Source organism: Ixodes scapularis, unplaced genomic scaffold (genome assembly GCF_016920785.2).
Source record: "Ixodes scapularis isolate PalLabHiFi unplaced genomic scaffold, ASM1692078v2 PGA_scaffold3__209_contigs__length_174095766, whole genome shotgun sequence".
Classification (NCBI taxonomy): Eukaryota; Metazoa; Arthropoda; class Arachnida; order Ixodida; family Ixodidae; genus Ixodes; species Ixodes scapularis.
This window is the reverse complement of record NW_024609868.1, coordinates 121,778,535-122,032,919: the sequence shown is the minus strand read 5'-3', so window position 1 is coordinate 122,032,919 and position 254,385 is coordinate 121,778,535. Positions and strand designations below refer to the sequence as shown.

Genomic DNA, 254,385 nt, shown 5'->3' with positions numbered 1-254,385 from the left:
CGCAGAAGAGGAGTGTCGGACCGTCCTCGTTGACACCACCGTGTTCACACGCGTAATACTCAAATATCTGTGACAGGGTGGCACACTTTGCTGTTGCTGGCTCTCCCTTGCTGGCGCAGTTGCTTGAAAGGGCCACATTCCGCACCCAATCCCACTTTTTTATGACCGTGGGTTAATACAGGTCAGGAGTGAAAACAGACATCAGAAGCTTTTTTAAACGGAAAGCTGACAGTGATAATGACAATCCATCTTGTGCAACGAAGCAGCATGTGACTTCAGAGCCGTGTCATCACCCGGAATCTATCGATGCACCTGCTGTCTCCGTCACTCCTGATCATCCTCCGGCTTTAAAGAGCCAGCTGGATATTGGCTTTGCCCTCAACTCGACTCTCTCAGGTATGTCAAACTCGTCTTTGACTGTGGGAGTATTCATGCAAAGCTGAGCTTGATCAGATATACAGGGTGTTTCACGAAAGCTGGACAATTTTAAAATTGCGAAAAATACGCGTCGCAACAACAACAAAAAAAAAACCTGTGTAGTTTTGGTTTTCGGCCAAGGCCCTATTAAGGAAAATTATTAAAGTCCGGGATAAATAAATTGTTAACTATCTTTGCGTAATTAACTTTTTTAATATTGTGTTTAAGGGCATGGTTTTAATTTAAAAAATTGCTCAGCATCATCAAAAAACACTAAATCAACAAATTCCACAACGATAGAAGGTACGCGAAGCATTTTACGGCTTTCTGAAAAACCGTACAAATTCGACGAGTTTTAGAGCGCAGCTCTTAGGGGCCCGTTTCCAGCCTGAGCGGCGTCGGCGTCGGCGTCGGCGTCGGCGTAACCGCGCCCATCCCTCTCCTCCTCCTCCCCCTCCTCCTTCTCCTCCCCCTCCTTCTCCTCCTCCACCCCACTCATTGTGTAGTATGGTCCGGGCGGGTCACGTGACCTCGGGGGGAGGGGGTCACATGACCCGTTTCCAGCCTGTGCGGCGGCGTCGGCGTCGGCGTCGCCCCTCCCCCTCCTTCTCCTCCCCCTCCGCTCCTCCTCCTCCCCCCTCCTCCCCCGCCAAGGTCACGTGACCCCGGGGGGTGACTCCCCTCCCCCCGCCGAAGTCACGTGACGGCCCGCCCAAGGTCATGTGATCCCGTCCCCTCGAGGTCACGTGACCCCCCGGACCTCTGCCCTCCTCCTCCTCCCCCTCCTCCTCCTCCCCTCATTGTCTAGTATGGTCCGGGGGGGGGGGGTCACGTGACCCCCCGCTGAAGTCATCTGACTTATTTTCAGGAAACAAGCTACACAAGTACTCGGAAGAGAGGGAGGGGGAGCAGGAGGGGAGAAGGACTAGCAGGCATGATCACGAGGGAGGAGGAGGAATATACCCTCCACTCCTCCTCCTCAAGAGCTGCGCTCCAATTCGGCGTTACAGGAAGTTGTAAACGGCTTTCACTTTTTTAAGTTTCGGTTTGCTATCGGAGCGCATCTCGGCCCGGCGGCACCGCGCCCCGTTAAGAGATAGTGCATCCAACCTCTGCTGCGCTGTCATCGCGCGACGCAGCAGAGGCTGGTTCTGAAATGAGACAGAGTGAGCATGGCAAGCTAAGGGAACCCGCGTCGAGGAAATAAGAAAAATTACAATGGCAACATAACCCTCCGGCGGTAGCGCCGCCGTGATAGCGTTCTAACACAGCTAACGCAGTTTTCAGATGTCTTCCACGCACCGCAACCAGGGAAATACTTCGAATTAATATTACTAGAGTAGACAATTTTGTGCAGAAAAGTAGAGTTGTAATTTTGAGCGGGGGCCAAGTTGGGGTAGCTTTTAAAAAGTTGTATAAACGCCAAATATTTTTCAGAATGGAAATAAAAAGGTATTGTTCATTACTGTGACTCTGTTTTGCTATTTTATTGTGTTCGGTATATTTATGATGCCAATATTTGTCTATAAAATCTTTCGCTTTTTTTATCTCCGGGAAAATCATAAACTAAATGGGCTGTTTTGTTGTTTTGCCGCGACGCAGAGAAATTTTTTTTTTTATTGTGCCTGTACATGTAAAGATGTTTTTTTTGCGTTGAAATTACTATGCATTGTACATTTTAACATAATTGTTTCATAAAGAATATCTGTATCTTGCAAGCTGTATTTAGCTCTTTCGTTTTTTACTATGCCCCCCCCCCTTCCCTTTCCCCTTGAGCGCACACGCCCAAAAAAGGCTGTCAGTTTGCCCCATTACATTTCATTTTTATTACAATTCATTACATTTGAGGCTCCGTAATTTGTAATTGTAATTCATTACAATTTTCAAGCAGCGGGCACAAGTCTGCCAGAGAGCTACGACAGAGCCTTGGCAATCCGTTTTGACAATTTGCTTTATATACGGTATTTATTTATTTTTTTGCTAAACGGTAATTATTTTCAAAACTGCAAAAAAAAAAGCAAAAAAAAAAAAAAACGCATGATTTTTTGGCGCTTGTATTTATCCAAGCCGTACCCCTCCCCCTCGAAAAATACTCCCTGTAGTAGACCGTTTTTCTCCTCCGCTACGGTATCCGGGAAGAAAATGCCGCAGCTGCGCATGCGCGCCGCCAGCCTTGTCTGCGTAGTTTAAGGTCTCGTGGCAGATTACGGAGCGCTATCCGGGTGCTTAGCGGGCTGCGGAAACGGTCTAACACAATTCCCCATTGTTCCGTATGGACGGAACTCTGCTACGTCTGGCATCGTTCCGTCTGAACAGAACTCTAAACACTCCCTATATATTTAAAAAAAACAACAAAAAAACTGTTGTTTATGTAACTGATATTCTGTATGCTGACACGACCAAAGTTGCACTAACACCCCGCACGACATTACGGCGAGCAAGTGTCCCAATATACGCCTTCGGCGTATCATTGGAACGTAAGGGGGGACACGTGAATCAAAGGGCAATGTAGAGTACGCGCAGACAACGAGAGATGTCAGGGCAGCTAAGCGCGCGCCAGAGGCGCGCTCCGTTACTGGTTGAATCGGGGGTGGGGGGAGCAAAGGCACGCGGGCACAACTGGCAGGCAAAAAAAAAAAAAAACAAAAAACAAAACAAAAAAAAACAAACACATGAGGTGCGTAGAGAGCGGACGGAATAGCACCCCGTATAAACTGCTCAACGACGGTTCTAATTTGGACGCTTGGCGAAAAAGTCGGCGAGGAATTCGGCGACCGTGATTGACCGCTACCGGGCTTGACCATCCCGCCGGTCAATCACGGTGGTCAAAATGCTGGCCAACCTTTATTTATTTATTTATTTTATTTATTCGAATACCTACATCGCCCAAATCTGGGCATCATTGTAGGGGGTAAGGCAATAAAAAACAATGGCAAACGATGCATATAGAGATACACAAGAACTATTGTAATGCAGAAATAGTGGATATGACATCTTAGGAGAAAAATACAACATACAACACTTTGTACAATATATGAAAACAGAGTATAGTTACTGGCACTATTAGAAGAGCAAAGTGAAAAATTATTCCAACAGCAAGTTTTTTAGGGCAGTAGGAAAGGAGGAAGGAGCCGCAGAGATGACCTCAGTTGGTAAATTGTTCCATTCGTGTATTGTTCGTGGAAAAAACAAGTGCTTAAAAACGTTAATTCTGCATCTATATTCTCGTGCTTTTAAGTGATGATTTGTACGCGGCGACACATAACTGGGCTCCTTAATATAACGTTCTTTCTTGATGCCGGTCCTACCGTTTAGTATGTTGAAAAATAAAGTGAGCCTAGGGTACCTTCGTCTGTCTCCCAACAGAGGCCATCCCAGGTTGCGGCGTATTTCAGATGATCTTATAGAGAAATCATAATTGCCGGAGACAAACCGAGCTGCCCGTCTCTGAATACGTTCGAGTTGTTCAAATACCTTCTCGTAAAGTGTCCAAATTAGGGACCTAGAACCTCTAAAAAGCGTAAATCAACGAAGCAAGTGAACACATCCCCTAACTAAAGCCTTCGTATAGATAATTTAGCAAAGGGATGTTTTCGATTGATTTGTTAGAGCAATGGTTCTCATCCATTGATGTTTTGCGGACCCCTTGTGGATCGGCGGAGATGATGGAGGACCCCGTTCGTGGTGAAAGGAAGGAAAATGTATAGGTTAAGTATGATAATGATTGAATAAATGTATTTAACGAAGGGCTGTGTGAAGTAGACCTCTTTAATTGATATACACACGAGAAAACTTACCCGAAAATTGGAACATTTCTTCAGTCTCAATCTGAGCAAAGACAACGCTTTTTGGCGGGTTTGACTGATGAGGCATGGTTTCGCGGACCCCTAGAATGCCTCCGCGGACCCCCATTTGAGAACCACTGCGTTAGAGGCTCTGGGCCTCTAATTTGGACATTTGGCGAAACAGTCGGTATTTATACCACCGACTATATAGCCGGTGACAGGATAAGAGTTCAAAAGGAGCTCCTCCCAGCCCCCTCCGCGCTGTAGAGGAGGCGACCACCTCGACAGCGTTTGCTTCTCAATAGTGGAAAGGTCTGGGAGGAACTTCCCCTGAACTCTTAACGTGGAGGCTACTGCCTAAAAGGTACTTTCATTTTCAAATAACGACAGGCAAGAACCATGAAGGAGCACAATTTTGCGCGGAACTGAATGACGTCTCGCAATTCATTGTCGCCGTACACCGTTATTCGCTTCATAAGCCTGCAAGGTGGCGCAGTCGCCGCTTCATATGTCTTATAAGGAGCGTAAAGTGCGCATTTTTTTAATGGTTTACGATAGCTACAAAGAAATACATCCAGGAACCTTGCCGTGAAAAGTAATCTTAACTCAGACGCCAAAGGCGTCACGATAATGTCAGGCCGTCGGCTGCCTGGGTTGAACAATTTTCGGCGATCCTAACCGTCAAGGTGGATCTGTTAAACACCTAGATAACGAGGGCGTACTGCTGTGTTTTCCAGACACCTTGGGTTCTTTATATTTACCAGAAGTAAGCGCGTGATGTGGATCAGACACGAGTGCGCTATTCGCATTCGACTGGTGTCCATGTTTTCACTGTCGGAACACGTGCCTCAGCTGCACGTTGACGCACCATTGTGCCCCGCACTGCCCCCGGCTAAATTACTTAAAAAAGAATGAGACGTTTACAAATCTCTGTAATGCGAAATTAGAGCTCAGCTCTAAAAAGGAGGAGGGAAGGGTACGGAGTGGAGGGTATGCCCCTCCTCCTCCAATTCAGTTTCCCCGCTAAATTTAGCGGGGAATTTGTCACGCGACGTCAACTTTCCTGCTAAATCTAGCGGAGACACTTAATTTGTCTGCTAAATTTAGCGGAGAAACTGAATTTCCCCGCTAAATGACGTAAATTTTCCCGCTAAATTTAGCGCTGTCACGCCGACGCCGCGAAACATGGTAACGGGCGCCTAAGATCTGCGCTTTTAGAAATAAACAACAGCACTATGGTCTTCTCATTCCCGCACCGAAATCGGAACGGTGTTTGCAAGCACTATGGTCAAGGCATGGTGAAGCGGAATCCCAATCATGACTTGAAGGAACCGAAAGCAAAGGTCACACATACTGAATTCTTTGAGTCTTTCGGCGGAGTCTTCTTGTAGGACCCGGTGAAACCATTTGTCCCAAGGTCGAGACGACGTTCACGACAGCGTTGGCATTCAGCTGCTGGAGTTTCGAGGTGCCTCCATCCAGGGCAGTGCCAGAGGGTGGACTGCTGGAGCACGCTGAGCCACCTGATCCGACCGATGAAGACCTGTTCCGATAGCCGTACCACGGTCCGACTGCCGATGGCATCTCGGGCCAGTGGTACGGCTGCCGAGAATGCGACACCGATGGAGTGGACATGCACCCGCAGTTTCTCGCGGGGACGTAATATGGTCGGTAAGGCCATGGGTTATGGCGGAGTCCTTGCGTGTTTTGACAGGGCTGACCGCTGGCGTAGTGGCTGCAGTAATGAATCCGGTAGCCGCTGCACGCCGGCGGATGTGAACTCGGTCCTGCTGCTACAAAATGTCACGCAATAAACGAACATCAAAACAGTGAAGATACTCTAAGTCATAAGTGAAAATCAACGTACCTTGTGGTGCAAGATAGTAACCAAGACCAGTAAAATTGTGATGGTGCATTTTGCCAAACGGAGTTTTGACGGTGTCCTCTGGAGGTCACATGAGATTGTCACCTGGCTCAACTTGATAGGCGATGTTATCTATAAAAAATGATCATATTCCTAAAATTGTTCCTCATTCGCAGATGTGAGGCACCTATGCGTAAAAGCGATGCGACGAAACCCAGACACGCCCAGGCTGTGTCGCCTAGACTGAAGATGCTCCTTAGTGTTGGCTGCCGAAGACACGGGTGTTACGACTGTATCTACGTTAGAGGGCACAATCAACACGGCTACTAATTTGAATATTAATACCTACCATCCCCCTCCCTCACGAAGCCCATCCAAAAGCTTTCCCCAATAGGTGACCCTGACGAGGAAGGACAATGGAAGGTGGAAGTGGGACGAGGGTTTAATGTAGGGGACCCTAACGTGAACCTTGAGTTTCTCCTACAGGTCACTGTACACCTAGCGTTCCTAGGAAAACAGTGTGACGTATCTCACTTTGTGAAAAAAAAAAACGCTGCCTACCAGCATTAAAAAAAAGAAAAGGTGACGGCTTTGCAGCCTATAAACAGGTGATGTGACTTTTTAGTCTATTTTATCTAGTAAAGCATTCAATTTCATTTCAAGAGTTTGGAAAACAGACTTCTTAACGCCGCTTTGCGATTCGCAATTTTCTAACGCGTAACAGAAATCTCGGCTAAATGGTGCCTACACAGCAATTGACCGATGCTACATCGTGTTCACCCTTGGGAAATGAACCCGTCAGGTCGGTATTCTTATTGTCGGGCAATAATAACTTTCAAGCTGTTACACTGTAAAAAAGATGGAAAGAGACAAAAAGAAGACGTCTTTTTTTCCTTGCTTTTCACTTATTCGGTTAGCACAACCGGCTCGCCCCCTTCACCGTGCCTACATTCTTGTAACAAGGTTCTAACCAGGATATGGTATATTTTGTATATGCCCACAAACGTAGCGACGTAATGTTAGCAGCACCAAATCAATCGTACCTTTAGAGTAGTCGCCGTGGAAGCGCAGTCGCCCGTTCGCTGTGCCGAATCGTCATCTTGTGAATCTCGAGAAAGCGTAACCGTCGTTCATCGCTTTTTTTTATTCCTTTCAGTTGCCGGCTTTAGATTACCCACCAAGACTGACTTTATGCTGCGCAAGATCTCGAATTAAAGGTAGCTTGTTTGACAAGATGACATGGCACAAACGGGAAGAATAAATATAATCGCGTAATCATCTAGTTAGGGCTGATAGAAAAAAAGACCCTTTTCAAAAGTCACGCGTCAATTATTAGAAGGTCGGAACCAATCCACAATGGTGGAACAACTGACATCGTGGAACGTGCAAGTCATCCCAGAAGGTAGTGAACGTTTGAACGTGGCCAACGCTAGGAGCCGACGAGCAAATCAAATAACGTTCGAAAGTTCGACGTCACTGGGTCACTGGGCTGATTACCTGTTTTGTTGGTGTGGTTTTTCCTTCCTTCTAATCCAGAAAAACGCATAAAGTCCGCCTTGCCGATGCTGTTTTCGTCCGCTATTGTGCAGGGATTCTACAGGCCTAACATTGGGCAGTATCTCGACAGGGGACAATAGGGCCCCCTGCGCTGAAGCTTTGAACAAAATGTGGCGCCCTCATTTTGGCTAGTACAAACTCACCTGATTGAGCCTCGCTTTATTTGTGGCGCCTTCGCTGAGCTTTTTTTTTTTTTTTTTTTTTTTTGTGTAGTGCTGAAGAACGGAAAAAAAAAACACCTTTCGACGTCCGAAAGTGGGTAAATTCAACACCGGAAGACAACTGAAAGTTTAATATTTATGTCCTCACCGCTAGGGTGCGCGTCTCTTATATCGGGGCGGTGCCGTCAGAACATCTGGCGTCCCGACCTTCTTCCCCCTCCCTTTTTGGAACACGTGATACGGCGTTTTTTGGTTCACGCTCTTAACGTCTTAGCTTTAACCTGTGCTTCGACGGCGTTAACATTTTTTTTTTATTCTTGTTATCTTTTTTCTTTATCGCGTTCTGCACCAGAGCATGCACGCCTCTACATGTGTGAGAGTCTGAGACGCTCAAGTTTGTACTACTCAAAAGAAGTCCAAATAAGTCCTTTCTCCTGGGCGCTGCAAAAACTCGGGGACTGGTGTTTTATTCAGGAGATGAAAATTAATTCACAAAAACAGTCTGAATAACTGTGTAAACAAATAGACATCCATTGCCCTACTGTTATCACATTGTCAATCAATCGGCCCAGAAACTTTCCTCCATTAAATACTTAGGGGTAACAGTAAAAAATAACCTAAGTGAAACGAGTATGTCAGTAATACATCTACTAGAGCATTTTAAAAGTTATGCTTCCTAAGCAGAAAATTGAAGGGATGACCTTTAAATGTCAAACTCGAAGCATGTCGTCCTCTGGTCCGACCAGTCCTTAAGTACTCCTTGATCACGTGGGATCTATACTTCATCAAAGATATCATGGAGGTGGAGCGAATCCAACATCTTGCTGCTAGGTTTATCTTATCAGATAATCGATCATTATCATCCGTAACTAATATGCTTAAACAGCTGGACCTGAACCCGCTCCATTTGCGCCGTCAAGTCGCCAGGTAGAGCGGGAAATTTAGCGGGAAATGTAGCGATAATAGGGAGTTTTCGTAGATCGTTTTCGGCGTCCCGCAAGGCCCTCCGCAACCCGCTACAATAGCGGGAACTCCACAGTCGAGGCTATCGGCGCGCAGGCGCAGTAGCAACTTCTTCGTTGCGGAACGCTTAGCGGAGGGGGCAGCGCGGTCTACGAAAACTCCCTAATAGGGAATTGTAGTAGACCGTTTTTCTCTTCCGCTACGGTATCCGTGAAGAAAACGCCGCAGCTGCGCATGCGCGCCGCCAGCGTTGTCTGCATAGTTCAAGGTCTTGTGGCGGATTACGGAGCGCTATCCGGGTGCTTCGCGGGCTGCGGAAACGCTCTACTACAATTCCCCAATTTCCCGCTAAACGGGAGCGGACGAGGAGGGGAAGGAGAGGAGATGCATACTCTCCCCTCCGTACCCTCTCTTTCTCTTAAGAGCTGAGTTCTAATTTCGCTATACAAAAAATTGTAAACGTCTCATTTTTTTCCAGACACAATAGACCCTTTCCGAAATTCAGTGCCATCTGGTGGTTCGTAAAGCAGTTTAGGTTTTGCCATATTGATGGCGGAAATGAACTTCTATCAGCACCGTCACTTTCGCAAGTCAACGGCACGCGAGGAATTGTTCAGTGTGAGTTCTTTCTCGATAACTTTCAGGTCGATGGTGACCAGTGTTGCGGAATGGGCACCCCCATTCCATTCTAATTCCATTCCGGGGAATTAGAGTTTTCGATAATTCAATTCCTTTCAATTCCCATTCCCACTCCTGGAATGGCTGAATCGTTCCATTCCATTCCTTTAATTCCTAAACGTAAAAATTGGCACTTGACAGCTACATTTTGTTGCCGGCATAAGCAGCATAATGCTTACATTATCAAATGCAGAGACAATTGAAAAAAAAATGCTGAATTCCTCAAAAAAGCACTGATTTTTACTAAGCGGACCGCTGGTAGCAGAAAGTGTTTATCTACAATGTACTGCAAACATCGAGAAAGCCCCTTGATATGTCGATGCTTCTTTAAGACATCGATCTTGCGACTACGTGGCTCGCAACAAACAGCAAAACTTAAATCCACTCATTTTCTTTTTTTTTAGCTTTGTTGCATTTGACTTTTAAGACATACGCGGCCAGCGTGTTTGTTTGATAAGAAAATAAAAATATCCAGTTCGTGCGTGGCGCAGGAATAAGCTATATTACTGTATTCTTCAAATACAGCAACACGGCTAGTACACTGATGGAAGCGACCCCATGCACAGCGGCAAGAACACGTCCTCTGACAAAATGCAACCTCTGCGGCGCAGCACGAGGGACCGTATAGACCATGTCACGAAACCTGTTTTAAAACGCATAAGTTCACGCTTGCTTTACGAATCTCGATATTTCGTATAATATTCAATTCAATTTTTGGCTGGTTCGCCTGCCCTTTTCCACCCTTCGCAAACTCATTCTCCTGTTTCCTCTTCAGATGGCGAATAAAGTTCGATGATATACGCCGACTCCACCGTGTATAGTTTCGTTGCACAACTTTCAGCGTGCAGCTTGTTTATTTTCTTCGCGACTAATGTAGAAAAATGTCTTCTACGATGCCATGACTCCACCTGTATTTATCTTGTCTTCTCGTCCGAATTGTGATGTTCCTCTTCGCGCTGATCGAGTGGCGGGTTCAGGCAGCAGACGGTACCAACCGATTCATTCTTCTACCTCGATGTCGGTTGTTCGCGTTGTGGCGACGGGTCGGAAAGTCAGCGTTGACAAAGCTCTTCACATCAAGATACAATTAATGGGGTAATACCGCACCGTTCGAATTGACATTCCCCGTGTTCCCTCAACAACACCGTCCAACTGACTTCTCACCGCCTCAAACAGGGTCCAGGACAAGGAGCACGAATGCAGACTGGACAGCCGAGACGCGCGGAAGCCAAAACCTTAGTGGCAGCTAGCACCCAGCTCTCCTTCTCAGTTGCCCTCACAGCAACGGTCGCGCCTCGTCTGGCGCAGGACGATCTTTCTGTAGGTCTAGTCAGTTCGGTCACACCAAGAGCGGTGACGATAGTCTACTTCACCTTACGTTGGACCTCAACAGACAGCCCGAGAGCCATCGAAACCAATCCAGTGCTTTCTGAGTGTCGCGTGACCCTGCAGTCCCGCTCACGGTGCTTGATTGCCTAGGGTGACTCGTAGCGCCCGCAGCGGTCCATCGCAAGGTGAAACGAAGTATGCAGACACTAAAGTCAAAGGAAATGGGCGGGAATCCGCTAGCTTGCTTGTAACCCCAACCCACTAAAACATATAACACAGAAAACAAGCATCGGAACAATGACCAAGTAATAGGCGGACTTACACTACAAATGCAGTATCAAAAAACAAGCCTCGGAGCAAAGCCCAAGAGGAGAAGAGGGAAGTGAATTTCACTTTGGTTTTAATGCCGAAGCAAACCCACATTTCGCACTTCAAAGGAGTGCGCACGAATGAACGTGGAAGGCAGCAGGGTTGGCTGCCTGCTAAACAACGCGCCTCGAACTATAAGAAAACACTACCTGATCATCTTTCGACGGCGCCCGAGTCAACGATCGAGTTATCAGAGCTCTGCGAGTTATGAGTCGCTTCCGCTCCCAGATCTCAGTCCGTGCGCGCGCGTGCATTCTACAAACCGTCGCGACAACAACAAAAAAAGCATGACAAGAAGGACGACGAGGAGTTGTGCATGGCGGTTTCTTTCTTTGCCGCTCCCTTTCCTTTTGCTTGGTGCTTGGTTGCTTGTTTCGCTCTCGTGTAACGCCATCGAAGCCCGACACCTGCGCGTCCGTGAAAGGCGCCACCTTATCCCCCTTTCCCCCTTTGCTCTTTGCTTTGACGCTTGTTTTTTGTATTACATTTTTTTTTTGCGTATAAGTCTGTTGGGGCTCTACGCGGGCTAGCAGTTTCCCGCTCATTTTATTTCTGAGCAACTGACTCGCTGACTGGCTCGGTTTAGCTAACCGTAAACACTAAAAAAAAAAAAAAAAAAGGAAGAACCGTGCCCATTCCATTCCCATTCCATTCCGAGCAAAAGGCACCTAATTCCATTCCCATTCCATTCCCCTCAACGTTGCCGGCATTCCATTCCCATTCCATTCCGGGGTCGTGAAAATGCGGAATGATTCCGGAATCATTCCAACTCCGGAGTGGCAACTCCGCAACACTGATGGTGACCAAGAACCTGCATTCAGAACAAAGCTCTAAACCACTCAGATGCCTCGTGAAAATTCTATACACCAAAGTGCTTCAAAGCCGATTGCGTGCCGCCCACAGATTGACTGAATCTGAGTCATTAGAAATAAACACTTACGTAGCTCTTGTGTTCCATTCCTACGTCGCGTCGTACTGACCCCCCGAATGTACAGGCCTCGCATCATCCGCTTAGAAGCATCTTCAAGATCTTCCTTTATCAGTCACTAGAAGGCCGCCATTGGTATGACACAGATGCCGTTCCACAGATGATGATAGGGATCAAAGTGGCCAGACTGAATTTCGGAAAGCGTGTATTGAGTAATGGAGCTGCTGACCGTCATTGCTTATTGAAAGCACAAACGTACATTAAGTTGAGTGTCTGCTACGGTCACAAATATTGTAACTCTATCCTGCTTCTCTGCTGCCTGCAATATCTGTTAAAAAAAAATCTTTGGAGGTTTTTTTTTTTTTTTTTTGAGCGGGAAAATTGAAAACTGCACTACGGACGACACGCCGACGCAGCGCCACCGGCCGGATCATGTCGCATACAGTGCTCTAGCTAATCACAGACCAGCTGCTAGGCCTTGTTGCTACAAATATGAAATGCTTAATAAAAAGCAGAGGTTGTCCCCCCCTCCCCCCCCCCCCCCCAAAAAAAAAAGAAAAGAAAAGGAAGGTGGCTCATGTAGTCCACCTGTTAAAACCAGGGAAATCACCGTTTTCCCTGGAGTCCTTCCGGCCAGTGAGCTTAACCAGTTGTATGGGAAAAGCGATATAGAAGCTGATGAACGAACGGCTACAGTGGTGGCTTGAGGTAAGCAACATTCTTCCTCAAAATATGACTGGATTTTGATGTCGTCGGTGCACAATGGATAGTATTCTTGACCTGGTGACCCATACTGAACTTGAAAGAACCTATACGCTCCGTGCGGGAACTATAGGGGGCGCTTCGAAAAACGCGCGTAGCGCCACTAGCGGATGAGCTGGCGTTCGACAGTGAGGCGCGCTCAGCAGCCTGCGGCGCCTTTTCGCGTGCGAAGCTGTGGCGGCGGAAGCGCGCACGGACGGAACTTTTGCTTTTTGAGCCGATAAGTTGAGGGTGACGTTGCATACGGGCTGGGAGAGGTTAAAGAAGGGCATTTAGCTGTTCTCCGCTCCTTATATACTGAGTTTGAGTCGTAATTAGGGGTAATTGCTCTGGTTGCGGCCGAAAAAAGGGTTGGCTATTTTCCGAAAAGCAAAACGGCCGCCACCATAATTGCTCTCAGTGGGAATTTTTTTTTCGCTCGTCGCTGTAAACGTAGGACTGCTGGGACGATGATATTGGAGGCCAGGGTTGGGCAGAAATACTCAAAAATGTATTTGGAAATACAAATACTGGTATACATTAAAATAGTAGCTAAAATACTGATACTAAGATATATCTGTAAAAATGTATCGCGATACGTATCGGAAATACATATTAAAAAGAGGCAAGATGTATTTGGAAATACAAATACAGGAATATATTTTAGGGAGGGCAGAAATACAAATACAGAAATACTGATAGTGCAATACATTTTTCAATTTTTTTTTTAGACGCCAACTGAGATGAAGTTTGAAGTGGATGTTTTCGATCCCGAAATTACTTTCTTGTAGGCTTGGCACTTTGCCTAGAAAGTAGTCGTTTCGGACGACCAGGAGTCTTCAATGGACCCAAAAAAACGTTTCATCAAGGGCTGACCGCGGTCCCTTCCATGACATCCTGTCTGTCTGACGAGGGAATCCTGTCAACATTTATCACATGATGTCACGGTGGAATGAACTAGTATTCTTTATCTGTAGGTGTGGCCTTGAACATGAAACTTTACCACGCTGCTGTATGAAAGGACAATACGTACTTTCGTTGTAGGTTACCTAGTTGAAGATCGTGCTTGCAGTGTCATTCGTAATTTTTAAGAATAGTGGAGCATCTGAAGCATCTTGGAATACATGTCTTATCTTCTTTTACGGTTGAAAAAACGATACGGTAGCATCCCGGTTCTCAAGGTCCTTACTACCGACCCTCCGCTACCGACGCACGGATTGCAGTCCTCAAGTTTTGCCTAGCATTATCCAAACAGAAGCCCCGTGGATTGCGAGCTGATATTGCCGGCACAGGTGCGAGCTAGTTCGAGAAACAGCAGTCTCGAGACGAGTCGCGGGAGTACGTAGTCTGGGATGGCACAGCGAGGCCACTTCTGGCCTCCTCCTGGGTTTCGGATCACCGGAGCAGCGGGTCACGTTCACGTCGGCTGATGACGTACCCTTGAGCCGTGCAATGTTACGGGCGCAGCCGCAGATGCAATCGAATATGTGTTGAACTTCACAGCGTGAGTCTTCCTACTATTTCAAGCCAACCACCGCCAGGCTCGTGCTGCAACGGAATGTGACTCAACTTTGCCGGCTGGGTGTATTCTGTACGCTAAGGCGAGAGAGACGGTTAGCAGCGGGCATTGGATGCCAGCAAACAATGACTCAAGAAATCCCTACCTAAGGACCTGCGGCACAAGATGCTCTGACTCCACTTCTGGCACGCCACCTGGTTCGAGTCCCCGACTACGCAACACTTCTCAGAAGTAAGGAAGAGAGGACGCATAGAAAAATAGTTTGCAGAATCAAAATTAACCTTGGTCAGCGTAGTAACAATGCCCCATCATCTCCTTGACTCTGGTGCCCTCAGAAGTAAAAAAAAAAAAAAAATGCGTTCGGACTTGTTTTTATTTTTTTTTTTTTGGGGGGGGGGGGGGGTATTTCTCAAGAAATATAACGAAATACATTTCATCCTGATTGTATCGTGATACAAAGAAACATTCCGAATGTATTTCGATACAGGAATACAGATACTGGTGAAAAAAATGTATCGCGATACAGAAATACAGATACGCAATGTATTTCTGAAATACTATCGCGATACATTTGTATCGCGATACTGCCCAACCCTGTTGGAGGCGAATGAGATGTTCACTAAGTTTGTGCACGAAGTGTGCCAAGTTTCATTAACAGAGCAGGTGTGAAAGTTATGTTTCTAACGAATAAACAAATAAAGCTGTACGGTATATCCAATATTGGACCCAAAATGTTGTGTTATAACCGGGCTTTGCGAAGCGCAGATTTGGACACACAGGTTCTTGGACATGACCGTAACTTGACACAAGAGTTATAATACCAAATATAGGTGGCATAGGGAAACCAGGTGGAAATTCGGTTTGGGCGGCGTAACTGAATGGGAAACAGTTTTGACCGTGAAAGTGCCGTCAAGAGAATACCACTCGTCGTGGGAGATGAAGACTTTACAGGTAGGAAGGGACTAGCGCACTGTACTTCCAATTTGAAACAGCGTTACGAAAGGTGGCTTCAATCCGAGAAAACCAAGTTGCCGGCCAACACCCTGTTTGGCCGTCAAAGTCATTTGCGGTCAGCTGTTGTGTAGTAATCTGGTTGTGCGAGGTGCTGATTTTCGGCACACAGGTACTTTGACAACCGCAACTTGACAAAACACTCATTATACCTAAAAGAGGTGGCATAGTTTAACCAGGTGGAAATATTTTTGGGCGGTGTAACTAAATTGGAACCGGTTTTGACCGTCAAAGGCTGTCAAGACTATACCACTCATCGTGGTCGGGAGGTGCACACTTTACAGGTAGGAAGGGACCAGTGGACGGTACTTTCAGTTCGAACAACTTTGCGATATGTGGCCCTAAAGCCGCGAAAAAAAAACTGTTGTCTACAAGACTCGGTGTGTCAGTGTTTCCACACCCAAAAGGAGGCTGATCAAAAGAGAAAGCGCACCACATAAACTTCCATACTCAAACATCGATTGTCCAGTGTTTCCAAGTTTCATTGTTGTTTTCTTTAGATTCATATTTGTCACTTTTTTTTTTTTTACCATTCGAATCTTTCTTTATGAAGTACAGATTGCGTGCCATACTTGTCCGGAAATATCATCGACACGTACGATGGGGACCAAACTTCTTTGGAGGGCATTCCTTATAACGAAATTCGCACTGCATACCCGCGAGTGTGGGATGGCATTTCAGTTCGAGCTGTGATATGTAGGCGTTACTGGTACGAAAACAAACGCAGAGCGCAAAGCGGCAGTGTAGAATATGTCAGCCGTGCCGAGACAGTGGCAGACAGACCAAATTTCTCGCGTCGTACGGCACGGGTCCATCGTTGTCGCTGTCCCAGAAAACATCGGCGAGGTGAAAAACTGTGAAACTTCGCCCCCACGAGATACGATGCATAACTATTGGAGCACTTAACGACGCAGCAGCTCATGCTGTCAACCCAGCGCAACCACACCGCTCCGACTTCAATGCGTACCAATGTACGCGGCCTGGTTTCGTTTCGCTGGGGCTCTCACTGCCTACCTTCGGTAACGGCCGCGCGGCGGCGCGCCGGTCGCGTCGCACGGAGTGTCTCAACATCGCCGTGTTCTTGGATATCCGACGCGCGCTTGACACTGTGAGCCACGTACACGTTCTACAAGGAATAATTCAATTTAAAGTGAAAGGTCCAATACTTCAATGGATTGCAAACATTTTCGCACGATAAGACCATCTTCGTAATGATCTCGGATGTGAAAAGCCAGAAACACCCAAATCGCTTCACACTTTACCACAAGGCATTGTACTCGGTTTGACATTATTTAGTGCAGTGATGGCACGACTGGCTCGCCTTCTGCCATCGTTTCTTAATTTTTTAAATTTATGCTGACAATATTTCTTTAGGGTCTACAAGTTCTTTTTCCGAAATATTCAAGACCAATTACAAGCAGGCCTCAATGTTGTTGTGTTCGGCAATCACGGTTTAGGGGAATGGACAATACACGGTATCGACCAGCCAGGTCATGGTGCAAAAAACTGTGTTTCTTCTACCGTGCTCACGGTGGAAGAAACCAAACTTGTGCGTAACGCGTTACAAGTAATGGATTACTTGTAATTGATTACATTTTAATGTAATTTTGTAACGTTTCAATTAATTCCTTTAAGGTGTAACGGTCATTGTAATTGAATTACCTTTTTCCTCTGTAATCGATTACAAAATTACCCATTACAATTTTTCTCAAATTCTTTTTTATTACTTTTTTTTTCTTTTTTGGGGGGAGGGGTTAGATGTGCTGGAGTCACTCAGCTCTTGTCAACGGTCAATTTTGTTTTGTTTTTTGAAACCACTGAGCACAGGACTTCGAGGATTAGTAGGCCACTTCACTATGCTTCGTTTCCTGGGTACTATTTTTTTTGGTACACCAGAGACTACGTTCTAGTATGAAAAATGACCTTGTGAGGATGTATTTAAACAACGCTATTTTTTTCACGACAGGGATTGGGTGTGTTGGCGTCACTTACTCAGCTATAAACAAAAACAGTCAAGGCTTTCTTTTTTTGGAACAACTGAGCGCGAGACTCCAAGGATTATGCTAGCGTAATAAAAGAAGTTGAATGAAAAATAACGTGGGAAGTAATCGCTTACTTTAGAGTAATTTTTCGATTACTTTTTTGAGGCTGTAATTGTAATTGTGATCGGTTACTTCTTACAGTGAAGTAATTGTAATTGCAACCAGTTACTTTTTTTTCAGTAATGTGTACATGTCTGAAAGAAACCCAGGTTGAGCACAAGAGCAAGAACGTTAATATGCGTCTTCCTTTATCACGCCAGTCTGCAGCACGTGCGCCGCTGTTATACGCTTATAGAACAAATGTCATTGAACCTTTCTAAGAGAGCGAGGGATGAACTTATCAGCGTCAAAATCGGCTGTACTTCCGTTCACACACAGACAGCTGAAAGGGTTTGAAATTACCGTGGGAGGACAAGCCCTTGAAATGGTGAGACCATCGCTTCTTTGGCGTCATTTTAGATCCCGCACTAACTTGGACAAAACATGTGACTACGGCATAAACAAGAGTGAACCGTATCATCAATGCCCTTTGTTGCATTTCGAAGACCAGGTGGGGACCGTCAACATCTTCACTTCTGCACCTACACAACGCCCTTGTTAAAAAATCTTTGCATACTCAATACCTATTTTACATGGACATTCCAAGACTCTAGAAACACGATTACATCACCTTTTAGTATCCCGTGCAACATCGGGAGTTCTAATAATTGCAGAAGCTCGAGAGGCTCCAATCTCGGTTCTTCAGAACCAAGAACTTTCAGACACTTCTAAGGATTACTACAAAACATAATTACCACCCGCTTGCAAACTATCCAATGGAAAGGACTGGTGCACGCAGGCATGCTAGACTAATGTCCAACCAAGACACCTGTCCCCAATATTTTGTTTGGGAATTCTATGATGCTTGTGCGCCCTGGACAATCGCAATATCCCAGATCCAAAGAAAATTAAAAACCCGTTGAAAAAAATCAGCTGTGCCACCAGTAGTTGCAATGCAAATGACTCCGAGTTACCTGTACAGTAAAAATTGTAGAGCCCTTTTACTTCACGTGAAGATAGAGGACCAGCGAGGCTTTTATTTTTACGACGTCTAGGACGATGCTTAGAGGACAACGTCTAGGACGACCTCAGGGAAGACCTCGAGGACGACGCCTAGAGGACGGCGTCTGGGACGACCTCAGGAATGACTTCTAGGACGGCGTAGAGGACGGCGCCTAGGACGACCTCTCGGACGACCTCAAGGGCGACGTCTAGGATGACCTCGAGTACTAGGCCTAGAAAGGATAACAAGGGATCAGGACCTCACTATCTAATAATGCCAAGGAAGGCTGACTCACGCTGGTTGGCCCCTCTTGTTATTTTTATTTATCCATAATTGCCACGACCAATGGGGAGTTTTCTGTCAACACCCGCGGACGCATTTTCCCCCAAATCCTAGCGCATTACAGCTTCTCTGTAATATAAAAATCGGACGTTTATCTCCACAGAATTCTCCACAGAATTCACAGAATTTATCCACAGAATCTACAAAATTTATCTCCATTACGAAAAAGGGTTCTGCGTCTGCCTTTTCATACCTGACCTAAACGTGCGCGAGTCATACCGCCTCTCTCACCGAACTTCATCAACAACCTCCCAGCTGCATGGCATTTTTCTGCTCTTTTTTTTTTATTAGGCAGATCAACTGTGTTCGAGGATGGTGTGTACAGACTCCAAAGCATGCCCTTGCCTCCTTGCGAGCCATGAACATACGTGGTCCCAATGCAATGTTGATGCACCGCATTTTTCAGGATATTTCAACCGTGACAGAGGAGGGACACAACATCGTGCTTCAGTGGGTTCCCGGGTACTGCGGCATTCCAGGCATAGTAACAGCTGACAAACTTGCTACGCTAAGACACAACGGCTTGGACTTACAAGAGGTTCCCATTTCACCATATGATATACGTGTTATAATCAAAGACCTCCATGAGCGCTTATGCAACTCTGATTGGTTCAATTAACATGCCGAAACGTCTCTTCTTTACGCCATAGATCCTCATCTTAACTTTCCAAGAGATGCAGATTTGCCAAGAAATATTGATACACTAATTAAGAGGCAACGACTGAATGTCGCATTTACAAAGTATTTTTTTTTTCAAGGTATGTCGAACAACATTACCAAACTACATCTGCGGCCTCGCAGTCAAAGATGTATATCAATTTATACTTGAAAGTGGACGTTCTTCAAGAGAACGACAGCGTCTGCAGCAGCTGCTTCGAATATTGGACAATCGACCGCTCACACTTTCACTGGTGCTGGGACCATCGCCGTCCGATACTACAGAAGAGAGTGCTCCATGCATGCTGTTCGCGGCTTTCTCACCAAAACTGATATCGCACAAAACTATTGAGTTTATCCGACTTGAACTCTATACAATTGTTCTGGGGTGTGTATACATATGATAGTGCATACCGGTTTGACTAAGTGCCTTATGTGCGTGGCATGTGCGTACATTATCATGTGTTCTACGCTAACTTTCCCCCCCCCCCCCAATTGGTATGGAGTAGCCGGTAGAGTGAAGACAGCGCGAGCATCTCTATCGTTTTCCACTTATTAAAGAAAATATTTAAATAAATGAAGCAACGCAGTCTTCATTGTGTTTCTTACTCCGTCTTGCTGAAGTCTCGCGATATTAAATTTCGTCCCAGCCACCTGGGCCGGTTTGCTCATCTTGCGGCCGCGGACGCGGCTGCGGCCAAGAGGGATTTTTCTGTCACGTGACCAGCTCCACGGGGACAAGGAAGTACCTAGCGTCCCTGCCTAATGGCGCAGAAATCCGTATCGCTTCAAGCACAAAAGCCTAATTTCGCTCGCAGAAACTGAATGCAGGAACTTTTAACTGGAGTCCAGTTGACCGGCCCTTTATGCTGTAGGAGCGGCAGCTAAAGTTACGGCCAGGAAGGGTAAATATGAGCCAAAAGAAAGAAAAAAAAAACACGCGAGATAAAAGCGGCGGCAGTATATTTATATACCTCCGCCAGCGACCGCGGCTCGCGCCTTCTCCTGTGGTCGAGAGGTTAGAGCGCCAGCACTTGACGTCGCGGCGTGGAAGTCCCGGGTTCAAGTCGCGCGAGAAACTCTTCTTTTTCTTGTATTTGACTGCACTCCAACTAAGAATGTAGACAAGGCCCTATGAGCTCTATAGAATTATTGGGCGGGTAGTTCTGACTGACCAGTTCGTTGTTCATGACCGCGGAAGAGCGCATACATGTCTCTGGCTTTCTTTACCAACTTCCCCCACGCCTACAGCGTCTGCCGTACACTCCGCGGAAAGTTGACAGTATCTTCCCATGCCTGTCTCTTCGTTCACCAAGTAACTGTGCTACTGAATTTGTCTAGAATTTGTTGTTTCCGTTTTCCAACTGCTCTAATTCATTTGATTTGTTGATCCAAACTCATTTTAGGTGTTTGGGCTAGAGGTATGACTTGCGATGCCGACGCCTGCTTCATTTTTGCATTGTGATCGTCTGCTATTCTAACTAAAATTAAACAAGTAATGAGCTGATATTACAATACGATTGACACAGCAAAATGTAAAGAGTAAAAATATACCTTTTTTACATTCCATGCAAGTAAAAGTATCAACTCTTTTATTTCGGTTTTACTACTTTCTCAGACGTTTGACCTGCTGCCTTGCCTGTAGGATTTCGCTCAATCAATGCATCCACAGCTGCTAGTCTTTTTTTTCTTTTTGCTTATTTTGTAGGTTCTTTTTTAATTGTCTTAACTGCAGTTTTTATAAGTACTAAACAGGCGTATCCTGTTATTGAAAGGAGTCGTAGCAAGAGCGTTGTATATTTAAAAATACATTAAATTATAGTTGCTGGGGAAAGGATGTTTGTTTAGGCTCCGTTTGTGTGAAAGCCATTTCAATGCGGTTACCTTGGTTTCCTTTTAATGAATATTATGAAACGATTGAATTAGCGCGTTAACTTGTCTTGATCTTTTTTTTTCTTCCCGGTGTTTCGATTGAACAGGTGAGAATAACAGTAAAAACCGTGTAAGGCGCAGTAGTGCAAGTGGATGATTTGTAAAAAGGATCACTGTTAAAAAATGAGACACACACAAAATCAAAAAAAGAAAAGAACCCAGCGTGATTTGAACCCGGAACTTTCACGCCGCGTCGACAAGTACGGGCGCTCTAACCTCTCGACTACAAAATAATTTTTTTTATATGCAATCTCGACCACAAAATAAGGCGCGAGCCGCAGGCGCTGGTGGAGGTGTATAAATATATTGCCACCGCTTTTATTTCGCCTGTTTTTTTTCTTTCTTTTGGCTCATATTTACCCTTCCTGGCTGTAACTTAACCTGCCGCTCCTATAGTATAAAGGGGCGGTCAATTGAGCTCCAGTTGAAAGTCCATGCAGTCAGTTTCTGAGAGCGAAATTAGGTTTTTGTGGTTGAAGCGATACGGATTTCTCCGCCATTAGGCAGGGACGCTAGGCACTTCCTTGTCCCCGTGGAGCTGGTCACGTGACAGAAAAATCCCTCTTGGCCGCAGCCGCGTCCGCGGCCGCAAGATGAGCAAACCGGCCCTGGTTACCGCTTTTACTGCGAATGTTTCACAAATAATCTGTCAACCTTCAGATAAAATGTATTGCAGGAAATGTAACGTCCAGCCAAGGCAAGAATTTTGATTGCGATCACGTGCCACATATCGGTATAGGGCACGACGTCTTTCGGATGCAACACTTCTCGACCCAAAAGTTTGTGCCATTCGTAGGCACCGAGAATCCAGTCGACTTAGTTTGCTCCTGTTATTCCTTTTTGGCAGTGCTAAGGAATTGGTAGGAACGGGGACGCTGGTGATGGAGGCGCTGCTTTTTTGTACACTCTGATACGCAATCAGAAAAGCCCAAGCCACTCGGAGGCTACATTATGCATGTTACGCGCTTCCTTCTTTTACAACTTTACCACTGACATGCGCTACAGAGTAAGACTCTTTCCGAAATTCAGTCTGCCGACTTTGAACACTACCATCATCTGAGGAATAGCGTATGTATCATACTAACGGCGGCCTCGTGGTTACTGATGATGGAAAAAGTTGAATATGATCCGAAACGGATGATGCGAGGCCTATACATTCGAGACGTTAGATAGTAATGGGACACAGAAATTGAATCGAAGGGCTGTGTAAGCGCTCATTTCTAATTCGGGCAGATAATCAACTTTGCAGCCCCTTGATGTATAAAATTTCCGCACTGCTTTAACGTGGGGCGGTGCTTCGTCCTTATCTTTTGTATATTTGTCACCATCGAAACAGAGACCTAGAAAGAATTGTAAGGTAAAAACACACATTCTCGACTGCTGTTGACTAGCGAAAGTAATGGTGTCCGGCAAAATACTGCAGACTGGAGGTTGATTACTGCCTGTAGTACGGTAAAAGGCAAACTGCTACTTGAGCCACCAGATGACACTGCATTTAGAAAAGGGTCTATTACCAGATTTTATACAAGCTACCTGTCTCTCCAGAGAAAGGTAGCTTGTGAGACAGGTAGAAGCATTAAACTGCATGGATTCTATAGAAGCCATGCAGTTTGATGCTTCTACCGAGACGTAGATACATATAAAGCTAGCTATCTAAAAGCCGCCATTTTAATATATGTATCGTTAGTGGCAATTCTTAAAACAAAGAAAACGTTACATTGATGTTAATAAAAGAAAGCTTTGTCTCGTTACCACATTTCGGTTCCAGGTCTTCCAACGTGCCTGGAAATATTCTCATGATTCTCACCGAAGCCAGTACCATGGGGCAGAAGGTGATCTCAAACATTACTTCAGTGAAAATGTTACGGGGACGCTGTACTGTGTCATCCAACCGAAAATAATAACTACAAAAAATAAAAAAAGAGGCATTTTGTGCGCTTTTATTAGTTTATTTGCGTCCACTCTAACTGGCCTGAACTCTTAGCGCTTTCTTCAATAGGCACTGAGAAAATTAAGCAGGCGATCGGGTGATGTCCCCAATAAGCCGACAGCACATCGTGGCCGACACTTTGCAAATAAAGAAAACAGAGGGTGGGCGAACGAAAAGAAATTCAGGCAGAACCAATTATGTTTTTGTCTGATTAAGCGATTAGCCGCTGACATAATTGAATTAGCCGCGGCAGGTCACGCGGCAGTTTTCCGCTAAATTTAGTTGGCAAACTAAATTTGTCTGTGGGTCACGTGAAATCAGACCATGTGGCGTCATTTTCCCTACTAAATTTAGCGGGAAAACTGAATTGGTGTTGAGGTCACGTGAACCAAGTCATGTGATGTCATTTTTCCCGCTAAAATTAGGGAGGAAACTGAATTGGTGTTTAAATTACCTGACATAAATTTGCCCATCATATCTAGCGGGGAAACTGAATTTGTGTATAGGTCACGTGACATCGGGTAAATTGAATTTGTGTATAAGTCACAGGACAAAGTCGTGACATCAGTTTTCCCGCTTTTTTAACGAGAAAACTGAATCGGTGTTCGCATCTTGTGACGTCAATTTTCTCACTAAATCTATCGGAGAAACTGATTCGTGTATAGATCACGTGACATAAAGTCGTGACGCCATTTTTCCCGCAATATTCAGTGGATTGGTGTTAAGGTCATATAACGGGTAACTTACCCGCTAAATTAAGCGAAGAAACGGAACTTCCTTGTAGGTCACGTAACATGGAGTGATGCGACTTAATTTCCCACACTTAATTTAGCGGGGAAGCTGGATTGGTGCTGAGGTCGCGTGACGTCAATTTTCTCCGCTAAATTTAGGGGGGAAAATAAACGGCCAGAAACATACCTCAAAGTGGCATGAAGATCCCAAAAAAGCGAATCGCTTTAAAAGAATGCAGGCGACAAGCTGCGGATAGTGATATCGGATTGTATCAGACTTGGAACTGGAGAGAGGAGGAGGCGAGGGTGAAATGAAAGGAGCCGGAAGTTGTAACTTCTGGATCACGTTCTTCATTTTTTCTGTGAAAGTGAAAATTTTCAAAATAAGCTTCTTCGATACACTGACGCCTTCTAAGGTTTTTTTTTTTTTTTTTTATTTACAGAATAGAATATTGCAAGCCACTATTGTGGTCCAAGCGGTAGTAAATTTAGTGTTCACACAGAACTAAACTACCTAGATATTATATACCATGAACACAAGAGAGTCTGGACAGGCGCGTTGCCATGGTGAACGAACCAGCCTCACCACAACATGGGTTTTCATTTTGTCCACACCGGGCTAAATTTTCAGCACTTTTTGAACAAAAACGGCAGGATCCCCGCGCCCCAACCTCGCTATTCACCCGACCTCTGTGACATTTTTCTTGTTTCCCGGGGTGAAAAAAGTTTAAAAAGGAAACCGCTTTGACGATGTGGAAGAGCTGAAACAAATATTGAAGAAAAATTACATTATCTTCCCGAGGGGAACCATGGGGTGATGCGGAGCATCGCGGATCGTTATTAACGGTGTTATTAACGGTGTTAGTAACGTTGTTGAACTTCACGGTCCCGAACCTCAGGTTCTGCTGCTCGACGTTCACGAACCAACACGGCTTCCCGCTCTCGAAGGTCGGGTTCGGCCGCTCGCTTCGTACGTTTCCGTTGAACTTCACGGTCCCGAACCTCAGGTTCTGCTGCTCGACGTTCTCGAACCGCCGCTGCTTCACGTTGTCGTAGTTCAGCATCCGCCGCTCGACGTTGACAAATGGACGCCGCTTCTCGATGCCGTAGTTCAGGGTCTGCCGCTCGCTTCAAGCGTTTGCGCTCAGCGTCGCGTGCCCTTCGCTGCTTTGTCTTCAGTGGACGTTGCTGTTAGTTTGTGGGGTGGTGCTGACGCTTGCTTGCGCCAACCCACTAACTGACGGGACTGTTGCTACCATCACACTTCATCGGAAGAACGGAGTGGAGTCAACAGCGGTGAACTGAACGCGCGCAGTCAGTCAGTCAGAGTCTTGAGAGCAAGGAAATCAAAGAAAGTGTTGGAACGCGCGCAGCGCGCTACCGCTGCTTATATTCACACTTGAAGGATAGGAGACTAGAGGAGGAGAATTGCGCATGCGCGCGCGGTGTGAGTAGAAGCGAACGCACGCGAAGTGCACGCAGCTGGTAGAGAGAGAGAGAGCGGAGAGAGTAACGCGCAGCTGTTGGAGAGAGGGAAGGAGGAGAGTTGCGCATGCGCAGTGTGAGTGCGGACTACGACGCCGCGGGACATAGACCCGAGCAAGAGATGCTCCGCATCTAAAAGCGGCAGAAGCAGCGAATGACATCAAAATCCACGAGTTTTAAGGGGGGATTCGCCCGCGATTTATTTCTAGCCTTTGCCTCATAGGTAAAGCAGATTTTTTCCCGATCAAACGACTTGCTCGCAGCTGCTCGTGTATGTCCGGTGCTTGGCGTGGACTCGGCCTACGGGCTGTTCGCCGCCGATCTTGGCGTGGTAGATTTTGTAGGCCCGGCAACCGCCGCTACCGGGAGGGACCAACGGTCGGCGCGGTGGGCGAGTGCGGTGCCCGGAACGCGTCTCCGACTGGTTTGTTTACCGCGCCCAAAAGGTGGTTCCTTGATTTCCGCCTGATGACGTCATAAAAGTGTCATGCTGTCGCCGGTCGCGACCCTGGCGGCGTCCCAGCAGTTGTGGTGTATGTGGCAGACGCCTGTTCTGCTGCAGGTCGCTCTTCACTTCGACAGTCCACGGAAGCTATACGCCTCGCAAGTGGGCACATTTTCGTCTCCTGCGCATGAGAAAGGAAGTAGCGGTGACGTCAGAACGCCGAGCCCTGATTGGCGGATCGCGACCCCCTATTGAGCGTCGTCTGCTCCTTTGCAACGTCGTCTGCTCGCAACGTCGTATGCGTCTGTCTTACCTGTCCTGCGATTTTCGGAAGTCTTTACAAGCGAGCTCGACTTCGCCTTTCAGAGAGGGCAGACGAAATAACTCGAGCGGTACGTTGTTTTTGTCTAACAACTAGCAGACGCGCATCAAGGAGGGAAGTCAAAGGACTCACTGGCGAGGTGTCCCGAGGCGCCGTGGTTTGTTTGCTAAGAACCGAGAGGGTGAGCGTGTTAGTGTCCGCAAGTTCCCTCACAAATAATTTTTCCCTCCTTTCGTGTGCGGCGAGACCCCTCATTCTTTAACGGACGGCGTCGGCGGGTTGGCGCAGTTAACGTCGTCTGCTTTACGTCTGCTAGTAAAAGCGATTGCTGCTTTACCTTTCCTGCGTCTGCCGGAGATTCACCGCTTTTTCACCGGCGAAAATCACCGTTGCCTCGGGAAACAAGGAGATAACAAGACGAAATTGACCTCTTAATCTAAAATTGAGGTCAGCGATCAAAATATAATACGGGAAGGGTTCACAAGGGTCTCGCGGGCATATTCCATTCAGCACGCCAGCCGGTCGTGGGCAGACGGTCGCCGAGTCGCGGAGTGCCTGCTAGGCCTAACTGCCGTGCTCGCTTGGTCGCGTTCGGTGGAATCGTGGCCGTTGGAGCTTTTCCCGGGTGTTTGTGGATCCAGCGTTCTTGTTCGTCGTGGTCTGTTTCAAATACTTTTTACTTTTTTCTTGCTGCTTGAAGTCGGGACGCGTGTGAAGCGCATGTAGAAAAATAAACGTCCGTGGGTCGTCGCGACCGCGACGCTGTCGGCCATGCTGATTTGATCGTAAGAAGTGCGTGAGATAGCTTCGGAGCTGTCGGAGTATTTCGTCGTAACCTGCGCAAAACTTTCGAAATTTCGTTTAGTGAATAAGAATTTGTTCTTAAGTCTTGTCTTACGTACATTTTTGGCATAAAATCGTTTCGGGAATCTGGCCTCTGCACTTCGGAAAGTCGCAGGAAAGGTAAGACAGACGCAGACGACGTTGCGAGCAGACGACGTTGCAAAGGAGCAGACGACGCTCAAATAGGGGGTCGCGATCAGCCAATCAGGGCTCGGCGTTCTGACGTCACCGCTCCCCCTGCGCAAGAAGCAGACGAACTTGCCCTCCGCATACGGCAGGAAACAGTTGGGACGCCTGGGACGCCGTGACGACAGCGACACTCGCGTTCGCTCGTGCTTTTCGCCAGCATTTCTGCGGCCAACCGCCAGGATCGTGACAGGCTACAGAATGACACTCCGGCTTCTTTGACGTCATTTGTACTTCGCAGCATAGGGCGCTAAACACACCAATCGGAGACGCGATCCAGGCACCATAGGCACGAGCTATAGTCAAAGAACTGGCTCTGATTTTCGGCTGGCTCCGAAGTTGGAACCACGTTCGAAATATTCAAACGTATTTTGTGAACCCCCTTTTCGCTGATGACGTGCGTTGGTAGTGCCATAGCCTCCTCTATACTCACGAAGCCTGGCAGTTCGATGACGGAGCCATAGAGTGCCCGGTCGCAAATTTGGAGCGCGAGGATATGGTAGCACAGAGCATTTCTCGGGAGCCTGTAGTCAGCGCACAGCTTTTGCGGTGGCGAGGACCCGAGACATTGTTTTCAAGCCCAGCGAGAAAAAAAGCGGTAGCCCGAGAAACGCGAGAAGCACGAGCGAACATTTCATCGTTCGGGACAAGTGTATTTCGGCGTCTCGCCGCAGCGGGGCACCCGTTACATGACGCTTGTCTTCCGCTGTACCTTTTCACATTCGGCGGCCGCGTCACGCGACGATCTGCCAGGCTTTGCCAGTATCAACGTTACTGGAGCAAGCTCAGTTTCACAGCTCCGCCTGCGACTTGGGCTCAGTGACGGTCACGAGATCTAACAGCGCTGTAGTCGAGTTTTGCTTCCGGATTGTCTAGCCCGCCAAGCTTGAATAGCAATACTTGAGCTTGGGCGAGTTGTTGGTTCACACTAACACTGCACAGCGACGAAAAGGCAAACAGCGCATAGTAAACGGGGACTAAAGGAAGTGCAAATAGGACAAGCGCTGACTCTCAAGTGAACTTTAATCACATGAAAACAAAACAAAGAAAACAGCAACCCCGCTTACGTCACATGATACATTAACCATGTGTCCAAAAGAACAATCTTTTTCATGTGACGTGGGCGGGGTTGCTGTTTTCTTTGTTTTGTTTTCATGGGATTAAAGTTCGGTTGAGAGTCAGCGCTTATCTTGTTCGCACTTCCTTTAGTACCCGTTTACTGTGCGCTGTTTGCCTTTTCGTCAGTATGAACCAACTGACCCATATTTCCACCCTTATTCACTTCACAACGCAAGGAAACAGACGCACGAAAAATAAATTTCAAACACTCAAAGAAAGAACACTCACAATGCGCTGACTCTGATCTCTGTGGTGTATTACACTTCATCTTCATCATGTTTTGTTTGGTATTATACACATAAAAGTAAAAAAAAAAAGGAAGAAGAGAAAAAAGAAAAGGAAGCTTTCAACGCAGTGGTAGCAGACAACGCGCGAGACAGGGAAGCAAGATCCAAAAAGTAAGGGCGCAAACGAGCTGGTGTACATTGCACACGCTGTTTTTTTTTTTTTTTTAAATTCATAACATTGGCCTAAAGTACCAAACTGCCTTGATACTTTTACTGAAATATATGCACAGTGATCACCTAAATATAGGCCGTAGAAAATGCACGGCCGCCGTTTCTGCTTATTTTTAATATATTTCCACCTCCGACTTGAGCTCGGAAAAACACAGGCATAAAACTTCTTGCGAAACTATGTTAACGTGCCCAATTTTAGGTATGTATGTCTGGAATTCGAATTTTACAAGTCGTGCCAAAAGTTTAGTCCTCACGGCCGCACCCTGTACATGCCCGTGCAAGACACTTAATGGCAGCTTAAGTCCAGACGTAGCCGACGGTATACCCTTTACCGCGTCTGGTTCCATTAGCTCACTTACGACCTAATGGAACCTATGAAACAGCATCAAAAGTGCAAGTCACTGTTACTACCTTGTACATGATTGGTCCAGCGATGAGGGAACAAGTACACAGACGTGACGAACACCACGATGGTGCGCTTTTGGCGCTGTCCGATTGTTTCCATCAACTCGTAGCGTCGGGTACGTATGGACTTAAAGTGGAACGAAGTGCTGTCGCGACTGGTTATAACAATGTCGGTTATAACGAAATAGCGGATATATCGAAGTGATTTCCGATTCCCGTTGACTTTGTAATAACCGGTCTCGACAGCATAGATTTTCTACTTGATCACAGTGACATCGAGCGCAAGCACCACTGATCTCTATGTCTATTTGCTGGAACACGTTTTACCAGCTCCGCCTATGGACGGGAATGCGGCCACGGTCGGCCATCTTTTTGGTAGAGTTATATTATCTCTAGCCATCATAGCAATATGGCGGACAGCGCAATGGCGGCAGGCTGCCATAAAATAGCCGTGGATCTAGTACCCTGTACCGTGGGTGATATTTCGTGCTTGATTGAAGTTGTTCGACGAAGCATATTCTTGAAACCCGACGTGAACGGTCGCATCATCTTTGAGGACCTGGCGAATGTTCTACGGAAGCGCAGCGCCGGGGGAAAGCAGCGCAGCTCGCATCGAAAGCAGACTTCGTACCGGCGTCTGCTTTCGATGCTTCTTTCGATGCGACTTTCGATGCGTGCTGTGCTGTTTTTTCCCGGTGCTGCGATTTCGTGAAATTTTCACCGGGTCCTCAAAGATGGGGCTACCGTTCACGCCGGGTTTCAAAAACATGTTTCGTCAAGCAATTTCAATCAAGCACGAAATATCACCCACCCTGTTTTGACGGCGGCCTGCCACCACACCTGCCAAAACGCTGTCTGCCATGGAGGATGATACTAGCTGCAGGAGCTGTACCTTATCTAGAGGTAATATAACTCTACCAAAAAGATGGCCGTCAGTGGCCGCATTCGCGGAGCGGGCAAACGCGATCCAGCAATTGTCATAGAGATCAGTGGCAGACACAGACAAGGCACAAGTGCCGAGTGTTCGAATAGGCCTCGTGTCCAATCAGTCGAAGGACGCGCGGCTTCGGATTCGGGACCAACTGCCGAGCTGGCGCCATCGGAGCGTGATGATGTCACGTGGAGGTTTCGGTCTCGAGCAGTTGCGTTTTATGTCTCGATTAAAAATATATGTGCCGCTGTAGCAAAATATTGATAGGGTAGTCTTCTGAAACCATAATAAATCGCCATGGCTAAAAATATTTAAAAAAAAGTTTTGAGAGGTGCAGTGTCCCTTTAAGAATCAATCGCGGGTAGCGAGTGAAGCAATAATGAGCGGGCAGATATACTCCTTTTTTTTTTTTTACTTTAAGGCCGACCGTAGCCGACGCGAAGATCTAATGAGACCGATCAAGCAGAGTCAAAGGCGCAAGTAACCGGGCCTCTCCTTTTTTTAATCGTTCGCTCATCGATGATAGAACACACGCAAAAATATGACGAACACTATGACGGTGCACTTTTGACACTGTCCGATTGATCACATAAAAGCGTAGCATCGCTTGCGTCTGGACTTGGGTGAAGCGAAATATGCTATAATTTCGCGTCAGCTCGACTCGGCAGACGTCAAAGGAGCCCGGACCCTGCGCGCAGCAATGTAATCGGTGCTTTCGGTTACACCGCGCTTAGCAGTAGTAATGTTAAGCAAGGAGACATAAACTGGTTTATTCAGGAATGCCGGGCACGGGCTCCGTTTATTTAACACCAACAAAATGACGTCAGGCGAGACTCAAGAGTAAGCTTTGGGACTGACTCGTCTGCAAGCTTTAAATCTTGAATGCAATTTCGTAATCCGATTTTTGGCGCTTTTAACAGATCTTAACGCTCGGTAATGCTTGCTGCTGACTAACGAATGTAAGTTTTTCTTTTGTTGTAGGGTTACACGTTTAAGAAGCACTGTGGACACCGCGAGGAAATTCAATGGTGGAAATGTTCATCGTCACTTCCTGAGACATCGGTGACCTAACTACGTGCAAACTCGCAATTATAAAATCGCCGATTAAATAAAGAATGAAACGTCAAGCACTCAGTCCGTTCAGTTGCTATATGCTACGCTCAATCCCAAGTCATGGTATTTCGACGCGGCGAGTCTACTCTTGGCATTGCGTACACGCTCTATCCGATGATGCAGAGCGGCATCGACTATGATTGTATCATCTGTGGGCTACAACGAGCTGAGAGTGACAGAGCCTACGGTGCATAAAAAACAATTTATGGTAGCTGTAAAAAAAGAATAATTGTCCTCTGCAAGACAGACGCACATGCAAAAACACAAATAACTCCGGAAGTTCACCGATGCGCAAGTTCACATTCACGCACTTAGATATAAATATACAACACAGAACTTGAGCTCTTCTTCCGCTGGAAGGGAAGTCAGGGAGGGAGGCCGGATTCTTCGCTTCGACGGTCGCGCAGACTGGGAGCCAGAATTCGCTACACAAAGCGTGACATGGTTCACGCGCCGACCACACCGCCATCGTTGAAGACGTGTTCGACGGGCGTCTTGACTAGGAGCTAACGCCCCAAGATGCTGCATCCGCGCAGCCCGTCTCTTGCGAGTACGCTGCCTGGTACGCGTCTTCGCCTGCTGTCTTATCCAGTGCCTTGTCCCGCTCATGCATCGAACGTTTTCCCGAAGTGGCAACAAATGACGTCAGAGGAGCCGGTGTATCGTGCTGCCGGATGTCGCGATCATGGCGGTTGGTCGTAGAGATGCTGTTGAAAAAGACGAGCGGACACAAGTGTCTCGCATCTGCTTTGGTTTCCGTCGAACGGTTCGCTACAGAGCAACCTACAGGCACCTGGCGTGTTCGCCTCCGAGCTGCTGCGCCACCGCCACGATGGCCACAGGCAACAGCGAGACACTTCTTTGACGTCATCAGACGGAGATCAAGAACCACTTTTGAGAACGCTACGCTCGATGTACACCAGCTGGACACGCACTCCAGACACCAGAGTCGCGAGACTTGCGGCTACAAGTGCACCGTCGCTGCGGTCATCTTTGCGGCCACGTCACCGTTCCTCGTCGTCATGTCCAGTATGGCATTCGACGAGCTTTCGCACGCTTTCTTAGCCCCGTCGCAGCGAGCGGCAGACGTCGATGTCTTCCGCTGCCGTAGGCTGCAGCCCAGAAGCTTCTCGAGGGAGTCCTTGGCGATCGAGCGAAACGGAGCCTCGAAGCACAAGTAGAACGGCACGGCCATTCCGATGTTAAAGGCCATGTTGCCCAAATAGAGGTAAATCTGCAAACATCGGATAAAGATTTACACGCAAGATAATTCGTATGCCTCGAAGGCCCGGAGCCCTCGCCTTTTCCGGCAGCACAAAGCAGGGAGTTTCTGAATGGGGGCCTCAAAGCTTTGGGTCTCCCCAACATTTTGGGGCGTCACACCCTGCATATGCAAGGGCTCTGCGCATGCGCAGTGCATCGCCCCGAGTTGTTTGGGGGAGCCAAAACGTGGGGCCGGCCTATTCTAAAACACTCTGATATCTAGCGAGAGAGGATCGGTGTGCGAGTATGTGAACGCGCGGCAGTTCAGAGCACAAGGAGCGAACACTCACGCCGCTGAGCCTGGGGTCAGACTTGCACGTAACGCGTTACAAGTAATGAACTACTTGTAATGAATAAAATTTTACTGTGATTTTATAACGCTTCAATTACTTCCTATAATGAGCAACGATCTTTGTAATTGAATTACTTTTTTGCTGTAATCGATTAAAAAATTACGCATACATGCTTTCTCAATCTCTCTTCTTTTTTTTTTGGGGGGGGGGGGGGGGGGGGGGGGTTAGATGTGCTGGAGTCACTCACGTCTGGGCAACAGTTAATTCTTTCTTTTCTCTTTTCCAAACCACTAAGCAAGGAACCTCGAGCATTAGTAGGCCACTCACTATGCTTCGTTTCATGGGTACATTTTTTTTAATACACCGGAGACTACGTTCGGATATGAAAAATAATTTTATCCAGCCTTTTGTGAGTAATGCATTTAAACAGCGCTCTTTTTATTTTATTTTGTTTTTCACGAGAGGGGTTGGGTGTGTTGGCGTCACTCACTCAGCTCGCAGAAGGATTATGCTACCGTAATAAAAAAAGTTGAATGAAAAGTAACGTGGGAAGTAATTGATTACATTAGTGTAATTTTTTATTACCTTTTTTAGGCTCTAATTGTAATTGTAATCGGTTACTTTTTGCAGTGAGGTAATTGTAATCGGTTACTTTTTGCAGTGAGGTAATTGTAATCGGTTACATTTTTTCAGTAACTTGTACAAGTCTGCCTGGGGTAACCAGGGGTTCAATCCCGACCCTGACCGTTTCGATCTTGGTGGGCACTGTACTGGCGTCCGGTCGTGTATCACAGCCGCGTGATGGACGTTAAAGATCCCAGGCTAGCGGTCTACTGCACCGGCTTCTCATCTACAGTGCAGACACAAGACGCCCCTTGCAGTTGACCTACTAAACGAAAGGGGGAGGAGGCCCTACGACGGCCACGTTGATCGTGAATATGTATGCGGCATAAGCAGAATTAGTTATAGGGCTGTTTACATGAATAAATGTGACGTCACAAAAAAGAAAACACCACGAAATACCGTAACCAGGCTACCATTGCACTATAAATAATTAAATCAATCCTCAATAATAAGTAAAATAATAATAGTTAAGATTAGAAACAAATAATAATAATATACTATAAATACTACAACTACTACAATTAATAATAATAATATAATAATAATTTTAATAAAAATTTAATAATGTAGTGGTTTAAACGGCGTGCAAGTTTGTCCCGCCATCACGCCATCCCTGGGCGTTCTCTATGTTGTTCTTTGAGTGGCGTTCTCCTTGCATTCGGAACGTTTTTTCACCGTTTACCAGGTCACACTACGAGTAGCTAAACATAAAAACAAATAATAATAATTTTTTTTCGTTTAGAAACTTGGTGTTAAATGTGTTTTATATTAGGAGGATATTTCACTATTAGTTGAGTCAGTGCCTTTTATAACATAATATTGAGTTTATAGTGAAAGAATATTTAATTCTGGTCTTTTTGACATATTATTTTAGTTAGCAGTTGGTAATAGTTCAAGTCTCTGCTAGGCATTGTCAAAGAGACAGAGTCCGTCATTTCTTCGAAACACACTATGAAACATAGTAAGCGCCCAATTTTCGTCAAACGCAGCCAAAATATATCTGAGAGTGCTTCAAGAAGTCATTTTGCGTTAGAAAATAGAAGATGAAAAAACACGATGAGTTCAAACAAAGTAAGACCCAACAGGGGAAAGAAACGTACTGTACCTCCACGTCCCCTAATGCGTACTCAATAACTTGAGTACTAAAATTGTGCCGAAAGTGAAATGATTGTTTCTTAATTTAAGAACTATTTCCCACAATATACACGTTTTAGGGAAAAAAAAATAAAACTTTCATCCCAAATTCTCGCTTCAACAGATATCAAATTTGACATGCCTGTGTTGAGCCATGCACGCCACGAGTTCCGCTTCAACATATGCTACGCTTTTTTCTGTTTTCCTATTCGCTATAAAAGTGCTCAACGCCGATAGCAGCTAAACCTCTTGACTCTAATGAATGATAGAAACTCCAGCCTCGAGCTTAGTACCATGGTCAGGTGACTGCCGTAGATCCTCTCCCGAATGGTCCAAAACTGGAAGAAGAGGACGATCGGGTGGATGAGGTAGACAGCGTACGTGAGCCGACTCAGCGGCACCCACACCCGCCACGACAGGGTCCGGTTCAGGAGACCTGCGCCGTTGCAGATGGCCGACATGGTCGTTACAGTCTTGCCTCCGTAGGGTCTTAAGACCCATACACACATTTCCGTTTGAGCGCGATGCGTTCACTAGCGGCAGGTGGCTCCAAAACTTTGCGGAGTGCGTTTGCGCAAAGCTGGCACACACTGTTGCGTTGAAGCGCAGACTACCGCTCGCAAGAGCCAATAAGTAGGCGCTATCATCACTTGCGGCTGACCAAAATAAGTGAAATCTGCAGCAAGGTGGCAGCGCCCGATGGCAGCGTCGACGTGGCCGGTCTTTTGGGGGCGTTTCGACTGGTTTCCGCGAACTTTCTCCAACTTGCACTATCGCAGCCTCGAAATAACAATCTGGCGTAGTTCCCCGCGCTCTCTAAGGGCCCGTTTACACACTGACGACCGACCACGACTGACTGAGAGAAGACCGGTTTTTAAGCTGTCCTTAGAAGCTTAAAAACCTGTCTTGTCTCAGTCGGTTGTAGTCAAACGCAAGTGTTTCAACGGGTAAAAGCAAGATCCGTTTCCGAAAGGCACGTTCACACACATGCGTTTGACTACAACCGACGTCAGCACGACCGGTTCTTAGGCCTGTTGTGACGGCTTAGGATTGGCTTCGCTGCTGCGGAGCCAATCCTAATTTTGTTATCGACACACCGACGAAAGAAGCGCACATCGCACCACCATCACATGCATGCGTCGATGCAAAAAGGCATTGAAAAATAAATTTTTTTGCCTTTAAACACGGTAGAACGACGATTCAGTCGCAAGAGATCCGTGGAGATATGCATGATTGATAAGCGCATCGCATGCACAGCGCCAAAGTCGTTTATATTGGCGTAGAACGCTCTCAGTACAATTATGCTTCATGAAGATTTTGGCGCGACGGGTTCAGAACGACTCTTCCAAAGCTTCGGAGATTTTGAATGAACCGAAATGGCGATTGCCATGTCAACTGACACCGACCAGCCAATCACCTTGCGAGGTTTGCAGGCGGGGAAGGTAATGGCGCTACTTTACCAGTGTCTGACTTTATTCCTAGTTAGTTCCATTGCCTCTAGCGCGAGCATCTATAGAGGGTATTCACTGGGGGCCATATTTGAGGGCATTGTTTAGAGTGCATGCTCAGAACGTGCTCAAATTAATAGGCTGCAAAGACCGGCAATCTTAATGGTGCGGAATGCACGTAAAGGGGGTATTCACACGAGAGAGAAATCCCGGGGATTTCTCCCCGGCACGCGCGCATCACGAGATGAAAACGCGAGGCTTTTGCACATCGCAAAGCCTGACGTTTTCGTCGTGGCATGCGCGTGCCGGGGAGAAATCCCCGGGATTTCTCCCTCGTGTGAATACCCCGAATGGGGAAGCTCGCAGTCGGCATGCGCTCTGCAGCCGCGCACACAGATATGGCCGCCAGTTTATACTCCTTATAGCTTCGATAACGCTCCAGCGTCTCGTGAGCCTTGAGCGTTCATGGGCAACCAGTACACGGCCATAACCTCCTATATACCGAGAAAGCCTGGCAGATGCATGGCCACGAGAAGCGGCCGCCGAAATGGAAAATTTGGAGCGGCAGACAACGGATGAGAGGAGAGCCACGTGACTGGCTCCCCGCTGCGGCGAGACGCCGAAACACACTTCTCCCGAGCGAACAAGTGTGTTTCGGGTCCTCGTCGCTGCAAAGGCTGTGCGCTGACGTCCAGGTTCCCCGAGAAATGGCTTTTTGATTCTTTGTGCTACCAGATCCTCGCGCTCCAAATCTGCGACCGGGCACTCTATGGCTCCGTCACTGAATTGCCAGGCTTTGAGAGTATAGAGGAGGCTATGACGCGGCAGAAGACAACGAGCGCGTACTGCAGGCATGCCCAAAATACGCTCTTCTCATCTTGTCATTTCGTGTTTTAGAAAGTTACTCTGACATAATACCGGGGTTTTCGGTCAATTTCGAGGCAGATTAGATACCGCAAGAAATGAAAAGAGACCGACGGAGTGTCCCTTTAACACGGCCCCCTCCAAGACCGACCTGGCCACCAGAGGAAGGGTGGGACTGGGCGAGTTTCTCACCGCCGCGGTTGGAGTCGCTGGCGTAGACGAGCCAGGCCATGCCCAGGGCCCAGGCGGAGCGGTGGAGGGACGAGTACAGCAGCGTCTCCAGATCGCTGGCCTCGATGTTGCGGTTCCACCGCCACGTGCCCAGCAGCGAGGACCCCATGAGCAACAGCGAGGAGCCCCACAGCAGGGCCTGCGAGACCTGCCAAGAACGGACGAGCGTCAGTCTTCGCTCTTGTGGCGTTCACTGCAGCAGTGGCGACGAGAAGGGCCCGCGAATACGTTTACTGTATTTCCTGGACTGTCTAGCCATCATGTTTGAAAGTTCTGCGCTGTGTGAACTGTTTAAACTATACGACAATTTGTTATTCAAAATCGTATATTATTTGGGTTCGAGTCGAATAGCGCTTGCGTCATTCGTAGCTTTTCTAGTTTAGAGATAAGCCACGATATACCGGCTCTTTTTATGGAGAGGAAGGTAAAAACTGGACTCTGTTATTTGATTCCAACTGCTAGTCGCCCACCCGTACTTATTATCGGCGCGGTTGTTTCCATGCGGTTGTCGGAACCATTGTGTTTCGCGCTGGGAATTAGTCAGTAAGAAAAAATGAGAATGTCTGTGTGTTACTTCGCCCTCTGTGCCCCTGGGAATGACGCGTTTGGTAGTTGCAACCAAGCGGATAATATATGTGAAGAGTTATCTTGGTAGCACGAACACCAATTGCTTGCGACTTTCAAATAATTGCTACATGCAAATAAGTGACTTTGGAGTCTTCCATTATCCACTGTCGCCTCCGAAATGGGAAAAAAATTCAAGCTCATTTTTGTTTACTTAAAGACAATAATTATACAAATGAGAAGAAACGTGACAAGACTAATTTCAATTTGCATTGTTCTATTAATTAGCATAGAGTGCTGCTTCCGGGGGAACTAACAACGTATCATATTTAAAAAGGAGTAATATGGATGAAGAAAGTACCTAGTGGGGACTATGCACCGAACACGATTCTATAGTTCCGAAAATAGGATAAGTAAGATTCCTGCTAAGGATGGCTGTTGCAAAAAATTGTGTGCAGTTGCAATCTCTCTGAAAAATTCATGCTAGCCAGTATAGGACATGTTTATAAAAGAATATCCTAATGAAGTAAGGATCGTGCAGTCGTAGTACTTGGCGGTTCAATTAGTAGTTCAAAACGAAGCCCCGAGTGAAGTGGCTACCTCACTGAGACGTTGTCTGCATTGGGAGCATTTCGAGTGAAAGCGTCGTTGACCTCGACATTGTGAATTGAATATTTATGACATCAGGTTTCATATGGACGAGCCAGCGTGCATTCCCGAAAGCGTACCTCGCGAAGACGACGCAACAAGTTTAAGAATTCCAGTGTAGTAGTCAAATGATACTTATAGAACTTTTCTTTTAGGGTGGATTTACTTCTAGCTGCAGGCATCAATCATAGGTGAACAAAATTTTCAGTTGTACAGTAGACCCTCTTCAAAAGTTCGTGCGCCCAAGTAGCTGATGCGTCTGAGGTATTCATATTTTGGGCATGCACTTTGAGCATGCGTTAGTTACGATTACTGAGTCAGCGCTGGGCGTGAACACGGATCCAACCGCACGCTTCGCGCAGTAAGCGATACACAAAATATGGCGCCCGCCAGTGTTGCTAGATGGACTTTTGGAGAGGATATATCTGCCGCCAGACATATAGGACTTTGTAAGAGAGAATCACGCTTATCACCTTGGAGAACCTCCTGCGGGGGTACTTGAGGAGCACGAAGGAGGTGCAGATTCCGATGGTGAAAGGTCCGGCGTGCGTGTAGGGACGCATCACAACCTCTTGCAGGAGCATTCTCACCCGGCTGAAAAGTGATAAAAATTGCACGAAGGAACTAAGCTGCTTTCGCTTTTTTGCTTCGCACAATTTTTTTTTTTTTTTAAAGAAGTGAAAGTATATACGCAGTAACAAGCGTCTGAGAGAACGGTGAACCCAATCTTTTTTTCACAGCAAAATGATACTAAGGCGCATTGTCGAATGGTTCCTTTCCGTCCAAATGTAGCGCTAGCAGTCGGGAGCAAACGGCAAAGTTTCTGAGCTTGACGTTATTTGATTCAAAAGTTACAAGAAATTTTTCGAAAATTTCGAAAAAAATACTGGAGCCCATTTCTGGTAGCAGACGTTTCGTGAAAGGAGAAACCCGAGACGTGTCCGTTTCGGTTGACCTAGAGCCACTAAATGAGGTTACAGTGCTAATCACACTTATCCATAACGCGTGAGCGTGCGGCTTTCTCCGGGGAGCGCTAGACTGGTGGCAGTCTCGCGGAAACTAAAGTAGTCGCGTGGCGCAACATGGAACGGCCCGCTCGAGGGGTGTTCTGCCCACTTTATCAGCATGATAAGCGATAAAAGTAAAGTACTTTATGATATATTTTTGTTTTTTGATGACTACATCGTTGATACGCCTTCATGCTTTAGTTTGTTTATTGTTCGAGCAATGATGTTCGTAAAAACCGTGCGAGCAGCCTTCCGCGTTCGCCGCCAGCTGATAGAGTGGGCAGGACACCCCTCGAGTGGGCCGTTCCATGTTGCGCCACGTGACTAGCTTGGTTTCCGCGAATGCCACCAGACCAGCGCTCCCCGGAGAAAGCCGCACGCTCGCGCGTTATAGACAAGTGTGATTAGCACTGTACGCTTAGAGTATCGGCACTTCGTTCAGCGATCTGCTAGTGTGCGCCGCCATCTTGGTGCTTAGTGCAGAGCAGACGCAACTGTCGATCGTCACAATTCATGGATGAGACTTCCTCAGCTTTAGATTCGGTGTTAGAAAGCTCAGGTGATGTTGCTTTGTTCTTTCGCGAGCTGTTTTAACATTTCTGAAGGACGGCAAAGCTTTTCCTGCGATTTCAGATACAGCTTCAGTTACCTGGCGACCATGATTTTAATAACCAAAATGGCTGATGTGTCGTCACCCTGAAGCGTAGCCTATTTAGTGCCTCTAAGTTGGCCTTTTATGAAACACTGACTGTAAGGTGTGTATACGTGCTCTCTTGTCACCCGGTTCCTCGCTCGTCTGCCTCCTCCTCTTCTAATCACGGTATCTCTAAAAGCTCGGTTACGTTCCAACGTCGAGCGTAGCAAGCGCAGCGTAGCGCACCGTGGCGCAGCGGGCACCCCTACTGATTGGTCGCGGATGTCCCGTTCCTGCTTGCCGGACAATGAAATGCGCACGTTCTACGCTACGCTGCGTTCGCTGCGCTCGACGTCGGAGTCTGGCAGATCCTTTAATCTACAGCAGACACCGTTCGTCTTCATGGGCTCGTGTACTTCGCGGGCCGCCATTTTCTCACTTGAGTAATTGGCGACACACGAAGTATTCCGAGTGTAGAGATAGTTACGGATGGTTACGATTAAAAAATACGCTTTTCTGAACTTTAGATAGCTGTTTTCAAAAACCGCGGGCGATATGGGTTTGCTCCAGAATTTTTCCCGTGACTTGAAAAATGTAATGGATTGCATAGACAAATTACCGTGCCTCAAATGCAATGAATTACCGTTACAGATTACTTTTGCTGAAGAGTAACGGATTACTTTCCTCGCTGCGTTAGATATTTCTTTCACGTTACTTTTCCCGTACCCTTATCAAGAAAACAATAGAAACAACTTGATGTTTTCGAAAATGTTCCAAGACAACTTTTCATTTCTCATACGCAGGAGAAGAAATACAGGATGAAAGGCGATGGAAAGAAGCAGAGCCTACTCTCCGTTGTCTCCTTGCTTTTTGTTTTTTGCATATCTGCATATGCCTTGCAAGTTTTTCTAGTGTTTCTAAATTCCGTCTCAATAAAACCGTGCAGTAAAGCCCAAACTACAGGCTAAAGAGCGTATCCCAACCTGTTAAAAAAAAAAAAAAAACAGGAAAAGGAGGAACAGGCGAGAAAGGCTGGGAATCCCAGACTCTCTTTCCTTTTCCTCCTTTCCCTCCCCTTGAAAAGGTTGGGACACGCTTTCTCCGCTGTGGCTTTGGCTGTATTGCACGGTTTTAGTGACATAATATCGTGTTTTTTTTTTTTTTTTTTGGGGGGGGGGGGGTATTCTTTACTTCGAGATGTTTTCTATTTGGTTGAACTTGCTATCTTAATGCTGCTGAATTGCCTCCTAATATTGCTTAAGTTTCTGTATTATGTTAATTGTTTTAAAAGTATCGAGTAATTAAAGTGATTCGTTACCAATATTTGTAACAAAATTACATTACGAATTAGTGCCGCACAAAGTAACGCAGCACTTACAAAATTACTTTAAAAAGTAACGGATTACTTCCCAAGTCTAGTTTGCTCCTTTGTGGGCTGTTTTTACATTCTGAAGGATAGAGACGTTTTTCTTGTGATTTTATATTGTCACGGGTGGTGACCAATAAACAATAAACAATAAATAAACAGAAAGAAATAAACGTTTAATGTGGCGAACTTGTGCCAAAAATAAAAGGGTACAAAAGATATTAACGGAGCGTCGCAGGCGTCGAAGTCGGCGTAGCAGCAGAGTCGAACGCTAGGCGAAAACTGACTGCAGATCAGCGCGCGGAGTCCCTCATGTACGCGCGTTGGGTTCTGGAACAATCGGCCTAGATTGTTCGGCGACTGGAACATTCAGAACTCGATCTGACGAGAATGTTCTCGAACTCACGAGAACGCAATGAAAGAACAAATAAAAGAGCATTCCACTGACTGGAATCGAACCCAGACTTTCTGCACGACAGTCAAGCACGGTCACCACTCGGCCACGCGCGCGGTCGCTCGCTGACGAGCGTGGCATTACTCCCCCCTTTAAAAAGGCATCGTCTCGATGCCACGTAAAAGGCAACAAAACAGAGCGGAACAAGCAAAAAAATGGGAACATACGGAGGCTCGCGAAACACAATCCTATCAAGCGGTGGACAAGATCACAGTTCGCAGTCTTATCGCGCGTAGTAGGGCTTGAGGCGCACGACGTGGACGACTTCCGGTCGTGGAGCGCGGCGTGATGAAGTCCGTGTTCCGTCGGGCATCACCTCGTAGTTCAGATCCCCGAGTCGACGAAGTACTTTGTAGGGTCCGAAGTAGCGCTTTAGGAGTTTCTCACTGAGACCACGGCGGCGGATCGGGGTCCACACCCACACCCTGTCTCCGGGCTGGAAGTGGACGTCCCGACGACGAATTTTGTAGCGGCCAGTGTCGACACGTTGTTGGGCTTGAATACGGTGTCTGGCGAGCTGGCGGACTTCTTCTGCCCGTTGGGCAACCACCTGGGCGTCGTCGCTTCCGTCGAGAGCCGGTTCGTGGGGTAACATCGCGTCCAGCATTGTCGTTACTTTACGACCATGAACCAGTTGGAAGGGTGTCACCCCGGTGGTCTCTTGCACGGCCGTGTTGTAGGCAAATGTGGCATACGGCAACACCTCGTCCCATGTCTTGTGCTCCACGTCGACGTACATGGAGATCATGTCGGCGATGGTCTTGTTGAGTCTCTCCGTCAGCCCGTGGGTCTGCGGGTGGTACGCCGTTGTGCGCCGATGGCTGGTGTGGCTGAGACGAAGGATTTCTTGCGTCAGCTGGGCCATGAACGATGATCCACGGTCTGAGATCAAGACTTCGGGAGCGCCGTGCCGGAGGACGATGGATTCGATAAAGAACTTGGCGACTTCCACAGCAGTCCCTACAGGAAGGGCTTTCGTTTCGGCGTACCGTGTGAGATAATCTGTGGCGACAATAATCCATCTGTTTCCTCGCGTCGATAGTGGTAAAGGACCAAGTAGATCCACTCCGATCTGCTGGAACGGTACGGTCGGGGGAGCGATCGGATGGAGGGGACCTGCCGGCTTCGTCGGCGGTTTCTTGCGTCGCTGGCACTCGTGGCAGGACCGTGTGTAGAAGTGAACGGTCTTCGGCAGCTTGGGCCAGTAATACCTTTCACGAATTCGGGCCAGCGTACGGCTGTAACCAAGGTGTCCGGACGTCGGGTCGTCGTGACAGGCTTGGAAGATCTCCGCTCTAAGGTCGGTGGGGATTACCAGCAGCCATGGTGTGCTGTTGTCTCCGAAGTTCTCCTTGTAAAGTACACCTTGTCGGAGGACGAAAGTCGGCAGGGCTCTCGAGAAGACACGGGGGACAGTACCCCCTCGTCCTTCGAGGTGCTCGATTAGCGCGCGCAACTCAGGATCGTCTCTTTGACGTCTTGCCATGTCGTCGGTATTCACTGCGCCTAGGAAGCACTCGTCGTCATCGTCGTCGCTGCTGCCGGAAGGCGTTTCGATGGGGGCTCTGGACAGGCAGTCGGCGTCGCTGTGCTTACGGCCTGACTTGTAGACCACCGTCATGTCGAACTCCTGTAGTCGGAGACTCCATCAAGCGAGGCGTCCTGACGGGTCCTTGAGGTTGGCAAGCCAGCAGAGCGAGTGGTGGTCCGTGACTACACGGAACGGGCTCCCGTACAAATACGGACGAAACTTCATGATTGCCCAGACGACAGCAAGGCATTCTTTCTCAGTCGTGGAGTAATTTTTCTCCGCCTTGGACAGTGTCCGACTTGCGTAGGCGATAACTCTCTCGGTGCCGTCTTGCACTTGAACCAGTACCGCGCCAAGTCCAGCGTTACTTGCGTCCGTGTGAATTTCGGTTTCCGCATCTTGATCGAAATGTCCTAGAACAGGAGGAGTCTGCAGTCGTCGCTTCAGTTCGTCAAATGCCTGCTGCTGCTTCTCGGCCCATTCGAACTTCTCGGCGTCCTTTGTGAGGTTTGTGAGTGGTGCGGAAATCCTTGCAAAATCCCGGATGAAGCGCCGATAGTAGGCACATAGTCCAAGAAACCTTCGCACGGCCTTCTTGTCTGTCGGTGCTGGAAATGCTGCGACGGCGCGAGTCTTCTCTGGGTCGGGGCGAACGCCTTCGTTACTAACCACGTGACCGAGGAATTTCAGTTCGTCATAGGCGAACCGACACTTTGACGGCTTCAGGGTGAGTCCGGCGGTCCGTATGGCTTGGAGAACTGCTCGGAGTCGTCGCAAGTGCTCGTCGAAGTCGCTGGAAAACACTACGACGTCATCGAGGTAGACGAGACAGCTCTGCCACTTCAGTCCTGCCAGTACGGTGTCTATGACACGCTGGAAAGTTGCTGGAGCCGTGCACAGTCCGAAGGGCATCACCTTGAACTCGTACAGCCCATCTGGCGTGACGAAAGCTGTTTTCTCTCGGTCCCGTTCGTCGACTTCGATCTGCCAGTAGCCACTCTTCAGGTCCATGGATGAAAAGTATCGGGAGTGGCGCAGCCGGTCTAACGTGTCGTCGATACGGGGGAGTGGATAGACGTCTTTCTTCGTCACTGCGTTCAGCTGCCGGTAGTCCACGCAGAACCTAAGCGTTCCGTCCTTCTTCTTAACCAGTACAACTGGAGAGGCCCACGGACTACTTGAGGGTTGGATTATGTCGTCATTCAGCATCTCTTGCACTTGCTCCTGGATCACCTCCCTTTCTTTAACGGAGACTCTGTACGGCGATCGATGCACAGGGCGCGCGTCGTCCTCGGTAACGATGCGGTGTTTCGCAATGGTGGTTTGGCGCACCCTCGACGACGTCGCGAAGCAGTCACTGTATTCGGCGAGAAGGTCACTTAGCTGCCGTCGTTTCGGGCCTGGAAGCTTGCGGTCAATGTCGAGCTGCGTTGGCGCCGTAATGTGTTGCTGAGGTGGGAATGATTCTTCAGCAATCGCGGCGATTTCGGCGGAGTTCCAAATTTCCTCGACGTGGCTTACAGCGGCACCTTTCGTGAGGTGTTGCGCTTCTTGTCGAAAGTTTGTCACGAAGACCACGGTGCGCCCATCCTGAAGTTCAGCCACTCCTCTTGCGACGCCTATTCCTCTTTCTAGGAGTAATTGAAGGTTGCCTTCAAGAACAACCTCGCCGCAGGTAGCTACATCGGGCACTACGGGTACGACAACACTTGATCGCGGCGGCAGGTTCACGTGGTCGGCAGCGACTCGAACGGCGGCTGACGCTGTTTGAGGTTTCTCTGAAGACGGAACGGGCTTGCGCAGCGTCAATCTGTTCTCACCAAGGTCGATGACGGCGCCGTATTCACACAGAAAGTCCATGCCGAGAATAACGTCTCTGGAACAGTCTTGTAGAATGATGAACTTCACAGGGCACGTTTCACCGCGGATCTTGACGCGAGCAGTGCATCTCCCGATGGGTGTGATTAGGTGCCCTCCGGTGATTCGTATTTGAGGTCCATCCCACGGCGTCGTGACTTTTCGAAGGCGGCGGGAGAGCCTCCCACTCAAGACTGAGTAGTCTGCTCCGGTGTCCACGAGTGCAGATGCGTCGTGGCCATCGATGACGACGTTTAGGTTATTGGAAACCACTGCAGCGGCGTCGTTTTGGTCTCTGGTAGCGCTCGAGTGGGGGCCCCCCGACGTTCGTGGAGGATCTTGGCGTCGGTCGTCTTCGGCAACTCCACCTCCAGGGGTTGCCGCGCCTAGTTTCCCCGGCGAGGAGCGAGGGGGGACAGGCTTTCACGTCGTGGTCGGTGCATCGGCGAAGCTGGACGTCGCGGTGACGGCGACCGGAACTCTCGGCGGGACGCAGGCTCGTGGGACTGAGGTCGTCGCAGGTACTCGTCGATCTCGATAGGGCGTTCACCATGACGGGGGCGCGGGTTGTTCGGGTGGAACCCGCGTAGCCCGAGTCGTCGGTATGGGCATCGGCGGTAGGTGTGGTCCGCTTCCCCGCAATGGAAGCACAGAGGGCGTCGGTCGGGCGTTCGCCACACGTCGGTCTTGCGGGGTGCGCGAGGCTCTGGGCAGGCCTACTGGACCTGGTCGTCGTGGCGTCGGTCGTGCTGCGGCGCGGGAGACTGACGTCGGGGCGGCGTGACATAGGTGCGACGAGGAGGCGGTGGCCGTCGGGCCACTGCGGCGTAACTCAACGTCGGTGGTTCCGGAGCGGTGCTGACGAGAACCTCAGGCTGCAGCGCTTGCTGGACTTCTTCCCTGACAATCTCGGCGATTGAGGGCGAAGCTGGGCTCGCGGCGGCAGGTAGAAGTTTCTTGATCTCTTCCCGGACGACGTCTCGGATCATCTCGCGGATGTCCGTGGTGTTGCAGCCGGAAGGCGAAAAGGAACCGACGCCGGGAACTCTGTGATAGTGGGTGGCTCGTGCTTGAAGGGCACGTTCGATGTTGGTGGCCTCCGTCATGAAGCCTTCGACGGTGGTAGGCGGGCTCCGCACAAGACCACCGAAAATGTTTTCCTTGACGCCACGCATCAAGACTCTGAGCTTTTTTGCTTCGGATGCTTCGGGATCGGCGCGGTTGCTCAGTCGCAGGACGTCTTCCACGAAGCTAACGACGCTCTCGTTAAGGCCTTGAATCCTCGCTTGAAGAAGCTCTTCCGCGCGTTCTCTTCGTTGTTGGTTCGTGAACGTTCTTCGCACCTCAGCCTTGAGTTGCTCCCAGGAAGTGATCGAAGCTTCGTGGTTCTCAAACCAGTTCCGGGCGGTGGCTTCCAAGGCGAAGTAAGCGTTTTGCAGACACTGTTCCGGTGTCCACCCATTATGACGGGCCACTCGTTCGTACTGTTGGACCCAGTCGTCGATGTCTTCGTGGCTTTCGCCGTGGAAGGGAGCCGGTGTCCGAGGAGCGACGAGTAGGTAGACGACGGCAGGAGCGGCGGGGGCCTGCGACTGGTTGTCCATCGTCGTCTTCTTCGGCTTGGGTTTGTCCAGGAACAAACCGTACTCCGGATCCTCTCCCTTGGTGCGGCGGCTGGTCCGAGTTTCAAGTTCCGCGCTGAGTGGTCTTCTCAGCGAGCTTGGAGTCGGGCTTGCACTGCGGGTCCTGGGAGGGGAACGCTGCACGGGCATGCGGTACCCCGCACCTCCACCAAAATGTCACGGGTGGTGACCAATAAACAATAAACAATAAATAAACAGAAAGAAATAAACGTTTAATGTGGCGAACTTGTGCCAAAAATAAAAGGGTACAAAAGATATTAACGGAGCGTCGCGGGCGTCGAAGTCGGCGTAGCAGCAGAGTCGAACGCTAGGCGAAAACTGACTGCAGATCAGCACGCGGAGTCCCTTATGTACGCGCGTTGGGTTCTGGAACAATCGGCCTAGATTGTTCGGCGACTGGAACATTCAGAACTCGATCTGACGAGAATGTTCTCGAACTCACGAGAACGCAATAAAAGAACAAATAAAAGAGCATTCCACTGACTGGAATCGAACCCAGACTTTCTGCACGACAGTCAAGCACGGTCACCACTCGGCCACGCGCGCGGTCGCTCGCTGACGAGCGTGGCAATATTAAGCTTAAGAAAAGTGCCAACACCGATTTTCGAGCAAACGAATATGGAGTCCGCGCACCTCTTCTCGGCGTAGAGAGGCAGGAATGTGGGCGGGTAACCGGACAAGGTGGTCTGGACTCCGATGATGACTCCGAACACGACCACGGCGGCGAAGGCGGCCATTCCTCCAAACGCGGGCTTTCTGCACGCGGCGGGAAAAAAGTTATCTGTTACGGCTGTGGGCACCGGTTAAAAATTTTCAGTCGACTAATTAGAGACATTTAATCGATTATTTAATCGGTTGATCGGTCTGGTATGAAGACTGATAAAACCGCCGAGGTATTGCAGAATTGTAGCTTTTTACGTTTGAGGGTAGAATTGGTGGAATTCGGAAAACCTCCGCGATACGGAAAAAGAAATTGATTCGAAGAAAACCGTTTAATTTGGTTTAGCTTGCTCCACTTTATATATTATAAATTTATAACAGAAGTCAAAGGGAAAACGCATATGGGTGTTTTTATCTGAATTCAAAGATGGTTTTGGGTTTTGCTTTATTTTGACAAAAAATGTTTTTTTTTGGGACCATTTTTAAAATAAAAGAGAAAACAAGCGGTAAGCATGGCTGATTTTGTTGTTTTCAAGTTATTGACTATTGGAGCGGCCAAAACAAAAACTGACGTTTCTTCCATCTGTGAAAGATCGCAAGTTTGGCAGCAGTTAAACACCTCTTTAAGGTGTTTAACTACCTTGACGTCGCCAGAAAGCTCCTACTTAGCTCTTTTAATTAAATACAAATTTAATATTATATGTAAAAAAAAATTTGTTACACACATTTCTATGAAAGTTTATTCATGAAAAGCACACCAAGCGGATAAAGCTTAAAGTGTAATTGGAGTCCGGAAGGGGAGTTGCACTACCACTCCTGCTTTCTCTGAGACTCGCATTAGCCGCGAAGGAGGGAAGAGAGGTAGCTCAACTCCAACTCAGCTTCTGGACGCCAATCGTAGTTTGAACCTACGCAGCTGCATGAGCAAGGCCTACACATGCATAAAATGTTTATTGATAAACGGTATATTATACCTCAGCCCCCCACCTAGCGTCGCAATTACTTTTTTTCTTATCGTCTTGTGCATATCCGGTAATAAGCAAGAACCGAATAATATAAACATCTCGTGATAATGCTGCTTGCGAGCGATAACTACCAACCCTAGCCTCCTTTATTCTAGAAAGCCTGTAAAACCGCGAAAGAACGTGGCAGCTCTAGAGGGGAAAGGATATCAGGGGACAGGACGAGCGCACGGGGTCTCTCGAGCAACGCCAAACAATGCCCCAGCGGTAAATTCAGGAGTCAAGGACGCGTGCCTTTTCCTTTTTTTTTTTTGTTTCGGGAAAGGGGAGGGGGGGAGGTTTGAACTCGCGTTCGAATCTGTTTGCAGAGTGCCTTTTGTATGATGTATAAGCAGTGTAACTCCGGCTTTAGAAAAAAAAAAAATATGGGGGTGAAATACGACCACCATGCAATGATTTCGCCACTTTGTTTTTATAAACTTCGTGACAATTGTAAGTAGGAATTCAAAAGATGGGGAGTTATCTAGTAAACGTCTAGTTTTTGGCACATGTAGCACAAACCATCGCATCCAGTTATGCACCTTATGACGTAACTGAATTTATATCCAAGCAGACAATAAGACCCCAAAAAAATTACTCAGGTTCATCTATAAATTCTAACCTCGTTTCTACTTGTTTTATTCGGTATTCCAACTACCAATTTGATTTATTAACAGATTCCAAGCCTCGAATTTTCAGAGTGGACGCGAAGCACTTTACGATGCAGTGGCTTCGAGCAGTTTCTATCGATACACTACCCTGTCTGTTATATGCATGCCAATATTGACCCGGACTGGCCGTACAAGCTTTTCTATTACAAGCCTAGAAGTTTTTGTCTCATGGTCATCTCTTGCTGGGCACGCTAGAAAGGGAAGTTGGGGGGAGGCATTTCTCTAAACATGGCAAAATCAAATCTGTTAACTTTTTAAGCACTCTGTGCTTTCTTATATGCGGATCATCAAAGTCAAGAGCTTTTTTGACAGTTACCGGCACTGCCACGGATGACGAGCGCGTTGGCGAAAATTGGCATTGGTACTCTGCAAACATCTCTGCCTTCCTCTGTGCTTTCCTTCTCACCACGCGAAAAGATACGCATGCGCACTGGCGACCAATCGTCGCGGAAGGTCACCGTCATTAATTTCCAAACGCTCCCTAGGGTTTGAGATGAACGTCCCTTTCTAAAATCTAGGCTATTTTTGCTATTACAGAGACAGCTGCAACACCTTATCGAACCCGAAAGTATCCTAGGGTATCTTGGATCTTACGTGGGCGAACCATCGCCAACGTCTGCTCCGAGAGTGACACACTCATCCATAACCATAACACTATCCAAATGATGTCAAACGATTGTTTGCATAGTTACGTTACATTACGACGTCATCTGACACTATTGTCACTTGACAGTGCGGCGCCACGTGACATTGTGACGTCACAAAACATAATGAAGTCACGCGACAAAACAGACGACCTGCAAGATCTTGAATGGGGGAAGAGCCCGTAACAGCTACGGCTGTAAAAACGCAGAACGCGCGTAAAGGGGTATTCACACGAGGGAGAAATCCCGGGGATTTCTCCCCGGCACGCGCATGCCACGACGAAAACCTCAGGCTTTGCGATGTGCAAAAGCCTCGCGTTTTCGTCTCGTGATGCGCGCGTGCCGGGGAGAAATCCCCGGGATTTCTCCCTCGTGTGAATACCCCTTAAAATGAGCTTTGTAGAAAGCTTTTTCGGCAGATAAAGGAAAACCAATTCGGCGCTTCCACCGCAGAAAAACTTTTCCTTTTCTCCCCAGGAAACCCTCACTCACACCCGCACTACCTATTTCGGCAGACCAGGAAGTTGCCGTAAACAAAACAGAAAACGCAAGATGAAGTCCGGCTGAGGGATCTCCCCAGACGTGGCTCGGGGCCGCCACATCGAAACCGTTCAGCATTGCTCCTCGCCTTTTTCCGGCGACAGGGCGCTCAATGGCTCCATCGCAGGGTTGACAAGCTTTTTTTAAAATAAAGGAGGCTATGCTGCAACACACCATTCATATCTTAACAACAAAAAGAGAAAAAAAAGAGAAAACTTTAGGTTTATTTGCAGGGCTGTCGCAGTTACGAATTAAAACTGCGCTCACTTTTTCGTGACTTCTGCGGGTGTCATGCATAACGACGATATGCGGTTGCCAGATACTTGTAGATTAACTCGAATAATACTTGTGAAATATATCTCCAAAATAGCCAAATATTAGGCTATAAAAATACCCCATATAGTCCAGAACACACACAAAAATATTAACTCTATACATAATATTTCAAACCGTTCTTTTGAACCCTAATGACATAATATGCATTTACCAAAAAAATTACATTACTAGTGTAAAAAACCAGTAGCTGGGCACGGGCACATCACTGCGCGCGGTATTGAAACTCGTCTAAATAAAAGAACTTCAGACGGTAGTATTTTAGATAAAACGATTGCGTGCCCGCGACCAATACCATTGAGGACCCACGTATTTTATTTTCACGCTTGTGATTTTGGATAGTTTCCTTTCATACTCTCTCGAATTAATATTTGCTTCCCACCTGGCTGAACAACACCATGTTTAAAGTAAGTCTGACACTCCCCAAATTGTTTAAAAAATTTTGCCAGGCGATTGAATATGGTGTCAGGAGACTACCCAATTAGCACTTGGCCGCAAAATCACGTATATTTTTAATAAAGCAAAAGAACAAAAAAGAAACTCTATACTGCTTGAAGCCGAAACCGAAAAATGAGAGCGGCAGCTCACGTGCGATACACGTGGGCGATGTGTACCAAGGAGGAGAGAAATGCCGGAAGTCGCGTGGTTAAGACGACGAAGTTGCCGCCCCTATTTTGGGTAGTACAAGCTCGCCTGATTATACCTCGCCCTACAGTTGTGGCTCTTTCGCTGAGCTTCTTTCTTTCTCTGTAGTGCTGAAGAACGAAAAAAAAAAACAACAACAAACTCATTTCGACTTTCAAATTTGCTAGATTCAGCGCCGTAAGACAATCGAAGGTGCCAGATTCATGCAACCACCGCTAGGGTACGCGTGTCTTATTTATGGGTGATGACGTCAAAATATTAGCGTCTCGACGCTTTTTCTTTTTCCCTTTTACTTTGAAACGCCTGAAGCGGCGTCTCTTGACTCAGTCTCTGAGCTTGAACCTGTGCTTCGACGACGTTCGAATTCTTCTTGTTTCTTTGTATTCTCCTCGTGATTGTGTTCCGCACCAGAGCAGGCAAGCTTCTACGGTGCGACAGTTTAAGACGCTCAGGTTTGTTCTACCGAAAACAAGTCCTAAAAATTTCATTTGGCGCAGCGTCCTCTGGGCAATGCAAAAACCCTATTTTCCTCCAGCTCGATGTTCTGGGTTTGGAGATCGATTGGCCGGTACCACGAACGACAGTTCCGAGGTAGCGGCCCCACGTCTGTCGCAACGTTGGTCCGTCCCGCGCTGCCGTCTTGTCGTCCAGCCCGCGGTACGTCGCCATATTGAGAATGTTGTAGTACATGCACTTTCTGCGATCTGTGCAACATTTTCATTTTCGATCAACGTCTTTGCAGTTTTTTGAAGGCCACAAAAATGGGGTTCGTATTATTTTGTATTTTTAATATTGCATCTGTGCCTTTGATGACCCACGACTTTGAATATAGTATTGGTACACATAGTTCGAAGGCCACGTGACCGCGGAAATTAAAAAAAAAAAAAAAATTGAGCCTGTTTTCGGGCAGAAAGAATACGAATTTTGAGCCACAAATAGTGTTTTGGGTAGTTGGGCTCAATAGGTCCTGTTCAAATAAAAACTTTGGCGAGCATAAATACCCTGTCCGCGTCCTTGTAAGGGTTGGAAACAAAGATTTTTTTTTTTAAATGGCGTGAGTCTCGGTCTTTTAAGCATCCCAAACATAGCCAAGTAGATAACTACCAGATTTTGCCGCCAACTAGAACAATTAGTAGCCCAATTGGGCTATTTATAGCTCAACCTGGCTACCCTGAAGGGCTGGTCTCCTTAGTGATGTAGAACTTGCAAGAAACCTCCGCAGCAGAAACCTTTTTTTCGGGAAGCATAAGTACATACCTGATCAACAAGAACACGAGGGGGAACAGGGCACAATGCAGCTGCCAGTCAGCGCTGATGTACCACAGGCTTGGTAGGCACTGCGAAAAAGTGAAAGCCGTTTACAACTCCCTGTAACACCGAATTAGAGCGCAGCTCTTGAGGAGGAGGAGGGAAGGGTACTGGGGGGTGAAGTGACCGGGGGGGGGGGGGTCACGTGACCTTGGGGAGTCACGTGACCATGCCGATGATGTCATCAGTGACGTCACTGATGACGTCATCAGTGACGATGACGATGCGGACTCCGATGACGTCATCTGTGATGATGACGTCACCGGCATCCGCATCGTCATTGTCATCATCACTGATGACGTCATCAGTGACGTCACTGATGACCTCACCGGCATCCGCATCGTCATCGTCATCATCACTGATGACGTCATCAGTGACGTCACTGATGACGTCACCGGTATCCGCATCGTCATCACCACTGATGACGTCATCAGTGACGTCACCGGCATCCGCATCGTCATCGTCATCATCACTGATGACGTCATCAGTGACGTCACTGATGACGTCATCAGTGATGATGACGATGACGATGCGGATGCCGGTGACGTCATCGATGACGTCATCGGAGAGGTCACGTGACCTCGGCGGGGGTCACGTGACCCTGGGGGTGATCACGTGACCTGGGGTGTCACGTGACTTCGGGGGGGGGGGGGGTCACGTGACCTCGGGGGGTCACGTGACTTTGGGTGTCACGTGACCTTGGGATGACCTTGGGGGCCACGTGACCTTGGGACGACCTTGGTTACGCCGACGCCGACGCCGACGGCGACGCCGACGCCGCTCAAGCCGGGAACGGGACCCTAAGAGCTGCGCTCTAAAAAGTAAACTTAACACGCCATGTGTTTTCAAGCGGAAATCGTAATTATGAACGCCATTGATGCAATAGTAATTGGTCAATAGTATACCCTGGGCGATACGCTATACTTGATGTCAGTGGCATCGAATGACACCTACAAGATGTCCCCCAAAAAATGTATATGTTTTTTGTTGTTGTTTTTTTACCGCAAATGTAAACTAAGGATTTCTCGAATGCTCGTGCTTCGCCCAAATGCAGAGCTAGAGGTCGGGAGCAGATGCGGAAGTTTAGTCACTAAATGTTATTTTATTCAAACGTTGTCAGTGATTTTTTTTTTCGAAATTTCGCCTGTTTTCCCGAAAACAGGCTAAAATGGGCGCCGTTTTCCCAATGAAATTTTCAAACAACCACTTATACATTTTAAGCAGGAAAATGGTTAGTGCTGAAACTTTGCCATCTGGTTTGGACCGTTAGCTCTACATTTGTGTGGAGAATGAGCGTTCAGAAATAAATCATTTATGTTTGCAGTAAAAAAAAAAAAAAGAAAGAAAGAAAAAGTATCTATATATATTTTTTGGGACATGCTGTGTGTAATCGGCGAATCAACTCGCAATCCTGGCTACGTGCGTTCCGCCTGCATGTATCGCATTGCACCAGGATCGGCGTCCACTGATTGACTGATTGCTCAAATGTCTGTCATTACATGCAGTTCCAATAATTTGGCCGCGTGGTGTGGGAAGTTCCTTCAGCCGTACCAATGCAGTGCTCAAAAATCAAAACGAATTTTTTTTTTTAAATTTTTTTAATGGAGTTTGAATTGAAGGAACGGGGATGTAGGCGGCAGCAAAAAGTCTAAAGCCTCTCTCACTGTGCTGATAAACATCATACAAACAACAGCCTGCGGACACTGTCTGAGGCACACCTCTTCCTTGTAGGACAATCATCATCATCATCATCATAATTTATTATACCTTGAAGGCCCTTACAGATATTACACAAAGGGGGGGGGGGGGGTACCTACTGAAAAAAAAAACATTATATAAAGGAACAAACAAAAAGTGGGTTTCATACTGGAGAACATTGTTATATAAAGCAACAACACAATCGTGTCACATTGCTCATAAAAAAAGATGTTTTTAGTATGCACATGAATGGAGCAAACATGCTCAGAACATGCATTGTCCGCAGACAGGTCTGTCATCGTGTCTGCAGACCGAGTCTATCGTACCATGTATACCTTGCGCGTCTCCGGCCTAAGCTTAGAAGTCTCCTCTGTTGTTAGACACTGCCGCATGAGGACGGAAGCACTAATACTGCGTTGACCGTTGAAAATATTCTTCGCGAGTCAAGAAAGGACTAGACACACGCAGGGAGGCTATCCCGTTGCGTATCTGCCGCGTACTTGAGTCTCGAATAGCAGCACGCGCCGCTAAGCCCGTCGACAAGAAAGGGGAAGAACGGAAAGAGTTCCACTGACGCAGGTCGCATGCCGTGGCCGGCGGAAACCCGTAACATTCTTTCGCCAGACTATTGCAGTGCGCACTAGTCGCCATGTGTCGCTTTGATTTAACGTACAGACTCCCACAGTACGAAAGATACGATCGCGGAAAAGATTTATACGACAGTTTTAAGCCGATACTACCTAGAAGACGAGGCCAACTCTCCAGACGTAACTCTGACAGTCTGATCGCACAATTTTCTTCATTTATAAAGTCGGAATCTATGTTACTCAAATGTCTGTTTTACAGGTCAATTCGTTCTTAGACAACCTTTGGCCCGAATTGGCTTCCCACGTTCATTGTCACACTTTTCGTTAATGCTGATGTTGATTTTAAAGGGGTCATGAAATGTCGATGTTGATTTTAAAAGGTCATTGGGTCGCAATGTTCATGATTTTGCAGGGGTGTACTGATCCTAGACTGGCACAGGTATACTCGCACAGACCGCCACTGATTCAGAAGCTTCTTGGTCGCGGTAAAATTGCGAGGATAAAAGGGAACTATTTCTTTCAGTCTGCCTTCGCGAACCTTGATGACGTAATTGAGGGATCAAAACCACCCACCTCACGACAGTCGAGCGTGGTTCATGGATTGGACACGAGAACTGCGTACGCACTCGACTACGGCGCGGAGCAATCAATGGCTCGGCGGAAACTCAGGTAGTGGCTCCTGTCCATCCACTGCGCTGATGAGAATAGCGGAACTCTAAGAATGCCTGGGGCTCAGCAGGCGTTTTTTACTTTGCCAACTCCACCGCAGGGGTTTGATTAACGTTGGCGGCATAGGATAGGCAGCAGGTCACGTGGTTGCTTGTTTTGGCCCCCGAGTTGAGGGGATCAGCGATGCTTATATTTCTCGAATTTGTTTTTTTGGCGACTGTCATTGCCTAGAAAAAAAAAAAAAAATCTAAGGCAAGTTTATTCAGTTATTAATGTTAGGGAGTGATCCTAAGTAGTATTTTGTGAAAATAGAACAACTGTTTCATGGCTCGTTTAAGAGCGTTGCATCTTGACCTTTTGATTCGATTTGTGTTATTTTTATTGGTAATTTATTCCCCCTCGTGTCGAAACGTCAACGGGTATATCACTTAATAAGCTTAGAAATAATTATACCATTTCTATAAATTATTGCCGTTTTACCCACACACATACAGGTGCATTGCATCTTTGTTTGTTAAGAGCTCGGAAACAAGTAGGGTGTGAATTATGCTATAGCATATAAGCTAGTCTCCGAACTTAAAAAAAAAAATATTGTTTGCGTATTTTTTTTAAGCAAATTTAACTTGATTTCTCAGAGGACGTTTCCTTGTTACGTCGAAAGTGCCAAAGAACCATCACAATGTTTATTATGGAAATTGTGGACGTAAACACAAAGCATTTATCCTAAAAAAATGCAGCGTACAGTGTGAGGGTCAATGGATCTAACACACTTTAAATAAGCCGAAAAAATTGTTTTGAATGCTTCATCACATGTAGCAATTACGATGATGGCGTAGAAAGTGAGGCTAGGTTGTGGATTTGTTATGCAAAATTATCGAAGGAAACAATCGCCTCAATAAAACGTTGCAAGTAGAAAGTTCAACTTTTTCAAGTTAAGTCGAGAAACGGTTATTGCGACCATTTGACCCTTTGACCAAATGGCCCAATCCTTTGATTGGGGAAACAAGGGAAGGAGAGCAGAGTAAAAAATATATTCTTTTCTACCTTTTTTGCTTTCGTAAAATCAGACAATTATACTCTGTTTCATACCTAGTGTGCAACGTTGTCAAAGCTACTGGCGCGAGCTCGTGGCTTCGTATGTGGTTTCGCTTGTGCGAGAACGCGTGCAAATGATCAACGAGATCAAGTTCATGCTCGCGCCAGCAGCTTTGACAGCGTTACACGCTAAGTGTGAAAAAGAGTATAGAGACCCCCCCCCAACAAGGGTTTTACCGTTTTGCTTGAACAAGGCTTACTTCCCTATTAAGCAAGTGAAAAGTTTTTTTTTGTATTGTAAACTTATGATTAGGAGGTCTTGCTTCAGTTTTTTCACCAAACAAATTAACCACCTAGCCGCACTTTCATAATAGAGTTTCGTAATGTGCAAAACATAATATTTTTATTTATATAAATTGGTTAGATTCATTGGGCACACGTTGTACATTACGCACGTCGACGCGTACATTGTCCAAAATGCTCGCTACTAGAAGGCCGTTGACTCGCCTGTTGCTCTTTGGTAATGGGGTAAGTAATAACTTTGGTTACTATTGCGAACAAGAAAAGAAACGAATATCTATTGCACTCGTAACCAGTAAAGGAAGGACGGCATATAGTTAGATTCCGGAGGAGTGAATTTAACACCAAGCTTGCCTTTTCCACCCGCGTTTGTTTACACGATTACTAGCAAGCATCTCAGTTCAGAAGTGGTGTATGGAGGACTACACCAGCTCCATCAGAATACAGATGTTTCGTTTCGAAGCCCAAGGAGGTCAGCATATCACCCAAGGGGTATTATCATTGTCACAGTGGGAACACCAGACCGCGTGTCATCGAGTAGCACTATCAGAGCACTCTAACGTCCCGGGGAGCAGGTGCAGTGCACCCGCGTCATTGCAGATTCAGTTGCATGCCATGCCATTAGAGTGCTCCAATTGTAATTCATGCCACGCGATCACGTCTTATTCCTAACTATATGTAAAATTGTAAACGAGCAAACCTTGCACTAAGCCTACGTAAAGCCTGCCATCGGAAACTCGGCAAAGAGTAGCGAGCCTATTTATTTTGGGAACGAGTAAATTGCAATGTTACTTACTTTTACCGGAAAATCCGAATAAACGCCCTCCCCGAAGGACTGCGCACTCGATATTTGCCGCCACTTATCTCTTCACAACGGGTGGGCGTTCATTACGGTAGTTGTTTTTGGTGACGCGTACGTCCCTCATGTATCGTCCATTGAAAGATCTTCGGAAGATGGTCTCTCGGAAGTCACTCACCATTCCGTCTGCGTGGATGAAGTTGTTGACGTTGAGGGCGACGGCCCACCAGGTCTGGTTGCAGGCGGCCACCTGGGGCACGATCTTCTCCCTCCAGATGGGTCCCGAGCCCATCAGGGGCACCAGGGTGAAGAAGCACAGTGCCAGCAGGCAGCCAGGGGTGATTCTGCACCCAGATACGCGGGGGTTGCCGTCGGAAGTACAGTGGTGCACAACGAAAGCCAGGACCTGACGGGGGTCTAGGCCTCGCCTAATACTACGAGGGTTCTAAACACACTATAGATAAATGCGCCGTTCTGACGTCAAACAGCTGTATTGACACTGCCGTCGGAATGGCGCATGCGTAGACGTAAATCTGGTTTCTGTGCACGCGCAATGCCCCACCTGGTTTGGGAAACCTGGGTTTGTTTGTAAACTGCGCGTTGGCATATACACCTAGACTACTTAAAAAAAAGCAAACTAGCTTTTAGTTTTTATGTTTAGTTTTTAAGACTCCAACGTCAAACTCGTTTGTACTGAAAAAAGATTTATGTATTGGAAAAATATTTTCTTAAAGTGTTGGTCAGTAATTTTAGTTTTCAGCATATCATGAGAAGAATACCTTCTCGCCCTCAGACAAAACAGGTCTTTCTGTCAGGTTCAACACATACAGTACAATACATAGTGACCTGTTTGTGGCCAAGCAAAAACTAAAACCACAACATTTTTATGAAAAAAATATAATTGATTGATTGCTTGATATTTATTTGAGCTGAGGAGAACCGCGGCGCCACAATAAGGCAAGTCGCCCATACCGAATAATAAATGACTGAGAGCCAAGATTTTGAATTGCCAGAGTGATTGGAAGTTAAACTAATAAAAACATTTAGTTCTTGAAATGAATGGGAAATCTGTATAATTACTTTAGTTATAATTTTGTTCAAATACCCTTTTCTCTCTTAAAATGGTAGCCCTGGAGAATACGTATTTTGTGTTCATCAAACCACCTAATAGCCATAAACTTGATATTCTCTGAACAATCTTCTGCTCTGTCTCAAACACCCGCTTGCCCATTCGTGCAATGGTAGTGATTAAGAGTTGTCTTCCAGCTCATCTTGTCCACACCTGCCCACTTTTCCTGGATGAAGTCAACCACCATCACGAGGCCAATTTTCGTCAACGTAAACATTGTATTCATTGTCTTAATTTTTACAACCAAATTAGACGAAGCTCACTATCTGCGTACAGTAGTAAACTTAATGAACCAGTGCTCAGCAGATTTATTCTGCTAAATAAAATACGCGTTAAAAACGTCGCATGAGAAGTCGGGTTACACATTCAGACAGACCACGCGATTGCTTTATTATTTTTTTACGAGACTGAGAAGGTGCAATGATATGTAGTAGTGTGATAATACACGCTCATCGTCGGCACAACCTGCTCGTTTTGTGAGATGTTCGGTTGTTTACATCATGCCTGTACAACCTTTACAATATATACAGTATATGTAGTATTCACGCGAACTGTGGGACTCAGTGTTTGTAAGCTTGTTGAGCAGGTCAGATGGAGGGAGAAGGGGAACAAGGATACAATTCTGACCCTGATTTGAAGCCATTAGCACATGCACAGCACAGGGCTCAATCTAAAATCATCACTGCTGCTTGCTCTGATGGGGACTGCACATGAGGAGGTATCAGGAGAGGAAGCAGGAATAATAAATAACACACTCAAAAATTGTAGTGAACTTAAAATTTTGAGGTTCAGCTTTCTAGGACGTCTGCGATATTTGGGAAATGCCTCTATATGAATTCAGGCAAAGTGTCTAAATCACGCGATAAATAATATAGTACCTAAGCCTAAGTTTATTCCCTTTTTCCGACTTTAAAAATTTGCAGAGGTTGAGTTTGCGCATACATGTTTGCTTTGGATACCATTTGAATAGACAGTATTTTCTTCCATCTGTTTATGAAATATAAAAAGAAAAACATCGTAAAAATCAACCATAATTGAAATCTTTGGCGATATTAACTTACCTCGCAGCACACTTTCCGTGATCACTGAGACGCGAGAAAAGCGAATAGAGTAAAAAAAGAAGCTCTTACCGCAGATACCTGTAGGCAAATATGCCGAACAATTGCTTCTTGGAATTCTTCTCGTCGAAATTCCTTAGAACGGTAGTGGCCAGCAGCAAACCGCTGCGGGAACAAAGCTGAGCGTTGTCATAAATATTTGTCAACATTTTCCTCGGCGTAAAATGGAACTTTACCCTTCAAAATGCTCGCTTTACCTCAGAAAGAAAAAGGTGTCTACCGCCAGGAGACCATTAACGATGACTTGAAATGGGAGAGATTCCACTGTTGGTATGAGAAATTTCAGACCTCCTGAAAGAAAGAAAATAAATAAAGTACATATCAAAAAAGCGACGACAAGTTGAACATGCTTCAAAATTCTCTAACGGGGGAAAATAATAATAATAAACAGACAGCCCATCAGAATGACTCATTCCGGCTTACAGAAGAGTTAGGAAACTACGGTGTTTTGTAGTTCCTTTTCGTTTTGTTGTGCCCTTTCAAGGTTTTGAGCCATGGTGTTCTCAACCCACCTGGTTTAGGTACTTTATACGCTCAGCATCATGCATTCTGTCTCGTAAACCTCGACTTTGATTGTAATTATTGATTATGTTAATTTTTTACTTACTTATACCTTTCTGCATCTATCTCGTTTGTTAATATAAAGCTGCAACAAGACGCTAAGTGGCGATAGTTGGTGCATAATGAAAACTTGGAAACAGCGCGAAAAAAAAAGGACAAGAACGAGAAGTGAACGAACATAACGCTGACTGGCAACTGAAGTTTATTCCTGCGAGGAACAGAAAGGAAAACATAGAAGGTGCAAGATAGATAAAACGATAAAACACAATCCACCCGCTTGAGGCACGCCCGAACACTTAAACAAATCTGCCGAATTTCTAGATGAAAGACACTTCGTCATCCGCCAAAGCCACGGGCGGGGCACTAACACACGTGTCCGCTCCGTAGGTAGAAATAAAAAACGCCTCATCGATTTCTCTAGTCACTTTGTTGTGGTGACGAACCATACGAACCATAACCTTTATCTCCGTGAAAGCCGGAGAACACGAACACCTATCACAGTGAACTGCAAGGTATCCCGCCGGTGAAGGACGAAGGGAGAGGGAATGCTCCCTGGCCCTAACATTAACACACCTCCCCGTCTGACCTATGTACACCATGCCACACGACAAAGGGATCAGGTACACGACACCCGTCGCGCACGCAACATACCGGGTTCGGTGGCTAACCCCACACCGAGACCCAGATAACCCAACACGATTAACTGCGGCTCAAAGACGGGACAGCTTCGAAGGAGCCGAGAACACAACAGGCACGTTAAACTTCTCAGCCACCTGCTTGATCATATGTGAAAATGTGTGTTCATACGGCAGAACAACCGGCCTAGAAGACATCTTCCTCCTTTCCCTCAAACCCGAAAGACCTCTAAACACTTTCAGAAGTGATTCCGCAACACCCACGACCACGGCCAACGGGAGGCCAGCAGAATGCAAGCTGCTGGCTTGTGGCTAAAAACATTTCTCGCAGCTATGGTGACATGATTTTACCAAAGAGGAGCGTAGACATGACACAGCAACAGCCCTTTTAACAAGTTTTGAATGGCCAGAATCATACCTCAATAGCCCCTTCTTTGACCGGGGTTCATACGACCAACAAATATGTGAGGTCTGAATCTTAAGGGACAGATCTAAAAATTGAATGACACCCTCAGAAGGGGTCTCAAGCTTGAACCTCAGGCCCGGGGAACATCCCAAAAATAGGTCTACCATATCCATGACGTGACTGTTATCACCCAAACCTTGACTAGATATTAAAACGATAAGGTAATCATCCACATACCTAGAAGTCTTTCAAATGCGCTCGTCTTTATTCTCAGCAAATGCACGATCACACTTGGCCAAATAAATGTCGCTAAGAACCGGGGCAACACTGGCTCCGATGCACATTTCGCTGTTTTGCAAGAAAATAGCCATCAAACGTGACATGTGTTGAAGCAGGGCGAAAACGCAACAACTCTAAGAAGGAGTCAATCGCAATATTCGTTGATCTCGTGAAGGCGACAGACCCGCTTATGTCAATACAGTTGTTGCGTTTTTACCCTGCTTCAACATATGCCACGTTTGAGGACTCTATTTTATTGCAAAAGAGCGGAATTGGCATCGAACCCAGCGTTGACCCGGTTCTTAGCGACATTTATTTGGCCAAGTGTGATCGAGCTACTGCTAAGAAGAATGACGAGCTCATTTTAAAGAGCTTTAGGTATGTGGATGATTACCTTATTCTTTTAATATCTAGTCAAGGTTTGGGTGATAAGAGTCACGTCACGGATATGGTCGCAATGTTTTCGGGATGTTCCCCGTGCCGGAGGTTCAAGCCTGAGACCCCTTCTGAGGGTGTCATTCAATTTTTGGACCTGTCCCCTAAGATTCAGGCCTCACATGTGCGTTGGTCGTATAAACCCCGGTCAAAGAAGAGATCATTCAAAACTCGTTAAAAGGGCTATTGCTGTGTCATGTCTACGCTCCTCTTGGGTGAAATCCTGTCACCATAGCTGCGAGAAAAGTTTTTTGTCTCAGGCCAGCAAAATACATTCTGCTGGCTTCCCGTTGGCCGTGGTCGTGGGTGTTGCGGAATCACTTCTGGAAGTGTTTAGAGGTCTTTCGGGTTTGAGGGAAAGGAGAAGGATGTCTTCCAAGCCGGTTGTTCTGCCGTATGTACACACATTCCTACATAGGATCAAGCAGGGGGCTGAGAAGTTTGACGTGCCTGTTGTGTTCTCAGCTCCTTCAAAGTTGTCCCGTCTTTGCGCCGCAGTTAATCGTGTTGGATTATCTAGGTCTCGGTGTGTGGTTAGCCACCGAACGCGGTACGTTTGGTGCGCGACGAGTGCCGTGTATCTGATCCCTTTGTCGTGTGGCCGGGTGTACATAGGTCGGACGGGGCGGTGTTATAATGTTGGGGCCAGGGAGCATTTCCTCTCTCTTCGTTCTTTACCGTCGGGACACCTTGCAGTTCATAGGTGTTCGTGTTCTCAGCTTTTCACGGCGGTTAAGATTCTGTCTCGTCACCACCATACTTTGGCAAACCTCACTTATGAGGGCCCTCACTCACCCTCACTCACCCTCACTCACCCTCATCTTCACAGGTGAGGTGAGGGTGAGTGAGTTTCTGAACCAGGAACATTCATGAGTGTGAGGGTGAGTGAGGGCTGTGAGGGTTGTGAGGCTTGTGAAGACCGTCACTGCGAGAGGGCCGTGAGGACGGTGAGTGCGTGAGGGCCGTGAGGGCGGTGAGTGCGTGAGGGGCGTGAGGGGTGTGAGGGCCATGAGTGCGTGAGAGGCGTGAGGGCGGTCAGTGCGTGAGTGCGTGAGGGCCATGAGGGCGTGAGGGGCGTGAGGGGCGTGAGGGGTATGAGTGCGTGAGGGGCGTGAGGGCCTTGAGTGCGTGAGGGGCGTGAGGATGGTGAGTGCGTGAGGCCCTCTTCAGACGGAGCAACTTTTCAGCAATTTTGATGTTGCTGGCGGGTTGTTTCCTTGCCTTCCCTGGATCGACACGAATTGCTGAGATCGGGTCTGGCTCAAAACAACAGAGCAACTCTGAGCAATTCGAGGACGTTCGAAGCGGCTGCATCCAATCAGGGACGTGATATTTTCACGCGATACCTCGTGCCGGTGATGATGACAACAGATGACTTCTTTCTGGTTTGAAATTGATCGTCTTTAGAAATAAACTGTTTCAGAAAGATGCATTAGTATTCTCAATCAGATTTAAATGCATAAAAAGACGTTTATAGCGCGTAATTGTGTTTATAAATAGTGAGAAAAAAAAAACTTTTCTTGCACTATTTAGAAACTTGACATGTTTCCAGAAACTTGTCAAGTTTCTGGGCGAAATTGCCCCTCTGAAGCGGGTCTGTGTGGCGTGAGGGCCATGAGTGCGTGAGGGAAATGAGAGTGGTCAGTGCGTGAGGTCCATAGGAGCGTGAGGGCTATGATGGCCGTGAGGGCGGTGAGTGCGTGAGGGGCGTGAAAGCCATGAGTGCGTGAGGGGCGCGAGGGCCATGAGTGTGTGAGGGCGGTGAGTGCGTGAGGGGTATGAGTGCGTGAGGAGTATGAGTGCGTGAGGGCGGTGAGCGCGTGAGGGTGGTGAGTGCGTGAGCGGCGTGAGGGCCATGATTTCCGTGAGGGGCGCGAGGCGTATTATTGCGTGAGAGTGGTGAGTGCGTGAGGGGCATGAGGGCCATGAATGCGTAAGGGGCATGAGGGCCATGAGAGCGGGAGGGGCCTCAGCGCGTGAGGGCCGCGAGTGCCGTGAGGATGAATAAAGGCGACCTAAAATGCCGACCTCTGGTCAGCACAACAAAGTCACTAGAGAAATTGATGAGGCGTTTTTTATTTCTACCTACGAAGCGGACACGTGTGTTAGTGCTCCGTCCGTGGCTTTGGCGGATGACGAAGTGGCTTTCATTGAGAAATTCGGCAGATTTGTTTAAGTGGTCGGGCGTGCCTGAAGGGGGTGGATTGTGTTTTATCTATCTTGCATCTTTTATGTTTTCCTTTCTGTTCCTCGCAGGAATAAACTTCAGTTGCCAGTCAGCGTTATGTTCGTTCACTCCTCATTCTTTCCCTTATTTTTTTTTTCGTTGTTTCCAAGTTTTTAAAATAAAGCCGTGTGATTTTAATTCGAACGTTTTGTTAGAGAGTACAGAATTTAGATGGTGGCTGTTTTCGCTTTGTTTATGGAGCATGGCGGAAATTAGAGGGGAAAGGGGTGCGAATAACCGTCCTGAGAAGATAGATATTTGACCATAATATTTAATTTATCGCTTTCATTGGTGGTTTAATGTGCCATGTTGAAGTGGTAGTTTTAAAGGCAGTGAATATTCTAAGGAAACAAATGAACACGTCAATCAGTGTAGGAAGTGAAGATAGAAAAAAATAGAAAAAAACCCCTAAAGATGGCGAGTGTTCTTTCCTAACCGGTCTCTCGGGTTTTGAATCTTTTAATTCTACAACATGGCAGCTTTGAGAGGATTTCAGCAAGTTGACACCATTGCACGATGTAGGTGACATTTGAAATCAAAACTATGACCTGGCAAGTCTTCACTGCACCAAAAGTCAGCCGCAAGACGAGAAGCCGGGTGTTCTACCACTGACTGCTAGCAGCAGCAACCTCCTTCAGTATATTTGTGGCGAGTCAGTCCGCAGCATGGAAGATAGTTTTGCCACGGAAAAATGAACGGTAAACATGAAACTATGGGACCATCAAAGGCTTATTCTTGTAGAAACTGCAGTGTCGGTAAGCCCGCCGTCCGAAGGAACTAGCCTTGTACAGATGCTTAGACTACAACAGGAGCACATGATCCAGCAGTCGGAACTGCTGAAGACAATCGCTTTGACAGTGAGAGCTGCGAAAATGACTCGCTTTGTAATGCACAGGACGATTATTCGCATCTTGGGCGGAGGTTCAATAGAGCACTCTGATAATCACCTGTTGCACATTATTAATTTTGTTTACGGGGCTGTGGAACGCCATTTTAGCATGCGCAGTAACTCTCTTCTGCGTAATATTATACGCTAGACATTCCTCCAAAAACCAGTAATTTGGCATTTTTTCGTCTGGGTGATAAGGTCTGGAAAAGAAGAGAAGAGAACGGCGACTTCCCGCCGAGGAGCAAGTGTGTCGCAGGTTCGCTTCCATTTCTGACAAACACCGTGGGGTGGCGCAGCATGATAGGGGCTCGAGGAACTGTCCTTAACTGCGCACACGCTTTCAAGGACGCGAGGCGCGCGACCGCGCCCGCGCCTGCACGCGGAGCCTTAACCCAACAGTGCCCTTGTCGGAAGATGCCTGAACTCCGCATGGAATTTCGACCCCCTTTCTGGCCTTGTTCCAATACCTATTTCTTCATCCAACGTGTTCAGGAACAACTTTTTGTGGCCTTTCGGAGGAAAGGAGGAGAGCGCGTGCACACACAACTTTAGTTAGCGCTAAATCAGGGTCGAGGGTGCGCGTTCTCACACCTATGACTGCATTGCCATTGAAAGTTGTCCCCGAGCGTGGCTGGAATGCTGCATTAGCTTTTACGAGCACGCCCGCGTGTACTTCTCTACCTCGCTTCCTTCAATGAACGGATAGACGCAAGCATATGACTGAACCATTTGGATCGAGCGACGACTTTCTTTACCGGATTTGAAAAGTTTAGTCAAGCTGACCACCAAAGCTGTCGCTTCCCTCTAAGCGAGATTGCTCGCTGCAGCGCAAGTAGCGCGATGTGCCCCTTCCCCTCCCCCTTTCCCTTTTTACTAGCTCGACAAACACACTTTCCAGGCTATTTATTTTACTTGAGACTGTTCTTTTATCAGCAAGTAGAGTTTTTGACGCGTGTGTATTTTTAATTCACACCGTCCTTGTCGGGCCACCGAACCGACGACAGTGGGGTTGTTTAGTGACCCGTAGAGCGAAGTGTCCCTCCCAGTGCTATGATTTACTCGCAATACTTTGCAAGCGCTCAAGGGTCCACCTCGCATATTCGGAACGTTCTGTCCTGGAATCTGTTAAAGCAAAGCGCCTTCTGCTTTCAACGTGTAATTCATTTCAAAATATCGGAAAGCGTACAATGCGCATGAGGAATGTTTGAGAAGTACTTTTCCCACAGGCAGTTGGCACTTTAAGGCTTTTCTACGCAGTCGACTTTAAACGTGATGCACCTCTCTCAACGGTTCAGTAATGCTACCAACCCGTGAGAAAATTTATTTTCTCTCGATCCTCATGCCATTCACGCACAGCGTTCATGACGCCGTCATCGCTGTGGAAATGCTGCTTTTCCCGATGTCGGTTGAGTGAAGGGGAACAGACGAAAATCTAACGGTGCCTGAGCCGGCGGGTAAGGTGGGTTGGGCAACAGTTCAATGTCACATTCAGGAATGTACTGCCAGAAGACGCGCGCATTGCCTTAAAGAAAAGGTCACGTAACGTGAAATGTTTTCGGGACATTTTTTGGGGAATTGCGGCCCGCAATTTCTGCAAGAGAGTGCACGAGGATTGTGCAACAAACTTGCAAAGTTTTATTCTAATGAGCCAACGTCTTAAGGTAGGCTCTTTTCTTCTCAAACATTCTTCGTTGCATAAATGGTTCCGAAGAGTATGCAAATATATAATTGTACCTACGCACTGCTTGAAACTCCAGGTTGAGGTATGTTTGCGTGAGGACAATCCAAAACATGGTGACCACTCGAATTCCATGCAGGCAGTGAAGTGATGACGCCCGGTCTTCGGACGAAAGGAGCTGCTTGAAATTTCGAAAAGGCCCGAACGCCGCTAATAGGCTTCTTCTTGCCCCTGCGTACAAAAGAGAAACAATATATTATTTCAAGAGAAATCAAGAGTAGCCTTACCTATATTTACTACCACACGGCAAATCTAATGCCATTTCCGTCGAATGTCATAGGGAGTTCTTGAATAGACGATTGCAAAGATTCGGGTTCCCTAAGCAGCTTGGGGCTTCGCACTGCGCGTACGGGTAACTTTTACGCATGCGTAGTGCGATAAAGTTGTTCGGGGCGCCCAAAGCATTGGGGACCCCTATTTTAAAACATTTTACTATGTGATCGGTCAATCAACGCGAGCCGATCCTGGCAGAGCGGTATGCACTTTCGACGCTTGTAGTCAGGACTGCAAGCTGATTCGCCGGTTACGTAATGATATTCGATGAAAATAACATTTTTGCCTTGTATCAGTTGGATTATATACTGCGTGATTTCGATGGTCCGTTTAATGGATTGCATAAAACGGCTTTCTAACAGATCGCGATGTAATTTCGCCCATAGCTATGATCCCGCAATAAATCGTTTTTACTAGATATATAATATATATATAGGAGAATGAGTCGACCTTAATAAAAAAAACAATAAAGAAAACAAGCGTCGCCGAAGAGAACAGCAGCAGGGCATTTACCAGTCCATTACCGCGCCTCTAAAAGCAGCGCACATTTTCGTAACAAAATTATCATTGGAAGAAGCAAGAATGCCTTTGCGCGCGATATCTCAGAAGCTAAGGCCATTTAAGAACGCGAAGGCGAATTTGTCAGGACAAAATTCATCGCAGTCAACATAAAATAAAAATAGTTTTTGCGGGTTGGCATTAGCCCTGTGTATGTTCGTTCCCTCTCTTCGTATTTGTCCCATGTTTAAGTTGAGCTCCCTGTATTGATATGTACCAACTAGCTCAACCTAAAACTGTTATTCAAAACACAGAATTTTCAAATAGAAAAAAAAAGCGATATCCGGCGTGAAACCATTGAATGACATGGTGGGCCCTTAATTGCGACGTGGCGGGCCCGCACGTCACAATGGCGGGCTTTGAGTTACGGGACAGGGAGGGACACAGGGACACGGCAACTCACAGCGAGCTACTGTGAATTGGGTCGCTATTTTCCACAGAAATGTCAAAACTGTTAGGGTGTTTTTGGGCACGCGATAAACAATATCAGCATGAAAGTTGGGAGCTCCCCGAATGTTCCATAATATTCGTATCAATAATATTTAAAATGCATTTGCTGTGGGAGTTTCAAAGGATCACGAAAGGACACTTGAGTGTGAATCAATAAACGTGATAACATTTTCATACTATGATATGTTGGACTCTCAGCCAATAAAGATTATTCTTGATACACAACGACTCATAAGTTGACATTTGGACAGAAACATGCGAATAAATGATTTTACACTTTTCGGTTTTTTGCCTTTTCTGGAGTAATGCAGCATTGTAGTAATCGTTTTGACTAATCTTCAGCATTCATAGAGTGGGGATCTCTGGAGGTTGTTTTGCTTGCTGCTCACACTCCCAATAATTATGTGGCACCATTCAAGCTGCCATGTCAATTTTTGGTGTATTCATTTGCTTTAACTAATGCGTTTTGTTTTGAGATAAACCAAAGTAGGAAACCTTAATATTAGTACAAGTCTTTCTATTTGCCATTTGGTCGGCGTAAGTAGACTCTCAATTTCGCCTTCAAAATGTTGTATGTGCCCAAAGTAGGGACTAATTCCATTTAAATTATAAAGAGCATTAAGTCCTAAAATAACTCAAAATTGTTACATGCAAAACATTTTTGTATGAGTACCATTCCTAACTGTAAGTTTGAGGAAATAAACATGAAGCCGCGAAGAGCTTGTCCTTAAGGGTCTTGAGTAGTATCGAACAATTGAATTACTGGAAAACAATGAGATCTATTTCAACCCCTGAGTACAAAAACTTTATGAAACGTACTTTGCTTGAAGTCATCAGAGAGAAGTGGCCTCGGCAGCGTGTTAATAATGATCTCGAGTAGCGCTCCGCAGAGAAGCAGTGTTCCCAAAAGTCCAAAGATACATCTGGAAGAAACAAAAAGGCGCATGTTGTCATATTCGTTGCTATTAACATAGTTCATTCGCTTCGTTGAAAGGGGGCAAAAACGCGCGGAAGGGACATAGGACTAGTGACAAAACGGGTAAGTACATCGATGAGAGCCGTCATTGAACAATCATGTTGTGAACGTTTATTATTCGTGTCGAAATTGCAGCTTGATAGATCCTGTACAAAAAGCCTCACAGTTTGGCACGAACGAATTAATTTTTTATTGAAACAGCCGCAGATTTCCAAAGAGACCCAGATGTATTTTTTTAGTTAGTTTTGGGACACAGTAAAAGTACTGAAAAAGTATTTGTAACAGATTTGTTCAAATTCATACTACCCGGCGGGTTTACCATACACATATAGACCAACCAAACTCTCTGACGTCACGCTACTGTGGTGGCGCTGCTGTCGGCACAGTACATGCTCAGATGGTTCGCCTCGGGCGAATCTGGTTTTCTCGCACGCGCAGAGATTGCACCCGGTGCGGGCAAATGTGGACTTCTTTGTAAACAGTGTGGTGGTCGATAACGTTTCACGTACCGGCCAAAGCAATTATAATCGCAGAAGTCCAGTCGTACGAGCAAAGAAAAGGTACATCGTACGACAGCTATGATAATAACGACAACTAAGCTACGATAAGTATTTACTTGTTTGGTGAATCGGCTCACGCAAAGTTGATTAAATTAAATTATGATATACACGCATATTTATGCAGAGGCAAGATTATATCACCTTCATTTTAATTTATACTAATATTTTTAACGGATGTATCATTATTTTTTTAACTTCACTCGATTAACCTATGCAATTGCCAGCCAACGAGATTGAATACATTTTTTTAGAGGTGAAATGTTCATTGCCGAAATGAGGTATTTACACTGTAAGATCGCTTGTTTGTGCTTTACCTTGGAGTTGCCTTGTGAGGACTCAATTTACTTATGTATGTGCCGGTTTTTTCTTAACGAATACAAAACAAATTCATACCAAAAAGGGAGTTGTGAAGAAAACAAACTTTTTTCGGGAACATACTTCCAGTCTTGCGGACGTCAAGGATTGCAAAGAAGCATAGCAAGAACATATATAAATAACTAAAATGTATTAAGTAACTTTTTAACTAGTGAAAATTAACATATGGCTTCAATTAGAAACTTGCCGAGTGTCATCGTAGACCCCTAAATCAATCAATTTTTAGCGCTTAAAGCAAGGGTGAAGCACGGAACAATGTTGGTGATGAGAAAACACAGATAATATTTTTATCATTCATGGTTTTGCATCACCAGCCTTGTGACAGCTGCACGAGTGGACATTTTAGAGCACCCCCGAGCTTCACACGTGCTTTGGTATTTATAGAATCAACTGATTTGAAGGTTTTAGACGATGCTTAGCAAACTTGCTTTATTATAACCATATATGTATTTTCTTTATTAGAAAGTCAATTAGTAAATTTAACTTAAACATATCGCTAATTAGAATGTTTGCTTTTTAATCCCTGACGTCCGCCGTGGCTGGCGTTTGTTCCCGAAGTGTTTTTTTATTTTTTTCTCTCTCAACTACCCTATTGGTAAGAAGTTTTGCAAGTTTTTGCTGAAACACCCGCTACAGTATAGAACAGGAGTCGGACCCCTTTCGCTGGACCGGCCCGAATCGCCTTAAGGTCCGTTCACACTCTTGCAACCGAGTACGACCGAGAGAGACCAAACCGGTTTTTAAGCCTCTTGCGATCTCTTAGGACCAGCTCCGCTCAGCGCATCCGGTCCCAAGAAGTCTTTCTCGGTCGTACTCGGTTGCAAGAGTGTGAACGCGCCTTTAAGCGCAGACTGAGAGGGTCGGATTAGAAACGGGGAAAGGGGGAGGGGAGAGTGGGAGAAATTCAACGCAATAGGCAGCAATATATAAAAAAAAATCCGTTTCACTTGGGTCTTGGCATCGATTAAAAATGTTATCCGGGTTAATTGCGACCTTTTGATCAAATAATTATTCGGTTTTGGTTATTCCCATCCATGACATTAAAAAAATTAAAATTAAATTTTTTAGTTGCCTTTGCTAAATATGTGATGAACAGCAAAATACTCAATTTCAGATTTTAAATGTACCTTGATGTGTAGTTGAGAACAGTCAAAAGACACCCACACTCACAAATTATTACTTCAAACGCAGAGGAACACGGATTCGTTGATATTCTCCGGCAATAGCGAACCCCTTTGTTTGTTCACAAATATCTCTGCTGTGATAAACGGACGTTCGCATGGCGTTGAAGAGAATACTCGTTTCCAGTTACGAATCGCGTCCCTACAGATTAGTTTAGGTAAAAATTTCACCAAAAGTTTGGCTCCATACAGGCATACTCGCCCACGCCTGCGTGGTGAAATCGTGGCATTTTTACTTTTATGGTCGTCAAATTTAACCGATTAACCGGTGAAAAACTAATAACGAATAAATCATTGATCGATTAATCAGTAGGTTAATTGATTTGTCACTTCGATTTGGTTGTCAGCAGCTCGTCTTCGTTTCATGGTGAACTCTACTAACTCCTTGTTGCGGAGTTTCGGTTTGAGGATTGATGTGTACTTTCTTTGGATAAGTGCATACTGGTCAGGCACGCTCAATGTTAATGGTATAATTTTTTTTTATCAGTTTGGGTTCTTTTCTCTTGGAAGCCTTTTTAACGTTTTGTTTTGTGAAGTAAACCTCAGCCTTCTTTGGAGATTTGTGTTGTCCTGTCCTTCTGTTTTCCCAGTCTCCAGGGTGAAAAACACAGAAACACTTGCTATAGCGAGCACTGGAATCAAGGTTTCTGCCAGTTTTTGTAGATTTGAAAACTAATTCAGAAAGGCCAGCCTAAAACTTGACGAATTTGTTTATTTCAGATCAATTATTCAACTAATTTTTTGTTTGGAGATTAGCGCAATCTACCTGTTGAACTTGGCCGAGGTCTGTCATACAATTAATTTCTGGAAATAGTGTAAATTAGCGAACCTGAATTCGAAAATCCCGTTCGCATCACGTACTATATTAAAGAGAGTCTCTTTGTGGAATAGTATATTCGCTTTTACAAACATTCTACAAAAAAAAAATAATAAAACAACTTCTTGGAGGTTTTTTATTGGTAGAAATTTAAGTTTGTTAAAATAACTTGAGCTTTAGCTCGGAATATTGTTTCTGAGAGCATCTTCGTCACGAGTTTCCTTTTACTTTAAAATCTTAAGTTGAGGTCGTTAAGGTTTCACAGAATAACAGCCAGTAATGCCTTGTCACACACCCAATTAGCATCAGGGAGATCCTGCAAGGACGTCTTTTCACTGATCAAAAATTGCGAACTTCGTCACGTAAATAATAATAATAAAAAAGCCGGAAATTTCTTGCTTTGCGTATCAAATGAACTCCCCAGGTTATGGAACAAATTCCCCCGGAAAAAAACAAAAAAACAAAACGTCCCCGGGAAAAAATGTCCCCGGAAGAAAAGTCCCCGAAAACCAAGGCCCCAGGTGGTGAGCAGGACAAGCGGATTCTATGACCGTCGGTCGCTTCTGACTACTGTATATGAATCTCGAGTGTGTCATTTAATTCCTGATTTTGTAACATTAAATCTCAACCTATTTTTTTTTTCATAGTGAAATAAATATTTTTAACATGGTCAGCCAAAATTTTATCGTTGTTTTGGGGGAAATTTAAGCGATTGTTTTGTACGATATTTAAATAGGAATATTATATTTGCTTCTTTCTTGGGCCGTTTCTTCGTACTTCTCACCTGGGGCCTTTTCCACCGGGGACATATGACCGGAAAAAACGAAGGCCATAAAAATCAGGGGAACCCAGCGATAGCGTACCTATCGGGGACATTTTTTCCGACTTTCCGCCTGGAGCTTTTTTTTTTTTTCCGGGGACAGTTTGCTTGGGGAATTTTCTTCCGGTGACATTTTTTCCGGGGACATTTTTTTCCTGCACCCACAAATCTCCATAATACGTCTCTGTGTACGACAAACGCTTACCAATGAAAATGGCACAAACAGCGGTTGCGAACGAAAATTATACTAAATACGACGACTCTAATTATTGATTTTCAATGCCTCACTTCGGCGCAAAACTGCTGATCGAAAAAGGCTTGTGTAAAGATGGCGGTCTTTTTTACAACACCTTATGAACCTGGCCTAGCTCATCGTTAATTTCGTTCGGGTTTGGTGGCAAAACGATTACAATGAGGCACAGGGAGGATTACTACCGTTTACGGCCGTACCCACTGATACTAGTTTCCAGAAAAATAAATGAATTAAAAAACAAAGGCATAAATGTGTGATAAAAAAGTAGACCGAACATCTGATCAACGATGTGCCGAATCACGATAGGACAGATGAGCTCGCAAGTTACATGCTTACTGTTTGATTTTCGCGACGTCAACGTTTTGTGAATCTCGAAGACTGGAAGCTTCCAGTAATGACGCACATATTTTTAAAGAAGAGTGACTCTGTCTCAGGTTGCTTCTCTTAAAGTAAGTAGTTAATATATCATTCAATATGCCAAGCCGAATTGAGGATTTCTTTCATGATAGGTTCTGCTGATATCCTCATTAAGAGCGTTTCACAACATTGATATTAGGAGATAAACTATTTGTTATACGGACATTTGCTTACAACATACTCAAGATATGATACAAGTGACAAGCCCGTCAAATGATGACTGAGACTTGAGTCCCATAGAATTTGTCAATGAAAACTAAAGGACGCCAGAAAAATGACTACCGTCAAGTTCGTCCGAAGTTGAATGTCAGACCCTAAATCATAAATTTCTGTAGATAAACCTGTATTTCATTCTCGGGAACGAGTGCGCTTTGTAAAGTTTGATGTCACCAGCCGCTTTTTAAAGTATATCTTTATGTGCACCAACAACGATGTACTCGGCTATTTTCCATGCAGACGGTTTCTTTTTGGCATCACATATTTCAGGCCCCAGGCAGCCAAGATGTTTGTTTTGAAAAAAAGTTAAATAACCTAATTTAGTTGCACATCTCAAAAAAAAAAAAAGAAGAAAAACTATAGAACTAACGTAGAAAGTTGAGCTAACTGATACTTGGAAGACATACCTAAAACAGAGCTCTAGCACAGGAGGAAGCAAAGAGAACACAGGAAAGAGTGATCATTCAATTGAAGCAATTGAATGACTGCGGACATAGGACCAAGCACGTTGCAGTTTCTTCAACTGCATAAGCTGATAAGGGGAATGTTTATATCGCAAAAACAATTCAGAACGTGTAAAGTATGTAGGTGTAATCTCACGAACAATCGAATCGCCTGGCGTCGCCGTTATTGTTACGCCTAGGACCAATTAAGATGCAAGTTGTACGTTTGTTAACTATATTTCCACCATTTAATATTAAGCACCTGTTTTCAACTTGTTATGAAGGCAATATATGATACTCTCAGTAAACATAGTTGTACCTTTCGCTGACTCACGGTCTTAAATGCGTCATGATAAATACATTTCGCGCTACTTACTTATTTCGAATGTTCCGCCACTGTCACTGAACAAGCCTGAGAAGTCATAAGTAACTGGACTCAACCCTCGTGCTCTCCTGTTGCACATCGTCAATGTGCGTCAGAGCTAACGCCGATTCCTGTGCCCCCTCTCTCCTCAGAGGTATCTGGTACGCCGACGATTAAAATACTAGAGGCGTGTTACAAAATGAACTGCAGAAGTCTCATAATGATGGCAGACTATTAAGTCGTAAAGGCGAGCACCGGACAAGAAAACGTGGTGAAAGGCGATGAAAAACACGAATAGAACGCATTTTTTAGGAGCGGAGGGCCGAGGGGAGCGAAGAGTTGATGCCAGCTTATGGCGACCGCGTCTGGTGACTATACACTCCAAGTTGATGCCAGCGCGTATACGATCCCGCCAAATACTCAAGGAGCCAATCTCTGCCAACTACGAAATCAGTTCAGCGAATGATGAGGCGGAACATTCGTTTAGACCTCAAAATGAAGTCTGCGCTGTGGCATTACGCAATGCAAGCGTGACGCTTTGCATTGCGAAATGCCACAGCGCTGACTTCATTTTGAGGTATAAACAAATGTTCAGCCTCATCCTTCGCTGAGCTCATGTCGTAGATCACAGAGATTGACTCTTTGAGTGTTTTGCGGGTGCGTATACGCTCAGCCATTTCTTAAAGTGTAAGACGGCAGAGCCCATGCAACGGAGGGTAAAAAGGTCTATATGTTTGCAGCAAAGTGAATCCCGTATGAATGTATGCCGCGTTAACCCAGGGTTAGAGTGCTTATATTTGAGAATAGGGGGGATCGGCGGCCGAGTGGTCTAGCGCACACCAGCTCGGAGCACGTGGAGCGAAAGCTCGCGCTGCAGAACCCAGGGATCCTGGGTTCGAGCCCCACCCCTGCCCGTTTCGATCTGGATGAGCATCGTACCGGCGTGCGGTCGTGTATCATTACTGCGTGATGCACGTTAAAGACCCCAGGCTAGCGGTTGTACCGCACTGGCTAAATTTCTCATCTACAGCTGGGAGACTCGTCGCCCCTGTGAGGCAGACCAAGTTCTAGGCTGTATAAACATACACACAACCCAATTATTATTAAATTTGAGAATAGCTGCCCTGCTTTATTGGAATCACGTTGTTTATGTGCGCCACATTTGCAATTCGAGACTCAAGGATCCGGGGAAAACCCTGGAAAACCCCTTCGCCTTCTGTTGACTCCCTGGTCTTGTGACAACACACGCATGCGCACGCGCAACCAGTCTGAGCAAGAAGGTGTTTTCTCTCTCGATTTTTCTCTAATCTCATGTAATCTTCTTTTTCTACCACAATTAAATTATACACACTTTCCCTGCTTTGAGTGGCTCTCTTTCTACACTCTAAAAAAGGTTTGTGCGTCTAATTTCACGCACAACCCTCGGAGAGCCAATCACCGCAACTTACGGAGGCAGCTCAGCGAATGACAATGCCGAAACATATGTTTAGACCAAAAAACGCAGTCTGAGTTGTGACATTAAGCAATGCAAAACGTCACGCTTGCATTGCTTAATGTCACAACTCAGACAGCGTTCTTTGGTCTAAACATATGTTTCGGCATTGTCATTCGCTGAGCTGCCTCCGTAAGTTGCGGTGGTTGGCTCTCAGGGTGTTGTGCGGGAAAGCAGACGCACGGGCTTTTTTTAGAGTGTAGGATTAAGGCTCTCTACGTTAGGTTCATAATTCATTCTTGGCGCGCCCACGCGTGTTGATTCTTTCTCTTTGATTCGAATATCTTATTTTATGCATACAGCTTACTACATCTCGACAGTTCACATTGAAAACACTGGCTATAGATGGCAGAAGCCACCACCTAATTCAAAAATTCAAAGGCTTCAGTAGTACATATCCATCCACCCATCTGTCCCTTGCAGGGTGAATGAAGAGTGAATAAATCACTACAAATTATGTAGTCGATATTCATCGGAATATGCCATTTTGTGCCAGGAGCAGACAAAGGTACCCATAATAAAACCGCTACCTTTATCCGGAAAGAAGCCGTTGTTACCGAACCAAAGGTCTGGCTGAGTAGTTACGCCAAGGGGCCGTGCTACTAGTGTATTAACAGGCCCTTTGGCCTATTTAAAAGCGCCGTGGTGATATTCTATCTTAATTTCTACTATGTATATATTTATTTACGTTCGACGCTTTTGTTGTAAATAATGTAAAGAAAAATCAAGAAATGATTTCCACTATCAAATTAGAAAACGGAAAGGCGAGAGGCGGGAGAAAATGCGATTTGGTGATCTGTATACCATACAAGTACCTCTCTTCAAAAGGCACCCCGAAGCCGGTTGAACATGTCTGATAAGAGTGACTACCAGTTATATGAAAAAGCAGCCAAAGTAGCCTTTTGTCGCCAATCTGATTTATAAATCCCGATCTAGTATGATTAAATTTTGTAGCAGGTAAACGCTTTTAGACTATATCTAGAAGTTATCTTCGCCGTTAATGCATGCAAGAATATAGGGCACACGTCAAACTCGAATAGGGAAAGTTGTCTCAGTAAGAAAGCGGAATTAAGTTATATGTACGAAAAAAAAAAAAACCTTAGTTCTTTAAACTTGGACGGATACTACAAGTGGCTGGACGGTGACAGTATTCACAATGAGAGCAAGGCGTGGCTGGTATTACACTCGAAGTAGATATTTATTATGTATGTTCTATATTTATTATGCATGCTTTATATAGAGATATATAGGAATGGTACAGGCGCTATTTGAATCGAATGGTGCTGTACCATTCCTATATATTTTCAGCAGTAATAAAAGACGGTGTGCCATGATTTTCTCTCGCACCGGGAGGAATTCGAAGTACACAACTGTATTTGATTCAAACCACTACTCGCGCACTTCTAATATTTATGAATCCAATTAGTAGCAATCTTCGAAAAGTGAATCGAACCGAATAGCATCCATAGCTCCAACACGGCTAAGAGAACCGGCTATCGTTGCTTTCTTTTGATTGGTGCAGGCTACGAATGGCTCAGGGCTAGTCGATCTTAGCCACTATTCGCACACATTTACTAATTACACAACCCTGGCAAGGTATATAAAACCATAAGAACTGGAAACATATTCTTGTGAATGAGGAAGCTCACATGACGACGAGCTGTTCTTCGGTGATCGTGACAATGGCCTTTGTTTCGCAGCTTGCTACATGGACGCCGAGTTTCAGGTTGGCAGCAGCTGCATAAAAAAAACACGGCATAAATTGCACAGTGTTCTGGCTTTAGTAGACACCGGCTAATGTGAATAAATAGATAACTTTAAACCTCTCTCACATTTTGTGAACAACAGTTTTAATATCCAAATTAATATCCCGCGGCGATGTTATAAACAAAACTCTGGTTTAACATTTTCAGTTAATGCTTACTGACACAGGCGCTTCGTCACAAAAAAAAAAAAAAAAAAAAAAACGTAAGAGAGAAAGAGAGGATGATTGAAAGGCAGTGAAGCTAGCCTGAGCACCTGGCTCTAGGAGGCTACTCTACACTAAAGGAAAGGGGACATTGAAAAAAAAAAAAAAGACAAAAAAAGAGATTCTCGAGATGAATAAGTTGAGAAAGTGCATATGAACGGCGATTAGGTGATTAGGGTAACATTATCTCACAATTTAGAGGGTGAGTGCCAGTCCTGTTTCTTGGAAGAAGGCTTTAGGGAAACGGTCATACTTAAACATTTCTGAAATTCTCATATTAAAACGCCGCACACTGTACAGCGGCCACTCAGACCTTCAATTCAGTATGACATTCCACGAATCAGAACAAAGGATGGTGAAGGCATGCGCATGTATTATGTACCACATGTCTTCAATGACCTCCGAAACCTTTTTTCTGTAACTTCTAAACAGAAGTTCAGATAATTTTTAAATCATTTAAAACAGTAAGATGTATTTTTATATACCTCATTTTTATTTCCCTAACTAATTGCTTCGGTTTGCTTTTGATTGCTTCGTTTAATATTTTCGTGATTTATTTAGGATGTCACTTTGTAGAAATGTTACTTTAAATATAAACGCTTTAGGTAAGTACGCATAATATAAAATCTATCACATTTTTGGCACCAACCGAGCTGCTGGCACACAAGCCCTTGAGGCTTCCGCCAGTTTTTTTATTATTGTTGTGTGCAAAGAGATGTGCGTTGCAAATAAAGCTATTCTATTCTATTCTAATCTATTTTATTCTAATGCGTCTGTTGTTGTTACGGAGCACTGAATTTATTCCAACCCGCCAAGCATTTGGTCAACAGCAAGTGGACTATAATACAGATTCGACAGTGTCATCTAAAGCACCTAGCTGTATGTCGGTGGCCTGAGTAGTACATTTAATGGGGACGTGTTCTATGGTTTCTAGAATCAACGCGTCGGACAGTTTTAACTGGCAGCTTTTTTTGTTTAACAATAAAAAAACCTTCCTTGCGAGAGCTTTTTCAATATGTTATCTCTGGACTGTGGTTTTTATTCGACGAGGAAGACCGAATTCCACTTTAAAAATCACATTAAGTTGCTCAGAGTTCAAGCAAATATGGTAGAAATCCAAAGAATTCTACAAATTTGATGCCAATTACGTGGTCGCTTGACGAAGTGCCGGTCCAGATTGTCTTGGGAGCATAGGATCGCAAAAATTGTAGTATTTTTGTTAGCGTGTCTTGCGGCATTGCTAGTGCTCTGGTTACCGATGAGGCTATAGTGACCTGAAATCCACCAAGGAAAATGAACATGACCGTCCTACAGAATGGTTTTTGCAAGTTATGTAATTGCGTAGACGATTATAAAATACACAGCGTGTTTTATTATTGATTGGAGGACTATGAAGTTCATTTTTAGTCTGCAAAGGCGACCTTTTTGGTGGATGTTTATGTATTTATGTACTATGGGGTTTTGTATATGACCATCGATTTCGACACTGTTGATGACGTTTTGTGAGAGAGCTAAACTCTTAACATCGTTTCTCTGCTTGACACGAAACTGCAGCAATTGAATTGAATTCACTGGTGGAGCCATCTGTAAACATGTGTGAGTAGAAACTGTACGTTGTGCACTTTTGCACCTGCGCACAACCGTACCTACGTACAAGATACTAATATGTGCAACACGTTTGGTGGAGTAATTGACGTGGAGAAATGCACTTATTTGCCGTCACTCATGTTGACGAATATCGTCGCTGCGAACGCGTTACGAAGAGCAATGAACCGGATTTAGAGAATATTGTTACGGGGCGCACTACATCCTCCACGGCCTCAAATGTAATTAATGTCCTTGTCTCTTGATAGTGCCATTACATTTTCTTTCATATGCGTAGGACACCTTGTCAAACTAAGTGACTTGCTTGAGTCTCAGGTGCTAGCCTTCAATTGAAATTAACGAACTCTGATTTCACAGCTACCCAAGTCAGGGTTCTCGGACCTCTCGTTGTCCATAAGGTCATCAGTCCCGACCCTAAAATAAATTAGAACAATTCCTCTCCCCCTACCCCCGCCCCTTGAGAATCAAAGTAGCTTAAATCCATCTTGGGTCTATGCTCCAATATCAACTTATTTCCAGCTTTGCTCACGTCACTTCTCTATTTGTGCCTATCCTCTCTACGAACGACACAAATGAATGATAAACCGATTGTCATTTGTTTATTGACACACTGCAAAATGCGTAAATTTCGGTCCCTGTACACGAACACTTTGGCGGAAACACACCAGCTGAACTTCACACGGACGCCTGCAGGACCCAGTTAGGGTGGTACTACCGCAAAAACTACCGTCGAACCGTGAACTTCACGTGATTGATCAAGTGAGTCGCATACAATACCTAGGCCTAAAAAAATCACTTCATAACAAAACAAAAGTACTTGGCAATAGTGAAAGTGAGAAGTCTTCAAACGTTTCGGATAAGTGGCGGATTAGGGAGTTGCCGCAGTTCAAATGCCGGATAGTAAATATTTCAACATAAATTTGGAAAACAAAATAAATAAATCTAAATAAGTATTTAAAGGCAAAAATATAAACTACGCAGAAATAATTCAATTTGGTAAATTAAATGAATACGTATACATTTTTTTTAAATTAATTTCCGTTAATGAACACATTAAACATTATTGTGACCTCAAAAACTCACCGGGCCTGAATCAAAGCGAATGTGAGCTTTGACATGTTCACAAAGGGCAGAAAACTAATGAGAAAGGTAGTTCTGATGATGCCAATATACAACAGTTATGATACTAAGCACGACGCGTATTAGAAACCAGAGGAATCGTTACACAGATACAAACACATGAACCAAGAGACCACGAATATTTTTTCTGGTGATAGGAATGCGCAAGAAATAATATGGCGAAAGAACAAATGCCCTGATGCATTTGTTTTCTCATTTTTTCTTCTATATGCTTGTTTGCGGTGTTTTTTGTTTTTTTTTTGTTCTCGTAACCCAGTTTTTCCTTGAGTTTACGCGCGTTTATTTTTGTCGTTTGCGGTCGCTGGTAGGGCGCCACATTGGAAAGGCCACAGCCATCGGCGAGCCTGCCGGTACGCCTCCGTAAGCCGGATCTTGTTCGCAGACCGAGGTTTGGAGACCCCTGATGTAGGCTATTGGTCTACTCCGACCTTTACTCTACGGTCGTTTTTTAATTCTTTTTGATTACCACGGACTTATCTCGCCTTATGTTGGTTAGACCCAAAAATAAACTTTTCTGGTCGTCTCGGGACTTGGATCCTGGGACCTTAGAAGTAGAAAAATGAAGCCATCCATCGGAGTGAAAATAAGCACTTGGCTGCATGGCAACGGACTGACAAACATATCCTTATAACAGATTCGTTTATTGCTAAATTGTCGACGCTACCTAAAGAAGATCAACGCAGGGCGTGGATTGGAGACGATTAAAGCGACAGCGTTCGGCTAAAATAGTGTTCAATCAGTGGGAACATAAGTGGGTCCTAGCCACTGTGGTACCAGCCGACCACAACTCCGCCAAATGGAGTGCGGTGGTCGCTGCCGTTCGTGTTTTTTTGCCAAGGAAAAAGCTTCTTTACGTAAACATCCACTTGTGTCCTTCACGGAGGCATGGAGCATGCTCATCGCGTTGGTTCGGAGAGCCACTCACAAGCTCTGTTTGCTCGCTGTCAGTCAATCGCTCAAGGCCTCGGCTGCTGTTCAAATCTAATCCCGAAAACAAGAAAGGGAATGATACGAGGGCGAGGCACGGCAGTACAGATGGAGAGGCAACAGGCACACCATCGGTAGTTCGCATGTGACGTCAAATTGGACTAGCTCTGACGTCACAGAAAAGCAGAGAAGGCGAGGGGGAAAACCATGTTGTTTGCCTGGTGGATGTCCAAACAGAACACGGACGGCCTGACTTCTACTTTCACTTCATATTGACACGGAGTAAGGCGATAAATACTGGACTGAAAAGAAAGGTTTAATCGTCCAACTTGTGCGAAAGAATATAAAGAACGAGAGTCGAGGCAGCAGAAAAGCGGGCAGCGATTTGGCGGCGTAAGAGGAAGCGACTGCGGGACTGAGTCGACAAGGTCCCGCGCAGCTCCTTATCTAGTGTGCGTCAGCATCGCGAAAATTCACCCCAGAAGGTTTGAGCGCCGAGCGTTCGGGGTTGGAATGAACAGGCATTTTTTTAGAATAAGGAAGTAGAAGGGAAATGATAAAAGTTACGTCCCGAGTAAAAAGAATCAAGAATCTTCTAGAAGTCCGTGACCGAGCGTTGCTTGCTTTGCCCTGCGCGCGGCAATAAGCTAGAAGAGTGTCGCTGCACGCATTGCGAAGTACACTATTTGGACACCCCTTCGGGTGACACCAAAAGTCAGCCCTTTTTCTTATCTAGAAGTTGTTGGACTGTTTCGTTGCCCAGACGCCATTGACGATTATTTTCCTATCGTCCGCTTCTCGAACTCCCACGACTGCGTTTTTCGCTCAATCACGATAATATTTAAGTTGTTGAGTTTATCATCTCCTGGTTTTGTTCAAGACATTATGTCTCGCCGAAAATGTGCAACAACATTTTCTGCAATAAGGATTTTTACAAGCGATCGTTGGAGAGATCTTGAGTAATGGTATATGTCACAGCTGTTCTCGCTCTTTCGGTTTCACTCATTACCTGGATTTAACATTTTGAAGATGTCGTCCTTACTGCAACTTGACGGCACGCAGATGCCCACCCGGACTCCTATGGCAGTCTGGAGCCTCGTGTAGGTGAGCAGCACGTCTTTGTAAACCTGCACCAGAAAAAATGCGGTCGTTTCAAATAAGATGAGATTGTATTCACGTACTCTAAGATATATTAAAGACAATAAGTTTATAGCGAATTAAATAAAATTAAACGAACACACTTAAGACTGCTTACGTGTAAGAAGACGAAAGCATTCCTACACGCAGCGCATTCTTATAAGTAGCGCGCCACGTCTTGCTTTTTCACACGGCGCTCCGGCGGCGACATCACGCTTCCTCACTGCGCAGGCGAGGTGCCCGCGCCGGCTCCACGGCTTCCGTGACGATGCATCTGCGTTGTTGTGCTTTTCTTCGTGTTTTATTTCTGAGGCGCGTCCGCTTTGACCTTGAGCGCCCCGCCGGCTTCCGTGACGAAGCATCTGCGTTGAATTGCTTTTGGCCGATGGCTGGGCAGAGCGCCGCGACGGCAGAAATCGTGCCGCTCTTAGGCCAAAATCGCTACATGGGAAACCCGCTTAAAGCCCCTCTTTTCTGGGAAAAGTTGCGCCATTTATTGTGGTGGAAATGCTCGAGACACGTGCCGTGCGCCACTTCTGGGAAGAACATGGCGCCTGAAATTTAGCTCAGTTCTGCGCTGTGCTGCCATGGTCTTCCCAAGGGCTGCACGATGCCCGTGCCTCGTGCATCGACGCACCTTGTGCTACTTTTAAAACTTCAAGGGGCTTTAGGGAACCTAGACGTCGGCGCAGAGCTTTTGCAGCGGCGAGGACCCGAAACATACTTGTTCGCTGGGGAGGAGTGTGTTTCAGCGTTTCGCCGCAGCGGGGCACCAGTCACGTGGCTCTCCCCTTGTTGGTTGTCTGCCACATCACTCTTTCCATTTCGGCGGCTGCTTCTCGTGTCGATCTGACAGGCTTTGTCAGTATATAGGAGGCTATGGTCCGGCTCGTTCCCGCAGCAATGGTTGGCGGTACTTATAAGAAACACATCGAGGGAATTATAAGAAGTATTCACTGGGCGACATATTTGTGGGTGCTGTCTAGAGCGCTTGCTCAAAACGAGCCTCCATTAATAGGCTGCTAAGACCGGCCATTTTGACGGTGTGGAATGCACGTTGCAAAATAACCCTGGAAGCTAACCATCAGCAGGCGCTCAGCAGTCGCGCACACAGCTATGGCCGCCAGTGAATACTTCCTATACTCCGTTCGCTCTTACGCTGAGATTGGAGCCAAAGCGCGAGCTAGCCCGGGCCCCTGCTTTGCGACGTGCATTTCTAGCGCGAGTGCTCGTTCTGCGGATGAGCGATTCAAAGCAGCGACCTCGAGATCTCGTGCTTGTGGCATTTGCTGCAGTCTCAGCTTAAGGTTGAATGGAGTTTATACTCCGTTCAGACTTAAGTCGAGATTGCAGCCAAAGCTACAAGCGCGAGCTAGCCCGTGCTTCTGTCTTTGATATATCGTGCATTTCTAGCGCGATTGCTTTTTCTGCGAAAGAACGCTTCAAAGCAGTGACCTCGGGTTCTCGAGCTTGTGGAATTGGCTGCAACCTCATCTTAAGGGTGAACAATGTATAGTCGTGACTTCTCTTTTTGTGCTTTCTTAAAATAGCAAGAGTGCGGGTGCGTAGCTTTGGTAGGCGCTGAAGATGCGCGAGAGCGGAGATTCGGAAAAACCTGGATATTACTTCACTTTAAAGGGACCATGAAATGATTTTAAAATCGAGTTTCATCCACCGCACGTCGTAAAAGGTGTGAAAAGAAACACGAAAACACAAAAATAGGGAGCCAAAAAAATTATTTGCTATAGAACTTTTAAAAGAAAACTGGACTCTTTTGCGCCTTCCTTCCTTCGCCTGTTCACTACGATGCATCCGCGGAAATGGAGCACGTCAGCCAAATCCAGGTCGCCTATTGGGTAAGAGCCTACCTCACCAGCACCGCGATCGTAAACAATAAATAGCCGGCGAATGTTTCCTAAAAGTTTTGTTAAATGATATTCAGATCCACAGATGTGTGGCGAAAATTGCCAAATTTGATAATGCTGAGAGCCAGGCGCCATCTATCGTGTGGTAAACGAAGCAACTACTGCGCGTGCGCAGTGGGGAAGGGCCGACAGTTACTTGGGTGGCGGGGTGGCGGCCAGCGACGAACGTTTATTTTCTTTGTTTTCCTTCCTCTCAAAACTCTGACTGACTGAACGTTTATTTTTCTACGTGTTCTTCCCGCGCGTGCCGACTTCAAGCAGCAAGAAAACAGTACTTAAAACAGACCACGACGAACAAGAACGCTGGATCCACCGACTCCGACGAAGCGTATAGGCCTAGCAGGCATTCCGACTCGGCGCTGCGTTGCTTCGTCGCAAGACCGTCTGCCTACGACCGGCTGGCGTGCTAAATGGAATATGCCCGCGCGACCCTTGTGGACCCTTCCCGTATTATAGTTTGATCACTGACCTCAATTCTAGATTAAGAGGTGAGGTCAATCTCTTCCCCTTGTTTTCCGAGGCAGTGTTGACGAACACTCGTCGAAAAGGGACTCTCGTCGATTCTATCTTCTTGTTTTGTGCGATATAGAGCTGAAATAAACGCCGTATGGATTACCTTCGTAACACGGTATGTACACTTTGTTATTGGTATGCCATTTTTATTCTGACAGACTGCACGTCACTGTCGAGCTATAACAGTTCGTGGGAGGTATACGTACAACCCCGGTCCAACCTTTCTTTGTCGAGTGTCGCGTCAGTATCGAGTTGCAATTGTAAAAGAACGGTCCCGAAGCGCTTACAAACAGCGCGAATACGAGACTTCCATCAAGCGCGCGCGTCCGCTCCGAGTGTAAACAGGTATTTACGTGGCTCTTGCTGACACTCGTAGTTCAAACGTATCTTTTTTAACGTCGGCTCGCTCCTGCATCTCCGAGGCCGCGAAAAACGCCATCTACGTCGCTTTGCGAACGACTGACACGGGCCGGCCCTTCTGCCAACAATGACGGGGTGGTTGACTTCTGGAGTCTTCACCGGAAGACTCGCTGCACTTCCCAACAGGCATACCGGCGTATGGGACTAGTCCCATGCTGTCGCTGTAGCGCAACATATCTTATTGAATTTCGCTCAGCTGCGATGCGGCGATGAGAGGCGCCGATTCAGGAAATACGTCGGTGACATCAGCGCAGTAAAACCTACCGGCGCACCCCAACTCGTTGCCGCTAACACTCCCATTCTCCTACTGCCGAGAGAACTTCCGGTTCCGGAAACGGCCTACGTCACGGCTTCTTTTGCGGTCAGTTGGAGAGAATGAAAAAGTCGATATTTCAATAATTTTTTGTGTAGAAGTTAGTAAACCGAGACGAAAACGGATGCCTGTTCGGCATTCAGTGAACATTGACGGTTTAATGTAAAAGTTATCTGGAAAAAGTAAAAAGGTCATTTCATGGTCCCTTTAAAGGGACACTCAAGCGGTTTTTGGAGAAGCTACTTTTTGGTGCGATGGTGTTAAGGAAGTGTCAGTGAATGAATATCTTCAGTTTTAGAAGGCAGAAACGCCTATTAATCACGCAGGAATAAAATACGTGCGGACTCTTTTCTGTACTTGCGAGGACCAATGAAATTATCGTATGTTTGAAAATTTTGGCGGTCTTTTTAAAGTTTCGCTAAAAAAACAATTTTCAGTTCATTTAATTATGTTGTGCATGATAATTTCACAAGACGTAAAATATTTCTAGTTTAGAATACGCGATAGCGCAATTATCGTTTCACAAACAAGAGACTACGTTTTCTATTTGCCTTCCTCCGCGGGGGGTGAATTTCCCGTTCCCCAGGGATGCGCGGAAGCGCACGTATCTCCGCGCGTTGCAGGCCGGTCGTGCCGGTCGCGGGCCGGCCGGCTCCTTCCCTCTATCCGCAAACGTGGCGTCGGTGGTGATCGTCGAAATGGACGGCCTGGTGAAAGCTCATCGTTCCGCGTAAAAGCGCTATCCTTGACTGTGAATTTTCGTCGTGTTTCGCTATGATAACCCAGCACGTACTAGAAGGGAACATCCACCTACTCGTGCGGCGATGTCGTGGCGGCACTCTCAAGATAGCAGAAACGCCCGTGCCGTCGTGTTTGTTTACTTCGACTACAGTGGTGCTTTCTTAGCATTTGTGTCCTCGAACATCGCCCGGATTTCTGATTTGGCGCATTTCATGCGTGTGCTCAAGTTCAAGGTATTACTGGCGCGTACCGTATAAAGGATACGAATTTTCACGCGTTTTCATCACCGGAGAAAAGTGACTAGTGTTAGCAATCCTGAACGCTCGCAACGTCTATCTGATCACGAAATTATATTTCTACGTTGCTATATCGCTGCTAAGATTACATTGTCTTTTATAATCGTAGAAAAGGCGTGTGGCGATATTTGTACTATTGCAATGTCGTGTATTAGAGTCGTGATCGTCCAAGACGGTGCTGCATCTTTTTATTTTAATTTTTTCATTCGCTGTACCCTGCAAGCCTATCAAGAAAAAATAATAAAGCTTTAGACTAGAAAACTGTCTGTCTATATTCTGTTACGGCATTGAGTAGCAGTGCGTCCCCTTTTTTAGAGGGGCCGCTGACACAGCTGACGGCGGCGTACAGAAGCGGTCGCCGTGCTGACGACCCGCCGCGCTTGTTGTAGTGGTTACAGGTGTGTGTACGCGCGGCGCAGTGCGGTCGTTCCGGTTGCAACGGACGCAGTCGTAGGTACGCGCTCGTTGCACATGTCTGAACCAGCCTTCCCCCCGTTCTCCCGAGGCGAAAGTCAACGTGGCGACATCGTTTGACATCACGTACCAGAGGTAACGCTGCGATGTCAAACGTTGGTTTGGTTACGACTTGCCCCAACCGCAAATCGAAGAACGCCCGAAAAGGTCTGCGTTTCGTCGTCCTCGGAACCCGAACATGACTCCGAAGCGCTGCTATCGTCCACATCGCATGTCGGAGTGGCGTCATAGGAAATCATCCCCAGGTCGGCTGTCCGCCGAAGAACTTCAACCTCTAACGGCGTCAGGTCCTCGAGCGTAGAGAACTCCGCCATGAACGAAGCTCGAATGACAAAGAGGTTCGGCCGATGCGGCTACCTCGGGATCACTGCGCGACGGAACGTCGTCCAACGCCATTGGCCCGAGATCCTTTTGATAAGCGTGCGACGACCAATGAGAGTGGTTTCGTTTTCGGATGGATCCGAGGTTTGGCGGCCTTCAATTACATTTTTATTAAAGAAATAATCACCGAATGACTATACTTTTTGGTTTTTAGGGATACTTAAGGCGTCTAAATTCAGCTGTCATTATCAAAACACGAACTCAAAAACCACTTGACTGCCCCTTTAAGGGAAAAAAAAGGGGGGGGGGGCGGTTTAGCCACCGTTACTAGATCAACTCAGTTATGGAACTTCCCATAGACGCTGCACATTGGAGGGGATCCGAAACCATGTCCGATTTTTTTGCAGCTAGGTGGCGCTGCCGGCGCATTATTCCATGCGTTTTCGTCTGCGACTGCTCCGCGGCTGCTTGCGAGTCCCGACTCCTCTCGAGGTTCAGCATGGTTTTTGGTTAATTTTTGCCCTTTCGCCAGTAACAATTACAATTTGAGCATGAAAAGCGCTACGACCGCTTTAACATAGGCTTTGCATTATTGTAAAATGCTGCTGCCTTAGCTGTGCTGACAGCGCGAAGCGTTTCGAAAGACCCAAATTTGTCGGCGCCACAATCCGGTGGCTACAATCAGGGCAAGTTTGTACATACTGTAATAGTAGATGTGCCGATGACTACCACCTGCAGCAGAAACAATTTGAAAGTCGTCTGCTACTGTCAGAAAAGCGCCACGAACATCCGTCAGTTCAGTAGGCCAGATGCAACGGCCACGTACGATCTCTATGGCAACAGCCACAAGCGCGCCGTCAATGATGATGATGGCGAGTATTGATGCGGAGCGCGCGCCCTCTAACAGGCCCCACGCAAAGGGACCCCCCTCCGGAGCGGAGTTCCAGAACTGAGCTGGTTCTAATAACGTTGGGTTTAGCGGTATACTTTGAAAATTATTTCTGCAGCCTCCGTGCACCAAATTAAGAAAATAATCTCGATATTCGTCATCTTGGAGGCCAAATGAAGGTGATTTAAGTTTTTTTTTTTCTAAAATACAGGACAGCGTTAATTTTCCCTTAAAGGGGCAGGGCACTCAAGTGGATTCTGGAATTGTATTTTCATAATAATAGCTCAATCTACGGGCTGTAAGCATCCTAAAAAAGCCTAAATTACACTGATGGGTGGCCGATTTTTTTTATTAAAATGAAAGCAAAGATTACGACACGTCCCTCTTTCTGCGCCTTGGAGCATACACCAAAGGGCGCCATCGGACGGCGTTTTCGAACAGTAATGGCTGTATTACGTCTGACGTTTTTCTGAAAATATTGGACACCACGTGCCCAAAAAGAACAAGAATAGTAATGTTCGAAATCTCCATGCAATTGACTATTTTTATTGGCAAATTTTATGAACCTGGTGGGGACCAAGGATGACCCCTCCAAGAGAAAATAGGGCCAGTTTATTTATATCGCTGTGAGTTTAGTATAACCTCTTTCCATCTATAACTGGTCATTTTTATTGAATAAGGGCCAACAAACAATATGCCATAAAAAAAAGAAGCACTCATAGAAAACACATGAGTGCCCCATAAAATAAATTACAATGGACATACGTTAATACGCACCGATTTGGCTTTCTTTCCCATGGCAGCTACTTTGTGGACTTCCTAAAGTAAGCACCGGGATTGACTCGATGTTTTTCATTTCATTGCGTTCTTCCTTATGTTGTAATAACAAACCAGTTGATAGTCAGCGCTGTGTCTTGTGTTCTTTTGGTCTCTTTGTGTCCTCGTCCCAGTCGCGATGTTCTTCAACATGAATAAAGTCACCTTTAATTTTTCGATTGTTTCAGAAGTACCGCGCTGTTTTAAACAACAGCATGCAGAAACAAAACTTAAAAAAAGCTCACAGCGTTGAGAACATGACGCTTACTCACAATTTGTTTTTATCGGCTCCAAAACGCGCTTTTCGTACTGTCCGTGTGTGTTAGATTCACCGGATTAGAACCTGCTCATCTTCTTAATTCTTGTGAAACGCAGACCGCTGATTTTGCGTGACAGAAAGAGCCCACATCTTGGGTCCCCCCTCGGCTTTGATATACGCCTCGCAAGTGGGCTCATTTTTGTCTTCTGCGCATGAGAAAGGAAGTAGCGGTGACGTCAGAACGCCGAGCCCTGATTGGCTGATCGCGACCCCCTATCCGAGCGTCGTCTGCTCCTTTGCAACGTCGTCTGCTCGCAACGTCGTCTGCGTCACCTTTCTTGCGACGTTCGGAAGTGCAGGTCTTTACGAGCGAGCTCGACTTCGGCTTTCAGAGAGGGCAGACGAAATAACTCGAGCGGTACGTTGTTTTTGTCTAACAACCAGCAGACGTGCATCAAGGAGGGAAGTCAAAGGACTCACTGGCGAGGTGTCCCGAGGCGCCGAGGTTTGTTTGCTAAGAACCGAGAGGTGAGGATGCTTAGTGTCCGCAAGTTCCCTCCCAAATACTTTTTCCCTCCTTTCGTGTGCGGCGAGACCCCTGATTCTTCAACGGCGTCGGCGAGTTGGTGCAGTTAACGTCGTCTGCTTTACGTCTGCTAGTCAAAGCGATGGCTGCTTTACCTTTCCTGCGTCTGTCGGAGATTCACCGCTTTTTTACCGGCGAGAGTCACCGTTGCCTCGAGAAACAAGGAGATAACAAGAGGAAGAAATTGACCTCTTAATCTAAAATTGAGGTCAGCAATCAAAGTACAATACGGGAAGGGTTCACAAGGGTCGCGCGGGCATATTCGATTCAGCACGCCAGCCGGTCGTGGGCAGACGGTCACCGAGTCGCGGAGTGCCTGCTAGGCCTAACTGCCGTACTCGCTTGCTCGTGTTCGTTGGAATCGTGGTCGTTGGAGCTTTTCCCGGGTGTTTCTGGATCCAGCGTTCTTGTTCGTCGTGGTCTGTTTCAAGTACTTTTTACTTTTTTTCTTGCTGCTTCAAGTTGGGACGCGTGAGAAGCGCACGTAGAAAAATAAACGTCCGTGGGTCGTCGCGATGCGACGCTGTCGGCCATGCTGATTTGATCGTAAGAAGTGCGTAGACATGTAGCTTCGGAGCTGTCGTAGGATTTCGTCGTAACCTGCGCAAAACTTACGAAAATTTTGTTTCGTGAATACGAATTCGTTCTTAACTTATGTCTTACGCACATTTTGGCGTAAGATCGTTTCGTGAATCTGCACTTCCGAAAGCCGCAGGAAAGGTAAGACAGATGCAGACGACGTTGCGAGCAGACGACGTTGCAAAGGCGCAGACGACGCTCAGATAGGGGGGCGCGATCAGCCAATCAGGGCTCGGCGTTCTGACGTCACCGCTACCCCCTGCGCAAGAAGCAGACGAACTTGCCCTCCGCATTATTTGCTTTCGGTTATCTTGCGTGAGTGTAAAACCGTTTTGAGCCGGGTTAATTTTTTTTTTTTAAAGAGAACTGAACAGTTTGAACGATAATTAATACAGAGTTCCAGGGGACCGTTCTTACACATCCGATACGGTACGAGGGGCCCTCCAGTACGAACTGCGCATGCGCTAGCGCAGAAGAGTCGCGCATGCGCAGTTCGTACCAGAGTGCCTATCGTACCGTATCAGTTGTTCAAAAACGGTTCTCTACAACTCTCTGATGACGCACATGCTGATGTGACCATCAAACTTTGCATTAAAAAGTTTGTGCAGAGAACTCGGAGTTCACGGTTCCAGTTTGAAACCCAAAAAATCACCATATCAACTGTCCAAACAAAGCGTTCAACCTCCTTTCGTTTACCTCTCTAACAATAGATTCATTTTTTGTTGTTCGCACGCTGTAGAAGCTGTTGCTGCGGATGTATCGGAGCATTTTTAGCTCAAAACCTGACGACTACGTAGTCGTAAATCCGGAAATCGAGCAGGAGGGGGAGAACCGCAAAATTAATAACGGTTACAAGTAATTTTAATATTTCCAAAAGTAGCCAGTGTACCTTTGTGATTAAAGCCTAATAAAAGCTGTCAAATAATTGCAAAGTTCCTAAAAAAACCTATTACAATTAATTTGATTACTCGTGATAAGTACCGTATAGGCTTGTAGTCTGCAGTGGCTAAATTTCCTATCTACAGCGAATACACTAGACATCTGTTGGAGCTTACTAACTACCCTTTATCTAAACGAACAATGAACATAATTGCAGTTATTAGAGGGGCGGTGCAATGATATTCAATTAGAATGTTTTTCACTTTGCACGAGCTTACTGGCACTAGTGGAGCTCAAGGATGCCCGCACGCAACGCCACTGACCAAGAAACTCCTTTGTTGCGCTGTAATTTCGAGGACAAAACCGAGATTTTTCATTCAAAATATCCTTCGCAAAACCTGATGACGTAGCTGGGCGGTAGCAGTACCACCCAGTGACGCCGTTTGAATGCGGCTCATAGATTGGACCCGAGCATGGCGTGGACACTCGATTTGGGCTCGTGATAATCTATAGCTCGAGAAGCATTCGGGTAGTGTCCTGTGTCCAATCGCTGCAATGACGATAACAGCCGAACCAGAACAATGTCTGTAACTCAGCGCGTGTACTGTGCTTTGCCAACCCCAGCGCAAGGCATAAGGCGGCATATGATCGGCTCCAGATCACGCGGCCGCTTGTTCTGGCTGCGAGTTGAGGAAGTGAACTCTGCTCGTCTTTTTTTATTTTTTTTTTCTGCGACTTCGATTGCGTGTGGTGGAAAACGAACGGGTATTTCACAGGTCAATAACGTCAGGGATCCGTCCTAAGCGGTATCTGCGCAAAATAAAAAAATCGTTGCATCGCCCCTTTAATGCAGGTATTGTAGCTGCCGCTCTTTTTTCAAATTAGTTTCGATTTGGAACAGTCTGCAGTAATGAAATGATCTAGCCGCTAGCGACCAATATTCTTTTGTGTTTATTTTAGCGTGCGGCTGTACCGCACGCTGAAATAAACGCTGCATACAACGCACGTTGTATGCAGCATGGAGATTTGACTTCTAAGTTTAAGTTTCTAAATTAAATATGTCCTCTAACTAAAAAGGTAATTTAACAAAAACATTTTTTTTTTAGTTTCTCCTTTAATCCTACAAGCAACCTTGTTCCTGGTGGCCGCCAAGTTGGGTAAGCTAAAGGCAGAAATAAAAGTGTCGCAATGTACCTCTTCTCTTATTCTGAAAATTTTCTGCAGCTAAAAAAGCTATTTTCCAGAAAATAAATGCAGATTAATCAACTTGACTCTTGAATTGAGAATAAAGATTAAGAAGTGACAGAAAGACAAAATATGGCGAAGCCGGAATTTGACTAAGGTCATCACGTTGCCGGTGAGGTATGCTAACCCCCGCACCATCCTGCTTTGACTTTCGGTGTTTTGTGTCTCTGAATGCACCTTAACAGAATATTCGCAACTTTCACGGGCCAAAAGGGCCGCACCAGTTCGTTACAAAATTTCTGTCACGTGGATGATTGTCGTACAACTCCAGTGCGAGGTTGGGTCTGCGACGTGCATACGTAATTCTAATTTAGCGAAATACAAGCGATATAAGAATCATACCTCATACTTCGTAATTTATACTTCCACGTCAGGAAGGTGTAAGCAAGCAGCTTTATTTGGACACCCATCATCCAATAGCTAGGGAGTGTGATGCTCAAACAGCGGTACCACCATCGCTGCAAGGTGCGAATATCTCGTAAGTGATGGCGCACGACGCCGCGTGGGACCAACACCACCCAGAACAATCAAAGCCCGTGGACTAGAATTTTGACATCATCACAGTGAGATTAAGCCAAGACACTGATTGGAAACGAGTGACATTTTCTGGAACGAGGTACGTGCTGCAGGTGCACCCGATGTCCTCTCACTGTTTTTCCCACCACGTGTAGAACATGCATGCTTCCTCGTTTACGGGTTTCTAGAAACACGACGTCATCGTCTGCGAGTGTCAACAGCCATGTGGAATGTATCACGGGTCTGGCCACGGTGGGAAAGTTGCTGTTCCACTCACCGAGTCCTCTTTGAGAAGCTGGGGCAGCTTGGAGATGGCGTGCTTGGTGAGGGCCGGGATGTGTGGATGCTCCACCTGGATGTTGCAGTGCTGACCCCGAAAGTCCTCGTCACCCTCGGCGGTTGGCGACAGCACCTCGAGGCACTGGTCATAGTCGCCGTAGTCGGACATGGTCACGTCCAAGATGCCCGACGGTGGCCGGCCGATGGAGTCCAGCACTGTCGAGACCATGATCAGGAAGGTGAGTTGTTGAGAGTTTGCCCCTCTCTCGTGTGGTCAAATATTAATAATCAAAACCACTGTTTGTTTTGTTAATACTCTTGGGGTACAAATTGTTTCGAAGCTAATGATTTATTTATTTATTTAATTACCTTTAAGCGCCCCGGTGAAGCCTCACATAAAAGGGGATATCATGCAACGCACATGAGTAATTGAACGAATACTATCAGTATAAAAAATTGTATAACACTGTATGAATGATGCATCCACAACAAAGGATCACAATCAACCACGCAGAAAGAAAACAACAAATGCTGTTGCTAAGCGAGCGATACACATGTTTACGAGCGGTGAGTCATTTAGAATCACGCAGCACTGACATGAAGAATTCGCGGTTTCTGACGAGAGCTCTTTCATTTGCTAGCCCATTTCAGTCAGTCGCGGCCAGGGCGAATTGGCAATATTTAAACGAATTAATCTTGGCAAAGGGATTCAGCAAGGCAGAAAGTTGGGTGGGTTGGTTGAACATCTTAAAAGGTAAAACAGCGGAAACAACGAGCCATAAGGCATTCAGTTACAAGTCCGCGCTGTGTGTGTGCCTTCCTTGCTTATTGTGTCACGTTTCTTGCACTGTTTTATCTTGTAAGTTGGCAAAGGAAGTCTAAAATTTTTAATTATGATCATGACGAGGGGAAATCCGTTGAGTGGTATAGGATGTTAGTTAACCGAAGTCGCGAATTACCTCCTATGATTGAGCAGCAATAAACAGATGGAGTCTTTAAGTTGTGTGATATTTACACGTGACTATATATTAGTATGAACCAAGTTGCCCTGTTTTGTATCGATTCAAGACTGACGAGTTAAGTAGCGTATTTCCTCGACTAATAGCCCCGCTTCTTATGAACAATGCTTGTGGGTCCGCTTTCCCGCCTGCTTTCCCGCGGAGCACAAGAATAGCGACTCACCTCGACCGGTAGAAAAATGACAACGATTTATGGGCAAAAAAAGAAAAAGAAATGTCTGCAAGCGAAATCGCTGTCCGCTCAGATTGCACTTTTACGGAGAATCTTGTTCTCGACCTTGTCATCCGCTGCGTTTTTTTTTTTTTTTGTTTGTTTTTCTTTTGCAAAATGCGATGATCGGGTGTATGCGTGCTCTGCAGGAAAGTAGGCGCAAGGGCCTCGTTCATTAGAAGGGCGGCTATTACTTAAGCAAATACAGTATTGTAATGTGGGTTCTAAACTATACACGCATATTCCAACTTTGGCCTAATGAAAGTGGTGCACACAAGTAGCTTGGTTTCCACCGTTGCCATATGCAAATGTCTTCTTTAAAACCCCATGTTTGATTCGCGCTCTCACTAATGAATTCTTTATGGACATTTCACGATAGGGTAGGAGTTAGGTGAATACCTAAGTATTTACTATATGAATTAAAGTTTTCTAACTTGAAATCTATAAGTGTATTTGTAATGAAGCATTGTAAGACGGTTAATAAATGCCATAGATTTTTTTAAATATTACTTTGAACATGCTACTTATCACGCAGTAAAAGTAGGGCGGCCAAGTCCATTTGAAAAGCTAGACAGTCAACATATTTGATAATGGGCGGTGGATTACACAGTTGTGGCAAATAGGCGGATTTTTGAACGGTCATCTGGAAGATCGTTTATATATATTGAAAAATATGTGCCAAGAACTGATCCTTGAGGAACTATCGACTTCACATTTATTGAGAAGGGGGGGGGGGGGTTGACGTTATTTACGATAACCGATTGATTTCTATTGCTCAAAAACTCTTGAATTCGTGTGATTGCAGTTTCGTTAATTTTAAGATACCGTAATTTTATATACAGTATTTTCTCAAGTAATAGCCGCACTTCTTACGAACAAGGCCTGCGCGTCCGCTTCCCCACGGAGCACGGGGAGAGCGAATCACCGCGATCGGCAGAAAAATGGCAGAAATTTAAAGGGACAGAGGAAATGTCTTCGAGCGAAATTGTTATCTGCTCAGATCTCATTCTAGGTAGAATCTTGTTCTCGACCTTGTCATTCGCTGCGTTTTTATGCAAACAGCAATGATCGGCTGTATGTGCGCTCTGCAGGAGAGTAGGCAGAAGGCCTTGTTCATAAGAAGGGTAGCTATTACTCGAGCAAATACGATAAGACGACTGCGAGAGAGGGATTCGATCAAATACTTAAAAAAAAGCAATGAAAACTGTGTCAGTTTGTCAGGATAAGTGAATGTTGTGTAAATGAGGTACCAGTTAAAAAGGTTGAGATTCACATGAAATACCTTGTGGAAAACCACGCTGGTTAGGAGAAAGTATATAATTAGAACTGGAGTGTTCATTATGAATGAATATATTATATCCTCTAAAAGTTGAGATGAAATGAACGTTAGTGAAATGACGCTATAATTCGATAGACTTTCACGATTGCCAGACTTATGAACTGGAATTACATTTTCTAATTTCAGTACCGTCGAAATGCAACCAGCATCAAGAAACTGCAGGAATATACAAGCTAGCAAGAAAAACACCCGACACAATTTTTGTTAATTTGAAGCAGCTTTGAACAAGTCAGGCCTCAGACTCCTTCGGCGGCAAACGATCAGTGGTACTGAAAACCCCGTCAACACTTATAAATATGTCATCATAACGCTTTGTTTCGCTTGTGCCCAGAAACAACCACAGATGAATCCCGCGTGGGTTCATCTGTGGTTGTTTCTGTTAAACGCAAAAGGCCAATAGTGCAACGTTAACAACAAATGTACGACAAACAAAATATACGTGACATGCCTCGGCATACTCAGGAAAGTAACATCGATTCATGCATAAGTAAACTTGAGTAATGCAAACAAGTAACGCGATAAATTAAAACAACTCTTCGGGCGCCGTTTCTGAAGCAAGGTTACCCCTTGCGACGTTCTATCAGTAGTAGCACGACAGATTTATTCAATTGGAATGCATATACACTCTAAAAAACGCCCGTGCGTCTACTTTCCCGCACAATACTCGGAGTGCCAATCACCGCAACTTACGGAGTCAGCTCAGCAAATGACGATGCCGAAACATATGTTTAGACCAAAAAACGCCGTCTGAGTTGTGACCTTAAGCAATTCAAGCGTGACGTTTTGCATTGCTTAATGTCACAACTCAGACTGCGTTTGTTGGTCTAAACATATGTTTCGGCATCGTGATTGGCTGAGCTGTCTCCGTAGGTTGCGGTGATTGGCTATCCGAGTGTTGTGCGGGAAAAAAGACGCACAGGCTTTTTTTAGAGTGTAGAACTAATGGAAAAGTTGCGCGTGTGCCATTACCTGTCCTAAAACTACGCTCGAAGTGTGGAGCGTTTGCTCCCTTGAAAAAGCAATGGGAGAGCCAATCACTGCATTCCAGGAAGGGAGCGCTGGAGGACCAATCACAGGGCTGATCATATGTTTAGACTTGGAAAAACTGTCTGTGCACGCCGTGGGACTCAGCATGACATTACACAGTGCTCAGTGCCACAGCGCAGACAGTTTTTCGGGTTCTAAATATAAGATCAGCCCTGTGATTGGCCGAGCTCCCTCCGTGGATGGCAGCAATTGGCTCTCCCAACTGCTTTGCGGGAGAGCAGACGCTCCAGATTCCTTAGAATGTACGGCACATTAGACCAATCATTTTTTGGTTTCTCCGCGACAGCAGTTCGCGCTCTGATCAACGTTTCGAACGTTGGACTGGGAAGCGATAATTGGCCTTACTTTTTAGAGTAGACGTTTTTTTTTGTGGTACTTTAAAAGTACACGTCCGAACCAAGACATTTCTGTTATTAGATACCTTTTCTTTAAGTAAGCCACATTCAATGTAGGATGTCACCTCGGTCTTAGAACATTGCACCGCGCGTTACTCTTCAACCGATAAACACTAAAAGCACATTAATAGTAAGGGCATTTTATAGCTAATGGTTATTTCTGGCTTTGTTCACTAAATTAACTTTTACAACGAGTGAACTCGCAAACAAACGAAACCAGACAACGAAAGCGCTTTGCCTGTTGTACTTTTAAACTTAACAACGAGTGAACTCGCAAACAAACGGAACCAGACAATAGAAGCGCTTTGCATGTTGTACTCTTAAATTTAACAACGAGTGAACTTGCAAACAAACGGAACCAGACAACGAAAGCGCTTTGCGTATTATACTCTTAAACGTTTTTAGACTTCTTGGCATTTAGCTGCAACTGAATTAGATAAATGAGTGATTGAATGGATATACAACGCCATAGTTCTCGCTCGCTGTTTATGTCGGTGTCGCCATGATCACGTTAGTTACAGTTCTTTCTTCTATGTCTCGAACAGTTTTTCTTGCTGCGAAATTGTCACCCCCTTTTCTCTCTCCCCCCTGCCGTCCGCACACGGGGTCCATGTCATCGCTATTGGCGATGATGGCGCAAGATCTTCGGCAAGATCTAAAGCATAAAACGAAGAGCAGCGGCGTTCGAATTGCCTGGCATCTAAGTGTGAAATGACGGCTCCTAACACAGTGGCGTGTTGCGTTCTCGACATCCACTCAATTGTAATTTTACGCACAGGGCCAACATTGCATTTCTACGGGAGGTGCTTGCCTTAGATGTTTCGAAGAGTCAGCACGGTGGGCAACACTCTCCAGCAACTTGTCGCCTGCGAGAGGCGGAATGTTTCAGGCACGAGCAATACAAGATCGCTCAGGCCGAGTGGACGCGACCTCTCTCGTGGCACTCTGATATTTAGCTACATTTAAAATGTTACTCAGAAAAAAAAAAGTGTGTTTCTTTAGTTACAACATTTTTTTAAGCAAAATTTTAGTTTACATTACACTGGCGTTGGAAGCTCGATATACTTAAATTTTGGGTTGTGGGGGGAGGGACACTGTTCTTCAAATCTCTTACATCATTTTTTTCAATGTTAGCGCTGAAGTATAGCGCTTAAGCGCACCAAAATTAGGCACGCTAATATATATCTTAAAAATATGCTATAAGCTGTCATAAAATGTTCAAGCTTATGGTGATTAAGCTGCTCAAAATATGCTCCAAAAATATTTAGTGCATGCTAGCGTAGGAATGTGAAGCTCAAAGCTCAATTGGTGGGAAAATGCTTAAAATATACATCTAACTCTACTATCATGATTTTAAATTATTCCAGTTTTGAACTTGCAATTTTACATAATATATGCATGCATAAATATTGCCACATATCTTCACCATAAAGATATCTTATTTGCAAATGAGTATGGAATGCATCTCGAAATATCCAACGTATGGTATAAAACTCCTTTATACGATTACGTAATAATGCTTGTTGTCATTTGCTTTCTTTAAAACAGTATCACATTGCTTTGCTTCAGGGGTTCTGGAACCGGGGTTCCGTTTTTTCGAAATAAATCTGGAAAAAAAAAAAAAGAAACCGAAAAACACTTGCCGGTGAATAGTTTGTCAATTCGGATTCATCCAAAAAACTACGAATTTCAAGGTTAAAACTAGCAACAAAAAATACGAAGCTTTACAACTGAACTTTATAAAAGCGCAAGGTCAGTGGCTCTGAGGAGATTCTACTTCAGTTTCCCTTGAAATTTTATACTGGCAAAAAGGGGCTTGCTTTTTAGCATGTCGAGGTTCATTGGGGAGAACGGGTCGTAGTACCCGGACCTTTTTTTAGTTTGTTTTCGAATTTTTTAACTTTACGCAGTAAAATAAACACCGAATTAAAAAAAAAATAGATATAAAAAAAAGAAAACGGTTGACAAACGCCGAATTCACAGCGGAAAATGAACTCTGAAAAACACATTCTGAGTTTCACGAGAAATAAACTCCGAAAACACGAAATATTACTTATAAGTGGTCAAGTGGTCAGAGCGCGCTTTTCTGTAGTTTCCCGGGGACAGCCTTGATGCGAGCTTCTGGCGAATCCGTTCGGATCAGTGGACGCCGCCACCGGCTCCCGCGTGGGTTCCCGGCCGTTCGCGATGCGCGTCGTCGGCTACCGTGGCCTCGCTCCGCTGGGCGCGTGCGACGGCGAGAGCGCAGCTGCTTGGCCAAGGAGCTTCCTTCCGCACTTGCTCGGATGACCAGCCGCTTGGCCTTGCCGCACCCGCTGCCGCTGCGAAGGCCGGCTTCTGCCGCTGTCCTCAGTCCACAAAACGCGCACTTCTCTGCGCACGTGGCCGCAAAGTACGTGCCAAATCATAACGGACGGTCACTCATGCCTTAGAGCTTCGTTCTCTGCCAACTTATACAGTCAGATCTCGCGATTACGGACCCTGTTAATATGGGCATCCATCCGCTATGTAGTTAGACAACCTTTTTGGGAAAAGCATGCATTTCTGTGACGATAATAATACCTGGAGAAGAGGGACAAGAAAGAAAAAAAGAAACATAAATCTCCAAACAAAACTAGATGACAAGTGCGCGACCGAAAAAAATCCTCCTGGTTCTGATATTGATCCAGGGACCTCTTCATTTCCAGTGGAGCGCTCTACACAACTGACCTAACCACTATACTTAGACGCCAGTAGAGCAAACGGGTTTTATCAGCTGCCACCAATCTAACACCAACAAGGGTGAATGGCCTGCATGTTTAAGGTTACGATGATAACGCAATTAATGCAAAGGTGAAAACGAGCTCGGCAAGAGTGATACCAGGACCAGCGAAATTGTGTGGTCGCGCACCAGTCACCTAGCTGCGTTTGGAGACCTGTGTTTGTCCTTCGCCTCCCTTGTTCCCATTCTCCAGAGATTTTTACCGTCATTCTTGTCCAGCTCGTTTGCATCTTTGCATTAATTTCATTATCATGCATTTTTGTACGGTCGTTATGAAAAATTCTAATTTTGGGAAGTTTTTGTGAGAAACGGATGTGCCTGTACATTAACGAGACAGAACTGTGCGCGCAACGTTAGACTTTGCAAGTGTAAAGTTGCTTCGAACAAAGCTTTTTTCGTTATATTTTAAGGTAGGCAAAGGAATGGCCACTGGAAAAATCTAAGAGCGAGGGACCTCACGTATCGCATAAAGAATCGGAGATAGAGCCTGCTTTGCTTTGGCTTTTCTGTAGAGTCGGCACATGTATGACTTGTTCAGCAACAAATTCATGACATTTTTTGTCACGACTGCGGTCACCAAACCTGTCATCAGGCATTCAGTGTCTCTATAAGCCGAAGTGGAAGTTCATCATGCAGCCGAACGTGTTGAAGAGAACGCAAGAAAAAACGTGACGTGTTAGTGTGGAGAAACTGCGCACACACATGGAGACTGGATGGCGCGAAGCGGCCCTGTGTTTTGCAAGGTAAGCCCGTGAATGCTCTGCGGATGTCTTACATGTCGGTGCAATCTTCTGCGGTTGCAGTGTAAATGCGACTTTCTCAAAGGTTGTTGGAGTGTGAGACGCAGCAGACGGAGCACGCGGAAAACATATCAGTGGAACCCCGGCAGCACCAAGCGGAGTCCTGGCACCAGGTGGCGGCAAAAAAGAACCAAACACTCGGAAGTACCTAAACCCGTTGCGGCAAAAGAGTGCTTTTTTCTATGCTTTTCTGCTTTTTTCTTTCGCGCACTTCCTCTCCAGAAGTCCGGAGCGCGCTGGTTTCACGAAGCAGAGCGCCGGTGTATGTCTGAACAAGTAATGTTTTACCCCGTCGGGAGTAACATAGAGGCACTCCAGTAAGAAGCTCGGTTGGCACTACATGTCCAATCAGTGACGACACGAACGCTGCCTCTCCGTTCGGCTGGTAGTCGGCCTGTCGACGTTCGTTGCTGGAACCTAACCGACAGCAGCATAACACATTCTGCGTTAAAAAAAAAAAAAAAGTTATAAACGGAAAGCTTACATGTTGATGAAGATTATCGGCTCGAGGGCAGCAACCGTTCGCGCTCATCAACGACCAAGAGCAGGCACATTGTTCACTTTTCCCACCGTTACCCAAGAGCAAGGAAGAACCCTTCTACATAGCTCAAACCCACAAAGTGTCGGAAAACTGACAGGTGAAAGGGAAACGCGGAATAGGATAGGAGAGCATTTGCGAATCTACCCCCCTCACACACAAACACACACACACACACACACACACACACACACACACACACACCTCCCTACCCATAGGCATGCACAAATATTCTGCAATTGTCAATGAATTGAGCCAAGATTACAAAGCAACGAATTAAAAGATTCGGCAGCCTGCATCAAAACTTTTTCGCAAGTTTAGGGATCATAATCGTCGTGATAAAACTGCTCTGATGTCAAAGTCTTGAATCTTCCCATGATAGATATTTTCAAATATTCGAAAAAAAGAGACTAGGCATGTGTGATCATTGCTTCAGGAGGACATCATTACCGGATATAAGCATGAGGTGCAATTGACAGACAACTGTCGAAAAAATTAAACTTGTTTTGATTATTATCACAAGTCTGAAGGACACACGGGCAGCTTTGGTTATCAATATAATCAATATAATCACGGCAAGGTAAAATTTGTTCAGGAGGGGTGTGTATGAGAGCAAGTTGCTCGCCGTGTTGGTGGTGGTACCTCGTGGAAGTTTCACGTCGCCTATACTCCATTCACCCTTAAGCTGAAGCTAGAAACGCTGCCTTCTGCGCGAGGTCACTGACTTCTCCGTGCTCTCGTTGCGCGTGCCTGCGCGTTCATACTTGTCTTAGCAAGGGCAGTAACCTTTCTCCGAAGGCGGAGCTTCGAGTCTCAGCTTAAGTGTGAACGGAGTATAGGTTAGCCTAGCACGTGTCGCTGGCACAGATCTAGACAGCACCGGCTACGCAAGGTATGAGGTAGTGCACCGTACGAGGGCGCTGCGTTCGCTTCGCTTTATGTGGGAGGTGACGTCGCGCTTGGCCTTACATCGGTGGTGACGTCAGATCGCGCGATGCAAAGCCTGATACGGGGAGTGTCTCACGCTGCGGGCGGTGACGTCAGCTATGCCACCTGATGCCTTTTCGAATGGCGGAGGTTTATCGCCCATGGTATATGTACATCTATTGGCTGCTGTGCGAAATCATGACATCAAATACCCGCTCCACAACCGTTGGTGGATTATGATCTGCCCCGTGACGTCGCGGGATCACGTGGAAAGCTACACTTAGTCATTCTAGAGCTAGCTGCGCGCGCCAACGGTTCGCTACAGCATCGTGTGAGTCTTATTTACTCCTGTTGCCTGAACTCTCGTTCATCTTCTCGAGGCTCCGAGCAAAGGTGCCGGTGTGAAGATTAGTTCATTTGTTTATTTTTGTGCTGATGAAGAGCTGATGCCTTGGTAATATTGCACAAATAGTGCGATTACAAATCAGTCAAAAACAAGTAAAATACAAAAAAAAATAGTTAAAAACGTCAGTATCTGCTGCACAACGGGTGCTACAAGTGCTGTATGAGGGTGATAGGGCTAATGTAGATGATTTAATTAACCAAAAAGTAGGAGAAACACAAAACGTTTCTTGGAATGTGAACATGAATGGACGACGTGAGATCAGCGTTAATCTGTAAAGGCATTTATACAATATATTATCGCTCACGTCTTTTTGAACACAAAGTAGGGCAACTGCGTCGCTCTAAAAGTATCATATATTTATATTAAACTGTACGAGGAACATAATGATCATAAAAAGTTCAAAAGGAGCTTTTTATAATACTTTCTATCAACACTTGGTTCGCACGCCGAATACAGTTCAAGAAAGCAAAGGAGAACTCCAGCTTGGGCCGAATTAAAGAAAAGTATAATTTTGACATGCAGAATGACGTGGAGAACTTGCGCGTAATACTAGAAATAACACCCAGGTTACAAAAAAGAGTCAAAAATGGTAATAATAATGGGTACCTTAAAGAAACAAATGAGAGGTTGTATATACAATTAGTGCAAGTATCGATCTCTGCGGCACACCCGAAAGTAAAACATAAGGTTGGGAGTACCGTGTCCAGGAACAAGCAAGAAATTTTGTGGATTAGGCAAGTAATCCAGAAACAGTGCGCAAAGCTCTGTATAACGGATGATTCACAAAGTTATCCTGTATTTGGGCTAATTTTATGTTTTAAAAACATTTGACAGGATGTTGAAACAAATGAATGCGTAGGCCTTTTCGAACGAGCATAGCAAAGACACCGGCCTTAACTTGTCACATCACACGTTTTTACAATTTTATGCACTGGCATGGCTATAAAGTATATTCAAAGCGAAGGAAAAGTGAGGGTTGATAGGAGGTTAAAGTTGTGCCTTAAGATCGGTGTAAACATTGGGGAGCACCTTTTAACAATGAAAAGATTGCATAATCCGGATTTTGTTTTTACTGCGCTCTTGGCAAATCTGAGTAATTATAATAATTATGATTAAGTATAATTAAATATGACTCAGCCTTTTATACGTTTTATATGCCTATGCATTGCCTGCTATGAGCTGTGTGCTTTATGTTTCTCTGACTTGCGTGTAATTTTTTTGTTGTTGTTACGCTCGGGCGCAATGGTTAACGCATAAACTCCAACCCTTAAATACATCCTGTGTTAAAAATGCGCAAGATAATAGGAAGAGGCGTGCGTCATTTCGGATTACCCGTTTTAATGTTTTCACATAAGGAGAAATTTCGGAACGAAATAATTTCACCCTGATTTTTGGTTGACACTTTAGTCTGCATCTTGCTCGTGGCTTGTTTTCTGCTTTGTGTTCATGTTGTGGAAACCTAGTTTGTTGAACTGAACTGGGAACAACCTATTGAGAAAAAGAAAAAAAAACAAAAAAAACCTGGTTGGTATTGTCGAATCTGCTATCGGTTGAGTGTTGTTGCGCAAGAGTGTGACGCTCCCGCAACTTTTTTCAATGTCAAATGTTTCAAAAAGTTGGATATGTTGTTGAGGTACTAAGAAGAGGATACAAAAATAAATTTAATAAAAATAGAGTTTAAAACACTCTCCGTCGAATATATTGTTATGAAAAACTAACATTTCTTCTTGGTGGCAGGTGCCCAGAGAAAAGAACAGGAACCTGGAAGCTCCGGTACAGATATTGAGGGCTTGAAGAGGGTGTGTGACGATCGCATGGGCGAGTGTAGTCCAGGGACTCATGCCATAAAGTGCAGCATAATCGGTATGCTGAAAGTAGCACCACCTTGCACTCCTGATTTAAAGCAAAAAAGAAATATAGGCACATTGAGCTTTTTGTTTCTGATAATATTCAGCCGCTAATGGAAGCAGGAACACATATATTTTTATATTTGGGTTTGCTTTGTTTCATTTAAAACCTAAATTTTTCAAAGAATTGACTGGTGTTTAGCCATTGGGGCGATGCTGCCTGCTTACAAATTTTATCATGGTAATAACAGCACATAAGGCATGAAGCGTAAAACATCTGCCGGCCGCTGAAAAAACAAAAGAAAAAAAAAACTAGGAGTTGACACACTTTTTCTTGTAGCTTACCGTAGTAGCGATATGTACACATAACTGCATTTCTTCGATGCTCCTTCAGCTAATGCAAGCTAAGCCATTGTATGCATTCATCGTAATTCAAGGTACTGGAATACGACCTAAAGTGTCTAGGAACATAATCTTGGGTAGAATAATTAAGATAGCTATAAGGTCTGGAAAGCGAGGAAGTCGAGAACAAGGAAACACGCAGCACGTTTTTCTTCATTCCAGTCACGAAACGGTGAGTCTCCATTAAAGCCTCAGCAGGAAGAGCCTCTTTTTTTTTGTTCCTTCGTGCCATGAACCAGGACCGAGCAATTCGCCCTAAAAGCGGAACAACTAGCAAATTAATTCCGTTTTCAATGCAATGTAAACAATGTTTCCGGCATAGTTCATATCTATATATGCGAAGAGCAAGTTGTCTGCCTCTTGCGCTGGGGTTGCAGTGACGTCAGAACGACACTGAGTTCTGATTGGCTATGATTGAAAGGATAGTGGGTAGACCTCAATGCTAGATGCCTTCAGGTCTACCCACTATTTTTTTCCTCAATCAACCAATAAGTGTTCGGTGTTTTGACATCATCGCAACCCCCTTGTTCGAGAACCAGGCGAACTTGCACTCCGCAGAGTTGCGAGGAGCTTTGGAAACGCAGGGTGTGGCGAGTCTTTGGCATTCTGCCGCCGCTGCCCTCACCCAATCAGATTGCTGCAACGGGCAAAGAGAACGTTCGACGACCATTCACGAGGCAATGAGCGCGAACAGAATTAGTCACACCCTTCGTTTTTTCGAGCTGTGAGTGGCAACAGGATTCCGCGTTTTCGGTAAATACAGATAAACCCCGATAATTCCCTTCACCTTAATCCGGCTTACCCGAATCGGAACCCGCACCCCTTTCCCTCTCTTTCCTTCAAAACAAAAAAGAAACAAACGAGTTTGAACTACATTTTGAAGAAAAACTTGTTAAGATTCACAGGAAGAAAAAACTTTATATTACAGTTGTATATTCTACCCATCCGGAACACGCCGCCCATACCGCGTACTGTCCGCAAGGCTGCTTCATTCCTTGAAAACAAACACCTCGTCTCGTTTCTTTCTCTTCTTCTATTATCGATACGGAGACGTTCTGCAAGTATTCATCAACGCGTGTGTTCCCTGGAGGTTGAGGAATTTTATCTCCGTGCTCCGTTTTCTTTGATATAAAGCCCCCATTGTCAACGACATTTTGCCTGGAACCAAAATTCATTAAACCAACCACAACATTGAATCCAAGGGAAAACATAAGCCCCGAAAAAATACCCTCGCATTCGCAAAAACAAAAATAATAAACAACAAAGACACGACACCCTACTCATCGCTGACACAACTAAGCCTTTGTTCGCTCTTTCGAAGTAGCAACTGCCTGCTGCAAAAGGGGGGTTTTGCTAATTCATTCTCCTATCTTCAACGAAAGCCATTCCCCCTGTGCAATATCAAATCCATGTACTGTATTACTCCACTCCTTGAAGAGGGCTCACCTCAGTGAAATTTAATTCGGGACATTTTAACGCACAATGCTTAATTGGATTCATCAATCTCCAACTGTACAAATCAAATTGGCATCTAGGAAATAGAGGCTTTGGATAAAATGGCCCTGTACAAAATGATTTCAAATGCTAATGCGAGGAAAAAAGTCCCGCTTGATTTTTTTAAAACTTTCTGCGTCTTTGTGATGTTTTTAGTAAATTGCTATATTGAAGTTTGATACAACACACGTTCATATGTATATTACATTGCATTAGATAATCTCGGAATACAAAGATATTTGAGAGCAGGTAATGCAGGTTCCTTCTGCCCAACAGTCCATCGAAGTCAGATAGAATCGTATGAGATAATGAGCTCGTGTTGCTACGCGTAAGTTCTTCCCCAAGAGCTCGCAATTTTTGGAACGTGAGCATTCGTGGGCGGGCTTTTAACAGAGATGATGATGTTAGCATTCTTGACTTTTTAGAAACTTCATTACCTTCATTTGGGGATGAACAAACGGTTGAATTCATCTCGCAACAATTAATACACAATTATATAAGAATGTTTATTTGCAAAAACACTAACTGGTGTCGCAAAAAAAAAAACTTGGGTGACCCGCAAAATACTTTAAATAAAGTGAAAGGTCTTTAATATACGTTAAAAAAAGTTGACGATCGATTACATGACGCAAGGAATCGCCACATATTAGGAAATATCCCGAGTAAAGCAAAACAACATTATATTTTAAATCTGGTGCCCGAGTTCACAACAAGTTAATTTTCACCGCAAAAGGTCTGCCGTAATCTTTTACCATTGAGAAATAAAATAGATTACTTTACCGTTAGTAATCAAACCATTGCCGAACCGAGAGAAATGAAACGAGTTCTATTATTGTTATGCTAGTTTTTAGTGTCGCTGACAATACTTCAGTGAAGGTTCATGATTCAGCGGCAAATCGACCTCTTCTGTTTCCTGCTCTGTCGGCCACGGAGCAAATTGTTTTGCTATTTGTTATTAGGTATATACATAAATAAATCCTCTAGGACCTGATGGAATTCCCAATGCATTTCTAAGGCAGTATGCTGAGTGGGTGTTAAAATACCTTGAAGTGATCTTTAATACTTCGTTGACTCACCAAAATGTGGCGTCAGACTGGTTAACAGCGAGGGTTGTCCCAGTCTATAAGTCTGGATATACGCGCCTTACTGAAAATTGCCGTCCAATCTCCCTGACTTGCGGATGCGGCAAACCATCAGAGTATATTATGTAAGAACAGTCGCACAATTTTAAGGAAATTTCAACCGATATTCATGGTAACGAGCTTGACTTTCACAGAAGGTTACCTACGTCCACACAGTTCATTGAAAAGAGCCACGACTTTGCTAGATGCATTTACGATAGGAGCCAAATAGACTCTCTATGCTTAGATATATCAAAAGCTTTAAATCGGGTCCCTCAGGTTCAACTCCTACACACAACAGTCAAGTTCGGTTTCAATAAAAAATTATATATTGGATTAAAACCTATCTTCAAAACAAGACGCAGAATGTCGAAATTTATCACGGGAGATCAAACGTTGCAGCTGCAGGTTCCGGAGTCCCACAGGGATCCGTCATTGGACCCCTTCTTTCTTTGTAATAGGCTAACGATATAGCTAACGACCATGGGCCCGAAATCACAATGACACAGACTGTCCGTAGATGAATGCTTAACTCATTTTCGGATTAACTTGCCTAATTACCAAGTAAAGTTAATTGCATTTAAAAAATTACAAAGGGTAAAACGTTGATGATAAAACATAATTGGGATAAAGCTGTGTTCTCAATGGTAAGAAAAACATCATTGCCGTTAGTTTATGAATTTTATTATCGTCCTCTAGTTAAAGGCGACCACTTTCAAAGCTCGGGTGTTAAGATTCTCAATGATCTGAACTGGAGGAAGCATATCGATCATTTGTGTTATGTCACCAAGTAACAACTGGCTTCTAAACGCAACCTTTAACCAGCTTATATATATACATCAAACAAACTTACTGTATACAATATTTTTTTAAGACCGAAATTTGTAATATGCTTCAATTGTTTAGGACCCCTTTAGACCCTACCAGCTTAATAACCTAGCGCAAGGTCAGAGAATGGCAGCGAGGTTTATTTTGGCAGAGTAGAAAATATCCAAATATGTAAAAAGCATGCTTGAGGTGCGCCTCGTGACGGCGGAAAACTGCCAGCTTGAAGTTATGTTTATGCTAAAGATTAACTTATGCAAGGTTATTGAGCTCAAGTACATATTCACCCGCCAATCTAGATTTCACAGGAATGGCCATGCTAAGCAGATTGTGGTAGAAAGAGCGAACAATTACACTCTTCAGGACTCTTTTTCCCCAGGACTGCTGTCAAGTGGAAGAACCTCTCTTAGGATTTAATTAATTTTACACGCCTTTACGGTTCTATAAAAAGCACACTCAATCTGTCGAATGAATCGTAATTTCCACTACACCAGCATATCACTTGGTAATAAATTCCTAGGGTTTCATATATTGTTGATGACAAACAATGTTTTGCTATATTGTTGGTATTGTGGTGAATATTAAAGGATATTTTTTGTGTGGGATTATTTCTTAATTAGTATTTCATGTTAACAGTTTACGTACATTTCAGTATATCTTTACTGTATTTTATTGTTGTTCGCTTTTGTTTTTTGGCTGCGTTAGTGGACTAGTATTACGAGATGAAAAACAACGCACAGAAAACAGGACAACAGGAGAGAAGCTCATAGAATACACAGCGCGTGTGTGTTTTATATTTCTCTCCTGTTGTCCTTTCTTTTGTGCCCTGCTTTTCATCATGTCTGAATACCAACTGTCCCAACCCACCACATTGCTCCAATTTACTAGCATTGATAGCTTTGTTCGTGAATTGTACGAGGAACATTCTTTTTCCAAATATTTGGGTTTCGTATAATTTTGTATAACCATCACCCATGTAACAACCCGAAATGGGGTTATCAGTGTCAATAATATTGTATCAAAGTAAAATTTTCAGTCGGTCGAAATACCACGATATCGGCCGTCTTATGTGCAATCAAAATAGTGACATCTTGCGAAAATCTAATCTTTTCTCTCTGCCGTGATTTTAAATTAGCGCGAGAACACATTCAGATAAAGGACATTTGGTAAAAAATATTACGTGCTTTCGATAAGGTGTTATAAATTACCTTATTACTCTTTTCCCTGCTTATGTAATGTGTTACAGCCAAGCATTACTTGTGACATACTTATCTATGTCTATATATTTACTTTTCTCCTTTTCAAAATAACTAGCCAACGCTACGCCGAAAGTTCGATTAATATACAGCCAGCCCCCCCCCCCCAAAAAAAAAAAAAAAAACCCAGCTTTTTTAAGTGAAAAAATTAATTGCACATTGCCAAATGCTCATTTTCCACCCAAATGTAACGCTAGTGGTCCGCATCAGATGCCAATCTTGAACCGGTAACGTTCCTCTTAATGAAAGTTATCGGATTTTCTGAAGAATTCAGCGGGAAACTGGGGCCCGTTGTCAGTAAATAGCGCCATTCAGATTTATGTATTCGATGTCTCCTTGGGCCCCCATTTTTTCCCTTTAAATTGTCAGAAAATCAGACGTAACTTTTGAATTATATGACGGTTACTTAAAGAATAAATTTGGCACATAGTTTGGACCCCTAGCGCTACATATGGACGGAGAATGAGTGTTCGGCGATGCGTAGTTTATTGTTACGGTGAAAGGACATTTTTTTATATTTCTGGGTGGACAACCTGCACTTTAATATCGCTAATATTTCATAACCCCAAAATTTTTTCCGCACATTTTATTTTATGTTTGTCCAGTTTGAATGAAGTAGAATCAATCAGTTAATCTGTGATACAATAGCGTAACATTCAATAGGGACCATCTTTCGGGATCACTTTGGTAGGAGCCGTTTTCTTTGGGAACATTTTGTCAGGGATTATATTGCCCGGATTACGGTGGAAGAAGGGAGAGAGATGTTGGAACGGAGGCCAGAAACGGTATCGAATTCCGCTCAGGCTTCACGCATCTTCCGGCGGGGCACTGTCTAGCCCGCAGTTGATATCGGACCCCCCGCGGCCTTGAAATGTGTGCACAAATGAGGACACTTTCTCGAGCTCCTGTAATGCTGTGCCACCTCACGGTGTTTGTCTGGAATGGGAGCGAATTTTTGCTCCCATTCCTGGGAATGTCCTTCTCTGTGTTTAAGAAGAGGACGAATTTGATTAGTCAGAGACAGTGAAAAAGAAATGAGGATGGAGGCGCCGGCCGCGTGGAACGCAACGATTATGTATATACGGTATATAAAACCTTGTTTATTTATAGGAGCGGACGACCAGTCGTTCCATAACGTTACAAATTTTGGTGCCGAAACCCGGGATGGACTCAACGAAAAAGGTCTTTATTATCGGACCGATCAACCGGAGCTCACGCAGTGTCCTAACGGAAACTTACGGCGAACCTTCTACAAGCAAGGGTGCTAATCTTTAACGACTAACTTTTCTCGATGAACATAATGCAACGACGAACAACGTTAACGCAACGTTTCACATAACTTTGAGAAAATCTTTCTCAATACTAACAACTTAAATTAAAAAAAAATGAAACGTCAAAAGATTGCGTTTAGGAACAAAACGACGAACATTTGAAGTTATATTGATACAACATTTTCAGATCAATTGTTATTCACAAAACTGAATGAAAGGACTGAGCTCTTGGAAACTTCTCGGCGTCGGCTGATAATTTTAGACACAAAGATAGAACCTTTAGTCCAGGAGGAAGATCCCAAGGAAGAAGATACATGTAGCCTCGAGTACAGCGACCACATTACCATCCATCTCACCAGTCTGGATCTCGGAATCAAGAGAAGGAGTACTTGGAATGAAGAGCATGCTGGTAGGGGTAAAATATAAATAAGAGAAACGTCTTGTTCGTCCTCGTCTTCTATGTCCTTCTCTTATTTATATCTTAAGAGGAAGGAGGGATGCAAGAAACGAAATTATAAAACGTCTTCAATAATCACATAAATCATCAACAACATGAGACGACCAAGATCCAGACAGAAACGCCGAAAGCGGGACAACGCACGTCAGCATGACCTCGAGAAATGAGAGCACACCCACTTCAGGTATCGACGCTCCGCTTGTCATGAGCAAGTTAAAACATGAAGCGATCCCATTACAACACGAGAACGAAAGCGCAGAAATCGCGGAGCCTGTGAATCATCATCTTAAACCAAATGTATGGCTCCCCTCCGAGCTTTACTTGAACAGCGCACAGCAACTCGAAGCACTAGATAGTAACGGCGAAGTCCAATCACCGAGGTTATTTTTGAATTTAAGAAAGACGTATAGTCCTCATACTGAGCCAGTAACGAAAACTTTTGGGGTCAAGCACGAAGAAGCAACCACGTCTCACGTCAAATTTTATCAAATCCTTCAACAAGAGGTCGTTAATCTCGATTACGTCATCAAAGTCATGAGCTAGAAAGCGAAGCTGAACTCAAAGAAGCGAAGCAGATTCGGAGATTACAGCGAACGAGACAAACAAAAACGTGTAACGAGAATTGCGCCAAAGATTGAGAAGCAACACACAACGTACGTGTAAAAAAAAAAAAAATCGATTTTATCAATTGCGCGCAGGAAACGACAGAACTAAATATACCTGCTACAAAGAATGATGTTACATCAACGAATTACAGAACCAAGACAAGGGGAAGAAAAACAATCTAGAGGCTCCAGACGCGCTCTGTTTCCAAGGCGACCTCGCGCCATGGAAAGCATTTTGAGGCATTTGAATCCGCAAGGCCTGCTTCCTAGATGCCCAAGAAGGTAGAGTAGATTGTTCGGCTAGTTGGTTTTGGAACTTGGAATACATCTTAGCGCTCTAAAAACAAGGACAAAGAGACGAGAAAAAGACAGCACAGTGCGCTGTCTGTTTCTCGTCTCTTTGTCCTTGTTTTTTGAGCGCTAAGATTATTCCAAGCCCAAGCAGGCTTCGATATTTTCTCTGGAACGTCAATGCTGCTCCGCTAAACGACAACAAATGAAAAAAAAAGCAAAACAAACAAAAAAGCCACGCCTGATAAACGCAACGAAGTGATCACTAATTCGCAGCTTCTGCGAAACTTTATAGAATTGACAAACGAAAAGCAGACAGCGTACTATTACGAACTTGAAACGATCTTGGATAGTTATCGTGTGGGGGAAATTGTTAAAACATCCTTCTTTTTGTTGAGGAAGAGGACGATGTTGAGTAGATAGGGACGATTAACAATAAATAAGTGAGAGTGGAGGCTCGGGCTCAAGCAGCGTGAAACGCAACTATAATATAAATACTGTATACAAAACCTTGTTTATACGTAGAAACGCACGACTGGTTGTCCCCTATACGCTGCCCATGCTTTATGGCAAGGCAGCGCCGTTCCGACACATACTACAGAACAACTACACTAGCATCTGGCACAGATCTGAAAAAATTGCCAATGTACATAGTCAACTTGTGTAGCTAAGTTTCTGACAAAAATGAGTGCAATTGATGATCCAGTGTATATTCATTTCTTTGGCATAATCTATACTTCATCGTACTTTACAACCGTGGAGCTCATGTGGACCTCCAAAATTCTCGAAACGCGTATATATCAATACCAGATTGAAAATTTCTGTCAATAGACATTGCATTGTAGGTTTTTAGCAGGCATGCCAGCGGGTAGGCGGACATCACATCAGCATAAAACGCGCCTGAAAACTTGGAGGACTGCCTATATGGTTCAGAGAAAGTATTTGCGCAATCAACAGAACGACGCAAAACTTAGTGCAGGAAATGCATATTTTGTTTTCTTCGTTTGTGAAGATAAAACCGACCAAGATCCACCTAGAGAGGATCGTAGTTTTAAAAGCGACGGCGGGCAATCCACATCTCACAAATAATTTGCACTAACAGACGTTGGACATTTTAAATTAAACTAGGCCACAGGACGAGGTGTCTTGTCGTTCTGTCTTAACTTTTTTTTTCAATTCCTTTTACGTTATTCTTGAAATTTAACGCGGAGTAGTCGATAATACTCCTTATCTTAAATGTCAGCTTATATTTTTGTGTCATGGATATTTTTATGCACGATCACCAGCATCTAGCTTTTAGTCATACAAAACAATTATAATTTTTTTTTAAAAATCTGGTAGTCTATTAATGAAATGACATACGTCATGATCGATGGAACATTTCAGATTGTCGTCCAATAAATAGATTTTAACAAAATGTACTCTTCCATGAGATGAAGTACAAGGAGGTATAGTGTTTTTAGCTTCAGGTGTTGTTTTGGTGTGGACCTATTTTTGACAAACTGTTTGCTAGAGATTCTATATCTCGTTTAGTATATCATATATCTTTATGCAGTTTGACTTCCCTTTTTCACCTTACTTATCCCTATATGTAGCTTTGATGAAAATATATTAAATGAAGTAAACAGTAAAACTATTTATAAAAACAGCTAAAGCGACGATGAAAGCACCGTACGTTTGCTGTGCAGTACAGACTAGACCTATTTACACTCGTCAAAAAAATCATTTTTAAATTTGCTCGCCGTCTCGTAGGAGCAGCGCCAACTATGCGTGTCCGCGATAGTTTGGCTACGCAATCAAAATTAACTGTTAGGCTAGTTGGCTGTACATTGTTAAAAATCAAAAGCGCAAACACAAAGAAAAAAAGAGGGGACACGACAAAGCGCTCTGCCCTGTCCCCTCTTCTTTTATTGGTGTTTGCGCTTTTGATTATTAACATTATTTGGCTACATACTCTGAACAAGTATTGAGTGGGCACGAGGGCTCAATTAGGCGTTCGGACGTGAACTCGACTCAGCGTGTATCGCGAACGAATGCCATAACAACGTTCGGCGAAAACTCCTATTCAACCACGCGCTTAGTGCCAAGAAGCAGCCACCGCCAATTGTGCTTGCTGACATTTTGAAACGGGTCACTTGAATAGATGATTTCAACGCGTATGCTTTCCACGCGAGTTCATTAAAGTCAAGCCTGGATTATACCAATTAGGGGGCAAAATTGATTAATTACACGCGTGAAATTCGAAGACTCGAGTCATACATACTAACTCATTTGCAGCCTTAAAGCGCGTAAATAGGTTTTTCAAAGGCTTCATATTCTAAGCGTGTTACGGGAGCACGCTTACATGGCTGGTAAACACAACAAATCAGATGCTGGCAATCTTGGCATCCAACTAAAGATACTTTTACGAGCGACAAGTTTACAACCGACAAGTACGTAAAAAAGCTCTACTATGCGTAGAATCGGTCAATATAGATGGTGTAAATCACGCATGCGAAAGAAATCACAAACCCTTCTGACTACTCTACCATTCGACGTTCAAGAACACTGATTCGCTGGTGACCGTCCGCAATTGTGAAGGTTACAGGTATGCTGCTTTTCTGCAGTGCCACACTAAGGTAACGCGAATGCTTTTCAAAAAGGGAGTTCGCCTGATCACCTTACTTTTAGCCCGCATTTTTCCACACCCCTCTCACACCATTCAAGATATAAAGGGTGTTCCACGCAACAGCCCCTTATTATACAATTAAAATGCTTGTGTCGCTTAAAATGAGGGTGCTGAGGGGGTGGCCATGAGCGTAAGTTTCTGAACTAGGATTTTTACGCATAACAAATAAAAAGCGCAAAAATCAAATAAGCACTAATGGCAAAAAAGGAAAAAATAGCGCTTGTTACGTCAATGTGTGTGTACTTGCCCTTCGCGCTATTTATTTGTAATGTTCATATCGAACTAGCCCACCCTTAATATTTTAGGCTTTTTACCCTCTAAAAATGTAAATTTTCTTAGTGTGTGGGTCACATTATTCCCACGCACGTAGGAAAGCTCACACTAATTATGCCACGTGTTTTACGAATGTAAGGTGGCTATCAACGAAAATGCCAACGTCTCGAACACGCTTTATGGCCAATAAAAAGAGCCCGATTTATAGTCGTTGTTAATAAATAAATAATTGGTAGGGAACTTCACATATGGCACTTGGTCAATTATAGTCATGGGTATAGCCTTAGTTGTCTTCCGTTTTAGGGGGCATTCCGCTCAGCAGTTAAACATTTGAGAAATTTGTGACCTTAGGTGCAGTTGTCCTGGTTACCGACCTTCCTTCGTTTTTTTCAGAGAGCATAAAGTACAATTTATGTTCTAATCCAGCTTTAGACATGTTCAGAAACTGAGAGCAAAGCACCGGCGGCAGGGAGCAACCTGTACGTGCAGGTCCTTGTACATGCCTGTCCTCGTCCCTTCCCTTGTTTAGCTTTCATTACATTAGTAGAAAATGAGTTCTCTGACTTCCGCGAGCAGACCTATGGGTTGAGTTAGCATTAAAAAGTAGGGCTGGACATTGATTAAAACGTTTAGCCCGATTAATCGACACCCTTTAATCCAATAATTAGTAGATTAATAGATAGTGTTGATTTCCAGGCATAATAGTGCCGATACGGCGAGAGCACAATTTACTTTTATGCGCTTATGTGTGATAAACGCTACAATGTGTATCTTCAACTCGGGATAAACACGTGCAGTTAAGTACTGTCCGAAGACTCCCAGGTTAATATTCCTCCGGCGAAAACAACGCGGAAGGATTTTTCTGGTATTCTCAAACATGAAGGACTTGTGTTTTTTTTTTGTTTTTTTTTTCCACAATAATGTTTATTATGTCATCTGTGAACGATCCACGAAAAATAGAGGCCACGAAAATAAAGGGTATTACAGTATCCCACTGATTTGGTTCCCAGGCTGATTATTGAAACCGAGCCACCGGACTTTGTCCCTCTCGGGAATCTCCGACTGCCAGCAACTTGCTGTCCTTGAGGAGCGCCCTCTCTGCTCTGGACGCCGCGCTCCTGTGTGTGGCGGCCTCCAAGAAAACCAGATACTGTTTTCGTAAATTGAACACGGCCTTCTTGCTGAAACTGTTGCTATAATTGAGCTTCATGGTGACGAACAGGATTGTGTTTGCGTTTGAAAAGAGCAACACGATGACAAAAACAAAATTTTCAAGAAAAGTTGTTTTAAATTTTTGTCTCCTGTTACCCGCTTTCAAGTTCAACAGAATAACGGATTAAATATATAGTCACGACTATTAATCAATCAATTGGAAGTTTAATCGATAAATCACCCTGCCCTATAATAGAATGTAGCCTACTTTGTCGAGTGCTCATGCAATCGGAGCAATCAGCACAGCTGCGTGGGCACATCCAGTTATTTAGATAGAGCTGTATACAATTTTAGATGTCGTGCATGTATAGAGGTATATTATCATGCGGTAAACTGATCATCATGATCTGTTTATCTGGGAATATTGACCGTTATGGTACACCGTTAGATCGTCTTCGCTTCGATGAGGAGGCTTGCGCTGTCGTCGCTTTCTGCACAGCACGTGCAGCAGTTCTGAACACATGTGGCATTGAAGCGGTAAATTATAATTAGTTATAAAAAAATGTCAGTTGTATTTTATTTATAGCGTAGTTTTTATCAACGAAATTTATGTTCATCGAATTAATTATTATTATCTGTAGTAGGAGTTTTGTTAGGATTACTGCTCACATCTTGGGTTTCATATAATTAGTCACAAGCAGAAAAGCTCCAAACATCGAACTAACGAAGAACAAAGAAGGGTGGTTTCATTTGAAATCGAACACGCGTGTCGGGGGGGGCCTTTCGACTTGCATCAAGAAATTTCTAAAAAAAAAAATCCAATTTCATATATTGGTTTAGAAATATCTCTTCAAAATGTTTGAGGTGATGCAAGATGAAGTGCTACATTTGGACTGCTTTAGTTTTGTACTTTAATCTAATCATTTTTGGGTCTGTTCTTTTTCGCATGCAGTCTTCTTCCTTCCCTCGCATATATGTGGCTCAATCGTGGTATTCATTTTGAGTGTACCGCTTAAAGTTATGTTATGCAAAGCTATTCATAAAGCTCATGAGGGACCTTAGAATTGTTGAGAGGTAGTCTTGTAAAGGAAGCGCGTTTCTACAAAATACACATTTTGTTTTCTGAGTCAAAGGTTAAAAGGTGCGTACTGAAAAAGGACGAAATTGTTTGCCCTCAGGTAGAGTTTGCGCCTGTGGTGTAAAATCCAGCATCTGCCGCACGCAAATATTACATTTAACTTTTTTTTTTTCTTTTCTGTTCGAAGGCATTGTTTAATCATTGCATTCTGGCCGGTTTCATTTCAAACCGAACACGCGCGTCAAGATGGTTATTTTGATTTACAAAAGATTTTTTTTATTATAACCTCATTTCCGCAATGTACAAAACAGAATTTTACGATTGGTTAGAAATATTATTTTTCCTTTCAAAAAGTTTGAGTGAATGCTATATTTAGGCTGCTTGATTGGTGTACTCAGTTCTGTCGGTTGTTATAATTAGGTAACAAAAACACTCACAGTAACTTTTCTTGTAAATGTATGACGCATCGCCTATTTTGTTTTTACCTTAAAACTAACCTGCTTTAGCATATTACATGCCTAAAATAAAAATTAAGAAACCAAACATCGCATTTTAGACGTTTTGGTGACATATTTGGACCCTTGCATTTTAGCTTACTTTGCTTATTAAATATAATACTTATGTAGGCGCATACATGTCCTATCGTGTCGAACCATATTAGTTTAAATCAAAATATAAATTTAACGATACTTTGAACCTGCTTCATTCAAAAAACAATTTTGTAGTTCTTCCATATTTCTTTGTATTGTTCCCAATAATGTTAAAGTTATGTGGGCATAATCGAAGTTCCTAATTTTTTGTTTTAGTTTCTGTAGAAGCGCTAAAACACACACACACACACACACATATGTATATATATATATATAACATTTTACAGCAACCCGAGAATTAGGAAAAAAAACGAACGCTGACCCCAATTATAAATAATAATTTGGTAATATCGGGTGCACCTCAAGGCTGTATTTTAGGGCCTTTTCTTTTTAACGTTTATGCCAATGATATCATAAACATTGACCAGTCCACTAAATTTGTTGTATATGCTGACGATGCGACGCTTTTTACAGCTGATGAGGCACATTAACTTATATCTATGGCCAACACAGTATTACATAAATTAGGAATATGGACCAATAGAAACGCTTTAAAAATAAATCCCAATAAAACGAAAGCTATAATATTTAGGCCGAAAAATGAAGTTATTTCTGCACTAGGACGGATTTATATAAACACAGTAAATATTGAAATGGTTGACTCATCCAAAACGCCTGGCGTTGTGTTTTCACAAGCATGTCATGTGACCATCATATTGAGTACTTAAAAACAAATTAGCAAAAGTTGTAGGTCTGCTATATCGGAATCGATATATATTTCCCAGCTCAATTAAATTATTACTATATAGATCTCTATTTTTTCTTATTTAAATTACTGCCACCTGGTTTGGGGTACTACCACGGCAACATATCTTAAGATAATACACTTACTCCAAAAACTAATGTTACGTACAATTGCTAATGTGCCCTTCTGCTCGCATACAAAAAACCTGTTCAGAATGTATAACATATGGTATTAAGTATCCACAACATGTACAATTATAGGCTTACTACAAAGTATAAGCATGAATTGTTCGATAACCGTACTTACATAATTGAACTGTCTGGTTTAAACCAACGCATTCCCAATTATCTATTTCGCAACCCTGAATACTACAATATACCCACTTGCCGATTAAACCCCTTTAAAAGAAATGTTACCTTACAGATTACCTAAACTGCTGAATTATTTTATTCTCAGTGATATTCAATTAGATACGATCACCATGAAAGAGTTGCGTGCGTTGATGTACCAGTTTGTTATAGCAGACTAATGCGTTTGGTGTGCGTGTGTGCTTTTTAGTTCTCTCTCGCCCTGTCACTACTTTAAATACAATTCGGGGGCCGAGAGCTCGTCAAGCCGTTTCGTGTGGCTTTTTTTCTCGGCCTCCACCATTCTAAATGGGAAATAAATATATTTTTATTATACGATGAAGAAATGAAGAAGGATACGTTTTCCTTATCTTCTCTTGGTATCAACTGTCGTTTTTAATCAGTCTCGGGTTGCTTAAAAATGTTCAGTATACACCAGCTCACTTGGGCCTTTACGTAGTGTTCATATATATACATCAGGGCCGTACCCAGAAAAAAATTTGTGGGGGGGGGGGGGGGGGGGGGGGGGGGGGGTTTCGGGGACAACGGCGGCCATTTTGTCTTATTTTCGCCTATGAATCATGTGCATCGGTGGCATATAATGGAGAGTTATAGCAAACCGAAGAACCGGTCCCGGTTTGGTATCCGGTAGCCGACCGGTGCCACTGCGCATGCGCAGAGGTGGAGATTAAAATCGGCTGGCTGCAAGTGCACCGACCAGGGCCGTACCCAGAAAAAAATTTCGGGGGGGGGGGGGGGGGGGTCGGAACCCCCTAACCCCCCCCCCCCCCCCCCCCCCCCTGGTTACGGCCCTGATATACATATATACCCCCTAATCGGTAAAATGGTAGTTTCGCGAGTTGGCTTCACTGCAAGGTATTTTTGCCTTAAAATGCTGATTGGGGGCGGAAATGTCTTAGTATGTGAAGAAGCTACGGATTGAGTGAGCGAAAGCATACATTTCTTTTTACGAAAGAATTGCCTGCCTTGACTAAGTTATCCCAAGGAAAGAGAGGTAGGGGTGGAGGTAGGTGATAACGTCAATACTAGCTGAGGTGATGACATACCACTTTGTTTTTATTACCTTTCAAGTTAAACAATATACGCACCCGTTTGATTTCCTGGGTTTTAGCAGGTTGTTCGTCATAATGCATAAACATCTAAATTCTTCACTTTTCTTCGTACTAACTCATGCAAGTATTGCAGAGAGAAGATATGTCCAAAGTTTCACCACCTCTTTTCCTTTCATATGCTTGATCATTATTAAAACAAAACGTGTAATGATGTCATCAAGCAGAACTTATCTGTCTTTCGCGTTGTCATTTGTGACTAATTGTATCTGACGAAATAATCCTTTGTGTTTTAAGACCGATTGGGCGCTTTGCCAGGACAAACCCTATATCTTTTCTATGGTCAACGGAAGCGCGTAGAATGCAAGGCATGGTGTCTCCCGGGCTTCCTCTTATCACCTCGCTTTCAGCGAAATTGCGGCACGAATGAACAAAGGCGCCGATGGAGAAATCACAAAAGCACGAACATTATTAGCCACGACCAGAGGCCCTAAACGCTTCTGACGCCAGCGCCCATTCGACGCTGGTGACAGGAGCGCGAAGTCATCGTCATGATAATCGAATCGGTGCGCTCCGTACACTTCGGCCCCAACTTCGTGCTCAACGAGTTTAGAACTTCCATAGTAACCAAAGACACCGAATGATTAAAAAAACAGACAAAACAACAAGTCTTATGCACAGTTTCTATGCCCCTCAAACACAGCCCCTGTGCTCCTCAAGCTGTCAGCAACTCCCAGACGTCACAAAACCACAGTGGCGCTGCTGTCGGCACTGCGCATGCGCACATGCTTCGCCTCGGGCGAATCTGGCTCGTGCGCACGCGCAGTGCCCACACCGGGTATGGGCAAACACGGGCTCGTTTGTGAACAGCGCGCTGGCCGATGGGAGACGCTCTGCATGGACGCGTGTCATGGGGTGCATGCGTATGAGTAAGAGTATAGCGCCTGCCATTATGCGCACGTACTATGCTCCACTTCACTCGAGTCCTATCGCAGCCAAAGGTGAAATTAGGTAATTAGTTAGCTAATTAACTAAAATGTTTTAACTAACTTTTTAATTTTTAACTTGAGAGTACATAATGTATTTATAGAATTGAAGCTCGACCTCAACATGGTCTAGCCCTGCTATCAAAGTTTGATTAAAAAATTTGTAGTAGGTGCTACGGGGTCAAGAAATTTTACATTCGTACACGGCGTCAAACGGAAACTAAGCGAGGAAGAGCGCCGGTAAAGTTTTCGCTCTGCCCTTTTGGGCATGCGATTTGTTATTATCGCGGCCGGCTCCACTTGCTTAGGCGAAGCTGGCTGCGATAACGACGATCCACGGGGGCCGGAAGGGCGGAGCGATTACTTTACCCGCGCTCTTTCTCGTTTAGTTTAGGTTTGACGCCGTGTACCAAAGTGACATTTCTTGACCTCGTAACACCTACTACACATTTTTAACCAAACTTTGATGACAGGGCTGGATTATATTGATGTCGAGCTTCAATTCTCTAAATACATTATGTGCCCTCAAGTAAAAAAATTAAGTTAGTTAAAACATTTGAGTTAATTAGCGAACTAATAACAAATTCACCTTTTTTCTTGTGGCCGCCATGGCCATTAACACTTCCCCAGGGCTTAAATTACTCTATCTCATGTTCTTCTTTTTTAATTTAATGCAACTAAAAAAAAAAAAAAAATTCTGTATACGTGCATTGGTCTGGCCAAGAGTTCCTCGATATGCTCCCCCGAAGGGGGAGCAGAGTTGCGCATTTGTTTTCCCCTCGCCGCCACGCCGCTATTCGCCGAGATCTATCACGTGAGGAGCAAAGCATCCGGGGCCGTGCAAGAAAGCCACCTTTACGGTCGTTCCGCCGACGTCGCTCACGCCCCGGCGTATGTTCCCCTGCTTTCCGCCTCCTTTTCCTCCTCTCCTGTTTTCCATGCGTGGCGGCGCGCGCGGCGCCGCTATTCGCCAAATTTAGTCACGTGAGGAGCAAAGCATCCAGGGCGTGCGGGGAAGCCGGCGCTACGGCCACCCGCCGAGGCTGAATGCGCAATTCTGCTACCGTAGGTAGCTATATACAGGAACTCTAGTCTGGCCCGCTATGGAGAGCGCGCCGAGATTTCCGAGTCAAATGAGCTGCTTGGAGATTCAGACCGCGGCGCGATAGTTCAAATCATTTATCGCACATGTGCATATAGAGATGCCAGATGGACAGAAAGGCTTTTTATCTTTTTTGACTCGTCAAACTCTGGACCCCGAGTGCTTGACTGAAGGCCACAGAGATACAGAAATATGAAGAGAAATTACCTGTGTAAAAAAAACTCATACACATACTTCCGAAAAGTAGGTATACTGATTTGCTATCTTAACTCTAAATACAATGTTATCTATAGACTATTTACTGACTTTGTAAGCGGGCATTAATGTGGGGATTGCAAACTGTAACTTTTAAGAGTATTGGAGACCCTCCATTTCCCCTGAACAGCGGGGTGCAGATGATTCCTCCTCCCCCTCCCCAAAATATGGCTTCTAATCAGTTTCCGTTGTTAAGAAAGATTGACCAGTGCTGTAAAAGTGCTGATCTGGAGACTGCGTAACGTGTCCTAAGCAAAATATTGAAAGCGGCCGTACGTGTGCCCATCATTTTTCGTCCAAGAAAGATTAGCGAGAGATCATAGCCGTACCTCGGAGTCATTGAAACGCCTCACAACTCTTTCCAGGAACTTCATAACTTTCGGGCGCGCGTTGCCACCCCAGCAATCACCGGTAATAGCGGCGATGATGAGGAGCTCGTTGTCTTTAGCGTTAGGAGAGCTGAGGAATTCATCGAGTGCCGCGGTGACTAGGAAGCATTAGCCACTTTTAACGGTGTGGTAAGGGTTAGGACATCTCCGGCAGGTGTAATTAGCATCGCATCAAAGTTTAAGCGTAAAAGCTTCTACAAAGAAAGGGGTATGAAGTGATGAGGATCTAGAGGGAGCTTCTGTAACATTAGACACTTGCATCTTACACTAAAAAATAATCGCATGAGATAAAAAAGCTTTTATATAACGGATTTTAAGAGAGGGGAAAATAATACGAGAATCTGGCAGAAACGCATTCGACGTTCTGGTTTCCCACTGATTTTGTGTCGCCTCTCATACGCAGACGACTTAGCTTGTTTGGAAGTTGACGGCCCCGGTCCGCCCCTTGTTTGTGTAGCCGTACGTATATGTCCTAAAACGGACTATTCAATCCTTGTAATACGGTGGTCCGGAATGAAAGTATTATTTACATGTACTTATATCTGTTATCTGTGTAATGACCACTATAGGCAAGTGAGTGGTCGTACCAACTACAGGACGCGTTTTTACTCGCTTCGTTTTTCCACTACAAATCATTACGTCATGATAGGAATTCTTAATAACGCCTTATAACGTAATAACGTATGACGACATAATAACAAATGTAAAACTCAAGTCTTCACCGTCAACTGCCAAATACAACAAGCAGAGCTGTATTACACGATAAAATTTAGATTTGCATGCCGTAGGCGAATTATGCCTACATATTTCGTAGTATTATGTCCCGGAACAATAAAAAAGATGTCGCATTTTTTTGCAACCTAGTCTCAATTAACGAGCAGTTTAATGAAAGGACTCGCATTTTTCCAACAACGAAAATTAATCATTCTGCGCCAAATGCATCCCAGGCTAAACGTTCGTTAGATGATGTACGTTTAAAATTATTTGGTTCCTTACTCGCGTTTTATGCGAACGTCCAAACAGGATTCCTCAGGTTAGGCTTTAACCGAAACCACACATAAATATAGGCAAACGTCGCGACCGCCAATGGGTGAAGGAGGTCCCGAACACCTTATTGACTATTCGCTGGGCAGTTTTGTCTTACCGATGGCCTGTGCGTGTCTCTTACCACAAGAGGCTACGCATTGGGTAGCCTCTTGTGCTTGCAACTTTTGCTTCGTGATTCTTTCTTTGGCCTTCATATCAGGTGATGCCAGAGTCTAGCGTCACAGTGGCTGCAAGGCGACGCTTGGGAGTCGACACGCCCCGCTGTTCATAAGTCGGCAGTGACTATTATGCCGATGCAGATCTCAGATCTTACAGGCCAGAGCAATAGAACAAAGTCGAGCACGTGTTCTGTACGCTTTTCAGTGTCAAGCGCTTTTGTGCTGCGTTGTTTCCCGTTTTACTTTGCATAATTCAGAAACCATTTGCCCTGGAATCGTACTCGCACGATAAACAATAAACCAGAATTTCTCATTAGTGAAACAAAAGCAACAATATCCCGTCGAACCGTGTCATAAACGAAAGTTGAACTACAGAATATCGGTTATTATATAAGAAGCCCGTTATATAGTGAATATACCATGAACACCCTCAATGTTAGGTAATAAAAAACAGGAAGAAGAAAATGAGCTGGACAGCCAATACAAAGTGGCACTCGTCACACTCATGAACAAGAAACGACAGCAGAAAGTTTTTCCAAAGGACCAGTATGAACGTTTTTTTTTTTTTCTTTTTTGTGCCTCACACATATTGTACCCGTGCTCGTAAGCGAAGTGGGGAGCCGACTCTATTCTCACACTTATAACAATGTAGCGTGCACTATTGGTCATACAAACGCGATGCTTTGTTTTTGAGGTGGCTCTTCCAAATGTGAATAATCCTTAAAGCTCGACACTCTAAAGAAGGCAAAGCAGGGATCAATAGACCGATCTCACCAAGCGTTCCACGCATGCGTGACGCCGCCATAACTGTAGTTCGTAGGAGGCAGATGCCAGTTCACGAGACAGCTCATGCCAATCGTGCTCCGCTCGCGCAGACCTCCAGCAGGGTTGTCGCGAGTGCAAAAAGACTACAGCTCCCACGATGCATGCCGGCAGTGGTGGCGTACTCAAACTAGCTGGTGAGATCGGTCTATTATTTGGCATAAATGCTCACGTATGTTGCATAGTCGGTTGGGTGACTGACTACGTACAGTCTCCTACAATATGAAAGGCCCACTGGAAGCGCGTGGCCGAGACGGCGGCAGACGGGGGTGCCGCGCGCGCTTCGGCCGAAACCATTCTGCCGAGCCTGAACGAGCTTAATAGTTTTTGGTTTCGGTTAAGCGGAAGAGCGCACTTCATCGGCGACAGGCCAAAATATATGATCACGAAGGCTCGAGATAGGCATAGTCATCACTGTTTTCTTATCACCTGTTTCAGCTGTAAACTGTCAGAACCGTAACCACTGTAAACTAAACAAATATTGATGTTATAACCGAATCCTATATTTAAAGGATAACTTGTTAAAAAGCACATCCGTGAGAAGGATAGCGGGGATATTTCGCTTTAAAGAGCAGGCAGAAATGGAATCGCCAGGAGCGCGCGCAGTATACCCCCGCCATATCCACCGTCTCGGAAACGTGCTCCCAGTGGGTCTTTCATATTGCAGGGGACAGTACATTCAAGTTTCTCCTTCTCACTGTACGTAAAAAAAACGTAATTGACAGCGACCCAAGACAATACTTATATTTCTGTGGACTCGCATGCATGCAGATCTACCTTTCATACGAGTATATCTGGGCATCGTGCACGATTTGGCAAGGCACAAGGCTGTTTTACGTAGTCGTCAAAAATCAGTCTCCTCAAGTGAAATAATGTAATGTGTCCCGAATTAACACTATGCTTGTCAGTGAATTTGTAGTGTGAAAATATTTCAGGAGGCTCTTGTCCTATCTTAGTAAAAACTTGCTAACACAAAGTAACAAGTAAATTTCACGTTCATTCGGGCCAATTAGCTGTCGGTACGCCCGCGGTACGCTCGACGCCAAGAGGAACGACCCCAGTACGTCCGCCAAGAATAGTTGGTGCCAAGAAAGACGGAAGTCTGGAGAACGGCTGCCCGCGACGCCCGTTGTCCTACCACTGCGGGGAAGCCGACCACGTTTACAGACGATGCCTTTAACGCCAGCTGAGCCTGCCAGGGTTTGCGCCCAGTGACGCTCGACCACTGCTTGGGGAGCGACCTCGGGGCATCGAGAACTACTTACGCCGCTCGACATCTTCTGAGCTGTCTCCCCGCCGTGGATGTCGTTCGGCCTCAACCCCGCTGTCCATCATCACCCTTCCGGCGGTCTCACCGAGTCAACCCGTCGCCTCTACCTCCTCGTTGGCCAACTAAGAGCGGCAACCCTTGGAGGTGGTGTTACCCTATGGACGGAATTAGCGAACATCCTCCAAAAATGTCGAGGGGCTCCCACATTACAGCGACAAGAAGCATCGGAACGACGCTTCCGCGACGGTGTCGAATAACCTCGGCGCTATCATCGACGGCCACGACGCGATGAAGCTCATCGACACCGGAGCGGACTATTTCGTTTTGAACGCGAAGCTCTCTTGCCGCCTTCGAAAATTGATGACGCCGTGAGATGACCCTAAAGGTTATTCGCCGCCCTCGTGATCTGAACTATGAGGTGCTCCCCGACGAAATCCGACCACCAGGACGCCACCAGCCGAGACCCAAAGTAGTGCACGTCATTCGCCATGCTCGATAGGACTAATGATTATTCATGGTTCAGACTACCCCGCGGTTTACTGTTAGCTGTTATTTGGTGTAGGTCTTTGTTAATTTATTTAAGGTTGCATCGGGATGATGCACTTTTAAAGGACCTTGCCTAGTCAGTCTCGCCCTAGCTCACTCCCAAACATTCCAGGCCGAATCTTTGAGAAGCCGGATGTAGTAAATAAGGAGATGACCGTGGCTTTGAACACGCACTTCGCAGCTCGCAAACACAGGTCAGAAGAACGCAGAATTCCTAACATTACATCGCAAAGACTGCAGTCATTTAAGGACTACATTGGTACCACTAATTGGGACCTTGTTTATGCCAATGATTCACCTGATGCAGCATATGAAACATTTTTGGAAACTTAATAAGTCATTTATAACAAATGCTTTCCTTATAAGTCCATAAAGCCTAGCAAGAGAGCGAAGAAACCATTGGTTTCCCATGAAATTATAAAAAAAAATCATAAAAAATTCATATTATAAATTTCTAAATTCTAAAGACAATCATGATCTAGTAAAATTTGAGACATATAGACGCAAACTGAATACGTTGTTGAAAAAAAGCGAAGCAAGAATACTATTGCAATCTATTTGGTAACATTAGAAAAGAATAAGCCAGATAAACTTTGGAAAAATATTAACCGGTTATTAAAGCCTCATGATCACAAAGAAGCCTTAGCAGAAATCGTAGACTGTGGGTAAAAGCTATCTGGCACGTCACTCGCAAATATTTTCAATGATTACTTGGTAAACTTAGCCACCAGCTCTCCTAATATAACAAATAGAAAAGACCCATGCGGTTATATTAAGAAACACACGCATTATTTTTTGTGAAAGCCAGTTGATGAAAATGAAATATGGTTGGCATTTCGAAGCATAAAAAATAGCAAAGAGATTACGTAAATGACCTGAATATTAAACCAATTAAATATGGTTGGACGTATTGGCTACACCACTAACATTTATATTTAATCTTTCAATGCCTTTGGGTGTATTTCCTAAACGTATGCAAATCGCTAAGGTTGTTTTGTTATTTAAGGGTGGAGATATTAATTTATTGGGGAATTATAGGCCACATCAATACTTTCTAATTTTTCTAAAGGATTCGAAAAATACTGCATATTAAACTGTCTCCATATTTAGAGAATGTTTCCTTCTTAACCAACAGTCAGCACGGCTTCAGAAAAGGAAGGTCTACTGAATCCGCTCTAATGGATCAAAAAGAAGTCATCATAAATAATATAGAAGATAAACTACTGACATTAGCCACATATATCGACTTTCAAATATGACTTAGTTTACTACAGCATACGTCTACAAAAGTTACAATGCTATAGTATTCGGGGTCATATATTCAATTTATTTAAGTCATGCCTAGCTGAACGGAGACAATTTGCTCAAATCAATAATTCAGCTTCAAGTATAAAAACAGTACATACAGGAGTACCTCAAGGTAGTGATTTAAGTCCTCTAATGTTTCGTTTATTTTCTAATGATATTGAACAGTGTTCCACATTGCACAGTCATAGCTTTCACCGATGACATTACATTATTTTTGAAAGGCACTACATTTGACGATATCGGAAAAAGGGCGAATAGTATGATCTCGCAGCTACATAGTTGCACACAAATAAATAGATTACGTATCAACATAAACAAAACTAAGTGCATGCTGTTCCGAGCCAAAAACGCCGAATGTTCTTTTTTAACCCAAATATCACCATAGCCAAGGAAGCAAATGAGATAGTAAATTCATTCAAGATATTAGGTGTAATCTTTTCAGATAATTTATCATGGAATGAGCACATACAATACATACATAAACAATCCAGAGAAGTTCCTCCTACTCTACCACGATACACTACAGTTTTCACCTCATTTGTTAAGTTAATAATTTTTCACGTCCTCGTGCAGTCATATCTCCATTATTGTCCCCTGGTATGGGGTACCACTACCATTCGAAAGATAAACAAACTTCTAACCCTGCAAAAAACAAACAAAAAAACTCTAAGAGGGGTTGCAAATGTGTCCTTTTTTTACCATAAAGATGCTCTTTTTGCCTGCTTTAAAGTTGTCAGAATAACACACCCGCATTACTAGCGCCTTCTAGTATCTTATAAAACAGCAAAAAGATAAACATAGTTGTTTTCTACAAATAGCAAATTGAAATAAAAATACTAGCTTAAATAACACACGGCGAAGTGAAGAGTGGATTGAACCCACCCCCTGAACAAACTATGGAGCGACATCGATTACATACATACTTCTTTTTTTTTTTTTTGAACAAGCTGAATGTTGAAACAAATTTTAGCCATAGCTTACCGTTTGAAGCTTTAATGATGATATTGTCGATGTTGTGAACTTCAGGCTTCATTTTGTATGTGTATTGTGTCAACTGATTTTATATCTTACATTCAAATCTTGCGACTGTTTTTTCTTGTGCCCTTCTGAACTTGAAGAATTTTTTAGTTTTATATTTGACTTTATGAACAAAGCCCTCAACGCGCGTTGCTGTCTTGAAGCGGGGGCCTTGTCAGGCTGCAAGCGTTGCAACTTTTTGCCCCAGCTACCATCTTTCCTGATGAAAGAGGAATACATTGATTGATTGATTGATTTTCCGATTCGCTCAGACTATCCCGACGACGAGGCGCATTCACTCTCGCGTTTGCCAGCACCGTCGCTCGCTGCTGCCGCCGTAGACACTCGCTGCTGCTTTTTCGACGTGTGTTTTCTTTTTGTTTCTGGCAGAAGTTCGCCGATTAAACCTCGTTAGTTGCATTTTAAATTGGTTGTGATAGCACAGTATATGTTAAAAAAATATTGTGCGCAAACCGTAAAGGTGTCCCAAAATTAAATAAAGAGATACAAAACGTGTTTGAATATCTTCATAGATGTTAGCGACACTCTTTAGCCCTTTAGTGGCAGAGAAAAAATATTTTTTTTTTCATTTTGTTTGTAAAAAAATTGACGCTGCAGTATAATATGATGAGGACGAGACGGTTTGGCTTACATTGAAGATTACATGTGATGGCGGGAGACGTCACAACTTAAGGAACGGTGCACAGGAAAATGGTACTCATTTATGCCTTTCTGTGTCGCCGGGGTTTTTTCATTTGACTAATTTATGGATCATATTCTATCCTTTTTATTTTTAAACATAAACTACAAAAAGATTCAAAAATAACAGAACCACCTAAAACACAAAATTATAATATATTTTTCAGGAATACTGCTTTCTTTTTCATCCTGCGGCTCCTCTTAAAGGGGCCCTGCAATGACGTTTTTACTAATTTTTAATTTACACCGAACCTGAGCGCACTGAACGTAGTAACTTAGTGAAACTTTTCTTTTCTCGAAGTTCCCTTTATTTTAAAAGTTATAGGCAAATTAAAATTACAAAAACAAGCAAAAAATAACCTCCCTCATGACGTCCTTGGTTGCTTGAGAGTGGCCGTGAACTAGAGAAGAAGTAGTGAGCTCATCGAGCGCCCACGGCTGCCGCACTCCGTGTCGACGGCGCGAGAGGGCGCCGTTAAAGCGTGTTCTGGATAGGCTGTATGCAGCGGGCAGCCAGAGCGGCTCTCATTGCATTTGCTGCGCGATTAAACACTAATTCGGCATGACACTTCATTGGCCACAAACGACAGCAAACACGGGGTAAAGATCAGTTCATAATGGGAGCTACTTCGCGCTGCCATACCGTTAAATTGCCAAACCGCGAGACAAAGCTTCTCGCCGAAAGCTTTCGGAACGCTCGGAGCCGGTCGGATCCTCCTGCCCATACGACCGCAGCGCCGCTGCGTACATCCGGGACCTTTCCGCGTCGGCGCCTGATCCCACTACTCTTTTCTAGTATGCGCCGCCTTTTCCACCGCTTGGTGGCGGGTATGTCGGCGGTTCATTTCTTCTTTCCGTACTTTATGTTGCGGCATTCGTTTCTTTTTGATCTAAAATACTGAACAAAAACTACTTTTATAAATAATTGAAACGTTTCGCGCCACTTATATTTTGTATTTCGACTAAAAAGAAGCTTTGAGCGGCTCTGACCAGTGGTAAGCTCAGGACCAAAAACGTCACATTTTGCGCGCTTTCGGTACCGCGGTTCGCCCTCGTCGGTGGAGGAGGTTTCCGTGTCGTCCGGTTAAAATATGACGCGCTGACATTTAGTTACTCTCTTCGTGCCCGCTGGCTTGTCCGACCCCTAAGCGCTGTGGAAACCGCAAAAAAGGTAGACGCTTAAATATGATTGCAGGGCCCCTTTAAGAACCATTATTTGTTTTAAGGAAAATCTCTGTATAAATTAATATTTTTTTGAGTTGGTGCCATTGCAGTTGGTGCCATTGCCATTGGCAGCACTAATTTGTCCTGAGAGAAACGTGGTACATCAGTGTTGTCTCGATAAACGTCGATGCCTTAAAATAAATAATCTCCCAGAGGTAGTCGCGGGGAATGTCGTATTCATCCCATCCTTTTCTATCAAACTACCCCGCGGTCGTGCAAGGTGGAGTGGTAAAGGATGTAATACAGAAGTTTCAGCTGCCCTCTTTTCTATTTTATGCAATGCTTATGCTCCATTGCTTTCACTTTAGAAAAGCACAACCTCTCTTCCTCTAAAGCACAACTAGTATTGCCCAAACTGGAAAACGGATCAATGGCTTTGGTCATGACCCCAAAGCACAATGACTTAATTGTTGTCCTGAATGAACCTTGATGAGATATGAGGTAAGACCCCTTTTGACAATCGTCCGAGATTTGCAAGGTAACTGTGGTGGCATTTTCCCATGACCATTGACTTTGTGCGATGATCGAACTTAATTGTAACATACGGTATTTTTTCTTAATTTATTTTTTTAAGGAGGGGGGAGGCATTGGCACATCAAAATTGGGAGTTTATCGGATAAATCCGCATTGACCAAAATTTTACCGGCAAGTGTTTTCTAGAGTTGTTTTGGATTTATCCGAGAACACGGAACCCTAGATATAAGGCATGTGCAGCATGTTACGGCGCTCCAGAAGAACAGTCAATTTACGCGCGTTTTGAAAGGAGGGAAGAGGAGGAGAGGGGGAGGGAGTGTGTTTTGGGAGACAACGTAAGAAGACAGAAATATAAAAAATAATTAGGGAGAGCACGACTTTCTACGGCCCATGATAGAGCAGCACCGCTGTACAGCCTGTATCGGTTCTAGAAAATGTATCTTTGAAGGAAACGTCGTGCGGCAAAGCCCCTATAATGAAGGATAGCTGACTCAGTTTGAGCGAAGAATAACTCAATGGTTTGCCATCACAAGCTAATTCAAGACACGGCAGAGAATTAAGGAGTGTTTAAAGGAAATAAAAGATGACGTGCAAATTTCTTTTATATTTTTAAAAATCAGCTGCCTTTCTGCCTTAATAACACAACTGCTCTAATGGCTAAGCATATATTCTTATATATTCGTAAGATGCACTTAAAGATGCACTTATTGATACATTTTGTGCCTTTTTATGTAAGTAGTTGGGTTGTAAATAATTTGTGACAATGTCTCTAGACCGTGTTTACTTGACGTGTTTCGTAGTTCTTTTTGCATATAAAGTTTTTTTTTTATAATTTTAATTATTCTGCGTAATGTTTTAAACCCGTAATAAAATAAGTAGAAAAAATTATTACTACATGCATGCTGAGGTGTGAAATTCACGGCTGTGCAAAGTACCAAGTGAAACCTTGGCACTCTACCCGACTCGAGCTTCAAAATATATCTCTGGAAGCAAATAAGCTACAGCGTTCTTACAATGGTCCTTCGAAGAACTTTGGTTTCACATCTATTTTTTGCTTTATTATAAAAAGAAATATGACTCGAACTATCACTGTACGATATGATGTGGAAACACACATATATTATTATAAAAAAAAATCCAAAATTTTGAGCGCTGATCTCAACTATTGGGGGCTGGATGACGCTTAGTGGCCCTCCAAGCAGGGCGTGAAAGAAGCCCCCGGAAGTTCAACTCTTGTCCTAAGAATACGGCGTCTACTGCGCTTAGTGTATTCAGCCGATGTTTTGGTTCGCACTCTCTTGCGCTTTTAAGTGGTTTTGTTATAGTATCATTTAACATTAAATTTTAAAAACGAGGCATTTGATACTAAGACACGCCCATTTGATCAACTATCTAAGTGCTCACGCATCAAATGGCTTCTCAGAAGACTTCTCGGGTCTGCACGCGCTTGTATTTGACAACAAACAGGCTTTCTCTACATAAAAATTAAGAAAAAGAATCCAGCACCTTGGACACTGTTCTTACTAACGCTCGGGAGCGTCGAAAGGCCTGTCAAACGCTCACTTATGGAGCTTCGTACCTGTTTGCTCGATGCGCTATTTAGCTCCCTAATGGACATCGGTGATTTTAATTGCTCATTGCGAGAAAGAGAGCAATTTACGAACACACGAGTTTTCCTTTCCTCTTCTCGTTCTCAGTGACCGCTTCTCCTAAGAACAGCTGTGCTGGACACAGAAAGTCCACGTGCTTCTTAGAAAAAAAGAAAGCAGCGTGCTCGCAAGGAGAGTGCTAGGGTGCCAACATCCTTCAAGGTTGTGCGCGGAATCCCCGCCGCTGCCTTGATAACAATAGGAGAAATGTGTCAGGACTCAGGAGTTCCCTTAGCCCGGCTTTCCTGGGAAAGCGCCAACTGAAAAACGTCGCCAAAGGCCGTCTGGTCGAACGGCGACCCCGCCGCACGACTTTCCGAGCAATTCTTCGGAAGGCTTGCGAGGTGGGATTCACTATAAAACTCTTCAGTCAAGTCCTTCATACATAAATGCCGGATAAAAATCTCATTCATTTCGCAAGCTACGACATCAGACATGAAAATTTTAATCAAGTCGCACATCTTGTACATCTTTAATGGTAATAGTTTCGTATCGTACTGCGAAATTTCCTAGTAAACAATTATATGAAACTGTTAGATCATAGAACATAAGATGCTAGAAGAACTTATACGCTGATATAATTTGTGTAAGTCGTGGAACTTTTATTTTACAAATCATCTAAGAAAGTTTCTCATTTCAATTGGGTGGCTCAAAGTATACATGCTATTTGTTTAAAATGAGCTAGCCGTATTTGCGGCAGAGTATTATATATTAGTTTTTATGTGTGCTGTTTTTAGTTTTATCCGTTTCAGAAAGCATGTGTTGTAATTTTCATTGCATGCAAGATTGTGCCGTATTACATCAGATTTTGTCGGATCCAATATTTAATAAAATTTTCCTGATCAGACTTTTATATCCCATTCCCATATCATTGTGTTATATTGTCCAAGTTTATATCAGGCTATTTTCATACAACAGCTTTATGGTAATAGAATATTCCCGTTGCTATGTTATTGGCATTGCTGTCCAATAATCTTAAAGATTTTATCGGGTTCAGACCTGTTTTAGCAGAAGGGCCGTAGTGATTACACAAACGAACGCTCCTAGATATGGGCAAGTGTAGAATACAAATTCAAGCTCATCTTTAGTTCTCAAGAGCGGTACCTTTAATAAAAATACGAATATATTTACATGATTTGTCCAAGAAACACAAGCGAAAAGTAAAGTAAATGTGCACATGTACACCTTTATTAGAAAGTGCCGTCGTGTTGTGCAAACACAGGGACCAAGAAGATTGCGAGATTGTAGAGGCTGACAGAATAAAAAAAAAAAAAGAAAGGAAAAAAAAAAAAGAGCACAAACTGCGTAAATCAGGCTTCCTTGGCTTTGATAGACATGTGAGGTAGAATGTTTATTTATATCGGGGAAGGTCGCCCATGCAATTGTATAACCGATAGCACCCGAATCTGTGATGCGCAGGAGCCATTTCATCGGAAGTCGTGTGTTGTTTAATGTTTTTTTGTTTTTTTTTGCGGTTTGTTCAGAATAAACCCTCAGTGGTTAGTCAGCGCTTGTGTAGTCCACGTCGTTCCTCCGTACGTGTAACATTTGCGCTGTATCTCGAGGAACCCCTACCAACTAGTTCAGTCATCCTGCCTCTTAAAAAGAAACTGAAGCGGTTCTGTATTTGAGTAAAAACACTTTAATCGTCTTCATTTGGCCTCCAGGATCACGAACATCAAGTTTATTATTATTTTTTTTTTTAATTCGGTGCACGGAGGTTGCAGAAAATAATTTTCAAAGTATCGCTGAAGCCCCCTCTCCCCGGAGCGTTACGCCATAAAAGGAGTTTTTGAAATTTCCGCTCTCGCGCATCATCAGCTCGCGCCCATCAAAGATATGCACGAGCACTCTTTCTATTTCCAAAAAGGTCAGAAAAAGACGTCTTGACTGGTGCTAGTGCCGGGGAATATGCCTGGCAAGCTTGCAATTGCACGCGCATCCCACACGAGCGACACGCGCTTGGTGGCCGAAATATAATTTTATGACGTAACGACAGTTCGAAATTTTTTCGTGTAACGGGATAAAATACTCTAAATTCATTTTTAACTCTTTTTTTTTTTTAAGAACCTCTTCAGATTTCCTTTGAGAAAACCTACGCAAATCATGAAGTATAGGTTGGATGCCATAGTCTTTTACCATCTTATATCTTATCGTGTGTTCATTGAACGCATCCATATCCTTTCTTTCACTGGTAACGCGGAAGTACAGCGTTCGTAACTTCGAGGCGAACGCCTTAGTTGCCGCCCAAACCGCGATAAACGCCTGACAGAGCGGTCGCGATAAGGCCATAAAATGGCATTACGTGACTCAGACTTCGTGAATGTTGTTTTCGAGGCTTTATATATATATATATATATATATATATATATATATATATATACGAGCACAGCTTTCTTTAAAACAAAATATGAACGGCAGAACTTCTATTTTGGATCGCCGGCATCCAGCACGCGCTCGATACCTCTCGCCCTGCTTTGACAGGCCGGGCATGCTTGGAGATCAAGAGACTCCGAAGCGTTATCAAAGGTAGGAAGCCTGCGATTGAGGCCGGGCCTCCTTGCATTCTCAGCCTCCTTAGTGAGTTTAGTTTATTTTACCTAAATATTAGAAAGGGGGTATTTCGCCTACAGTGATAAGGCGTTTCTAGCTCGAAACGGCGTGTGTTTTTTTACACCACCCGTAGCGCCACTTGGAGCACCCTGCGCCGTTCGGCTGCAATCTTCTGGCTCATAGACCTTCTTTATGCTCTCAAACTTGGCAGTCTCTTGCCTCCCAAGAGACTTCCGGTGGCTCCGTTTCCGGTATGCCGTCCGAGCTTGTTTATGTCACAATTACTATGACCAGAAATCACGAAGTTGGAGATTTAAGCGAAGTACTTCATGATGCTGCTATTCAACATGCAAGAGGGAATTGGTTGTCTTAGAAGAGTATTACAAAATATTCAAAATATATCTCCCTAAGCGGTTATTTAGCTAAACACTCCTGCAAAGGAAAAAATTGGTTTATTAGAAAGGGGAATACGTTAACCGAGCTAAAATGCTGGCTGGCGTCTTCATGCTAGGAGGAATAGTATTTTGGCGGTGAATAATAATAAGAATAATAATACTTTATTTCCATCCTTTATGATTGTGGGGCACAAGAAAAAAAAACTTGCATAATCGACTTTACGAGTCCCTTAGTCCCTACAATGGCCAGCAGCAAGCGTGCGGGAAGACTAATAAAAAGCAACATAATAGCGTGCTAGAGGCGATGATGTAACAAATTAGTGCCCAAAACTAAAAGCATCTTTTGCAAATGTTAAGAGAGAAAATGATCACGTACAAGCATATAATCAGCGCAAGTCTCTAAAGGTTAGACTTCCTAGATCAATGTTATTGCTGCTAAGGCTGTTTAACAAATGCGGGAGTATGGAACTTATCATTTTGAGAGCCATAATTTGTTGGCTGCGTGACCATCTTCCATTTCTCTGGGTTACGGGTATAAGATACGGCAGAGAAGTTTCCCTCAGCGACGCAAGGTTTTTCAAAAGACATGCACCTCTTGTTTTTTTCACTTTTATAACTAGTACAAAGCCGATATTGATATAACTTGTCAATAGTGATTATTTGAAACTTTTTAAATAAATCAGCGCTATGAAAGTCACGTGGCACGTTGCATATACATCCCGATGTTTTTTTTTGTAACATGAACAGGTTTTCAATATTGGTAAATGTTGATGTTCCCCGAACAAAGTGGCAATACGTTAAGTGAGAGAAACTTAATGACTTATAAAGCAATAATTTAGCATTGGTTGGTAACACAGATCTGCATCGATTTATAATCCACACTACTCGAGCTAACTTTGGGAAAAGATAATTTATATGGCTATCCCAAGGCATACTGTCACTAAAATGACTCCAAGAGTTTTAAAACAACTAACAATTTCGATTGGAGTCGAGCTAAAAGTGAGTGCTTTATACAGCACCATGGGCTTGTTTTCTTGACGAAAAATCACAGCTTTTGTCTTACGAACATTAATTTTGAAGGAGTTGCTGTCTCCTTGAAACGTATTATGGTCGAAGAAATGAATTGTGCAATGATGGAGAATGCTTGACCTCTCATTTGATCGAATTGTGGGGACGCAAAGTGCAACAGCGTGTCCTTGTGGCGATTTTATGTAAAGGGTCTTAGGACTCCGAGCCACCTTAATACACCAGCCTTGTGTCGGATTGCTTGCACGGTTAGGCGCAGTCGTGTTCGAACATATACCGCAGCAACGTAGTCAAAGGCAATGAAACGTACTGTGAGAATGAGATTTCATGCTCTGACGACCTCCTCTTCTATTCGTTACTCGCGAAGAGTTAGAGCAGACTTTACTTCTAGTCACTGACAGAATCAGAACGGCAGGGAGGAGGTCCAGTTGTCCCGCCTCCCGCGCGAGCATCCTATATTCGATGACTCTTCGGCGCCTCCTCGGCTTCGAGTGTGAGCAGCCAAAGCAAGGCGGAAGGGATGGGGCGCGTTCTGGAGGACGGGTATCGGACAGGAAAGCCCTGTCGTTCTCTTTCTGCCTGTGACAATATTTGCCCGGTAAGCTTTACGAGCCTGTGAATTGCGTCTCGGCACCGGGCTGTCCATGACCAAGGATTTCCCCCGCGTTTTCCGGGCAAGCGAAGGAGACGACTACTGACTGTCGTGGCGATATCACTCACGCTGAAAGGCCCACTTCTCGAGCTTCCGCAGCCCGAAGACGATCTTGAGCAGGGACTCGGCGCAGCGGATGTCGATGCCCACGTCGCCGATCTCCAGCAAATACGGCAGCGCCTGGCGCAACAGGTTGTCCACCTGGCCCCGGAGGCCCTCGTCATACATCTGCCACAGCTCGATCACGCTCGCCTCCAGTTCGTCGTTGGAGCCTCGCGATCCGTTCTCGTTGCGGTACCGTTGCAGGAAGGAGCGGTTGGCGGCCGGCGACGTATCCTCCAGCACGGGTCGGATGTCGATAGCGCGCGCACAGCGGAGGACGGACAACAACAGTGCGGTCACCAGCAGCAGGACACGGCGGGGTCCCGCCATCGCTTCCCTTCAGCCCCAGCGACGTCCCGGCGCTGGTCACTGCGCGCCTGCGACGACGAGCGCTGTCGTCGGACGCCCACTTACTCGGGATCCTCGACTTTCCCAGGGATTGTTTCGGGGACGCTGGGGCGACGAGGCCGAGGGCCGGTTTCCGCCGTGGACGTCTTTGAAAGGGCGCCGGGGAGAGAAGGGCCCTGCTCGCCGAGTAAAAACCGAGCGCACATGGCGGGGGGTCTCTCCTACTTTTTTCCATCTCGGTAGTCGAGGGGCTTTCCTCGTCACGTGGGCTGGACCCCGCCGCAATTTTTGCTCGCCATGTTGGAGAGAGTGCGCGCTGATGTGTGTGCGTTGTCACCCGGGCTTTTTCCTCATTTAGGTTTCGCCGAATAATCACGACGAGGGGCTTGTTTGCGTCTTCAAGTGGTTCCTGAGAAGTCGCTGATATCCTCGCGTTCGCTCCGAAGAAGCTTCACGTAATTTTCCACTCGGCGTCTGTTGGTTAGATTGTTGGTTCGCGCACTTTAAGTGCATAAATTTGTTGCGTCGTGTTAGCTCGGCGGCTGTTTGTTTTTTTCTGGGCTGAAAGTTGTTGTCTCTCTTTAGCAATTGGCTCTGCGTCGTATTCTCTCCTGGTTTTGATTCGGTGCTTGTTTACGTGCGTACTTCTGCGTACCAGACACCATGTGTCTCTTCGTGGCATGTTAGCTGTAAATCTGCGCTTTACTTCTGCGCAGATGTCGACGCTTGTATCTTTCTAGAAAAGCGGAGTTTGAGCCACCTTGGATACTGAGTCAAAACACCTCCGCTTAGAGATGAACAGTTATTTGACCGACGTGTGACCGTTTATTCAATACACTTGTCACCGCGGACAGCTTGAGAAAGACAATAGCTGTGTCCCGGGTATCCTATCATTCCACGGCCAGTGAGATATGCGATATTGGCCGATAACAGTGCGGAAGCCGAAATAGGGGATTGTCAAGCGTGAACATAATAGGCCACGTTCTACGTTTCCTAAGCTGTCGGCAACCATAAGTACAGCAGCGGTTGAAGATGAAATGACTCCTGGCTATATGGAAGGGGGGGGGGGGGGGGGCGCACCGCGCCCTCAATTACACCTCTACAGTACCGGACTGGTATCGACACATCTCAAGGGCAGATCAACTCTTCGCCGTAAAGTATGTCCAAACAGTCCGTGCTGCTGTCTGCACGTGCCTTCGTTTTGACTCTCGCGCGTTTCCAGGTATGTGGGGTCCCCCAGGGGGATGTCGGCGGGCGTCGAACGAAACAGCATTCCGAGCAATTTAGATGCCAAAAGGGTTTCGTGGAATGAGGCAGCTCGCAGCTACTTTTACCGACACCTGTTTGTAGTTGCGGTACCTTCGTTCTCAGAAGACTGTGCAAATGCAAAGTGCACTCTAAGAAATGCTTGCGCGTCTAGTTACCCTCAAAACACTCATTACACAATGCAATGCATCATGCTTGCATTCCGTAATGCCACAACGCAGACTTCATTTTGAGGTCTAAACTGATGTTCCACCTCATCATTCTCTGAACTATTTTCGTAGTTTGCAGAGATTGGCTCTTCGAGTGTTTTGCAGTAAGTAGACGCGCAGGCAGGTAGAGTGTGGAATTACTGACAGTCTAAAAAACGCGGAGCGTGGTGAATTCTGGGCATCTCATTACGTCTCCGCAGCCAATGAAGTTGCGGCATTAGGAACCCCGAATAACGAGTGACCAATCAAGAAGTCGGAAGACAGTATGTGACGCCTGGCCTTTCTTAGGTCGTCAGACACAATGGATTTTTACGTTCTAGGGTGCATGTAGTTACGAGAGTCGCCGTACTTTGCCATTTATTATGTAATGGTCACCAAAACATTTTTGCTGCACTAAAGCATCAAACAAAATTGATTCCAAAGCATATTTAAACAACGCGGAGAGCAAGTCGTCTGCTTCTTGGGTAGGAGTTGCAGTGACGTCAGAACGACGCCGAGCTCTTATTGGCTGACTGAAGAAAAAAAAATAGTGGGTAGAGCTTAAAGCATCTAGCATTGAGATCTACTCACTATTTTTTTTTTCTTTCAATCAGCCCATAAGAGCTTGACGTCGTTCTGAAATCACCGCAACTCCTGCCCAAGCAGCAGGCGACTTGATCTCCGCATTACTTCACTTGATCGTTACTTTTATACAAAATGTGAGCATAACGAGGTAATTACGTAATAGGATTAATCGATTCAATGATCCCTCCAAAAAACAAAAATTGAATGCAAATGGGTATAGACGGCGCAGAAAGGCGTGACTGGATAAAAGCGCAACGACCTAAGCTCACCGGAGCAAAATCTCTCCGGATTAATGCCGACCGATCATTTTCAGAGACTCGTACACACGTTCACCGAATGAAAGATTGTGAAACGCTATTAGCGCCGAGATGTTTCGGTGGCGCCCTCTTATGGTTTCCCTCCGTGACGTCACGACTGGGATTTGCCTCGCCGTGACGTCACCAGTTGTTATTCTGGCTACTTACCATCGGGTGCGACGACGAGTTCGATGGTGTGTTTAAAAAGCACAGTAAAAGCTAGGAGCCATCGCAATCTGGAACTAACACCGTCAAAGTTGACAATCTGACAGTGCTCATATGCCCATGGTTTGGCTAATCGTGGAAAGCTGACCACAGCGACGCTTTTGGCCGCGCACAATACTCCGTTTCACATTAGAGAGTTTTTGGCAGATTGTTCCGATGACTCTGATAACGATGCCCTATACTCCGCCGCCGCCTTTGCGTATGTACCGTATCGTTATCGGATATCGTTATCGGGGATATCGGAGGTATGAGAAAGCTCTTCTAAATCTCTCTATTAGGTCCGACCCCACCTAACGGTACAATCCGGCGGAGTCAATGGGGAGTTTTAGGGAACCGTTTTTCCACATCCGATACGGTTCCTTAAAACTCTCTATGAAGCAGCGCCAAAAGTGCACCGTCATTTCAGGCACTCGACGCCTTTGTGTGCTCGCTATCACCGGTTTAACCAGTCGCGCATAGAAAGAAAAAAGCAGTATACCGGCTTATTTATTGTTCCTGATTGGTTTAACCGACGATGGTAAACGTACGAAGACGGCTTAACTGCCTTTTATTATGCAATTAAATGCAAAGGTGCAAGCGAGCTGGACAAGAATAACGAAAGTGGTCCCTGGAGAGGGACAAAGGACAAACAGAAATCTCCGAACACAGCTAGCTGACTGGTGAGCGACTGCCTTCATCTGATTGTAGAGTGTATAGTCCTCCATGATGCACATTATTTCCGCACTTTGGCAGCGTATTTTTTTGTACATTTAGTTTGTGGAAATGTTTTAACTAATTAAGCCTTACGCTGTGTGGTAGCAGTGGCGGTTAAGAAACAGAGTAATGCCAAATTTGATTTAAGATTAGCTAACCACATCAATAGATTTGGCTTAAGTGGTCACTCTAAATTTACGTCAAATTGAGTTTTTTTAGAGCTTAATTCATATTTATTTTCCCCATAACTTTTTTTTTTTTTTTAGAAATAGGAGTCTCTACTGACAACGAAAGAAAGTGACGCAAGTTGAAGGCGCGGACTGTGTGCTTGTGTAGTCCGGAATTGTTCCGAAGACATTACAAAACGTTTAAGCGCGTGAAACGAATGTTGTGGAAGCTCAGTTTAGCACTCAGTCAATAGCGCCCCCGCCCCCCCCCCCCCCCTGACACACACACACACACACACACACTCACAAAATAAAAAGAAGAAATAATCAATATACTGTTTTTTACATTGCCTGCATTCCAGGCATGAATAGACGGTCTAGCAAAGAGAATATCTCGCGCCGCTGGAATGCAGAAGATTTTAAAGCTGCATTTGGTCTCCCCTTCATTTGAAGTTTTCTCAATAGCTATTCTAAATATAGAGATACTAAACGGCATACGGAAAGTGTAAAGCTGAGGTATTCCGAAAACATAGTTAGTTTGGGTCGGCAAAACATTTCGGTGGGTATTCCACACGGTAACATTTAATGTAAGCTCCATCGGCTGACATTACGTGATCGGCGAATCAACTCGTAATCCTGACTACAAGCATCGAACGTGCACCACGATGCGCCAGAAGTGGAGCACGCTGATCTACCGATCAGATAATCTCAGTCGATGAAAGTGACAATAAATTTTACCCCGTGGTGGGGTGTCTTCAAACTTGAATGGCACGTATTTTCAAGACATGCAGAGAATTACAAAATGTGATGGCACATATAATTTGCAACTCTCAGCAATGATGGTACCGCGGTGTGAGAGTCGCTCTTTATAGCTCCTGAATGATAAGCTTCACTATGAAGATGCATGCTTATATCTTTTTGACGTAGAGCACCAATTAAGACACTTATATCGCTCGTAGTTCCGACAAAACTAGAATTACGCGTCGCAGAGCCTACCTCGTCCTGCTATTCAACGACGATCATCCAGATGACAGCCCTTTTCATGGGCACCAGTTCGCCTCCTATAGGTCGTGAAAGATGCGAATAAGAATCCAAGAAAAGAGGTCGCTGGCTCTGAAGCGATATGTCAACGGTGACAAGGAATTTGACACTTTAGGGGTAAATTTCACTGGTCTTTGATATTTTTTTGAAGAACAAATAGGCTTTAAATTGATCACAATGTAATATTAAACCCCTATTTCAACCCCTGCCCCCTTCCATCCCCTTCCTAAGTTTGATTCGCTGATGCACTACGAATGCAGTACATGATCCGCCGCCAGCGCAAGCATTCTGCCTTTGATAACACTTCGTCGCAAAACACTCTAAGAAAAAAGATAGTCACATGTGACTACGTTTGGGCTGGTAAAAATTGTTCCAAATATAATGACCCCCAGGGTAAGAATGACAAACCCACACGTAGTCAAAAAGTAGTTTGTCCAATTTGACTATTCCCTTCGCTAACCATGGCGGCCGGTTAGCGAGGCTCGAATTGCCCGGTAAGGCCTAGCGAAGAGCACGGCTTTTCGGCCGAGTGAGAGAATAGAGCGCCTAGACCTATTCTGCGTCTTCCAAGCGCCATCAGACAATCTAACCATCTGTCCCCAGACACCGGTACCGTACCTATATCCTGTAAGGACGGCAGCGTGTGTGCCGGCATCTCGCTAGGTTGACTATTTTTAAAATCGTTGGAAAACGCTCAAAAAAGAAATCGTAACGCAAGGACTGGTCATCCTGACTTTATTGAACACAAGGTATGCTTACATGCGGTGATGAATTGCTGGACACCTTCGTCGACACCAACGAGAGGCGGTCAACTTGCACTAACGTTACCGCTATTTTTTTTCTTCTTCTATCTCTTCTAGTTTTGACCTATCTCTACCGGCTTGGTTATCCATTCGTGCGCGTGTGTGTCTGCACTTCGCGGCTCTTCAACACAGAACGAGCATTTAGGTAGCTGAGTGGCACAATTATTACGATTGTTATCGAACTGAGAGGCAGGGACGTAGGGAGATCAGTGGACCACAGGCTAGGGGCCCTAATCTGGAGACCTGGAGAAAAAATCAGCGAGAAATTCGGCGGATCTGATTGGTCGGCGACAAGGATAGCTGTGGCGTTGGCCAATCACGGCCACCAGATTTGTCGCCAACGTTTTCGCTAAGTGTCCAGATTAGGGCCAGCTGTTTGTAAATCAATAGCTACAGGACTGCTCAACACTTAGCTTATTGAATCAAGCGGCAGCTTGCGCCACCTAGGAAGTGTAGTAGTAACCGCAAGATGGCACTAAAAATACTTATGCATTAACTCATACTACTCAACTACTTACTACGCATACAACTGCTCATACACCAACACACACACACACACCACCCAAGATACCGAACACTATTACAGGCACATACACACATACATATCAGCAGTACAAGACAAAAAAACTCCAACACAACGCCTCTGCTGCTTTCTTTTTTTTTATAGCCGACACTGACATAGTGTAGCCAAAAAGTACAGTAAAAATGCCGTCAATCGCTTACCGACTGACGTGGCATCGCTAAAACGTGTTTTTTTATGTTTAACAGTTTTTCTAATGTTGGTAACCACTCCGGAACATTTGATCGAACCTTCCAAACTTCGACAATAAAACGGACAGACTTGGAAAAGTATTCCGCCACAGGCCTCGTGTCAACATCTGCATGGCGAACCACCATGCGACATCGCCATATGCTGTGAAGGCCGAGCAACATGACAAGATCAAAAGGCACACAATTCTCGTTTTCAGCTGCTACGAACCGGATGCCGTGGAAATAGAAAAAAACCTTTTTTTTAGTGTACGCTGCAACACATTTTAGAAAAATAAAGTGTCCTAACGGTCCAAGAAAACATGCTCAACTGATTCAGGTCTCTTACACAAAAACAGTGATCACCCCCCACGACGAAGAGACCCTTCTCCACTTTCCAGGTTTTAACAAACAAAATACCGGTGTGCAACTTAAGAAAAAAAAAAGTCTTGAAGCACGCTGGGACGGACATTTTTTTGACACGCTTAAGGATATCCTGTCCCGGGCCTGCAGAATACATAGCTCTATGCAGTGGAACAGGCAGGATAACGTCAACAAGATCCTGGTACAGCTTTTTCTTAGTGACTTCACTCAGATATTCCAACGAAAAGCGTACTCTTAAGAATTTGTATGCTCCCACCACTTCGCGCATATAACCAAAAATACATCCAGCACTACACGATAGCACTTGACAAAATGTGCTCAAAAATGGGTCCTTGACTTTCCGTGAAAAAAATAAATGATTGACCAGCTGCTTCAAAAGCAAATGAGATAACGCCAGGCCTTTATCATTTACACTGCGAAAGAGACTAGTTCGGCTCGTGCGCTCATAGGAAGAGCCCCAAGCGAAGACCGCAAACACCCGATGCAGTTATTACATATTCACGCTGGAACAGTGTGAAACCTGAAGTACACATTAGAATTTACTTATTAGGAACACGTTGCAAACAGTGGATCTGGCAAATATCAACAGATAATTTCCTCACCACTTCTCAGTTTTTTCTTGCAGTTCGACTACCTGGGTCCGCCAAAAAGGGTCGCTGTCCGGATAGCTCTCCAGCGGGACCCCGAACTACTTCACCGGAGACGAGACCTACTTGACATTTTCAAATACACTGAGCTTCACGTCTCACTCCCCACGCCAAAAACCTATGCACTTTTTACAGTTTACTGCACTAACACTTCTATTGCAAAAACGTTTGTCTAATGCCGTCGCCTCTCGTACACTTTCTCTGTTCGCACAAAACAACGCGATATTTTCTGCGTAGGCCAGTGCTCGCACCTCGAAAGAATGTAGCATAAAGTCACGAATGACGCTGCTTTTATCTAAGCAGAAAGACTCTATGTATATGGAAAATAAAAGTGGGAAAAGAGTGCAACCGTGTCGCACGAACCGGAGGACGCCAATACGTCTACCAACTGTTCACATTTAGGCTTGTCGTGCATCCCCTGTACGCCATACGAACATCTTTTATAATAACGGAGCCTATGTTTACATGTTCCATCATCGCCAGCAAAACTTCATGTGACAAGCGATCAAATGCTTTGTCTAAGTCAATCTGGAGCATTGCAATTTTATCATTCGTTGCGTCACAGCATTCTAGCACTCTTCGAGCGGTGTGAATATTCGTTGTGATCGATCTTCCATTTATTCCACACGTTTCGTGTGAACCAACCACTACTGTAATTACTCCTTGAAACCGTCGTGCCAAAATCTTCATTAGTACTTTGTAATCTACGTTTGTTAAGCTGATTGGCCTATAGGATGTAACCGAACGCAATTTGACAATATCTTCGGTCTTAGGTATTACCAGAGTGTGAGACCTCACAAATGAGGGTGGTAGTTTTTTTTTTTTTCTTATAGGCCTCATTAAAGATATTGTGTAGCACTGGCACAACTTCATCTCTAAAGGTCTTATAGAAAGCTGCACTAGCGCCGTCGGGTCCAAGTGTTTTTACAGAGCTCAATTCGTCGATCGCTTTAAAGGGACCATGAAATGACCTTTTTACTTTTTCCAGATAACTTTTACATTAAACCGTCAATGTTCACTGAATGCCGAACAGGCATCCGTTTTCGTCTCGGTTAATTAACTTCTACACAAAAAATGAATGAAATATTGACTTTTTCTTTCTCTCCAACTGACCGCAAAACAAGCTGCGGCGAAATTTTGACGGTCGTCACGTACGCTGTTTCCGGAACCGGAAGTTCTCTCGGCAGTAGGAGAATGGGAGCGTTAGCGGCAGTTAGCGGCGGCGAGTTGGCGGTGTGCCGGTAGGTTTTACTGCGCTGATGGCACGGATGTCACCGATGTATTTTCTGAATCGGCGCCTGTCCTCGCCGCGATAGCCTTGGACACATCGCAGCTGAGCGAGATTCAATTAGATATGTTGCGCTACAGCGACAGCATGGGTCTAGTCTCACACGCCGGAATGCCTGTTGGGCATACCTCGGCAAACCTCACTCATGAGGGCCCTCACTCACCCTCACTCACCCTCATCTTCACAGGTGAGGTGAGGGTGAGTGAGTTTTTGAACCAGGAAAATTCATGAGTGTGAGGGTGAGTGAGGGCCGTGAGGGCTGTGAGGGCGGTGAGGGCCGTGAGGGCTGTGAGGGCCGTGAGGGCCGTGAGGGCGGTGAGGGCGGTGAGGGCCGTGAGGGCGGTGAGGGCCGTGAGGATCGTGAGGGCCGTGAGGGTCGTGAGGGCGGTGAGGGCGGTAAGAGGTATGAGGGCCATGAGTGCGTGAGGGGCGTGAGGGCGGTGAGTGGCGTGAGGGCCATAAGTGCGTGAGTGGTGTGAGGGCGGTGAGTGCGTGAGGGGTGTGAGGGCCATGAGTGCGTGAGGGCAGTGAGTGGCATGAGGGGCGTGAGGGCCGTGAGGGCGGTGAGTGCATGAGGTGGTGTGAGGGCCGTGAGTGCGTGAGGCCCCCTTCAGATCGAGCATCTTTCTCAGCAATTTTGGTGTTAATGGCGGGTTGTTCTCAAGCTTTCCCTAGATCCGACACGAATTGCTGAGATCGGGTCCGGCTCGAAATAAGCAAGCAACTCGAAGCAATTCCAATGCGTTTGAAGCGGCTGCATCTAATCAGGGACGCAAAATTTTTACGTGATACCTCGTGCCGGTGATGATGGCACCGAAAGACTTGGTTCTCGTTTGAAATCGATCGTTGTTTGGAAATAAACTGTTTCAGAAAGGTGCATTAGTATTCTTAACGAGATTTAAATGCATAAAAACACGTTTGTAACGCTTAATTGTGTCTAAATAGTGCAAGAAAAATAAAATTTTATGATGACGATGGCAAATTGCAGCAAATGGTTGCTGCGGGCGCGCGTGTTGGTGGTGTTGCGACGTAAAGTTTCTGGGCGAAATTGCCTCATCTGAAGCTGGTCGAGCGGCGTGAGGGCCATGAGTGCGTGAGTGGAGTGAGGGCGGTGAGTGGCGTGAGGTCGGTGAGTGGCGTAAGGGCCGTGAGGGCGGTGAGGGCCGTGAGGGCGGTGAGGGCCGTGAGGGCGGTGAGGGCCGTGAGGGCCGTGAGGACGGTGAGGGCTATGAGTGCGTGAGGGCGGTCAGGGCCGTGAGGGCCGTGAGGGCCGTGAGGGCGGTGAGGGCTATGAGTGCGTGGGGGCAGTCAGGGCCGTGAGGGCCGTGAGGGCCGTGAGGGTGGTGAGGGCCGTGAGGGCCGTGAGGGCGGTGAGTGGCGTGAAGGCGGTGAGTGGCATGAGGGCCATGAGTGAGTGAGGGGCGTGAGGGGCGTGAGGCCGGTGAGGGGCGTGAGGGCCGTGAGGGCGGTGAGGGGCGTGAGGTTCAGTGAGGGTGAGTGAAGGGCTGAAGGTGAATGTGACTGTGAGGGTGAGGGTGAGTGAGGGGCTGAAGGTGAGTGTAGCTGTGAGGGTGAGGGTGAGTGAGGGGCTTAGGTGAGTGTGGCTGTGAGGGTGAGGGTGAGTGAGGGCGACCTAAAATGCCGACCTCTGCTGTTGGGAAGTGCGGCGAGTTTTCCGGTGAAGACTCCAGAAGTACACCCAACAGTCATTGTTGGTAAAAGGCGGCCCGTGTCAGTCGTTTGCAAAGCGACGTAGATGGAGACAAATCGCCGCGGCGTTTTTCGCGGCCTCGGGGATGTAGGAGCGAGCCGACGTTAAAAAAGATACGTTTTAACTATGGCAGTGTCAGCAAGAGCCACGTAAATACCTGTTCACGCTCGGAGCGGACGCGCGCGTTTGATGGAAGTGCTGTATTCGCGTTGTTGGTAAGCGCTTCGGGACCGATCTTTTACGATTGCAACTCGATACTGACGCGACACTCGACAAAGGAAAGTTGGACCGACATTGCACGTAGCTCCCACGAACTGTTATAACTCGACAGTGACGTGCAGTCTGTCAGAATAAAAATGGCATACTAATAACAAAGCGTGCATACCGTGGTACGAAGGTAATCCATACGGCGTTTATTTGAGCTCTATATCACACAAAACAAGAAGATAGAATAGACGAGAGTCCCTTTTCGACGACAGTGTTCGTCAACACTGCCTCGGAAAACAAGGGGAAGAGATTGACCTCCCCCCTTAATCTAAAATTGAGGTCAGCGATCAAAATACGGGAAGGGTTCACAAGGGTCGCGCGGGCATATTCCATTCAGCACGCCAGCCGGTCGTGGGCAGGCGGTCTTGGCCAAGTACCGTCGAAGCAACGCTACGCCGGAGTCAGAGTGCCTGCTTCGGAGTGCCTCCTAAACCTATCTGCTGAGCTCGCTTGGTCGCGGGTCGGTGAATTCGTGGCCGTTATGGCCTTTCTCGGGTGTTTGTGGATCCAGCGTTCTTGTTCGCGTGGTCTGTTTCAAGTACTTTTTTCTTGCTGCTTGAAGTCGCGACGCGCGAGAAGAACAAGTAGAAAAATTAACGTTCCCTGATCGTCGCTGAACCCAACGCTGTCGGCCCGTCGGCCCTACCGCCCCGGCTTCGTTCACCACACGATAGATGGCGCTTGGCTCTCAGCATTATCGAATTTGTCAATTTTCGTCACATCTCTAATTATGCTACAAAATGTGCATCTGAATATTATTTAACAAAACTTTTAGGAAACATTCGCCGGCTATTTATTGTTTACGATCGCAGTGCTGGTGAGGTAAGCTCTTATCCAATAGGCGACATGGATTCGGCTGACGTGCAGTGATTCCGCGGATGCATCGCAGTGAAAAGGCCGAGAGCTTTCCAACCTCCTTGGAGCTTTCGAAGGAAAGAAGGCGCAAAAGAGTCCAGTTTTCTTTTAAAAGTTTTATAGCGAATAATTTTTTTGGCTCCTTATTTTTGTGTTTTTGTGTTTCTTTTCACACCTTTTACGACGTACGGTGTATAAAATTTGATTTCAGAATCGTTTCATGGTCCCTTTAAAGAGGTACGGAAACGAAATTTTAGCGCCGATCTTCCTGCATAAATATGGACTAGGGACAGGCACCACCTCGGAAATATCAATATCGCGCTGTAAAACACAGGAGAACTAATTTTAAACCTAATTAAACGATTTCAAATTCACATCTGGTGGATGGTGGGAAAGTTTTCGTGACATCACTTGTGGCATAGGAGCAGCGCCGTTCTGCGGCAATACGGCGTGCCGGCAGAATTAGCCTAGGCCTGAACGCGTTTGCAAAGCCTTGGCGGAGAAAGCCAAAGCGTAGTTGGCCACAGTGAGCTCGTTCTCGTTGCGGCTCTTTGCACGACACGACCCGAGCATGCTTCTGGCACGGCCGGTATTAGTTGCTGCGAGTCGCGAGCTGCGAGCCGATGTTAAAAAAAGATATGTTTGAACTACGAGAGTGACACCAACAGCCACGCAAATATCTGTTCACACTCGGAGCGGACACGCGCGTTTGATCGAAGTGCTGGATTCGCTCTGTTAGACCGCGTTTCGGTAAGCGCTTCTGGACCGATCTTTTACGATTGCAACTCGATACTGGCATGACACTCGGCAAAGAAAGGTTGGACCGACATCGCGTAGCTCCCACGAAGTGCTATAGCTCGAATAAAAGTGACATACTAATAACAAAGTGTATATACCGTGTTGCGAAGCTAATCCGTATAGCGTTTATTTGAGCTCTACATCACACAAAACAAGGAGATAGAATCAATGGGAGTCCCTTTTCGACGACAGCGTTCGTCACCGCTGTCTCGGAAAACCAGGAGATCAAGATGACAAGGGGAAAAGATTGACCTCTGAAATTTAGTTCAGGGATCAAACTATTCATCCGAGAAGGGTCCACAAGGGTCACGCGGGCATATTCTATTCTAGCAGGCCAGCCAGTCATGGGCAGACGGTCTTGGCCAAGGACCGCCGGAGCAACGGTGCGCCGAGTCGGTGTTGCTGCTAGGCCTACTATATTCTGCCGAGCTCGCTTGGTCGGTAGAATCGTGGCCGTTGTAGCTCTTCTCGGGTGTTTGTGGATCCTGCGTTCTTGGTCGTCGTGGTCTGTTTCAACTTTCAAGTACTCCTTCCTTTTTTTTTTTTTGCTGGTTGAAGTCGGGACGCACGAGAAGAGCACGTAGAAAAATAAATGTCCGTTGGACGTCGCTAGCAAGTAACTGAGCGACGCTGTCGGCCATGTTGACTTGATCGTAAAAAGTGCGTAAGACAGCTGCGGAGCTGTCGTAGGATTCTGTCGTAACCTGCGCAAAAGTTACGACAATTTCGTTTCGAGAATACGGGTTTTCTCTCAAATTTAACGCACGCACTTTTTTCGTCGTAAGTTCGCTTTGAGAATCCGGCGCTGGTTTTGTCAGTGGTGCCGTCACTGCCGCGGTTGCCGACTTGCCGTGGTGCAGCGTGCGTGCAGCCCTTGCACATCTCAAACGGCCACGTTGTCACAGGTCGTAAATCGTCGACGCGCCACCAGGTGGCAACACTCGTGACCACAACTTCCACGCCGTAGCCTTTCCCGTCTGGCACAAGTGACGTCACGAATGCCCCCAATATCCCAAGACGCATCGCGCTCTCCGATGGCTGATTTTTGGGCGCGCGCCCAATCGGGCCCCTCAGGGTGAAAAATATAGCCATCCCTTCAAAATACAAACGCGCGATTATGATTTACGGATATCATTGATCATATTAAACCTATTTCTGATCATAATAGGTGTATTTCAAGTTTCGCTTCAATATCCCTTTAACTATTTCTGTCACGGTGATCGGCATCTCAAGGAATTCCTTAAGGCTGATCTCCATGGGACGAATATGCTGCGAAAAATCGACGAATTTTGCCCGCCGGCTTTTGTTCTGCGCGTGGAATCAGCACCGTGGCTGCTACGTCGGGCGCAAAGCGAGCGTTCCGTCGGGCGTCGTTCGTCAGTTATTCGTCGGATAATTCACTCCATGGAGTTCGGCCTTTAGTTTCCTCATTTAGCTTTGGCAAAAGCACTAAAAACCCATCCATAAATTCTGTCACCTTCACTGGGCTGTAGGCGAACAATTTCGAATAATACTCAAAAAACGCTTGTTCAATATCTGTTTAGTCCCTTACAATGTGTCTGTAGCAGCCGAGCTAGTGGTGCTTCCGCGACGATGAAAAAGAAGCATCTCGGCGCGAACAGAGAGAACGAGACACCACGAGCGGGGAGATTCGGCGACCGAGCGGCCCGGCGGCTACATCGAGCGATGCCCAGGACAGTTTCATTTCTTTTGTAAATATTGTACATAAAAAGTATGTTGGGAGGTATATTCCTGGTTCCAACATAATTGGTGACCCGGACGTGATCATGGTATCACTTTGATATGTGATACTTCGACAGGAAAACCCCGCCCGTATGTGCCACGCCAACTGCGTCATGCGGTGTGCTCGTCACTTCACTCCCTCTGCCACCCAGGCATACGCGCAACACAAGAGCTGGTAACGAACCGTTTCGTATGGCCCAAAATCAACGCCGACATACGGGAATTCGTACGCTCTTGTCTTGCCTGCCAGAGGTCGAAGGTGCAGCGTCACACCCATACACCACTTGGCAAGTTTCCTCTTCCATCCACACGTTTTGAGAACGTCCATCTAGACATTGTTGGTCCACTTCCAACTTCACGGAATTTTTCATACCTATTGACATGCGTCGACAGATTTTCTCGCTGGCCAGAGGTGGTACCACTAGAAAATATCACCGCTGAAACAGTAACGCGCGCTTTCATATCCAGCTGGATCAGCCGCTTCGGTGTGCCTGCCACAATCACCACCGATCGCGGGCGCCAGTTTGAGTCCGCGATATTTAAAGAATTAACATCTCTTCTGGGCTCAATACGGACGCGCACGACAGCATATCATCCTGCTGCGAATGGCCTCGTCGAGCGACTCCACCGTCAGCTGAAGTCTGCGCTCCGAGCACAAACCTTTCCCGATGCATGGGTTGACAACCTACCAGTGGTTTTACTAGGCATGCGATCAACTTTGAAGCCCGACTTGGGTTGTACAGTGGCAGAACTCGTGTACGGTTCTCCCCTTCGTCTCCCTGCTGACATGGTTGAGCCATCAACGGCACAAAGAATAATGGACCCCACCTCCTACGTACAACGACTCCGGGAAGCCATGAACTCTTTGCGCCCAGTACAGACACGGCAACCTAGCGCACGACAAGTCTTCGTTCATCCTGCCCTCGCCCAATCATCACACGTATTCATACGTCGGGATGCGGTAAAGAAACCTCTCAGACCTCTATACGATGGCCCATACCAGGTCGTAGGCAGAACACCGAAGTTTTATACGGTACTTATACAGGGACGTCGAGATACAGTTTCCCTGGACCGACTAAAACCTGCTTTCACCACAGCCCTCGACACAACTACTACCCCTGTGTTGCAGAACAATGCTCCAACGCACTCCCCACTTGGTGCGCAAGTGGCCCAGGCCACTTGTCCAGGGGGGGGCATCTGTAGCAGCCGAGCTAGTGGTGCTTCCGCGACGATGAAAAAGAAGCATCTCGGCGCGAACAGAGAGAACGAGACACCACGAGCGGGGAGATTCGGCGACCGAGCGGCCCGGCGGCTACATCGAGCGATGCCCAGGACAGTTTCATTTCTTTTGTAAATATTGTACATAAAAAGTATGTTGGGAGGTATATTCCTGGTTCCAACATGTCCATTCTTTTCAATTTCGCTGATTGTGTTCTTTCGTGCATAACTTTTTTCCAGGCCCAACGGCTTTCTTGTCGGAAATTCCCCTACAGCGAACTTTTCTGCTCTGATAAGAGCTCCGTGATAACGCTCATAATCAAGGACTTCCATTTTTTCCTTCAAATCACTTATGTCGTTTTTCAATTCGCCCGGTGACTCGCTTTCTTCTCTGATTAGCGCTTGAAAGTTGCTACGCCTGATCGCCTCCTCATGTCTCTGAAGTGCCCTTCCAGCACATACTTTTTTTATGGCTATCATTTTAAACTCTTAAAACCCTCCCATTCAGCTCCGTAGTCACCACAACACCTCCGTGACTCTCCTCTCTAACCACCCTACCGACCCGATTCGTATATATGCCCTACCATATTCTGACAAAGATTAGGCAAGTGAGTGCTATTGTTTACTAGTTCAATACAAAGAGTATTTGCAAGCATTATTGTATACAAGTGCTCTGTGTATTTCAACCGGCAGGCTAGACACCTCTCTTAATCGAGCGCTTCGAAGGGCAACATGAAAGTAATTGACTAAAGTGACACCGCACGGCTCGCTAGCGGTTAGTTTCGGTTTCAGATTCATGCAGTGATAAGCTTACTCAAGCCATGTTGCCCCATGCTCGTTCCGCGTGTGTAATAGCAGCAAAACTTACAAGAATAGCTGCATTCCTAGGCACTAATCAGCTCAAGGTAACTTCATTTTTAATCTTGGATTGTTCAATTCGTTATATTTTTCCCTTATATGTAATGCTTGACTTAATTGTAGCGGGCAAACGCTGGCGGCATGCTTTCCCGCGTTGGTCGAGTGACCGATGAGTCGCTCTACTCGCTCCACTTTAAAAGCCCCTAAATTAAATTATATAAAAAACTATCGAGGTACAAATTTATATATATATATTTGTACCCCGATGATGACCTGACAACATTGAGAGCGTCGCCATTTTAATGTTGGAGCGTCGTCGGTACCGCAGCACGGTGGAGGCATCGGAGGGAGCCGTACAGGCAGTGTGCAATGGCGCGGCAGCTGTGTTTTCCGCCTTATGACCATGAAATGTGGACGAACAGTTTAAACAACCTTCCGCAACTGTCTGAGGAAATTCTCGGAGGCCTGTGCACGCTGGCAACAGCCTCGTCGAAGCAGCGGAGCAAGTCCTACGCCTTCGCTGTGGGAGCTTGACACTGCGGGTTGTCGCCAGGGTGTGCACAGGCTTCAGAAAGTTTTGTCAGACAGTTATGGTAGGTTGTTTAAACTGTTTGTCCACGTTCCATGGTCGAAGGCGGAAAACACAGCTGCTGCGCCATCGCACACTGCTTGTACGGTTGTCTCCGATGTCTCCACCGTGCTTGAGGGCCGACAACGCTTGCAAATATTAAAATAGCGACGCTCTCAATGTTGTCAGACTACCAAGCAATTTCGCATGAGGTTTATTGAGATGAGGAAATGTTCTCTGTAATATACCCTTTCATGATCTCATCAATCAATATCGGCCAGAGTGTGTGCCCAAACGATGGCGGACTTCGATAATTGGTGCTGCAGCTACCATACTCCGTTCACCTCTAAGCTGAGACTGCGGTAGATGCTATGTCCTCGTTAGATCAGTCATATGCCTTTCGCCACGTCATCACGCTTCTGGCCATATCCACGCGCAAAGAGCCGGGTCAGGGGGTAAGAGGGAGCCGGCTGATTGGTCCGGCACTCACAGTAGTCTCAGCTTAAGGGTGAACAGAGTGTAGATGGTGCACACTTTTGAAAAGGGTCAATTCAAGGGTAACTGACAAGCTGTCGGTGACTGCGATACAAATAGCAGAAGCGCATACCGAAATGTTCACTCGTCTCCTACCATTCTATACAGACTTTGTTTTTGTCGTGTTCAACAGTTTATCCCACCGCTGCTACCATGTCGTGGTCGAGACAGGTTACTGACAACTGGTTTACTGCATACTATATGTGGCCTTGAGGGCTGTCGGACTGGTGGCATCGATTACGCGATGGGCCTTGTCTGCTAACCCTTTTTGGCGTCTTTTTGCTGGTGCTTGCCGCATGAGGTGCTGCGCTCGGCGATGGACTCCGGTGTTGACCACAGCAGCTCTAAATCACACAAAAAAACAGGGTCGCAAACCTGTGACACTGTAGCAAACAGATGTTTTAGCCTGGTTTGACACGAATTTTTCTTTCAAATTTTTGACATCGCAAGGCAAACATAATTTCCAGTTTTACGGTCTAAACCAACAAGCACGCCCCACCAAATGATTGAGAATCCATTCCACCGCCTGGCTGCTGCTGCTGCTGAGAAGCGGTGCTAAAATGTTGAAAGGTAGTGCATGCTTTGGTTTTGCTGCATAATTGGGTTGGCTTCAACGTTCACAAGGTGAAAAGAAATTGCAACGGCCAGGGTTCCCTGGCGTAACAACCGCTACGAAGTCACGTAAGCAGTGTGGAAGGTGTTAGCTGTGCCGGGGCTCACATTTCGTAATGACGCACTGTGCCTGTTGCCAGGCGTCCATCACTATATTCCTCGAGCAGTGCGAGAAAGATGTGGGTAGGTAAGCAGTGAGAGCCAGTCAAGCAGCACCGAAAGAGGACCTGGAGCGGTACATGAGCTCATCTTGCTTTGACACCAGAGAGGCCTGAGTCAAGCTGGGCTTTGACTGAAGCTTCAGCAGAATGCACGAAGGGGGACCAGACAGGCCTTCTTTAATGTCCGTCACAAAAAGGTGTGTACCGCACACTATTGAGAATACATAGAAGGTAAAAATTGGAACGCAGCCTTTCCTCGAAATGAGCTTCAGTCACTCTCCATGATCCCGGGTGTTGCTTGGGGTCTCGTGAAATGACAGCCCGGCAAGTTTTAGCCCACAGGTACCACGGCAAATGCTAAAAACACCATCAAGTATACCAGAAGTCACGAGAGAGGCTTATTCTCGTCGTTCACATTTTTTTGCCTTGTATAGGGAAGTGACGCACTCTTGTGGTGATAGCTGGCAACCGGAATTAAGCAGGCATTATCAGCATACAGGAGGCTATGCCCCATGACACCTATCCAGGCAGGTCAGTCATAAAGAGCTTGGCAAACGCCATCTTTTAGTTCCTCGGTGTTGACAAAGACATTTAAGACCATGTAAGAAGGTGCAAGACATGCGCCCAGTCCTGTAAAATGCCTCTGGTGAAGGTTCGGGTCACCTGTATGGATACCAAGCAACGATAAAAACGGCTTATATTATGCGTACTGTTGGAAAGTTACGTAATACTGATCGTGGTCCTCTCAGACACAAAGCGGATAGAAGCATCGGTCGAGACCACCTTGGAAGCCCAGTACGACATCTTTGGTCGATTTGGACAGCCAAGTACACTTGTGTTTGACAACGGACCCAGATTAATAGTACTGTTTTAAAACAGTTTTTCGAACGGTCATGTACAGAACCCCACCACCACTTTGTATCACCCTCAGTTCATCAGGTTAGCCAAGCATGAGATATGAGGAGTCAAGGGGGGAATTCATGAGGTTCAGTCTGGCAGTCTTTGAACCAGGCTTGCAAGAACTTCCCCATTGTTGTTGTCGTTCCGCTGCTGCAGAACCTCAGCAAAAGATAAGAGGTACTCCTCCGAACTTTTATTCTGCTACCGCGTCTGATCCCAGACTGATTTTTGTCTATATGCATTTTGACTCGTCCCCGCACGAGGGAGGCAACCATCCTTTTTGTTTAGGATAGACTGTGTGGGCACGCACTTTCGGCCTATGGTGGATTCCTGAAGTTGTCTGCTCACTTGATGATATATGAATGACAACAGTGGGCACCCCAAGAGGATAGCACCAAGAGCGTGCGTATCAGCTCTGGACACGGCTTCCCCACAAGTGGACTGGCCTGCCTGTAGTAATTTTTTGATGGAGAAGCAACAATGTCGGTGGTTCGGTAGTTAAATGATCAGGCTGCTCATTGGAAGCAGGAGACATAAAAAAAGGGCCAGTAGAGTGGCCAGGTTATGGGTGCCCTGATGGGAGACAAGTAGTGGCCGGGGTTCACAGTCAGCGCCAACCGTGCCGGCGACAAAGCACAGGTGATTGACTTTTAGGTTTAGGTTTAATTAACTATAGAGAAGAACGTCAGAACTGAAGAACAAGAATGGCGAAAGAGGCATGAGCTCAGGCTCGAGCTTGTGCTCATAATAGCACAAATAGTGTCCGTGACAGCGTAACGAACTCGTAAAAGCCAATTATTAGATTCTCCTTTCCTTATTTTTTTTTCTCAACAAGACCTCAAGAAAGACATGAAAGGGGTATACATAATAAAAACTTGAAATATCCCCGGAGCACTTCGAAATGGGTGAAATTCAATCCATGATATCCGTAAACGATAATCACACGCTTGTATTTTCAGCGGATGGCTATGTTTCTCGTTCCAACCGACGGATTCTGGCGAGTGCTTCAAAATCAGCCACCGAGTCGGCGCGATGCATTTCGGGATATTTGCCCGTGACGTCACGCTCGCAACGTAACGGGCTCGCAACGTCACGGGCTCATAAACGACCAAGGGTGCAGTAATTACGATCGTTGTCACTAGGTGGCGTAAGCTTTATCGTCAGCGCTTTTCTATTCTGCCAATAGAGAATGCAGTATGTATGGTGTACTAGACCTGAGAGCTACTCCGAGCGCCCGCTCGCTCTCGCACGTCTCTATCAGACACGCAGCACGGTGGCGTAGCTCCTGATGGGCCCGTGACGTGAGACATTCCATCGAAGCTCGGACCGCAACTACCGGATGGTCTTGGGAAATTGTTTTATTTGTTTTAAATTTGCTTTTCTTGCGTTTACGAACTGAGCTGCCGTCGACACGAAGAAATAGGGGCTAAAATTTCGCTTCCGTATCCCTTCAAAGCAGAAAAAAAAATAACTACTGTTCCCCCTTCTTAATGGGTGGTTTCATCTCAAATTGGGCAGGCTAAAAGGGTATAAATTTTAATTTTGACGAAAACAATGTATGTGTTGAGGGTATTTCTGAAATAAAGGAGAGCGCAAACCGAACGTTGGCCAAATATTGTGTTCTCGAGTGATGAAGCATAGAAGCCGCTGTGGCAGAAACTAGTATTTTTGCCTGCCGTCGCAAGTCGCGTGTTTCACACCCTCTGGGATATGGAAAACTCCATTTCCACAATAAAGTTTACCCTCTCTCTCTCTCTGCTGCCGCTACTGTTTTTCCTCCATCATCTTAACTTGTTCTCCTTATTTAATATGTATTATAAAGATACCTTGGTTTATTCAAATATTTTTTGGATTTTTTTTTTCTATAACAAATGTCAAACTCGTCGCTCAGGTCGATTCTTGGTCAATTTTGACAGGTCTTTACTTTGTCTGTACTTTGTGTCACTAGAGCGATACCAGTAATTTAATTCATTTTGAGTTTTGGCCGGAGTTGCCCTTTAAGGTGAATTGTTGTTCTTTAGCTCTATAGAAAGCCTGAAGCAAGCCTATTATAAATAATACCCGTTTGATCTGTCGACATAGCCGCTCCGCCACCTTCACGTAAACGTTGTGAGAAATAGCAAATTTTGAATGTTTGAAGTCGATGTTTGAAGTCGTGCTATTGGGGTCCGAGCGCAGTCAAATGCCCGATCTGACACAGTCAATCAGGCTGCGACAAAAGGGCTTCGTCACGGCGCTCGTCCTCTTTGTGCGTTTGCAATCAATGCTTTGGAACCCCCGATCAGAGCGGGGCGACGCACTGCGTATGCACAGAACTTTGTTCGGCGTTAGAATCAGTTTGAAGAGTAACTACAGAGACAAAAGCAGCTAGTTTTTGCATGTTAAAACAGCGCACAGAGCACGGAGGAAAAGAAAAGGACGGGTAGAACGCAACAGCGCTCTTTCGTTCTAGCTGTCCTTTTCTCTTCCCCTGTCTTCTGTGCAATGTTTTATCATGTTGAAGTACCCCCTAGTTCAAATTACTACTTTACTATAGCTAGCTTTTCCCCTACCCACTAATAATTCCAACCGGAGCCCGGTGTCTTGATGTCCCATCAAGCTCTCATCTCCTTATCTTTCACTCTATAGGTTCTACTCACATAGTCTATGTAGCATTGCACTAGTATTTTCGGAAAATAGTAGCGCCTCAACTTCTACTTGGGATCATCACGTATTGCTGGCGCTCCAAAGTGCGGCTCGCAATATTCGTTCGCGTCCTCGTCTGATAGCTGCCAAGTATAGGCATATCTTAAGTAAAGTTATAGAGTACACTAGCAAACGTTACGACGTGCTAAACAACCGCGCTCTTTTGTCTCGCATGTTTCTTGCATATGCTGTGTGTGTTTTATTGATGTATTTGGAAGAAAGCGGTCAGAACTACGACTGAACAAGCCCGAGCCGGACATCGGATTGCTATAGATAATTGTTTCATTTGTTCTGCGGTATTCTGCGATACAAGCGGCGAGAGTGGTGGAGATTCTGCTTCTGCGCTCGCACCCAACGGTGGCAGGATGACGAGCTCTTCCGAAGCGGCGATAGCGGATTTCGCCGGCCGTGGTTCTGTACTCGCGGCTTCGGCATACGAGTATAACTTTGTGCTATCACCGGTGCCAACCGGGTCGGCGTGTCTCAACTCCGTCCTGCTCCATTGCAACCTCAAGGACGTTCGTCCAAAATCGAGAATTTTATGCAGGAGTTGAAGCGTCTCGCTTTGTCACCGAACGTCGTGATGTTGAAGGCGTTCCAAATAAACCGCGTTTGGATCGCAACGCCTCGGATGCCAGAGGCGAAAGACCGACTTTTAGCCCACAAGGAACTTCAGGTCAAGAACCTCAAGTGCGTCGTCGTCGACCCCAGCTGAACCGAGGGTTGTGTTCGCCAACACTGGGTGCTTTTCACGTCTCAGACGACGCGGTGCGCGAAATTTTAGAGGTGTGTGGGAAGGTTCACAAGGTCGACTGTTAAAAGTGGAGAGTCGAAGGGTTTGAAGGCATCAAGTCGACAACCCGCTAGGTCCGCAAGACGCTGAAGTCCGGCGTCACGCCTGATGATGTCACGCACCATTTTCGGCTTCGTGGTGCCAATCCCCGCGTCGTGATTCCGGGCAGGGCGCCGGTTTGTTTGAGCTGCAGACAAGCTGGCCACATTCGACGCGATTTCCGTGCACCTAAGTGCATCAAGTGCTACCGCTTCGGCCATGACCACGAGGAGTGCGCCAAGACGTACGCTGGCATCACCGGCGGAGCTGCAGCGGGCGACGTCTCGCCGTCGACCATGGAGGTGGACGAAGAAGAGCTGGCTGCCAGCGGATTGGAACGCGACGTCCAGACGCTCTTGAGCGAACAGGTGGAAGCCGTCGGAGACGGAGGTCTAGTGCACAACTCTGCGGCAGACGTCCAGGACAAGCCGGCAGCCGTCACTTCAGAAAATAACTGGTTTCTCTCTGCTCCTGCGTCGCCATCCCCCAACGGCACAGCGACCCCGCCAAACCCATGTCCCAGGTCGAGCAACAAGGCGCCCCCAAGTTCCCAGAAGGCATGAACGACAGCATAGACTCCGTGAAACAGTCCCTCGGCGAGGCGACCAGAACGATGGGTAGGCCCCCCCCCGCCTGCAACCCGCAGATGGAGAAACTGAGCAAGCGCGGCCGGTACAAGGCCATACGAAACATCCACGTGGACGACCGGCGACGCCGTGACAGCAAGTAAGACTGCAGCGCCTGGTACCAAGGAGCTCTTGCCGACGCTAAGGCAAGCGCTATATCACGCCCACCGTGCATGGTTTCAACGCCCTACACTGCCCTCAAGGTCGCAACGCTAAGTGTTTGAGGTCTTGACGCGCGCAAAAACAGTATCAGGTGCAGCGGCTGCTAATTAAGGAAAGACCCGATTTCTTGGCATTGCATGGGACCAAGATGGCCGAGGAGGAGCGACTAGCGAAGGCACTAAACTCATTTTTAGCATCGTCTCTAGTTTGTGTCACGCACGCTGTCGGTTGTTTGGGTAGCTGTTTTTTTGTTTTTGAAGAAGTCATTCGAAGTTGGCCGTCACCACCGACACCGAAGGGCGTTTTATTTTTAAATATGCCCCTAGTACGGTGAAAGAGCGTTTTTTTTTTCTTCTGGCCCACGCCGGTTTGTACACTGTGATCGAAGAGTCGTGTTGTGTGGTGATTTTAATTGAGGTTGTATGAACGGTAGATAGTTGTCGTCTCGGCAGCACACCAAGAGGAGAGTTGCGGTTCTACGTGATTTGCTCCAGGATACTGATTTGGTCAATTTTGGAACTGTAAAAAAGGTAACATCAGAGTCTCATTTCACACAGTTTCAGGCATCCTCGCACGCGCGATTAGACCGTATTTTGGTATGGGCTTCTGTTGCTGCCATGTTAAGAAGCTACCGCGTCAAGCGTGTTTATTTTTCGGACCACTGTTTTATGTTGACGAATATAGCAGGTAAGGCGTCACCGAAACCATTTAACTGGAAGCTCTAGAAGCTCAATTCAGAGCCGCTCAGTAATGAAGCCTTTTTAAAGGCGGCAGAGGAAGCTGCCGGGAGCTATTTTAAAGAATCGAGGGGTGGACATTTCTGAGGCATGGGAGCTCCTTTAGCAGGAGATAAATATGATTGCGATGGAACGATCTTCTATTTTAGTTTTAGAGGCTCGTTGAGCTGGGGACGGCTTAATTGCAGATTCAACAACCCTATCACGAGCCGAGTGTGAGAATCCTGGTACAGGACTTAAAAATATAAAGGGGGTGAAAGAACGCTTAAACAAGTTGCACCACGAGCGTTTCCGGGGTGGCGTAGCGCGAGCTCTTTCGGGGAATTTCTAACTAGACGAGCAACCGACTAGTCGTGCCATGGCAGAAGAGAAGAGGTACGCGCTCCGCAATGAAATAGGTAAAATAGTATAAGGGGGGGGGGGGGGGGGAGGGGGCGGTAACTAGCACGAACCCGAGTATAATCGAGAAGGCGTTCGCCGATCGCAACGGACAGCTCTTTGATAGCAAAGCCTTAGGAAAGAAAGACCCCTCGTGCGAGAGATTACTAGATTCTTTCACCAGCTTGTCCAAGAGGAGCAGGAAAGGATCGAGGAGACCATCTTCGTATAGGAGGTAGAGAGGGCCATTGAGTCTGCGAGGAGAAAAAGCGACTTCGCATTGGGCAAACAACGATTTGCCCAATTCGAAGACGCCGGGGCCAGATGGCTTGTTAACCGAGGTTTTCTTCAAACTTCAAAGGCATTGTAGTCACTGCTTTGCTGAGTGTTTTTTTTTTTCCGAATTGCACAAACGTAAAACGCTGCCTCATCCTTTTGGGCGCAGCCGTGCACCGGGATAATCCCGAAAATTGACGGTGATTATAAACTTCGTAAAGTCACAGCTTATCGGCAGATCACGCTGTGCAACGCCGACTATAAGATTTTCACGAAAGACTTAGCCCGTCGTTTTCTGGACGTTGCCCGCCCACCTTTCTAGTGAAATTGACGCTGCGTAGCGGCAGCGCCGAGAAGCTTCGAATTGATGTCCTTTAGCCACGGCCGTCCGCCTTGGCTGCTTGTTTTTCGGAGGCAAAATAGCTTCGCGTGGTTGTTTATTAAGGCCAACTACATGTCACGATTCAGCAGTGCCGCAAGAAGTCACGAGCTCAACAGGGACGTCAAAAAATCGTAATGGCGATACATTTTCTTTATCCACGATTGCACTTCACAACAACATATATTCACGCCCAACACTCGTTGTGAAGCCCGCCGACTGGAGTAGATTTTTTAAGTAAAGATCACCACAAAAATCTCTAAAGCAAAATAAACATAAATAAATAAAAGACACTCTAATATAGGCTTACAATTTGTCTGTTCTTTTTTTTTAAATTCTTAATAAAAATAATTTCAGAACCCACAGCAGTTAAAACGTCAACCAATTCGGATGTAGAGATAATATCACACTCTAGACAAAAGGACGACCGACACTTCTACTTCAACTCGCCCAGAAAGAAGAAAAAGAAAGCGATATAGTAAATGCAGGATAAACGGAAATAGAAAAAAAGAGTGAATAAAAAAAAATTGCATTGTCGTATGAAAGATGAAATACAATTATACCGATTCCCGGAGTAAAAAATTTTATTTCATCATTTGTTAAAATGATTGAAGGCACCGAAATATTAATATTAACTGAACTGATGCGGAATAATTCTATAATTTCTCAGCCAAACCTGTGATTGTATCCTCTGAAAATCCTCGTTTACTCGAAGCTCGGAACACAGTCACTGCACGTGCGGGAGTGAATAACAATGTGAGGGGGGGTGTGGGGGTGGAGAGTCTGCCGAAGTTATAGAAACTTCCACATGATGCTCTCGGAGTCGTTAAAGCCCCTCTATCCTTTGGGAAAAGTGGTGCCATTCATTGTTGTGGGATTACTCGAGACACGTGCCGCGCGCCACTTCAGGGAAGAGCATGGCGTCTGAAATCTAGACCAGTGCTGCGCTGTGCTGGCATGATCTTCCCAAGGGCTGCACGTTGCACGTGCCTCGTGCATCGACACACCTTACGCTGCTTTTGAAATATGAAGGGGCTTTAGGAGTTGGTGGTTGATGTACCTGCCCGTTTGTCCTATGCATTGCTTACCACACCCCAAAGTAACAGAATAAATTTTCTAATCTTCGCATGGGAGGTACTCATTGGCATGCTTGACTGTGTATCCTTGAGGCTTCTTGCTTGAGTTCACTTTTTGGCAAAGCTGCTTAAGGCGCATCGGGCAGAAAACACCTCCCTGATATTGTACCTGGAAGCAATGGTTTTTAGCCGATGCGCTGAATTATGAACGTATGGAATAAACAGCAAAACGATCCCGCTTGATGCTTCTAGTTGAAGTGTTTTGCCGTTGACGGCCAAGAAGGAATCTCAGCAGAACGGTTCTCAGAAAATCCACTGAATAACAAGCCTTGACACGCCTCTGATGTTGTGAACGGAAGCTTCTTTCAGAAAGGTAAGGGCATTATTTTATAAACAAGGAGAAGGAAAGAAACTTGACAATGCCAAGTTTAACTGTTTTAGTATGGGCACTTGTGAAGGTTAACACAGGCCTTTTTGTTTTTTGTTAAAATGTTCAGCATAGCCCCGATGGATGAAAGCGGAGGCGGATCTCTAGGTATATTAAACCCTCGGGCGAATGATCTTCCTTTGTAAAAGTGAGCCCTGACGAACAGGAAGTGAAGGCTTCAACGATTCTCTCATGCAAATCCGTGTTTTTTATGAATAACTATCATTCACAAATCTAAACACTTGGCCCCCGTCAGAAGTGGCTTCCAGTCACTGTTTAATGGCCCTGCCAACAAACGAAAGGGAAACGTCACTGAGAACAAGGTCTAAACAGTACCCAACGTAGACTCCTTTCTTCTGTCTGAAGATCTCCCCCTCATATTCTACCAGGGTGGACTGAGGGTAAATGGCCATTAAGTCCATGAAACCTGTCATTGAAACCACAGACGAGTTGTGAAAATCAGAAATCCTATGCTCGTAAAAAGCATCAGAAACATATTCTGGGAGTAATTTTGAGTTTAAGCTACAGCCAGGCACGTAGCCAGGGGGGTGGCCTATGAAGCCTGCCCCCCCCCCCCCCCCCCCGAAATCTTCTATTTTGCTGGGACCTCCTCTCCCCTGTCCCCCTCATACAGCATTTTGTCATGGGCGGCGCCCCCCGAGAAACAAAATCCTGGCTACGTGCCTGCAGCACATGTCTTTCATGTCTAGTGAAAACATGGCCCAGGGCGTGGTAGAAGAGTGTAGGGGACTGGTGCGTGGTATCCAATCAATGATGGAGTTGGAAACCCTGAATAGCTGCTGAATAAGATCGCCGGAAAGGAGCTTCTTCAAAAAGAGGACAAGTGTTTTTTGCAAACAGCCCCTTTCGGACATCATACTTCTAAACGAAATTCCTTCTTGGTGAGTCCTTGCAGAAAAGAAAACTGATAGGCACTGATTAGCAGAATGACCGATGGCTCCCTTCAGCTTTTGGAGGTTTAGCTTGAAACACAGATCTTTGGCCTTTGAACGAAACGAACCAGAAGGACGCGTTTTTCAAATTATCAGAATTCTTCGCGATGGCTGCATCCACCTTACTTCCAAATCTACCCTAACTAAGGATGAGATAGAATTACTTACTCCGCTATCGGCATAATTGCATTTCATCTTCCATCCGCCAAAGCATTTTTTTTCTGTCACTTTTTTTTCTGTCCCCGTTTATCCTACCTTTAGACTTAAAAAAATGACTGCGCGTCTACTTACCCGCAGAACACTTGAAGAGCCGATCCTTGCGACCTACGAAATCAGCTCAGCGAATGATGAGGCGGAACATCTGTTTAGACCTCAAAATTAAATCTGCGCAGTGCATACGCAATGTAAGCAGGACGCTTTGCACTGCGTAATACCACAACGAACACTTAATTTTTAGGTCTAAGCGGATGTTCCGTCTCATCATTCGCTGAGCTGAATTCGAAGATTGCATAGATTGGCCCTTTGAGTGTTTTGCGGATAAGTAGACGTGCAGGAATTTTTTACAGTGTTTATTATATCGCTCTCTTTTTCTTACTTCTGGGCAGGGGTGGGCTCAAAAATATTCCGCTAGGAGACTCACTCTATCTGCACTGTTGCGAGACGAAAGAAGAAGTGTTCGTCATTCTTTGTTTTAAGTGTGTTATCGTTTATGTCACCTCTGTCCAAACACCAACACGCTCCCAAGTTTATACATTTAGGATGTCATCACCCAGATTATAAAATGTGATCACGATGGCGTGCTGATGGGCGTGCACGCGCATTCTCATCGTTGTCAGGAACTAAATTAGGCAATAAACTTATTCTTGTGAATCGTACAGCTTCCGCTCTAAAAATGTGGTTCTGCCACCAAGTCAGGCGAGACGGCAACGTTGCACAAGCAATATTGAGGCCCCTCCATTCGTTCAACATCAGTATAAATTAACAAAGGCACTTTTTTATGAGACCACATGTTGTGTTTGGTAGGTTCCCTATAAATATTATATTCAAAATTAATTCATAAGTGGGGGCACAGGCCTACAAAAAAACCCATTCCACGCCTTCTCCAACATTTCCTGACGAAGTTCTGTCAGATCATATTTCGCCTTCATGACAATCTCCGACATCACTGATCTGCAATCCCGCCTTCAATTGCAAATGCAGCGAACTCTCCCTCTAGAGTTTTACAGGGGACCGGGGCACAGCAACCTGTAGCAACCGGCTGCATCGCTTCATCCCTTTCTAGAGAAGCGTGAAGATGCAGCCTCTTTATTTAATTTTTGGGAGCTTGTGACGGCGGTCAATGCCCCCGTGATGATGAAAACAAGCAGAGTATAAATTAAAATAGTTTATGCTTAATTACAAAACTTTACAAACCTATCGCCATAGGCCATTAATTGCTTTCTTGAAATGTGAACCCTAAGGATGACGCTCGAAGCACATGGAACAAATTCAACGCTATCCCCTATTCGTAATTTAACGACCTCGCCAAAGGCGGGCATCGAAATGTTTTGTATGTTCTACTTCGTAAAATATAGTAGCCCGTTATAAACGAAAAGTATAGCTTCACCCAAAAGCGCTCATCAAGCTGGCGAAAAAACCAAACATCGTTTGCAGTAATTATTTTTGAACTTCCACGGTGTCACTCTAAGGCACAGGCTGGAAGAGTTTTCTTAGTGTTGAGAAACACTTTTCATTCATATCAAACGTTGATTCTAATCGGCATCACAAGACGGAGTCTGAAAGATAAAACCCACCACCTTGAGGTTAAAATCAATGTGGCGAAGAGGGCAAGGACTGGACAGACTTTGCCCCCAATTTTTCCAACGAGCACGACCCTTTTAATTTGCTGGAGTAGTCAATAGATGCTACCAATTTGTCGTCCCGGTTTTGAGGACGTAAATATAAAATGTTATTTGTGGATGGGCGACAGCGGACCTTTCACCAAGGGCTGGCTGTTGTAGTTGTCCTTGAGTTGTTGGCGCAGATACAAGGAGAAGATTTGTCAACGACCAGTGGGGTATTAAAATTCTGAACACGTCTTGATCATTCTGATTAATCCGGTGAACACATAATCTGTCGTGCGTGAACTATGCTTGCGTTATGATCTCTTATGCTTGGTTACAGAAAGCTTTGGATGGTTTCGGATGCTTAAGCAATTTGCGTACGTTCTGACGTCCAAGTGATCTACCAATCTTTTCAATACCATGGGAACACGAGTTCTGTTTTGGGTCGTGGACATGCCGGGCCAGTTTCGTCTGGCAAGCTGGAATCTCTCGTGCGTGAAGTCAGAGAACCACGATCTACTTGAATCCCGGACGTCTCCGCACAGTGTTACGGGGATTTCGTGGTTCTCAGAGTTTATGTACGAGCGATTCGAACTCGTCATGCGAGGCTGACACGGTAATGCCCACGACCAGGAGCAGAAGCTGTGTACCGCTTCTACGAAGTTGCGCGACGCTTCGTCTGATGTGAGGTCTATGTGGCTAATTATCATTAATGATGCTTAAGTATAAATAATTAAGACTAATTCTGCTTTGTCTGCATTGCTTCGTAATTATGCCCCGTGTAAGTTTTGTATGCATAGCCCGGATGCTTATGCATTTCTGCTATGGGCTATGAGTAGGATTCAGTGTTTTCGGAGTTTATGTTTTGTCAAATTCGGAGAGTGTTTTTCGAAGTTTATTTTCTTACGAAAACTCAGTTTAGATTTTTTTAATTATCGATTCTCTGAAATTCAGAGTTTATTATCGCAGTATTTTCTATTAAAAATAAAAATATAGATATTAACCGGATGTAGACGTATGCCCGATAAAAAAAAAAAACGCGCTTGTATCAATTAAAATCTGTTCAGTTGAATTTGGCGTTGGTGCCATTGCCATTGGCAATACTAAATTAACTCACGACAAAAGTCGCACACAAGTGTCGCTTGGATAAACGTCGATACCTAAAAATCAATAAACTCCCGGAGGCAGTCGATAGGAAGCTCGAAGTCATCCAATCCTATTCCATCAATCTAGGCCGCGGCCGCGCGAAGTGGAGTGATTAAGGATGTAATAGAGAAGTTCCAACTGCCTCTCATCCCTATTTTATAGAATCTTTATGGTCCATAGCTTTCACTGTTAAAAAAAAAGCCCTCTCCTTTCTCTAAATCACAAATAGTATGGCCCAAACTGGAAGCCAAAAAGAGTGGCTTTGGTCGTGACCCGAATGTGCAATGACCTGTTGCCCTGAATGAAACTTGACACGACAAGCGATAAGAGCCCTTTTGACAACGGTCCGAGATTTGAAAGATAATTATGGTGGCCTTTTCCCAGGACATTTGACCCCGCGCTGCTCAAATTGTAAAAAAAAAAAAAAAGATATTTTACATTTTTTTTTTTTTTTTGTAAAGGGGGGTGGCATTGGCGCATAAAAGCTCGGAGTTTATCGGATAAATCCGAATCGACAAAATTTTACCGGCGGGTGTTTTTCGGAGTTTTACGCATTTATCTGTAAACAGGGAACCCTAGTATATGAGTACGCTTGGCCTGCGTACAACGCTTTTTTGCTACTCTCGGGTGTAGCACTTTTGGCTTGAAATTCCGTTCTTAAACCTATTGAAATGCTTAGGCTCTGGCTCAAGTCCTGTGAACGGAGAATCCATCCAAACAAACACTCGTCTCGAAACTACTCAATACTCCTGCGACGAGTGACCTGATTTCAGATGACATGACTTCAGATCACGCGGTCTGACATGCGACGCGATCTTATCAGGTCACATGGTAATGTGATGAGATCACGTGACACCATGGCCTTACGGGGTCAGAGGTGCACGTTCTATGACGTGGCGTTATTTCTCTTTTGCCTTCTGGCCATAAATTAAACTTGTCTTGGTCATTCTAACAAACACGCAGTGTACAGGGTGTGCCGTGCGTGCATTGTGCGTGGGTTATGGTTTGCTGCTTGGTTAAGCCGACATTCTAGCGGTTTCGAATGCTCTGCACACACGACGCGCTCTTGTATTTTCCGTGTTTACCAAAACAATCGAGACAAGTTCGACTCATTTAGGAGTGGAGCGTGTCGTGAGCATGTTTTCATTAGACGTTTTTAATGGGTTCTTCTCCTTGCGTGAGTGCGTGTAGAGTATTAAAATCTTATATCTCTTCAATTTCGAGGAACCCCTTATGGTAGCCGAACTAATTGCGAGCGGAGATTTGTCGCGTCGTTTACGCTATTTCTTCACTGCAGTCTGAGGTTGCGAAGCCATACGCCCGCTGGGCTATTCCTCGGTACGTTATGATACTTCCTCCCTCCCCCCCCCCCCTCTTCCCCCGTAATGTCGTGAGTTCACGTGGAGGGCCACGCTTCGTTACTCGGGAGTCAGCTGCTCGCCGAAGGTCACGTGAGGGCCAAGTAGGATGGGCTAAGTATGACACGTCGTTGACCATCACCTACAAGCTAAGTACGTTGGAGCAAAGGTGCATTCACATTGATGCTCAAATTGCAAACGCAAAGCGGGTCCGCCCGTATTCATCGCTAAACGCGCTTGAAATTGTGAACGCGGTTCAACCGCCTGCGTGGCTACGGCGTAATAATGACTTGCTTCCCGCGGTCGGTTTCGGACCAGGTACGCGGGACAAAGTATGACTTACCACCGACGGTCGCTTGCGGAATGAGTATGCATGGCTGAACATGACTTGCCGTCGACGGTCGTCTGCAGATTAAGTTAGCTGGCGTGAGTGTGACTCACTGCGGATGGCTGCTGTGAACTAAGTATGCAGGAATAAAGCCTGATTCACGTGGTGCAATTTTACTTCCGATTCCGCAATCGCAAAGTCGCTAATGCGGCGGAAAAAAAAAAGACTTGCAGGGGCTGCGGCGCCCAACGCCGCAGCTGCGAATATGCAAGCAAACTCGCACCATGCGAATCGGGCTTATGTTTGCCGTCAACGGTCGCCTGTGAACTATGTATGCAGGACTAAATATGATTCTAGCCCGAAAGCTCCCTGCGGACCAAGCATGCTGGGCTAACTATGACTTCCGCCTAAGGTTGCCTGAGGAAAAAAGTATACCGTACAAAGTATGACTTGCCGCCAATGGTCGCCTGCGGACCAAGTATGTACCCGAAGGAAAAATCCATCAATGTAACCCTGTTTGGCACTCAGTGTTTTCTGGTGGACCGCTGACTGTGCCTGGCTGTACGTCAAGCATGTCTGATTGGCCAACAAGTTACTCTGACCGACAGTCAAACTCCAGTCAGACTCCGCTTGTCGGCTTTGTGATGGTTTTTTGGTGGCAGTCGGCCGCCGCGAAATGCCAGCAAGATGTCTTGTTGGCGATTCTGATCGTACATCGATTGTCTCTGATTGTACGTCAAAAAGCTTTGACGTGCAGACAGACGTACGGTCAAAGGACGTAAAGTTCGTTCGGATACCACTATTTCGTCAAATCTATGAATACGAAAAATAATCTATGCACGAGAAAACGATTTCGGGACGTGAGCACATAAAACCGCTGATGTTAGAGATATGACACGCAACTGACCGACAACCTTGATCAGAAGCCCGCCGAAACGCCGAACACGCCACTTTCGCTTCGCCCATAGAGGCTTCACCGAGCTTCCATGAACGATCGCTCTCGACTCGTTTTGTTTACCCGCTTGCTCCAACCTGTCGATTCTGCCCGGGCTCTACAATGTCATGTTTTAGTAGAATTTCTACTCGACAAGACCCAGCCTGTTGTGAGTTCCGACGATGTAAGGGACTTTAGCGGTGTAGTTGAAGACGACAAGGTGTACCAGGCCTACTGGGCCGGAGACGCGCATACAAAAGGATCGTTCTAAGACGCGAAAGTACTCTACATAGCAGGTGAGTAGAACTGAAGTTCGAAGAGTGATGTACGAGTGCTTTGCATAACATGCTGAAGGCTTAATTGCATATGCAGCCGAAGCATTCTTTAGAGCGATGCGCTCATTGTCGGAATTTCGCGCTGCAATACTAAAATTCTCCTGACTCGGTCCGAGAGGTTTGGGCTAGAAAGTTTAAACCTTTCTATCTGGCATGGGCTATTGGCCTTACCGCTGTGTCGGGGCTGCTCGCGTTCGTCCGTGGAAGCCAGGGCTGTCTGTCGTAGCATGCATGCTTGCTCTCTAGCTTCAACGGAGTCGCATGGGTTTTGCGAATTAAAGTGTATACGGTCGTCCTGAAAGGTTCAGACATCGAGAGCGTTTCTTTGAAACATGCATACGGTGCATGTGGTCCCGTTTGTAAACGAATGTCCCTTTTGCCCGAAAAACGCAAATTTCAAAAGGGGGAAAAAGCAAAGGACGGGTACACACTTTTCATAATGAAACAGCGCTAATTTTTGCAAGGACAGAGGAAGGAACTGGACAGGACGAGCGCTGACTAACGACTGCAAGGTTTATTCTCAGGAAACCATGAGAATAAACCTTTCAGTTGTTAGTCAGCGCTCGTCCTGTCCAGTTCCTTCCTCTGTCCTTGCAAAAATTCGCGCTGTTCCATTATGAATCCATACCAACTCGCCCAGTTATCCTGTTTACACACTTTTCCTGATTTTTGATGTCATGAATTACATTCATTTTAAGGATTTGTGAACCGTTTCACAGCCATGCAAAATGGCCACCTCAGCTTGATACCGTTTCATAGCCATCCAAGATTGCCACCTCGGAATTTGAGCTTTATATAAAGAGTAAAGCTATACGCACTCCGGAGTGCACTTCGGACGGAAATAGCTATATGCGCTCCGCTAAACTCGTATAAATCGAATGGTCAAATCGAGTTTCCCAAGCGATGGCATAGCATAGGGGTGTCCGATTTGTACGCAAGTGGACGCGGGTTCGATCCGCGGTGGACCTGCTTTTTTTTTTTTTTTTCTTTTCTCGAACATTTTGTTTTGTCGAGGCATTTGTCGATATTTATGAGTGCGTATAGCTTTACTCTTATATAAATGCTGCCCTTGTTGATGAAATTCCCTTGGCAGTGGCAGTCAGACGTCATTTGATGGACCATCAGGGCACGTTCCACCAAGGCTGCTGACTGGCAGTCAGTGTCCCAAATTACGTATCTTGATGGAATTTTCAATAGGGTAGGATACGCTGTAGGATACGCTGCCGACGGTCGCCTGCGGACTACGTATGTTGCATTAAGTGTGATTCGCCCACGACGGCCACGTGTCAACTATGTATGCTGGATTGAGTATGACTTCCTTCCGATGGTATGCTTGACCAAGGTCAGCGGCAAGTGAAATTTAGGCCTGTTGCTTGCGCTTTCTTCCACCCTCTCCTTGTAACGCCAATACAGAAAAAAAAAGTCTTTGTGGCGATTCCCAAACCCAGTGACATATAGTCATCTGTATCCAGGGCTATATACAGCAGATTGTAAATTATGCGCAGGTAGGGCCGATCTTCACCACATCATGTGGGCGTGTCCCCTGATAAGCACCCAAAAACGCACCAGCTCATTACCTCCTCTTCCCATTACCACCTTAGAGCAGTGGGAGACTGCACTGCTTAGCTCAGACCCGGATCTCCAACTTCGGGTCGTCCAGATGGCCGAAGACGCCGCCAAAGCCCAAGTCCTGGCCGCCGCCTGAGGAAGAAGAGGACGGGCACTCCCACTCCCCTCCTCTCTGAACCCCATCTTAGACAAAATAAAGTTTACTACTACTACTACTACTTGTGGCGCTGATTTTCCTGTACCTTTGTACCGTAACAGATTCTGTGAACGCCGTGAGCGTGACGTTCTTAGCCGCGTCAAGAAAATGCACGTTCCGCCAACAGTTAAAACCTTTTTCTTTAAGCTCCATACTAATACTCTTCCTGTGAAGACATGGCTTAAAGATAAAGGGATCTTTGTTCCTTGGGGAGTTCACTGCTTTCTGCGCCAAAAACCGGAAACGATTGAGCACGTCTTTCTAGAGTGTTGGGACGCCCTGCTCTTTTGGGATGTCTTGCAGAGGACCATAAAAAAAGATCTTCCCATCACCCCGGACGGTATTAGGTTCTTAAGTACAGAAGTTCAGACTGACGATACGATTCCTTTAGATACAGTCATGCTCATTGGCCTCCACAGCATCTGGAAAAGTCGTATGGCTGTAAGACATGCTGATGTGAATGTAGGACCTGTGCGAAAATATTTCGTGCAAACTGTGTGCGAGTTAACAGCTGTCTACAAAGCCAAGATTCCTCCCCCTGAGTGGTTACCTGTCTTCGAGGAACTGAAGGCCTTAAAAGACTTTTAAACTAACGACCATCTCAAGCCTTGGTATAGGCTGGGCGCTTTTCTTTTAAAAAAATGTTTCTGTTGTATGTCATTGTGTTACAAACTTTTACTGTGGCAATAAAAAAAAAAAAAAAACTACTTGTGGCGCTGAGCAAAGCCGCCGGACTGCCGATCGGATGGTCCTGGGTTCGATTCCCGCTGAGCCTCGTGTATATTTCGCTGGTTGCGATTCAGTGTGCCTAGCTATGATCATGTATGAATTGCAATGTTTATGCATTATTTGTGTTTCCCTGACCTGCGCATGACGCTCTTCTCTCATGACCGAGCGTTACACTTTTGGGATAAAATCCAGCCCATAAACAACATTCTGTGTTAAAAACAAACTTTCCCTCAAGCAAGCAATGGTTTTCTTTTGACATATTTGGGTACGCGTGGGCAGGAGGGCTATTAAGGTAGAAAGCTCGAGATGGAGGTGGAGCTTCTACTGCAATATTGTTTCCAGAATCAGAAATATCCAGAAAGCAGATCCGGCGTTTGCGCTTTAGTCCTTACTAGGGGTGTGTGAGGTTCGCTTTAGCAAATTACACGTTAACAATAAACACTTCGCGTTTTAACTCAGGGTCTCAATAGGTTGCTGATGTTTCATAACTGGTTCGGTTGACTAAATGAAAAATGTGTCACGCTCATCAGTCTTCCAAAAATCGAAATAAAAATAAAAATGTTTCTGTCCTCCACGGTATTCTTGATTATAGTTTATCTGACATAGCCATCCTCACACGAACTTGATTAAAACCTGAGGCCAGATTCCCGAAACTTTCTTACGACAAAAAAGTTCGTAAATTTATCTTACGACAAAGTTACGAACTTTTGAGTATTCCCGAAGCAAAATGTTCGTACGTTTTGCGTAAGTTAAGACGAAATCCTACGACAGGGGTCCGGTCGATCTTACGAACGTTTTGGCGACTTTTAACCAAAATGGCTGCCGCGTACGTCGTCTACCTGCTTCAGCAGCAGCACGACGCTGAGCGGAATCTACGGCAGCAACGTGTGTTCCGCACTCCTCGGACACTCGGCACCATCGCCGATAACCATCTGGCACGGTACTAACGTCTCCCGAGACCTGCCATGGAGAGACTGCGAGGCGCTCGCACCTGCGCTCCGCCGTCCGACGGCTCGGAACTGTGCGCTCCCCGTGGACGCCCAAGTACTACTGGCGCTTCGCTTCTATACGAGCCGCAGTTTTCAGTCGGTGGTCGGCGACGTGGGAAATATGAGCCAGACGAATGCTTCGCGCATCATAAACTCGGTGAGCAGCGCGCTCTGTAACTTCGCCGAAGAAGGGATCAAGTTCCCCGTGACCCCGCAGGCAGCAATGCGTACTGCACGCGGTAAGTATTTCCCCAATGTCGTGCTCGTTAGTTACCCCTGTTATTTTATTTCAGTGCGAATTGTTAGCGCGTTACTCAGCCTGATCAGCTTTAATCGGGGGGAACGTGGGCGTTCGCTAAAACGTCATTCGATCAAGTGAGTGCCTCCCGCATGACCCTGATGAGTTTCATTGACGCGAACGAAGTTGTATAGAATGGCGTGATCAACGGCATTGTGTGGAATGGTCGCCGAGACTCTCAGTGAGCAATGCATTGTTCATGCAATGCCCATGACAACTAACATAAGCACTCTTTGCCCCCCCCCCCCCCCCCCAAACACTTTTGTTTTGGTAATAGTGTTTAAATGGGTGCGATAGTGCTTTAATTGAGGTATGAGTATTTAGAGGTCATCTCTTTGATAGAACAATTTTTTTATATATCTTAATGGGGTAAATAAAATATCCAAGATGTCCGCTGCTTCACAGAATGTTGAACACTTCATTGTTTTAATCTATAAGCTTTGCGGAAATCAATGGATTCCCCAAGGTGCTGGGGTGCATCGACGGCACGTCCATCGCCCTAAAGATTGCAAAGAAGGACCAGAACATCTACCAAAACAGGAAAGGCTGCGACTCCCTGAATGTGCAAGCGGTCTGCAATGCGTCCAACGAAATCACACAGCTCACTGTGAAGTGGCCGGGGTGCACGCATGACAGTTTTATGTGGCGCAACTGCGACTTGTTGGAGAGGTTCGAGGCTGGGGGCATGCCCGATGGCTGGTTGCTGGGTAGGTATATTTTAATTTGGATTTCACATAAGTATTTAATAGTTGACAGGCTGAACGACCATGTGCTTTGTAGCCTCCTGGCATCCAGCCTTTTTTGCATTTGGATCTTGGCAAAGGTTTGAGCCAGCTTGCAAATGTCAGTGTAACTCCTAGATAGTTACTTAGTTAAATATGGACCTTCTAAGCGAGGCCACAAAACCAGGACAAAGCGATCCAGTCATTTCCTTTGTGCTACTTGCCTGGCAACTAACAACTTAGGGAGGGATTAAGCTTCAACCGATACAGCTTTCTTCTATGAATCTCAACTCGTATCTACTGTAGTGAGCTTCCGTCTGTTCAAGTCTGGAAATGTATTACAGCTGTAGCGGGGAATTTTGGGCGAGCGCTGCAGGTCTGCCGTCCTGGGAGTTGTAGGGTGCCCCTCGTAGTAGTGATCTACAAATTTACGCAAACAAAATGCCCGTTCATGTTGAAACCGGCAGAGCTTGGGAGACGAACTTGCAACCCTTTGGTTACCAGTTCAGGTATTGCTGGAGCGCTTTGTTTGCAAGCCCAAACCCCAAGCAGTCATATCTATTGTATTACTTATGCATCTCATATTATTTTTATTATTTTAGGGAATGCAGGCTACCCCCTGCAGCCATGGCTGATGACGCCATTTCGCAAGCCGAAGGAGGAGGAGGGGGAAGAAGCCTACAACATGTGCCTCACAAAGACGCGTCAAGTTATAGAGAGGGCCTTCGGGATATTGAAGTCCCGCTTCCGGTCAGTAGCGTCAGCAGAGTCTGAGTTTGGGAGTTAAAACTTGTTCTGAAATTTCTTCAGAACTACCTTCTCTACTTTCTGCATGTGCGGCATAAAACAAAAACAGTTCTTTTTTTTTTGTCTCTATTTTATTTCTCTACCCTCATGGTAAAAGGGTGCAGTTAACACTGTTCCCACTGGGAGATCAAGAAACTAGTTGGAGCTAGGCACATATCCAAGGAGAAGGCCCAGGTAGCCTGATCTGGGTCCTCTTCAAAATCCTCCAGTTTTGCTGGCACTTCCCCTTTCCCCTCCTTTACCCGCCTGGCTATGTGCCTGGCTGTAGCAGACTCCCCATAAAGGCTATCTTGGAAGAAAAGTTCGGTTTTTAGCATCGTGCAGTACTAGCTGGAATCCGAGAACATATAGTGTTGCTTCTTCATGTTAGACAGCCATACTTATAATCGGTCCTCTTCGTCCGACAGTTCAGTGAAAGTTGCATAATGACTGGGCCTGACCTGTTCTTGACTTTGGTGCCTTTGGATTGCACCTCAGCACGACATATACGCTGAAAATGGAATCACACAAAGTATAAACTACGGCATAGTCAAATCGAAAATGCAGGCAATGGGGAACGTATATAAAAGCAGGGACTTCGAGGAGCAGTAAATAGACAGGAGTGCCAAAGGGTTCTGGGGGCTGCATAAACTTCATATAGTCATCACTAACAGTAAACACTGAATTAACGAAATTCCTTGCTACGCCACTGCTTCAGGTGTCTCGACAGGTCCGGAGGGGTCCTGCAGTACACTCCGGGCGTGTGCTGCCCTATTATCGTGGCTTGTGTGGTCCTCCACAACTACTGCATCCGGCACCATGTTGCCCTCACAGATCCACCAGGTAAGAAAGACATGTTCTCTGAAGAGTTTATGCATTAATCACCTGGTCATATCACATGAATGGGCTGGTGAAAGCATTGTTTGCTGTAACTCTGGACTTGGGTTACTCGGGTTCTGCAGAAAGTTCACCCACGTTTCTTGTCACAGGATTGCAGAGGGGCAGCTAAGCTGAGCTGACTACAGCTTTGACTATAATCTCTTTTAGAAGCTCTCCACTGGCAGAATAGTTTTAGGTTTAGTAACCCATTAAGTGCCACGTTACAAGATTTGTTACCTGATGCTTAACAGGTTACCAAAGAAATGGCCGTAGCTGCGGAGTAGTGCGTACGCTGTGCTTTTTCGCAAAGTGACACTGCTCTGTATGAAATGGATAAGGCTCATTAACCCATATGAGTGATGTTTTCCAGGACAGAATTGTGAGTCATCTGGAGACTCGCCGAACTCGGATAGCAATGTATTTTCTAGACTTTGGGGGCAGTTCCAGTGGGATGAAAATCAATCAATCAATCAATCAATCAAATCTTTTTATTCTCCAGAAATTCTGGAGGGGAGCCTAGGCAAAAAGCTGTCCAAGAACAGCTTGACTGGGCTCAGGCTCCCCCGTTTACAGGCAACAGCATTCAATAGAGAAAACAAAATAATGAATACACAGTACGCACACATGTAGATACATGAAAATAAATGCTACAATTCATTTAAAAATGAAAATACAATAAAAACCAACTAAATAAAACACGACAAGATGTCTTTCTTGCTAGTCGAATATATATCTATGTTCTTGGTGAGACATGTATTTAACAAAGATGGAAGAATATGCCGCAGGGATTGCAAATTATAGTTTGTACGTGACCGAGGGATAACCCAAAACTCTGTACGACGTGTGCTGACGATGCTGAGGCTTTCAGTTTATTGCGAAATACAATATAAGAATTCAATAACTGATGCCGGTGCGAAACGAATGGAACACATCAGGCGGTATTCATACAAATGCTTAATAGGAAGGATATTATACTTAGTAAACAGCGGTTCAGTGTGATCAAGATAATGTACTTCCACAATGTGTCGTAAGACCTTTTTCTGCAGCAAAAATAATTTATTTATATTTGTTTTAGTTGTAGTAGCCCAGATGAGATGACAGTAATTCAAATGGGACTGAAATAATGCGTGAAATATTTTTAACTTAACATGAAGTGGCAAAATACCACGACAACGAGCAAATACACCGACAATACGAGGCAGTTTCAAAATCAAAACGTTTACATGAGCGTCCCAGGTCACATGTTCGGAAAAGTATACACCTAATATTTTGTGCTGGTTAACGATTTCTATTTCCGAATTGCCAAGTATAATTGGGCTATGAGTTAAGATAGACTTATTTACGGATCTAAAAATAATTGCTTTGCATTTCTTCGCATTAATCCTGAGCGCGTTAGCCTCTGACCATAAAAAAAAGTTCTGAAGAACAGAATTTGCGCGACATATTAATTCGTCGGCACTATCCGCAGAAAAAAAAGGCTTGTATCATCGGCATAAATGATGAACTGTGCTTGGTTATCAACGTGTACAATGTCGTTGATGTAAACATTAAACAGAAAGGGCCCAAGTATACTTCCTTGAGGTACCCCACAAGGAACGTCTTGAAAAGAGGAAGCATGATTATTAATGACAACAGACTGTTTACGATCTTTTAAGTATGACTCAATTAGCTTATGGGTTACGCCACGGACACCATAGTAGTGGTGTCCGTGGCGTACCCCATACTCATAGTAGTCTAGTTTTGCCAGCGATGTTTTATGATTTAACACGTCGAAAGCTTTAGAAAAGTCGACGAACACGCCTAATGTAAGCAACCTTTTTTCTGTACCTTGTAATATAATTTCTTTTTGCAGCAGTAAAGCTGTCTCGGTGGATTTACCTTTTATAAATCCAAATTGAAATTCTGTTAATACAGACTGTTTTAGAAAAAAGTAATTGAGGCGCATAAAGATAATTTTCTCAAGTGCCTTAGAAAACACAGGTAGCACCGATATAGGCCTGTAGTTGGTGACAACGTTTGAGTCACCACCTTTATGTATTACTGAAACTTTAGCCAATTTCATATTAGTAGGAAATTTACCTGACGATAAGGACAGATTATATATGTGTGTTAGGCAGGGTACGATGACATCCATCCCGAATTTGACAGGTTTCAATTGTAGTTCATCAACATCTGTGCTTTTACTGTTCTTAAGTCCTAGAAAAATGTTAAATATCTCTTGGTCGTCAGTTGAAGCTAGAAAAAAGGTATGGCTACTACGCGTGAGCTTCAAAAGGGCATCGTCATTATAAGGTTTGGGTTGCAGATTTAGAAAACCCGTGTTGAAATATTCCGCCAAAGGCACACCAAACATAACTTGGCCATCAATTTTTAATTCGCCTATGCGAGGAGGAATCTTACTACGATTCAGGACTTCGTTAATCATTTTCCATACAATATCAGGGCGTTTTTTAGTAGCATCCTCGAACTCCTTTTACAGGGCCGAGTCGCTGATGTGTGTAGATCAGTTCAATGGCCTGCTGGGTTGATGAAGTGCGTGGTCACGCTGACAGCTGAGCCACGTGTCTGCAGAGCAGCGAGACGAGATGCAGCACCGGGGACGGGGGTCGTGTTGCGCCAGCAGAAAGGCAAACTGCAAAGATGGTCGGGCTATAGCGTCGATATTTTGTGCCGCCGCTGCTGCCAAGTGTCAGAAAGACCGGGCGCGTCCTCCTTTTACAGGGCCGAGTTGCTGATGTGTGTAGATCCGTCCAATGGCCTGCTGGGTTGATGAAGTGCGTGGTCACCCTGACAGCTGAGCCACGTGTCTGCAGAGCAGCGAGACGAGATGCAGCACCGGGGACGGGGGTCGTGTTGCGCCAGCAGAAAGGCAAACTGCAAAGATGGTCAGGCTATAGCGTCGATATTTCGTGCCGCCGCTACTGCCAAGTGTCAGGAAGACCGGGTGCGTCCTCATTTTACAGGGCCGAGTCGCTGATGTGTCTAGATCCGTCCAATGGCCTGCTGGGTTGATGAAGTGCGTGGTCACGCTGACAGCTCAGCCACGTGTCTGCAGAGCAGCGAGACGAGATGCAGCACCGGGGACGGGGGTCGTGTTGCGCCAGCAGAAAGGCAAACTGCAAAGATGGTCAGGCTATAGCGTCGATATTTCGTGCCGCCGCTACTGCCAAGTGTTTGGAAGACCGGGTGCGTCCTCCTTTTACAGGGCCGAGTCGCTGATGTGTGTAGATCCGTCCAATGGCCTGCTGGGTTGATGAAGTGCGTGGTCACGCTGACAGCTGAGTCACGTGTCTGCAGAGCAGCGAGACGAGATGCAGCACCGGGGACGGGGGTCGTGTTGCGCCAGCAGAAATGCAAACTGCAAAGATGGTCAGGCTATAGCGTCGATATTTCGTGCCGCCGCTGCTGCCAAGTGTCTGGAAGACCGGGTGCGTCCTCCTTTTACAGGGCCGAGTCGCTGATGTGTGTAGATCCGTCCAATGGCCTGCTGGGTTGATAAAGTGCGTGGTCACGCTGACAGCTGAGCCACGTGTCTGCAGAGCAGCGAGACGAGATGCAGCACCGGGGACGGGGGTCGTGTTGCGCCAGCAGAAATGCAAACTGCAAAGATGGTCAGGCTATAGCGTCGATATTTCGTGTCGCCGCTGCTGCCAAGTGTCAAGAAGACCGGGTGCGTCCTCCTTTTACAGGGCCGAGTCGCTGATGTGTGTAGATCCGTCCAATGGCCTGCTGGGTTGATAAAGTGCGTGGTCACGCTGACAGCTGAGCCACGTGTCTGCAGAGCAGCGAGACAAGATGCAGCACCGGGGACGGGGATCGTGTTGCGCCAGCAGAAAGGCAAACTGCAAAGATGGTCAGGCTATAGCGTCGATATTTCGTGCCGCCGCTGCTGCCAAGTGTCTGGAAGACCGGGTGCGTCCTCCTTTTACAGGGCCGAGTCGCTGATGTGTGTAGAACCGTCCAATGGCCTGCTGGGTTGATGAAGTGTGTGGTCACCCTGACAGCTGAGCCACGTGTCTGCAGAGCAGCGAGATGAGATGCAGCACCGGGGACGGGGGTCGTGTTGCGCCAGCAGAAAGGCAAACTGCAAAGATGGTCAGGCTATAGCGTCGATATTTCGTGCCGCCGCTGCTGCCAAGTGTCAGGAAGACCGGGTGCGTCCTCCTTTTACAGGGCCGAGTCGCTGATGTGTGTAGATCCGTCCAATGGCCTGCTGGGTTGATGAATTGCGTGGTCACGCTGACAGCTGAGCCACGGGTCTGCAGAGCAGCGAGACGAGATGCAGCACCGGGGACGGGGGTCGTGTTGCGCCAGCAGAAAGGCAAACTGCAAAGATGGTCAGGCTATAGCGTCGATATTTCGTGCCGCCGCTGCTGCCAAGTGTCAGGAAGACCGGGTGCGTCCTCCTTTTACAGGGCTGAGTCGCTGATGTGTGTAGATCCGTCCAATGGCCTGCTGGGTTGATAAAGTGCGTGGTCACGCTGACATCTGAGCCACGTGTCTGCAGAGCAGCGAGACGAGATGCAGCACCGGGGACGGGGGTCGTGTTGCGCCAGCAGAAAGGCAAACTGCAAAGATGTTCAGGCTATAGCGCCGATATTTCGTGCCGCCGCTGCTGCCAAGTGTCAGGAAGACCGGGTGTGTCCTCCTTTTACAGGGCCGAGTCGCTGATGTGTGTAGATCCGTCCAATGGGCTGCTGGGTTGATGAAGTGCGTGGTCACGCTGACAGCTCAGCCACGTGTCTGCAGAGCAGCGAGACGAGATGCAGCACCGGGGACGGGGGTCGTGTTGCGCCAGCAGAAAGGCAAACTGCAAAGATGGTCAGGCTATAGCGTCGATATTTCGTGCCGCCGCTGCTGCCAAGTGTCAGGAAGACCGGGTGCGTCCTCCTTTTACAGGGCCGAGTCGCTGATGTGTGTAGATCCGTCCAATGGGCTGCTGGGTTGATGAAGTGCGTGGTCACGCTGACATCTGAGCCACGTGTCTGCAGAGCAGCGAGACGAGGTGCAGCACCGGGGACGGGGGTCGTGTTGCGCCAGCAGAAAGGCAAACTGCAAAGATGTTCAGGCTATAGCGTCGATATTTCGTGCCGCCGCTGCTGCCAAGTGTCAGGAAGACCGGGTGCGTCCTCCTTTTACAGGGCCGAGTCGCTGATGTGTGTAGATCCGTCCAATGGGCTGCTGGGTTGATGAAGTGCGTGGTCACGCTGACAGCTCAGCCACGTGTCTGCAGAGCAGCGAGACGAGATGCAGCACCGGGGACGGGGGTCGTGTTGCGCCAGCAGAAAGGCAAACTGCAAAGATGGTCAGGCTATAGCGTCGATATTTCGTGCCGCCGCTGCTGCCAAGTGTCAGGAAGACCGGGTGCGTCCTCCTTTTACAGGGCCGAGTCGCTGATGTGTGTAGATCCGTCCAATGGCCTGCTGGGTTGATGAAGTGCGTGGTCACGCTGACAGCTGAGCCACGTATCTGCAGAACGGCGAGACGAGATGCAGCACCGGGGACGGGGGTCCTGTTGCGCCAGCAGAAAGGCAAACTGCAAAGATGGTCGGGCTATAGCGTCGATATTTTGTGCCGCCGCTGCTGCCAAGTGTCAGAAAGACCGGGTGCGTCCTCCTTTTACAGGGCCGAGTCGCTGATGTGTGCAGATCCGTCCAATGGCCTGCTGGGTTGATGAAGTGCGTGGTCACGCTGACAGCTGAGCCACGTGTCTGCAGAGCAGCGAGACGAGATGCAGCACCGGGGACGGGGGTCGTGTTGCGCCAGCAGAAAGGCAAACTGCAAAGATGGTCAGGCTATAGCGTCGATATTTCGTGCCGCCGCTGCTGCCAAGTGTTAGGAAGACCGGGTGCGTCCTCCTTTTACAGGGCCGAGTCGCTGATGTGTGTAGATCCGTCCAATGGCCTGCTGGGTTGATGAGGTGCCTGGTCACGCTGACAGCTGAGCCACGTGTCTGCAGAGCAGCGAGACGAGATGCAGCACCGGGGAGGGGGGTCGTGTTGCGCCAGCAGAAAAGCAAACTGCAAAGATGGTCAGGCTATAGCGTCGATATTTCGTGCCGCCGCTGCTGCCAAGTGTCAGGAAGACGGGGTGCGTCCTCCTTTTACAGGGCCGAGTCGCTGATGTGTGTAGATCCGTCCAATGGCCTGCTGGGTTGATGAAGTGCGTGGTCACGCTGACAGCTGAGCCACGTGTCTGCAGAGCAGCGAGACGAGATGCAGCACCGGGGACGGGGGTCGTGTTGCGCCAGCAGAAACGCAAACTGCAAAGATGGTCAGGCTATTGCGTCGATTTTTCGTGCCGCCGCTGCTGATCCTCAATGCCTCTGCAGAGGACGTCCGTGAATTACAATGGTGGAACAAGACCATTTTTGTCACTAGCTCCCAGACCGCACAGGCGGAGGCCAGCAAGATACCTTGCAGTGGACGTTTCAGCTGCCATGGGGCCACATTTTTCAAACATACGGTGTAGAGACGACTAAATGAGCCCGGCTTTTACACTCGTAGGCCTGCGAGATACGTCTGTTAGCTGGAACTCTTTGAATAGTCTGTGCTGTCTGCTGGAACAGTCATTATTTTTAAATTTTGAGCCCGATCAAGTATACACTAACTCATCTCTGTTACGTCAAGGCGTGGTGGTGGCGCGCCGGGCGCACTTCCGGTCTGGAGCTGTGGGCGGAAGTCCCCATGTCACACGTGTATTCCTGCGTTGTTTTGAGAGGAACCAGAAAAAAAAAAACCTGCCTTCTTGTCAAAACGCCGCGACTGGGGTTGTACCAAAAGAGTCGAGAAAGGTGTAAAGGTGAGTTTTCATGTACTCGGTTCGTCCGAGAAAATGGAAATGTGCCGTGAAAAGGGAAAACCAGATGCCGTCGGACCACGATTGCTTGGGCGGGTAGCACTTTGGGTTGAATTCACGGGTACTTGTGGTCATCAGATTTATTTGTTTTGTTCCAACATGAACGCCTGAAAACCGTCATGTTGTACGGACCACCTGCAAACTACGTTCAGTGTGTCTTCAAGTTCAAACGGCGGCCTGATCGTTCGAATTGTCGTCTGCTCTTTTCAAACGATTCTGCTTGTCGTCTGCTATTTTAGACTACACCGGCTCGTAGGCCAAATATTGGTCCGGTACTTGCGATAAGAAGTAAGTGCAGGCCTCAAAAAACTCGAGTTTGGAGGTTGGTAAGCAGTCTTGATGTAAACAGTAGATACCAGGAGATATTGAATAATTGTTTCCAGTGGCCATCACCGACTTGTTATGCCTGATTTACTTGGGCCGATTCTGCTTGCGATTTTCAGTATCGATGTCGACCATCTCAGCTACGGTTCACACTTTCGCTGCCCGAGCGACGCCGCGACTGAAAATTGCGATCGAAATCTCATCATGCGAATCAGGCCTTGGCGTACATTCTGTGGCGTCTGCGCAGAATGAATCGCTGCATGTCACATTATTCAAGCAACGTTTTACGGGGTAACGAGCCTCGGTAATTTCTCTGAGGCCGCTCAAGTACTGAGACATCGCCAGGAGGACATAGAATCGACAATTCGAACGCGAAAAAGAGCTGGGGGACTCACACCGACGCCGACAACATTGCATTTCAATGGTTTGTTCATGGGTGACGGCGAGCCTCTTGCCCACACTCCATCGCGCAAGTGTTGCCTTGGTGGCGTCTGCTAGGGGCGCTCCGGTTTGTTTGTAAACATGAGTTGGTGTATACATAAAACGGAACTTTGAGGTAAACCTGCCCTTTCTGTTGGTGGGTACAATGTTGTGGTTGAGCCATTGAAGCTAGCAAGTGGAAGCGGCTGTTTTAGTGGCCTGCCTTTCTTCTGAAATTGAAGCATCTATATAATGAGATTGTGAGTTCCTCTGGATAACAGGATCGGGTGAAGCAAAATATAGAATACCATTCATGACATCTTTACGGAAAATCTGCCAGGGGAGCTCAGCCAGCACATTAAGCAACAGTAGCTAATGCTGTGAGCACGTGTACTCTAATCCAAGCCTTTGGACAAATTTGTGAAGCCTATAATTTATTAGGACTGTCCTCCAGAAAGTGTTTTCTGCAGTTATTATTCAGTTACTGTTGTATTATAATCATGCTCGCAAATCTTGAGTAGTCCTTTTGCTGCTATGCAAATTACGTTTTTCTGAACAGTAGCGGGTGGTGTGTGATTGGGGGCCGAGTGGGCTAAGTGCACACCAGCTCGTAGCATGGGGAGCGAAAGCTTGTACAGCAGAACACAGAAATCCTGGCTCAAATACCCACCCCTTTCGTTCTGGATGAGGCTCGTACTGGCGTGTGGTCGTGTATCACTACTGCGTGGTGCGTGCTGAAGACGCCAGGCAAGCAGTTTTACTGAACTGACTAAATTGCTGGATCTATAGCGTAAGCCAGTGTTGCCCTTCAATGGTAGATCAAACTCACGCCGTATAAGCACCAACATCAAATTCCCTTTTTTTTACGGTTGTGGAATCTGATGAGGAGGAGGAGGAGGAGGAAGAAGAAGACGAAGAGGACAGGCCGAGCACCGCCAGGGACACGCCTGCTGGCATTGTTGTTAGGAGAAACCTTGTTAACGAAGTATTCAAGTGAAAGCTTATGAAAGCACAAAAGCGATCACTGGGTGTGGATGACACCCACTGATCTCCGACGATTTTCTGAATCACGCATCACCACTTGGCGGGTGAAGCCACTGGAAGTTCTCAATAGACCCTTTTCAAAAATCCAAAAGCCCGCGCGCGCGACAAATAATGGGAGTTTTGGTATGCCCCTCCTCCCGCTACCACGTGACCATGTGGCATACGCGAGCAGGCACAGGTTACCACGGCAACAACTTTTGAGCAGTTGAGTCGGGTGAGCGACGAGCCAACGGCTGCCCCTTTCTTATCCCTCCCCTTTGTGCCGGCTCTGTTGTCTGCTGCACCAACGCTTTGTCGTACCTGGTCGAAGCCTGCCACGGTTGCGGTGCAAAATAATTGGATTCGGTGAAACTGCAATACGTGAAAGTAAATTACGACGAATAGCATCTTCAAATAAGTTTAGTTGTCGCAATGCCTTTAAGCTGCCGCAGATACGGTACACTGATGGGCGGGATGGCAGATGGCTGCAACGGCTGCTGCCGGGACATGCGCGCAGTTGTGGAGGCGCAGTGAGGAAGCACGTTTGTGAGCCTATAATTTATTTGCAGTTCTTGGAAACTAGCCACTGGAAATGCAGCGGCTAGTTTCCAAGAATATGAATAAACTTTTTAATCATGACGGTGATGAAGCTCAAAATGGGTTTTTTCATAGATGTACGCACTAGTCTTCACGGCACTTCACCCGGCTGACTTTTGTATGGCATAAGACGGCCGATTGAGACCTTCCGGTGGGTTCACCTGCGCTACAAGGAGAAAGAAGCGACCCAGAAAATCATCGTAGAGATCAGCGGTGACACCAGAAACTTCGTTTAATAAAAAAACAATGTATTTCTGTTCTATACAAGTGCCTTTTTATTCATATTTTGAAACAATTTCTCCGTTCTGAAAACATACATTAAGTTTGTAAGCTTTTAGAGCCACCATCTGTTTGTGCAGCTCCACAAGCCTATTCAAGCGGGCTGTGATAGCCTATTGTCCCTCAATGATCTTTCAAGTGGGGTCTTCCTTGATCCCTGTAGACGACAGAAAAAATGTTTGCACGGTTCAAAGCGGTCATACCACTGCATTGTCACATTTCCATTATATAGCTATGAAACCAGCGCCACGCACCAGTCACATAGCTGCTGTTGGAGATTCGTGTTTTTCCTTTGTCCCCTTCAGGCAATATTTATTGTTTCTTATTATCCAGCTTGCCTCCACCCCTGCATTTATTGCATTAACTATGCAGGCCATATCTAACTACAGGAAGCATGCACAAATGATCATCACAAGTTGCTAATGAGAGAACTTGCACCTTAAGAGTTATAAGCAGCACAGATTTCTACTCTGTTCCTTTTGACAGTGGAGATTTTTTTAATGGACTTGAACACTTGTTTCAAACATATGCTGCTACATATCTATTCTGGTTCTGCACTAAGTGTTATGTTTGTATTGCTGCATGGTGTGGTCTGCATCTAGCAGCATTTAGGATTGATACTCACTTTCTTGGCGTGACTTCGGATTGCCCGAAGAGTGGGCCAACATATCACCCACTTCTGGTTGGCCACTCGTGCTCGTGCTTGCTTCTTGGCTATCTAAATAGAAAAGCCAACAGCCTTGAGTACCGAAATATTTGCTGTAAGGAAATACAGGCTCTGCCTGAAAAAAAGCTCACTAACAAAGGACTGAGATTGCAGGAAGTTGTACCAACTAAGCTTGATTGCTCAACCAGCAACACCTGCACCTGGCGGCCACCGGATTGGTTGACTACCAACCAGGTTGAATAACCGAAAAGGTTGTGATTAGGTAATGTAATTATAACCATTATAAGTAATGTTATGATTGCTATGGTAGAAAACCATGGACCTGCCTGCCGTTATGGTGGTGCCTTAAACAAGATCCAGAAATGCACTGTACGGATCCAGCAAACAGTGTTTGGGAAGACAGTAAGGTACTGCTTGTCCATACAATGTGGGTCCCAGTCCAAATCACTTGGATAATCAGCTATCCGATTGATAATTAAAAACTGGAAGTTACGACCAAGATTGTTTGAAGAGCAGTAATGAAGAGGAACATTAACCATGCAACTAACCAGCCCACATTATTAACTCACCAAGTGAGGGAACTGGCCTTGCTGAGCTCGGCCTGGCAGGAGTACCTTAAAAATTTGTATTTAAAGATTAGTTTGACCAAGAAAAGCAACAAACGTGACAGGTACATACTAGGCGGGTACATACAAACTAAGTGGTAGTTTGCTTGGACGGCACTATTATTTTATATTTTGCAATGAAGTAGAACCCTTGCTAACTCACAAACTGAGGGAACTGGCTTTGCTGAGCTCGGCCTGGCAGGAGTACCTTGAAAATTTGTATTTAAAGATTAGTTTGACCAAGAAAAGCAACAAACATGACACGCACATGCTAGGCTGCAAATAATGTTTTGACTACATAATTTTAGGCAAACCATTAATGAAGAAAGGTAGTGTTTAGTCCAGGCTTGTGCAAACTTACCCGAGAGTGGCAGGGAGAAGGGCACACCCACAAACACCTCTTGAATCGGGGCAACGCCAATGTCAAAGGCGCCTGGGATGCCCTCCACCGACTCCACGATGAGCAGCCCCACGATTCTCTCCTCCATCTCGTTGAGGGGCTCGTCGCCTTCGCCGCCTCCAGTGGCACGCTGACTTTTTTTTCACGGCTGCACCTGCGTATTGTGTCAGTATTAAATAACGTAGCAGACAAAGCAGGCTGCTGTAAGCGCGACTGCTCGATCACCGGTTTTCATCGCCTAGCCAAGGCTTTTGGGCAACAGGTACGTCTTTCGAACGTACGTAAGGATAACCTCAAACTTCGCGACATTTTTCTGTGTCGGACACCTGCTAATATCTCGAGCAAAATTGAACTGGTCTAACACTGTTGGTTGTCACTAAATGCTTGCTAAAACGTCCTTCGTTGCTGACGGAAGCCGGGAACCTTCCGCAGTGTATGACAGCATAAAATAAATGTTCGCAAAAGACCGCATCTAGCTAAGTCATCTCCGCTAGCGCGTCTAATGTCAACAATGTCAACAACATTATTAAAAGCACTATTGTGAAGGAGTAAAATGTGCTTGTGCGTTGACTCAGCGCTAGCGCCGAACATTGTGCATTTTACTTTAGTACAAAGCATATCGTATCATTTAGGTTCGCGAACTCCAAAACTTGAGGATTGACTTACCTCGCTTCTTGTTGATGCTCTTGACATAGGCCCATTTTTTTTTATGTCGGCCATTTCTCTTCGAATGCCGCAAACTGCGAACACATCGCGAGTAATTTGTTCCCAAGCCCGCTGCTTGGCAATCGAGCCATGCGCGCTGTTCCCTTTTCCCTCAATCGCCACTTTGCGCTGCTCGTATCCGTCTACCAGAGCCGACAGCTCGTTGTCCGAAAAATTGGCCTTTCGGCTCTTTTTGACAGGTGGTGGAGACGCCACGAGATCTCAACTACACGCAGTACTATCAAACCAAACGTGCTATTGTCGTCAGAATCGTCATAGCAACATACCCCTCTCGCTTGTTCTCGTCGGTTACGAGACACCGGAAGCTTCTCTTTCTCTCGCTCCTCTCGCGCCTTCTGTCGTTTTCTGGTCGTTCCCTAGTTCGCAGCTAAAAACACGCTAAGAAGCCTTTCGAGCATACGGATTTCGGCTGATCTTACGAACTTCTTAAGTTACGAACTAATTGGCTAAGATTTCGTAAGATAAGAAGGTTTTTGAGAATCCGGCCTCTGATATTGAAGACAACAAAATTATTCCTTTTACTTTTAACTACAACGTTTCTCGCCATGATAGACAATATCAGAGGGGTAATGGTGTACTGATGGCTGTAAAAGGACATATTTCTTCTTTTGGCATTTGTTTGTTGAACCACATATTGGAATTTACTTGTATATGTCTTTGTACCCCTCAAGTAAGATTATAATAGATAAGTGGTATAAGCTAAACGACTGTGTTTAATTTTTTCACACGGAACTTAATTTGCTTTCTTCTACTTTATATTGTAACAGCGAAGAAAATGGGAAGAAGAAGACGAGGTGCTCGGGGCATGGATCGAGGACGAGAACGCTAGAGAACCCAGGAAATAAACCGTGACAAATTGGTGGCAGCGGTGGGATGCCGACCGAAACCCGACAAGGTATTTTGCCGGTACAAGCGACGCCTTCCGATGAGCCGCCCTCCCAAGCCCAGCAGCCAGAGGAAACCACTTCACAATCGGTGGCCGCACCAAACGACATTCCGACGACAGCGGTGACATTTTAGACGTTGCAAAGGCTGTTGGAACTGCAGATTCAAACAATCATGGCCGCTACGCAGCAACCTTCGGACCTTCTAACCGCAAGTCATGTCGACATCTGCTGTCGAGTAGCTGCTCTGGAGACACTTCAGCAAAGAGCGGAACCAACTGTCTTCGCAGTTGAGCACACTCCTTTCACGAGCCGCCCGACTACATCTTCTGGTCAACGCCGTTTCAACTTAAAGCCATTTAATGGCGAAACAGCCTTGGATCTATACCTACAGCAGGTTGACATCCTTTCCGATGCAAACCACTGGACTGAAGACGAGAAGGCACACGCAGTCATCGCGCAACTAGATGGCCCTGCCCTCAACGTTCTTCATGCACTCCAAGGAACCCGGCTCACTTACGCAGCATCGATCACGAGCTTGCGTGATCGTTTCGGTGATGAACATCTTGTGCAAGCATTCTATGCAAAATTACGTTCACGGCGCCAACAAGCAAGCGAGCGTTTTCCAGAACTCGCTGCAAGTATAGAGCTTTTGACCTACAAATCCTTCCCGGGCGCAACGTCTGATACATTGAATCGTGTCGGCACAGCCGCGTTTGTGGATGCCATAGGCAACCCTGAGGTCTAGAAGTTTGTAAGACTCGCAAGACCAGAAACAATACGAGCCGCACTCGGACATGCCATGGATATGAGCGCTGCCCAATGGGCTACCAACCGCATGCAACCAGCAGCACCTCCTGGGCTCGTTTGCTCGAAGCCGGTTAACTTTAGCAGTGGTTAAAAGTTAATCGCCCTTTCCTACTAAGTACTTACAAGTACCTAGGCCAGTTTGACGAAGGCTGGATGAGCGATAGCTTCGTGTTTTATTATGGGGTCATAGCTGATGTCACCTACCGGTTGTAGCGAATATAAGTGCCTTCGGTGGAAACGTTCCCGAAAAGGGGGGACCCAATAACGCGCACTACTGGGTTTTCGTGACGCAACGGTGCTTATATTATAGCTTAAGAAACATTTCTTTTATTGCTCATGGTACAGATGATTGGTAAGGTAAAACTAAATTAACCCTTGTTTGGAAAATTTCTAAATATTTGGGTGTCTGAAGTAAAGACAAGTCTTGTTGAAATTTTCTTCCAAGTTCGAAAGAGGACGACGAAGTTCAGTCCTAGAAACGATGAGGAAGAAGTGAGCAGTGAAAAGTGGGCGGTACACCGGCAGCATGGTTGGTCAGCATGTGAGAATTTTATGTAACACCATCATAAATTGAAAAACCTGTAATTCGGCTCCACGGAAAATTGACAATGGTAAATTACCCAAGCATCGAGGAGAACGTTGGAAGTGTAATTCTACGATCCGCGTGCGCTGGCCTTCCCCTTATAAAAAATTCGAAGTAAAAAATCATATTAAGTCTTTGACGAACGCGCGTGCAAGGCAAAATCGGGTTTAGGCTTTTTGCTTTAGAACTGTTACTACTGCACACGCCAGCACGTGCAGCGCGTGTAACTACACTCGTAGCATGCACCTCGGTGCTTGGGAAATTTATCAAAAGGTCTATGGGGACGCTGTCTGCTTTTGTGTGCTATCAATACCCGGCCGATTGAGTCAAGGCAATCCACTTTCCAAAGACGTGGCCATGCCGACAACTATCGCGTTAATTTAGGTTTAGGAATGGCCAGAATCGAAATACTATCTAAAACATTTAGCGAGGTCACTGCTCATGCTTTGCGATTTAAGTGAGGTAAGGCAAAGCGAAAACCTCCTGCACCGTTCACTGCTAAATAACGCGCCCTATATTCTAGCTACAGCGACATATCAGTTACAAAGCGAGCGTCGCTCACTCACCGGGGTACCGTCATGTTTCCTCGCTCTACTAACTCCGCCGGTCACTTGACCTAAAATTCCCACTCGTAGGGAAATGCGGTTAACTTCTAACCGCGGTTAGAGCTAACCAGCTTCAAGCAAACGGGCCCTGGAGTTACAGTACAACCATCGACAATTCCACGGTACACGCGCTCTTAGCCTGCGTCTGCTCGTTCACGGAACAATACCGCTGGGTCGTGCTACCGATGTGGCCGTCATGGTCATTCTGCAGCCCAATGCTCAGCTGCTCCTGCTGCATCGGGAAACGCTACTCTCGGTCCTTGGGGGTGGAACCGGGTTTTACTCCTCAAAGGCCCCTCGTATCAGTTACAGACCAGTTAACGTCGGTTCCCTGCCATCCTGTACTGGTTGAAAAAGTGGGGGTTGTGGACGCACTTTTTGACACTGGAGCAGCAGTGAATGCTATTGGCATTTCCTTTCATTCCTCGGATTTTAAAGTGTTCCCTGACTACCCAGTACTACTAACTGCTAATGGAGAAAGCATACCAACCGGAGGAAAAGTGAAACTAAAAATTACAGTATTTAGTCGCACATCAGTTGAAGACTTTTATAATTCCAAACTGCGTGTGTCCATTAATTCTTGGGTACAACTGGTGTGCCCATACCGGCTTATCTTCTTGGAAATCTTCTACGGCCTGTCAAGAAACTCTGCCATCAGATCAAAGCGCATGTCATGAGTATGCGCTACTTCGATGCTTTTGGTCATATATTATGACTTCCTGGGCATCTTATGCGTTTTTGCGTTTTTCTTGCTGCTTCGACTCTTTTGGAGTAACTTAATACTTCTCTGGGCATCCTTTGCATCTTATGGAGCAAGTGTATTAGAAACTATAATACATGAGTTTTTTCAATCATCCTCAGTTCAAAAAAATAAACGTGGGATATTCATATTGCGGCTGCAACAGTGCTACAACCAGAGGTAGCCATGTGGATCAAAGTGCGGTCAAACCCACCCCATCTTAACGGTGACATTGTCTGTGAGGCTTCCCGTATTTCAAAACCTGGCTACGAAGTGGCAGTACCTCGAACACTGACTACAACTATAGCAGGTTGTTGCGAGGTTCTTTGGGGTTAATAATTGACAAGATACAATGTCCTTCGTTTTCTTAAAACATGCATTTACAAAAGAAATCAAAGAGTTCATATGCTTATACTAATAGAAAAAAAGAAAACTTAGTTAAAAAAATAGAAGAAAGGAAAACGCAACAGTCACCATGTCTTTGAATCACCATGCGCAGCAGCGGGTCTTGAGTCTGGAGCTGTCGTTGTCGGCCCACGGTTGTGGCAGGCAGTCAGGAGCGGGAGCGCTTGGCTTCCGTCGATGACCCAAGAGTCACCGCACCAAGTGCTCGCGCAGTAGGAAGCCGAGCAGCGTAGGTTTCTATGCGCTGCCCTCGCTGGAACAGGCTGCCGGTCAGACAGTAGGAGCGAACCGCGGATTGCCCTGGTCGATGGTCTCGTTCCGACCCAGCACGTTCTCCTCGGCCAGTCCTTCGCGCGCACTCCGTGCACGCACTACCAATCTCTTCTCTTCTTTGTCATCTTCCTTGTCCCTCTGAGCCGATCCATGGTTGACTTGCACTTCTTCATTTGCACACTGAGTCACATCATCACACAGGTTATTTCAGCATCCTGATGATGAATCTCGGGCTAACTCAGTCACTTTGCAGCAAGGACACTATGTCTGCAAATCGTTTACTCTCACTCCAACCGAACTTCTAACAGCGGCTATCGATCAACCAGGATCGTCAGAACAACCCTCAAAAGAACGCGCACAAATACCATGGGGTCTGTACCAGTTTGGTCCAACCCTCGCCAATCATCAGATTGAATCCCTCTAAGAATTAATCGCAACCTACCGGGCATGTGGGGCACTAACTCCGAACGAACACGGATGCACACATCTTGCGGAACACAACTTTAATACAGACGATCATGCCCACATTCACCAATCCTTACGTCGCCTTGCTCCAGTAGGGCATGCCGTCATCCGAACACAGGTCGACGATATGCTTAATAGAGTAATTGTCACATCATCCAACATCCGATGGTCGTCACCGGTCGTCTTAGTACGCAAGAAAGATGGGACTGCACGTTTTTGTGTTGATTACAGGAAGGTCGACAGCATCACGAAACAGGACGTATATCCCCTACCTCACCTAAAACAGACTACAAGGCGCAAGTTACTTCACAACCCTTGATCTCTTGTCAGGATATTGGAAAGTACCTCTGAACCCCGACGATGCCGAAAAATTGGCGTTCATAACTCCTGGCGGGCTTTACCAATTTACGCGATTAGCATTCAACCTCTGCAACGCGCCAGCTACCTTCCAACGCCTTGTGAATAGAATTCTAGGCCACCTGAAGTGAACTATGGCACTGTTATATCTTGACGACATTATTTTATACGGGACGACGTTTGAAGATCACAACCGAAGACTCGAGCTTCTTTCTGACGCACAACAACGAGCGAACTTACGATCAAACCTCAAAAATGCGACTTTGGCTACTCGAAACGAGACCGCTTGCTCGCTGGGCTTTTTTACTACTCCAAGAGTATCAGTTGAATATCTGTCATCGAGGTGGCAAATATCACACGGACGCCGATTTTCTCTCACGCAATCCGATAGCTCCAGCTGAAGAACTGAACAAAGAAGAAATTCAGTTTTGCACCCCTGTGTTTAACCTTGCTGAATCTCAAACTTCAGACCCAGAAGTTCAAGACATTATGTCGCGACAGAGGTCTACTTCTCATACAGCGGAACGACGCCTACGCCGCGCCTATCGTGTCTGTCATGGGCTCCTCTGCCACCGCGAAACGCAAGGTTGGTTCCCTTTGTATTCACGCAGTTACGTACCGCCGTGCTCCACCTGTGTCACGACAACCTAACCGCTGGACATTTAGGAAGAGGCAAAACTACAAAGAAGATCTTGGAGCGCTACTGGTGGCCACGAGTTCGCACAGACGTTGCCGAATACATAGCGTCGTGCATTAAATGTCAGTCACAAAAAAATTGGGAACCCCACCATCGACTGTGGCGTCCAGCCTGTGCCACTGCCTAAAGTAAAGCAACCTTTGAAATTCTCGGCATCAACCATATCGGCCGTTTTCCCCCTACTCCAAGTGTTAACAAGTATGTTCTCGTCGCCATCGATTACCTAAGTAAATGGGTAGAGTTACATGCAGTTCCAAGCACCTCGGTCGGCCACATCTTGCAGTTCTTACGACAACAAGTTATTCTTCGGCATGGTGTACCTCGCGTCATCGTGAGTGATCGCGCCTCATCTTTCATTTTCCGTCGGTATTCGAGAGAAATGGAAGCTCATGGTATCCATCACGCTCAAGCAGCGCCATACCATCCACGAACAAATGGTCTTGTTGAGCGGGTCATCAGTGGCATACTCGCGAGCTACGTGAACGAACAACACAACACCTGGGACGAACTGGTGCCATGCGCAGCCTTTGCAATGAACATTGCTGAACAATCAACAACCGATTTTACCCTTTTCCAACTAGTGTATGGAAGGGCACCACTTCTGCCCTGCGAATCCGGTGACGATGCCGTTTGGAAGCTAAGAGCAGAGAACTTTTCACGTAGTTCTCGACGCCGCTTCCAAGCTGTGAGAAAAAAAGCTCGCGATTCCATGTTGCGTGCTCAGGTACGCACACAAGAACGCACTGCTCCATCATCCCCCCCCCCCCCCCCCACACACACACACGCACACACACCTCCTGCACGTTGTGGAGACTGGGTTTTGGTACGCCAACCCCTTCGAAAGAAAGAAAGGCCGGGTTGAAAACTTCCTCTCACGCTACAGAGGCCCCTGTGAGGTTCTTCGTCAGCTGGGTCCCGTGACATTTCAAGTTCGTGATTGTACTGGCAGTCCCCATCATACCAATGGAACATTCACGGCACATCGTAGCCATCGTAAGCACTACGCCCCACGTTCATCGAGACACACACACCATGCACCTGGACTTGGTTCATGAAATCGATCATTATCAATTCATAGGGGGGAGGGGGCGAGTATAACAGCGAAAAAAAAGGCAAGAAGGAGACGAGGTTCTCGCGACAGCGATCGAGGACGAGAACGTTAGAGAACCCAGGAAAGAAACCACGTGACAATAATAAACGTCGTTTTCCGAAATCCGACACGTTGTTATTCGGCGACTTAAATTTTCCTCTTATGAACTGGTCGAATTCATCTGGTGGTTTCACCGCATTGAAACAATTCCTAGATATGTGTCTTACTATGAATTTTGTGCATTTAGTTGATAAACTAACTCGCTCAGATATCTTATGGCGTTAGACAGCGTCGTGAAAGTGTCTTCTCTATGGGCGTTGAAGTACAGCAATACGGATATGACAAGGAAGGATTTGGGGCTGGGACGAGGCATTAGTGATCCATACATGAAGTTTGCCTTTTGTTACTGACGCAAGGTAATAGAGAATGACAACACCTTTGTGGACAAATGTAGTGGAAAGTGGCTCGATCAGACCGAATAATGTTTCAAGAATCTTGCTTGGGATAAAGACAGCTGCAGCCGCTGTCTTCGGTGGTAGGACCAAATTCTTTTCAAGCTGGAGAACAGCGAGAGTCGCATTGAGGGGAGGGTTGGCATAGTCAGAATCTGTCAGGTGAAGTTCACGGCTAGCGCTATTAATAAATGCGTCAGCGAACGACAAAAAGTCCCAGCCTAGGATAACGTCAGCGACGCAGTTGCTGAGCACTGTAAATACTACGGGGTGATGACTTTGACCAATGCATATAGGAAGAGTAGAATAACCAAGCGGTAACAAGGTTACCGTTTCCCATACGGAGCAAGTGTCCAACGGTTTGAGGTGTAAGCACCCAATGCAAGTGAGAGCGAACACGCTATGATAAACATGACTTAGACGCTCCCTGGCCGACTAACGTGTTAAAGTTGTGTCTTCCCATTCCTACTGTAATCTTCGACGGTGTTACGGCAAGAGGATTTGCGGCGTACCGAGTAAGTGGAGTCCGACCTCCGGTGTCGATGCAGGCTGCTCTCTTCAGTTTGACGGCGGCGGAGTCTATGGGGCGGCGTCGTTGTGGGGTGATATATATCGGCAACGTACTTGATACGGGGACAAGGATCGGCCATGGCGGTTCTAAAATGCGAAGGCACGACTCTGGGAGCGGCGGGTGGAGGGCCTGTCGTTGTCTTCATAGGTCGGTGAACGGCGTGTTGGGAGGCGAGTGAGCGAAGGACCGTCGGTGGTTCGGCTTTCCGGGAATACACTGCTGTCGTCAGGATTGTCAGTGCGATGAGTACAACCGAATGTAGAACGATAGTAGCCAGCGTCATGCAGCCGCCGACGGCAGTAGCGTAGAATGTGGCCAGATGTATGGCAATAGAAGCATATGGGTTGCTCGTCGTCGGTCCTCCAGATGCAAGTTCTGCGACGTAGTTGTTTGGGGAACGTTTGGTAGGTGCAGAGCGAGGTGACTGCGGGTGCGGCTGGTGAGTAAGCAGGATGCGCTGCCGTCAAGGGGTGCAATGCAGCACGCATCTCGTTCTGGATCGTAGTTCGGAGACTTTGGGGTTTCCCGTGGGACTGCAGACCATTGTGAGCTGCCTGCAGCTGCGCTTTGAATATTTGCAGCTCCTCACGGATGATTATCCTTATCAGGGTAGCCAAACTGTAGTCCATTGAAGAGCCTTGCGCCACTTCGGGAAGGCGGTCAAAAGGGCGTTTTAAAATTCGTGCGTCGTCGAGTTCTTCGTATTTGCTGGATTCTGCAACAAGAATGGTGACGGTTGCAGGTGACTTCGGGGCGGCGGTCGAAAAAAGGTAATATGACATTCCTTTCAGAAAATGACAGACCTTGTCGTCCTTGGTCATCTCGAGGTCTACTCTCCGGCAGAGGCATAGAACATCCTCGCTATAGGCGGTAGAGGAGTCAGCTTTAATTTGGTAGTGTCGGAGCAATTGGTCCCGTCCCTGTTGCTTCCAATGTTCAGGCTTGCCGAACGCCTCGGCAAACTGGGCCTTGAACCCATCCCAGGAGTTGGTGTCCTCGTGGTTGTCGAACCACCAGAGCGCCGTGGCTTTCAGAAAAAACATGATATTGGCCAGTATGAAGGAATCGTCCCAGTTGTTGTGGTCACTCACCCGTTCATAGTTTTTAAGACATGTTGTAAAAGGCCCCAGGGCACGATATTTTGCTGTCTAATCCGACTCAACGCCCTTGAGCATTGTCGCCAGGTGGCCGCGGTCAGCTATGCCCGGAAACAAAGCGAGACGCGACTTGGGGGCGCCAGCGCACCTTGGTGCAAAGGGATGACGTGGCCTGCTATGGAGGATCATCGAGTTGACCGACGCCATTGTCATCGAGACATCTTTACGTCCGGCCCCTCTCCTCGCTGCTTCTGTGTCGCCTCGACGCGCGGCGCCCCGACGGTCTTGGGATGCCTTGGACAAAGAAAGGGGCTTTACGCCCTTTTCCCACCTTAGAGCGCTGATCCCTTTAGCGCAGAGAAACCAAGACACTGCACTTGGGGACAATTCTATATTTGCCCCATCCGCACTTCGATGGCGCCGATGACCGACCAAGGACGTCTGGCTTTCGGTGTGCGTGACGCGTGTGGCACTGTGTGAGGAAGAGGGAAGGGGCGTGCCTGAACTTTGCGAAGACTGGCCACACAGTTTTGGTCACGGCACGGACGATAGGGATTCCTTGCTAGGGATATGGGGAAATGTGACGATTTAAAAAGAGCAGCAGGCGACTGCTAGCGTGTGCTCTCTCTATTGTTCTCGAGTGTTCTCCTGAACGATGTTGAATTTGCCCATATGTATATAAACAGAGTTATAAGAGACACCTCTCCTGCTCCCTGGTCCAACGCGATTCCGGCTTCCACATGAGATCCTGCCCTGGCTCGGCTCCCTGCCGCACACCAAGTACCCGGACAACCGCTTGGTCCCAACAGCCAGTCATCGACGTCCTCATCTGAAGTTCCAGAAAATGTTGGAGGATCCCGCTGGCGGTGTTTCACAGTAAAGGCAGGGGTGACCTGCTGCGTGATGGGTTGGTCGGTGTCGTTCCCATTTTCTTCGGGCATGGTTAGTCGCGCAGTTCGGCCACTGCGGAGCTCCAGGATGTTAGCGAGGGCTGGGGAAATTGTTCGCACCTCCAACAACCTGTGAGACTTCAGAAGGATTAATTTAGTGAGGTGATAGTTGTCTGAATGATGGCGATCTCGGGAGAACTGACTTCTTCCTTCACCATCTTGCCTAACCTAACCTATATATATATATATATATATATATATATATTAGAGCTTGGTGGCGGGAGGCCGAAGGCGTGGGTATAAAAGAAGAAAAGAACCCTTATTGAAAACAGCAACAACGGACGATTTAATCTTCGATGTTTCGGCCGGAGTCCGGCCTTCGTCAGGAAGAACTTTTACAGATGAACGCGGGTGGTATTTATACAATGCTACGGTCGAGTCCGAATTTCGGCGGGGTGACGGTTGGAGCTTTCGTGAGAGAGAAGCGTAGGACAGTTCGGTGTACGGGTAAAGAACCTTGTGCGTCGACTACGTCGATGAGTACCTGACACCTGCCGAGAGTGTGGCACCCAAGCGACGCCCGCAGCAGCCGAGAAGTACCCCAAGACAGCGCTACAACCTGCGAAAGCCCGCCGCGGAGAGCTCCCCGCAACCGAAAGAAGAATGAAAACAGTTCGGTGAGTCCAGTCCTCCGCTCTAAGCTACAGTACCACTTTTCTTAAAGTACGAAAGCTCTCAGATAAACGCATTAGGCACGAACTTCATTAATCGAATTTGCTAGTGTACCTTAACGCAGGCATTACCCCGAAGGGCATGTCGCTTTCCCTTCCTCCCGCCTGCACAAACCTCGATCAACATGACCGATCGGTATGGCAACAGGTTCTCTTTGAGGCTTCCCTTAAACTGGTTCAAATAGCGATTCATCATAGTGACAAACCAGTAAAACAGTTAACGACAGCGACCGCTACACTTCTCCGTTCAAATGGACCCTTATCGACATCCGAAATTAGCGCCCTATCTAACTTCGATAAAAAGAAACGCCATGGTTTCGAAACAATCAAGTTACGTAAGCTACAGCGCGATAAGGTTCCTAACCGTGTTTTACCTCAGCTGACGACATCATTTAACTATAGTGAACATACTCAACCGGCCATTAGCATAACAGACGATAGGTCAAGGACTAGTGCCCCTTGTGGTACTACAATTGTTAATCTATCTGGCATGACTATATCAACAGAAAAGGAGAGACAGCTTTCGAGAAGATTAAACTTCTGTCCCGCCGCAGGTTTTGTTCACGAATTTAAATTACTACGCGACCTCGGCAAGTTTTCTCGAAATTTAAGATTGCGGGAATACTTCTTGGACAAAATTTCTAGCTCCAACACCTCTCAGCAGCGTGCAACGAGCGACTGGACGCCAAAAGCCAACCGTGATGATTGTCTTATACATATCTGCTGTGCAAAAAGACATGCGGGAATATCGCGGGCTGGCGGGAAAACGTGATATCCTCACTAAATCCGAAAGGGCTAGCTTAAAAACCCTGAGCAATAGGACAGACATAACAATAAAACCACCCGATAAAGGAGGAGCAATTGTGATTCTTAGCACTTCGGAATACATCCGAGAAGGAAACCGCCAACTAAATGACTCAAAGTTTTATGAACCTCTTGCGGATGACCCTACGGTGCACCACACTCAGATTGTGACCTCGGTCCTTAAGAATCTCCTAGACGAGGGCAGAATAACCGCTAACGAAAATAAACTAATGAATCCGGCACGTTCCCACTCCTCCCCCCACCCCTTCTACATGCTCCCTAAGACTCACAAACCTGGTAACCCAGGGCGCCCAATCATATCCGGAATAGGTACAGTAACCGAACCCATATCAGGATATGTAAACAGTTTAATTAAACATATACCCACAAGTCTCAATTCGTACATTAAAGACACGACTCACTTTAAAGGAAATATCAAATTTATGAAACTAAAAAAATCATATCTGGTTACACTCGATGTGTCATCGCTGTATACGAATATCCCACACGATGAGGGAATAATTTCTTTAATTGACATGTACGAACTCCACCAACAACCGGATGCCCCAGATGGACACTTCCTCGCTGCTCTAGCGAGGCTTGTCTTAGAACTCAACACGTTCGAATTTAACAATGAATAGTTTTGGCAGTTCAGCGGAACCACGATGGGCACCAAAATGGCCCTGAACTATGCCAACGTGTTCATGGGGAAATTAGAATCTCAGTACCTTTCTGAATGTCCTGTAAAACCGCTAAGATACAAAAGGTTCATAGATGCATTAGAATGGCAATCTGGGCTAATTGGTTCATGATAACTTTCAGGGCGCCGAAAATACACAAGGACAAGATACAAGAAAGGAGACGTGAACAAGGCGCACTCGCAACTAGCGTTTATGGAAAAAACCACTCTCCTATATACTCATGGCAAACAACATAGTCATACTACACAGTCATACTACGTCCGGTGTAGCCTCCTTCGTAGAAAAGTGTGCTCTTTTGCCGATAGTGACACAGACGTGTCACTAATGCAGTCCTTGCCTTTTTCTTTTATTTCGAAGGCCTCGTGCAGCTCCCTCGATATCCGATCGGCGTATCAGGCTAAAAACCTTGTGCCACTAAATGACGGTGTGCAGGAGCAACGGCTGCAGTGCGTGGCGAGGTGTCCCGACGGGGTAGCCCGTGTAGCCGCAGCATGTTCGCGGGCGCGATCATTAAAGCATCTGCCCGTTTGGCCAATGTACGATGATCCGCATGACATGGGGATGATAGGTACGATATGCTTATTGTGTTATCCGCACCAAACAAACTATCGAGACTGTGTCGCAGAATCAACAATCCCCGTGAGTCCGCAGATCCTTGCAATACGAAGCACCGCAACAGGTACACGGAATGTGCCACGGGCGTCATATACGAAATCCCCATGTCATGCGGATCATCGTACATTGGCCAAAAGGGCAGATGCTTTAATGATCGCGCCCGCGAACATGCTGCGGCTACACGGGCTACCCCGTCGGAACACCTCGCCACGCACTGCAGCCGTTGCTCCTGCACACCGCCATTTAGTGACACAAGGTTTTTGGCCAGATACGCCGATCGGATATCGAGGGAGCTGCACGAGGCCTTCGAAATAAAAGAAAAAGGCAAGGACTGCATTAGTGACACGTCTGTGTCACTATCGGCAAAAGAGCACACTTTTCTACGAAGGGGGCTACACCGGACGTAGTATGACTGCGTAGTATGACTGTGTTGTTTGCCATGAGTATATAGGAGAGTGGTTTTTTCCATAAACGCTAGTTGCGAGTGCGCGTTGTTCACGTCTCCTTTCTTGTATCTTGTCCTTGTGTATTTTCGGCGCCCTGAAGGTTCATAGATGATATATTTATTGTCTGGCCGCACACTGAGGAGGAGCTGGTGGACTTCATAGGTCGATACAACGCCGCTCATCCGAGCATCAGCTTTACACATTCGTACTCTCAAACCGAAATAAACTTCCTAGACGTCAACGTTAAAATAGACGAAGGTAAACTCGCTACGAGCCTGTACCGTAAGCCAACAGATTGACAGCAATACCTGCATTATCAAAGCGACCACCCATACCATTGCAAAAACAGCATTTCCTATAGCCAAGCTCATCGTTTCAAACGAATTTGTTCAAAAGAGGCAGATTTCGATGAGAGCAGTCAAAATTTAAAGTCAGTGCTTGAGAAACAAAAGTATCCATCCCGTATATTCGACGATGCAATCAGAAAAGCCAAGCAACTGAACCGCGCAGACCTCATCAGCCCGCGCCCCACGCAAAGCGACACACAACGCACAAATCTATGTCTAATTTATAGCACGAACCATCCTAATGTAAATAATATCTTAAGACGACATTGTAACATTCTCGAACAAAGCGAGCGCCTTAACCGCGCGTTTCCATCCGCTCCCGGGGTAGTGCGCAGACGATCGCGTAACCTCAAAGACGCGCTAGTAAGCTCTCGGATAAATTCATCGCGACTCCCTAACGAATGTAGGCCTTGCACGCACGCAGGACGTCTGAGCTGTAAACTGATGCAGCACACAAGCACGGCCAGCAGCACGCACTCGCAGTTCTCGATTAAAATTAAAGGTAACTTAACATGTGCCTCGTCGAATGTCGTGTACTTATTCGAGTGTACGGTATGCAAAATGCAATACATAGGGCAGACTAGAACGGCATATACACTGCGCTTTAATAATCACAAATCTCACGTCATAAATCTTCCGACACTACCTCTATCCAAACATCTTTCTCTCCCAAAACACTCGTTTGATAAATTGTCAGTGACGCTCCTAGAATCTGGATTTAAATCAAATCGCGAACGTGAACAGCGTGAATCCTACCTAATTTACCGATTCAACACTATTAAACAAGGAATAAATGAAAGCCTTGGTACTCTGGCATCGACTAAAAGGCTAACAGACGAATAGCAACAGCGATCAAAGGACGCATTTTTTTTTAGGTCCTAGACTTTATTGTTATACCTTGTCTCATCCTACGATGGACTAAAGCCCAAAGTCGCGGGCCGCCAGGCCCAATCACGTTCCACGCTTAACACTTAACATTGATTAGGGGTGGCCGAATAACGAATAACACGCTTAACATTGATTAGGGGTGGATGATTAATACTCCGATTTCAAAAGCGCCGCAAAACTTTCTGCAACTTCGACGGTGCAAAGAGCCTATTTGTCGTGGCTTTTTTTGCGACGTAAATTGTTGAGTCACTCAATGCTTTGCGATTCGAACCAAGACGTGGGCACCGATACGTGCATCGAAGCGAAAAACCGCCCAATTTCTAAGTGGCTGGTGATTGGATCGGGAGGTCCGTCGCTTTTGCCTTTAGTCCATCGTAGGGTGAGACGAAGTATAAGAGTGGTACTGTGTTTGCGGCCGGAACTGGACCATCAACTTTTCTCTTTTATTTGCAGGATTTTAATATTCATTGCATTTCTTTTTTATTTCTAGGTTTAACATTGTTCCCTTCCAGGTCTGACTCATGCATGCCCCAGTAAACACCACAAATGACCGTGCCGTTTTCTTTTTTTTTTTTTTTTTGAGACAGCACTTTAGTTTGCGCGCGTGTCTTTCGTCTGTTGTACGCTATCGTCCAGGTCACCCCTGCCCACCCAGACACAAAGTCACCCTGCGCCCCCTATCAAGAAGCTACAACCGTCATCCCACCATCCTCGAAACTTGGCCCCGACCGTCAAGCTTCTTCACCCGGATACGAACTGCCCTACGCTTCTCTCTCACGAAAGCTCCAACCGTCACCCCGCCGAAATTTGGACTCGACCGTAGCATTGTGTAAATACCACCCTCGTTCATCTGTAAAAGTTCTTCCTGACAAAGGCCGGACTCCGGCCGAAACGTCGAAGATTCAATCGTCCGTTGTAGCTGCTTTCACTAAGGGTTCTGTTCTTCTTCTATATACAGGGTGTCACAAAAGAAAATTTACACGGTCTTTTTTACAGCAAAAGTGAACTAGGCAGCGCCGAACGCTCATTCTCCGCCCTAAGGTAGCGCTAGAGGTCACAACCAGATGCCAAAGTTTCAGCCCGATCCGATAACGTAATCAAAAGTTATAAATGATTTTCTGAAAATTTCAATGGGAAAATGGCGGCCGACGGAGTTTTCAGACAGATGGGGCTCTATGGCACCAGAAACCGAAAACGGGCAAAAATGGGCTCCATTTTCCCATTGAAATTTTCAGAAAATCACTTATAACTTTTGATTAAATTATCGAATCGGGCTCAAACTTTGGCATCTCGTTGTGACCTCTAGCTCGACCTTTGGGCGGAGAATAGCGTTCGGCGATGCCTAGTTTATTTTTGCGGTTAAAAAGACCGTGTAAATTTTCTTTTGTGACACACTGTATATATATTGTGAGGATGTTAAGAAGGTGATTTAATAAGAACTGGATAGAGGTGTTCAAGCGACAAGATCGTTGTGCAGCTGAAGAGCGCGCGCAGCTTGGACCTCCTCTTTCAGCTTCGTCGTCTTCTCCCTAACACTTCCCCCGGGCGGGTGAAGGGCCGGTCCACCGGCCTTGGTGTGTTCAGTCGTAGGGTGGGTGGAAAGGTTTCATGCGGGAAACATGGACAATGTCACGTGACTTCGTGCGGTGATCTCTAGGTGGTGCCACTGGTTCCACTTCGTAGTTTGTAGGAGACAGACGGCGGAGAATGCGAAACGGCCCAGTGTATTTCTGGAGCAATTTTTCACATTTACCTGGCTTGCGGAGTGGGGTGGCGAGAAGGACTTCGTCACCAACGTTGTGGGATGCTTCGCCATGCGTCTGTGCGTAACGAAGCTGTTGTTGCTGCTGCGATCGTAGCGTTTGAAAACGCGCGAGTTGTCGAGCATCCTCCGCGCGGCAGATGACCTCTGAAGGATACGACGTGTGAGGTTCATAGACGGAGGGTAAGATAGTATCAAGAGTTGTAAGTGGTTCACGGGCGAATAGCAAGTAATACGGTGAGAAGCCTGTCGTTGACTGACGCGCGGTATTATAAGCGAAGGTCACATATGGGACAATAGCGTCCCAGTTTGTATGATTTTCCGCGACGTACATCGACATCATCTCTGATAACGTGCGGTTAAGGCGTTCTGTTAGCCCATTGGTTTGGGGATGATAAGCGCTGGTTAATCTATGAGTTGTGTTAGCCAGGCGCAAAAGATCATCGAGGAGCTTAGCTATAAAAGGAGTGTCCCTATCGCTTATTATAACCTGGGGTGCACCATGCCGGAGGAGAGTGTTGTGCAGAAAGAAAGTTGCCACTTCTTGGGCTGTGGCGGTAGGAACACAGGCTGTTTCGGCGTATCTGGTGAGATAGTCTACAGCGACAATTATCCACCGGTTGTTGTTTGTAGACGAAGGAAATGGGCCGAGAAAATCGATTCCGATTGTTTGGAAGGGTCGATGAGGCGGTGTTATGGAATGCAAAGGGCCGGATGACTGAATGGTTCGAGTCTTGTGAAGCTGACATTGGTGACACGTGCGAATGTACTTGTTGATGGTGCGATACATGCCATTCCAGAAGTAGTTCGAACGCACGCGGAAGTATGTCTTTGCGAAACCGAGATGTCCAGCGGTAGGGTCATCGTGGTGTGCTTGGATGATGTCTTTCTGGAGGGTCCGAGGAACAACGAGCAGCCAGGGTCGTCCGTGTGGCTCGTAGTTTCGTCTATAGAGGACACCATCACGAAGGGTGAAGAGACGAGCGCGCTGTTGGGTGTGCCGCGTGAGAGATCCAGGAATCCCCATCAAACATTGTATTAGTGGCCGGATATTCTGATCGGACGCTTGAGCAGCCGCGATGTCAACGGTATCCAACAGAGCGATGGAAGAATCGTGGTCGCTTGGAGCATGATGTGAAATGTCAGTGGGGAGAGGACATCGGGACAGCGCATCGGCATCCAGATGACGTTTTCCTGACTTGAAAACAACGCTAAAGTCGTAGTCTTGAATTTTCAGCGACCAACGCCCAAGGCGGCCAGATGGATTTTTAAGGCTGGCAAGCCAGCATAGGGCGTGGTGGTCTGTAACAATTTTAAAATGGGTGCCGTAAAGATATGGTCTGAATTTCGATATCGCCCATATTAGCGCTAGACATTCACGCTCCGTAATACTGTAATTTCTCTCACACTTAGTTAGAGTTCGACTAGCGTATGCTATGACGCGTGGGCGACTATTTACATTTTGCGCCAGAACAGCCCCGATGCCATGTCCACTGGCATCCGTTCGGATTTCCGTGTCAGCTCCCTGTACGAAGTGGCCAAGTATTGGGACGGAAATGAGTGCACGTTTAAGAGATAGGAATGCCTGGGCCTGGGAGGGTCCCCATTGGAATGTAGTGTTATTTCGAAGTAGTTCATTCAGGGGTTCGGCGAGATCTGAGAAACGAGGGATGAATTTTCGGAAGTATGTACAGAGTCCAAGAAAAGCCCGGATGTCTTTTGTGGTTCTGGGATTCGGAAAGTCAGAGACAGCTTGAACTTTGGTGGGGTCTGGGCGGATGCCTTCCGAGCTGACTAAGTGACCCAGAATCCGAATTTCCCGAGCCCCGAACGTACACTTTTTTGAGTTCAACTGCAAATTAGCGGAGCGAAAGCAGTCCATAACTTGCTGGAGTCGATGTAGATGATCTTCAAAGGTAGAGGAGAATACAATAACATCGTCGAGGTAGCAGAGACATATTGCCGCCCGCAGAGCCGAGAAGGCAACGCTTGGTCACGGTCTTCTAGAAGATTCCCGGTCATCCTCGCAGCAGACGTAACTTTCCCTCTGCTTTGTTATTCTCGAAAGTGCCAGTTCATCCTCGCCCCGAGCGCGCGACGCTCGAACCTTCTTTGCCGAACTTTCGAGATAGTGACGCACGGTAGATAAGCAGCTGCCCGCGACCTTGTCGAGGCAGTCGCAGTCTCGCTCGCGCTTTCTGATTCGCCGCCGAATCGCCGCCTGCTTTTCTGCTGCTTCGACGCTCTTTCGTTACTTATTTTTTTGGTTGGCACAAGTTCGCCAATTAAACCTTTCTTTTCAGTTCACTGTTCGGCTTTTCGTCACCTTCATTCGTGACAATATGTTCCATGTTAAACCGCGTAGAACACTGTCCATCATCCGCTCAAACGTCGCGGGAGCGTTGCACAGGCCAAAAGGCATGACATTAAATTGGAAGAGACCGTCCGGAGTGACAAACGCGGTTTTCGGTTTGTCCGCGTTGGCAACCGGGATTTGCCAGTAGCCGCTACGGAGGTCAACAGATGAAAAGAACGAAGACCCTTGAAGTGCGTCGAGCATGTCATCGATACGAGGGAGCGGATATACGTCTTTTTTAGTTACCCTGTTTAGACGCCGGTAATCAACACAAAAGCGCCATGAACCGTCTTTTTTCTTAACGAGAACCACGGGGGAGGACCAAGGGCTGGATGACGGCTGTATAACATTGTTTTTCAGCATATCAGTCACATGGTCTTGAATCACTTTACGTTCCGCAGGTGAAATACGATACGGGCGGCTCCTAAGGGGACTTGTGTTTCCCGTTTCAATCTGGTGGTGCACCACAGATGTCTGTGGGAGTGCCGAGCGGTTGAAGTCAAATAAGTCGCTATATGCGTCCAGAAGACTGGAAAGAGCTTGCCTTTGGTTGGTTGTTAAGCAGCTGTCGATCATCAGCGTTGTATGTTTGGTGGAGCACTGGGTTTGAGGAATTGGCTGCGAGTGGAGATGGCACGTGTCTTGAGCCAAAACGGCGAGGCTATCATGGTCGAACGTCCGGATGGTTGCAATACCAGCTCCTCGAGGTAATATGAGCGGCTGTGCAGAAGCGTTTGTAACGTATAGATTAATTTGGCTTGCTATTACGGCGACGGTACAGTAAGGCAGAAGCAAGCCCTTTTGCACGAATGTGGTAAGCAGTGGCTCGACAAGACCGTAATCTCCTTGGAAACTGAACTCAGGCTCCAGTGTTACTGCGACAGCAGTCAATGGTGAGATACATAGATCGGCTGTCGTTCGAAGGACAACAGGATCACAACCGGCAAATTCGTCTGTGTCAGAAGTGTTTAAATGCAGCTGACGTTCCCCACAGTCAATGATGGCATCGGTTGACGACAGGAAATCCCACCCCAGTATCACGTCAGCCACGCAGTTCGAGAGGACTGTGAAGACAACAACGTAGCGATTGGAGCCCAGAGTCACTGAGAGTGTGGAACAGCCGAGAGGACGTATTAAATCTCCATTTCCCATACGTAAAAATCGTCCAGGTGCTGGCGTCAATACTTTGCGCAAACGCCGTCGGAAAGTGTCAGAGATACAGGATTTGGCGGCACCGGTGTCTACGAGGGCTATAAGTTTTTGTCTGTCAATTTCAATAGCAACAGTCGTTGGGCCATCTCCAGGAGGATTTATATTGCAGTTTCGTGGTGCAGCCTGACCTCCTGTGGCAACGCAGGCTGCGGGCTTTAGTTTGACGTTGTATTTGCGACGGCGGCGACATTGAGGGGCGACACGGAGCGCTGGCGTCGAGGGTAAGGAGACGGTGATCGGCCTCTGCGATTGCCACGCTGTGAAAATGGAGCTGGGGTCTGGCGGTCAACGGGACGGCTATCGTCATCGGGGGAGTAACGTGGATAAGGTTGAGGGAAACGGCGATACTCGTCAGGGTTCATGCGACGGCGGCAGTAGCGCGCGACGTGGCCGGGTAAACAACAATTAAAACAGATGGGTCGCTGGTCTTCCGTTCTCCAAATGTCACTTCTTCGGCGCGGTGCGTAGGTTCGCGACGCTGGGGAGGCCTGATTGAAACGGGAGCCTGGGTAGAAGTGCGGCGCATCATGTGGCATGGTACAGAAGAGCGGCGGTGCGGGAGGTGGTGAAGCATATGCCGACGTCGATGGCGTCAGTGATGCAAGCGCAGCATGAAGTTCGTTCTGGACGACTTTCTGGACGCTCTGTGCCTGAGGGTGGGTTTGGGTAGTCTCGGAAGGTGGACGGAGGTGATCAAGAAAAGAACGCAGCTCTTCCCGAATGATGCTGCGAATCAATGCCGGCAAGTCAACACCGGCAACAGATGCAACGGATACCTCTGGAAGGCGTTCGAAAGGTGCTTTTGAGATCCGTGCACTCTGCAGTTCTTCGTACTTTTTGCACTCACCGATTAGTTGTTGGTCTGTCGTGGGTGACTTGGGTGCGACAACAGCGAAGAGGTCTTGGGACAGCCCCTTAAACAAATGACGGATACGATCTTCTTCGGTCATGTCGGCATCCACTCTGGTGCAGAGACGAAGGACATCCTCAATGTAGCTGGTGGAAGATTCGGTGGTGGCTTGAAATCGGCGAGCCAGCTTGTCTTTCGCTTGCTGTTTGCGTCGTTCTGGTTTTCCGAACGCCTCCGAAAATGCGACTGTAAAGGCGTCCCATGAACTGATTTCATCCTCATGGTTGTCAGACCATTGCAATGCAGTGTCTTTCAAAAAGAACACTACATTGGCCAACTTAAAGCTGTCGTCCCATCGGTTGTGGTGACTTGCGCGGTCATAACTTTTCATCCAGTCGTGAACGTCAGTGTCAGGAGAGCCAGAGAAAATAGGAGGGTCCCGTTGCCGGTTCTTGACGGTCGGTGGCGATGGAGTGGAACCGGGGGGTGCCAGGCCGTTTGAAGTACTTGCTCCTTGAGACATGGTGTTAACGGTGCGCCCGCTACGTAACTCCAGAATAGCGGTCAGCCGAGAGGTTGGGAAACGTACTGACCTCCACCAATTGTGAGGATGTTAAGAAGGTGATTTAATAAGAACTGGATAGAGGTGTTCAAGCGACAAGATCGTTGTGCAGCTGAAGAGCGCGCGCAGCTTGGACCTCCTCTTTCAGCTTCGTCGTCTTCTCCCTAACAATATATATATATTACGAGCTTTATAGAAAACCAACTGATAGACAGCAGTACCTCCACTTTAACAGTTGCCACCACAGGCACTGCAAAACGAGTTTGCCTTATCCCCAAGCACACATATTTAAACGGATTTGCTAAAACCGCGAAGATTTGGAACAAAACGCAATGGACCTGAAACGCGTACCGACGCAGCAGAAGTATCCGGCAAACGTAATTGACGATGCCATAAGCAGGGCGAGGGATTTGAACCGTACAAATATAATCAACAAACGGAAAGAACGTCCAATAGAAAACAAACAAGCAGTCTAACCTCATCTTGACATATGCAAGAAATCTTCCGAATATCTGCAGCATGCTGCGCAAACACTACAATATTTTATCACAGAGCGAACGCCTCAAAGAAATATTTCCCGCGGCACCTCACGTAGTCTACCGACGCGGGAGGATTCTCAAAAACGTACTAGTCGAATCAAAAACCGCAATTCCCGAAGGCGTAGGCTGCCGACCATGCCAAAAACCTAGGTGCAAAGTCTGCAAGCTCATGTCAGAAACGACGTGCGCCAAAACCACACACTCAAACTTTACGTGGAACATAAAAGGCAGCTATGACTGCAGCACACCAAACGTTGTTTACCTGGTCCACTGCGATATGTGTAGCAGGCAGTACATTGTACAAACGAATCTGCCTTTTAGGTTGCGCGTCCTGACCTTTCACTCTCAAAACCACCTAAACCTGCCAGAGCACACCAACGAGAACATTTATGTTATCATTTTAGAATGAGGTTTTCGCACAACAATTGAAAGATAACAAAAGGAGTCATAACTTATTCACAAGTTCAATACTGTGAATAAGGGCATAAATGAAAGCCCCGGGAGATAATTTAGTGCACAGCTAGCCCCGTCCTGATCGCCAGAACATTCTCCCCCTCTGTCCTTCAAACCCTTCCGAAACACGACCTTTACCTCGACGCGTTAAACATTGTTGATAGCTCATTCGACAAAAACCCAGAATACTAAAACCTTTTGAGAACGCCCTGAACGGCTCCGTTAAGCAGGCATATACTGAGTTTTCCTACAACTTCATGCTTCGCACAAACACTGCAATCTTTTGGTAGCGAACCCAGAGAAATAGAGGATTTATATGTTTCCGAAGTCACGGTGATAAGTATTTCTCCAGGACTTCCAGAAAAAATCCGACAAGGGGTCTGCCCAATTGTATTGTATTGTAATGTATTCTAGCTTAAACATGTTTTCTCTCTCCGTTTTTTTTTTTTTTTGCGGGGGGGATGTGGGGAGAGTGTGGGCTGTTAGGTATATAAACCCTCTCGAACTGGAGATGTTTTACCTGACGTCGTAATAAACTTGTGGGATCTTTACGGAGGTCGCTCCACTAGTGATCGCCGCCCGATCGGTGTGCGCTCCACCCGTCACCCAGGGAGTGGCACACTTCAACGAGAAGACAGCGAATGGGTTTACTGTACCTCCCGGTTGCCCGTCGTCGAGAGCCGGTAGTCCGGGCCCGCCGACCCTTGTTGTCGCCCGTCGATCAGAGCTCACAGTCGGGATTCGTGTCCCGGCCTGCGGATCGCTTTTCCCACGCCAGCGCTGCGTAGGCTGGCTGTCCCGGGCTATCAATGCCCGAGTCCCGCTGCGGAACCACCCCGGGATCGTCATAGCCCAGGTCATATGGCCCGGGCTCGCCGTTTTCACCTGTCTTGCTCCAGACCTCGCTGGTGGACCGCTCCGGGGTTCGTCATGGGCCAGGCCAGGCAGCTTGGCTTCAACGTTCTTTGTCCAGCTCCAGCCTCGCTCAGCTCGCACTGTCTCGCGCCAGCTCGTGACTTCTCTTCCCACCGCCTGTCACGAGCCCTCTGCCTCGTCTTCCACCCTCGGCTCCCACAAACTTTGTTGTAGTAGTTTCCCAGTAGAACACTTCTTCTACTTATTACTCTTCCCGGCCCATTGCTTTAAAGTTACTTCACTTAACCTATATATATATATATATATATATATATATATATATATAGGTTAAGTGAAGTCCCTAACTTTAATGCAATAAATTCAATAATCACCTTCTCCCCTCTTCGTTCTCTCTCTATATATATATATATGTATATATATATATATATTCTGTTACTCAGCAATGTAAAGGCAGTTGGGCCTTGTCAGGCAGAATTGGTTTACCTTCCCCCGCCCTCTGCCCTCCCTCTTCCCCGAACAAACGTTCGAATAAAGATTACTATTATCAGTGCGCAGCTCTTAGGCGCCCGTTTCCGACTTGAGCGGCGTCGCTGCTGCCGTCGTCGTAACCGCGCGTTGCATTATGGTACGCTTCCCATAATGACGTCACACATGACGTCAAGTCTGATGTCACGAGGGTCACTAGGATCATAAGTGACGTCACGAAGGTCACTCGTGAAGGTCATGACCTTCATGAGACCTTCACGAGTGATGTCACGAAGGTGACTAGAGTCACGAGTGATGTCACGAGGGGCGAGGGAGGGAGGGGGAGGATGAAGGGTGAAAGAGGGGAAGAGAATGAGAGGAGGAGAATGAGGAGGGGAGAGAGAAGAGGAGGGGGAGGAGGATAAGGAGAGGAAGAGGGAGGAAGAGAAGGTAAAGAGGAGGAGAAGGGGCATAGCTTCCTTTCCGTACCCTCCCTTCCTCCTCCTCAGGAGCTACGCTCTAATTCGGCATTACAGGGAATTGTAAACGTCTTTCATTTTCTTTTAGCTGCAGTTCAACTCGCGTCTTCAGGGAACTAATTTGGCGTGCCGCCGACAAAGTTTATTAATCCTGGCGGAAAACATATAATTGAATAGAAGGAACTTTACATTTTGTAGTGCTTTCCTTTCTTTTAACCCTTCGCTTCACGAACGTCTTATGATATGAGAATATCTAATACTAAAATAGTAATAAACAATCTTCATTATCTTTGTGATCGCAAAAATATTCTTTTCAATCACAAATGTAAATTGTGATATAAAAATCATAATATAAAAACTAAAAAGTTGTTCCTAGTTTTTTTTATTTTTTACATAAGGTTGAAAATATTGATGTTGACTCGAGTCAGCTCTAAACATGGCATCAAGGAATTCCATACATCTGACGTAGTGGCCTTGAATATCCAGATTAGTCACACGACCGTACTGTTCTGCCTTGTTAACGTCCACTCGCAGACAATCAATATGACCGCCCTGCTCCTAGAGCACTGCACGGGCTCGGGCCAGCCCAAAGGCGCGAGCCCGGCCGGCCCGTGGGCCGGGCTCGGGCAGAGTAGCACGTATTTTCTCGGGACTTTTCGGGCCGTGCCGGCCCTGGCCGGCCGGAGCCGTGGATCGGCAGTCGTGTGCCGCAAATTCTAAATTGTTGATAACAAAAAGTGTGCTCGTTGATCGTTTGAGGTTCAATGAAAACAAACAAGCGAAATGCGACATCACTACGGCGCCGTTAAAAAAAACAACAACAAAAAAACACAAGACGTCTTGCACTTGAAGGGCCTTCACTTGGATGAACGGAAACGTATAGATTCCTCCAGCATAGTGGGAAAGTGCGGTCAAGAACACAAGAGCACTCCAGTCGCAGGGTACAACATGGGTGTCTTTTTCCTCTGATTTTTCAAACTTAAAAGAAAGGAAGAAAAAACGTGAGCATGAATTTGCACTTTGTGCAGTGGGCCTCAGTATGCCCCCAAAGATCAGCTAACTGATGTAGATAATTTTATGCTTATGCGGCCTTTTGAAGATGCACTGGCGTGACTGTAATTGTTTCTTCACAAAAACGTGTAGCGAGGAAAGTTCTCCATGAAATGAACTGAACAACTAAAAGACCAATATCTCTTCAAGAAATGCATACAATAAATAAAATAATGGCCAGTTTTCTTGTTGTTGTTTTTTCTCAAAATTACTTATGAAGAGCGTATTTCGCACCTATTTTAGAAAATACATTGTCTAAGTCGGGATATTTATTGTGTAAAAAAAAAACTCGGTCCAAGTTTCAAAGATATTTAAATAAAGTATGCTCGCTTTATGCTTAGAAACTTTTTAGCTTAAAGCGTGCAAACGTTTTCGGGCTCATGTATGTAATCTGTCGGGCTCGAACCAAACTCAGGTTTATATTAAAAAAAATGTAGGGCTCGGGCCGGGCTCAAGCTTCTGTCTAAAAAGTCTGCCGCGCCCGGGCTGGGCCCGGGCAGTTTCTCTTCCGGGCTGGGTCGGGCAGGGCCTAGAAATTGAATATTCTGTCGGGCTCGGGCCGGGCCTAGAAATTCCGGCCCGTGCAGTGCTCTGCCTGCCCCACCACGGTTGTCTGTACGGTTCCGGATTGAAAGTTTTATTTTCGTACGCAGAGTGTAGGAGTCTGCGGATATGCAATAACATTTTCCCTGTCTGCTTGTTTGCTTGCTATAAGCCATCGTCTGAAAATATTTTGAATTTTATAAAAGAGCTAAAATCTACCATGATCGACACAGGTGCGCCGAATCGGCTTTCTGTTATAAGAGACATAAATATCAATGTAATGTAACAAGTTAAACCCGATGTCTGAAATTACTTGATTATTCTCTCGGAGACCAGACTATATTGTGCTGTTCAAAGCCCCATAGATAAGTGTTTCTGTACAGGAGGATGGCATCCTCTTGCTTAGACCATGCACATATCAGAGCTCCGGACACTACTGTTAATACCGGTGTGATTAGCCAGAAGCGGAATGATCACTATTTTGTTCCTTGCCGGTTGGCTTTTAACAGGAGGAGAGACGGGCAAACATATTGTGACCCAGGTGGTTCAGATCAACGACGTTACAATGCTTGACAGCTATGCGAAATTCTACGACTGGTGTTGTTTTTTTGTGTCAATGAATATCTTCCATGTTTACACTCAGTTTGTTCAGTTTAGGACAATGTTTAGGAGTAATAGTAGTAAATAAAGTGTTAGCAAGGACAATGAGGCCGGCTAACATCGAATGTTCTTATAATGCAATTAAATGCAAAGGTGCAAGCGAGCTGGACAAGAATTATGAAAATAATTCCTGGAGAAGGGGAACAAGAGGGGCAAAGGACAAACATTGTTCCCCTTCTCCAGGAATTATTTTCATCATTCTTGTCCAGCTCGCTTGCACCTTTGCATTTAATTGCATTATAATTCCAACTTTAACTTGCAAGCTTCACCCTTGTTGGTGTTAGACTGATGGCAACTGATAAAACCCGTTTGCTCTACTGACGTCTAGCCCCTGGTTAGCTCAGTTGGTAGAGCGCTCCACCTGTAATGGAGAGGTCCCGGGTTCAATACCCGGACCAGGCGGATTTTTTCGGTCGCTCACCAGTCACCTAGGTATGTTTGTCCTTTGTCCCTCTTGTTCCCCTTCTCCAGGAATGTTCTTGTTGCTATAAAACTTGAATAAACTCTGGAAACGGTGTTCTCAGAGCCCGAATGACATCTTTTTAGGGATGAGTACGACTGGGAAAAGAATAAGATGAATCCTATCATAAGAACTGCCAAGCGGAGTTGCGTTTTAAATTAATGTGTCAAGTGTAAAAAAAAAAAAGAATCCGTAGCTGCTCTGAATAAAATTGATTGACGAGATAATAAAAACGAAATTGGCTCCTACATATTGAAAGTCATAAACAAATTCAACTCACATTTCGCCGCAGCTTTCCAAGTACTACTAGGAATAGCACTATTGTACCGATAAACCTAGATTCCTCAAACAAGGGTTCCGCAAATCTACCTCTTACGAGTAAATTTGATTTAAATGTTTTCTTATTATGTTTCGATTCACTGAAATCAGCGTGTTTTCACAACATACATGTAAAATGCAGCGTAACTCTAGTGTCCTTACTCAGGTTCTTCGTTTTATAATGAGTGATTTTCTGATAACAGATATAATTCCGGAGCAGTTAAAAGCAGGAATTTTAAGGCCCCTTTAGGTGGCGAAAGATCGAATTGAAAGTTATAGACAAATATCTCTATTTCCCGCACTCGCTTGTGTTAGAGAAAGATATCTTCCTAGATATATTTAATATTATACCCCCAAACCAACACGACATCATATCAGAGAGGGGGACGCAATTGATGTTGGAGGAATTCTCAAGTCCTCTGCATACTTCTTGCAAAAGAAATCACTTCGGGTGCGCTGTCTTTCTCTACGTTCCTAGAACTTCATTTGATACTGGTTTCCGCGGGCCGTTGTTTGGAGTATTAAATAATTTCATAACCAAACGATCACAAACGTTGTCATGCTGTGGTTTCCGGAGCCCTTGGGTGATCTTGAAATCGGGAGGGCTACGGAGCTTTGTGTTGTCATCATTTATATTTAACATATATACTAAGGAGGCGGTGCAACGCTATTTAGTTGGAATGTTTTTTCACTGTACTCAAACTTACTGGCACTAGTGAAACCCAAGTATACTCGCACGCTAAGCCATTGACCCAGAAACCTCTTTGTTGGAGTGTAGATTTAAAAGTAAAAACGAGCGTTTTTTTTTTTTTTTTCAAGCTCTTTTTCGCAAAACTTGATGACGTATCTTCGAGGTTAGAGTGTCCTCCAGTGACGATATATAGGACCCCAGTGACAATATTATAGTGCGGTTTACAGATTGAACCCGAGCAATGCGTGAGTACTCGATTCGGACTCGCTAAAATCAGTAGCTTGACCAGCATTTCGGTATGTAGCTCGTACCCAGTCGCTTCAATGACGACAATTTCTGAATTCTAACAATGTTTGGAACTCAGCGATCGTCCTGTGTTTTGCCACCCCCACCGCGTGGCTATCATAAACATTGAAGGCATATAATCGGTTTCAGGTCAATCATTGTGTTGCTTGTATGTTTAGACAGCCTCGGAGTTAGTAAGCCTCAACAATTGACTTGTCTTTTAGCTTTACACTCTTAAGTAATGCCTGCGCAAGTCGTTACCCGCAAAACACTCCAAGAGCCAATCTCTGTGATCTACAAAATCAGCTCAGCGAATCATTAGACGGAATATCTCTTTAAACCTCAAAATTATTGCTGCGTTGCGGCATTACGCAATCCAGGCATGTCGATTTGCATTGCGTAATGATACAGCGCAAACTTCATTTTTAGGTCTAAACGAATGTTCCGCCTCGTCATTCGCCGAGCTGATTTCGTAGATCGCAGAGATTAGGTCTTTGAGTGTTTTGCGGGTAAGTAGAGGCGCAGGCGTTTCATAGAGTGTAGATGAGAAATTCAGTACAATCGCTAACCTGGAATCTTTAACGTGCACCACGCAGCAGTGATTACACGAGCGCGTGCCGGCACGAAGCTTATCGAGATCGAAACGGGAAGGGGTTGAAGATCAACCCCAGGAGGTCCTGCAGCGCAGGCTTTGGTTCCACGCTGAGACGCGTTAGCTCTCCAGATCACGTGGCCGCCAGTTCTGGCTGCAAAATAAAAAAAAGAAAACATTGCTTGTTTTTTCTATTTTTTACTGTTATTGCACAAGGAATAACACTAACGCGTGTTTCATAGGTTATAACTTTTAAACGCCAGGGAATCATTCTAAGTGGCATTTACGCAAAGAACAAACCTCGTTTCCCAGTTGCCCCTTTAATGACATTTCGCTCACAATTTAGAGTGCTGAAGTGTACGAGTACTCGAACGACATTGTTTTAGGTTCTTACGAGATTGTTTATATAAAACGACATTGTTTTAGGTAAAATCTAACAGCAGCTGCAGTTAGATTTTACGCAAGTTATGTGTTATTTCGCTCAAAATATTATCAATATATGTGTAGAAAAAAAATCCGTACATGCTTTCAGCACTCGCTAAAATATATAGCTCCAAGTATCACTTTTTCCTGTATGTACAAGTGTTTTGGTATTTATTTATTTATTTATTTTAAAGATACCGCCGGCCAACGTTCGAGGGCCAAGGCATGGAGTGGACGGAAAAAAATGACAGCAAAACAAGTATGCAGTTATATTAACATACAGTAAAATGCGTAAACAACTTAGTTCGTACAGTTCATTCAAACAAAGAAACGTTTATCAATGGCTCTAGAGAATGAAGTGAAAAAGACAATGTCAATGACACTGCGAGGCCACTTGTTCCACTCACAAACACAAATACTAACAAACGGAAAAAAATTATATTTTAAAACATCTTTTCTGCAACGAAACTCACTAATTTATTTCTCGTGCTTCTGTCTGGTGTCACGGCTCAAGTTAAACTGAAGATAGACGTCGAGCTTTAAACAAGTTTTGTTATGCATAATGTGATGTAGAAAGTTTAGGCGATTTACTTTTCTTTGACATGACAACTCAGGTGGTCTAGACGCGATGTACAACTGTGAAACGTGTGATTCTTGGCCATATAAATTTTAAATGAATTTAAAAGGCTTTTTTTGAACCCCCTCCAACTGGTTTATTTTCGATTGTGAATGGGTGACATAATATGCCAGCATATTTTAGTAAAGGACGAATTAGTGTTTTATACGCTGTTAGCTTTGTTTCAAGAGTACAGTAAATCATGGCCCTCCGCAGTGACCACAGCTTTCTACACGCTTTGGCGACAACCTGCCCAATGTGAAGGGACCAGCTTAAGTTAGAGGTAATTGTGAAACCCAGATACTTGTGGTCGTGTAGCACTGCAAACGCACTGGATTTGATAGTATAGTAGAAAAAAGCGGTACCTTCTATAACGTTAGTGTCATTTGCACAATTTTCTTAACCTTCAAGTCTATTTGCCATTTTTGACACCACAAAAAATAATTTTAAGGTTATCATTTAAGCATGCTTGGTCAGAAACGCAATCTATTTTGGAAAACAATATAGCCATCTGAAAAAAAAAATAAAAACGACACTGTATCGAGGATTTATCTACCATCAGATCGTTGATAAAAAACAAACAGCAATGAAGCGAATACCGATCCCTGAGGCACTCCAGATAGCACGGCAAATTCAATGGATTCTGCAATGCCCACAGACACGAACTGTTTGCGGCTAGTAAGGTAAGGGTCTAAGCATGCCAAAGGTTGTTACCATCTAGTACCTGTTTCAGCTTACGCAGTAACTTGTGATGGGGATACCCTGTCTAATGCCTTTGCGAAATCTAAGAAAATAGCGTGAACTTGACCATTATTATCGATTACCGTACTAAATTTATGAGTCGTGTGAAAAAGTTGTGTCACAGTCGAGCACTCTCTACGAAGCCCGTGTTGTTCATCTAAACGATGTGGATTTTAGAAAAGTTATGATGTGCTTGAAAATGAATTGTTCAAAAGCCTTACTACATGTACTCAACAACGATACAGGTCTATAATTGAAAACGCTATTTTTCTCACCACTCTTATATATGATTACTACTTTGGCTACTTTACAATCTTGTGGCACCTGACCCGTTCTCAAACTGCAAGAATAAATAACATAACGAAACTTAGAACACCATTTGGCGAACTTTTAGGAAAAGCGTTAAAAATTCCATCCTGTCCACACGACTTTCTAATGTCTATTCATAGAAGCCTATTGAATATCCCTTCAGTAGTGACTGCTATGTCGCTGATTCCCAAACAGTCATATGTGAATGATGGCGAGACAGAAGTATTAAGAGTGTACACAGACGAAAGGAAATTATAAAACTCTCTAGCGTAGCACTCTTCCCCGGCTTGCGTCAGCCCGTTATGAATAATCTCTTTACTTGTTGCACTCTTTTTTGTGAAATGCGCCCAAAACCTTCTAAGATTTTCTTTGAGGAAGGTGTGCATTTTGATATTGAAGTAATTATATTTAGATATGCGCACCAGGGCACGTAATTGATGTCGGAGAGAAGGACGCAAAGTATCTTAACTTGTATGGAATCTTTCTATTCGATTTATTTTTCGTTTTAGAAGTAAAATTTCCCGCGTTATCCACGGACTGTGTTTTTTTCTTTTACGTTTTCGATAGTGACTGAACATGAAATACTCGCCTGGCGCATGCAAATAAGGAATCTCAAAATGTTGCTTGACTGTTGTATAACCATGAGGCACACCTGTCTTTTTCGTTGAGAAGGCTGTTGATGAATTTTCTTGGATATTGCACCCTCAGATACGGCATTCCAGTTTTTGTGAATTGTTCCAAAGGCTGGAACACTAAAATGGATAGTGTTTTAAAAGCCATACTTAAAAATGCCGCTTAGGGCATCGTAATGCCTGAGGACATAACTATATTTAATGTCAGGGAGACTGGTGTCCTCAGACATTATAGGAGAAATTTTTACACAGTTGCAGCAACATTTCAGTGTTCTTTGAGATTATCTGACCATTTTTAGACTCTTCGTGTGTAGAATATATACGAAAAACACACGCTTTCTTTCTATGTACCTTACATCTTTAACAAGTCACCTGACTCTAAGTTCGAAGTAAATCCGAGGTGTAAGTTTAGAAAGGCACTGTGGCGACAACCCTAACTTTCATTGTCTTTTCTCTTGCGTAGTTCTTTGCATAGTCGTTTCTACTAGTATTGTGTTAACTGCCTCAAAATTTGTTAGCTATTTTTTATTAAATACTTGTCTACCTTGGACAATAAACATAATTTTGTTAGTTTTTCACGTCGTGTGTTTTAAGTTAGTTTACTTTTGTACTTTGTATGGGCAAGTCCCACAAGCCTTTAAAGACTTCCACGGGCACGTTTCTTTAATGTAAAAACTTCGAAGTAGTAATAAACGATTATTTTCATTATTGATATACGAGTTCCTTTGACAGTGACCCGTTTGACAACGCCTTTTACCTCTCCTCCGACGCCAAATATCCTGGACCCGATGTTTAGTAGGTGTAGGACATATAATGGCATTGCCAGTCATCTTGATATTTTTTTTTTTGTGTGAGTGAATTTGTCAGATCTCTCAGAGTCTTGTAGGAGTCTCGCTGAACCTGTCGTGATTGTGATTTTATTATATATCATTTTAATAAGGTATATTCGTTTTTGGGGCAGTCTTCTACCCTGCGTTTGGACCCTGTGTTTTGTTCTTTTATTGTTGTGTAAGTCGTATCTTTCTGTCAGCATGCGCGATTTGTATCATGTATTTTACTCACTGTTTTAAGTTTTTTTATGGTTGCTTTTTATTTTTTTAACCTTTATTGTAGTGTGTAAGTTTCGGTGTGCCAGCACCAAGACCGCATGGTCGTCCTGGACACCTAATAAAAACTACTCTGGATTCTTGATTATTATTATTATGCTGCGGAGATGCCGCCCAGCAAGGATGCATGTCTGATTTGCTCTCGCTGTTTTTACGGGCGACAAAGATTTCTTCGCTGCACTGAGTGCCAACTTCGCGCGCATACGAAGTGCGTATGCTTTCCGGAGACCGAACGCACATTTCTTCAGCGTGAGGTGAGCTCATTTGTCTGCCAAAGCTGTGCCAAGATCTACGGTGGAGCTAGGCCTAACGTCAGCGGCGTGGTCTCCGGTGACCCCGACGATCAGCACGCCCGCTCTCCTCCTCCGCCATCGGTCTCCCCTACTCGTCCGGCGACGCTGCCTGCCTCCTCTCCCGATGGCCTCGACGCACGTGGGGACGCCAGCCTTCAGTCCCTTCGGTCCCTTCTCCTCGACGCGCTGGAAGGAATTTCTTTCCTCACCGAGGAGGTTGCTTCCCTCAGTGAAGACAACGCGCGTCTCCGTCGTGAGCAGAGACAGCAGGCGGAGCTCCAGGCAGGCTCCATCGCCTGCCTCCGGGCGGAAGTTCGCAGCTTACGCGATGTGCTTGGTAAGCGTGCAAGAACTGATGTTGAAGTTCAGGCAGGGCCCTGTGGAGGAAAAACATTTGCTGCAGCCCTGCGCTTCCCTCCTGCCTCGGCTCTCTCTGCAAAGCCTGCAGGTGCACCAGCAGACGGGACGACGAAAGATGATGCGCTGCCTGGTAAGCCGAACCCCATGAGCCCGCAGGCACCGGTCTCTGCGCTGGTGAACGAGGCGTCGGTAGATGATCCACTTCCTGTGAAGCCCAATCCGATCAGCCCGAAGACTCGAATCCCCGCGCAAGCCGGAGCGTCCGTGGCGTGCAAGCTGAGCGTTGCCCCCTCATCTTCCCGCCAGAGGGCATTCTTTGTGACCAAGCTGGATCCAGTCACCACCTCTACTGACGTCGTTGGGCATCTGTGTTCCCTCGATGTGGAAAACTTGAAGTGCCACCGACTGAAGACTCGCTACAACACTTACGCCTCCTTTCACGTCTCTGTAGCTGCCGAAGACTTTGAGAAACTCTCTGACCCTGCTTTCTGGCCGAAGGATTGTCTTTTTAAACCTTTCAGAGGCGCTCTTCGTCAAGAACTCCTTCACTCGTCTGAAGAAGCCCACAAGCCCAACACTAAATACAAAGATGAGTAACGTCGATTTGTTTTACCAGAATGTCCGTGGCCTGCGGACGAAAGCTGAATGTTTCTTTGCCAACATTACTCTATCTAATCACTCAATTGTTTGCTTAACGGAAACTTGGTTATGTCCTAGTGTTGGTTCCTCCGACTACTTTCCGCCTTGTTTTGATGTCTACCGTCATGATCGTGATTTCTCTTCCCGGGGCCGAGTAGGAGGCGGTGTATTGGTCGCGGTTAACAAACAATATAGTTCACGAAGACGTGAGGATCTGGAGAGATTTCCTGAGTCTCTGTGGGTTGAAATTGAGCGTTCTAGCAGAGAACGTATTTTAATAGGTCTGTTTTACTTTCCTCCTCAGACGACACCAGATGATTTCCAAAGATGCCTTGCTGACATTGAAAATACTATTAATGATTCACAGGGGAACAATATCTTAATCTTGGGGGATTTTAACGCTCCAGGGATTAACTGGACACAATTCAATGTCCTTACTGGCAACTTTTATTGTAAACAAAAGTGCAACTATCTCCTCAACTTTACTTCCTTTTTAGATCTTAGACAGCACAATAACATTCTAAACGACCAAGGTAATGCTTTAGATTTATGCTTTTCAAACACTGACGGTATACGTGTGGCTCGAAGTGAACTTTCTATGGTTCCTGAGGATAGCTATCACCCTGCTCTTGATGTAGTTCTTTCTGTTTTTGATCCTCCGGTCCTCAGTCCCTCTAATGGTCCTTCCCCACACACATCATATAAGTATTCAGCGGGGGACTACACTGGAATGTATCACCATCTTTCGGGTGTTGACTGGGCTTCTATCCTGGAGTCGTCTGATATCAACGGCCAAGTATATCTCCTCACAACTGTTGTTCAGGAGGCTATGGACATGTATATCCCTCTTAAAACGTCTAAAAAATCTCGCTTCCCTATCTGGTTCTCTCGTGAACTCAGAACGCTTTTAAAACGGAAAGATTTTTTGCACAGGAGGTTTAAGAAAAATGGTCTTCCAAAGTGGGAAGTTGAATTTAAAATTTGCAGAAAGCGATGTAAGAAAATTTTAAACCGTGATCGCCAGGCGCATTCTGACTCGGTGGAATCAGATCTTGTTAAAAATCCCACGAAATTTTGGAGGTACGCTAAATCGCGCTTGGGGAAGAATATTGAGTCCGAAATCGTCTTGAATCAGCATAGCGACAGTGCGAAGGGCATGTCTGAGTTGTTTGCTGATCACTTTGCGTCAGTTTACATTAATAATAATAACTGCTCCTCATCTATTTTGCCTCACTCGGACGTTTTTGGCGACTCATTAGGTTCTGTGGTTGTCGATGAGGGGAACGCGACAGAACAGCACACGACAAAACAGCACGCGACAAAACAGCACGGTCAAAACAGCACGCGTCAAAACAGCACAGCGTCAAAACAGCACGGCGACAAAACAGCAAGCGTCAAAATAGCACGAGACAAAATAGCACAGCGTCAAAACGGCAAAGCGACAAAAGAGCACGTGCCAAAACAGCATGGCGTCAAAACAGCACAGCGACAAAAGAGCACGTATGCAGCAACTTCAAGCGCGCTTTTCACCTCCCTTTGCGCGAATATTTTCGGACCTCCTTAACCCTTTCATTATTTGTCGCTAGGACGGAATTTATTGCTTACTTTATTGCTAAGTCAGTGTCCCGACTGGTGCTGCTGTGTGATTGCTAGAAACAAACGAAGTTAGCAGTAGTTACTGCTGCTTAACTGCGCTGATCTCTGAAGAGATTGGGTAGTTAGAAGTGACATCTTCGCGTCAATGTTGGCCGCGTTGCCTGGTCTTTTTTTATTTATTTTTTTTAGACCCAGCGAAAGAGGAAAAGTTATTGGGAAAAAGAAATCCATAAGTTCAAGTTATGAACCGTCTGGTTTGCGGCGGTCCGGTGAGGGTACTCGTCGTTTCGTAATTACCACCTAAGCGTAAAACGTCCCCCCAATAAAGCGGGAGATGCGCCGATTACAGATGCACTGATAGAACCGGGAAGATAAGGCAACTTTAATGTCGAGCGAATTCAAGGTGTACCATGGGCACGGATTCTGCGGGGATCATTCGCCGTGAACAAGATTTTCCAGAAACACGCGGCTGCGGCTTGCAGGCGAAAAGTTGTTTTGTGTTAAATTCACAGATTATTGCTGACGAAGGGGCCTCGATCGAGTGGAAACCGGTGAAGCAGAAACATGCCATGGCCTCAATGCTGTTGCCGTACAGCATGGGCTAAGCACACCGTTGCCGCACATACTTCTTTTTTTCTTTTCTTTTAACTAACAAAAACGCATTGCCGTGCGATTGATTTCTTTATTGTAGACGACATCACCAGCTAACTTGCGCGTCAATATTAGCAGAACTGCTCGAGAAAAAGCCATAAAACGCACCAGCGGGGGCTTCGGTATTGTCCAGGGAGCCCTCATGTGCGTATCGAGTATACTCCCCACTCCCAACTTGCTCCCATGAGAACGGATTCGACATATTGGCCGTCGACGAGTTGGCTTTCGACGAATTGGCCTAGACCCTCCATTCCTTTACAGTGCCTACTTTGAGACATGAATTTTTAAACTCCATACGCTCTATTTAGGGTTCAGCGTTTTTGACTTAAACCGATAAAACCGGTAAAAGTACGACGAAATATTTTTTACGAATTCGGTTTTAACTGAAAGAGGTCGGTATTTTAAAGGGCGTTTGGAGGGATGGGTGGGGGAATGCATTACTGACCGTATGACCACTTCCTTTCGCAGTTTTCAGCTTGTCTCCCGAGATCAGTTCAACTTTCAAGAAAAGTTGAACCGACGTAATGGTCTTCAGGACGAAATCTGGGTTTTTCACCTGATAGGGATTTTTGTGCCGAATTCTTTGTTCAAAGAAGAGAGTTTAATCGTGAACTGTACAATGAAATTAAAGGGCATTCGTAAATGCCGCACATTTTTTAGCACCCCTAGCTTCCGTCTATATACTAGAGGAGGGCATAAATACGATTGCAGTGTTGCCGTTTCTTGGTCTGGGCGAATCAACCACCTCTCGCAGTTGTGAAAATCAAGGAAAGACGCACTGAGTACAATGCTTGCAAATTTTTGGATTTTGATATTTGCTTCTCCGGCCGAAGTGGTAGTAAAGCTCATCCCTACTGAAAAAAAGTATATGAATCTATATAAGAACTGATATGAAATATACAAAAACTGATATGCGACATATAAAACTGATATGAAATATCCAAAAACTGATATGCGATATAAGAACTGATATGAAATACCCAAAAACTGATATGCGGCATATAAGAACTGATATGCAACATATGCCAACTGATATGAATGTGTCCAATAAACATATCAGAAGTAAATTTATATAATTTATTTTCAGTATACGACGAGCCGCGCGGGAAAGCAAACACGTGGCTTAAAACCGCAGTGGAGCGGCTTGATTTACTGGCTTTCAAATATTTACGGCTTGAGAGTTTACTTTTTATTAAGAGATTCGTCCCCTGAGCCGTTCTAAATACTCTCAGAGGTATGACATTACTGAAAAAAATCCACCACGCTGAAAATATTATTTATTGCGTAGGTGGTCACCAAAAAACTCCGTACTTACAAAACGACCTGTATAAAAGGCGAAAACGCAGAGCTCCGAAGTAGTTATTGGGTGTGCTGTTGTATTCATGTTTGTTGTGCCGTGTATGTGTATGCACTCAATGTATTTGTTCAACTGATGCTCGTGATGTATCTACACGGTGGCGTGAGTAAATAAATATTTTTGTAGCACATGAATTGGGCGGTACCTAGCGCCACCTAGCCTAGTGTAACTGATATGCGGCATATGAAACTGATATGAAATAATAAGAATTCATATAATTTTTTTCAGTAGGGATGTTCGTCCTGTGTACAAATGCGACGATAATGCCAGATCACGATAGGGCCCCAGTGCGTTTTGCAGAAGAGGTTGCGTCGGCTGCCACAGACAGCAACAAATAAGAAATCCAGTATCTGGTTTACTCACTATTCATTTTAAACAAACGCCTTTGAATATTGCTTTTTGGTCAGTATACTGGTTGTCGTCAATAAACCGAAAAGAACTGAAAAGTTTATGCGTCTACAAATATTCTCAGCAATCAACCGAAAACTTCTGCTTGGAATAAAGACCGAAAAATGTACGCCGAGTTTTAAAATAATAAAAACCAGAAACGCCAAACCCTAGCTATATAGTCAATGTCTTGTTTTGAAGTTGTGCTGTTCTGACGCTGTGCTGTTTTGACGCCGTGCTGTTTTGGCACGTGCTCTTCTGTCACTTTGTTGTTTTGATGCTGTGCTGTTTTGTCGCGTGCTATTTTGGCGCGTGCTGTTTTGTCGTCATGCTGTTTTGACGCGGTGCTGTTTTGACGCGTGCTGTTTTGACCGTGCTGTTTTGTCGCGTGCTGTTTTGTCGTGTGCTGTTCTGTCATGGTGCCGTCGATGAGGAATGTGTTAGGCTATGTATTAAGAAAATGAAACCCACATTGTCTGCAGGTCATGACGGGATACCCGCTGCAATTGTTAAGGCTTATCATGAATTACTTACGCCTATTCTGTGCACAATTTTCAATAACTCCTTGACGTCAGGGATATTCCCTGACGACTGGAAACTGGCAGTGGTTGTTCCGGTCCTGAAATCTGGAAATAGTGGTGATGTTCTTAATTACAGACCGATTTCTCTTCTCTCTTCTTTTTCCAAACTCTTTGAAATGGTAATCCACCAATTTCTCTCCTTCAAGTTTCGTAGTATAGTCATTCCTAATCAGCATGGTTTCATGTCCGGCAGATCGACATCCACCAATCTCGTATCTTTTATGTCTGCTGCCTCTCAAGTAGTTTGTAATAGAGGTCAGCTTGACGTTTTTTATTTCGACCTGAGTAAGGCATTCGACGTAGTCAACCACAACATCCTCTTATACAAGCTTTCTTCGTACGGAGTATGTGGTTCGGTATACAATTTGTTAAAAAGCTATTTGTCTGATAGGCAAGCCTACGTCCGCGTCAACAATACTACCTCGTCCTTGTACAAGGCAAGCTCTGGAGTGCCTCAGGGATCTGTCTTGGGCCCCCTCCTATTTAATATTTTTGTAAATGATGTCTCTCGAGTTATATTAAATTCTTCATTTCTGCAGTACGCTGATGATATAAAACTTTACAAAAAAATAACGACCTTAGAAGATTGCATCGCGCTTCAGAATGACGCATATTCCTTCGGTCGTTGGTGTTTAGACAATGACCTCCGTTTGAATCATTCTAAAACAAAAATAATGACATATTCTCGCAAGACCCATGATATATTCTTTCCATATAGTTATCATGGCGAACTGCTGTCACGTGTAAGTGAACTGAGGGACCTTGGAGTTGTCTTTGATTCAACCCTGAGATTTGACACTCACGTCATCAAAGTGGTTCAATCGGCCTTGCGCACGTTAGGTGCCGTGTCTCGCATAACGAAGGAGTTCAAAAGCCCGTCCGCTTTTTTTACGCTGTATTGTTCCTTAGTTAGATCCCAGCTAGAGTACGCCTCGGTTGCTTGGGACGGCATTTCCAAAACTAACAGTTCATCTGTCGAGCGAGTCCAAAACAAATTTATTTCTATATTTAAATATCGTTACCTTGAGAATGATGATCCTTGTCTGAACGGTGTGTGTAACTCGCAACTTGTCAACTTGTTGAGCCTCCAGCAGCGTCGGGTGAAGGCAGATTTGTTGTTTTTGTTTAAGACCCTGCACGGCTCGATTAACTCTCCCAGCCTTCTGTCCGAAATGAGCCTCAGAGTTCCACGTGTGCCTACACGGCTCCAATCATCTTTTTATATAGCTCGACATTTTAGCAACTTAAACCCGATCCAAAGATCGGCGGAGTGTTATAATCGCTACTCTGACACAATTGATATTTTTAACTCATGCGGGAGCAAGTTCGGAAATGCTGTTCAAATCTTCCTCTTGCAGGAAAAGGGCTGATCAGTTGAAGCGCTGATGTAGTATTTGCTTTTTGCTCTCACACCTGGTGATGTCTCTGTTTTGTGCTTTTGATTTCCCTTGTTAATCTGAGTGTCTTTCATACTTGTTATATTTTTATTCTCAGACTGGAGAACTACGTTCTCCTTCTGCACTCGTGTGTATGCGTGTTTGTATGTGTGTGTTTTTGCTCATTTTTTTTAGTGTGCCAGCACTAAGACCGATTGGTTGTTCCTGGACACTTTAATAAACATTGATTGATTGATTGATTGATTGATTGATTATTGCTGAAAGCGATTTTTTCTTTATGGCTTATTTTAAGATGCTAGTGATCGATTGAAGAAGCGACGCAATATTTTCGCCTTGTGCCCTGTTAGCTAATAACTCCGATCTTGTTTTATTTTAACTCAATACTCTATATTTGAACCAGCGTGAAAACTTTCCTTAGTAGGTGATACTGTGCGAATTTCGACATATGTGATACATTGTTTTATATATTGTGCACGTGAGACTCCAAATTTAAACCTGCATGAAATATATATTTTTTTTTGTACATTTCGACTTCTGTGAAGTCTTTTTTTTGTGCGGGTAAGGCTGCGAATTTAGACCTGTTTTAGTTTTAATGCTTCGTCAGGTTCTGCAAGCCCCCGATGGCTTTGACCTTACTCGAAAATCAAGTTGGAGATCGCAACATTTGTGAAGATTATTATTATTATTATTATTTACTATTACTATTATTATTATTATTATTATTATTATTATTATTATTATTATTATTATTATTATTGTTACGGTGTTACGGTGTTTGGCAACTGTTCGGGTCGTTGGCAGTCCAAAGTTAATTCTTTATTGAAAGGAATCCTGACAAGCGTTGCATACAATTCGAATTTTTCCAGCAACAGTGATATTTTTCGAAGTCTTCAATTGCCTAATTTGCGTTCTCTTTTTATACAAACGGTAGTGCTCCGTAGCTTTTGGAAAAATGAGTTCAAAACACCATTTCAGTCTCCCCGAATACTTCGTCGCGTTCCTCGTTTTGTAGTGCCAGTTTGTTCGACCAGGTACGGTAAATGCACTCGGGATTACTACGTTCCGTGTTTGTTCAACGCCCTCCCTGACACTTTCATTGACATTACATCACTGAAGCAACTGAAGAAAGAACTCAAGTGCACCAACTTTGATTTCATCTAGTATCTCTTTGCTGTGTCTGCAAGCTTCGAGCTTGAACTGTGATTAGCTAAGTTAATCTTAACTTAGTTTCGCCTTTTGTTTATCTTTTTCCCCTTTTACTTTGTTTTCGCTTAACACTTTTCGTGTTTGTTTTTTTTTTTCTAAGTGCTTTTTTCTTCTTCTTCCGTGCTTTTTTTTTTTTTTCTTTTAACGCTATTCGCTTTTTTTTTTCTTCTTCCTCATGCTTTTTTTTGTGTTTTATAGTTCGACTTTCTGTCTTACATTGTGGAATCATGATAATCGTCTTTTGAATTTTTTTATGGGCGTCATCATACAAGCCCTCTGCAGGCTTTGATATGCCCGTATCTAGTACATGAATTCCAATTTGTGTGAAATAAATATATTATTATTATTATTATTATTATTATTATTATTATTATTATTGATATTATTATTATTATTATTATTATTATTATTATTATTATTATTATTATTATTATTATTATTATTATTATTATTATTATTATTATTATTTCGTGCGCTACAGCATTCACGTTTTCCTCAGTGCCGTGCCCAAGTACAATATCATCGCTCAAGAACCACCATTAGCCCAAAAATAACGTAGCCTTTTCCAACTGACACCTTGTATTTCACGGGTGAGCCTGGATTTGTACATTTTGCTTTCTTTTTGTTTAGTGATGATAATAATCTTCCTTATTTTTCCTCAACTGAAAACGTCTACCATGGCTACATCTGAACTCTTTGCTCTATGCTCCGACTCCATGCCAAATGACGGCCGCTACCTGAAGTGCGGAGATTGCACCAAGGTCTACCACTTAGAAAACAAAAAGCTCAGGTATCTCTGAAAGCACATTTAAGGAAATGAGCGCTTCGAATGTAGAAAAATGACAATGTCCTGCACGCCGCGGAAGGCAGTCAAAGGCTAACTTGGAAAGCCTTGATATTTCATCCACTCCAACCAACTCTAGTGCCGTCTCAGCACAGCTCACAGAAGTTAATGAGAAACTAGACTTACTTCTTTTTTGGAAAGACTCAGTTGGTGCTCTTCCTGAGCTACTCCCAAAGGTCGATACTCTGCTGCTTTTGACGCAGACTGTAGATACTTTGAGAGTTAGCCTGAGGGAAATGCACAAGTCACTGAACTTCGTTTCATCGGAGTACGACTCTCTTGTGGAGTCATCCAAATCTCACGACAACGTCATCAAGGAACTTTAAGCCGAAATAAGTACATTGCGTTCAGTCCTGTCAGAGCAAGCAAAGAAAATTGAACAGCTGAAATCCAACCACAATGACACAGATCAAACCAATCGCCTCCCGAACTTGGATATACATGGGATTTCATTCAAGTTGAATGAGAAAGTTGCAGATATTATAATTTACCTGGCAGGAAAGTTGAAGATCGACTTTCAACCTGCCCATATGATGTCTGCTCAACATCTGCCGGCCAGAACAGGAGCAATATCCTTAATTCTGATTCGTTTATTCCCATGTCCCATAAGAAGAAACTTAAATGTCCGCTCAGGGAAACCTAAGGTCTATTCCTCTTGAGGATTCCCATCCTCGAATATACTTCAACGACAATCTTACTGACGCTAATAGGAAGCTATTCTGAAGGACACGCACAAGAGGAAAGGAGAAAGTCTTTAAATACATATGGGCTCGACATGGCAAAATTTATCCAAAACAAAGTGAAAACTCAACAGTCCTTCAAATCGCTGACAGTGATGCATTGGAACTAATCAACTAAGCTTTGATGACTGTTTCCTTTCTGCTAAAAAACCTAGAATTTTGCTTATAAATCTTCAACCCTGACTCAAGTTGTTCCTTCAATTTATTTAATGTAAATATCTGAAGCATTATTAAGCACAGGGACGAATTTCTTATCGCTGTTAAGTCCGCACTTCCCATAGCTGACGTCTTCGTCCTTACGGAAGTTAACGTTCAGAGCAAAAATGTAAACCAATTCTCCTTGCCTGGTTTTAAAAGCATATTCTACAAACGTGTTGTTTTCTTCCGATGTACAGTTATCGCTTATCTCATCGCAGATGATAGCACTGCGTATCTTTACTTTTGTCTTTGAAATATACTGGCTTGCCTTTTATGGACCACCTTCTGAAAAGGCTCGCGGATTTATTTCTGACCTGCATAAAGGCTTACATCTTTGCCGAACCATGCATCGCTCTGCCTTCTAAAAGATTTTAACATCGACCTTTTGAAACCTTCCAGATCTTTGGTTTGTGAATATCTTACTCTTTTGGCCGATCACGTCATTGAACCTATGACACTAGCACCCGCAATAGAAGAAATCTTAGGAGACAAGTTAGTGATTTCTGCAATTGAACATATCAATGTAAGATCTTCATCCACTACAACAAATGCGGCAGTTATATCACACAAAGTGGCGGATCATTACTTCGTTGCCTGCCACTTGGAATTTTCAGTATGCTCTTCAGAACCAGTCCCCAAAAAGCTTCGTCGTCTTGAACTTGTAGATCACAAAAAAAAATCGATCACTTAATATCTACTTATCATCGGTATACTTTTCAGCAATCTGTAGCTCAATCTGACATCTACTCATCCTTTGTTCTACTGAAAAGGAGTTCTCGCAAGCCTCAAAAAAGGTTGTTACGCTTAAGCAAAGGAAAACAAATGTTCGCTGGCTAAATACAGGAATACTGTATGTTATAAAACTTAAGGAATCGGCCTGTTCAAGATGTCGCCGCTCGCCTCATAACACCAGCCTACGTGATGACTTCAGAACATTACCGAACAGTGTGAGTGCGCTTATTCGATCTGCGAAGCGGCTCTACTTTCAGAAGCAGTTCACTGACTCACGATGGAACTCAGTTAAAACCTGTTTTTTAATTAACGGATTGCGCGGAGCTACATAGCCTTGTTTAAAAGCAAACAATCTCAGTAGTGTTTTTGGCCATAGTGCGCAAGCTACGGCCGACATCTTTAACAACTTTTTCGCCTCCTTCTCGTCCAGATCACGCTCAAAAATCACATCGTCTTCTTTCCCAAATTCAAACTCAACTGCCTTATTTCTCCCTCAAATGTCTATTAATGACTTGGATTCGATAATATTAGGTTTCAAACCTAATAAAGCTCCAGGTTACGATAATATATGTCCTATTGATATTCGCAGAAATTTAAGGTACTGTCGTGAGCAAAAATCCTGGATAACACGGGAGCGCCGACCGAATTGCATCGCCGCGCTCCCTGACGGCGTGGCGCCTGGTGCCGAGACCCGCGCAATGCGCACGCGTGTCCTTTCTTATCTGCTGGCCCACTCGCTCGCTCGTTTCAACGCGATGCGCTCCTGAGCGATAAAATGGGCGCTAGGTGCCGCCCCGGGAACCAAGATTCCGAGAGCCTCGCTCACCGCTCGGGACGAGCTTGCGGGCTCCGCGACCCGCGCCGTTCGCGCATATCTTTCCCGCGACTCGGCGACGCGTTAAAAACTGTCGCTTCCCTCCATTCTTTATTTTTAAGCTTCCCCTATACTTGCCCCGGCTACAATGCAAATAGCTGCTGCTCAATTTATTATGCACGCGTTGTAAAGGGTCAAGAAGTCAAGAAAACAGCGAGAAAAAAAACATGGTACTGGCCACAAATTCTCAGCATGGTTGTTCGCGAAGTGACCTTAAAATGTTCAGTTTGACATCAGCTGTGATGACTTGTAGCGGAAGTCATAAAATAAAGCGGCTATTGAACGATTTCCGGACAATGGCCAGATAATTATAGGAGTTGTTCTCCGACACTTCTGAAGTAAAGAACAGAAAAGCGATTTAGTCTGTGTGCCCTAATTATTATTTTAAACAATAGCAAAGATTCAAGTTTCCGGTACCCCTCAACTCTCCGAATGACGTGCTCAGTGACGTCGACGTGAGGATGCACCGGTTTCCGTGCGCTCTCCTCAAGGATGTTTACTCTTTCTCTCTCTACTGCTCTTCGTGAGGCGTTGAGCTGCAGCGATCCCCGCGTCATCGTCAAGTAGCGTTTCCCATGGCCGCCGCGCACGGCTGCAGAGGGGTGAAATATTTCCATTTCTGCTTTGCGATTACACAATAGAATTGCAACATTTTGCAGGAAAGTGATACTTTTACGATTCTTTCTGACGCCATCAACAATATAAAAATTACAAGCCACCCAAACTGAACCAGCGCCTCTTTTTCCTTCCGTTTTGCTTCTTGTTTTTTTCTTGGGAGGGGGTTGAAAGAATATTTTTTTCTTATTTGGCGTTCTCTTTTTGCTCGTCATTCACCACTTTACCGCGCGTGCATGATCACTCGGAAGGAAGCCCAAGGCTGCCTCGAGTACGCGAATACAAGTTCTACAATTTCTTGTAGAACTCATTGTAGAACGCAGGTCTACAATAAGCGACAGTTTTTAAGGCGTCGCCTAGTCGCGGGAAGGATATGCGCGAACGGCGCGTGGCGCGGAGCACGCGAGCTCGTCCCGAGCGGTGAGCGAGGCTCTCGGAATCTTGGTTCCCGGGGCGGCACCTAGCGCCCATTTAATCGCTCAGGAGCGCATCGCGTTGAAGCGAGCAAACCAGTGCCCCAGCAGATAAGAAAGGACGCGCGTGCGCATTGCGCGGGTCTCGGCACCAGGCGTCGCGCCGTCAGGGAGCGCGGCGATGCAATTCGGTCGGCGCTCCCGTGTTATCCAGACTTTTGCTCACGACAGTACATACAGGACACACAGTCACACACTCCTTCTTATGTTTAACGAAATAATCGAAACTGGGTCGTCTCTATTCCAAATGAAATGAAAACTTCCATTGTAAAACCGATTTTCAAGCGAGGGCAACAAGGAAAAGTAGAAAACTATCGACCAATACCGATTCAACCACGCCTCGTTCAAATATTGGAACAATTTATTTATGGAACCATGGCTTCTTTCGTTGGTGAATATAACATAATATATTCTGCTCATTACGGTTTCATTCCAGGACGGGGTAAACAAGCCCTGCTCGAAACACTCTCTGAAAACCTAAGTTTAGGTTTTGAACGCAGCCTGTTTAGCTTTGCATGCCTCGTCGACGTTGCGAAGGCGTTCGACACTGTGTGCCATTTGTTTTTGATACAAAACTTTTTTTTTCTGTCGGTTTCCGAGGACCGTTCCTGTGTGTATTACAAATTTTTCTGCAACATCGATCCCAAGTGGTTTCGATCGACAGTGTATACAGCCCCAAATTTTTTTTTTTTAAAGCGGGTGTTCGTCATGGTTCCTCTCTTCCTGCTCTTCTATTTAATATATATGTGAATGATATGTCTACCATGGTATCAAACTGTACCCTTTTTCACTATGCGGATGATACTCTCCTACTAACGACCTATCGGTCTTATCATACAGCATTACAAATGCTTCAGGAATGTACACATAAACTCATGGAAGGGTTTGAAATCGATCTTATAAATATGAATATCACCAAAACAAAGCTGGTGTGCTTCCGCAAGCCTTTAAAAGTTGTGGTACCAAATATTCTTTTTTTTTTCACGCTTCACACTGTGTAGGATGTCATTGCAGTCCAATTCCTTTCTCAGAGGCGGTGAAATACTTAGACATTCATTTCGATTCGGACCTCTCATGGAATTCCCACCAGACAATAGTATGCTCAAAACTAAGAAGCGTCCTATGCTTACTCTACAATATTAAGACATTTTTGCATTCGGCCCTCGCAAGCTCTTAGCCTACTCTTTAGGATATAGTATACTTCGGTTTGGCATTACAGTTTTCGGCCAGTGTTCTGGATTATAGCATGAGAAAGTAAATAATATCTTAAAAATTATTGTACGAGAGGTAAATAACAAACTTACAACCTCAAACGTGAATTTTTTTTAGACCTTATCTGTGCCCACCTTCGAATCACTGTTTTTCAATACTAAGAACGGTTGCACGGTTTCTTGTTTCAGCATATGACACCTGCTATGGCAAGAACCTGCGGTCTTATGTGCCTGAGATATTTAATTCCTTACCTTCCGACTTCTACGATTTCACATCCAAAAAGAAACTAAAAAAAGCGCTTTGCCATCTTTTATTTACCAACGAGCTCCTGTAATCCGTCACAATTTTATTGCACAATTCTTTTCATTGTTTTGAAAGAATGTTTAACACGAGATTTTATTATCTTTATTTTATATGGTTTTTGTTTGTGTAAATCAACCCCACTTACACCACCCAGTTTTTCAGCTTCAAGGTTCACAACACCAAGAACATAACACCTCTCAAGACCATCTTCAGTGGTGACAATGACCGGCTTGCGTGTTTGTGCATATGTGCAGGTGTGTGTATACGTGCTTTCCCTTGAGTGTACGTTTTTGATGTGTCACAAATGTTATTGGAACTGACTCAAATTTCTTTAGTACGTGGCATAGTTATTTTCATGAGGCCACTGCAGATAGGTTCAGTCATACAAGCCCTCGATGGCTTTGACGAACCTGACTTGGTAATGTTTTGAAATAAATTATTATTATTATTATTATTATTTAATTATTATTATTATTATTATTATTATTATTATTATTATTACTTTTATTACTATTATTACTATTATTTTTTTGTTGTTGTTCTTTTTTGTTTTGTTGTTGTTGCTGGTTTTTGTTTTGTTTTTGTTGTTATTGTTTTTGTTGTTGTTGTTGTTGTAACCCTGTACCGCTCTTCGATGAGGTCTCAACTCCACGCATCTCCTGTATGGAATGGTAGTTGTGAAACTACCCTCCTTAGGCTGGAGTGAGTGCAAAACAGATTTTTATCTCTTTGTCAATTTCGATATCACAAAGTAATAGTGTATTGGACGCCCTACATATGAACATCTTATATCAGCGTCGAGAAAAGGCAGATCTGGTTTTCCTTTTCAAAGTTCTTCATGGCATGGCCGACTGTTCAGAAATGCTCCCACAGATATCTTTACGAGTTCCTCGGACAGCGACCCGCTTGACAACGTCTTTTTACTCTCCTCGGATGTTAAATATTTTGGACCCCATGTTTCGTATATGTCGCGCACATCATGGCATTGCAAGTCATCTTGATATTCTTTGTGTGATTGAATTTGTCAGATCTCTCAGCATCTTGTATGAGTCTCACAAAACCTGTCGTGATTGAGATGTTATTATATATTATTTTGATAAGGTACATTTGTTTTTGTGGTAGTATTCTACCCTTTGTTTGGACCTTGTGTTCCGTTCTTTGCTTCTTGTGTACATCGATCTTTGTGTCAGCATGCGTTATATGTATCATGTCTTTTACTCAATGCTTTGATTGTTGTATGTTTTTATGTTTATTTTTTTCTCCCCACTTTTTTTGTAGTGTGTAAGTTTCGTTGTGCCAGCACCAAGACCGCATGGTCGTTCCTGGACACCTAAAAAAATTATTCTTGATTCTTCATTTCTTCTTCTTCTTCTTCTTCTTCTTATTATTATTATTATTATTGTGATTATTGTCATCATTGTAAAACCACCTAACCAAACAAAAACAAGTATATTCCGTCTTATAATCGATAGACTCTTTTTGAAATCCACAGCCATGCCAGCTGACAGAAGAAACGTTGAAGCAATTTTAAATGCGTTTTAGGTGCAGTTAACACTTTCCAAACCAACTTTATTACCATCGTACCAAAATGAAACTAGCTAATTATATTTTAAGTAATTGATCACATTCGCCAGCACTGTTATGTTGCTTTTTTTCTGTTTTCCCTCTTCAACTGGAGAAAAATAATGCATTTTGATTTGATTTGATTTGATTTCCTTACGACGGCCTCTTTCCTGCTTGTCACCTTCTTTTTGGTTCACAAGGTACGCCTGCAAAAAATGGCATTCTAAAAGTGACACTCATTAAACTTTCCTTAATTTCTCGAAATGTTTCGATACTGTTTCCACAATTTCGATTAGCTAACAGAATTCAGCTTTTCCAAATCAATGGCGAGGTTTTAAAAGGGATAGAAATATTTTACCTCCTTGGACTCAACTGTATGTCCTTCTTTATTATCAGGATTTTCCTTCACCCCAATGACATCAAAAGTTCCTCTGATTTTTATTTCTTTGTCAAAGAATCGATTTTCTGAATTCATTCAACTCGACTCCAGACGTTTTGTAGCGTATTTCGCTTTAGGTACTAGAATTACTAATACTTAGGATGGGAGCACTCTCTTAAAGAGACCTTCTAACGCCGCATGTCAATCGATGATAGAAAAAAAAAATGAGGAATAATTCTGAACAATCTAGTATGCTGTTCAGTACAAACCACGTTCCAACCCAACTTCAGCATGTTTTTTTTTAATTTTTATTAAGAGCTTTTAAAAACTCAGCGCGGGGACTATTATTATAATTACGCTTCTTGCTTCGTGCTTGGTTCCTTGGCGTTCTTATCGCCACAATGTAATTGGCTGTGTTGCGTTTCTCAGGATGTCGACGAGTATAGAAGAAAGCATCTGGAAATGTTTTTAACCAGTGGAGCTCGCTGGGACAGTCACTTCAATCACTTAACCGCAAAGGCTTAGAAACGCTATCGTTTCCTTCGACGAACTTCGCATCTGGATGAAAGACAAGCTGCGAAGATTGTTGCTGCAGTTGGGACGTCCAGAAGAATATTTTCTACTTCCATCGACATCTCCCACCGACATCTCCCGCTGACGCCTCCTTACAGCTGCAATTATAAAATGTCTGCGCGCATAACAAGAATACTAATTAACCCCGTGTATAAACGATTGAAAAAACGAACCACTTCTACCGTGACATCAAGCGTGCCATCAATGCGGAATGTCATCATGAACTCGCTGCAGATTTGCCCGAGACTAAAGAAAGAGGAGAAAGTTTCAGCGAAGAAGGAAACAGGCACTAGGCGTATACACATCAGGGTTCATAAACTTTTTTTTTTTTATATTTTGCGTATTCCTCTCGGGGTTTGTTTCATAGAGCACGCTTACACCTGCTATAATTGTTGATCACTATACTATCAGGCGCACGATACTTCGTCTCATCATAATTTAGAGCCAAGTCAAGGTTTGAACACGTGCAAACGCTGCCAAACATACTAAAAGCTCGAGTCACCGTGCTTTCACGGTGCTCGAGTGAATTATAAAACAATATGACACGTATAGTAAGATAACAAACGCCATGACGATGCGTTTTCTACGCTTTCGGATTGGTCCCCCTTCGGCGTGCAGCGTCGGCTGCGCAAAGACGTGAGGTGCATCGAGGTATAGATCTTACTTGTTGATATCGAAGCTAGCGGAGCCTTAATGGACAAACTCCGACGTAGACTCTATTGTTTTAAAGCGGCCCACCTGCTGCACAAGACAAGCAGCACGATCTCATTGTTAACGCACTCGTACCTCGATGTCGGCAGCAGCTTTGACCTTTGCCTGAAGAGGTACGGGTCAGTCGTCTGTGTATCACAAGGTGATCATTCACATGCCCAGGGCCAGGTCTTGTAACTTCTGAGCTTCAGTGGTGTTGCCTCGTATATTACGCGGTAGAATTGGGGCCTTCAAAAATACCCTTCGGGTAATTACAAAAAGTGACTTCGTGACAGTGAGATCTGGGTGAGTTCAACGTTTCATGATTCACTCGAGTGAAAGAAAAACCCGTATTGGTTTGGGGGAATAGCGACACCCGCGGACCCCAACTGTAAGTCGGTTCCAGTATTTGGGTACTTATCTACCATGTCCTATCATAATTTGAGCTGCTCTTGAAGGTCAACTCTGCTCAGTGTTTATTATAGTTTCGGTTCATTAAATTTTTAGTGCAATCAGAGTTTGGGAATCAAGTAGTTCAGCATTTGGGTTCCGTAATTAGTATATCCACCTCCCAGTAATCGCTATGACGGGTTGAGGAAGCGGGATCGTTTCTTGTTAGTGAAGCCAGTGATTTTAGACTTCGGATATTACGTTTTATTTTTGTTCGAAAGCTCTAGGTATACAAGTAAAAATGTTTATTTTCGGAAGTCATTCAAACAACCGCACAACATGGCCATAGTAAGAGGCGTTATAAATAGACCGCAACATTTTTTTCTGGAATACATAAACTCTTTCTAGGTTGGTAATCCTGGTTGTGCCCCACACAAGGTAGCAATCACTAATGTGTGAGTAAAACAAGGAGCTTCACAGCAATAATTGAACGTTTGTAGAAAGAATGGAGCTTTGACAAAATACTAGACCGACTGTCTGCGCTACTTTAGATTGAACAGAATCAATCTGCTTATTTCAAGTCATGTTCTTCGTAAGCAACACTCCAAAGGTTTTAACCGAGTTCGCTATTTCAATAGTGCATGCATTGTATAGAACCTGTTTCGATATATAGATTACTTAATTTTTCGGGCAAAACAGGAATGCTTTGGTTTTTGTAGTATAAATTTGCAAGAACTTTTTCCACGCCCATTCGTGCAGTTTTAACAAAGTATGATTTGCCATAGTTATAATATCATTGGGCTGTCCATCAGGCAAAAACAGGCTAGTATCATATGCGTATATAAAAAAATTTCCGTTCAAATTAATGCTGGGTATATTCTTAATATAAATATTAAAAAGAAGGGGGTGAAGTATACTTTCTTGCGGATCACCCGAGAGAATAGGTTTTATTTCTGAGCAGCTTCCATTTATTTTAACGTATTGACGTCTGTAATGTAAATTGGAACTGAGCAAAGGAAGGGCGTGTCCTCGCACACCGTAGCGTTCGAGTTTATGGAGTGGTATTTTTTGGTTTAGCAGATCAAAAGCCTTTGTGAAATCAATAAAGACTCCGAGTACAATTTTTCTCTCTTCAAAGTTCTGCAAAATGAACTACTTTTTGAGTAAGTAACGCAGATTCAGTAGAATGATGTTTACGGAAGCCGAATTGACTTGGAATGAGCTCATCGTGTTTATTAAGAAATACTGTCAAATGATCATGCAATAGTGTTTCCAACCCTTTTGAAAAGATAGGTACGTAGGATAAAAATAGGCCTATAGTCACCAAGATAATTGTTCTTACCTTTTTTGTATAGCGGACACTTTAGCGACTTGGATACGTTTCGGGAAAACTCCCGGTTCTATGAAAGGTTGAAGATGTGTGAAAACAATGATCTATTAAATCTATTACGTACTTGATAGGGAGAACCTGAATGTAGTCCGTACTGCAGCTATTTTTATTTGCCTGTTCTTCAAGATTACCTCAGCATCATCCGTTGGGCTAAGGAAAACTGAGTTACTCTTTATGAGCTCGGAAGGCCAAGAAGCTTTTTTCACACGTGCTGGAAACTGTGTTATCAGAAATATGCACGAAGAAGTAATTGAATTCGTTGGATAGTTCTAAGCCGCTAAGGGGACGATCATCTTTTATTAGCGTTTCAATTGGTTTTCGCACTAGATTCCGATTTATTACTGAATTAATTTGTTTCCCAAGTTATGTCACTGTTACTCGAAGGGGGGAGAAATTAACTTTCGAGACACTCTGATTTTGCAAAGCGCAGCATTTTTTTTTTTTTTTTTTTTTTTTGCGATACGATTTGAAAATCTTAAGGTCATCTGCGTCTCGAGATTTTAGAATTTTTTATATAGGACGCTTTTTATACGAATTTCTTTTAAAATTTTGGGGTTATCCTTGGTTTACGTTTGTTTTTTAGTTTTTTTTTATACTTTTAAAGTCTGATGAGTAAAGTGACGGGAGTACAAACACCTAAACTCTCTCAAAAAAGCATCGTTCCCTTTATTAGCATTTTTCAAATAAACAAAATCCCAAATTATCACGGATATTTTTTGCCTAAATGCGTCTGAAGGTTGAGTGGAAATGTCTCGGAAGGAGCGACTCCGTTTGCAATCGCCTTTGATATCTTACCTACCCGCTACAGTAAGAAATACTGGAAGGTGGTCGCTTGCCTTGGAACATATAATCCCGGATACAATGTTTTCAGTATCTAAATTGGTAAAAAAGGGATAAATCAATGTCTGGGTAGATGCAGTAATTCGTGGGGGTTCAATAATTACATTAAGGCATCCGTTTGTTTTTATAATTGCATCTATTTCTCCTGCCATGTCGGTATCACCTAACATATCGATATTAAAATTTTCTCCACATATTACGCTGAATTTACTAAAATTCACATAAGCTAGAAATACCCTCAGAAAATCTAAGAATAGCCTGCGTTTTCCTGGGAGGTCGATAAACAACCGAAAAAAAAAGTGACTTTTGTACGTAGAGTTAGCACTTCGTAATCTTGGGTTTCGCACGTAAACCTTGATACTACCTCACAGTCTATATTATTTTTCTAAGCATACACACACCCCCTCTCCGACGCGCGATGCGATTTAGAAAGTAGTTACTGTACGTCCGTAGTGTAAACGCATCAGGTTTATCGTTGTACCAGGTTTCGGAGAACATTATTACGTCAAAGCTGAAGTTCAACTGGGAAAAAAAAAAGTCTTCTAGGTCATCGGTCTTCTTTTTCTCTGACTCTGTGTTTAGGTGAAAACATTTAAAGGAACCCTTCGGTTCATGTTGCAGATAAGATTCGAGCTCAGTTCGAAGAAAGTACCCAGATCGTTCCATGGGAGGAAGAAAGTCAAGATGTGCATTAGTATTCATAATTGCAGCATCGACAATACTTCAGCGTTTGAGTCATAGCATCTGGTTTCATATTTTTTCAACATCGGCCATGTTAGCGACTCTCAAAATTTCTGCCTCTTCAATCTTTCGTGCCACTAGTGTTTCGCGAGATGCCCACACAAACTTCCATCCAACAACAGTTTTTTTTTTCCGTGCAATAGCAACGCCAAGAAACCTTTTGTTTCAGCTGGTCAAATGCTCGTTTACATACGTAGTATTGGCTTCCCCACTATACACTCTAAAAAAAAAGGGAGGAGAAAGGGAGGAAAACAACGATGTTCCTCCCTGTCGCCAACGGAAGGGAGGAAATTGCCCTTGTTCCTCCCTTTCACCGATCCACATGCAGAGCGACCTAGTGGCGCTTGAAAAAGGGACGAAAATTCCTCCTCTATATTCGTGGCGGCAGCGGCGGTCGAACCGCCGCTGCCACCGCAAACATGTTTAATGGCGGTGACGGCAACTTGAGCGCTTGGTAGCTTGGTTGCCGTCACCTCCGCGAGAAACGTATACTCTTGAAATAAAGCGTACGTACCATACAGCGAAAGGTAATCCGTGAGGCGTTTATTTCAGTTCTGTATAAAACAGAACAGCATATCCAGTCGATAGGAACGAGCACTGCGTTGCAGCGAGCGACTCCGTCCGACGCACGCTGTAGTCCGTCCACATCGGAAAAACGACCGGCTTGCGGGAACACGCGTTTTTCAAAAACCATATCCCCGCACAAGAAACGACACTGCAATGACGATTCGGGAAGGGACGAGGCAACGGATCCGGAAAGCAAGGTCAACTATGCATTCGGGAAGAGTCCACTTGGAAGAAAGGGTAGTACAGATATTCCATTCTCGTTGCAGGGCAAAGTGGGGGCGGAGGGCAGATCCGCGGGCTTGAAGAAACGCAGGATTCGACAGAGCCAACGGTTCACCGCTGCTTCTTTTTAGTTTGCGCTGCGCCCCATCTCCTGCTACATGTCAAAACTCGCACTAAAAAAAAAAAAAAAAAAAAAAAAAAAAAAAAAAAACTTTGTTTTTTACGTTTTTTTTTTTTTTTGGCTGACTTAGTCTATTATCACGCGATCCCTTTTGTGTCGCGAAACGAGCGCAGCCAACCCGGCGTCAACAACCTGGATCTCAAACTTGTCGCAAACGTACTGGACGGACTTATAAAGGAAGCAAACATGAACATAAGCACTCGATAATAAATTTAAATACTATTTAGATAGAGACATGAATAGAACATTACTAACAATTGCTGTACGAACCTCTATTTTAGCTTTAGTGTCCGAAAGAGTTCCGTTGCGTTAGCTCTCGGAACGCTATATTCTTCACCGGGCTGCAAACGTTCTACTAGAACACGAAAACGCGGCTCCGCTACAGTATATATAGCGGAAGCCATAACGGATTGCGTATGGAGTTGCGGGAGTGACTAAACGATCTATTAAAACTCTCAACGCGGGCTTTTTAACTTTCCGACTCGGGCAATGTGATGTTTTCAAGCCGTTGCATTATATCACCAAAGACAGTCTTATTTTAGTTGTCTGCTGAGGATACCAAAGTCATGGTTCGTGAGCTTTTATCACGCCCGGCACTTACTTTTTATAGGAAAAACGCTCCAGATTAGTAAATTAAAACAATTCTAAATTTCTGTAACACCGGTGACAAAGCATGAACCAAGATATCTTCTCTGCTGTTTCAAGAAGTCTTGTTAAAATCAGTAATCTTGTTTGTTTGAAAATCCGTTGAACTTGTGCAACAATTAAAATGATTAATTACCCCACCAAAGCTGAAAATAATTACACTGGCACTGAACACCGCAATCAAGCAAAAGCTTGATTGCGATGTTTAGCACAGTGTACTGCATTTCAGCACTGCATTGTCAAGGTAATTCATCGAGCTTATTCAGAAGAAAATTATTTAATTTTAGTTAATTAGCCTAATGATCTACATTTGCTTTGGTCGGGGTGTTGAATTAAGAGATGGGGGCTATTCCACAAGACAATTCAAATAATGTATTAAGTAAGGGTAATATTTACTCCACCTTTCCGTGTTTATGTGCCAAATGATAGCAGTCACCGAAAAAGTCGGATTCAAAAATAAGACTGCTATATATAGAGCTAGAGTGAACTTGGCGTAAGTAGAGAGACGAGGGGGCCGGGTGTTGCTGCGTTGTTGCTGTTGTGTGCGTGGTTGATATGCGTGTGTTCCGTGTATTCTGTATGTTCAGTGATGTATGTGCATCTCTACCATGTAGCGTTCGAAAGTCGGCAAAACCTAAATAGAAAAAAAAAAAAAAACGCCTCTCCGACTTTTTTTTTTTTTTTTTTTGCAGTTTGGAGCGACATCTGTTGAAAGCTATATCACTCACACGAGGGGAGGAAGTTTCCTCCATTGAAAGAAAAAAAGGTGGCAATTTACCTCCCTTCTTAGGCGAGCAAATTTCCTCCCTGTTGTGTAGGAGGAAATTTCCTCCCTTTATAGAGCAATATAAGGGACACGCGAGTTCTTCCTTTAAGGGAGGAAGTACTACTCCCTTTTTTTTTAGAGTGCGTGATCTTCAGTCGCAAACCTCTTCTTCTTAGATTTCTGAATGATTTTATCTGTTTCCTGCGGTGCAAGAAGCGGATAATTATGTTCTTTCTGACGGCTTAAATGTGGGGACACGGTGGCACACATCAATGTCGGAAATCAATATCGATTCGTCTAGGAGGGTCCTAACCCTTTTGACAACGTCGTATACGCCTCCAGCGTCGGGTACCCCTTTCATTTCTAGTTTGTTGGACCTCTGGTATTGCTCAAGCTCTTCAACTTTAGCGCTCAATCTGCTCTTCTCAACAGCTAGCTCTTCGTTCCTTCTTGACAGATTTTGAATCCCTTTTCGGAGTTCTTCCATCTCGGTTTGAATTTCGTTCACACCATCACAGGTGTCATTGCAGTTCTTAGCGCTGTCTTTCAACATTCTCAGCTCAGCCCTCAGCTTGCGTTTCAGGTCGTCGATCGCTTTCGTAATGTCTTGGTTTTCTATACTCATATCGATCGTCAAAGCGAGGGACAGCACACGACCACTTACTTTGACACTTTTAAAGCGGCAGTAGCAACAATGCCAGTGAACGGTGCTGTGTTCGGCAGCACTGCGCAGACAAGTGGATTTATACAAAAATAGGCGATTGTCACCTGCAGAGAACAGTCGTTGATGTGCGCTGCTGCTGAACTGAAGTCTCCGGCGGTATGCAGGCTTCTTTTGTAGTTGCGATTTCGCCGTCAGTGGAACCTTGGCCTTAACTTGGAGCGGTGAGTGTGGTGACGGACGTGACGACGCTGACGAGGCGATGTTTGGCGCGACAGAAATCCACGCGTGCCGGGGAAACTACGGAGACAGATGCGATTAGAACAGTCGTCAATGCGCATTGCTGCCCAACATAGGAACGAACGGATTGATTGCCAGCGCGTTTCAAATTCGACGTGTTCCCGATGTTTGCCAGAACTAAACATGATAATGATGTCGCACCAGCGCACACGGAAGGCTTCTGTAGCTTTACTCTGTAAAAACAAGAATGTTTATTCCCAGAAAGGAAAAAAGCTCCTAGCCAAATCGATTTTTAAACTACCTATATTCGACCAAAGTGCACGCTAGACTACCTCTACGGTGTTTTAAGTCATTCAGTCTTTAAATGCGTTTTGATATTATGAAACTGTAGTCAATAAACAACTATATCTCCGAAACTCTACCTTGCTTCTATATTCCAAATTTGTGAAAATTGACTTTTTTTTTTTTTTGCTTCCTACAGGTGTGCGTACTCTGCCAGTTAAATGACATTAAGCGTTTGAAATACGACTTCCTTTGGTATCAAAATTTCAGCAACTTGAAAACATCTTTGAAGGCAACAATATCGATCATTTCCAAAGTGCGTGCATGTGCTCTCGTAACACACGCTCTAATGACACGCACTCTCATGTCACGGCGCTTTCCTGCCGTGCGCTCCGGTGTCGTGCGCTATCCCGTCGGCGCTCTTGTGTCCTGCGCTCTCGTGTTATACAGTCCTCCCTGGGTAGAAACGGGACCGCCAGCAGCGTGTTGTAAACGTCGTGACGCTGAGGGTCCAGGGCGGCAACGTGCCGTTCGTGCGCCGTGGCATCATAGGCTCGCCGCTCTGGATGCTCGGCGTTCATACATCGGGGTAAGCGACCGTCAGCTGTTAAGGTGACGTGCCTTTCCCGGGGTGGTGGTGGTAGCGGCGGAGGTTGTGGTGCGGACGATGGTTGACGGCCGATTTCTGGGAGAATGGCTTGGCTTGCCTTGGTACCCAACAGCCGAGTGAGCAGAGCAGATTTGAGTTGTCCAGCTCTATATTCGAGTTTGTTGAAATTTCCCGTGAGCACATACACTCTTAGAAAAAAGGTATGGATAGTCCTCCCTTTGGGGAGGAACGGTCTTGTAACCTATGTTCCTTTAGAAAGGGAGAAACTTTCATCCCTGAGGCAGGGGAGCAAGTAGTTCCTCCGTCGCCTGCATCTCACTATCGCGGCCCTGAATCGAGCAAATCGAGCCCAATAAGGCTTGACGAGAACGCTACGTCTTTTGCACGGGATGACAGGAGCAGCAAATAAAAGCCTAACACGAGCTTTCCGCGAACTGTGTTTATTTCCGAAGCCAGATTCCCCCCACAGATACAGAAACTTGCGTTTTGAAAGCAGTTACTCAGTCTTCTCGTCGACAGCACTGCGATGTTAAACGGAGACAACCGATACCCAGTTACTTCGCGCACTTTGCGTCTTACCTTTGGTGTTCCTCGAGTCACGATTTCTTCGTAAACCGCACATCACGGAGAAGGGCAAACTCAATCCGCGAAACCAAAAGCCGCTCTCGAAAGAACAAACTCGAAGCCGCTGTTTATCGCGCAGCATGAAAGAAGGTTAAATCGCTAGCTACCGGAAGGCGGGGTCAAGCAGAGTAATTGCAAGTAGCTAGGCCAGATGGCGCTAGGTACCGCCAATTCATGTTCTACAAGAAAATAATTTAATTTCCTCAGGCCACTATTGCGCTTGGGGATCCTTACTATACACACATTACGCGTATTTGAAGCATCAGGTGAGCATACATTGAGCACATACACGGCACACACAAATATCAATACAACGGGACACCACAACACTACACCCGTACTCTGAGTTTCCGTCTTTTATACTGGTCGTTTTGAACGGACGAAATTTCTCGGTGACTGAATAAGCAATAAAAAATATTCCCAGCATGTTGATTTTTTTCCAGCAATGCCGTACCTCTGAGAGTATTTTGAATGGCTCAGAGGATGAATCTCTTATTAAAAAGCAAACGCTCGATCATGCCATAATTATTTGAAAGCCAATTAATCAAGCCGCTCCAATGCGGTTCGAAGCCATGAGTTTGTTTCCCCGCAAGGCACGTCGTAGCCTGTATTTCTATTGTAGTGTTTGTTTTTCTATTTGTGCTGTTCGCGCAAAGCTGCAATTGCCGTCTTGAATTAATCTCTGTACAGCAGATATTCACTCAGCTGAAAGTGATGCTTCACGGGCTGAGAAATCGCTTTTCGATCAACTTGAATGCAGTCAAAGCCGCGACTTGCGGCAGGTGTTAAGAGCACGGAGCTACGCCGTGGCAAGCCCGAAAACTTCTAGCGCTCATCCCAGCGCACCATTGGTGGGCAGTTTCTCCAGGAACCGTAGTATATTTAAACAGCAAAATAAAGGGTAGCTTTTTTTTCAATTTTACCTACTACTGTTTTTTAATGCTAAAATTCCTCACTGTAAATATACGTACTTTCCGTCACGATTTCGTACTGTTGTCCTTGCCCCACAGCGCAATCGCTCTCGGGGAGGAGACAACCGACAGTGACATTGGCCACTGTACGCTAGGAGCTTATACTGTTCAGACCAGCGCTCCAGCATGACTACCCGCACGTTGATCGATTGCACGTAATCCCTCAAGTGGTATTAAACTTTTTAATGTAAAGCGGAATGTCAACCTGCGACACCCCGCCCCCTCCGATCACGGCCCGACCAGCGGCATCAATGCCGGACAGTTTACGATCTCATCTTCTTGTTACACCACTGATGCGCGAACACACGGTCACATCGGCGATAATTCCAGTCTTCTGTTCACAACCCACAACACTGCCATCACGATGTTGCTGCTATGCTGCTGACACGCACAAATACAGAACCACGTTGAACGCCGGTTGCACTCGACATCGGAAAACAGAACCGAACTCAGAACGGAAGGCACCCAGGCAGCCGGCAGCAAAACCTGCCTGTCTTGGACGCAGTTCCTGCGGTTTCCATAACGTCGAATACGTCGACACAGTTCCGAGTGGTTTCGCTACTGTAGCTTCGTGTCGCGTGAGTCCCGCAATCCGGAGACGGCCATCCTACCCAGTGTACGTGGCGCTGCCCTGGCTGAACCTGGTCGGAAAGTCGGAATCATTCAGGAACTGCAGTCTAAGCCTACGCCTCGTGGAAAAGAGCTACTCCTCACAGATTATTTATGTCGAATCCCCGTGCCAGGTGTCGGGCGTTGAAGTCTTCTCGAATAAGAATGAGGTCTTTGGGAAAAAGTTGGCGTGGGTAACACATCCAGCCCCAGTCGGGACGCGTTCCACGAGGCAGCTGTGGGCGGTAGTAGGTCTAGACAAGCACGTACATCCGCCTTTGATGCTGGATCCGAACTGCCACAATTTCCGGTTTGAATCTGAACCAGGCGGTTGTGTCGATCTAGTTTTGCAGCAGGGAGCAATCTATGTAGATGGCCGCTTGTCCGTTGCAAGCAGGGACGGAATTGGCGGCGCTGGTGGGATTCTTGTGTATGAATGGGTTCACGTAGTGTTCGTAGCCTGGTAGGCCCTCAATCGGGTCGTTAACCTTTTGAAGAAGCATGACTATGGGTCTACCTTGTGTCTGAAGACGATTGGTGAGTTCGTTCTTTTTGTTGGCTATTGTGCGACAGTTCCACTGTCGCACGTTTGCCAATACAACTTACCAACGACAGTGGAAAAGGGCGCGCTCGCCGAGGCCTCCGGAAGTGTTGCGATGCTGTTAGTGTTGTTTACCATCTCGGAACTCCAGGTGTGGAGTTCCGAAATGGTGGTGGGGATCAAGGATTTGAGTTCGGCCACGATTCTCGAGACGTGGACTGTCAGGGCTGCCCTGATTTCGGCCTGGATCGCTGAACAAAGCTTTTCGTTCAGTTGTGTTGGGGACAGCGATGGTTGTGTCCACAAAAGTCGGCGACCGCGGTTGATGTTTTCCCGCATGTACGACACCAAGTCATTGTTGTCGACGGATGTAGACGTTGTCCCTGGAGAGGGCAAGGGCGGGAACTCATCTGCACCTCCGAAAGGTGGCTGTTGTAATTGAATGTCGGATAGTTATGGGACAGTGCTAGTATTGCCCTGTGGGATTTGGTTTTAGTCAGAGGCGTTCTCCCTTCGCGGATTAGCCACATGTAGACTTTAGATTACTTCTTGTTAGATTCTAGCCGTGGTGCGCTTTGCGCATCATTTGCCCCGCTCTTTCGGTGACAGTGATTGCACAGGGGGTGATGTTGTCGGAGTTTCTGGGGCGTCCGGTTTAGGGGTCTTCAATTTGTCCTTCGGATTTTGGTTTGCCCGCTGGCGAGCGGGGCAGCGGTTATATGTAGCGAGGTGCGGGCCCTTGCAGTTCTTGGAGACGGTTTTGTCGGAGGAGCAGACCTCACTTTTGTGCTGCGTGTCTTCGGATTTCTCCCAGCGTTCTCGGTGATGATTCGGGCAGATGTACTCTTTGTGTCCGAGGTTATGACATTTTGTACAGACCACCATTGTGGGTTTGTAATCGAGCCCCTTCTTCTCGAGCACCTCGTTGCAGAGTACCTGCTTGGAAAGTGCTCTTACGTCAAAAGTGACAAGCACTGTGCCTTTATTTTCCCAATGGTGGCGCCGATACCACTCGTTGAGTAGGACAGTAAATGAGCTTCAGCAGTTCAGCCGGAGCTTGTTCTTCAATGCCGTGGATGACTTTATCCCCAATGTTGCGACAAGCCGGGGTGTGGGCTTGCATTTTTATCGAAGTGTCTTGGGTAATGGGAAATATTCCAACTCCAGGGGTGGAACTCATGAAATGTATTTGGGAGCAGCCACGGGAGCAGCTGAAACCGCTGTTTTGGAGCAGGCTGGGAGCAGCTAAAACTACATTCTGGAGCAGGCTAGGATCAGCTCAGATCAGTTTTCATTGCACTTCAGCTTGTGTCTTAGACGAGCACGGGAGCAATTTCAATTGTGCTTAGCCGCACAGATGAACATGAGCGGTTAGGAACTTAGGTAGATGGGATAACAGTGTAACAGATGCGAAAACTTGAAACTTTGTGAGCCTTAATGAGAACCAAAAAGTAAGTACCATATGTTTCTGAAGATGGTGTCCTTGATATTTTCTGGGTGGCTTTCAGCTCCTCAAAATGCAAATCGGCACTGCTTATCGCACAACCCACACCTGCTCGACATAGTAATTATGTGTGCGAACCTCTTGACGTGCGTAAGCAACGGACGTGCAGTTGCTTGGAGGAACAGGGCAACAAATTTCGAGTTTATCCTATTGTGCAACTCAATCTCGAAGCAGCAGACTGCAATTAACAGAGTTATCGTATTCAAAGCAATTAGCAGGAGCAAGGTTAAAGTACGCAGAGCAGATCTACCGCTCGTCTGACAGCTGCTGGTCGGCAAGGTTTCGAAAAAGTCAAAAGTCAAATTTGGGGGTTTTACGTGCCAAACCAACAACGGGCATCTGGCACGCCTCAGCGGAGTACTGAGGATTAATTTGGACCACCTGGGATCTTTGGACGTGCAACCGACAGCTCGGTTACACGGCGCCTCCTCCACAATAAGCCTCCGTCAGAATGCGGGCACCTCGGCCGGGATTTGAACCCGCCACATGGGGATCCGTAGGCCAGCGCTCTCGCCTCGGAGCCACCGAGGCGGCTGGCAAGATTTCGGATCCGACCGCGTTTCAGTTTTATCAAATAACGATTTATCTTGCGGGAATGCGGTTCCAACTTTTAACGATGAAGTACAAAAAGGAATCTTTTGCTCGTTTCTTTTCAACTGGCTGACGTCCGGATCCCGGGCCGCAGAGCCTCAGGCAATCTGACGCCTCACCTCGGCCGACTTGCTTAACCGCTTATAGTTGAAGACTAACAATCGATCCAGTCGCAGGTATAGCGCTTCGAATCTGATCCCTGAGTTTTTTCGCGCGCTTCCGACTTGTTATACACAAGGAGAATAAACAGAACAAAGGATTGCAAGCCCGGCCAAGCTAAACGCGCTCATTGTTGCCAATCGAGTCGATAAAAACCGAAACTGAGACAAAAAAAAAAAAAAATTGGTGCACGTTGTGCGATTTAGTGCATAATGGCGCAAGGTATTGGCTGTGGTGGAGTTTCCGCGAAATGGCGCAGGATGGCGCAGACAAATCCGTTTGGCGCAAAATGGCGCAAATGGCGCAGCCGTTCCACCCCTGCAACTCGGAGCAGGTGATCACGCAGATCCGTGCTCGCCGACGTCGACTGCGACGGCGTTTGTTCTTGCCAGGACTCGAACGCGGTAGCCTGACGGGACGTGAATGGAGTTTGCCGCCAGTCGGATGACGTCTACGATGGTTTTCTAAGATAGACAGGCGATGCGGAGTGCTTTTGTCGGTCGAAAAACGAGCGTGTGTTCGATTTCCGGGCTCGTGCTGAGGGTCGTACTTCAGCCGTTGAGGCACTCGTAATGTGCGAGTGTATTTCACACGCTGCCGGTAGAGGAGGTAGTAGGAGAGGTTAAGTTTAGGTGTGATTGGGGAGCCGACGACATCTCTGTGTCGTGGTAAGCCAGAAAATATGGCTTCGAAGGTGTGTTAGGCTTTGCTGCCCCCAGCTGGGCGAAACCTGTACGGCGCTTTCTGTTCCCAGGCGGGGTGAATTGATTGAGAAAGCAGGAAGGTGTGACCAATCGCTCACCGAAAGTGGTCTGAGGGGGCCACGTGGTGTCTTGTGGGCCGTCGGCGTAGTCGGGTAACCAAAAAAGGTTTCCGATTCGAGCTTGTTTTGCTGGTGGGTAAGCTGGATGGAGGCGGTGGCATGGAAGAGTGCGGACGGCTTGTACCCCAAATAATACAGTTGTCCGGGGGGTAAAGTTTAAATTCGGCCGATGCCAGTAGTACTCGCGAACGTTTTCGGCAGTTTTCGGGGGTCGCAGCTTCATAAAGACCACCAAATATGAGCGTGAAATCAGAGATCGACGTAGACGCGCGTCCCTCTGCGACCTTCTATATTCGAACACCCCCTTGCGGTGGTTGTTACGGCACGATAGTGACGTTTCAGTCTTAAAAATTAGCTTTTACTAGTGTTTATACCGTATTTACTCGAGTAATAGCCGCACTATTTATTAACCAGGGCCTTGCGTCCACTTTCCCACAGAATACATATACAGCCAGTCATTGCGGTGCGCATAAATAACATAGCGAATAACCTGCTCGAGAGCACGATTCTCTATACAAATGCAATCTATACAGATGGTATCTTCGCACGAAAACGTTATCTCTGCCCCGTAAACCGCTGCAATCATGCCGTCGATCGCGGTGATTGGCAATCCTCGCGCTCCGCGGAAAAGCGAACCCTCAGGTTTTCTTCATAAAGAGTGCGGCTATTACTCGAGTAAATACGGTAGTCCATTACCTTCCGAG

General features: G+C 45.6%; 1 protein-coding gene and 1 pseudogene across 1 annotated transcript; both read right to left on the bottom strand.

Moving 5' to 3' along the window:
* Positions 1–30,754: 30,754 nt before the first annotated feature.
* On the bottom strand, positions 30,755–139,136 carry LOC8024779 (nose resistant to fluoxetine protein 6; the record flags this gene model as incomplete). Its single annotated transcript, XM_042292867.1, has 19 exons — positions 138,773–139,136; positions 131,518–131,523; positions 117,745–117,755; positions 103,072–103,093; positions 94,196–94,413; positions 83,019–83,136; positions 78,018–78,105; positions 69,274–69,377; positions 67,174–67,344; positions 60,201–60,294; positions 60,016–60,108; positions 57,935–58,100; positions 52,618–52,697; positions 47,500–47,622; positions 38,848–38,968; positions 37,124–37,310; positions 34,913–35,055; positions 32,460–32,539; positions 30,755–30,773 (listed from the first exon to the last, which is right to left on the bottom strand). Coding segments are annotated over exons 1-19 (2,208 nt in total), but the record flags the coding sequence as incomplete, so codon positions are not given.
* Positions 139,137–187,946: 48,810 nt separating this feature from the next.
* Positions 187,947–190,206, bottom strand: LOC115311172 (annotated as a pseudogene).
* Positions 190,207–254,385: the final 64,179 nt, after the last annotated feature.